This window comes from Gobio gobio (assembly GCF_949357685.1).
Source record: "Gobio gobio genome assembly, chromosome: 23".
Classification (NCBI taxonomy): domain Eukaryota; kingdom Metazoa; phylum Chordata; class Actinopteri; order Cypriniformes; family Gobionidae; genus Gobio; species Gobio gobio.
In genome coordinates, this window is record NC_137119.1 from 15,281,661 (window position 1) to 15,570,018 (window position 288,358).

Here is a 288,358-nt window from a genome sequence, read left to right on the forward strand (position 1 = left end):
TGATTGCCAAGACGCATGAGTTCCGGTACTCATGTAGGTAGCGAATATTGGCTGATAGTTCATCCATTTTTTGCTCGCAAAGATTGCGCGTTGATGAGGAGGGTGGTAGGCAGGCAGAGTTTGTTGTTATCTTTCAACCGTCTCAATCGACGACGAAGACCTCCCCTACATCCACGTTTCCGCTTAGTTTGAGCTTTAATGCCTTTCATATTAGTTTTAAGATGCTTTGGGATTGTATCCATTACTGTAGAGTGTTCAAATGAGACAGAGTTGCGAAAAAGTAGTAAGAATTCTCTGTTGTATCGGATTTCATTGACGGCAACGCCGCCAGCAGCGTGGCCGAAGTTCAGTCCATAAGACAAATAGATGTTTAAGAACACCACCAACAGTCCAAGCGTGCCCCATATTGCAAAATCCATGATTAATATCCCCAAAACTCAATTAAAATGTAACTGTATACCAACATTAAATGCTGTGAGAGACGCCGCGGGGCAGCCACAGAGCAGCGCCATCGGAAACAGATGCGGTTTTGATGGGCGTGCCACACTGAAGACTTGGAAGTAAATGCCCACGGCTAGGATTGGATAAGATTAGCATATTTAATGAGCTTCAGCCACCTCAGTACATGTGGGGATTGTTTTAAAAGCGTCTGGGGAATCGCTCACAGGACTCAGAAAATATCTTTATCAAACAAACACAAAAATTAATCTCTCATCCACCCTCGATTGATTTTGTTGCCCGATCAGTGAATATAACCGCGACCCGTACACACATACACATGCGCAAGAAAGGAATGTTATTTCCAGTGTTGGGCACGTTACTTAAAAAAATTAATTAGTTATAGTTACTAGTTACTTCTTACAAATAGTAACGGAGTTAGTATCTGAGTGTAACGTACTGCTCCGAGACAGAGGTTGAGAATCCAAATGCAGCTTTATTTGTAAGGGGTAATCCACAGTCGTAGTCAAAAACAGGCAACAGGTCATACACAGGCAAGCAGTCCAAACAGGCAAACAAGGCAAGAGAGACAGGCAAAAGGGTAATCCGGGAGACAGGCAAGAAATCCAAAAACAAGAGACATGAAACCAGGGAAACGCTCAGAAATGCAGTAGTAACACTAAACAAGACTTCGCAGTTAAAGACAGTGTGAACATGGTTTATATAGGCTGGGGTAATGGGGTAATGAGGTGATGAGACACAGGTGCAAACAATGAGTGATGATGAGTCCGGGCAAAGGATTATGGGTAATGTAGTTTATGATGAAGTGACAAGTCCGGGGTGGAGTGACAGTCTGAAGTGGAGTGCCCTCAGGTGGTTCTCATGGGCATTCACACTGGTGAATTGTGACATAGCCCCCCTCCTAAGGAGTGGCTTCCAGACACTCCTATAATAATAATCCTGGAGGGAGGTGGAGCGGAGGCGGACCTGGGGACGAGATGGAGGGCCAGGCCCGTGGAGTGGAAGAGGGCCTGGAGACTGAGGCAGAGCAGGAGGCCAGGATGGAGCAGGCTGGGCAGATAACCACAGCAGCGCAGACGAGGTTGAAGACCCCCACGGCGGAGCAGAAGACCACCACAGTGCACAGATGAGGTTGAAGACCCCCACGGCGGAGCAGAAGACCACCACAGCAGCACAGATGGTCTTGGAGACCCCCACGGTGGAGCAGACGACCACCACAGCAGCACAGACGGTCTTGGAGACCCCCACGGTGGAGCAGACGACCACCACAGCAGCACAGATGAGGTTGAAGACCCCCACGGCGGAGCAGAAGACCACCACAGCAGCGCAGATGAGGTTGAAGACCCCCACGGCGGAGCAGAAGACCACCACAGCAGCGCAGATGAGGTTGAAGACCCCCACGGCGGAGCAGAAGACCACCACAGCAGCGCAGATGAGGTTGAAGACCCCCACGGCGGAGCAGACGACCACCACAGCAGTGCAGACGAGGTTGAAGACCCCCATGGTGGAGCAGCCGTCTCTGGACGCTGGATGGAGACAGGTAACGTCACTGGGCCCTGGACAGTGATTGGAGATGTTGCTGGATGAGACTCTGGACTGGTGGGTACTGCGGGAGTGCAGTGTTCCTCATCTGAAACTCCCACAGTGAATGCAGACCCGCTCACCTGAAGGGCATAATCAAGGAACCCACTCAGGGACCCTCGAGGACCATCACGGACAAGTTGGGTTTGTAATGGTTTATTGAGTCCATGGCAAAAAAAGTCAATCAACATAAAGTCCGGGAGGTTGGTGGTGTTTGCAATGTTCAGAAAGACACTGATGTGGTCCTCGAGTGAGTGAGTTCCTTGGCATAGACGGACGAGACATACTGCTGCTGGATCCATTGTTGGCGAAGTCTTCTGTAACGTACTGCTCCGAGACAGAGGTTGAGAATCCAAATGCAGCTTTATTTGTAAGGGGTAATCCACAGTCGTAGTCAAAAACAGGCAACAGGTCATACACAGGCAAGCAGTCCAAACAGGCAAACAAGGCAAGAGAGACAGGCAAAAGGGTAATCCGGGAGACAGGCAAGAAATCCAAAAACAAGAGACATGAAACCAGGGAAACGCTCAGAAATGCAGTAGTAACACTAAACAAGACTTCGCAGTTAAAGACAGTGTGAACATGGTTTATATAGGCTGGGGTAATGGGGTAATGAGGTGATGAGACACAGGTGCAAACAATGAGTGATGATGAGTCCGGGCAAAGGATTATGGGTAATGTAGTTTATGATGAAGTGACAAGTCCGGGGTGGAGTGACAGTCTGAAGTGGAGTGCCCTCAGGTGGTTCTCATGGGCACTCACACTGGTGAATTGTGACACTGAGTTGCATCATTATAAAAGTAACTGATTACCAGAGAAAGTAACTACTGTTACTTTTTTTTTTCTCAAATGTTCAAATATTTCAAAGAACTTGGATGCACCAATATTAAATATTTTAAATTAATTAATTGGACACTAAATAGAATAAATTATTATTATAAAACATTGTACATTAATGTACACTATTGTAATGTTGCTGTGGGACAATGTTAGAGACACCTATCAAATTCAATATATTATTGTAAATATTATCAGTAGACCTACTATAGTGTAAATATTGTGTAAATCTTATCAGTACTATACTAGTCCTTTGGTAGTGGAGCTCACGCTATCACCTGGGTTTTAGCCACTAATTTTGTGGCGGCATGTGATGATGTGAGGTGCTTCATTAGATTATAATTACTTGCCACCGACGTGGAGAGACTCTTTCTTCCTGGGCATAAGTTGCACCAGGGCCGGCCCGTGGCATAGGCGGAATAGGCAAATGCTAGGGGCGCCACTCATCCATTGGGCCGCCAAAATGTATTACTGATACTATTTTATTAATATTAATTTGAAATATTACCAAATAAAGCGCAAAAAAACCGTAACTAAGTCCCCGCATCTTTCCGGTCCGCCTCATCAATCTCCCCCCGCGGATCAACTTGAAGTGCGTCAGAAATACAACGCGCGATCAGTTTATCGTTAGGGGAATTTGTTGTGTCGCGTCGCCTCTCGCAGACAGGGTTGCTTTCATTTTTTAGGGTGCTTGGCCGTTCGCGCCAGGTGTTGACACGGTGTAAGTTGCCTGATTATTTATGACGGGTGGCCGAATTGAAGTGTCTAAAAAATAGACAGAAGCCCTCTGATGCAGGGAAGATAAGGGATACACTGCTCTTCTTACATAGTATTTGTGTCTTGTTTCTAGTCTAAATATCTAAAATTCCTAAGGTTGAAGGTGCATTTACTAGATAAGTTAAATGACAGAAGATAGTTTTCTTGAAAATAAAATCAAAATGAAGTGAGTTTTTGCTTAAAACAAGCAAAATTATCTGCCAATTGAGTGGAAAAATAATCTTGTTTCTGATTGAAATCTTGTTTCTGTCCCAAACAGAAATAAGATTATTTTTCTCACCCCATTGGCAGATAATTTTGCTTGTTTTAAGCAAAAACTCAAGACATTTTTCTTGTTTACTTGAAAATAAAATCAAAATGAAGTTTGTCATTTTACTCAATGCACCTTGATTTAAGAATTTTTAGATATTTGGACTGGAAACAAGAAAAAGATTCTAAATAAGAAGAGCATTTTTTGCTGTGTAAAGACAGAAGTAAAGGGATGTAGGCAAATTAGTTGAACAGTTAATGAACAGTTTATTTAATTGCATAGTAGTAAAATACTAATGTTTGCTCATTAATTCCAGTTATTTTTACCTTAAACTTTATGCAAGCAGCTGTTCTGGGTTCTCCAGAGGCCACAGCCAGTGTGATTTTGTAAAAAATAAATAATATAAAAATATTAAACGCATGTAATATCACTTTTTTAATAGCCTAATGTTTTTACTCTGCAGTTGTGCAGCTTTAAGGGGGTGTATAGCAATTTTAAAATGTATTTGCCGAAATTAGTAATGATATTTATATACAGGTTTATTTAAAACGGCAACATTTTATGTAAAATTCACATTAAATATCAAAATTTCCCAGTTGAATTCCTGGTGAAAGCATGAATGCTCATAGTTTAGTGGAAGATTGCTGCCATCTACTGGAAAACAAACACTTTTGCTAGTTCTCAATGAATAGTTTGTGCATGAATGTTAGATTCAATTACTCTTGCTATTTGTGTTTAGGCTGTAATGCGGCATAGGTGTAATATTTGTACAGTTTTACTATCATCAGCCTTTAACAAATAAAAAACAATAATAATATCATGAACATAATGATGGGGTAGAATGGACTGGACTTCATATAAAACAACAACAACAATAAAAATAAAACATCAATGCATTACAAAAATAAAACAGTATGAGTGTTTCCACAACTTAGACTGATAATGTGTAGTGCTAAACCATGATACAAGGGGCACCAAGTAAAATCTTGCCTAGGGCAGCAAATTGGTCAGGGCCGGCCCTGAGTTGCACGTTACATAAACATTCTTACCTTTCACCTCAACGAGGGAAAAGTAGTGCTTATACTTCCAGTTTGCGAAAGCTTGTTGGACTTGCCATCGTTCGGACTCTGACTGTGCATATGCGTGTGTGTGTGTGTGTCATAGGTGTGTGTGTGTGAACTCAACCTATCAACCTCAACCTTGACTCCCACCCACCAATCATCATCAGTTATGTCTACCACCCCCCAACACGCATGGCATGCACGCACGCCCGCACACACACACACACCAACCAACCAACCAGAGAGAAAAAAACGTTGCAGGTCCGACTGACAGCAGGGCTGTTTGGATGAAAACCGCTTCAGTGAGCTCAATTATAGTAACGCCGCATTTTAATCTCAGCAATGCTAACGGCGTTGTAACGTGAGAAACAGTAATTCGTGTGATTACTCATTACTGAAAAAAAATAATTCCATTAGTAACGCCGTTTATCTATAACGCCGTTATTCCCATCACTGGTTATTTCACTATTTAAGTTAGCCCATCGGCAGGCTGAAAAACACATAGCCCCGGCTTTTAAACCATGTGGTTGGGCTTTTAAAAAAGTCAAGTCCGAGCCCTGGCCCATAACGTTACAAGTCCGAGTATGATCACGAATGAAGCAATAACACTTCAAATAGAGGATTCTCCAGCCTGTGACCGCGTGCTAAGGTATGAAATCAATAGATATCAAACGATCTGTAACAATGTAATACTAACACATATAAAAAACATGTTTTACTCACATAAGTGTGTGTTGCACCGTTCCTGTCGGATCCAAGAAGGCACAGCATTGTGTTTTAATCTTAATATGTCTGCAAATCCAGTCTCGACCTGTATCTTGATTACAATCGATTCCGTGGTGAAATGAAGCGAACAAACGCGTAATGTCTTACGCACGTGTGCTGGGGTAGCGCGACCCGTTTAGCTCCACGAGTCGGTGGGCGGGCTTGAGGCAGTGCTTCTGCATCCTATTGACGGAAGATCTCTCGTTTGCTGGGCCTGGTGTCTATAAAAGCTTTTCTTTGACTAACAAGGACGTTTTCAACTCTGAAACTTACAGGATATTCTTATATCACCATGAACTTTTATATATCAAAGGCTCAAGGGAAAGTTGATTTCTCAATTCGTCACCCTTTTTTAAGGATTTCCAGGTTATTATTGGCAGCATGCTTGTTGCTTAAGCTTTTTCGGGTATTACAACATGCTTGTTGCCTTAAGCTTATAACTACATTTAAAAAGGCATGCTGCTCTGTTCTCAGCTGCTTGTAACAGAATAGCACCCCTTACCTGCTACTCTCCTCCATAATTACACCCAAGATGGCGGCGCGAGTACATCGCGAGGCTCAGGGTCTCTCCAGATTCTGCAATTTTGGGGTATTTTTCTTGCTCATCTCGGGTCTGTTCGTGCAGAACAGTTGTGCCTTTACATCGTACACCCGTGGTGAGATTTTGGATATTGGTTTGCGAATTTCCGACAGATTTATGGACAATCTTCGACTCCTTCCTGAGATCGCTAGGACACCCGAGGCTATGCACTCTACCCGGCCGGGCGGAAGTGCTCGCAGGCGGCGTCAAGATCGTAAACAAAGGCGGGGGAAGCGCGGAGGACTAAGAGCTAAGCTAAGGCTAACACCACACCAGCTCTCTTTACCCAGCATTTTCCTTGCCAATGTACTATTGAGCTAGCGGGACGCCACACGCTCCGGGTGTATAGAACATTAGATGGCTCCGATAAGACCATAGGTGGTGGATTGTGCATTTACATTAACAAAGCTTGGTGCACAAACTCTGCTATTGTTGGGAGTCATTGTTCAGCTAACCTTGAGTTTCTCATGGTTAAATGTAGACCGTTTTATCTACCGCGGGAGTTCACTTCCACCATTATAACTGCAGCCTATATTCCCCCGGATGCTGATGCCAAGCTTGCTATGAAAGAACTTCACGCAGCCATCAGTAAACAACAGACTGATCACCCGGAAGCTGCTTTTATTGTTGCAGGTGACTTTAATCACTCAAACTTAAAGTCAGTGCTACCCAAGTTTCACCAGCATGTTTCCTGTCACACCAGAGGAAACAAAACCTTAGACCATGTTTACACAAACATGGCTGGAGCTTACGTTGCGACACCCCTCCCCCACCTGGGACAGTCAGATCACCTTTCTTTGTTCCTCACCCCCAAATATGCACCCCTCATCAACCGTGTGAAGCCATCAGTGAAGACCATCAAGGTATAGCCTGCAGGGGCAGATTCCACACTCCAGGAAAGGTTTCTACACACAGACTGGAGTATGTTTGCTTCTCAAGCCACCACTGGCGCTCACACAGACATTTACTCCTACACCTCCTCTGTATTGGATCATATCAATACCACCATTGACAGTGTTACAACCCAGAAACAGATCACCACATACCCAAATCAGAAGCCTTGGATGAACAAGGAAGTGCGACTCCTGCTGAAGTCACCCAATACTGCCTTCAGATCAGGAGATGCACAAGCCTACAGCACATCCAGAGCAAACCTGAAGAGGGGCATCAAAAAGGCCAAGCACTGCTACAAGCTAAAGATAGAGGGACACTTTTCCAACTCTGACCCTCGACGCATGTGGAAGGGCATTCAGGCCATCAGTGATTACAAACCCACCCACTCCACCCCCGCAGCCGCTGATGTCAACTTACTGAACAAGCTAAATTACTTTTATGCTCGCTTTGAAAGAGACAACAGAGAAACTGCCACCAAGCTCAAACCCTCAGCTGACCACCCACCAATCACACTCTCCTCCACAGATGTCTGCAAGGCACTGAGCCGGATCAGCGAGCACAAGGCTGCTGGACCAGACAACATCCCTGGACGTGTTCTCAGGGCATGTGCGGAGCAACTCGCTGGGGTTTTTACAGACATTTTCAACCTGTCTCTTGCCCAAGCAGCTGTACCAACATGCTTTAAACGCACTTCCATTGTGCCAGTGCCAAAACACTCTAGCCCGAGGTGCCCTAATGACTACCGCCTGTAGCACTCACACCCATCGTTATGAAGTGCTTTGAGCGGCTGGTCCTGGAACACCTAAAAGACTCTCTACCATCCACATTGGACTCACACCAGTTTGCCTACCGCAGCAATAGGAGCACAGAGGATGCCGTTTCCATGGCACTGCACTCTGTGCTCACTCATCTGGACAATAAGAACACTTATGCACGCATGCTGTTTGTTGACTTCAGCTCAGCATTCAACACTGTCATCCCAACCAAGTTAATAGCCACACTTGGAGACCTGGGCATCAACACCTCAATGTGCAACTGGATTTTGGACTTCCTAACTGACAAACCCCAGAATATTCGATCAGGATTCACCTGCTCCACGTCCATCACACTTAACACTGGTGTACCACAGGGCTGTGTGCTAAGTCCGTTTCTCTACTCCCTCTTCACCTCCGACTGCAAGCCTGTGTATGGATCTAATTCCATCGTCAAGTTTGCGGACGACACTACGGTGATTGGTCTCATCCGTAACAACGATGAGACTGCCTATAGGGAGGAGATGTCACATGCCTGTCCTGTCTCGTGTGCACTTGTGGTGTTTTGTAATTTTGGGCATGTGCTCTGTCTTTGTCTTGATCCCACCCCCCTTGTTATCTAGTTATTGGTTTCATTTGTCCCACCTGTGTTCCCTCGTTCCCTGCTTGATTTGTTCCCTTTAAATAGTTCCTTTGTGTGTTCAGTCTTTGTCGTATCGTTGCCATGTTATGTCTACGTCTCCCGTTTCCCCTGTGATTTCTGTTTTAGTAGGTTTTCAGTTTGTTTTGTTATTTCTAGTTTATGTTGCCCCCTCGTGGGTTTTTGTGTTGTATTTATGTTTATTTTTTATAAATAAATCCTTATTTCTGCACTTGAGTCCTCGCACCAGTTTCTGCTTGTTTGGACGTGACAGGAGATCCAGCACCTGGCCACATGGTGCACTGAAAATATCCTGCTCCTCAACACCACCAAAACGAAGGAGCTCATCGTGGACTTCAGGAAGGAGTCAAGAGGCACACACAACACCATCCACATCAATGAAATGGCTGTTGAGCGTGTCTCCAGTTTCAAGTTCCTGGGGATTCACATCTTGGCGGACATGTCGTGGACAACCAACACCTCCAGCCTGGTCAAGAAGGCTCACCAGCGCATTTTCTTCCTGAGGACACTGAGGAAGAATCAGCTCTCCTCGGCTATCCTGGTGAACTTCTATCGCTGTGCAATAGAAAGCATCCTGACCAACTGTGTCGCAGTATGATATAGGAGCTGCTCTGTTGCAGAGAGCAAGGCACTGCAGCGGGTGGTGAAAACTGCCCAGCGCATCAGAGGGACTCCACAACCTGCCATCGAGCACATCCAGAGGAAACGCTGTCTGCATCAAGCTCGCAGCATCCTTAAGGACTCCTCTCACCCAGCCCACAGACTGTTTACTCTCCTGCCCTCCGGGCAGGCGTTTCAGGTGCCTCCGGACCAGGACCAGCAGACTAAAGAACAGTTTTTTCCCCAGAGCTGTCTCTTTACTGAACTCTAACCCCCGTTGATCCACTTCCCTCATATACTGCTAACTCTCCTCTCCCCCCTCACATCTGCCTTCACTTTGTTATTTGCACTACTGGACTATCAATTTGCACTACCGACTGTTTATTACAGTAACAACTGTTACTTATGCATCTTGCACTACCATACCTTAACTGGATTATGCTCATTTGCACTGCTGACTGTTTATTTACAGTACCAACTGTTTACATATGCATTTTGCACTGTACTTCTAACTGTAATATGCAATCACTTTCCACTGCACTTTTACACTTTTTTCGGATAGCTTCTGTCCCTACTTTATTGCACTACCTTAATCCACTGCTATATTCCTCATCTTAGCCTAACATATTGTATACCTCTATCTGTAAAATCCTGTTTATAGTAATAGCCATCTGTATATTAAATCATATTCATAGTACATATTCACCTGTAAATTCTGTTTATAGTAATAGCCATCTGTATATTTATTCACTGTACATATTCACCTGTAAATTCTGTTTATAGTAATAACCATCTCTCTCTATATATATATTTATATATATTCAGTACATATCCATGTCCTGCACTTATTCAAACATTGTATATCCTGCACTTATGCAACCATTGTATATCCTGCACTTGCTGCTATTGCACTTCTGGTTAAACCTAAACTGCATTTCGTTGCCTTGTACCTGTACTTGTGTAATGACAATAAAGTTGAATCTAATCTAATCTAATCTAAAGCTATTTTATACTTCTGCGTCGGACCTACGCCGTATCCTCTATGGCACAAGTTATGCGTCGGTTTTCATTTATACTTCTGCGTTGTTGTCTGCGTCAATGTGCAAATACACATGCAGACTGCTAGTAGGCAGTGTCCACGGGCATGTTGATGGTGTTACCCACATATCAAGGCAAAAGCCGAAGAAGAAGCTACTTGTTGTGTACATTGTCTGAGTAGCACTCTTGCGATCCGCATAGAATTGACGCGTTGTTACATTTTTGGAGTGGTGCATGTCAGGGTACGTCGTAGGCTACGCGTGCAACACACAGCCTATGACGTAGCTACATAAGTATAAATCAGCCTTAAGGGGCAAGCTGCATGTAAATACATCTGGCTGTGTAAATTTCACTCCTCCCAAAATGGTAAACAAATAAACGTGTGAGAGCGTGTTATAGGCAGAGGTGGGTAGTAACGAATTACATTTACTTCGTTACATTTACTTGAGTACATTTTTTGGGTAACTTGTACTTTTAGAGTAGATTTAAAGATGGGTACTTTTACTCTTACTCAAGTAAATTTCTTGTGAAAAAACTGTACTTTTACTTAGTTACATTCGGTGGCGTTCCTCCGTTACTGTCAAATGGTAATAATTATATTATATATATTAAAATAAGTGAATATGACTTTCGCAAGTCTCGCGAAACGTTGGAGAGGCTGCTTCGCGAGAGGTTGCTACGCATCACCCGCTTATAATTAGCGCGCGTTTAGTCGGAAGATGTGTGTGAGCTACGGGAGGCAGATTGCCCGTGGCCTCAAGTTCAGTCTATGTTTTCACTCCAAGATGTCAAAAATAATAGTTTCATAATGCGATGCATGTTGTGTGCACCAAAACGAACTGACATCTCTCAGCATACAAGAATTCCACCCTGAAAAGAACATGTAGCGGTAAGTGTCACAATGATGCCTATATTTGAACACTATTAACGGTCATTTGGTAACTATGGGAAATTTTCCCTTATTATAATACTATTTCACACACTGTCCGAGTGTTTTCCACATATGCGCTCTTGTGCAAGCAATGAATCGTTTGAATCCTCCAAACAACACACGTCCACGAACAAACGTTCTCATCTTCACATTTACATATCCTTTTCTTCACAAAACGAAACAAATTGAATAGCCTAATGTGACGTCTTGCATTTATACACAAATCCGGACAGACACCTGTCTGAAGTGTAGAAAATACATACAAATAAAAACGGTATTGTATTTTATTCCTACCTAAAGAATAGCCTATATACTTATACAAATATAAGAACAAAGTATGTTTTAAGAAGAGCTCTAGTTAGCCCAGCACACCATTAATTTACACTGTTTAACCATTAATCACACACACACACACACACACACACACACACACACACACACACACACACACACACACACACACACACACACATATATATATATACATATATATATATACATATATATATATATATATATATATATATATATATATATATATATATATATGTATATGTGTATATATATATATATATACATATATATATAAGGTTCATTAGCTTACATTAGTTAACATGAACTAATAATGAACTGCACTTATAAAGCACTTATTTATCTTTATGTAAATTTAAACATTTACTAATGCATTATTAAAATATTGTTAACATTAGTCAATGCACTGTGAACTAACATGAATAAACCATGAACAGCTGGATTTTTATGAACTAACGTTGACAAAGATTAACTAATGCTGAACAGAGGTGTTGTTCATGGTTAGTTCATGTTAACTAATACATTAACTAATGTTAACTAATACAACCTTATTGTAAAGTGTTACAGAGAGGTGTGTGAAAGCTCTCCAAGTAGCCTGAAATTCAGGGTTTTCGCTTATCAATCAGATCGAAAGTAACTAGTAACTAACTACTTGAGTAGTTTTCTCATCGATTACTTTTTTACTCTTACTCAAGTAAATATTACGACTGTTACTTTTACTTTTACTTGAGTAAATATTTCAGTAAGTACTTGTACTTTTACTTGAGTACAGATTTTGGCTACTCTACCCACCTCTGGTTATAGGTTACCAGCTCCAGTAGCCAGATATGACACCGCTACTGCAACACGCATCGTCACAGATAGGGCCCGAGATGAGTAGCTGAGTATCTTTTTAGAAAGCTAAACTGCCGCAAATGAAAGTTTTACACTGCATCCTGAAGCTCAACACAATTATCTTCATTAAAAGTATAGTGAGACTAAATGATCTTTTAATGCTCGTTTCTCTCCTATTGTGGTCTTTGATCTTAGCTGATGATAAATAAAATGCAGCTATCTGTTGGTTTCACTGACGTGAACTGTTAAATTTGCAAAAAGCATGGGAATTGAAGATTGGTTTTATATTAATTCTGCAGAGACACATTTATGTGGCTATGTGTAAATGGAACAGTTATAACAAATCGGATAGCTATCCGATCAGTAAAAATTATGTGACCACATTATGGAAAAGAAAGTGTTTTATATTAATCACAGTGCATCACATTGTAAACAAGAAGAAATGTACTCTTACAGAAAGGGTCCCTCCAGGTTGTACACAACTTTAATGTAAACATGGGTGACCATCCTTGGGTTCAGATTGTCCAGTTCCACACTGCCAAACATGCTGAGAAATAAACACTTGAAAATATGCTTATATGTTTATAATACATAATTATGTCTTAATAATTTTTTGCATATGCTGTTTAGGGTTAAATGCAAACACTGTTCTATATAGGCGATTAAATACATTTAATTTAATAACATATATATATATATATATATATATATATATATATATATATATATATATATATATATATATATATATATATATATATATATATATATATATATATATATATACTCACCTAAAGGATTATTAGGAACACCTGTTCAATTTCTCATTAGTGTAATTATCTAATCAACCAATCACATGGCAGTTGCTTCAATGCATTTAGGGGTGTGGTCCTGGTCAAGACAATCTCCTGAACTCCAAACTGAATGTCAGAATGGGAAAGAAAGGTGATTTAAGCAATTTTGAGCGCGGCATGGTTGTTGGTGCCAGACGGGCCGGTCTGAGTATTTCACAATCTGCTCAGTTACTGGGATTTTCACGCACAACCATTTCTAGAGTTTACAAAGAATGGTGTGAAAAGGGAAAAACATCCAGTATGCGGCAGTCCTGTGGGCGAAAATGCCTTGTTGATGCTAGAGGTCAGTGGAGAATGGGCCGACTGATTCAAGCTGATAGAAGAGCAACTTTGACTGAAATAAACACTCGTTACAACCGAGGTATGCAGCAAAGCATTTGTGAAGCCACAACACGCACAACCTTGAGGTGGATGGACTACAACAGTAGAAAGGTCCGTTTAAATGATTAAAACTAGAGGCTTATCTTAACTTTAAAGCAGCACTAGGTAGTTTTTGCTCTCGGGGTCCCCCTACAGTTGAGAAACAGTATTGTCCTCTACTACTGTCGTAAACTGTCATTCTACATCAGTGGATGCATCGCACGTGCATTTGTTGACATGACAACTATGATAGCCCTGAACACTGCAAGAGTTCACATGCAGGTGTTCTGCTTGCGTCGCGTGTGAAATGTCTTCATCCCAGGTACAGTGGCATATGTTTCAGCATGTCATATGAATATAATTTCATGGGTTTTATTTTTTTCAAACGCCAAATGATCGCGATGCTCACGTTTACAAGCCAGCGTCATTATAGTAGCCTAGTCTATTGGTTCCCGTTTTACAGAATCTATGATACTTCAATTCAATGTTTGAGTGTAGGTAATAACCATATATCGTCAATATTATAATATCAAGCTAACCTAGATGAATCTGCAAATTTGAAAAATCGATTTGCATTATAGCTTGAGGCAAGACAAATAAACAAATATCACAGACATGTTAGGTATCCTAAAATATGATTTTATTCGTCTTATGTATTTACTTGCAAGAATGTAGCCCCTCCTCCTCCAGCTCACACCAACGAGCAAACGCTGGCCCAATGTTGATCCTCGTCCTGCCTTTAATCCAATCACTTTCTCGTTTCCTCTTTTTGCTTTCCTCCGACAAAACCTTTGCTTTCTTATTTTTCTGTGCTGCTTCGGCCATGACTATAACATTCGGCAAACAAATGATAGTTTTTCTCGCACGTCCGAATTTAAGGAAGTGGGGGTGGTGGTGGAAGTGACGTATATGCCGTAAAGCAGTCGAATTTTATAGTTCTTTTTTTTCTCGGGTTACTACCTGAAACCCGAAGTTTAAAAGTACGATTAAAAACGATACAGACCCCATCAGGCTATGGCAGACGTGTCATTCAACCTATTGTAAGTCGATGTATCATCACAAGAGGTTTGAAAATATATTATAAAGGTTGAAAAGTTACCTAGTGCTGCTTTAAAGGTTACTTTTATCATGTAAACTATATATATATAAATCTATATATATATATATATATATATATATATATATATATATATATATATATATATATATATATATATATATATATATATATATATATATATATATATATATATATATATATATATTTATTTATTTTAGACGTAGAGGAAGCATGCTGCCCATCATAAATCAAAGCACAAGACAGACAGGGGTCGGGGGAGAACACCGGGAAAGGTGACAATGGACGATATTCGTGTGTATTTGCAATATACAAGCCGCAGTTCAGCTGCGCGCGACAAACGCTGCCAGTGTGAAAGCACAAAGGGTGCGCGCGGCTCCCGCACTCCATACGCTCCGCTCCTGCGCTGCTTACGCCCTGCTAACGCGTGCGGTGTGAAGCCGGCGTTAGTGCCAATTGGGTATCGTTTAAATGCCACGGCCTACCTGAGCATTGTTTCTGACCATGTCCATCCCTTTATGATCACCATATACCCATCCTCTGATGGCTACTTCCAGCAGGATAATGCGCCATGTCACAAAGCCCGAATCATTTCAAATTGGTTTCTTGAACATGACAATGAGTTCACTGTACTAAAATGGCCCCCACAGTCACCAGATCTCAACCCAATAAAGCATCTTTGGGATGTGGTGGAACGGGAGCTTCGTGCCCTGGATGTGCATCCCACAAATCTCCATCAACTGCAAGATGCTATCCTATCAATATGGGCCAACATTTCTAAAGAATGCTTTCAGCACCTTGTTGAATAAATGCCACGTAGAATTAAGGCAGTTCTGAAGGCGAAAGGGGGTCAAACACAGTATTAGTATGGTGTTCCTAATAATCATTTAGGTGAGTGTATATATATATATAAAACAGTATTAGTTCAGTGCTTCCCAATCCAGGTCCTGGGGCCGGTTGCACCAGCTGTGCATATGTTACAACTTTTGATGTAAATGGACACTAAGTTTAATATGGATTTGTCTGTGCAGGTTTTTTTTACTCTCATAGATGATGCTAGTAGTCATGTACCATTCACATGCATTTCTGCGGGGGCTGCGTTTCCCAAAACCATCGTAAGCTTAAGTTGATCGTAGAACAATTGCCACCAATGGTCTCTAAGATCATCTTACGATGGTTTTGGGAAACGCAGCCCAGGTCAAGGTGCTGCATTGTCGTAATTGATGTGACATGACGTCACTTCGAAAGGACCAATTAACATGTCTGACAAATTTCATGGAATGTGAAAATTAATCTCATTGGCAGAATAAATACATTTAAATTAAACATTTAAATTAAACTGGGGATCAGGGCAATTCAATTGGTTTGGTAATAGCAAGGGAAAATAGAATGAAGTGATCTCCAAAAAAGAAGTACTTTTTGACTGTAAATAAAATTGTAAGGAGTAAAAAGTACTTTTTTTTCTTAAAAAATGTAATTAAGTAAAAGTATTGATTTTTAATTGTACCCAAGTAAAGTAAAAATCCCCAAAAATAATACTTAAGTACAGTAATCAGGTAAAATGACTCAAGTACTTTACACCTCTGTTAAACTTATCTTTACTGTTTGATAGATAAAATTAAAATCACAGCATTTCAACAGAACTTCTGCTCATGTATTTGAAGGCTGCTAATGGAATATTGAGGGTAAACATCATATTATTTTACTAGCTCATATTATAATTTACTAGCTACAGAACGCCTCGAGAACAAATGGCACAGAATAAAGTACTGAGTTAGTAACAAACTAGCAAGTAGTTACCAAGCCTCTAGTGTGGACTATGTTCCAATTTAAGTAAGAAATTACGAATGGCTGGTGCAACCCTACACTGGATTGCCCCCAGCTCTGCACATTTTAGATGGCTCCCCAATCAAACATGATTCAACAGCTTGTTAGTAAAGACTTCAAGACCTTGACTGTGTTTGAAATTGCCCCCTATACCCTTATTCACTATTCCCTACATTAGTCCACTAATATTTAATATTACTTGAAGTTAGCGAATTCGGACACTGGGTGTGCAGGAAGGGCTGTAACTTCTGCATGGTTTGTGCTTGCTGTTTAATAATAATTTGAAACTTAGCAAACTGGCAGTGAAATGATTTATCTTGAACTGTCATGGAAAATATGTTTAAAACTTAATTAAACAATTTAATAATCAAAAGGAATTTATACCAGTATGATTACACTGTACCTACATTAAACCAGTGTTTTGGAAAATGGATGAATAGATGTTTCAGGAATTCTTTCTGCGTGACTGTTTCACACCACAAGCGTGAGCGGTGCGTGAACAGCGCTTATTATTTTCGGCGCCCATGTTGATCAATGAGTGCATTCACACCGGGAGCAGGAGCAGCGCGTGAGCGTCAAGCAGGAGCGTCACGTGAGCAGCAGTGAAGCGGGGGTTTCGGCGCCGAGCCTATTTTTGCTGCTCTGCTGACGCTCAATTAAAGTGAAAGCACACTTTTGATGACAAAATAAATACGATTTCACACAAAAAGTGCTCAAAATGCACACAAGAAGCACGTGTAGTGTGTTTTAACAAGAACTGGAGTATGTCAGAAAAAAAATGAAGAATAAAATATATTTGTAGAACATACCCCTTTTAAACGGTTTTAATTATTCAGTTTGTGTGAAAGTATAGTGTGTGCACTGTATATATTTATATATATATATATATATATATAGGCCTATATATATAAATAAATGTATATATATATATATATATATATATATATATATATATATATATATATATATATATATATATATATATATATATATATATATATATATATATATATATATAAACGTAAGATAGCCAGCAAAGATGATAGCCTATATAAACATTAGTTTGGTTTATTATGTAGGCTACACAGACAGGTCTAGGCTCTAGCACTACCAAATCAAGTCGGTGGAGTTTGCGGTCTTGTAAACGTATTGAAGTTAAGTATGAATGAAACCACATGATCGGAGCTGTTTTCTTGGTTGTGTTTATCGTTTATCATTTACATGCGAATGTTGTAGTAGGCTAGCCTACGCCTCCCCATGTTAACAAAGTTTCAAGACTATCAAGTTTATAAATTACCAACTTCTAAAAACAAATATAGGCTAATTGTCTTTATAAAGAAATACTAGCATATGATATAAGTGAGCGTTATATGTAGCGTTGGAGCCGCTGCTGTGACGCTGTACAAACGCTTCCAGTGTGAATACTCTCGCGTGTCTGCAGCTGCAGTCACGTGAAGTTACGCTGACGTGCAGCTCACGCACTGCTCACGCTTGCAGTGTGAAACGGGGGTTACAGTGCATTACGGGTATTCTATAGCTGTTGAGTGTACAACAGTTGTACAAAAAAATTGTTTTTGCAGTGCATTACAGGATTGAATGGGTGCACTCCATAATGACCACCATGGTTTCTGAAATTACAACAAATGGCTGTTTATGGGGTGATTTAAAACACAGCCCTCAAATATGTAGATAAGAGAGACATGAAAAATAAGCAGTGTTGCTGGACCAGTATTGGGAACCACTATACTAGTTCAATGGCTGAAGTGAGGCACTACTTCAGACATTCATGATTTAACAATGGAGTCTCTCTCTCTCTCTCTCTCTCTCTCTCTCTCTCTCTCTCTCTCTCTCTCTCTCTCTCTCTCTCTCTCTCTCTCTCTCTCTCTGTAATATAAGATGTCTCATATCATCATATTGCAAAATTACATTACAGACCTTCATGGGTATATATGGGTATATATACTTTTGAATGTTTTTTTTTGTTTGGTTTTTTTCAAAGCAAAAAAACAACAACAAAAAAACAAAGGTTATTGTGAGTTTTTGATTGATTCATTTCCGTTGTAAATAATCATTAGTTATTTACTTTGGGGCGACTTACACAACGGCATTTTCAACCAAAACAGAAAACTCTCATTGTGTTCCGGACACGATATAAGATCTTATATAAAGCTGTATAAAGCTTTGATCCTGGTCTCTGAAAGGTTGATCGAAAGCTTTGTTGTGATCTCAGAAAATATATCTACTATATAGAAACACATACTTATCACATTTCACATTATAGCTAGAAAAGTAAACATACACACCTTTTTTTGTTGAAAGCATGATGAACTGATCCATTTAGCAAGACTGTAATATTTCCGCATGCTGCCATGGCAAACTGTAAAGAGAGTTTCAAACCAATGAAATGCATTAGTGCATCTTAATTCCATTTTGATAAACTATTAGAAGACTGCCTAATCCTAAACCCACTCCCCAATCCTAACCCCATCTCCACAACTAAACCTAAAGGCCTGTTCACACCGGGACGATTTTCGCGCGCAACGTTTAACGCCTCGTGACTAAACAAAGGGCGCCAATGTGAGTGTGCACACCAGCGCGTAAAACGCCAGCCGTAAATGCGTAATTTAAAAAAAAAAAAACTCGGGTTCGTTTTTTTTATTTTGCCGCGGTGCGTTAAAAACTGGCCGACCAATGAGATCGGCACTTTTGTTCATGTGCCTGGAGCTGCTGAAGTGACATTAAAACACGACTTGGTGGCGCTCAAGCACAAAACGCTCTTGCCGAGCACACATTGATACGACGAAGAAGTAGTAGTAAGTAGACAAAGAAGAAGATGAGCTAATGCTGCTTGCCAGTTAGTAAAAAGTGTGTGAATGGTTTTGGCCATAGACATAATATGTCTATGATTTTGGCAAGCACGTAAATACTGTCTCTCCTCTTCTTCTGTGTGACAAGCGAGTGTCAGAGGCGTAAAGTGCCGCAGCACCACCTTGTGTACCGGGAGCGCATCTACTGAATGTGCACGTTCACTTGGCGCATCGCCAGTGAAAATCGCCGAAAAACGTCACTAAAAACGCTGGCGATAAGCGCGCGCGATATTCGTCCCGGTGTGTACAGGCCTTAAACCTAAAAGAACAATGTGTGCATGGGAAGAATGCTGTTTTTTACATGGATATTGGATATTGGGACACAAGTGAAGTGAACAAGTGAAGCCCTTAAATACATGCAACTATCGAAACATTTGGATTTGTGAGTGTAATGGTCTCATTCTGTTTTGTTTTGTTCTGTTTTGGTTTTGTTTTCATTCATTTCCATGTTAAATTTTGCCTGAGTTCTGTGCTATTGCTAGTTTTCATGGTTATTCAAGTAGGTCCTCACCTGTTTGTAGTTCCATTGATTACTCTGTATATATAAGCTCTTAGTTCCCTTTCGAGAGGTCTCTCGTATTGCGTATGGGAAAAGCTCCTTTTCTCGAGAATATAAAGCAAAAACTTTATTCTATAAAGTATCTATGTAAAGCGCAGTGCAGCTGCACAGCAGATAGAGCAGCACGAGCTGCGCGCTGATTGGCTCTGCTGCGGCAACTGCAGGAACCTATGGCGAGGCGGCTGAGAGAGCGAACCAATAAGGGTCGCTAGAAAATCCAGCTGAAAAAGGTCTCTAGAATTAGCATATTGAAGCTACATAAGACCGTGATCAGCCATAGGAATTCAGATTTAATCTCCTTCAGCGATACCTACGTTGACCTTCGGAATTGAAGCACCGCCGTCAAAAAGCACTCAGCGGAACTTCTCTGCAGCCCTGAGGACGCCGAATTCCTGCCCGGTCTCTGCCTTCAGCTGCCTGCTATTACAGCTGCGCCATCCGGCGTGATATTATATCCTTTATTCTTGTCTATGTTGTGTGTGTTGCCGCTGCAACCCCTCTTTTCAAAAAGAGCCGAGCGTTGTTACAAATAACTCGCCCTTCCTGCGCCTCGTGCAGAGGCCCTCTCCTCGGCAGGGACCGCCACATCATCTGTGTGACGTGTCTTGGACGGGACATGCCGACATTGCACTCTCCCGGGGCGGCTGCCCCGAGTGTGACGAGATGGCGCTTCAGACCCTGAGGGCTCGCCTCGCCAGCTTCTATGTTCCCGCCCGTCAGCTTCTATGTTCCCGCCCACGCCTCTCGGACCGCCCAAGAAAAAGCGGCCTCGACCAGAGGCCACCCGAGCGATCAAGCAACTGCACGCCGAGTGACTCTCCACGTGCCTCGCCCTCGTGGAAGTAACGAATTACAACTACTCACGTTACTGTAATTAAGTAGTTTTTTGGGGAATTTGTACTTTTTGGAGTATATTTTTAAATATATCATTTTACTTGTACTCAAGTACAAATTAAGCTAAATAATCTACTTCGTTACTTTTAAAATCACAATTCGTTACTGAGTACCTACAATTTGAATCACCTTTGACCACCGGCATTTCAGTAGCCAATAAGAGATCCGATCGTAAACGGACCAATAAAAGGCCTGATATTTGATCAGCAGCAGCTTCTGGGGGCGCTGATCATCATAACCGCACAGTGAAGGAGATCACAGTGATTTATGGACTGAAAGTTTGGAGAAACAAACTGCATGGTAGTGTTGTCAAAAATAATATCTATATTTTGATACATATCAATACTGAAAATCTGACACGGTTCCAATACTCCACTGCATGAAAAAAGGTGTATCCGGACCAGTATACTCCTGTATACACTGCTGAAATTCGGAAGAATCCAGGAGTATACTGGCCGGATAGGTCAAATTCCATGGATCCGTATATATCCGTATGCATCCGATATGATACCAAATCGGATGTATGTTGTGCCCGTAAACGTCCATGCTACAGCCATTTGTTGCCATGGCAAATAATCCCATCAAGTTTTTCCCAGGAGACATTTTCACACCTCTAAACAGCTTTGCCTTTACATCCCCTATTGGTCCTTCATCTCAAACTGGATTGGTTGTTCTTTTAAAACCACTCCCAAAACCCAGACTGCTATTGGAGGACAGGACAAATTGAAGACCCAGTAAAGTGATTTTATTGGTTACTTCTAAGGCTAAGGGTGGGCTAGGTTTGTAGCATAGTGACTTGATTGGTTTTAGGCCAGCTATGCAGATTTTGCTCATATATTATATATATAGATAAATCATAACCCCCCCTCCCCCCAAAAAAAGAAAAATACACACAAAACAATTTGAGAAAGTCTGAAATATTTATTAAAAAGGTATATAAAACATTCCTAAGAGCATTATAAACAACCATGAAAACAGAATGGGAGAAACAAAAAAAGGGACTAAAATGCATTTAAAGGACAGAGATGTAAAGGAATAAAATATACAGTGTATATTAAAAGGGACATCTAAAAAAGGAATAAATATACAAAGTAAACAATATAAAATGAGAACAATAAATTTACAAGACAAAAAAAGAGTGTATATAAAATACATGTAAATATTCCAAGTAACCAATATAACCAAGTAAAAAGAACAAAGAGCATTATAAACATACATTAAAATGAATGGGGAAAAAGATAAGTGACACAAAATGCATCTAAAGGAAGGTGACGTAAAAGGAACAATACAAAACGTGGAGATTAAAAGCAACATGGATATCTAAAAAGGAACAAATATACAAAGTATACAATATAAAACGAGACAAAGAAATCTATAAATTAAAAAGTGTATATAAAATATATGTCAATATTCTATATATGGGAACCAATAAAAGTATATAAACATAGGAATAAAGAAAATATAAAATGGAACAATTGAATATTAAAATTATAATTATAAAAAAATTGTGACCAACTCTAACACAATGTTGTTTGAGTTTTGAACATTTTTCAAACTGCCGTGATGGGCTGGTGAGCGTGACACGTAGTGTGGGTCAGCCGTGTCTGGTTTGTAGTACCTAGCCTAACCATCCACACTGGCCATCCATTAACAACAGCATCATCTTCAGACATCAGGTCTATAGTTGCGGTCTTCCACAGGTTCTGTGTTGGTTTGTGCAACCCTGGACCTGGTCTCCAGCAACTGCAAAACATGACAGTAAATTAACCACTAAAACTCAGAGAGGAGTATAGTAACATTCTGGGGGGAAATGCTTAACCACTTTCTTAACTTACCCGTCTCTTTCTCTGACGGTTCTGTGGGATGTTCTTCATAGTGTTTCTTTTCTGGGCCTTTTCAGACTGAGCCAAAGAATACTTCCTCAGCAAAGTCTCACAAAATAAAATACATCTTGCAACCTGCCAAATAAATCATGAACAATATATAGGCCTAGTTAATGCCAATAAAAATAAGTAAAACAATTCAATTAAAATTGATTTGTATAGCGCTTTTCACAATACATATTGTTTCAAAGCAACTTCACAGAAAATGCATGCGTCTACATTATACAGAAAAAAACAGAGAACATTCAAATAATTACAAAAAATGTAAGATTACCTTTTACACATTCAGGGTCAACATCTGTAAAAGTTCTTCAGGATCATGAATCCCAAAACTTCTGGATCATGAGGGGGGAAGAAACATGCACACACACACAAATTAATATTAATTCGTTTGATAAAACATTAATATTAATTATCAACTTACGGACATGGACTTGCAAAACATACTCACCAGGTCCATACAAAAACTTCACAGTAGATCCAAAATCCTGGTTTGCCTATAATCGTCCAAGGATGGTAGACGATGAGGTGGTCCACCTCATCGTCCAAGGATGGTGGTTTCCTGTCCTCTCTGCTGAATGAGTGTACATGATCTCAGATTACTCATTCCAAAGCTCCTTTACATTTATGACAAGCTTGATCTTAAAACTAGCTGACAGTAGGGATGGGCATTATGACAATATTATTCTACATACATGAGAAATTTTATTTTACAATAACGATATCACAATATATTTATTTTGATGGATATTTTATTAAAAATGCTACAGAATAATACTGCTTTAAAAGTCTTCACTGTATGATATTCAATTAATTAATATCACTTGATTCTTAAAGAAGCAGAAGGTCTTCTCTATTATTTTGTTGTTTTATTAAAATTACGACAAAGCTGCAGCCCCTTTAAGAACGGATGCACAGAATGACACGCATCAGAGATTCCCCACGTTAACTTGAACTGTTTGACTTTACTTTAGACATAACTGACTGTTTAAATCAAGTGAATACCTCACATGACAGGGTTTCTGAGATAATTGTGTGCATTTTACAGAAAGATAATTGATTTCGGGATCGCATGCTGTCTGAAAGAGGCTTATTTTAACACATGCATGTCCCGTTCATTATTCTACATTCATTCATGTTTCCTTGTCAAAATGTCAAAAACTTTTAGTACAGTCAGTGCTACGTTATATACGCTATATTCACATTCCGCGATATAAAAAGGTAATGTTAACGTTTACTGCAAAATTGCTAACAATAGTCAGTATCAGATCGTCATAACACCCAGCCCTATCTTAACAATATTACAACACAACAAAACACAAAACACAGAAACAGAATATGTAAGTTAATCACGATCAGCATATGACTTTAATGCACTAACGTTATATCTTGATGAGCAGTAGAAAAAATATAAAGTGATTTACGTTACCTTCTGCCGTCTGCTGTCCGCCATTGGTAACTTAGTCTGTTCGTATTCATGTTTTTTCGTTCTCAGTCGACATCCCACAATCAAAATTCGTCCAAAATAAGATTTTAACAGATGTAAAATGATCCATGCAATGCCATTAATGGACCCACGAAGCAGTCCTGTTGCAGATTAGAAGCCGCGACCGAGCCACTCCAACGACAACGGGTGTATAATTCAAACTGAAGGCGCGCACTGTCATTGGCCAGATTTCTGGATGACGTTCAGATTGACCAATCACGCTCAAAAGAACACTGAAAAACAGCAAATAGCCTTGCAAATATAGAAAAAAACTTGTTTTAAACAACAATTAGAAAATGTGTATATTTATTTTTATTCGCTGTTATATTTCATTAATTGGTCAAATGGTGTTTTGTGGTGTGGGCAGAGGCCTGGAAGTTTCAACCTGGAGAGCAGTGCAGATTTGTACTCTTTAAAAACAATTATTGTTTGATATTTAGTTTGCTATATAGGTTGTTATATTTGTATCCAGAATTGAATTTAAAACCAGTTTGAATGTAAGAATACACCTACACTGTAAAACAGAAAATTAAAGTAAAATATCTTAATTTAAATAAGGAAAAATCTGTAAACTAATAGTGTTTTCTCTAAAACGTTTAATGTAAATTTCTGTGAAGTTTTTTAACTTTATTTGACTTAAGATATTTGACTTTAATTTTACGGTTTTTATTTTGCAGCTGTAGCTGCTAGTCATTTGACCGTTTTTTTAGGTTTTTATTTTTACAGTGTAAATATAAAACTAATAAGATTTACTTTAAAATGACAAAGAATAATGTTAAATTGTTAGTATGGACATAAACCTTTAATATAATGAGCTAAATATTTTATTACAGTTGTTAATTTACAGATATTGTTTGTAATTTTGCATGAATTGGTTATTTATGAAAACAGAAAAATAATACAGTGATGTTCCTGTATAAAAAAAATGAGAATTACTGTAATTTGTCATCAATGATATAATCCTTAAAATAACAGTCAAGTTGTTTATTTAGATATTGTTTATAATTTTACATCATTTTAAACATAATTCAAAATTACAAGAAAATACTGTAAAAAACTGAAGTTTTTTTCGGTAAAATTAGGATTATTTTTATTGGTTGCCTTATTTTTATTGGTAACCTTATTGGTTGCACCTACATCTATTGTGAGTGGTGGATTTCAAACCTCAAAACGCCCCTTTTTTGCAGCGTGTTAAAGTTAAGAATCTTGGAGTGACACTTTTTGTGAACAGTTGCAGAGCTGAAAGATCTGCTTGTGTTTCTGTGTTTCTTGAGCAAGTGAATCCCAGCTCTTTTTTATTCCATATTTTTATTTTGAGCATATCAGTTTTTGGTGTGTTTTAAAACAAACTTTTTTATATTCCACATTTCATCTCCTTTTTATTTAATGCTATTATTGCCTGCAATTTGTAAAACTTTGCAAAAATTGTTTGGTGATAGTCTAAAATGTTTGGTTAATTATCCTTTGTTAATTCCATTCCATTTCTTTGTTTATTTCATTACATATTCAGATTTTTTTGTGAACGTATATGTTCAGACAGGGTTTTTATTTTGTACTGCTTTTATAAAAAATATTTGATTAAGAGACTCTTTTCATGCAGTGGTTTTAAGGCCCTGACACACCATTCTGATGGTTTGGCCCAGACCCAGGAAACGTGAACCATCCCCACAGTCGGCTTTAGTCATTGCTAGTTCGGTTTAGTGTTTCAGGGCCTTAAGAATTCTTTTTTCTGTACAAAAAGCTTGTTTGCTGTAGCCTACAGTAGACCAGAGATAATTCTCAATCCTGAAGTCCTCCCCTGCCCCCCCTCCCTCTGAGAACAGCCAGCACTAGTGTCAGTCATTAACATATGAAAGGTCTTCTTCACACCTAACAGTCTTCAGTCCTAGCACACCCAGCAGTGTTTCAGCTGTATATGTCCGTGAAATTTCACGGATTCCTGTATACGTCCGCATATGTGAGGTTTCCGGGTTTTTCTGGAAATATACTGTTCCGTGTTACTCTGATCCGCTTTTTCCCACATACATCCGGTAAACATCAAATTACACAGGAGTATACCATGCCCGGATATTGCCGGATTTCAGTGTTTTCATGCAGTGCTCGTTGTTTGCAGGATCTGGGCTACTACTTAACATCCCACTTGCCAACGCTGCAGGGGCGTTTCATACATTTCTGTTCCCTTCTGGCTGTACCACCAAGTTTTTGGGGTGTGGGTAGTTTCTTGAGCAAATCACCTCTCGGGATGACTCCTTCATAGTTTTCTTTAAATGTAAAGATGGGCTTTCCATCCACAGACTTCTTACAACTTTGGCAAAACTTAACCCAGGCCCTTTGGCACAAATCACACCAGACCCACAAGTTTGAAAAACTAGCATGATCCAGCAATTAAGAGCTAACATCATGTTAACTGTATAGACTCATTGTGTAGCCTGCTAAAGCACTAAAATATGTGTGAAATGTTTTCAAATTTGTCTATAATTGTTCAGACACTACAATCAAAAAACTTTGATCATAGAAATTTTACTTTGAAAGGAAAAAAACTGTTTTTTGAGCAAAAATGTGCTAATCTCTCATGCCATGTGTCTCTCTTCTTTGGAGGATGAGTAAAATGGATTGCTTTTCAAAATTATGTTGTCACATGACCGGTTTTCCAGAAACAATGGGTGGAACGATACTCGGTTACTTAACGTAACCTCGGTTCTCTCTAGAAGAGGGAACGAGTATTGCGTAAGTTCCTTACGCTACGGGAAAGTATTCTTTCTTCGAGATTTCTGAAAAACCCAAAATTATCCTTAATTTTGTAACATTGTCAACGCAGTGCGGCAGCCTGGCAGACCATAGCAGGCTATTCCAGCGTGCTATTGGCTGCTCTGCTGGCAACTGCAGCAGCCTATCGGTGAGCCCGCGTGACGTGGCGACCAATGAGGGCGCTTCGCGCCCACCTGGCTTCATTTGCCTACAGGTGGGGCGTGGCCACGTGTATATAAGCAGGGCTCACGGGCTGCATATTCGGTTTTCTTAGTTCTGAAGCGTAAAAGCCAGCGGGGCGCACGGCAAGGAACGCAATACTCGTTCCCTCTTCTAGAGAGAACCGAGGTTACGTTAAGTAACCGAGTATCGTTCTCTTACGAGAGGTTCTCTCGTATTGCGTAAGTTCCTTACGCTACGGGAACATATTGTCAACGCCGTGCGCGCCTCGCATACAGCATATGTATCCCAGGGAACCGGGGACCATAACACTGCTCGGGCAGGGTGGCCGGTAAAGAAAAAACGGGCCACCACATATACAGACACTTCATTCGAACTGACGGGTGGTTTACGACGGGTGGTTACAACACCCTGTCCCATGAATGAGGGAACGGCACCTGCCGGTCTCCTTCAAATTCACCACACCTTGTCTCATGAATGAGGGAGCGGCAACGCCGGTCGCCTTCAAATTCACAATATCTTGTTATATGAGTGAGGTAACGGCACCGCCGGTCACCTTCAAACTCACAACAGCTCGTCTCGTAAATGAGGGAACGGCACCGCCGGTCTCCTTCAAATTCACATGAGCCTAGTACCGAACTTACTACCAGTATGTGAGCTATGTCTGCGCAGAATCACTGGGCAGAACCAACGGCCCTATTGAACTGATAACACTTTCGCCTGTAAGGCAGGAACTTCCAGATTGTAAAATCTCACGAACGTAGACGGGGAGGCCCAGCCTGCCGCCATACAGATATCGTGGATGGAAATCCCTCTGGCCCAAGCCCACGAAGAGGCCATGCCTCTGGTGGAGTGTGCTCTGACACCTAGCGGGCACTGCAGGTGTTTGGAAGCGTATGCAGTTGCAATCGCGTCCACTATCCACCTGGACAGGGTCTGTTTCGAGGAGGCGAGACCTTTAGTGCGCCCACCAAACGAAACAAATAGCTGCTCAGAACGCCTGAAGGCGGCGGAGCGTGTGACATAAACCCTCAATGCCCTGACAGGGCAGAGGAAATTGCCACCGTCCCCCTCATCGGATGCTGGCAGAGCCGAGAGGCCGATCGCTTTGGGGACATAACCATGCCTCGGTCTGAGAATGACCTTAGAGTCATTAGGACCGAACTCCATACACGTTGGGCTCACTGAGAGCGCGTGTAGATCCCCCACGCGTTTCACTGAAGCCAGAGCTATCAGAAACGTGGTTTTCAGCGAAAGGAACCTTGGTTCCACAGTCTCGAGCGGTTCAAAGGGATGAGCCTTCAGGGCCTCTAGGACCAAGGCCAGATCCCATATAGGAACCGACGGGGGCCGCGGGGGATTCATCCGTCTGGCTCCTCTGAGGAAACGGACGATGAGCTCGTTCCTTCCTAGCGTGCTACCTAGCGTCGTCTGAGCGAACGCTGCTATAGCCGCCACATACACTTTGAGCGTGGAAGGGGACCTGCCCAATTCCAAAAGCTCTTGGAGGAAGGAGAGCACCCGCTGGACCCCACATTGCTGTGGGTCCAATCCCTTGGAAACACACCACTCAGTGAACACCGACCACTTAGAACTATATAACCGCCTCGTCGAGGGGGCTCTAGAGTGTGAAATCGTGTTCATAACCCCTTCGGGCAGGTCAACGGGTATCCGTTGGTCACCCATACATGCAGAGACCATCGCTCTGGATGGGGATGCCAAACTGAGCCTCCTGCTTGAGAGAGAAGGTCTGCTCTCAGCGGAACTGGCCAGGGGGGTGAGTGCGACAGCTTCACCAGCTCTGGGTACCAAATCTGGTTCTCCCAGCGCGGTGCTATAAGGAGCACCGGACGGCGCGTTTCCCTGATTTTCGCTATGACCTGGGGCAATAGGGAGATCGGCGGGAAAGCATACAGCGGGAGGCTGGGCCAAGTTTGGGACAGCGCATCCTCGCTTTTGGACAGAAACGTCGGGCAGCGGGCGTTCTCTTTTGTTGCAAAGAGGTCGAGCTCCGCTCTGCCGAACAGGCGCCATACCAGCTGGACTGTCTGGGGGTGCAGGGACCATTCTCCTGGGAGAATGAAGCCCCTGGACAGCTTGTCCGGGCCCACATTGAGGTGGCCCGGCACGTGCGCAGCTCTCAACGAGCGCAGCGAGCTGTGTGCCCACACGAGCAGGCGTTCTGTCAGATTGCCCAGACCTCTGGACCTGACACCGCCCTGCCGGTTCACGTAGGACACCACTGTGGTGTTGTCCGACCGGACTAACACATGGTGTCCTCGTATAAGCGGGAGAAACTGCTTGAGCGCGTTCTCTACCGCTATCATCTCCAAACAGTTTATGTGTAGGAGTTTTTCCTCGCTCGACCAAAGGCCCGAGGCTGATCTGCCCTCGAAAACGGCGCCCCAACCCGTGGTGGAGGCGTCCGTCGAGATGACCTTGCGGTGTGAGATGGCTCCCATCGTCACTCCCCTCTGGTACCAGTCGGCTACTAACCAGGGCTCTAGGGCTGACACGCAGCCCTGAGTCACTCTGATCCTGAAGCCACCGGACGCCCAGGCCCTGTGAGGCACTCGGGCGTTTAACCAGCATTGCAGCGGGCGCATGCGCATTAAGCCCAGCTGGAGCACAGCTGCAGCTGAGGCCATACGTCCCAGCATCCTCTGAAACAGCTTGAGAGGTGCGATTTTGCCTGGCCGAAAGTACGCAGCCATGCGCCGAACTTGGCGCGCGCGATGGGGTGACAGGCGGGCTGACATTGCCACAGTGTCCAGATTCAAACCCAGAAATGAGGTTGATTGCGTGGGCACTAATGAGCTCTTGGTCCAATTGACCGTGAGCCCTAGGCTGTCCAGATGGCTGAGCAGCATTGCCCTGTGGGCGAGGAGCTCGGCCTCCGACTGCGCCAGGATGAGCCAATCGTCCAGATAGTTCAATACTCGCATCCCTCGATTTCTCAGAGGAGCGAGGGCCGCGTCCATGCACTTCGTAAATGTACGGGGTGCTAGTGACAGGCCGAACGGAAGGACGGTGTATTGATAAGCCTGGCCGTCGAAGGCGAATCGTAAGAATGGCCTGTGACGCGGCGTTATCTTGATTTGAAAATATGCATCTTTCAAATCTAGGGAGATTATCCAGTCTCTCGGGCGAATATGCGCGAGGATCTGCTTGGTCGTGAGCATCTTGAACGATCTTTTCATAAGAGCTTTGTTCAGACGCCTCAGATCCAGAATCGGTCTGAGCGACCCATCCCTTTTTGGCACGAGAAAATACCGGCTGTAAAAGCCTGACTCGCTCATAGAGTGGGGAACCGGTTCTATAGCCCCTTTGCACAGCAGCGTGGCTATTTCTGCTCGAAGTAGATGTGCTACTTCCTCGCTCACTCTCGTCTCTGTACGCGCACAGAAGCGCGGAGGGCGGCGAGCGAACTGCAGAGTGTAGCCGTGCTTCACTGTTTTCAGCACCCATTCTGATACACCTGGAATGGCTTCCCACGCTCTCGCGTGCGCCACACGGGATAGAACGGCCTCCGGGCTCGAAACGCCGCGCTTCGCGGGTTTGACGGCCCGTATAGGAGGGGCGGGCGCAGTGCGCGCGCTCTCTGTGCTGTGGGCCAGCCGATCGCTCGCGATGGCTGGCCGCCCTACACACTGCATCTCTGCCGCTTCGAGCGGGGAGTGGCTTGTGTGCGGCCCTACACTCATCGCTCCGGCCACCCTGGGCGGAAAATAAATGGTGTGTGGCGTGGCGCGTGGCGCCTGAGGCATAATGTTCGCGAAAATGTGTGAGCGCGTTTGAGCGGGCACAACTCTTACGCGTGGAACATGACCGGTTAAGAGTGGCTGTGTGACAGCGCGTGTGGTGGTTAGTCGTGGACGCAAACAAGCGGACACGTGACCTAACTCTAGCACTCGAGCGGCCGGTGGCCGCTTTATGTGAGTGGGGGACACAGGGTTTATAGTGCTTGTGTGCAGGGGTGAACACAGAAAAGTGGGCACATTTACTGCATTTGAAACACATACGGCGCGAGCCGTGCGACCAGAAATAATGCAACTTTTGTGATTTCTCTGGTTCGCCGTAAAAACGGCGGTTGTTGACAGGCGAGAAGGCATTTTTGCCGGCTCGTTGGCTGCGTGAAATCCATCTGCAGCAGCCACAGTGGTGGGGGCTGACAGGAAAAAGAGTTTTGACGGTGGTCCGGCCGCGGCGGGACTTAACCGTCGTTTCTCGCCTCTTGCTAGGAGGACTTTGGAGGCTCGGGCTTCAGCGTGATCCTAGGCCGGGGGCCCCGAGGTGGAGGCGGCTTACCACGGCTGGAAGAGCGCGATCTGGGGCGGCCGCTCGGTCTTCTCTGAGACGAAGGGGGCCGCGCTGGGCGCTGCGCGGAGCTCGTTGCTGGCTGGTCATGAGGACGGCGAGCAGCGGAGCTATTGCTAGCGCCGGGGCGTCGAGGCAGGAAAAGGTTCATGGCCTGCGTCGTTTTCTGCACTTCGGAGAAACGGTCGACGATCCCCTTGACCGCTGGTCCGAAAAGCCCAGACGGAGAGAGCGGGGCGTTTAGGAAGGCCGCGCGCTCTGTTTCTCGCATGTCCGCGAGCGTGAGCCAGAGGTGGCGCTCAGCTACCGTGAGGGAGGCCATAGAGCGTCCGAGGGCCTGTGCTGCGGTCTTGGTGGCGCGAAGGGAGAGATCCGTCGCGCTTCGCAAATCCGTGATTAACTCAGCGTCACAGCATTTCTCGTCCATGTCGCGGAGGAGATTAGCTTGGAGGATTTGCAGCACGGCCATAGAGTGCAGAGCGGACGCAGCTTGACCGGAGGCAGCGAAAGCGCGGCCGATCAGCGATGACGTCACTCTGCAGGCCTTAGACGGGAGGGCAGCCTTTGAGCGCCAACCAGAAGGCGGGCAAAGGTGCGCTGCGACCGCCTCTTCCACCGGAGGGATAGCGTTGTAGCCTTTCTCGGCCGCGCCGTCAACTTGTGAGAGCGTCGAAGAAGCCTGAGACGAGACCCTCGCGGAGAATGGCGCATTCCAGGACTTTGCGAGCTCCTCGTGAAGCTCCGGCAAAAAGGGTGCAGTCCTGGAGGTGGGCGCACGGCGGCGACTGTTTAGGAAGCATCCGTCAAGTCGGTTCGGCGCTGCCACCTTGGGCGGGGCCCATTCGAGGCCTAGCTGCTCGACAGCCCGGGTGAGAAGGCGCAAGAGTTCGGCGTCCTCACCCGCTCGAGAGCGTCCGGAGCCCCGGACTGAAGAGGATGCGGAAGACCAGTCCTCGCTGTCGGAAGCCATGATGGAGCAGCTGTCGGCGCGTTCCGCGGCCGCATCCGCCTCATCCCCGGAGGCGGCAACAGAAATGGCGGCCTGGGGTGGGGGCGGGGAAGGCGAGAGTGAAGCGGGCGGGAAAGGTTCCGGCGAGCTTCTCTCTGCGAGCTCCGGAGTCCGCTGCGAGCGGCGCTTCTTCTTGCGCGGCGTGGCAGGGACTGGAGGGATATCATCTTCGAACAGGACGAGTCGAGCCCGCAGGGTCGACATCGTCAGTTCTTCGCACTCTTGGCATCCGCCAGCGTGGAGTGCGGCGGCGGCGTGATCACGGCCCAGGCAGAGAGCGCAGATCACATGGCGGTCCCCGGAGCTGAGCTGCGCGTGACACGAGCCGCAGGTGGAACGAGACATTTGTATCAACGCTCGGCTCTTTTTGTGAAAAGTGTGACGCAGCGGCGACAACACTTTGAGCGTAAAAGGATATGGGGCTGCCGGATAGCAGAGCAGGCACGGAAGGCTGAAGGTGGCGCGATGCTGCCGGCTTCCTCAGGCGCTGTCCTCTGCTTGCTTGTCTGCGCGGTCACGGCGGCGGGTTCCAGATCCAGCGATGCGAAGGGCTTCGCTGAAGAAAAGAAAATCGAATATGCAGCCCGTGAGCCCTGCTTATATACACGTGGCCACGCCCCACCTGTAGGCAAATGAAGCCAGGTGGGCGCGAAGCGCCCTCATTGGTCGCCACGTCACGCGGGCTCACCGATAGGCTGCTGCAGTTGCCAGCAGAGCAGCCAATAGCACGCTGGAATAGCCTGCTATGGTCTGCCAGGCTGCCGCACTGCGTTGACAATGTTACAAAATTAAGGATAATTTTGGGTTTTTCAGAAATCTCGAAGAAAGAATACTTTCCCGTAGCGTAAGGAACTTACGCAATACGAGAGAACCTCTCGTAAGAGAACTACTTCCCCCCTGGCACAAATCACCCCACTCTCCCTATACACACCGATACGAGATGCGCTTTCTCGCTCTCTCTCCCCTCTGACAGCAAGTTTGAAACGCGCCTCAGTTCAGAGCCTGAATGTCACCGCGCGGGATTGCAGGTATTGCGCAATTCTAATCATACCCGTTTCTATGCCGTGTTTTAATGGCAGATGTCCAGAGCGCGATGTTTAACGCGAGAGCAAATTCATGTAATTGCAGAAAACTGTACGCTAGCTCTCAAATATACACATGAACTGCCTCTCCTCTCACTCAGATATTGTGTGCGCGCTCTCACTGTGTCCCGTGCAATCGCGAATCTTTGTGCTCTTGAACTAGAAATTAAAGGGATAGTTCACCCAAAAATGAAAATTTGCTGTTGATTTACCCACCCTCAGGCCATCCGAGATGTAATTTTTTTCCCCTTCTTCTGTAGAACAGTAAAGATTATTTTTAGCTGAAACCGTGGCCCTTGCTGATTTATATAATGCAAGTCAATGGGTGCCATCAGTTTGAGAGGCAAAAAAACATTTACAGACAAAACAAAATGAATACCGTGGCTCCTGACCATACACTGAGGTTTTATAAAGCGAAATGATCGGTCTGTGTAAGAAACTGAACATTATTTACAATATTATTACATGTAACTCTCAGCAAACAGTCCTGAGCATGTTTACAGTAGTCTGGAGCTGGAGCTTCCTGTCACATTATGACGTATACACAGGAGCAAACTTGCACGTGAGCTGACTCTGTTTTTTTACAGTAGAGAGGAAGGAAGCATTTGTTTTGTTTCTTGTCAAAATGTTTATATTTCGTTATAATGTAAATGTATGTTAGAAATGTTTGGGAATGGGGCATTTGTATGATTTGTTCATATAAATAACCTAGTCTGTCTAACTGCATCACTACATTCTACAGACATTACAGGTCAAACCGCTCTGGGGTGCGTTTCCCAAAAGCATCGTTAGCCAACTATGGTCGCAAGTTCCGTCGTTATCAACATAGTTCAACCAGTCGGTGTTTCCCGAAACCATCGTTCCAACGAACGTTCGCAAACAGCATCACAAACTTGCGTGGTTGGAACGACAGCTCTTGACCTGTTGTTAGAAGCATAGTTTCTTGTTTGCATGACATGTGGACTTAATAAATCCTTACCTTGAGCAAAATAAGCAAGCTGACACTCAGTACAACCTATATCTTTTATTTAGAATACATACAAATGTCAATTATGTCTTTTAGTTTGTCAAGAGATTTAAAGCACAGTTTTTTAACAGTGCGCATGTGCGGACGTGCACTAGTATGTAAAATCGAGCTTGTGATTGAATCTGAAAATAAAGCAAAATAACTGAGAAAAATAAGAATTAATCCTCAGATGCCATGTCTGTAATTTATAGCAAAAAGTCTAGCATTAATTTGATCCCAAACTAATAAAATAAAATAAATTAATACTCCACCACCTGCGTGACATCATTAACCAACGTGGTTGAACGACAGATTTGCGACAATATGGTTTCGGGAAACAGTCGTGACTAGCTAGTTGATTTCTTCAACGATGCATCGTACTATGGTAGTTAAGCAGTGAGTTACATCGTTGTACGGGAACGCACCCCTGTTCGATTTATCTAAATAAACAACATATTATACGGCTCTTAAGACACACTGCATATAAAAATTAAGTGTTGTCATACCGAATACCTCAACAGAATTTAGGTAATTTGCTTTTTATGTTCTTATTTTATTACTGACTGTTTGCTTGTCTTTTTTGTCAATTCAATTCAGTTTGAAATCAAGCTTCTTTGTGCTGCGTGTAAGCTATTGCAACAAAGTTACCCTATTGTAAAGACACAATACACAGAGTGAACAAATGTTTATAAGATTTTATTATTTAATATAATTTTCTGTATTTTTCTTTACTAATTTTCATTATCATTTGTGTTGTATCATTCATAATTATTATTATTTGTATTGCATTAGTATTTAGTCAGAGTAAGTCTGAGCATATGAATTGTGAGAGACATGGAGAGGGGATAATTTTGAACACAGGATGCAGATGAGCAACAGATGAGCTGAATGAAATCTTTGTAGAATGGATCATGTCCTTATAGTAAGAAATTAGGTCTAAATGCACTCTCTGCTTAAGAGCAGGAAACTAAATTACCATAGATAACCCAATTTTATGGGAGGGGTGGAAACACATGAACCCTAATTGGCCAGAACCCATCCAGGGGATGGGCAAATATTTGAGTTTTAATCTCAGACCACGGACGAAGAGTGCCAGTTCAGAGTTGTTCAGTTGAGTTGAGTCCTAGCAGTTGACCAGAGTTGAGTTCTGAAAGGAGAGCTCCCAGGAGACGATCTGACGATCGTGGCAGACCAAGATCAGAGAAAATGGGTTAAACAACGATTTCATTTAGGCCATCTGCTCTTCTCTCACTTTCCTCTCTTTTACTTAAAGTTTATTTTCTTTCCTTTAAGTCTCGTGTTCTGTTAAGTTTTGGCGCTTCAACTTCAAACAACGCCCACAAGACTTCCATCCAGCCGCCAACATGCCATGTGATTGGCTTCCCAAGATGTCGATCAAAAGACACGACCAGACCTTCAGCGAATCAAAGACCCGGGAAAACCCCTTTCCAGCCAGGAAAAGGGAAACCCCCTTGTCAGATGACACACGGGACACAAACGCAAGTAATACCTCTAGATTCCGAGCTGAACTGGTGCATTAGATCAAATTTAATAATCCTGCCTAAGAAACGATAGGAGGTTAAATTACTGATCAATGGTTTCTTCAGGTCATGTGTCATAAATGCATATATTGCTTGGGATTTCATCATTACTCTCTCTTAAAACTCATTCTTTCCTCACTTTCTTCCTTTCTGCAACACGTGTGAATGTGCGAGTGCGTGTGTTTATGTTAGATTTAGTTTGATGTGTTAGAGTAATCAATAAAGTTCCATTTGTATTCAAAGATAACTGTTCTTGTGTTTTGTGCAGTTACCTGGCTGTTAAATAGTGTTTCACTATTGTTCGGATATTAATATCCGCTGCAGAGTTGATATTTACGGCCCGTTCAAATGAACGCTGGAAGAGTCATTTGCTCGGCTGTAAAATAGACTCTCTCAAAATTCCCTATGAATTCATTAATTAATTCATTTGAGCTAAATAGACCTGTTTCCCTTTAACAGTCCCCTTTTAGTTCTTACATATCGGTGGAGGAATAAGTTAAGGTGTAAACATTAATTCTGAATTATTTATAATGTAATTTGAGTCAATTTCATTTTAATTCAATTCCCCTTTGAGTTATTATTTGATCTGACTCATAGTCCCTACACAAAATACCTGCATAATAATGAGCAGCATAATGAATGAGCTTCAGGTAGGCCTACTAGATTTTAGGTTTACTAGATAAGTAAAGGGAAAAATCTAAATGTTTTTTACTTAATGTTTTTACTTAAAGCAAGCTAAATTATCTGCCAAAAAAAGAAACAAGATTTCAATCAGAAATGTTTTTGAAAGAAGAGCTAAAAAACAGTAATATTGTGACACTGAACCCAATTCAATATTCAATAAATAAAAATAATTGAATAATTGGTAATGATGAATGTTATAAGTAAAATATTTGGGATTTAAAACAACATAATGCAATGCAATTATGATTTCAAATAGTATCTGGTGACTTTAGGTTGATTGGGACACTTTTTCCCAGTCATTTCAATGGCAAATATTTTCTGATTCATTTGTAAATGATCAAATACACACAATACTCAAATATCATTTCGAGCTTCAGTCAGAAACACGTGAAATGCATGAGTCACCGCTAAGGCTATTGTCTGCTATATTGGTATCAAATATAATAATATATTTATTATACCAGTCTGTTATATTATATCAAATATATTAAACACATTGATTAAAATTAATATACAATTTATACAAAACGAAATTCAGTTTAAAGAAAGCAATTAACTTTCTAAAAAAACAAAAAAACAACATAGGGTATAATATTTAAACATCAATATGAAGCAAAATTCGTTTTAAAATCATTGATTAAAATTAAGATACAATTTATACAAAACGAAATTCACTGTAAAAAAGGCAATTAATACTCAAATATCATTTCCATCTTAAGTTCATTTATGAGACGCGTGCAATGCAGCGCTAAGGCTGTTGTCTGTTATATTGACTTCTTATAAAATAAGAAGCAACTATATTAAAAAACATTGATTAAAATTAAGATACAATTTATACAAAACGAAAACAGGCCAAATAAATCTTGTCTAAAAAGTCTTGCGTCATGTTGCATCAGGATTTATATTTAAATGTTTTTGCATTTAACATTCACATGTGCTAACTAAATAAACTTAGCCTACCACAATCAGCCCTGAATCAGCTTTCCGTGAGGAGAATTATTCCAGGATTATTACTCAAAGCGATGTATCTGAACCATAGCTTCACTAGTTGTGTTTGTATGAGTTGATGTGTGTGGGCGTCGACATGGATTACCTGTATTTGAATCTGAATTGAATCCACATTAGCGGATAATGAGTCAGTAATGAATCTCCCACTTTTCACACAGATAACATAAACACAGAATATTTGTTTTCGTTTTGATTTACATTATTTAAAACCTGACATTTCAATGTTTCTTTAGACATATGTCTCATGTTTGTGTGTCAAGTTTTCACTAAGCTACAGGTCATTTTCTGAAGAGAATCAGATTAGACATCATTGAGAGAGACTGAAGATCGCGAATCATGTTTGTTTCCCTTATTTTGCAAAAAGCACAACCATTTGTTGTTATTGTGACTTTACACAAAAAAAAATATAAACTTAACAGAATATAATGATGTACAACACTTGCATGAATGATAAAAAACGACAGAGTTATTTGAGTCTCTTTGGCACTGATAAGAAAAAAAAGAGAGCCGTTTGCGCCGGCGTGACCGCCGACTCGAGGGGGTTAAGCAAACTATAAAATCCAACTGGGTGTCCAGGAAGACAGAGAAAGCTGGAATGAAGACCATCTCACCAGAAAATTGTCTTTCTCTCCTATGTCTGATATAAAATAATAAAAAAGAAAATCTCTTGGCAAAATAACTGGTGTCCGGTTCTGTGAATTAAACCATGGGGGAAAAGCTTAATTTTAAGTCTACAATTTGGCGTCACGAACAATTTGTCTGACAATCAGGTAAAACTTTTTTCTTTCTAAATAGTTCTAAGTCTGCCTGATGATTAGAGACTGTGGCGAGGGGGGCGTTATTTAGCGAAGTCTGTGACGGGAGAGAGAGTCAGTGAATCAAGGCCAAATGAGAAACACCTGTCTCTTGTTTCAGTGATTGGCGTGGAGAGACAGGATATAAGCCACTCTGGAAATGAGGCGGGAGAGAGAGAAGTATTGGGACTCGAACAGACGGACGTGCAGAGAGGAACTGCCAAATCTAAACCGATGATACAGAGACTGAGTTTATTTAAAGTTGCGCTTTTGTTTGTTTTGTGACCTGAGTTAAGAATAATAAATACCTGTTCTGAGTCCCAAGCCAGCCGACCCCCGTGTCTTCTTCCTTATCCATTTACGAACTTTGTTACACTGGTGCCGAAACCCGGGAGGAAGAAGACAGAGCCGCCGCCATGCAAACACCGCCAGCGATGTCATTTGCGGATGTCATCCAGGCACTCGCGGTCCTGCATCGGGAGCAACATCGACACCAGTCGATGCTGGAGATCCGGGAGGAGCACTCCTCCTGGCCCAGCAGCAGGACGGCGAGCTATTCCGCAGGGTTCCGGCCGGGGAAACATCTACCCTGGCCAAATCCACCCACATGCAGCTCACAACGATGGGGCCGCAGAATTATCCGGAAGCGTTGCTGGACTTGTTTGAGCTGTCCGCGGAGGCATGTGGGTGGCAGCGACTGGACTGACCGGTGCGCCTCATCCCGCTGCTGGCCCAACAACTACCAGTCCAGAACCTCCTGGTCTATGACGACCTGCGACGGGCCATTCTTCAGCGGGTCGGTTCCGGTCGCTGACACTAGGGGAGAACACCCGGCCCTTCGTGTTGGCCCAGCAGCTCCGGGACGCCTGCCACAGATGGCTGATAGCCGACCAGTCGACAGTCGACCAAATCATCGATCGAGTGGCACTGGAGCAGTTTATTGCGCGGTTGCCCAGGAAGACCGCGCAATGGGTCCAGTGCCACAGGCCGGCGTCGCTGGACAAAGCCATCGAGCTGGCGGAGGATCAAATGGTGGCGTGCCCAGGGGACGGCGAACCCCTGCCAGCGGCTTCTCTCTTTCTCCCCTCTCCTTCTGCTTCCCTATCTTCTAGGCCGGTTCCAGCTCCCCGGACGAGGGCAGGGTTCCAGTCCCGAGGTCCGCCCTGACTCAGGCGCCCTCGAGGGGCAGGGAGCCAACAGGGTTCCCTCCAGCCTCCGGTCCGGTCGACGAGCAGGTTCTCCTTCCTGAACAGCCGCTCTCTTATCCTTATTTTGCCATATTAAAAGACAGATTGTATCGAGTGACCCAGGACACTCAGTTAAAACAAGATACAACCCAGTTATTAGTACCAGAAAGCCGTCGGGAAATGCTTTTCCAGGCGGCTCATTCTAATCCTATGGCCGGTCATTTGGGTCAAGCGGCCCCACTGAATCGTTTAATGGTCTGTTTTTTTTGGCTGGGCATTCACTAGAACGTGCGCAGATGGTGTGCGTCGTGTCGTGAATGTCAGCTGGTAAATCCACCGGCCGTTTCAAAAGCGTCATTGCGCCCTCTACTGCTTATGCAGGTCCCCTTCGAGAGAATTGACATCCTCACTGAGATCCTCACTGATTAAGGCACAGCGTTTATGTAGTAGTAGTAGTAGTAGTAGCACTTTATTGATCCCAGTTGGGAAATTAAAGTGCGTTAGCAGCAATACATGAAGACAGTAAAGTACTCACAATACACAAAAAAACTTACTATACACATATAATAAATAATTATATGTATTTAACTACATTAAATACAGTTATGCAACAGATATAGTAACCTAATTTCTAAAATGAAGAGTTAATGGTAATTCGGCACAGGGATGAATTGTAAAGTCTCACAGCAGTAGGCATAAATTACCTCCTGTAGCGTTCTCTGTTGCACAGTGGCTGGATCAGTCGGTTGCAGAATGTACTTCTCATTCCAGCAAGCATGTCGTGGAGGGGGTGTGAGGTATTGTTTGTAATGGTCAACAGCTTGGCCATTATTCTCCTCTCTGTAACAACTCCAAACATTTCAAGATCCAATTCAATGACACAGCCTGCCTCCTTAATAAGCTTATTCAGCCTTTTGGCATCTCCAGCTTTAATCCCCGTGCCCCAGCACACTACAGCGTAAAACAGGGCACTAGCACTGACAGACTGATCGAGCATGTGAAGCACCTTGCTACACACATTGAAGGACCTGAGTCTTCTCAAGAAATAGTGTCTGCTCTGGCCCTTCTTGTAGATCGCTTCTGTGTTTTTTGTCCAGTCAAGTCTGTCATCTATGTGGATCCCTAAATACCAATAGGAGTCCACTATCTCTATGTCTCTGCCATGAATGGAAATAGGTGAGGGATGATCTTTCTTCCTTCTGAAATCGATTACCAGTTCTTTTGTTTTAGTTACATTTATTTGTAGATGGTTCACTCCACACCAGTTCACAAAGTTGTTGATCAGTGTTCTATATTCCGTCTCTTGCCCACCCTCAATGCAACCAACCACAGCGGAGTCATCTGAAAATTTCTGGAGGTGACATAACTTTGAGTTGTAATTGAAGTCTGAGGTATATAGAGTAAATAGAAATGGAGACAGGACCGTTCCCTGAGGAGCACCCATGTTGCTCACCACCCGCTCAGACACACAGTTCTGCAGTCTCACAAACTGTGGTCTGCCTGTGAGGTAGTCCATGACCCATGAGATTATGGAGGAGTCCACCTGCATAATATCCATTTTCCTTCCCAGTAATGCTGGTTGGATGGTGTTGAAGGCACTGGAGAAGTCAAAAAACATTATTCTCACAGTGCTACCAGCCCTGTCCAGATGTGAATAGACCCTCTGCAGCATGTAGATGATAGCATCGTCCACACCCACCCGTGGTTGGTAGGCAAATTGTAAGGGGTCTCGCACTGAATCAACTAGAGGTCTCATTTGAGCCAGGACCAACCTCTCCATGGTCTTCATAATATGGGAAGTCAGTGCTACTGGCCTATAGTCATTTATAATGGTGGGGCGCCCCTTCTTTGGTACTGGGACAAGGCAAGATGTTTTCCAAAGCATCGGAACTCTTACCAGGCTAAGGCTTAAGTTGAACAGGCGCTGGAGCACTCCACTCAGCTGGTCGGCACAGGCTCTTAGGACTCTTGGACAAATGCCATCAGGTCCTGCTGCCTTACCCTGGTGAAGTCTCCCAAGCTCCCTCCTAACCTGGTCCTCTGTGATGGTCAATGTGGCCTGACAGCTGTCAGCAGTGAAGAGTGTCTGAGAGGGAAGCTCCTGAGGGAGTTGAAGGTGAGAACGATTGTCGTCGGTGTTCTCTATCGGTACAGTGGAGTAACTATGGGGGGAAGGGCATTGGAGAGCAGCATGTGGCCCTATATCAAACCTGTTAATGTCACGTACATTACGCAAACTTTACGGATTATTGGGCATTAAATTGATCCGCACCAGCGTCTATCTCCCACAGATGGATGGATTAGTGGAACGATTTAATCGCACTTTGAAGACAATGATCCAAAAGTTCATACAGGAAGACACCAAAAATTGGGAAAAATGGTTGGAACCCCTATTGTTCGCTGAAAGTGAGGTCCCGCAAGCCTCTACCGGGTTTTCCCCATTCGAGCTTCTCTATGGATGTCAGCCCCGGGGGGTGTTGGACGTTCTCAGAGAAGCTTGGGAGGACGGACCATCGCAAGGCAAAAACGAAATTCAGTACGTCATGGACCTGAGAACAAAACTCCACACGTTGGGGCGGCTATCCATGGAGAATTTGTTACAGGCTCAAGACAAACAAAGCCAGCTATACAATAGGGGAACGAAACTGCGTGAATTTTAACAGGGAGATAAAGTGCTTGTATTACTCCCAACTTCTAGCTCAAAATTGCTCACCAAGTGGCAAGGGCCCTTTGTGGTCACACGGCGAATAGGAGATCTCGATTATGAGGTGGTTTGATCAGATAGGAGTGGGGCACATCTAATATACCACCTTAACCTCCTTAAAAAATGGAGCGAGGCGGAGTCAGTGATGCTGGCAGCGGCAGTGAGCGGAGAGGAGGATCTCGGGCCAGTGGTGAACACAAAAAATACATCCCTCACCCTGGCTCTAGGGGGAGATCATCTCTCGCCATTGCAGCTCACTGACATAGCCCAGTTGCAGGGACTTTTTGCGGATGTGTTCTCACCCGTACCTGGTCAAACGAACCTCATTCAGCACCATATCGAGACAGAGCCGGGGGTGGTGGTTCGCAGTCGACCGTATAGGTTTACCAGAACACAAAAAAAATGTTTCAGGAAGAATTAGAGGCGATGTTAGACATGGGAGTAATAGAAGAATCCTACAGTTGGCTCAGTCCGGTTCTGTGTGGATTATCGCAAGGTGAACGCTGTGTAGAAATTCGACACATATCAAATGCCAAGGGTTGACGTGTTGCTCGACCCCTTAACGCCTTTATCTAAAGAAAAAACAGCCTTTACAACGCCGTTTGGATTACACCAATTTGCGACGCTTCCGTTCGGGTTGTTCGGGGCTCCGGACACGTTTTAGCGTCTCATGGATAAAATTCTGCGGCCGCATGCTGCTTATGCCGCTGCATACTTGGATGATATCATCATCTATAGTAATGATTGGTAGCGGCATATGGAGCATGTGTGGGCCGTCCTGAGGTCGCTGAAAATGGCCGGGCTGACGGCCAACCCAAAGAAGTGTGCGATTGGGCGCGTGGAGGTCAGGTATCTGGGTTTCCACTTGGGTCATGGGCAGGTGCGTCCCCGAATTGACAAAACCGCAGCAGATGCAACCTGCCCGAGACCCAGGCTGCAGGCCGAATGGCTCCCCGGCCTGAGTCGGGCATTGGGAGTATGTGGCGAGGGGGGCGTGGTTTAGTGAAGTCTGTGACGGGAGAGAGAGTCAGAGGACGAGCGGCATGGAAGTGAATCAAGGCCAAATAAGAAACACCTGTCTCTTGTTTCAGTGATTGGCGTGGAGAGACAGGATATAAGCCACCCTGGAAATGAGGACTGGAGAGAGAGAAGCTGGAAACGCATTGGGACTCGAACAGACGGACGTGCAGAGAGGAACTGCCAAAGCTAAACCGATGATACAGAGACTGAGTTTATTTAAAGTGGTGCGATGTGCACATTTGTTTTGTGACCTGAGTTAAGAATAATAAATACCTGTTCTGAGTCCCAAGCCAGCCGACCCCTGTGTCTTCTTCCTTATCCATTTACGAACTTTGTTACAGAGACATTGACTGAAACTGCTGAAAAGAACTGTGTTATTTAAATACCAGTTGTGTTGCCAATGGATATGTGTCAGACATAGTAAAGTAAAATAATAATTTAATTTGATTTGGCTTATTTAAGTTGCTCGGATCAGTGAACCTTCAAAAAAATATTTGAATGAAGCTGGGGTAAAAGTCAAATTTTCGGGAGAATAAGCCATAAGGCGATTCAGTAATGAGCTTGTCTGCAGTAATCGGTGGCAGAATCAACCCTAAAACATTCCGCACACCGAAGATCCGTGCTGTTACGGACAGGTGGGGAAGGTGTCAAGCGGTGTTTGGATTAAAAGCGGTTTAAAGTGGTCGATCTGGACTCTAACGGGAGTCCTGAATACACTCACCTAAAGGATTATTAGGAACACCATACATACTACTGTGTTTGTCCCCCTTTCGCCTTCAGAACTGCCTTAATTCTACGTGGCATTGATTCAACAAGGTGCTGAAAGCATTCTTTAGAAATGTTGGCCCATATTGATAGGATAGCATCTTGCAGTTGATGGAGATTTGTGGGATGCACATCCAGGGCACGAAGCTCCCGTTCCACCACATCCCAAAGATGCTCTATTGGGTTGAGATCTGGTGACTGGACGGGGCATTTTAGTACAGTGAACTCATTGTCATGTTCAAGAAACCAATTTGAAATGATTCGAGCTTTGTGACATGGTGCATTATCCTGCTGGAAGTAACCATCAGAGGATGGGTACATGGTGGTCATAAAGGGATGGACATGGTCAGAAACAATGCTCAGGTAGGCCGTGGCATTTAAATGATGCCCAATTGGCACTAAGGGGCCTAAAGTGTGCCAAGAAAACATCCCCCACACCATTACACCACCACCACCAGCCTGCACAGTGGTAACAAGGCATGATGGATCCATGTTCTCATTCTGTTTACGCCAAATTCTGACTCTACCATCTGAATGTCTCAACAGAAATCGAGACTCATCAGACCAGGCAACATTTTTCCAGTCTTCAACTGTCCAATTTTGGTGAGCTTGTGCAAATGGTAGCCTCTTTTTCCTATTTGTAGTGGAGATGAGTGGTACCCGGTGGGGTCTTCTGCTGTTGTAGCCCATCCGCCTCAAGGTTGTGCGTGTTGTGGCTTCACAAATGCTTTGCTGCATACCTGGGTTGTAACGAGTGGTTATTTCAGTCAAAGTTGCTCTTCTATCAGCTTGATTCAGTCGGCCCATTCTCCTCTGACCTCTAGCATCAACAAGGCATTTTCGCCCATAGGACTGCCACATACTGGATGTTTTTCCCTTTTCACACCATTCTTTGTAAACCCTAGAAATTGTTGTGCGTGAAAATCCCAGTAACTGAGCAGATTGTGAAATACTCAGACCGGCCCGTCTGGCACCAACAACCATGCCACGGTCAAAATTGCTTAAATCACCTTTCTTTCCCATTCTGACATTCAGTTTGGAGTTCAGGAGATTGTCTTGACCAGGACAACACCCCTAAATGCATTGAAGCAACTGCCATGTGATTGGTTGATTAGATAATTGCATTAATGAGAAATTGAACAGGTGTTCCTAATAATCTTTTAGGTGAGTGTGAATCCTAAAACGTTTAAACATGCTGAAGTAGCTGAAATCGCGGGCATTCTGATTTTGACAGTGAAGCTGTTCAATATTTGAGGAGGAGAAATTGATCTGAGTTCAACTGAATAAAGAAACAACAAAACAACTAAATAAATAAATTGATCTGAGTTCAACTGAATAAAGAAACAACAATAAAAAAACTAAATAAATACATTTATCTGAGTTCAACTGAATAAAGAAACTAAAATTAAAAAAACTAAAGAAATACATTTATCTGAGTTCAACTGAATAAAGAAACTAAAATTAAAAAAACTAAAGAAATACATTTATCTGAGTTAAACTGAATGTTTTTTTTTTTAAAGAAAAGTTAATGAAAACGAAAAATATAAGAGTTAATGTTTAAAAATAAAAATAAAAATTCCCTTTTCTTTTGTGCCTCGGGCGAGCAGAGAAGGGAGAGGGAAGCAGCCCCTCCCTTCGGAATTCACCATATACTCTCCTCTACACACTCACACAGACACAGCAATAATAGCCTGTTGCTGTTCTGAGTGCACAGACACAAAGTGACAAATTATTTTCAAAATGGCTGCAAACAAAGAATAAATGAATAAATAGTACCATATTAAATGAATATCATGAGATAGGCTATATCCTTTTATATAAATATGTCTGAAAGGTGTACTCGTTATCCCTGGGAGACAGTTTAAAATTTGATCCATAGATCGAGATTTTGGTATGTTCTGATTAAAAATTACTTCTGCATTGTGATGAATGAGAACAAGATTGGGTGACGAATATAAATGAGCTCAACATAGAAAAGAAATCATTTTGATGTTGGATGTGCAACTTTTATTTACTATTACTAGATTGAGATTGAATATTTAATAACAAAATACATCATGTGGATGCATTTGTGAGAATTATTTAATTATAGTGTACTTAGATAATTCAGAGTAGTTACTGCTCTTTTCTGCATTCTGCAACAAAGTAATCGCTTGCTTTTTCTGCAAAGAAGACTTGCTTTATTAAAATATAAAAGAAGAACTGCTACTGTCAACCAGTTGAAAAATTAAGAGACAGTTGAAAGAGGTGACTGACAAGCACATCAGATTGCTCATTTACAATTTTGGTCAGAATTGACATTCGGCTCTCTCTCGAGTGTTCATTTTCTTAGATGAAACCAGACCATGGCTTTTGGAATGACTGCCAATATAAACAAGAGTGACTATGCTGTGCATTAAGCGAGGGAGAGAGAATATGGTGGATGGCTGCAAAGAGAAGAAGAGGATGGGCCGTCAGCTCCACCACCTGAAAGAGAAAACCGATGCTGTATCTCAGAAGGGCTGGACTTGCAGAAACGACAATGAAAACAACTTGCCATGAGAGGCAGAAAGAGAGAGACACAACTTCATCCTCCTAACCTCCAATGCTCTCATCAGACCCTCATCACAGACCCTACACAATGCACTGGATGAGGTGAGAGACATGTGAAACTGAAAGTAAAGACTTTCTCAGAAGTCCCAGTGATACATTGCAGCAGTCCTACTACAGAAATCTCAGAACTGCCAGAGGAATCTGAGAAAAGTAATATGTTCAATGATGATTAAGCCAGACTTTCTATCTCTTCTCTCGTGTGCACAGGGCCGGCCCGTGGCATAGGCGGAATAGGCAAATGCTAGGGGCGCCACTCATCCATTGGGCCGCCAAAATGTATTACTGATACTATTTTATTAATATTAATTTGAAATATTACCAAATAAAGCGCAAAAAAACCGTAACTAAGTCCCCGCATCTTTCCGGTCCGCCTCATCAATCTCCCCCCGCGGATCAACTTGAAGTGCGTCAGAAATACAACGCGCGATCAGTTTATCGTTAGGGGAATTTGTTGTGTCGCGTCGCCTCTCGCAGACAGGGTTGCTTTCATTTTTTAGGGTGCTTGGCCGTTCGCGCCAGGTGTTGACACGGTGTAAGTTGCCTGATTATTTATGACGGGTGGCCGAATTGAAGTGTCTAAAAAATAGACAGAAGCCCTCTGATGCAGGGAAGATAAGGGATACACTGCTCTTCTTACATAGTATTTGTGTCTTGTTTCTAGTCTAAATATCTAAAATTCCTAAGGTTGAAGGTGCATTTACTAGATAAGTTAAATGACAGAAGATAGTTTTCTTGAAAATAAAATCAAAATGAAGTGAGTTTTTGCTTAAAACAAGCAAAATTATCTGCCAATTGAGTGGAAAAATAATCTTGTTTCTGATTGAAATCTTGTTTCTGTCCCAAACAGAAATAAGATTATTTTTCTCACCCCATTGGCAGATAATTTTGCTTGTTTTAAGCAAAAACTCAAGACATTTTTCTTGTTTACTTGAAAATAAAATCAAAATGAAGTTTGTCATTTTACTCAATGCACCTTGATTTAAGAATTTTTAGATATTTGGACTGGAAACAAGAAAAAGATTCTAAATAAGAAGAGCATTTTTTGCTGTGTAAAGACAGAAGTAAAGGGATGTAGGCAAATTAGTTGAACAGTTAATGAACAGTTTATTTAATTGCATAGTAGTAAAATACTAATGTTTGCTCATTAATTCCAGTTATTTTTACCTTAAACTTTATGCAAGCAGCTGTTCTGGGTTCTCCAGAGGCCACAGCCAGTGTGATTTTGTAAAAAATAAATAATATAAAAATATTAAACGCATGTAATATCACTTTTTTAATAGCCTAATGTTTTTACTCTGCAGTTGTGCAGCTTTAAGGGGGTGTATAGCAATTTTAAAATGTATTTGCCGAAATTAGTAATGATATTTATATACAGGTTTATTTAAAACGGCAACATTTTATGTAAAATTCACATTAAATATCAAAATTTCCCAGTTGAATTCCTGGTGAAAGCATGAATGCTCATAGTTTAGTGGAAGATTGCTGCCATCTATTGGAAAACAAACACTTTTGCTAGTTCTCAATGAATAGTTTGTGCATGAATGTTAGATTCAATTACTCTTGCTATTTGTGTTTAGGCTGTAATGTGGCATAGGTGTAATATTTGTACAGTTTTACTATCATCAGCCTTTAACAAATAAAAAACAATAATAATATCATGAACATAATGATGGGGTAGAATGGACTGGACTTCATATAAAACAACAACAACAATAAAAATAAAACATCAATGCATTACAAAAATAAAACAGTATGAGTGTTTCCACAACTTAGACTGATAATGTGTAGTGCTAAACCTTGATACAAGGGGCACCAAATAAAATCTTGCCTAGGGCAGCAAATTGGTCAGGGCCGGCCCTGCGTGTGCAGGTAACTGCATATTCAATAAGCTCTACAGAGACTGCCTCAAAATTTGATTAGTAACATCAGTTTGGTTATTCACTGGTCTCATAGCAGTTGTTCATATTTTGATAAACTAACAACACTCTGCTCTCTTTTGATAGGCACCAGTCCGACTTTATAAAAAAGCTAAGTGTTTCATCTGATTTATCAATCAGCTAAAACTTGGACTGGATGTAGTATAGTGAGAATATATTCCATTCTAATTAGGGGTAAACCTTTTAATTAGATAATTGGTGATGCTGTGAAGAGAGAGTTTAGACTCTGCTCTCAAGACAGAGCTTTCTGAAAAACTGACAGGCATATGTTACAGAGTTATCTTTAAAGAGATAGAAAGAGAAAGGAAAGGGGGCGCAAAGTGTCCAAGAACAAAATGTAGATGGTAAATCTGGTGCGAGTAGAGGCTATCAGATCATGTGTGGTATCTTCACAGAACCGGATTGCTGTTCTGAGTGACACCTGGTTGTGACCACTGGGAAAGACCATCTGAGTTGTGGAGCGAGATCCATGAGCACACTAAGGACAGCGTTGAGAAGTGGAGCACCCTAAGTTCACACCAGGCGTGCCTCTAACCCTGGTAGAGGCAGAAGAGTTCCTAAGGGGGACCAACGAGCAGCTTCAACTAGTGGCTTAATAGCGTGCTGTTTGCTTCAGTTGATAATATCATCATAGGTGCTCGTTGATCCTTTCTATGTACTAAGTGCTTAGCAGCAAAAAGAGAAATGCAACAGAATCTGATTAAATCATTCTGATGCTGAAGTATAGAAAGAAGGGATTGAGATGTGGTCCAGATGTATCAAAATAGTTATTTTTGGATATTGTGGAGGATGACAAAATAGTAGACAACAGTGAATTCTGAACTACTGTATAAGAATGTAAGGGAATGTTTACTGAAGGTGGGATATACATACTACTACACTTACAGAACACAACCTCACAAACAATTAACACTTGCTTACTTATTCACCACCCCAAGGGATAGGAATTCTTTAACATCAACGTTTATGTTAGTTTGTTATTTTTGGCCAGGAACTGGAGGAGTTCAGGTACCGAACGAGTCCAGGCACTGGTGAAGATTCATTCGTTTTTACTTTCCTAGAAGATTGGGGTTCATATTAAATGCATACACATAGACATTAAATGACAAACAGTATGCGGGGACATAACATGGGTTGGGGTTATGTGTTCATTTGTTTTGTTCCCTTTTCTGTTTTCCTTATGTTTCATTGTCTGTTTATTTTGTAGGTCTATCTTCTTTCTTTGGTCTGTTTTTCCTTCTCACTATCGCTCCATTAGGTGGCCAACTGGTGGGGGTGACAAGTTTGGAACTGACTGCCGTAGTTCCAGTGGAGGGACTGAAGACTACGATTTTATTATTTAATATATTTCTGTATTATTCTTTACTAATTTTCTTTATCATTTGTGTTGTATCATTCATAATTATTATTAGTATTGCATTAGTATTTAGTCAGAGTAAGTCTGAGCACATGAAGTGTGAGAGACATGGAGAGGGGATAATTTTGAACACAGGAATATATAGCATACGTTTTCCAATTATGCACGTGTAACAGTTTCCACTGAAGAGGCAAGTTGCTGGACCCAAGTGCAGTTTATTCCAACATAAAACAAGGACTTGGCAAAACGAACTATAAAGAGATTTAATTATAACTAACCATCAGCGGTTACACATACAATAACAGACAAAGACACATGGCAAACATGAGGGCTTAAATACACACAGACTAATGACAAGAGACACCTGTGAACAGTGATTAAACAATGAATCAATGGGTGCGTTCCATTTGACCGTAAGTGGACTGCGAAGTGGACTTCAGAGGGTATTCCGCCATCTTAAGTGAGATTCCAATCCAAAGGGAGCGAACATGTTCAGTCCGAAGGGTACTTCGAACGGCGCAGGGAAGAAGGGAACATCGATACATCACTTCACAGGAAGTAGAGAGTGAAAATCACCCAAATGTCTTTGCGCGTCGCGTGCATCACCTGTCTGAACTAATGATGGTGCAGAGCCGTTGGTTGGAAGAGTTTTTAAACAGCTCTGCGATTAAGGAGTTTACATATCCATTTGAATATTCATAGTTATTATACAAACTAGTATTTATGAATGGTTATGGCAATAACTGTTACATTTGTATATTATATTTTATGAAAATGTAAACAAATTAAAAGTGTTGAGAAGCACCTGAGGGCTGTCATGTTTTATATTTTACTTTATTTACCTCAGGAATGTTTACTGTGCAGCTGCACTTGGGAAAGAAAGCGAACGAGATGAGACCGCTACAAAGACCATTAACCAAATCAAAGTATTTTCATATTGAATGACAGGTGCAGCTTCAAATCTGTTCGTAGTCAATACAGGTTATAAGTAAACTAATAAAACTAATGGACAATGTTTTGATTATATGTTTTAGATAGCCTATACTGTGTGTTTTTGTAAAGGTGTATATGCTTATTATATGGTTTTCAATTTGAAAGTAAAGTAAATTACAATATTAATTTATGTTAGGCTATATCATAATCTGCACCCGTCGTTGACTTTCTTTGATGACGTTGCAGGGCGTTCCAAATGAGCGATTATTGTCAGCGAAGTCCACTTCAACGGATATACCGTGCTCAGGGAGTAGGGAGCAGTGAACAGTGCTTAGGGACCCTGTCGAATGGAATGCACCCCATGACAGAACACAACAAGATCACATGAGGGCATGGGAAAATCACATGACAAGACCAGGAAACCTGACAAACTTAGAAACGTGACAGTAAACATGACATTGAACATGATAAACTAAAAACATGAACATGAACCAACACCAAAACACCCTGTGATAGTTCCCCCCCTCTATGGGCGGCCCCTGACGCCCAAACATCACCAAAACACCAATAGTCTAAACAAAAAGTCTTGGGGGGGGGCGGTCTCGGGGGAGGGATGGTGGGCCAGGCCCGTGCAGGGGCACCGGACACAGACCCAGGCATGACATGGACGGGCCTGGGAGCTTGGGCGCACCTGGACCTTGTGGCGTGGGCGGACCTGGACCCTGTGGGACCTGGACCCTGTGTCGTGAGCGGACCTGGACCCTCAGGCGTGGGAGGACCTGGACCCTCAGACGTGGGAGGACCTGTACCTTCAGGCGTGGACGGCCATGGCGACAACGGCAGTTCAGGGGGCCACAGAGGCGTGGTCCTTCTCCCCCCCCCCCCCCCCCCCCAAAAAAAATTCTTGGGCAGGACTGCGGGCTCGTGGGCTGGAGCGGGCTCGTGGGCCGGTGCCTGGACGTGGGCGGGTGCCTGGACGTGGGCCGGTGCCTAGACGTGGCCTGGAGCATGAACGTGGCCTGGAGCATGACCACTTAAAAACAAAATAAAATCAACGTATTGCCAAAAGGTGCAGGGGTGTTCCTCTGAGGGCATGAGGGCTGAAAAGTCAGAGTCCAAACCAGAACAAAAGCACCTTTTCAGCATGGTCTCATCCCAGGGCAAAAAATCCATGAAACGTATGAAGTCTTTGACATAGTCCTCTATGGGACGCTGGCCTTGACGAGGGCAGGCAACTGCTGGGTCCATATTGGTGGTCTGTTATTCTGTAACAATTTCCACTGAAGAGGCAAGTTGCTGGACCCAAGTGCAGTTTATTCCAACATAAATCTTAACATAAATCAAAACATAAAACAAAGCAAATTACCTATAAAGAGATTTAACTATAACAAAACTCACCATAAGCGGTTACACATACAATAACAGACAAAGACACATCTTCTTCTTCTTCTAATTTTTTCTATTGGCGAGAGGCAACTAACAATTTAGGTGCATATCCGCCACCTGCTGTACTGGAGTGTGGGTCAGAGAAAATGGTAAAGCTTGGAGAAAAAAAAAATAAATAAATAAATAAATAAATAAAATTAAATTCTTTTCATTATTCCAGTTTCTTTAAGAAAAAAAATACTGCTTTATTTATCTGTTCTTCATTTAATATACTCTTTTAAGATTTAACACACTCACACCATGCTTCTCTAACTCATCTTTTAATCTTATTCTCTGTGTCTCATACTTAATGCAGTGACATAAGACATGCTCCACTGACTCTTCCTCCATTCCACAATCACACATACCTGAAGGATGTTTACTCAATAAATACATTGTTTTATTTAAACCAGTATGTCCTAACCTCATCCTTGATATTATGATTTGCTCTCTAGAAGTTCTTCCAGATGATTTCATTGTACCTACTACTGGTTTTATTTTGTATAAATGACATCCTTTACTTTCTTCATCCCATTGCTTTTGCCATGCACTCATTATATTAATACGAATAATTGCTTTAATTTCTGCTTTACTATATGCTACCTCCATTATCCTGTCTTGTTTTAAAGCTTGCTTTGCTAAAACATCTGCCATCTCATTCCCCTCAATTCCTCTATGGGCTGGAATCCACATAAATCTAACTATTATTTCTATATGCTTTAATCTATGCAGTATTTCATATATTTCATAAACAAAATCAGGTCTGTTATGAGATGATAAAGACTGCAAAGAAAACAACGCTGATAAACTATCTGAGCATATCACTGCCATTTTAATCTTATTATATTCTACCCATTCTAATGCATTTAAAATAGCTAACATCTCAACTGAAAACATTGTTAAATGGTCAGGTGTTCTTTCCCTAATTTGTATCTTCAAATCTGGAATAACAAATGCAAAGCCAGTCTTTCCACTCTTAGGTTCCTTTGATCCATCAGTAAATATCACAATAAAAGACTTATACCTTGTTCTCAATCTCTCTTCAACTATATCTGCCCAATTTCCTTTCCCTTTAAGTCTCTTTATTTCATCTTGTATATGCAAATCTAAAATCAGAGGGGGAAACAACCAAGGTGGTGTCATTGGATAAGGAACTGTAGGACTATATTTTTTCCCCTTGTATACCCATTTCTTTAGCCAAATCATTTGCTGACCAAACAAAACATTCACCCTTTGACTTCATACTTTCCCAACATGGTCAAAGAACCTTTACAGTAGAGTGTTTTTCTTTTCATTATGACCTTTTAAATTTGCCCAATAATTCATCATCAACTGCTTGTATCTTAAATTCAGAGGTAACTCACTCATCTCCACTTGAACCGCACAAGCTGGAGAGGACTTTATAGCCCCACAGCAGATTCTCAGCGCTTGGTTTTGTACTACTTCCAGTTTCTTTATCAGTGTCTTTGCAGCTGATCTATACACTACACTTCCATACTCAATCACTGGTCTTATTAAAGAAACATATATATCTATCAAGGCTCTTTTACTAGCCCCCAAATCCGAACCTGTTAAACATCTCATTAGGGGCCAAGCACCGAAGGTGCGAAGGCACCTATTGAAACCGTTCCCGTTCCTATTATTATTAGGGGCCAAGCACCGAAGGTGCGAAGGCACCTATTGAAACCGTTCCCGTTCTTATTATTATTATTAGGGGCCGAGCACCGAAGGTGCGAAGGCACCTATTGAAACCGTTCCCGTTCCTATTATTATTATTATTAGGGGCCAAGCACCGAAGGTGCGAAGGCACCTATTGAAACCGTTCCCGTTCCTATTATTATTAGGGGCCAAACACCGAAGGTGCGAAGGCACCTATTGAAACCGTTCCCGTTCCCGTTCCTATTATTATTAGGGGCCAAGCACCGAAGGTGCGAAGGCACCTATTGAAACCGTTCCCGTTCTTATTATTAGGGGCCAAGCACCGAAGGTGCGAAGGCACCTATTGAAACCGTTCCCGTTCTTATTATTATTATTAGGGGCCAAGCACCGAAGGTGCGAAGGCACCTATTGAAACCGTTCCCGTTCCTATTATTATTATTATTAGGGGCCAAGCACCGAAGGTGCGAAGGCACCTATTGAAACCGTTCCCGTTCCTATTATTATTATTATTCATCTTCTTCTTCTTCTTCTTCTTCTTCTTCCGCCACGAAGTCTATGGCAGCCCATAGAACCGTATGGTAAAAAGTTATGAAATTCGGCACACTTATAGAGGACGGTCTCAAGTGTCTCCATAGCAAGTTTGGAGTCTCTAACTCAATCCCTCTAGCGCCACCATCAGTCCAAAATTTGACTCATGTTTATGCTAATAACTTTTGAACCATAAGGGCTAGAAACAAAATTCTTTTTTCCTCTGATTCCTTGGCTCAAGACGATTCAATTGCAACCTATGATGTCATTTTCGGTCATGATAATTTCCCCGCCATTTTTAATTTTCCAAAAAACCTACTTTTACGAACTCGTCCTAGACGGTTTGTCCGATTTGCACGAAAATTGAACCAGATCATCTTCAGACCATGCTGACAAAAAATCTTGCAAATCAAGTTGATTTGTCAAATCGTTTTCGATAAACGCGCACACAAATTTTGCGTAGCGGTTGCAAAAACACTCATAAGCCTATATCTCCACAACGCTTTATCGTATTCAAACCAATCTTGGTATATGTCATCACAAGCATGACCTGAAGCAACATGCAGCGTTTCGGCGCAGCGCCACCTACTGGTCCGGAGATACAAAAAATGGCTATTTTTGCTTATAACTTTTGAACTGTTTGTCCAAAAATCATGTCTTCCGCACCATGCTTTGAAGGTACTCAAAACGTTTTGGGGCAGTGCCACCTTGTGGTCAGAGGTTATAACAAAATTTACAAACATGCTAATAACTTTTGATTAAATTAGCCTAGTTTAATGAAACTGGTCATAATACAGTCATTGGCTCATGCCGAGAACAGAGATACTAATTTTTCCATATTTGGTCAAACATCCTGTCCTCAATGTTCTTATTTGATCAAAACCTACTTTTTCAAACTCATCCTAGACCGTTTGTCCAATTTCCACCAAAATCGAATCGTATCATCTTCAGACTGTGTCAACAAAAAGTTAGGGATTTTGCATCAATAGATGAAACCGTTTTTGTAAACCGCAGCGACGAAGTTGAGCCATTATGCCAAAATGACTCTTGAGGCTGTATCTCTGCAATGCTTTGACATATTGGCATCAAACTTTGCATGTGTCATTGTTCCCTTATTCTGACCACACCACATCAATTTCGTATCTGTGCCACCTATTGGTCAAATGTGATAAACCATTAACTTACATTATCAGTGACTCAATATATGATATTTCAGCCATTTTGCCTAATCTTCTTAAACTGTATAATTGTTAATTGTTGCAGTTGGTCTGACACTCTCAGACAATGCATTTTCAGCCTTTTGCTTAAAATCATCTTAAAACGTGATTAATTGCTCATTGCTCCAGTTGATCTGACACTGCCAGCCATTTTGGCATGTCTTGTCTTCTTCTTTGCGCTTGGCCCCGGTATTGCTGCTTGCAGCTATATTTAGGGGCCAAGCACCGAAGGTGCGAAGGCACCTATTGAAACCGTTCCCGTTCCTATTATTATTAGGGGCCAAGCACCGAAGGTGCGAAGGCACCTATTGAAACCGTTCCCGTTCTTATTATTAGGGGCCAAGCACCGAAGGTGCGAAGGCACCTATTGAAACCGTTCCCGTTCCTATTATTATTAGGGGCCAAGCACCGAAGGTGCGAAGGCACCTATTGAAACCGTTCCCGTTCCTATTATTATTATTCCTCCGATTCTTCCGCCACGAAGTCTATGGCAGCCCATAGAACCGTATGGTAAAAACTTGTGAAATTTGGCACACTAATAGAGGACAGTCTGAAATGTCACCATAGCAAATTTTGAGTCTCTAACTCAATCCCTCTAGCGCCACCATCAGTCCAAAATTAGGCTCATGTTTATGCTAATAACTTTTGAACCATAAGGGCTAGAAACGAAATTCTTTTTTCCTCTGATTCCTTGGCTCAAGACAATTCGATTGCACCCTATGACGTCATTTTCCGTCATAATAATTTTCCCGCCATTTTTAATTAACCGAAAAACCTACTTTTGCGAACTCGTCCTAGACGGTTCATCCGATTTGCACGAAAATTGAACCAGATCATCTTCAGACCATGCTGACAAAAAATCTTGCAAATCAAGTTGATTCGTCAAATCATTTGCGATAAACGCGCAAACAAATTTTACGTAGCGGTTGCAAAAGCACTCTTAAGGCAATATCTCCGCAACGCTTTATCGTATTCAAACCAAACTTGGTACATGTCATCACAAGCATGACTTGAGGCAACATGCAGTGTTTCGGCGCAGCGCCATCTGCTGGTCCGGAGATACAAAAAATGGCTGTTTTTGCTTATAACTTTTGAACCGTTTGTCCAAAAATCATAAAAGTGGTCTCGTTAGATTCAGGACGGCATGCCGAGTCGTCTGATATTCAATTTTACCATATCGGCCATTTTGGCTGTCGGCCATTTTGAATTATGTGCTAAAATGCTATATTTTACAAATGCATTAGTGTATTGTTACTAAACTCGGCATGTGACTTCCACTCCATGCCCTGAAGGTACTCAAAAAGTTTTGGGGCAGTGCCACCTTGTGGTCAAAAGTTATAACAAACTTGACAAAAATGCTAATAACTTTTGATTTAATTAGCTCAGTATAATGAAACTGGTCGTAATACATTCATTGGCTCATGCCGATTCAATTGCACCCTATGACGTCATTTTCGGTCATGATAATTTCCCCGCCATATTTAATTTTCCAAAAAACCTACTTTTGCAAACTTGTCCTAGACGGTTTGTCCGATTTGCACGAAAATTTAACCAGATCATCTTCAGACCATGTTGACAAAAAATCTTGCAAATCAAGTTGATTCGTCAAATCGTTTTTGATAAACGTGCACACAAATTTTACGTAGCGGTTGCAAAAACACTCATAAGGCTGTATCTCCGCAACGCTTTATCGTGTTCAATCCAAACTTGGTACATGTCATCACAAGCATGACTCGAGGCAACTTGCAGCGTTTCGGCGCAGCGCCACCTACTGGTCCGGAGATACAAAAAAATGGCTAATTTTGCTTATAACTTTTGAACCGTTTGTCCAAATAAAAGTTGTCTCGTTAGATTCAGGACAGCATGCCGAGTTGTCTGATATTCAATTTTACCATATCGGCCATTTTGGCTGTCGGCCATTTTGAATTATGTGCTAAAATACTATTTTTTACAAACGCATTAGTCCATCGTTACGAAACTTGGTATGGGTCTTCCGCACCATGCTTTGAAGGTACTCAAAAAGTTTTGGGGTAGTGCCACCTTGTGGTCAAAGATTATAATAAAATTTACAAACATGCTAATAACTTTTGATTAAATTAGCCTAGTTTAATGAAACAGGTCAAAATACATTTATTGGCTCATGCCGAGAACATAGATACTAATTTTGCCATATTTGGTCAAACATACTGTCCTCAATGTTCTTATTTGATCAAAATCTACTTTTTCAAACTCATCCTAGACCGGTTGTCCAATTTCCACCAAAATCGAATCGTATCATCTTCAGACTGTATCAACAAAAAGTTAGGGATTTTGCATCAATAGATGAAACCGTTTTTGTAAACCGCAGCGACGAAGTTGAGGCATGATGCCAAAATGACTCTTGAGGCTGTATCTCTGCAATGATTTGACATATTGGCATCAAACTTTGCATGTGTCATTGTTCCCTTATTCTGACCACACCACATCAATTTTGTAACTGTGCCACCTATTGGTCAAAAGTGATAAACCATTAACTTATATTATCAGTGAATCTTTATAAAATATATCAGCCATTTTGCCTAAAATCATCTTAAAACGTGATTAATTGCTCATTGCTCCAGTTGATCTGACACTGCCAGCATTTTTGGCATGTCTTGTCTTCTTCTTTGCGCTTGGCCCCGGTATTGCTGCTTGCAGCTATATTTAGGGGCCAAGCACCGAAGGTGCGAAGGCACCTATTGAAACCGTTCCCGTTCCTATTATTATTATTATTCATCTTCTTCTTCTTCTTCTTCTTCTTCTTCTTCCGCCACGAAGTCTATGGCAGCCCATAGAACCGTATGGTAAAAAGTTATGAAATTCGGCACACTTATAGAGGACGATCTCAAGTGTCTCCATAGCAAGTTTGGAGTCTCTAACTCAATCCCTCTAGCGCCACCATCAGTCCAAAATGTGACTCATGTTTATGCTAATAACTTTTTAACCATAAGGGCTAGAAACAAAATTCTTTTTTCCTCTGATTCCTTGGCTCAAGACGATTCGATTGCACCCTATGACGTCATTTTCCGTCATAAAAATTTTCCCGCCATTTTTAATTTTCCGAAAAACCTACTTTTGCGAACTCGTCCTAGACGGTTCATCCGATTTGCACGAAAATTGAACCAGATCATCTTCAGACTATGTTGACAAAAAATCTTGCAAATCAAGTTGATTCGTCAAATCATTTTCGATAAACGTGCAAACAAATTTTATGTAGCGGTTGCAAAAACACACTTAAGGCAATATCTCCGCAACGCTTTATCGTATTCAAACCAAACTTGGTACATGTAATCACAAGCATGACTTGAGGCAACATACAGCGTTTCGGCGCAGCGCCACCTACTGGTCCGGAGATACGAAAAATTGCAATTTTTGCTTATAACTTCTGAACTGTTTGTCCAAAAATCATAAAAGTGGTCTCGTTACATTCAGGACGGCATGCCGAGTCGTCTGATATTCAATTTTACCATATCGGCCATTTTGGCTGTCGGCCATTTTGAATTTTGTCAAAAAATGCTATATTTTACAAATGCATTAGTGTATTGTTACTAAACTCGGTATGTGACTTCCTTGCTATGCCCTGAAGGTACTCAAAAAGTTTTAGGGCAGTGCCACCTAGTGGTCAAAAGATATAACAAACTTGACAAAAATGCTAATAACTTTTGATTAAATTAGCCTAGTATATTGAAACTGGTCATAATAGAGTCATTGGCTCATGCCGATTCAATTGCACCCTATGATGTCATTTTCGGTTATGATAATTTCCCCGCCATTTTTAATTTTCCAAAAAACCTACTTTTGCGAACTTGTCCTAGACGGTTTGTCCGATTTGCACAGAAATTGAACCAGATCATCTTCAGACCATGCTGACAAAAAATCTTGCAAATCAAGTTGATTTGTCAAATCGTTTTTGATAAACGCGCACACAAATTTTGCGTAGCGGTTGCAAAAACCCACTTAAGGCTATATCTCCACAACGCTTTATCATATTCAAACCAATCTTGGTATATGTCATCACAAGCATGACCTGAGGCAACATGCAGCGTTTCGGCCCAGCGCCACCTACTGGTCCGGAGATACAAAAAATGGCTATTTTTGCTTATAACTTTTGAACCGTTTGTCCAAAAATCATAAAAGTAGTCTCGTTAGATTCAGGACGGAATGCCGTGTCGTTTGATATTCAATTTTACCATATCGGCCATTTTGGCTCTCGGCCATTTTGAATTATGTGCTAAAATGCTATATTTTAGAAACGCATTAGTCTATCGTTACGAAACTTGGTTTGTGTCTTCCGCACCATGCTTTGAAGGTACTCAAAAAGTGTTGGGGCAGTGCCACCTTGTGGTCAAAGGTTATAACAAAATTTACAAAAATGCTAATAACTTTTGATTAAATTAGCTTAGTTTAATGAAACTGGTCATAATACATTCATTGGCTCATACCGATTCAATTGCACCCTATGACGTCATTTTCGGTCATGACAATTTCCCCGCCATTTTTAATTTTCCAAAAAACCTACTTTTGCGAACTCGTCCTAGACGGTTTGTCCGATTTGCACAGAAATTGAACCATATCATCTTCAGACCATGCTGACTAAAACTCTTGCAAATCAAGTTGATTTGTCTAATCGTTTTCGATAAAGGCGCACACAAATTTTGCGTAGCGGTTGCAAAAACACTCATAAGGCAATATCTCCGCAATCCTTTATCGTATTCAAACCAATCTTGGTACATGTCATCACAAGCATGACCTGAGGCAACATGCTGCGTTTCAGCGCAGTGCCACCTACTGGTCCGGAGATACAAAGAATGGATATTTTTGCTTTTATCATTTTTTTAACCGTTTGTCCAAAAATCATAAAAGTTGTCTCGTTAGATTCAGGACTGCATGCCGAGTCGTCTGATATTCAATTTTACCATATCGGCTATTTTGGCTGTCGGCCATTTTGAATTATGTGCTAAAATACAAACGCATTAGTCTATCGTTATGAAATGTGGTATGTCTTCCGCACCATGCTTTGAAGGTACTCAAAAAGTTTTGGGGAAGTGCCACCTTGTGGTCAAAGGTTATAACAAAATTTACAAAAATGCTAATAACTTTTGATTAAATTAGCCTAGTTTAATGAAACTGGTCATAATACATTTATTGGCTTATGCCGAGAATATAGATACTAATTTTACCATATTTGGTCAAACATACTGTCCTCAATATTCTTATTTGATCAAAACCTACTTTTTCAAACTCATCCTAGACCGTTTGTCCAATTTCTACCAAAATCAAATCGTATCATCTTCAGACTGTGTCAACAAAAAGTTATGGATTTTGCATCAATAGATGAAACCGTTTTTGTAAACCGCAGCGACGAAGTTGAGGCATGATGCCAAAATGACTCTTGAGGCTGTATCTCTGCAATGCTTTGACATATTGGCATCAAACTTTGCATGTGTCATTGTTCCCTTATTCTGACCACACCACATAAATTTCGTAACTGTGCCACCTATTGGTCAAAAGTGATAAACCATTAAATTACATCATCAGTGACTCAATATATGATATTTCAGCCATTTTGCCTAATCTTCTTAAACTGTATAATTGTTCATTGTTGCAGTTGGTCTGACACTCTCAGACTACAAAGCATTTTTCAGCCTTTTGCCTAAAATCATCTTAAAATGTGATTAATTGCTCATTGCTGCAGTTGATCTGACACTGCCAGCCATTTTGGCATGTCTTGTCTTCTTCTTTGCGCTTGGCCCCGGTATTGCTGCTTGCAGCTATATTTCATCTTCTTCTTCTTCTTCTTCTTCTTCTTCTTCCGCCACAAAGTCTATGGCAGCCCATAGAACCGTATGGTAAAAAGTTGTGAAATTTGGCACACTAATAGAGGACAGTCTGAAATGTCACCGTAGCAAATTTGGAGTCTCAAACTCAATCCCTCTAGCGCCACCATCAGTCCAAAATTTGACTCATGTTTATGCTAATAACTTTTGAACCATAAGGGCTAGAAACAAAATTATTTTTTCCTCTGATTCCTTGGCTCAAGACGATTCGATTGCACCCTATGACGTCATTTTCCGTCATAAAAATTTTCCCGCCATTTTGAATTTTCCGAAAAACCTACTTTTACGAACTCGTCCTAGACGGTTCATCCGATTTGCACGAAAATTGAACCAGATCATCTTCAGACCATGCTGACAAAAAATCTTGCAAATCAAGTTGATTCGTCAAATCATTTGCGATAAACGCGCAAACAAATTTTACGTAGCGGTTGCAAAAACACACTTAAGGCAATATCTCCACAACGCTTTATCGTATTCAAACCAAACTTGGTACATGTCATCACAAGCATGACTTGAGGCAACATACAGCGTTTCGGCGCAGCGCCACCTACTGGTCCGGAGATACGAAAAATTGCTATTTTTGCTTATAACTTCTGAACCGTTTGTCCAAAAATCATAAAAGTGGTCTCGTTACATTCAGGACGGCATGACGAGTCGTCTGATATTCAATTTTACCATATCGGCCATTTTGGCTGTCGGCCATTTTGAATTTTGTCAAAAAATGCTATATTTTACAAATGCATTAGTATATTGTTACTAAACTCGGTATGTGACTTCCATGCTATGCCCTGAAGGTACTAAAAAAGTTTTAGGGCAGTGCCACCTTGTGGTCAAAAGATATAACAGACTTGACAAAAATGCTAATAACTTTTGATTAAATTAGCCTAGTATATTGAAACTGGTCATAATAGAGTCATTGGCTCATGCCGATTCAATTGCAACCTATGATGTCATTTTCGGTCATGATAATTTCCCCGCCATTTTTAATTTTCCAAAAAACCTACTTTTGCGAACTCGTCCTAGACGGTTTGTCCGATTTGCACAGAAATTGAACCATATCATCTTCAGACCATGCTGACAAAAAATCTTGCAAATCAAGTTGATTTGTCAAATCGTTTTTGAAAAACGCGCACACAAATTTTGCGTAGCGGTTGCAAAAACACTCATAAGCCTATATCTCCACAACGCTTTATCGTATTCAAACCAATCTTTGTACATGTCATCACAAGCATGACCTGAGGCAACATGCAGCGTTTCGGCGCAGCGCCACCTACTGGTCCGGAGATACAAAAAATGGCTATTTTTGCTTATAACTTATGAACTGTTTGTCCAAAATTCATGTCTTCCGCACCATGCTTTGAAGGTACTCAAAAAGTTTTGGGGCAGTGCCACCTTGTGGTCAGAGGTTATAACAAAATTTACAAACATGCTAATAACTTTTGATTAAATTAGCCTAGTTTAATGAAACTGGTCATAATACAGTCATTGGCTCATGCCGAGAACAGAGATACTAAAGGCCCATTTATACTTCTGCGTCGAGTGTACGCCGTAGTGTACGCCGTAGGCTACGCGCGTAGCCGACGCCGTCGTGAGCATTTATACTTCTGCGCTGTTGTCTGCGTCAATGTGCAATTCCACATGCAGACGCTAGGAGGCAGTGTCCTCGGGTATGTTGGTGTAATCAAGACAACAGCCGAAGAAGAAGCAGCTTGATGTGTAGAATCTGTACATTCATGTCGGAATATCAGCAGCAGTGAGAGAGCGGCTTTTCTTGCAGCTTGAGTTGTTGTATCTAATACAAATTTAGCATCTCTAGTTGATTAGTAAAGTTAAATAAGGCGATCTGGCGCTGGAATGCATTTGTGAAACCATGCGGAGCTCGTGGCCGCTGTTTTCAGTATCGGTGGCTCGAGCAATCGATTGTTGTTGCGGAGACTTCATTCACGAAATATACCCTAATGTGTCCCTGTTCTTGATATACAATTACTGATTAACATCTTTGGTTTTAATGAGAAAATAAATAAACTATATTCAGCGGATCTATGTATTTATTTACTACCATAAAGAATCGCTGGACTGCAAAATAGTGTGTTATAGCAGACGTAAGGAACTATCATCCAATTTCTGGACACACACACACACACACACACACACACTCCTATCGCAGATTTTGTATTTATTTATTGACCTGAGGGAAGGGTTCTGGCAGACCAATCACAGCGCTTGCGGTCCGCGTAGAATTGACGCGTTGTTACATTTTTGGAGAGGTGCGCGTCAGGCTACGGCGTAGGGTACGGCGTATCCAACGCGTCTATGCGTAGGGTACGCCGTACCCTCTGCGTGCACTCGACGCAGAAGTATAAATTGGCCTTACTTTTTCCATATTTGGTCAAACATCCTGTCCTCAATGTTCTTATTTGATCAAAACCTACTTTTTCAAACTCATCCTAGACCGTTTGTCCAATTTCCACCAAAATCGAATCGTATCATCTTCAGACTGTCAACAAAAAGTTAGGGATTTTGCATCAATAGATGAAACCGTTTTTGTAAACCGCAGCGACGAAGTTGAGCCATTATGCCAAAATTACTCTTGAGGCTGTATCTCTGCAATGCTTTGACATATTGGCATCAAACTTTGCATGTGTCATTGTTCCCTTATTCTGACCACACCACATCAATTTCGTATCTGTGCCACCTATTGGTCAAAAGTGATAAACCATTAACTTACATTATCAGTGACTCAATATATGATATTTCAGCCATTTTGCCTAATCTTCTTAAACTGTATAATTGTTAATTGTTGCAGTTGGTCTGACACTCTCAGACTACAATGCATTTTCAGCCTTTTGCTTAAAATCATCTTAAAACGTGATTAATTGCTCATTGCTCCAGTTGATCTGACACTGCCAGCCATTTTGGCATGTCTTGTCTTCTTCTTTGCGCTTGGCCCCGGTATTGCTGCTTGCAGCTATATTTATTATTCATCTTCTTCTTCTTCTTCTTCTTCTTCTTCTTCTTCCGCCACGAAGTCTATGGCAGCCCATAGAACCGTATGGTAAAAAGTTATGAAATTTGGCACACTTATAGAGGACGGTCTGAAGTGTCTCCATAGCAAATTTGGAGTCTCTAATTCAATCCCTCTAGCGCCACCATCAGTCCAAAATTTGACTCATGTTTATGTTAATAACTTTTGAACCATAAGGGCTAGAAACAAAATTCTTTTTTCTTCTGATTCCTTGGCTCAAGACAATTCGATTGCACCCTATGACGTCATTTTCCGCCATGATAATTTTCTCGCCATTTTTAATTAACCGAAAAACCTACTTTTGCGAACTCGTCCTAGACGGTTCATCCGATTTGTAGAAAAATTGAACCAGATTATCTTCAGACCATGTTGACAAAAAATCTTGCAAATCAAGTTGATTCGTCAAATCGTTTTTGATAAACGCGCACACAAATTTTACGTAGCGGTTGCAAAAACCCACTTAAGGCTATATCTCCGAAACGCTTTATCGTATGCAAACCAAACTTGGTACATGTCATCACAAGCATGACTTGAGGCAACTTACAGCGTTTCGGCGCAGCGCCACCTACTGGTCCGGAGATACAAAAAATGGCTGTTTTTGCTTATAACTTCTGAACCGTTTGTCCAAAAATCATAAAAGTGGTCTCGTTAGATTCAGGACGACATGCCGAGTTGTCTGATATTCAATTTTACCATATCGACCATTTTGGCTGTCGGCCATTTTGAATTATGTGCTAAAATGCTATATTTTACAAATGCATTAGTGTATTGTTACTAAACTTGGTATGTGACTTCCACTCCGTGCCCTGAAGGTACTCAACAAGTTTTGGGGCAGTGCCACCTTGTGGTCAAAAGTTATAACAAACTTGACAAAAATGCTAATAACTTTTGATTTAATTAGCTTAGTATAATGACACTGGTCATAATACATTCATTGGCTCATGCCGATTCAATTGCACCCTATGACGTCATTTTCGGTCATACAAATTTTCCCGCCATTTTGAATTTTCCGAAAAACCTACTTTTACGAACTTGTCCTAGACGGTTCATCCGATTTGCACGAAAATTGAACCAGATCATCTTCAGACCATGCTGACAAAAAATCTTGGAAATCAAGTTGATTCGTCAAATCATTTGCGATAAACGCGCAAACAAATTTTACGTAGCGGTTGCAAAAACACTCTTAAGGCAATATCTCCGCAACGCTTTATCGTATTCAAACCAAACTTGGTACATGTCATCACAAGCATGACTTGAGGCAACATACAGCGTTTCGGCGCAGCGCCACCTACTGGTCCGGAGATACGAAAAATTGCAATTTTTGCTTATAACTTCTGAACTGTTTGTCCAAAAATCATAAAAGTGGTCTCGTTACATTCAGGACGGTATTCAGAGTTGTCTGATTTTCAATTTTACCATATCGGCCATTTTGGCTCTCGGCTATTTTGAATTATGTGTTAAAATACTATATTTTACAAACGCATTAGTCTATCATTACGAAACTTGGTATGGGTCTTCCGCACCATGCTTTGAAGGAACTCAAAAAGTTTTGGGGTAGTGCCACCTTGTGGTCAAAGGTTATAACAAATTTACAAAAATGCTAATAACTTTTGATTAAATTAGCCTAGTTTAATGAAACAGGTCAAAATACATTTATTGGCTCATGCCAAGAACATAGATACTAATTTTGCCATATTTGGTCAAACATACTGTCCTCAATGTTCTTATTTGATCAAAATCTACTTTTTCAAACTCATCCTAGACTGTTTGTCCAATTTCCACCAAAATCGAACCGTATCATCTTCAGACTGTGTCAACAAAAAGTTAGGGATTTTGCATAAATAGATGAAAATGTTTTTGTAAACCGCAGCGACAAATTTGAGGCATGATGCCAAAATGACTCTTGAGGCTGTATCTCTGCAATGCTTTGACATATTGGCATCAAACTTTGCATGTGTCATTGTTCCCTTATTCTGACCACACCAAATAAATTTCGTAACTGTGCCACCTATTGGTCAAAAGTGATAAACCATTAACTTACATTATCAGTGACTCAATATATGATATTTCAGCCATTTTGCCTAATCTTCTTAAACTGTATAATTGTTAATTGTTGCAGTTGGTCTGACACTCTCAGACTACAATGCATGTTCAGCCTTTTGCTTAAAATCATCTTAAAACGTGATTAATTGCTCATTGCTCCAGTTGATCTGACACTGCCAGCCATTTTGGCATGTCTTGTCTTCTTCTTTGCGCTTGGCCCCGGTATTGCTGCTTGCAGCTATATTTAGGGGCCAAGCACCGAAGGTGCGAAGGCACCTATTGAAACCGTTCCCGTTCCTATTATTATTATTATTCATCTTCTTCTTCTTCTTCTTCCGCCACGAAGTCTATGGCAGCCCATAGAACCGTATGGTAAAAAGTTGTGAAATTTGGCACACTAATAGAGGACAGTCTGTAATGTCACCGTAGCAAATTTGGAGTCTCAAACTCAATCCCTCTAGCGCCACCATCAGTCCAAAATTTGACTCATGTTTATGCTAATAACTTTTGAACCATAAGGGCTAGAAACAAAATTCTTTTTTCCTCTGATTCCTTGGCTCAAGACGATTCGATTGCACCCTATGACGTCATTTTCCGTCATAAAAATTTTCCCGCCATTTTTAATTTTCCGAAAAACCTACTTTTACGAACTCGTCCTAGACGGTTCATCCGATTTGCACGAAAATTGAACCAGATCATCTTCAGACCATGCTGACAAAAAATCTTGCAAATCAAGTTGATTCGTCAAATCATTTGCGATAAACGCGCAAACAAATTTTACGTAGCGGTTGCAAAAACACTCTTAAGGCAATATCTTCGCAACGCTTTATCGTATTCAAACCAAACTTGGTACATGTCATCACAAGCATGACTTGAGGCAACATACAGCGTTTCGGCGCAGCGCCACCTACTGGTCCGGAGATACGAAAAATTGCTATTTTTGCTTATAACTTCTGAACTGTTTGTCCAAAAATCATAAAAGTGGTCTCGTTACATTCAGGACGGCATGCCGAGTCGTCTGATATTCAATTTTACCATATCGGCCATTTTGGCTGTCGGCCATTTTGAATTTTGTCAAAAAATGCTATATTTTACAAATGCATTAGTGTATTGTTACTAAACTCGGTATGTGACTTCCTTGCTATGCCCTGAAGGTACTCAAAAAGTTTTAGGGCAGTGCCACCTTGTGGTCAAAAGATATAACAAACTTGACAAAAATGCTAATAACTTTTGAATAAATTAGCCTAGTATATTGAAACTGGTCATAATAGAGTCATTGGCTCATGCCGATTCAATTTTAACCTATGATGTCATTTTCGGTCATGATAATTTCCCCGCCATTTTTAATTTTCCAAAAAACCTACTTTTACGAACTCGTCCTAGACGGTTTGTCCGATTTGCACGAAAATTGAACCAGATCATCTTCAGACCATGCTGACAAAAAATCTTGCAAATCAAGTTGATTTGTCAAATCGTTTTCGATAAACGCGCACACAAATTTTGCGTAGCGGTTGCAAAAACACTCATAAGCCTATATCTCCACAACGCTTTATCGTATTCAAACCAATCTTGGTATATGTCATCACAAGCATGACCTGAAGCAACATGCAGCGTTTCGGCGCAGCGCCACCTACTGGTCCGGAGATACAAAAAATGGCTATTTTTGCTTATAACTTTTGAACTGTTTGTCCAAAAATCATGTCTTCCGCACCATGCTTTGAAGGTACTCAAAATGTTTTGGGGCAGTGCCACCTTGTGGTCAGAGGTTATAACAAAATTTACAAACTTGCTAATAACTTTTGATTAAATTAGCCTAGTTTAATGAAACTGGTCATAATACAGTCATTGGCTCATGCCGAGAACAGAGATACTAATTTTTCCATATTTGGTCAAACATCCTGTCCTCAATGTTCTTATTTGATCAAAACCTACTTTTTCAAACTCATCCTAGACCGTTTGTCCAATTTCCACCAAAATCGAATCGTATCATCTTCAGACTGTGTCAACAAAAAGTTAGGGATTTTGCATCAATAGATGAAACCGTTTTTGTAAACCGCAGCGACGAAGTTGAGCCATTATGCCAAAATGACTCTTGAGGCTGTATCTCTGCAATGCTTTGACATATTGGCATCAAACTTTGCATGTGTCATTGTTCGCTTATTCTGACCACACCACATCAATTTCGTATCTGTGCCACCTATTGGTCAAAAGTGATAAACCATTAACTTACATTATCAGTGACTCAATATATGATATTTCAGCCATTTTGCCTAATCTTCTTAAACTGTATAATTGTTACAGTTGGTCTGACACTCTCAGACTACAATGCATTTTTCAGCCTTTTGCCTAAAATCATATTAAAATGTGATTAATTGCTCATTGCTGCAGTTGATCTGACACTGCCAGCCATTTTGGCATGTCTTGTCTTCTTCTTTGCGCTTGGCCCCGGTATTGCTGCTTGCAGCTATATTTAGGGGCCAAGCACCGAAGGTGCGAAGGCACCTATTGAAACCGTTCCCGTTCCTATTATTATTATTATTCATCTTCTTCTTCTTCCGCCACGAAGTCTATGGCAGCCCATAGAACCGTATGGTAAAAAGTTGTGAAATTTGGCACACTAATAGAGGACAGTCTGAATTGTCACCATAGCAAATTTTGAGTCTCTAACTCAATCCCTCTAGCGCCACCATCAGTCCAAAATTAGACTCATGTTTATGCTAATAACTTTTGAACCATAAGGGCTAGAAACGAAATTCTTTTTTCCTCTGATTCCTTTGCTCAAGACAATTCGATTGCACCCTATGACGTCATTTTCCGTCATAATAATTTTCCCGCCATTTTTAATTAACCAAAAAACCTACTTTTGCGAACTCGTCCTAGACGTTTCATCCGATTTGCACGAAAATTGAACCAGATCATCTTCAGACCATGCTGACAAAAAATCTTGCAAATCAAGTTCATACGTCAAATCATTTGCGATAAACGCGCAAACAAATTTTACGTAGCAGTTGCAAAAGCACTCTTAAGGCAATATCTCCGCAACGCTTTATCGTATTCAAACCAAACTTGGTACATGTCATCACAAGCATGACTTGAGGCAACATGCAGTGTTTCGGCGCAGCGCCACCTACTGGTCCGGAGATACAAAAAATGGCTGTTTTTGCTTATAACTTTTGAACCGTTTGTCCAAAAATCATTAAAGTGGTCTCGTTAGATTCAGGACGGCATGCCGAGTCGTCTGATATTCAATTTTACCATATCGGCCATTTTGGCTGTCGGCCATTTTGAATTATGTGCTAAAATACTATATTTTACAAATGCATTAGTCTATCATTACGAAACTTGGTATGTGACATCCACTCCATGCCCTGAAGGTACTCAAAAAGTTTTGGGGCAGTGCCACCTTGTAGTCAAAAGTTATAACAAACTTGACAAAAATGCTAATAACTTTTGATTTAATTAGCTTAGTATAATGAAACTGGTCATAATACATTCATTGGCTCATGCCGATTCAATTGCATCCTATGACGTCATTTTCGGTCATGATAATTTCCCCGCCATATTTAATTTTCCAAAAAACCTACTTTTGCGAACTCGTCCTAGACGGTTTGTCCGATTTGCACGAAAATTGAACCAGATCATCTTCAGACCATGCTGACAAAAAATCTTGCAAATCAAGTTGATTCGTCAAATTGTTTTTGATAAACGTGCACACAAATTTTACGTAGCGGTTGCAAAAACACTCATAAGGCTATATCTCCACAATGCTTTATCGTGTTCAATCCAAACTTGGTACATGTCATCACAAGCATGACTTGAGGCAACTTGCAGCGTTTCGGCGCAGCGCCACCTACTGGTCCGGAGATACAAAAAATGGCTATTTTTGCTTATAACTTTTGAACTGTTTGTCCAAAAATCATAAAAGTTGTCTCGTTAGATTCAGGACGGTATTCAGAGTTGTCTGATATTCAATTTTACCATATCGGCCATTTTGGCTCTCGGCCATTTTGAATTATGTGCTAAAATACTATATTTTACAAACGCATTAGTCTATCGTTACGAAACTTGGTATGGGTCTTCCGCACCATGCTTTGAAGGTACTCAAAAAGTTTTGGGGCAGTGCCACCTTGTGGTCAGAGGTTATAACAAAATGTACAAACATGCTAATAACTTTTGATTAAATTAGCCTAGTTTAATGAAACTGGTCATAATACATTTATTGGCTCATGCCGAGAACATAGATACTAATTTTGCCATATTTGGTCAAACATCCTGTCCTCAATGTTCTTATTTGATCAAAACCTACTTTTTCAAACTCATCCTAGACCGTTTATCCAATTTCCACCAAAATCGAATCGTATCATCTTCAGACTATGTCAACAAAAAGTTAGGGATTTTGCATCAATAGATGAAACCGTTTTTGTAAACCGCAGTGACGAAGTTGAGCCATGATGCCAAAATGACTCTTGAGGCTGTATCTCTGCAATGCTTTGACATATTGGCATCAAACTTTGCATGTGTCATTGTTCCCTTATTCTGTTCCTTATTCTGACTACACCACATCAATTTCGTAACTGTGCCACCTATTGGTCAAAAGTGATAAACCATTAACTTATATTATCAGTGACTCTATATATGATATTTCAGCCATTTTGCCTAATCTTCTTAAACTGTATAATTGTTAATTGTTGCAGTTGGTCTGACACTCTCAGACTACAATGCATTTTTCAGCCTTTTGCCTAAAATCATCTTAAAACGTGATTAATTGCTCATTGCTCCAGTTGATCTGACACTGCCAGCCATTTTGGCATGTCTTGTCTTCTTCTTTGCGCTTGGCCCCGGTATTGCTGCTTGCAGCTATATTTATTATTCATCTTCTTCTTCTTCTTCTTCCGCCACGAAGTCTATGGCAGCCCATAGAACCGTATGGTAAAAAGTTGTGAAATTTGGCACACTAATAGAGGACAGTCTGAAATGTCACCATAGCAAATTTTGAGTCTCTAACTCAATCCCTCTAGCGCCACCATCAGTCCAAAATTAGACTCATGTTTATGCTAATAACTTTTGAACCATAAGGGCTAGAAACGAAATTCTTTTTTCCTCTGATTCCTTGGCTCAAGACAATTCGATTGCACCCTATGACGTCATTTTCCGTCATAATAATTTTCCCGCCATTTTTAATTAACCGAAAAACCTACTTTTGCGAACTCGTCCTAGACGATTCATCCGATTTGCACAAAAATTGAACCAGATCATCTTCAGACCATGCTGACAAAAAATCTTGCAAATCAAGTTGATTCGTCAAATCATTTGCGATAAACGCGCAAACAAATTTTTCGTTGCGGTTGCAAAAGCACTCTTAAGGCAATATCTCCGCAACGCTTTATCGTATTCAAACCAAACTTGGTATTTGTCATCACAAGCATGACTTGAGGCAACATGCAGTGTTTCGGCGCAGCGCCACCTACTGGTCCGGAGATACAAAAAATGGCTGTTTTTGCTTATAACTTTTGAACCGTTTGTCCAAAAATCATAAAAGTGGTCTCGTTAGATTCAGGACGGCATGCCGAGTCGTCTGATATTCAATTTTACCATATCGGCCATTTTGGCTGTCGGCCATTTTGAATTATGTGCTAAAATGCTATATTTTACAAATGCATTAGTGTATTGTTACTAAACTCGGTATGTGACTTCCACTCCATGCCCTGAAGGTACTCAAAAAGTTTTGGGGCAGTGCCACCTTGTGGTCAAAAGTTATAACAAACTTGACAAAAATGCTAATAACTTTTGATTTAATTAGCTTAGTATAATGAAACTGGTCATAATACATTAATTGGCTCATGCCGATTCAATTGCATCCTATGACGTCATTTTCGGTTATGATAATTTCCCCGCCATATTTAATTTTCCAAAAAACCTACTTTTGCGAACTCGTCCTAGACGGTTTGTCCAATTTGCATGAAAATTGAACCAGATCATCTTCAGACCATGCTGACAAAAAATCTTGCAAATCAAGTTGATTTGTCAAATCGTTTTTGATAAACGTGCACACAAATTTTACGTAGCGGTTGCAAAAACACTCATAAGGCTATATCTCCACAATGCTTTATCGTGTTCAATCCAAACTTGGTACATGTCATCACAAGCATGACTTGAGGCAACTTGCAGCGTTTCGGCGCAGCGCCACCTACTGGTCCGGAGATACAAAAAATGGCTATTTTTGCTTATAACTTTTGAACTGTTTGTCCAAAAATCATAAAAGTTGTCTCGTTAGATTCAGGACGGTATTCAGAGTTGTCTGATATTCAATTTTACCATATCGGCCATTTTGGCTCTCGGCCATTTTGAATTATGTGCTAAAATACTATATTTTACAAACGCATTAGTCTATCGTTACGAAACTTGGTATGGGTCTTCCGCACCATGCTTTGAAGGTACTCAAAAAGTTTTGGGGCAGTGCCACCTTGTGGTCAGAGGTTATAACAAAATGTACAAACATGCTAATAACTTTTGATTAAATTAGCCTAGTTTAATAAAACTGGTCATAATACATTTATTGGCTCATGCCGAGAACATAGATACTAATTTTGCCATATTTGGTCAAACATCCTGTCCTCAATGTTCTTATTTGATCAAAACCTACTTTTTCAAACTCATCCTAGACCGTTTATCCAATTTCCACCAAAATCGAATCGTATCATCTTCAGACTATGTCAACAAAAAGTTAGGGATTTTGCATCAATAGATGAAACCGTTTTTGTAAACCGCAGTGACGAAGTTGAGCCATGATGCCAAAATGACTCTTGAGGCTGTATCTCTGCAATGCTTTGACATATTGGCATCAAACTTTGCATGTGTCATTGTTCCCTTATTCTGACTACACCACATCAATTTCGTAACTGTGCCACCTATTGGTCAAAAGTGATAAACCATTAACTTATATTATCAGTGACTCTATATATGATATTTCAGCCATTTTGCCTAATCTTCTTAAACTGTATAATTGTTAATTGTTGCAGTTGGTCTGACACTCTCAGACTACAATGCATTTTTCAGCCTTTTGCCTAAAATCATCTTAAAACGTGATTAATTGCTCATTGTTCCAGTTTATCTGACACTGCCAGCCATTTTGGCATGTCTTGTCTTCTTCTTTGCGCTTGGCCCCGGTATTGCTGCTTGCAGCTATATTTATTCATCTTCTTCTTCTTCTTCTTCTTCCGCCGCGAAGTCTATGGCAGCCCATAGAACCGTATGGTAAAAAGTTGTGAAATTTGGCACACTAATAGAGGACAGTCTGAAATGTCACCGTAGCAAATTTGGAGTCTCAAACTCAATCCCTCTAGCGCCACCATCAGTCCAAAATTTGACTCATGTTTATGCTAATAACTTTTGAACCATAAGGGCTAGAAACAAAATTCTTTTTTCCTCTGATTCCTTGGCTCAAGACGATTCGATTGCACCCTATGACGTCATTTTCCGTCATAAAAATTTTCCCGCCATTTTGAATTTTCCGAAAAACCTACTTTTACGAACTCGTCCTAGACGGTTCATCCGATTTGCACGAAAATTGAACCAGATCATCTTCAGACCATGCTGACAAAAAATCTTGCAAATCAAGTTGATTCGTCAAATCATTTGCGATAAACGCGCAAACAAATTTTACGTAGCGGTTGCAAAAACACACTTAAGGCAATATCTCCACAACGCTTTATCGTATTCAAACCAAACTTGGTACATGTCATCACAAGCATGACTTGAGGCAACATACAGCGTTTCGGCGCAGCGCCACCTACTGGTCCGGAGATACGAAAAATTGCTATTTTTGCTTATAACTTCTGAACCGTTTGTCCAAAAATCATAAAAGTGGTCTCGTTACATTCAGGACGGCATGACGAGTCGTCTGATATTCAATTTTACCATATCGGCCATTTTGGCTGTCGGCCATTTTGAATTTTGTCAAAAAATGCTATATTTTACAAATGCATTAGTATATTGTTACTAAACTCGGTATGTGACTTCCATGCTATGCCCTGAAGGTACTAAAAAAGTTTTAGGGCAGTGCCACCTTGTGGTCAAAAGATATAACAGACTTGACAAAAATGCTAATAACTTTTGATTAAATTAGCCTAGTATATTGAAACTGGTCATAATAGAGTCATTGGCTCATGCCGATTCAATTGCAACCTATGATGTCATTTTCGGTCATGATAATTTCCCCGCCATTTTTAATTTTCCAAAAAACCTACTTTTGCGAACTCGTCCTAGACGGTTTGTCCGATTTGCACAGAAATTGAACCATATCATCTTCAGACCATGCTGACAAAAAATCTTGCAAATCAAGTTGATTTGTCAAATCGTTTTTGAAAAACGCGCACACAAATTTTGCGTAGCGGTTGCAAAAACACTCATAAGCCTATATCTCCACAACGCTTTATCGTATTCAAACCAATCTTTGTACATGTCATCACAAGCATGACCTGAGGCAACATGCAGCGTTTCGGCGCAGCGCCACCTACTGGTCCGGAGATACAAAAAATGGCTATTTTTGCTTATAACTTATGAACTGTTTGTCCAAAATTCATGTCTTCCGCACCATGCTTTGAAGGTACTCAAAAAGTTTTGGGGCAGTGCCACCTTGTGGTCAGAGGTTATAACAAAATTTACAAACATGCTAATAACTTTTGATTAAATTAGCCTAGTTTAATGAAACTGGTCATAATACAGTCATTGGCTCATGCCGAGAACATAGATACTAATTTTGCCATATTTGGTCAAACATCATGTCCTCAATGTTCTTATTTGATCAAAACCTACTTTTTCAAACTCATCCTAGACCGTTTGTCCAATTTCCACCAAAATCGAATCGTATCATCTTCAGACTGTGTCAACAAAAAGTTAGGAATTTTGCATCAATAGATGAAACCGTTTTTGTAAACCGCAGTGACGAAGTTGAGCCATGATGCCAAAATGACTCTTGAGGCTGTATCTCTGCAATGCTTTGACATATTGGCATCAAACTTTGCATGTGTCATTGTTCTCTTATTCTGACCACACCACATACATTTCGTAACTGTGCCACCTATTGGTCAAAAGTGATAAACCATTAACTTATATTATCAGTGACTCAATATATGATATTTCAGCCATTTTGCCTAATCTTCTTAAACTGTATAATTGTTCATTGCTGCAGTTGGTCTGACACTCTCAGACTACAATGCATTTTTCAGCCTTTTGCCTAAAATCATATTAAAATGTGATTAATTGCTCATTGCTGCAGTTGATCTGACACTGCCAGCCATTTTGGCATGTCTTGTCTTCTTCTTTGCGCTTGGCCCCGGTATTGCTGCTTGCAGCTATATTTATTATTCATCTTCTTCTTCTTCCGCCACGAAGTCTATGGCAGCCCATAGAACCGTATGGTAAAAAGTTGTGAAATTTGGCACACTAATAGAGGACAGTCTGAAATGTCACAGTAGCAAATTTGGAGTCTCAAACTCAATCCCTCTAGCGCCACCATCAGTCCAAAATTTGACTCATGTTTATGCTAATAACTTTTGAACCATAAGGGCTAGAAACAAAATTCTTTTTTCCTCTGATTCCTTGGCTCAAGACGATTCGATTGCACCCTATGACGTCATTTTCCGTCATAAAAATTTTCCCGCCATTTTTAATTTTCCAAAAAACCTACTTTTGCGAACTCGTCCTAGACGTTTCATCCGATTTGCACGAAAATTGAACCAGATCATCTTCAGACCATGCTGACAAAAAATCTTGCAAATCAAGTTCATACGTCAAATCATTTGCGATAAACGCGCAAACAAATTTTACGTAGCAGTTGCAAAAGCACTCTTAAGGCAATATCTCCGCAACGCTTTATCGTATTCAAACCAAACTTGGTACATGTCATCACAAGCATGACTTGAGGCAACATGCAGTGTTTCGGCGCAGCGCCACCTACTGGTCCGGAGATACAAAAAATGGCTGTTTTTGCTTATAACTTTTGAACCGTTTGTCCAAAAATCATTAAAGTGGTCTCGTTAGATTCAGGACGGCATGCCGAGTCGTCTGATATTCAATTTTACCATATCGGCCATTTTGGCTGTCGGCCATTTTGAATTATGTGCTAAAATACTATATTTTACAAATGCATTAGTCTATCATTACGAAACTTGGTATGTGACATCCACTCCATGCCCTGAAGGTACTCAAAAAGTTTTGGGGCAGTGCCACCTTGTAGTCAAAAGTTATAACAAACTTGACAAAAATGCTAATAACTTTTGATTTAATTAGCTTAGTATAATGAAACTGGTCATAATACATTCATTGGCTCATGCCGATTCAATTGCATCCTATGACGTCATTTTCGGTCATGATAATTTCCCCGCCATATTTAATTTTCCAAAAAACCTACTTTTGCGAACTCGTCCTAGACGGTTTGTCCGATTTGCACGAAAATTGAACCAGATCATCTTCAGACCATGCTGACAAAAAATCTTGCAAATCAAGTTGATTCGTCAAATTGTTTTTGATAAACGTGCACACAAATTTTACGTAGCGGTTGCAAAAACACTCATAAGGCTATATCTCCACAATGCTTTATCGTGTTCAATCCAAACTTGGTACATGTCATCACAAGCATGACTTGAGGCAACTTGCAGCGTTTCGGCGCAGCGCCACCTACTGGTCCGGAGATACAAAAAATGGCTATTTTTGCTTATAACTTTTGAACTGTTTGTCCAAAAATCATAAAAGTTGTCTCGTTAGATTCAGGACGGTATTCAGAGTTGTCTGATATTCAATTTTACCATATCGGCCATTTTGGCTCTCGGCCATTTTGAATTATGTGCTAAAATACTATATTTTACAAACGCATTAGTCTATCGTTACGAAACTTGGTATGGGTCTTCCGCACCATGCTTTGAAGGTACTCAAAAAGTTTTGGGGCAGTGCCACCTTGTGGTCAGAGGTTATAACAAAATGTACAAACATGCTAATAACTTTTGATTAAATTAGCCTAGTTTAATGAAACTGGTCATAATACATTTATTGGCTCATGCCGAGAACATAGATACTAATTTTGCCATATTTGGTCAAACATCCTGTCCTCAATGTTCTTATTTGATCAAAACCTACTTTTTCAAACTCATCCTAGACCGTTTATCCAATTTCCACCAAAATCGAATCGTATCATCTTCAGACTATGTCAACAAAAAGTTAGGGATTTTGCATCAATAGATGAAACCGTTTTTGTAAACCGCAGTGACGAAGTTGAGCCATGATGCCAAAATGACTCTTGAGGCTGTATCTCTGCAATGCTTTGACATATTGGCATCAAACTTTGCATGTGTCATTGTTCCCTTATTCTGTTCCTTATTCTGACTACACCACATCAATTTCGTAACTGTGCCACCTATTGGTCAAAAGTGATAAACCATTAACTTATATTATCAGTGACTCTATATATGATATTTCAGCCATTTTGCCTAATCTTCTTAAACTGTATAATTGTTAATTGTTGCAGTTGGTCTGACACTCTCAGACTACAATGCATTTTTCAGCCTTTTGCCTAAAATCATCTTAAAACGTGATTAATTGCTCATTGCTCCAGTTGATCTGACACTGCCAGCCATTTTGGCATGTCTTGTCTTCTTCTTTGCGCTTGGCCCCGGTATTGCTGCTTGCAGCTATATTTATTATTCATCTTCTTCTTCTTCTTCTTCCGCCACGAAGTCTATGGCAGCCCATAGAACCGTATGGTAAAAAGTTGTGAAATTTGGCACACTAATAGAGGACAGTCTGAAATGTCACCATAGCAAATTTTGAGTCTCTAACTCAATCCCTCTAGCGCCACCATCAGTCCAAAATTAGACTCATGTTTATGCTAATAACTTTTGAACCATAAGGGCTAGAAACGAAATTCTTTTTTCCTCTGATTCCTTGGCTCAAGACAATTCGATTGCACCCTATGACGTCATTTTCCGTCATAATAATTTTCCCGCCATTTTTAATTAACCGAAAAACCTACTTTTGCGAACTCGTCCTAGACGATTCATCCGATTTGCACAAAAATTGAACCAGATCATCTTCAGACCATGCTGACAAAAAATCTTGCAAATCAAGTTGATTCGTCAAATCATTTGCGATAAACGCGCAAACAAATTTTTCGTTGCGGTTGCAAAAGCACTCTTAAGGCAATATCTCCGCAACGCTTTATCGTATTCAAACCAAACTTGGTATTTGTCATCACAAGCATGACTTGAGGCAACATGCAGTGTTTCGGCGCAGCGCCACCTACTGGTCCGGAGATACAAAAAATGGCTGTTTTTGCTTATAACTTTTGAACCGTTTGTCCAAAAATCATAAAAGTGGTCTCGTTAGATTCAGGACGGCATGCCGAGTCGTCTGATATTCAATTTTACCATATCGGCCATTTTGGCTGTCGGCCATTTTGAATTATGTGCTAAAATGCTATATTTTACAAATGCATTAGTGTATTGTTACTAAACTCGGTATGTGACTTCCACTCCATGCCCTGAAGGTACTCAAAAAGTTTTGGGGCAGTGCCACCTTGTGGTCAAAAGTTATAACAAACTTGACAAAAATGCTAATAACTTTTGATTTAATTAGCTTAGTATAATGAAACTGGTCATAATACATTAATTGGCTCATGCCGATTCAATTGCATCCTATGACGTCATTTTCGGTTATGATAATTTCCCCGCCATATTTAATTTTCCAAAAAACCTACTTTTGCGAACTCGTCCTAGACGGTTTGTCCAATTTGCATGAAAATTGAACCAGATCATCTTCAGACCATGCTGACAAAAAATCTTGCAAATCAAGTTGATTTGTCAAATCGTTTTTGATAAACGTGCACACAAATTTTACGTAGCGGTTGCAAAAACACTCATAAGGCTATATCTCCACAATGCTTTATCGTGTTCAATCCAAACTTGGTACATGTCATCACAAGCATGACTTGAGGCAACTTGCAGCGTTTCGGCGCAGCGCCACCTACTGGTCCGGAGATACAAAAAATGGCTATTTTTGCTTATAACTTTTGAACTGTTTGTCCAAAAATCATAAAAGTTGTCTCGTTAGATTCAGGACGGTATTCAGAGTTGTCTGATATTCAATTTTACCATATCGGCCATTTTGGCTCTCGGCCATTTTGAATTATGTGCTAAAATACTATATTTTACAAACGCATTAGTCTATCGTTACGAAACTTGGTATGGGTCTTCCGCACCATGCTTTGAAGGTACTCAAAAAGTTTTGGGGCAGTGCCACCTTGTGGTCAGAGGTTATAACAAAATGTACAAACATGCTAATAACTTTTGATTAAATTAGCCTAGTTTAATAAAACTGGTCATAATACATTTATTGGCTCATGCCGAGAACATAGATACTAATTTTGCCATATTTGGTCAAACATCCTGTCCTCAATGTTCTTATTTGATCAAAACCTACTTTTTCAAACTCATCCTAGACCGTTTATCCAATTTCCACCAAAATCGAATCGTATCATCTTCAGACTATGTCAACAAAAAGTTAGGGATTTTGCATCAATAGATGAAACCGTTTTTGTAAACCGCAGTGACGAAGTTGAGCCATGATGCCAAAATGACTCTTGAGGCTGTATCTCTGCAATGCTTTGACATATTGGCATCAAACTTTGCATGTGTCATTGTTCCCTTATTCTGACTACACCACATCAATTTCGTAACTGTGCCACCTATTGGTCAAAAGTGATAAACCATTAACTTATATTATCAGTGACTCTATATATGATATTTCAGCCATTTTGCCTAATCTTCTTAAACTGTATAATTGTTAATTGTTGCAGTTGGTCTGACACTCTCAGACTACAATGCATGTTCAGCCTTTTGCTTAAAATCATCTTAAAACGTGATTAATTGCTCATTGCTCCAGTTGATCTGACACTGCCAGCCATTTTGGCATGTCTTGTCTTCTTCTTTGCGCTTGGCCCCGGTATTGCTGCTTGCAGCTATATTTCATCTTCTTCTTCTTCTTCTTCTTCTTCTTCTTCCGCCACAAAGTCTATGGCAGCCCATAGAACCGTATGGTAAAAAGTTGTGAAATTTGGCACACTAATAGAGGACAGTCTGAAATGTCACCGTAGCAAATTTGGAGTCTCAAACTCAATCCCTCTAGCGCCACCATCAGTCCAAAATTTGACTCATGTTTATGCTAATAACTTTTGAACCATAAGGGCTAGAAACAAAATTATTTTTTCCTCTGATTCCTTGGCTCAAGACGATTCGATTGCACCCTATGACGTCATTTTCCGTCATAAAAATTTTCCCGCCATTTTGAATTTTCCGAAAAACCTACTTTTACGAACTCGTCCTAGACGGTTCATCCGATTTGCACGAAAATTGAACCAGATCATCTTCAGACCATGCTGACAAAAAATCTTGCAAATCAAGTTGATTCGTCAAATCATTTGCGATAAACGCGCAAACAAATTTTACGTAGCGGTTGCAAAAACACACTTAAGGCAATATCTCCACAACGCTTTATCGTATTCAAACCAAACTTGGTACATGTCATCACAAGCATGACTTGAGGCAACATACAGCGTTTCGGCGCAGCGCCACCTACTGGTCCGGAGATACGAAAAATTGCTATTTTTGCTTATAACTTCTGAACCGTTTGTCCAAAAATCATAAAAGTGGTCTCGTTACATTCAGGACGGCATGACGAGTCGTCTGATATTCAATTTTACCATATCGGCCATTTTGGCTGTCGGCCATTTTGAATTTTGTCAAAAAATGCTATATTTTACAAATGCATTAGTATATTGTTACTAAACTCGGTATGTGACTTCCATGCTATGCCCTGAAGGTACTAAAAAAGTTTTAGGGCAGTGCCACCTTGTGGTCAAAAGATATAACAGACTTGACAAAAATGCTAATAACTTTTGATTAAATTAGCCTAGTATATTGAAACTGGTCATAATAGAGTCATTGGCTCATGCCGATTCAATTGCAACCTATGATGTCATTTTCGGTCATGATAATTTCCCCGCCATTTTTAATTTTCCAAAAAACCTACTTTTGCGAACTCGTCCTAGACGGTTTGTCCGATTTGCACAGAAATTGAACCATATCATCTTCAGACCATGCTGACAAAAAATCTTGCAAATCAAGTTGATTTGTCAAATCGTTTTTGAAAAACGCGCACACAAATTTTGCGTAGCGGTTGCAAAAACACTCATAAGGCAATATCTCCACAATGCTTTATCGTGTTCAATCCAAACTTGGTACATGTCATCACAAGCATGACTTGAGGCAACTTGCAGCGTTTCGGCGCAGCGCCACCTACTGGTCCGGAGATACAAAAAATGGCTATTTTTGCTTATAACTTTTGAACTGTTTGTCCAAAAATCATAAAAGTTGTCTCGTTAGATTCAGGACGGTATTCAGAGTTGTCTGATATTCAATTTTACCATATCGGCCATTTTGGCTCTCGGCCATTTTGAATTATGTGCTAAAATACTATATTTTACAAACGCATTAGTCTATCGTTACGAAACTTGGTATGGGTCTTCCGCACCATGCTTTGAAGGTACTCAAAAAGTTTTGGGGCAGTGCCACCTTGTGGTCAGAGGTTATAACAAAATGTACAAACATGCTAATAACTTTTGATTAAATTAGCCTAGTTTAATAAAACTGGTCATAATACATTTATTGGCTCATGCCGAGAACATAGATACTAATTTTGCCATATTTGGTCAAACATCCTGTCCTCAATGTTCTTATTTGATCAAAACCTACTTTTTCAAACTCATCCTAGACCGTTTATCCAATTTCCACCAAAATCGAATCGTATCATCTTCAGACTATGTCAACAAAAAGTTAGGGATTTTGCATCAATAGATGAAACCGTTTTTGTAAACCGCAGTGACGAAGTTGAGCCATGATGCCAAAATGACTCTTGAGGCTGTATCTCTGCAATGCTTTGACATATTGGCATCAAACTTTGCATGTGTCATTGTTCCCTTATTCTGACTACACCACATCAATTTCGTAACTGTGCCACCTATTGGTCAAAAGTGATAAACCATTAACTTATATTATCAGTGACTCTATATATGATATTTCAGCCATTTTGCCTAATCTTCTTAAACTGTATAATTGTTAATTGTTGCAGTTGGTCTGACACTCTCAGACTACAATGCATTTTTCAGCCTTTTGCCTAAAATCATCTTAAAACGTGATTAATTGCTCATTGTTCCAGTTTATCTGACACTGCCAGCCATTTTGGCATGTCTTGTCTTCTTCTTTGCGCTTGGCCCCGGTATTGCTGCTTGCAGCTATATTTATTCATCTTCTTCTTCTTCTTCTTCTTCCGCCGCGAAGTCTATGGCAGCCCATAGAACCGTATGGTAAAAAGTTGTGAAATTTGGCACACTAATAGAGGACAGTCTGAAATGTCACCGTAGCAAATTTGGAGTCTCAAACTCAATCCCTCTAGCGCCACCATCAGTCCAAAATTTGACTCATGTTTATGCTAATAACTTTTGAACCATAAGGGCTAGAAACAAAATTCTTTTTTCCTCTGATTCCTTGGCTCAAGACGATTCGATTGCACCCTATGACGTCATTTTCCGTCATAAAAATTTTCCCGCCATTTTGAATTTTCCGAAAAACCTACTTTTACGAACTCGTCCTAGACGGTTCATCCGATTTGCACGAAAATTGAACCAGATCATCTTCAGACCATGCTGACAAAAAATCTTGCAAATCAAGTTGATTCGTCAAATCATTTGCGATAAACGCGCAAACAAATTTTACGTAGCGGTTGCAAAAACACACTTAAGGCAATATCTCCGCAGCGCTTTATCGTATTCAAACCAAACTTGGTACATGTCATCACAAGCATGACTTGAGGCAACATGCAGCGTTTCGGCGCAGCGCCACCTACTGGTCCGGAGATACGAAAAATGCCTATTTTTGCTTATAACTTTTGAACCGTTTGTCCAAAAATCATAAAAGTGGTCTCGTTATATTCAGGAAGGCATGCCAAGTCGTCTGATATTCAATTTTACCAAATCGGCCATTTTGGCTGTCGGCCATTTTGAATTATGTGCTAAAATACTATATTTTACAAACTCATTAGTCTATCGTTACGAAACTTGGTATGTGTCTTCCGCACCATGCTTTGAAGGTACTCAAAAAGTTTTAGGGCAGTGCCACCTTGTGGTCAAAAGATATAACAAACTTGACAAAAATGCTAATAACTTTTGATTAAATTAGCCTAGTATATTGAAACTGGTCATAATAGAGTCATTGGCTCATGCCGATTCAATTGCAACCTATGATGTCATTTTCGGTCATGATAATTTCCCCGCCATTTTTAATTTTCCAAAAAACCTACTTTTGCGAACTCGTCCTAGACGGTTTGTCCGATTTGCACAGAAATTGAACCATATCATCTTCAGACCATGCTGACAAAAAATCTTGCAAATCAAGTTGATTTGTCAAATCGTTTTCGATAAACGCACACACAAATTTTGCGTAGCGGTTGCAAAAACACTCATAAGCCTATATCTCCACAACGCTTTATCGTATTCAAACCAATCTTGGTATATGTCATCACAAGCATGACCTGAAGCAACATGCAGCGTTTCGGCGCAGCGCCACCTACTGGTCCGGAGATACAAAAAATGGCTATTTTTGCTTATAACTTTTGAACTGTTTGTCCAAAAATCATGTCTTCCGCACCATGCTTTGAAGGTACTCAAAACGTTTTGGGGCAGTGCCACCTTGTGGTCAGAGGTTATAACAAAATTTACAAACATGCTAATAACTTTTGATTAAATTAGCCTAGTTTAATGAAACTGGTCATAATACAGTCATTGGCTCATGCCGAGAACAGAGATACTAATTTTTCCATATTTGGTCAAACATCCTGTCCTCAATGTTCTTATTTGATCAAAACCTACTTTTTCAAACTCATCCTAGACCGTTTGTCCAATTTCCACCAAAATCGAATCGTATCATCTTCAGACTGTGTCAACAAAAAGTAAGGGATTTTGCATCAATAGATGAAACCGTTTTTGTAAACCGCAGCGACGAAGTTGAGCCATTATGCCAAAATTACTCTTGAGGCTGTATCTCTGCAATGCTTTGACATATTGGCATCAAACTTTGCATGTGTCATTGTTCCCTTATTCTGACCACACCACATCAATTTCGTATCTGTGCCACCTATTGGTCAAAAGTGATAAACCATTAACTTATATTATCAGTGACTCAATATATGATATTTCAGCCATTTTGCCTAATCTTCTTAAACTGTATAATTGTTAATTGCTGCAGTTGGTCTGACACTCTCAGACTACAATGCATTTTCAGCCTTTTGCTTAAAATCATCTTAAAACGTGATTAATTTCTCATTGCTGCAGTTGATCTGACACTGCCAGCCATTTTGGCATGTCTTGTCTTCTTCTTTGCGCTTGGCCCCGGTATTGCTGCTTGCAGCTATATTTCATCTTCTTCTTCTTCTTCTTCCGCCACGAAGTCTATGGCAGCCCATAGAACCGTATGGTAAAAAGTTGTGAAATTTGGCACACTAATAGAGGACAGTCTGAAATGTCACCGTAGCAAATTTGGAGTCTCAAACTCAATCCCTCTAGCGCCACCATCAGTCCAAAATTTGACTCATGTTTATGCTAATAACTTTTGAACCATAAGGGCTAGAAACAAAATTATTTTTTCCTCTGATTCCTTGGCTCAAGATGATTCCATTGCACCCTATGACGTCATTTTCCGTCATAAAAATTTTCCCGCCATTTTGAATTTTCCGAAAAACCTACTTTTACGAACTCGTCCTAGACGGTTCATCCGATTTGCACGAAAATGGAACCAGATCATCTTCAGACCATGCTGACAAAAAATCTTGCAAATCAAGTTGATTCGTCAAATCATTTGCGATAAACGCGCAAACAAATTTTACGTAGCGGTTGCAAAAACACTCTTAAGGCAATATCTCCGCAACGCTTTATCGTATTCAAACCAAACTTGGTACATGTCATCACAAGCATGACTTGAGGCAACATACAGCGTTTCGGCGCAGCGCCACCCACTGGTCCGGAGATACGAAAAATTGCAATTTTTGCTTATAACTTCTGAACTGTTTGTCCAAAAATCATAAAAGTGGTCTCGTTACATTCAGGACGGCATGCCGAGTCGTCTGATATTCAATTTTACCATATCGGCCATTTTGGCTGTCGGCCATTTTGAATTTTGTCAAAAAATGCTATATTTTACAAATGCATTAGTGTATTGTTACTAAACTCGGTATGTGACTTCCATGCCATGCCCTGAAGGTACTCAAAAAGTTTTAGGGCAGTGCCACCTAGTGGTCAAAAGATATAACAAACTTGACAAAAATGCTAATAACTTTTGATTAAATTAGCCTAGTATAATGAAACTGGTCATAATAGAGTCATTGGCTCATGCCGATTCAATTGCACCCTATGATGTCATTTTCGGTTATGATAATTTCCCCGCCATTTTTAATTTTCCAAAAAACCTACTTTTGCGAACTCGTCCTAGACGGTTCATCCGATTTGCACGAAAATTGAACCAGATCATCTTCAGACCATGCTGACAAAAAATCTTGCAAATCAAGTTGATTCGTCAAATCATTTGCGATAAACGCGCAAACAAATTTTACGTAGCGGTTGCAAAAACACTCTTAAGGCAATATCTCCGCAACGCTTTATCGTATTCAAACCAAACTTGGTACATGTCATTACAAGCATGACTTGAGGCAACATACAGCGTTTCGGCGCAGCGCCACCTACTGGTCCGGAGATACGAAAAATGGCAATTTTTGCTTATAACTTCTGAACTGTTTGTCCAAAAATCATAAAAGTGGTCTCGTTACATTCAGGACGGCATGCCGAGTCGTCTGATATTCAATTTTACCATATCGGCCATTTTGGCTGTCGGCCATTTTGAATTTTGTCAAAAAATGCTATATTTTACAAATGCATTAGTATATTGTTACTAAACTCGGTATGTGACTTCCTTGCTATGCCCTGAAGGTACTCAAAAAGTTTTAGGGCAGTGCCACCTTGTGGTCAAAAGATATAACAAACTTGACAAAAATGCTAATAACTTTTGATTAAATTAGCCTAGTATATTGAAACTGGTCATAATAGAGTCATTAGCTCATGCCGATTCAATTGCAACCTATGATGTCATTTTCGGTCATGATAATTTCCCCGCCATTTTTAATTTTCCAAAAAACCTACTTTTACGAACTCGTCCTAGACGGTTTGTCCGATTTGCACGAAAATTGAACCAGATCATCTTCAGACCATGCTGACAAAAAATCTTGCAAATCAAGTTGATTTGTCAAATCATTTTCGATAAACGCGCACACAAATTTTGCGTAGCGGTTGCAAAAACACTCATAAGCCTATATCTCCACAACGCTTTATCGTATTCAAACCAATCTTGGTATATGTCATCACAAGCATGACCTGAAGCAACATGCAACGTTTCGGCGCAGCGCCGCCTACTGGTCCGGAGATACAAAAAATTGCTATTTTTGCTTATAACTTTTGAACTGTTTGTCCAAAAATCATGTCTTCTGACCATGCTTTGAAGGTACTCAAAACGTTTTGGGGCAGTGCCACCTTGTGGTCAGAGGTTATAACAAAATGTACAAACATGCTAATAACTTTTGATTAAATTAGCCTAGTTTAATGAAACTGGTCATAATACAGTCATTGGCTCATGCCGAGAACAGAGATACTAATTTTTCCATATTTGGTCAAACATCCTGTCCTCAATGTTCTTATTTGATCAAAACCTACTTTTTCAAACTCATCCTAGACCGTTTGTCCAATTTCCACCAAAATCGAATCGTATCATCTTCAGACTGTGTCAACAAAAAGTTATGGATTTTGCATCAATAGATGAAACCGTTTTTGTAAACCGCAGCGACGAAGTTGAGCCATTATGCCAAAATTACTCTTGAGGCTGTATCTCTGCAATGCTTTGACATATTGGCATCAAACTTTGCATGTGTCATTGTTCCCTTATTCTGACCACACCACATCAATTTCGTATCTGTGCCACCTATTGGTCAAAAGTGATAAACCATTAACTTACATTATCAGTGACTCAATATATGATATTTCAGCCATTTTGCCTAATCTTCTTAAACTGTATAATTGTTAATTGTTGCAGTTGGTCTGACACTCTCAGACTACAATGCATTTTCAGCCTTTTGCTTAAAATCATCTTAAAACGTGATTAATTGCTCATTGCTCCAGTTGATCTGACACTGCCAGCCATTTTGGCATGTCTTGTCTTCTTCTTTGCGCTTGGCCCCGGTATTGCTGCTTGCAGCTATATTTATTCATCTTCTTCTTCTTCTTCTTCTTCCGCCACGAAGTCTATGGCAGCCCATAGAACCGTATGGTAAAAAGTTGTGAAATTTGGCACACTAATAGAGGACAGTCTGAAATGTCAACATAGCAAATTTGGAGTCTCTTACTCATTTCCTCTAGCGCCACCATCAGTCCAAAGTTTGACTCATGTTTATGCTAATAACTTTTGAACCATAAGGGCTAGAAACAAAATTCTTTTTTCCTCTGATTCCTTGGCTCAAGCCGATTCGATTGCACCCTATGACGTCATTTTCCGTCATAATAATTTTCCCGCCATTTTGAATTTCCCGAAAAACCTACTTTTGCGAACTCGTCCTAGACGGTTCATCCGTTTTACACAAAAATTGAACCAGATCATCTTCAGACCATGCTGACAAAAAATCTTGCAAATCAAGTTGATTCGTTAAATCGTTTCTGATAAACGCGCAAACAAATTTTATGTAGCGGTTGCAAAAACACACTTAAGGCAATATCTCCACAACGCTTTATCGTATTCAAACCAATCTTGGTACATGTCATTACAAGCATGATTTGAGGCAACGTGCAGCGTTTCGGCGCAGCGCCACCTACTGGTCCGGAGATACAAAAAATTGTTATTTTTGCTTATAACTTCTGAACTGTTTGTCCAAAAATGATAAAATTGGTGCCGTTAGATTCAGGACGGCATGCCAAGTCGTCTGATATTCAATTTTACCATATCGCCCATTTTGGCTGTCGGCCATTTTGTATTATGTGCTAAAATGCTATATTTTACAAACTCATTAGTCTATCGTTACGAAACTTGGTATGTGTCTTCCTCACCATGCTTTGAAGGTACTCAAAAAGTTTTGGGGCAGTGCCACCTTGTGGTCAAAGGGTATAACAAAATTTACAAAAATGCTAATAACTTTTGATTAAATTAGCTTAGTTTAATGAAACTGGTCATAATACATTCATTGGCTCATGCCGATTCAATTGCACCCTATGATGTCATTTTCGGTCATGATAATTTCCCCACCATTTTTAATTTTCCAAAAAACCTACTTTTGCGAACTTGTCCTAGACGGTTTGTCCGATTTGCACGAAAATTGAACCAGATCCTCTTCAGACCATGCTGACAAAAAATCTTGCAAATCAAGTTGATATGTCAAATCTTTTTCGATAAACGCGCAAACAAATTTTGCATAGCGGTTGAAAAAACATTCATAAGGCTATATCTCCGCAAGGCTTTATCGTATTCAAACCAATCTTGGTACATGTCATCACAAGCATGACCTGAGGCAACATGCAGCGTTTCGGCACAGCGCCACCTACTGGTCCGGAGATACAAAAAATGGCTATTTTTGCTTATAACTTTTGAACCGTTTGTCCAAAAATCATAAGTTGTCTCGTTAGATTCAGGACGGCATTCAGAGTTGTCTGATATTCAATTTTACCATATCGGCCATTTTGACACTTTCAGACTACAATGCATTTTTCAGCCTTTTGCCTAAAATCATCTTAAAACGTGATTAATTGCTCATTGCTCCAGTTGATCTGACACTGCCAGCCATTTTGGCATGTCTTGTCTTCTTCTTTGCGCTTGGCCCCGGTATTGCTGCTTGCAGCTATATTTATTATTCATCTTCTTCTTCTTCCGCCACGAAGTCTATGGCAGCCCATAGAACCGTATGGTAAAAAGTTATGAAATTTGGCACACTAATAGAGGACAGTCTGAAATGTCACCATAGCAAATTTTGAGTCTCTAACTCAATCCCTCTAGCGCCACCATCAGTCCAAAATTAGACTCATGTTTATGCTAATAACTTTTGAACCATAAGGGCTAGAAACGAAATTCTTTTTTCCTCTGATTCCTTGGCTCAAGACATTTCGATTGCACCCTATGACGTAATTTTCCGTCATAATAATTTTCCCGCCATTTTTAATTAACCGAAAAACCTACTTTTGCGAACTCGTCCTAGACGGTTCATCCGATTTGCACGAAAATTGAACCAGATCATCTTCAGACCATGCTGACAAAAAATCTTGCAAATCAAGTTGATTCGTCAAATCATTTGCGATAAACGCGCAAACAAATTTTATGTAGCGGTTGCAAAAGCACTCTTAAGGCAATATCTCCGCAACGCTTTATCGTATTCAAACCAAACTTGGTACATGTCATCACAAGCATGACTTGAGGCAACATGCAGTGTTTCGGCGCAGCGCCACCTACTGGTCCGGAGATACAAAAAATGGCTGTTTTTGCTTATAACTTTTGAACCGTTTGTCCAAAAATCATAAAAGTGGTCTCGTTAGATTCAGGACGGCATGCCGAGTCGTCTGATATTCAATTTTACCATATCGCCCATTTTGGCTGTCGGCCATTTTGAATTATGTGCTAAAATGCTATATTTTACAAATGCATTAGTGTATTGTTACTAAACTCGGTATGTGACTTCCACTCCATGCCCTGAAGGTACTCAAAAAGTTTTGGGGCAGTGCCACCTTGTGGTCAAAAGTTATAACAAACTTGACAAAAATGCTAATAACTTTTGATTTAATTAGCTTAGTATAATGAAACTGGTCATAATACATTCATTGGCTCATGCCGATTCAATTGCATCCTATGACGTCATTTTCGGTTATGATAATTTCCCCGCCATATTTAATTTTCCAAAAAACCTACTTTTGCGAACTCGTCCTAGACGGTTTGTCCGATTTGCACGAAAATTGAACCAGATCATCTTCAGACCATGCTGACAAAAAATCTTGCAAATCAAGTTGATTCGTCAAATCGTTTTTGATAAACGTGCACACAAATTTTACGTAGCGGTTGCAAAAACACTCATAAGGCTATATCTCTACAATGCTTTATCGTATTCAATCCAAACTTGGTACATGTCATCACAAGCATGACTTGAGGCAACATGCAGTGTTTCGGCGCAGCGCCACCTACTGGTCCGGAGATACAAAAAATGGCTGTTTTTGCTTATAACTTTTGAACTGTTTGTCCAAAAATCATATCTTCCGCACCATGCTTTGAAGGTACTCAAAACGTTTTGGGGCAGTGCCACCTTGTGGTCAGAGGTTATAACAAAATTTACAAACATGCTAATAACTTTTGATTAAATTAGCCTAGTTTAATGAAACTGGTCATAATACAGTCATTGGCTCATGCCGAGAACAGAGATACTATTTTTTCCATATTTGGTCAAACATCCTGTCCTCAATGTTCTTATTTGATCAAAACCTACTTTTTCAAACTCATCCTAGACCGTTTGTCCAATTTCCACCAAAATCGAATCGTATCATCTTCAGACTGTGTCAACAAAAAGTTAGGGATTTTGCATCAATAGATGAAACCGTTTTTGTAAACCGCAACGACGAAGTTGAGCCATTATGCCAAAATGACTCTTGAGGCTGTATCTCTGCAATGCTTTGACATATTGGCATCAAACTTTGCATGTGTCATTGTTCCCTTATTCTGACCACACCACATCAATTTCGTATCTGTGCCACCTATTGGTCAAAAGTGATAAACCATTAACTTACATTATCAGTGACTCAATATATGATATTTCAGCCATTTTGCCTAATCTTCTTAAACTGTATAATTGTTAATTGTTGCAGTTGGTCTGACACTCTCAGACTACAATGCATTTTCAGCCTTTTGCTTCAAATCATCTTAAAACGTGATTAATTGCTCATTGCTCCTGTTGATCTGACACTGCCAGCCATTTTGGCATGTCTTGTCTTCTTCTTTGCGCTTGGCCCCGGTATTGCTGCTTGCAGCTATATTTATTCATCTTCTTCTTCTTCTTCTTCCGCCACGAAGTCTATGGCAGCCCATAGAACCGTATGGTAAAAAGTTGTGAAATTTGGCACACTAATAGAGGACAGTCTGAAATGTCACCGTAGCAAATTTGGAGTCTCAAACTCAATCCCTCTAGCGCCACCATCAGTCCAAAATTTGACTCATGTTTATGCTAATAACTTTTGAACCATAAGGGCTAGAAACAAAAATCTTGTTTCCTCTGATTCCTTGGCTCAAGACGATTCCATTGCACCCTATGACGTCATTTTCCGTCATAAAAATTTTCCCGCCATTTTGAATTTTCCGAAAAACCTACTTTTACGAACTCGTCCTAGACGGTTCATCCGATTTGCACGAAAATTGAACCAGATCATCTTCAGACCATGCTGACAAAAAATCTTGCAAATCAAGTTGATTCGTCAAATCATTTGCGATAAACGCGCAAACAAATTTTACGTAGCGGTTGCAAAAACACTCTTAAGGCAATATCTCCGCAACGCTTTATCGTATTCAAACCAAACTTGGTACATGTCATCACAAGCATGACTTGAGGCAACATACAGCGTTTCGGCGCAGCGCCACCTACTGGTCCGGAGATACGAAAAATTGCAATTTTTGCTTATAACTTCTGAACTGTTTGTCCAAAAATTATAAAAGTGGTCTCGTTACATTCAGGACGGCATGCCGAGTCGTCTGATATTCAATTTTACCATATCGGCCATTTTGGCTGTCGGCCATTTTGAATTTTGTCAAAAAATGCTATATTTTACAAATGCATTAGTGTATTGTTACTAAACTCGGTATGTGACTTCCATGCCATGCCCTGAAGGTACTCAAAAAGTTTTAGGGCAGTGCCACCTAGTGGTCAAAAGATATAACAAACTTGACAAAAATGCTAATAACTTTTGATTAAATTAGCCTAGTATAATGAAACTGGTCATAATAGAGTCATTGGCTCATGCCGATTCAATTGCACCCTATGATGTCATTTTCGGTTATGATAATTTCCCCGCCATTTTTAATTTTCCAAAAAACCTACTTTTGCGAACTCGTCCTAGACGGTTCATCCGATTTGCACGAAAATTGAACCATATCATCTTCAGACCATGCTGACAAAAAATCTTGCAAATCAAGTTGATTTGTCAAATCGTTTTTGATAAACGCGCACACAAATTTTGCGTAGCGGTTGCAAAAACACTCATAAGCCTTTATCTCCACAACGCTTTATCATATTCAAACCAATCTTGGTATATGTCATCACAAGCATGACCTGAGGCAACATGCAGCGTTTCGGCGCAGCACCACCTACTGGTCCGGAGATACAAAAAATGGCTATTTTTGCTTATAACTTTTGAACTGTTTGTCCAAAAATCATGTCTTCCGCACCATGCTTTGAAGGTACTCAAAAAGTTTTGGGGCAGTGCCACCTTGTGGTCAGAGGTTATAACAAAATTTACAAACATGCTAATAACATTTGATTAAATTAGCCTAGTTTAATGAAACTGGTCATAATACATTTATTGGCTCATGGCGAGAACATAGATACTAATTTTGCCATATTTGGTCAAACATCCTGTCCTCAATGTTCTTATTTGATCAAAATCTACTTTTTCAAACTCATCCTAGACCGTTTGTCCAATTTCCACCAAAATTGAATCGTATCATCTTCAGACTGTGTCAACAAAAAGTTAGGGATTTTGCATCAATAGATGAAACTGTTTTTGTAAACCGCAGCGACAAATTTGAGGCATGATGCCAAAATGACTCTTGAGGCTGTATCTCTGCAATGCTTTGACATATTGGCATCAAACTTTGCATGTGTCATTGTTCCCTTATTCTGACCACACCACATCAATTTCGTATCTGTGCCACCTATTGGTCAAAAGTGATAAACCATTAACTTACATTATCAGTGACTCAATATATGATATTTCAGCCATTTTGCCTAATCTTCTTAAACTGTATAATTGTTAATTGTTGCAGTTGGTCTGACACTCTCAGACTACAATGCATTTTCAGCCTTTTGCTTAAAATCATCTTAAAACGTGATTAATTGCTCATTGCTCCAGTTGATCTGACACTGCCAGCCATTTTGGCATGTCTTGTCTTCTTCTTTGCGCTTGGCCCCGGTATTGCTGCTTGCAGCTATATTTCATCTTCTTCTTCTTCTTCCGCCACGAAGTCAATGGCAGCCCATAGAACCGTATGGTAAAAAGTTGTGAAATTTGGCACACTAATAGAGGACAGTCTGAAATGTCACCGTAGCAAATTTGGAGTCTCAAACTCAATCCCTCTAGCGCCACCATCAGTCCAAAATTTTACTCATGTTTATGCTAATAACTTTTGAACCATAAGGGCTAGAAACAAAATTCTTTTTTCCTCTGATTCCTTGGCTCAAGACGATTCCATTGCACCCTATGACGTCATTTTCCGTCATAAAAATTTTCCCGCCATTTTGAATTTTCCGAAAAACCTACTTTTACGAACTCGTCCTAGACGGTTCATCCGATTTGCACGAAAATTGAACCAGATCATCTTCAGACCATGCTGACAAAAAATCTTGCAAATCAAGTTGATTCGTCAAATCATTTGCGATAAACGCGCAAACAAATTTTACGTAGTGGTTGCAAAAACACTCTTAAGGCAATATCTCCGCAACGCTTTATCGTATTCAAACCAAACTTGGTACATGTCATCACAAGCATGACTTGAGGCAACATACAGCGTTTCGGCGCAGCGCCACCTACTGGTCCGGAGATACGAAAAATTGCTATTTTTGCTTATAACTTCTGAACTGTTTGTCCAAAAATCATAAAAGTGGTCTCGATACATTCAGGACGGCATGCCGAGTCGTCTGATATTCAATTTTACCATATCGGCCATTTTGGCTGTCGGCCATTTTGAATTTTGTCAAAAAATGCTATATTTTACAAATGCATTAGTATATTGTTACTAAACTCGGTATGTGACTTCCTTGCTATGCCCTGAAGGTACTCAAAAAGTTTTAGGGCAGTGCCACCTTGTGGTCAAAAGATATAACAAACTTGACAAAAATGCTAATAACTTTTGATTAAATTAGCCTAGTATATTGAAACTGGTCATAATAGAGTCATTGGCTCATGCCGATTTAATTGCAACCTATGATGTCATTTTTGGTCATGATAATTTCCCCGCCATTTTTAATTTTCCAAAAAACCTACTTTTACGAACTCGTCCTAGACGGTTTGTCCGATTTGCACGAAAATTGAACCAGATCATCTTCAGACCATGCTGACAAAAAATCTTGCAAATCAAGTTGATTTGTCAAATCGTTTTCGATAAATGCGCACACAAAATTTGCGTAGCGGTTGCAAAAACACTCATAAGCCTATATCTCCACAACGCTTTATCGTATTCAAACCAATCTTGGTATATGTCATCACAAGCATGACCTGAAGCAACATGCAGCGTTTCGGCGCAGCGCCACCTACTGGTCCGGAGATACAAAAAATGGCTATTTTTGCTTATAACTTTTGAACTGTTTGTCCAAAAATCATGTCTTCCGCACCATGCTTTGAAGGTACTCAAAACGTTTTGGGGCAGTGCCACCTTGTGGTCAGAGGTTATAACAAAATTTACAAACATGCTAATAACTTTTGATTAAATTAGCCTAGTTTAATGAAACTGGTCATAATACAGTCATTGGCTCATGCCGAGAACAGAGATACTAATTTTTCCATATTTGGTCAAACATCCTGTCCTCAATGTTCTTATTTGATCAAAACCTACTTTTTCAAACTCATCCTAGACCGTTTGTCCAATTTCCACCAAAATCGAATCGTATCATCTTCAGACTGTGTCAACAAAAAGTTATGGATTTTGCATCAATAGATGAAACCATTTTTGTAAACCGCAGTGACGAAGTTGAGCCATTATGCCAAAATGACTCTTGAGGCTGTATCTCTGCAATGCTTTGACATATTGGCATCAAACTTTGCATGTGTCATTGTTCCCTTATTCTGACCACACCACATACATTTCGTAACTGGTCAAAGTATTGGTCAAAAGTGATAAACCATTAACTTACATTATCAGTGACTCAATATATGATATTTCAGCCATTTTGCCTAATCTTGTTAAACTGTATAATTGTTAATTGTTGCAGTTGGTCTGACACTCTCAGACTACAATGCATTTTCAGCCTTTTGCTTAAAATCATCTTAAAACGTGATTAATTGCTCATTGCTCCAGTTGATCTGACACTGCCAGCCATTTTGGCATGTCTTGTCTTCTTCTTTGCGCTTGGCCCCGGTATTGCTGCTTGCAGCTATATTTCATCTTCTTCTTCTTCTTCTTCTTCTTCTTCTTCTTCTTCTTCTTCTTCTTCTTCTTCCGCCACGAAGTCTATGGCAGCCCATAGAACCGTATGGTAAAAAGTTATGAAATTCGGCACACTTATAGAGGACGGTCTCAAGTGTCTCCATAGCAAGTATGGAGTCTCTAACTCAATCCCTCTAGCGCCACCATCAGTCCAAAATTTGACTCATGTTTATGCTAATAACTTTTGAACCATAAGGGCTAGAAACAAAATTCTTTTTTCCTCTGATTCCTTGGCTCAAGACGATTCGATTGCACCCTATGACGTCATTTTCCGTCATAAAAATTTTCCAGCCATTTTTAATTTTCCAAAAAACCTACTTTTACGAACTCGTCCTAGACGGTTCATCCGATTTGCACGAAAATTGAACCAGATCATCTTCAGACCATGCTGACAAAAAATCTTGCAAATCAAGTTGATTCGTCAAATCATTTGCGATAAACGCGCAAACAAATTTTACGTAGCGGTTGCAAAAACACACTTAAGGCAATATCTCCGCAACGCTTTATCGTATTCAAACCAAACTTGGTACATGTCATCACAAGCATGACCTGAGGCAACATGCAGCGTTTCGGCGCAGCGCCACCTACTGGTCCGGAGATATGAAAAATGGCTATTTTTGCTTATAACTTTTGAACCGTTTGTCCAAAAATCATAAAAGTGGTCTCGTTAGATTCAGGAAGGCATGCCGAGTCGTCTGATATTAAATTCTACCAAATCGGCCATTTTGGCTGTCTGACATTTTGAATTATGTGCTAAAATACTATATTTTACAAACGCATTAGTCTATCGTTACGAAACTTGGTATGGGTCTTCCGCACCATGCTTTGAAGGTACTCAAAAAGTTTTGGGGCAGTGCCACCCTTATAACTTCTGAACTGTTTGTCCAAAAATCATAAAAGTGGTCTCGTTACATTCAGGACAGCATGCCGAGTCGTCTGATATTCAATTTTACCATATCGGCCATTTTGGCTGTCGGCCATTTTGAATTTTGTCAAAAAATGCTATATTTTACAAATGCATTAGTGTATTGTTACTAAACTCGGTATGTGACTTCCATGCCATGCCCTGAAGGTACTCAAAAAGTTTTAGGGCAGTGCCACCTTGTGGTCAAAAGATATAACAAACTTGACAAAAATGCTAATAACTTTTGATTAAATTAGCCTAGTATATTGAAACTGGTCATAATAGAGTCATTGGCTCATGCCGATTCAATTGCACCCTATGATGTCATTTTCGGTCATGATAATTTCCCCTCCATTTTTAATTTTCCAAAAAACCTACTTTTGCGAACTCGTCCTAGACGGTTTGTCCGATTTGCACAGAAATTGAACCATATCATCTTCAGACCATGCTGACAAAAAAATCTTGCAAATCAAGTTGATTCGTCAAATCATTTGCGATAAACGCGCAAACAAATTTTACGTAGCGGTTGCAAAAACACACTTAATGCAATATCTCCACAACGCTTTATCTTGTTCAAACCAAACTTGGTACATCTCATCACAAGCATGACTTGAGGCTACATGCAGCGTTTCGGCATAGCGCCACCTACTGGTCCGGAGATACAAAAAATGGCTGTTTTTGCTTATAACTTTTGAACTGTTTGTCCAAAAATCAAAAAAGTGGTCTCGTTACATTCAGGACAGCATGCCGAGTCGTCTGATATTCAATTTTACCATATCGGCCATTTTGCTTGTCGGCCATTTTGAATTTTGTCAAAAAATGCTATATTTTACAAATGCATTAGTGTATTGTTACTAAACTCGGTATGTGACTTCCATGCCATGCCCTGAAGGTACTCAAAAAGTTTTAGGGCAGTGCCTCCTTGTGGTCAAAAGATATAACAAACTTGACAAAAATGCTAATAACTTTTGATTAAATTAGCCTAGTATATTGAAACTGGTCATAATAGAGTCATTGGCTCATGCCGATTCAATTGCACCCTATGATGTCATTTTCGGTCATGATAATTTCCCCTCCATTTTTAATTTTCCAAAAAACCTACTTTTGCGAACTCGTCCTAGACGGTTTGTCCGATTTGCACAGAAATTGAACCAGATCATCTTCAGACCATGCTGACAAAAAATCTTGCAAATCAAGTTGATTTGTCAAATCGTTTTCGATAAACGCGCACACAAATTTTGCGTAGCGGTTGCAAAAACACTCATAAGCCTATATCTCCGCAACGCTTTATCGTATTCAAACCAATCTTGGTATATGTCATCACAAGCATGACCTGAGGCAACATGCAGCATTTCGGTGCAGCGCCACCTACTGGTCCGGAGATACAAAAAATGGCTATTTTTGCTTATAACTTTTGAACTGTTTGTCCAAAATTCATGTCTTCCGCACCATGCTTTGAAGGTACTCAAAAAGTTTTGGGGCAGTGCCACCTTGTGGTCAGAGGTTATAACAAAATTTACAAACATGCTAATAACTTTTGAGTAAATTAGCCTAGTTTAATGAAACTGGTCATAATACAGTCATTGGCTTATGCCGAGAACATGGATACTAATTTTGCCATATTAGGTCAAACATCCTGTCCTCAATGTTCTTATTTGATCAAAACCTACTTTTTCAAACTCATCCTAGACCGTTTGTCCAATTTCCACCAAAATCGAATCGTATCATCTTCAGACTGTGTCAACAAAAAGTTAGGAATTTTGCATCAATAGATGAAACCGTTTTTGTAAACCGCAGCGACGAAGTTGAGCCATGATGCCAAAATGACTCTTGAGGCTATCTCTGCAATGCTTTGACATATTGGCATCAAACTTTGCATGTGTCATTGTTCCCTTATTCTGACCACACCACATACATTTGTAACTGTGCCACCTATTGGTCAAAAGTGATAAACCATTGACTTATATTATCAGTGACTCTATATATGATATTTCAGCCATTTTGCCTAATCTTCTTAAACTGTATAATTGTTCATTGCTGCAGTTGGTCTAACACTCTCAGACTACAATGCATTTTCAGCCTTTTGCCTAAAATCATCTTAAAACGTGATTAATTTCTCATTGCTGCAGTTGATCTGACACTGCCAGCCATTTTGGCATGTCTTGTCTTCTTCTTTGCGCTTGGCCCCGGTATTGCTGCTTGCAGCTATATTTATTAGGGGCCAAGCACCAAAGGTGCGAAGGCACCTATTGAAACCGTTCCCGTCTTTTTTTCTTCCGCCATGGGAGTCTATGGCAGCCCATAGAACCGTATGGTAAAAAGTTGTGAAATTTGGCACACTAATAGAGGACGGTCTGGTATGTCACCATGGCAATTTTGGTGTCTCTATCTCATTCCCTCTAGCGCCACCACCTGTTCAAATGTGTACTCATGTTTATGCTAATAACTTTTGAACCGTAAGGGCTAGAAACGAAATTCATTTTTCCTCTAATTTCTGAGCTCGTGCCAATTCGATTGCACCCTATGACGTCATTTTCCATCTTGGATATTTCCCCGCCATTTTCAATTAACCGGAAGACCTACTTTTGCGAACTCGTCCTAGACGGTTCATCCGATTTGCACGAAAATTTAACCAGATCATCTTCAGACAATATTGACAAAAAATCTTGCAAATCAAGTTGATTCGTCTAATCGTTTTTGATAAACGCGCGAACAAATTTTACATAACGTATGCAAAAACACACTTAAGGCAATATCTCCGCAACGCTTTATCGTGTTCAAACCAAACTTGGTACATGTCATCATAAGCATGACTCGAGGCTACATGCAGCGTTTCGGCGCTGTGCCACCTACTGGTCTGGAGATACAAAAAATGGCTATTTTAGCTTTTCTTTGCTGAACCGTTTTTCCAAATATCATAAAAGGGGCCTCGTTAGATTCGGGACGTCATGCTGAGTCGACGGATATCCAATTTTACCATATCGGCCATTTTGGCTGTCGGCCATCTTGAATTATGTGCTAAAATGCTGTATTTTATCAACGCATGAACGGATTGTTACGAAACTCGGTATGGGTCATCACCACGATACCCCAAAGTAGCCTGACAAGTTTCGAAACAGCGCCACCTAGTGGAGATTTTTTTTTAAAAATGCTCAGAACTTTGGGTGTGGTTGACTTATTTTCACGAGACTCATCTCCTTAGACTCCTGAATCGTTGCCGAGTCCAACGATACCACACTTGCCAGGTTTCGCCGTATGGTTTGTGCACCGTTGTAATTTAGCGCTTAAAACATTTTTGCCGATATCTTCGAAACCGCTAGTCCGATCGAGACGAAACCAGCGTCAGAAGTTCGGAAACATAGGTCGTTAGGCACAATCGCGAGCCCAAATGTCAAAATATTGATAGTAAGGGGTAGTAAAATCCAATCAAAGTCAGGTGTCAGGCTGAAACCCTATTGTAACTGTTCATTTTCCCATGATGCATCATTCTCCAGCTAAAACTGATCGGGCAGACCAAACCGTAAGTCGTAGAGACTTGAAACTTGCAGGGCTGGTAGTACTCACAACGACTACTGACGTCACCGAAGCCCGCCCCGATCGGCCTGACGGGGGCGCTACAGCGATCAAAAGTACCAAACGGCGATCAAAAGTACGAAACGGCTCATAACTCCTCAACCGTAAGGCGTAGCCTCGAGTGCCTTAAATCGCTGGAATCCTTGGCTCAAGGCGGACAAAATGCATGCCTCGGATTTGCTCGCCCTTCAGGCGCCAATTTCGAGATATTTTAGGTTTTTTGTAAAACCTACTTTTGCAAATTACTCCCAGGTTCTTTGCCTGATCAGAACCAAACCACTGCAGAAATGTTCTCTGGAGAGTGCTTATCAATAATTATAAAAAAAATATCATATTTTGATTCATGATTGGTAAGAGGAGCCAAAATGTACGATGTGACCGGGACCTCTTTTACTAAAATGGCTATAACTCGTGAACAAAATGAGATATTTTCACCAAGTTCAGGTCACATATGTATGAGCTCAATCTGAGATCACATGAAAAAAATCGCAATTATTGACCACTTGGTGGCGCTATATTAGTGGAAAAACACATGAAAATGCAATATACACACCCAAACATTAGTCAGATGAAAATGGGCATTCATTGTCTTCGTCCAGGGTGCCATGATAGTCTATGAGGAAATTGGTGTATCTCAAAAAACTTTCTATATGTCATTGCCACAATGCCCTGAAGGAGCCTGAGAAATTTCAAGCCTACGTTTTTCACAGCATTCACCTCCTTAGACTTCTGAATCCTTGCCGAGTCCAATGATACCAAACATGCCAGGTTTCACCTTACGATTTGTAAAAAGGTGTACTTTAGCACCTAAAAAACCTTTGCGAATGTCTTCGAAACAGTTAGTCCGATCAAAACAAAACCACATCAGCAAATTCAGAAACATAGGTCAATAGCTAAACAATAATGACAAAAAGCCAACATTTTGGAAGGAAGTGGCAAAAAAATCCAATTAATGCAGCCCATGCTTTCATAAATATAAGTGGCTATAACTTCAAAACAAAATGAGATATTTACAACAAATTTGACACATATTTATGGGCACACATTGAGGACACCTAAAAAAAAAGCAGAGATGTGTTATAACTGTAAAAAACCCCATATTTTTCATTAGTTAAATTGCCTGTATTGCCGTGAATGCTCTTTCCCATCTTTGATCTAAGTTTATTTATTTCTTTGGATCCTCATTAGCCAACAACTAGGCAGTGACTACTCTTCCTGAGGTCCCAAAAAGTAAAAACTACAAACCTACATTAAAGCTGCAAGAGCAATGAAAGGGTCCTCGCTCCTGTGCCACCACCAGAGTATGTGAGCAGAGTGGAGCGGCATCAATTTCCCATTCACGCTCTAAGCGTTCAATAATCACTCCGCTCCAGCTCCACTCCGGGTTCACCATTTCCCACTCCCAGCTCCACTCCTCGCTCACTGATATCAGAAACACTGCTCCGTCTTCGCTCCGAGGAAATTTGCGTCTATTTAAGTAAGCTCAGAAATGTCACAAAAATTTGCTTTATAACATTCATTAAATGAAAAAAAAAAAATAATAATAGGCGATAGTTTCAACGTGCTTTATTGGAACATTGTGTGCAAAAAAAAATACGACATGCCAAGCTCATTAGGCTTTATCAGCATTAAAAGTTAAATATCATTTCTGCTTTTTGCAGTGCAAATTTAGTTGAGAATCATGAAAATAGTACTACGTTTTCATCCGTTATTTTATCTACGGCTCACTATACATTACAGATTTCTGCTCATTCAAAATAAGATCCAGATAAGCAGATAAGCACTGTAAGACTACATTTGTTTGAATGCATTAGAGAGAATGCTTGTGTGTGTGAATAAGTGCTACCTGTTTAAAATGTGCTTTCACCCGATCATATTCAGTATGTAGAAGGTACAAAAAATTCCTTGAACTATAACATCCCGCTCATGTCCGTCGTCGTCATCATAACCTTTACATTCTTTCTGATTTGAATGATCCATCTGTGTGGTGGAAGCGGCAGTACTGAAGCTAGTTAAACGTGTTTAACGTGTGTGTGTATTGTGGATAAAAAAGCAGTTTTATTATGGGCCATTGACAATAATTGCACTTGTGATGGAGCGGTAGTGGAGACTTTTTAAAAAATCACGCCGCTCGACTCCTCGCTCCGTTCCCACTCCACTCCGCTCACATACTCTGGCCACCACCACCTTGTGGGCTTTAGGAACACAGAGCATGGTGAGCAAAATGCATTTAAGTATATAAAAATAGGAGGACTAAATCAATCATTTGTATTTGCCACACTTCCTGCTACCAGCTGGTAGCACTATGACTAACTAAAATTTTGGCAAAACATCAGAATTTGTCAGGATGCCGCGGACACGCCGTTCAACAAAACTCAAGATCTTTGAAATTTAACATCACTAAGGCTTAAGATTAGACTGACGAAATATGATTCTGGTTCAATCTTAATGAGGAGTTACCCACAGGTGGCACTATAACCAACTGAATATTGGCATGTAGACCGCCATCGGTACTCGGGCCCTAATTCAATCAACAACAATAAAATTAAACATACAAATCCCATTAAATGTTCCTTCCATTTAAAACTAATTTTACTTCTTAAAATATGTAATATCTGATAGTAAATCATTCCATATTTTCATTCCTCTATATATTATAGTCCATTGTTCTGCAGTGATTTAAAAAAAAAAAAATACATGACAGTCCGTGCACACTTTAAAACAGGAGAAAGATCATTGGAAAAATAATGATGACAATAATAGTCCTAAACAACTTCCTTGAGGAACACCACATTGCTCTTTAAAATCTGAATAACTTCCATAATAACATAAACATTGTCACATATTAAACAGATAACTTTTAAACCAATGCAGACAGTAAGAAGTACATATGTGACATTTCAATTTATCCAGCAATAATTTATGATCCATTACATAAAATGCTGAGCTAAAATCTAACAAGAATTTTACCAAAATCGACACCCATATGTATGGACTCTGAGGACACATAAAAAAAGTGGTGGGATTGTGCGTCTTGGTGACGCTATAATAGAACACAACATGAAATTCCCATTGACTACAATGTAGTATTTTTTTAACTCGTCCTAGACCGTTTGTCCGATTTCCACCAAAATGAAATCGTATCATCTTCAGACTGTGCCGACAAAAAGTTATGGATTTTGCATCAATAGATGAAACAATGTTTTAGTTTACCACAGTGACGAAGTTGAGGCATGATGCCAAAATGACTCTTGAGGCTTTATCTCTGCAATGCTTTGACATATTGGCATCAAACTTTGCCTGTGTCATTGTTCCCTTATTTTGACCACACCACATTTATTTCGTAACTGTGCCACCTATTGCTCAAAAGTGATTAACCATTAACTTATATTATCAGTGACTCTATATATTATATTTCAGCCATTTTGCCTAATCTTCTTAAACTGTATAATTGTTCATTGTTGCAGTTGGTCTGACACTCTCAAACTACAATGCATTTTCAGCCTTTTGTCTAAAATCATCTTAAAATGCAGTTGATCTGACACTGCCAGCCATTTTGGCATGTCTTGTCTTCTTCTTTGCGCTTGGCCCCGGTATTGCTGCTTGCAGCTATATTTAGGGGCCAAGCACCGAAGGTGCGAAGGCACCTATTGAAACCGTTCCCGTTCCTATTATTATTATTATTAGGGGCCAAGCACCGAAGGTGCGAAGGCACCTATTGAAACCGTTCCCGTTCCTATTATTAGGGGCCAAGCACCGAAGGTGCGAAGGCACCTATTGAAACCGTTCCCGTTCTTATTATTATTATTAGGGGCCAAGCACCGAAGGTGCGAAGGCACCTATTGAAACCGTTCCCGTTCTTATTATTATTATTCATCTTCTTCTTCTTCTTCTTCTTCTTCTTCTTCTTCCGCCACGAAGTCTATGGCAGCCCATAGAACCGTATGGTAAAAAGTTGTGAAATTTGGCACACTCATAGAGGACAGTCTGAAAAGTCACCATAGCAAATTTGGAGTCTCTAACTCAATCCCTCTAGCGCCACCATCAGTCCAAAATTTGACTCATGTTTATGCTAATAACTTTTGAACCATAAGGGCTAGAAACAAAATTCTTTTTTCGTCTGATTCCTTGGCTCAAGACAATTCGATTGCACCCTATGACCTCATTTTCCGTCATAACAATTTTCCCGCCATTTTTAATTAACCGAAAAACCTACTTTTGCAAACTCGTCCTAGACGGTTCGTCCGATTTGCACGAAAATTGAACCAGATCATCTTCAGACGATGCTGACAAAAAATCTTGCAAATCAAGTTGATTCGTCAAATCATTTGCGATAAACGCGCAAACAAATTTTACGTAGCGGTTGCAAAAACACTCTTAAGGCAATATCTCCGCAACGCTTTATCGTATTCAAACCAAACTTGGTACATTTCATCACAAGCATGACTTGAGGCAACATACAGCGTTTCGGCGCAGCGCCACCTACTGGTCCGGAGATACGAAAAATTGTTATTTTTGCTTATAACTTCTGAACTGTTTGTCCAAAAATCATAAAAGTGGTCTCGTTACATTCAGGACGGCATGCCGAGTCGTCTGATATTCAATTTTACCATATCGGCCATTTTGGCTGTCGGCCATTTTGAATTTTGTCAAAAAATGCTATATTTTACAAATGCATTAGTATATTGTTACTAAACTCGGTATGTGACTTCCTTACTATGCCCTGAAGGTACTCAAAAAGTTTTAGGGCAGTGCCACCTTGTGGTCAAAAGATATAACAAACTTGACAAAAATGCTAATAACTTTTGATTAAATTAGCCTAGTATATTGAAACTGGTCATAATAGAGTCATTGGCTCATGCCGATTCAATTGCAACCTATGATGTCATTTTCGGTCATGATAATTTCCCCGCCATTTTTAATTTTCCAAAAACCTACTTTTACGAACTCGTCCTAGACGGTTTGTCCGATTTGCACGAAAATTGAACCAGATCATCTTCAGACCATGCTGACAAAAAATCTTGCAAATCAAGTTGATTTGTCAAATCGTTTTTGATAAACGCGCACACAAATTTTGCGTAGCGGTTGCAAAAACACTCATAAGCCTATATCTCCACAACGCTTTATCGTATTCAAACCAATCTTGGTATATGTCATCACAAGCATGACCTGAAGCAACATGCAGCGTTTCGGCGCAGCGCCACCTACTGGTCCGGAGATACAAAAAATGGCTATTTTTGCTTATAACTTTTGAACTGTTTGTCCAAAAATCATGTCTTCCGCACCATGCTTTGAAGGTACTCAAAACGTTTTGGGGCAGTGCCACCTTGTGGTCAGAGGTTATAACAAAATTTACAAACATGCTAATAACTTTTGATTAAATTAGCCTAGTTTAATGAAACTGGTCATAATACAGTCATTGGCTCATGCCGAGAACAGAGATACTAATTTTTCCATATTTGGTCAAACATCCTGTCCTCAATGTTTTTATTTGATCAAAACCTACTTTTTCAAACTCATCCTAGACCGTTTGTCCAATTTCCACCAAAATCGAATCGTATCATCTTCAGACTGTGTCAACAAAAAGTTAGGGATTTTGCATCAATAGATGAAACCGTTTTTGTAAACCGCAGCGACGAAGTTGAGCCATTATGCCAAAATTACTCTTGAGGCTGTATCTCTGCAATGCTTTGACATATTGGCATCAAACTTTGCATGTGTCATTGTTCGCTTATTCTGACCACACCACATCAATTTCGTATCTGTGCCACCTATTGGTCAAAAGTGATAAACCATTAACTTACATTATCAGTGACTCAATATATGATATTTCAGCCATTTTGCCTAATCTTCTTAAACTGTATAATTGTTAATTGTTGCAGTTGGTCTGACACTCTCAGACTACAATGCATTTTCAGCCTTTTGCTTAAAATCATCTTAAAACGTGATTAATTGCTCATTGCTCCAGTTGATCTGACACTGCCAGCCATTTTGGCATGTCTTGTCTTCTTCTTTGCGCTTGGCCCCGGTATTGCTGCTTGCAGCTATATTTCATCTTCTTCTTCTTCTTCCGCCACGAAGTCTATGGAAGCCCATAGAACCGTATGGTAAAAAGTTGTGAAACTTGGCACACTAATAGAGGACAGTCTGAAATGTCACCGTAGCAAATTTGGAGTCTCAAACTCAATCCCTCTAGCGCCACCATCAGTCCAAAATGTGACTCATGTTTATGCTAATAACTTTTGAACCATAAGGGCTAGAAACAAAATTCTTTTTTCCTCTGATTCCTTTGCTCAAGACGATTCGATTGCACCCTATGACGTCATTTTCCGTCATAAAAATTTTCCCGCCATTTTGAATTTTTCGAAAAACCTACTTTTACGAACTCGTCCTAGACGGTTCATCCGATTTGCACGAAAATTGAACCAGATCATCTTCAGACCACGCTGACAAAAAATCTTGCAAATCAAGTTGATTCGTCAAATCATTTGCGATAAACGCGCAAACAAATTTTACGTAGCGGTTGCAAAAACACACTTAAGGCAATATCTCCGCAACGCTTTATCGTATTCAAACCAAACTTGGTACATGTCATCACAAGTATGACTTGAGGCAACATGCAGTGTTTCGGCGCAGCGCCACCTACTGGTCCGGAGATACAAAAAATGGCTGTTTTTGCTTATAACTTTTGAACCGTTTGTCCAAAAATCATAAAAGTGGTCTCGTTAGATTCAGGACGGCATGCCGAGTCGTCTGATATTCAATTTTACCATATCGGCCATTTTGGCTGTCGGCCATTTTGAATTATGTGCTAAAATGCTATATTTTACAAATGCATTAGTGTATTGTTACTAAACTCGGTATGTGACTTCCAATCCATGCCCTGAAGGTACTCAAAAAGTTTTGGGGCAGTGCCATCTTGTGGTCAAAAGTTATAACAAACTTGACAAAAATGCTAATAACTTTTGATTTAATTAGCTTAGTATAATGAAACTTGTCATAATACATTCATTGGCTCATGCCGATTCAATTGCATCCTATGACGTCATTTTCGGTCATGATAATTTCCCCGCCATATTTAATTTTCCAAAAAACCTACTTTTGCGAACTCGTCCTAGACGGTTTGTCCGATTTGCACAGAAATTGAACCAGATCATCTTCAGACCTTGCTGACAAAAAATCTTGCAAATCAAGTTGATTCGTCAAATCGTTTTTGATAAACGTGCACACAAATTTTACGTAGCGGTTGCAAAAACACTCATAAGGCTATATCTCCACAATGCTTTATCGTATTCAAACCAAACTTGGTACATTTCATCACAAGCATGACTTGAGGCAACATACAGCGTTTCGGCGCAGCGCCACCTACTGGTCCGGAGATACGAAAAATTGTTATTTTTGCTTATAACTTCTGAACTGTTTGTCCAAAAATCATAAAAGTGGTCTCGTTACATTCAGGACGGCATGCCGAGTCGTCTGATATTCAATTTTACCATATCGGCCATTTTGGCTGTCGGCCATTTTGAATTTTGTCAAAAAATGCTATATTTTACAAATGCATTAGTATATTGTTACTAAACTCGGTATGTGACTTCCTTACTATGCCCTGAAGGTACTCAAAAAGTTTTAGGGCAGTGCCACCTTGTGGTCAAAAGATATAACAAACTTGACAAAAATGCTAATAACTTTTGATTAAATTAGCCTAGTATATTGAAACTGGTCATAATAGAGTCATTGGCTCATGCCGATTCAATTGCAACCTATGATGTCATTTTCGGTCATGATAATTTCCCCGCCATTTTTAATTTTCCAAAAACCTACTTTTACGAACTCGTCCTAGACGGTTTGTCCGATTTGCACGAAAATTGAACCAGATCATCTTCAGACCATGCTGACAAAAAATCTTGCAAATCAAGTTGATTTGTCAAATCGTTTTTGATAAACGCGCACACAAATTTTGCGTAGCGGTTGCAAAAACACTCATAAGCCTATATCTCCACAACGCTTTATCGTATTCAAACCAATCTTGGTATATGTCATCACAAGCATGACCTGAAGCAACATGCAGCGTTTCGGCGCAGCGCCACCTACTGGTCCGGAGATACAAAAAATGGCTATTTTTGCTTATAACTTTTGAACTGTTTGTCCAAAAATCATGTCTTCCGCACCATGCTTTGAAGGTACTCAAAACGTTTTGGGGCAGTGCCACCTTGTGGTCAGAGGTTATAACAAAATTTACAAACATGCTAATAACTTTTGATTAAATTAGCCTAGTTTAATGAAACTGGTCATAATACAGTCATTGGCTCATGCCGAGAACAGAGATACTAATTTTTCCATATTTGGTCAAACATCCTGTCCTCAATGTTTTTATTTGATCAAAACCTACTTTTTCAAACTCATCCTAGACCGTTTGTCCAATTTCCACCAAAATCGAATCGTATCATCTTCAGACTGTGTCAACAAAAAGTTAGGGATTTTGCATCAATAGATGAAACCGTTTTTGTAAACCGCAGCGACGAAGTTGAGCCATTATGCCAAAATTACTCTTGAGGCTGTATCTCTGCAATGCTTTGACATATTGGCATCAAACTTTGCATGTGTCATTGTTCGCTTATTCTGACCACACCACATCAATTTCGTATCTGTGCCACCTATTGGTCAAAAGTGATAAACCATTAACTTACATTATCAGTGACTCAATATATGATATTTCAGCCATTTTGCCTAATCTTCTTAAACTGTATAATTGTTAATTGTTGCAGTTGGTCTGACACTCTCAGACTACAATGCATTTTCAGCCTTTTGCTTAAAATCATCTTAAAACGTGATTAATTGCTCATTGCTCCAGTTGATCTGACACTGCCAGCCATTTTGGCATGTCTTGTCTTCTTCTTTGCGCTTGGCCCCGGTATTGCTGCTTGCAGCTATATTTCATCTTCTTCTTCTTCTTCCGCCACGAAGTCTATGGAAGCCCATAGAACCGTATGGTAAAAAGTTGTGAAACTTGGCACACTAATAGAGGACAGTCTGAAATGTCACCGTAGCAAATTTGGAGTCTCAAACTCAATCCCTCTAGCGCCACCATCAGTCCAAAATGTGACTCATGTTTATGCTAATAACTTTTGAACCATAAGGGCTAGAAACAAAATTCTTTTTTCCTCTGATTCCTTTGCTCAAGACGATTCGATTGCACCCTATGACGTCATTTTCCGTCATAAAAATTTTCCCGCCATTTTGAATTTTTCGAAAAACCTACTTTTACGAACTCGTCCTAGACGGTTCATCCGATTTGCACGAAAATTGAACCAGATCATCTTCAGACCACGCTGACAAAAAATCTTGCAAATCAAGTTGATTCGTCAAATCATTTGCGATAAACGCGCAAACAAATTTTACGTAGCGGTTGCAAAAACACACTTAAGGCAATATCTCCGCAACGCTTTATCGTATTCAAACCAAACTTGGTACATGTCATCACAAGTATGACTTGAGGCAACATGCAGTGTTTCGGCGCAGCGCCACCTACTGGTCCGGAGATACAAAAAATGGCTGTTTTTGCTTATAACTTTTGAACCGTTTGTCCAAAAATCATAAAAGTGGTCTCGTTAGATTCAGGACGGCATGCCGAGTCGTCTGATATTCAATTTTACCATATCGGCCATTTTGGCTGTCGGCCATTTTGAATTATGTGCTAAAATGCTATATTTTACAAATGCATTAGTGTATTGTTACTAAACTCGGTATGTGACTTCCAATCCATGCCCTGAAGGTACTCAAAAAGTTTTGGGGCAGTGCCATCTTGTGGTCAAAAGTTATAACAAACTTGACAAAAATGCTAATAACTTTTGATTTAATTAGCTTAGTATAATGAAACTTGTCATAATACATTCATTGGCTCATGCCGATTCAATTGCATCCTATGACGTCATTTTCGGTCATGATAATTTCCCCGCCATATTTAATTTTCCAAAAAACCTACTTTTGCGAACTCGTCCTAGACGGTTTGTCCGATTTGCACAGAAATTGAACCAGATCATCTTCAGACCTTGCTGACAAAAAATCTTGCAAATCAAGTTGATTCGTCAAATCGTTTTTGATAAACGTGCACACAAATTTTACGTAGCGGTTGCAAAAACACTCATAAGGCTATATCTCCACAATGCTTTATCGTATTCAAACCAAACTTGGTACATGTCATCACAAGCATGACTTGAGGCAACATGCAGTGTTTCGGCGCAGCGCCACCTACTGGTCCGGAGATACAAAAAATGGCTGTTTTTGCTTATAACTTTTGAACTGTTTGTCCAAAAATCATATCTTCCGCACCATGCTTTGAAGGTACTCAAAACGTTTTGGGGCAGTGCCACCTTGTGGTCAGAGGTTATAACAAAATTTACAAACATGCTAATAACTTTTGATTAAATTAGCCTAGTTTAATGAAACTGGTCATAATACAGTCATTGGCTCATGCCGAGAACAGAGATACTATTTTTTCCATATTTGGTCAAACATCCTGTCCTCAATGTTCTTATTTGATCAAAACCTACTTTTTCAAACTCATCCTAGACCGTTTGTCCAATTTCCACCAAAATCGAATCGTATCATCTTCAGACTGTGTCAACAAAAAGTTAGGGATTTTGCATCAATAGATGAAACCGTTTTTGTAAACCGCAACGACGAAGTTGAGCCATTATGCCAAAATGACTCTTGAGGCTGTATCTCTGCAATGCTTTGACATATTGGCATCAAACTTTGCATGTGTCATTGTTCCCTTATTCTGACCACACCACATCAATTTCGTATCTGTGCCACCTATTGGTCAAAAGTGATAAACCATTAACTTACATTATCAGTGACTCAATATATGATATTTCAGCCATTTTGCCTAATCTTCTTAAACTGTATAATTGTTAATTGTTGCAGTTGGTCTGACACTCTCAGACTACAATGCATTTTCAGCCTTTTGCTTCAAATCATCTTAAAACGTGATTAATTGCTCATTGCTCCTGTTGATCTGACACTGCCAGCCATTTTGGCATGTCTTGTCTTCTTCTTTGCGCTTGGCCCCGGTATTGCTGCTTGCAGCTATATTTCATCTTCTTCTTCTTCTTCCGCCACGAAGTCTATGGCAGCCCATAGAACCGTATGGTAAAAAGTTATGAAATTTGGCACACTCATAGAGGACAGTCTGAAATGTCACCATAGCAAATTTTGAGTCTCTAACTCAATCCCTCTAGCGCCACCATCAGTCCAAAATTAGACTCATGTTTATGCTAATAACTTTTGAACCATAAGGGCTAGAAACGAAATTCTTTTTTCCTCTGATTCCTTGGCTCAAGACAATTCGATTGCACCCTATGACGTCATTTTCCGTCATAATAATTTTCCCGCCATTTTTAATTAACTGAAAAACCTACTTTTGCGAACTCGTCCTAGACGGTTCATCCGATTTGCACGAAAATTGAACCAGATCATCTTCAGACCATGCTGACAAAAAATCTTGCAAATCAAGTTGATTCGTCAAATCCTTTGCGAAAAACGCGCAAACAAATTTTACGTAGCGGTTGCAAAAGCACTCTTAAGGCAATATCTCCGCAACGCTTTATCGTATTCAAACCAAACTTAGTACATGTCATCACAAGCATGACTTGAGGCTACATGCAGTGTTTCGGCGCAGCGCCACCTACTGGTCCGGAGATACAAAAAATGGCTGTTTTTGCTTATACCATTTGAACCGTTTGTCCAAAAATCATAAAAGTAGTCTCGTTAGATTCAGGACGGCATGCCGAGTCGTCTGATATTCAATTTTACCATATCGGCCATTTTGGCTGTCGGCCATTTTGAATTATGTGCTAAAATGCTATATTTTACAAATGCATTAGTGTATTGTTACTAAACTCGGTATGTGACTTCCACTCCATGCCCTGAAGGTACTCAAAAAGTTTTGGGGCAGTGCCACCTTGTGGTCAAAAGTTATAACAAACTTGACAAAAATGCTAATAACTTTTGATTTAATTAGTTTAGTATAATGAAACTGGTCATAATACATTCATTGGCTCATGCCGATTCAATTGCATCCTATGACGTCATTTTCGGTCATGATAATTTCCCCGCCATATTTAATTTTCCAAAAAACCTACTTTTGCGAACTCGTCCTAGACGGTTTGTCCGATTTGCACGAAAATTGAACCAGATCATCTTCAGACCATGCTGACAAAAAATCTTGCAAATCAAGTTGATTCGTCAAATCATTTGCGATAAACGCGCAAACAAATTTTACGTAGCGGTTGCAGAAACACACTTAAGGCAATATCTCCGCAACGCTTTATCGTATTCAAACCAAACTTGGTACATGTCATCACAAGCATGACATGAGGCAACATAAAGCGTTTCGGCGCAGCGCCACCTACTGGTCCGGAGATACGAAAAATGGCTATTTTTGCTTATAACTTCTGAACTGTTTGTCCAAAAATCATAAAAGTGGTCTCGTTACATTCAGGACGGCATGCCGAGTCGTCTGATATTCAATTTTACCATATCGGCCATTTTGGCTGTCGGCCATTTTGATTTTTGTCAAAAAATGCTATATTTTACAAATGCATTAGTATATTGTTACTAAACTCGGTATGTGACTTCCATGCTATGCCCTAAAGGTACTCAAAAAGTTTTAGGGCAGTGCCACCTTGTGGTCAAAAGATATAACAAACTTGACAAAAATGCTAATAACTTTTGATTAAATTAGCCTAGTATATTGAAACTGGTCATAATACATTTATTGGCTCATGCCGAGAACATAGATACTAATTTTGCCATATTTGGTCAAACATCCTGTCCTCAATGTTCTTATTTGATCAAAACCTACTTTTTCAAACTCATCCTAGACCGTTTATCCAATTTCCACCAAAATCGAATCTTATCATCTTCAGACTATGTCAACAAAAAGTTAGGGATTTTGCATCAATAGATGAAACCGTTTTTGTAAACCGCAGTGACGAAGTTGAGCCATGATGCCAAAATGACTCTTGAGGCTGTATCTCTGCAATGCTTTGACATATTGGCATCAAACTTTGCATGTGTCATTGTTCCCTTATTCTGACTACACCACATCAATTTCGTAACTGTGCCACCTATTGGTCAAAAGTGATAAACCATTAACTTATATTATCAGTGACTCTATATATGATATTTCAGCCATTTTGCCTAATCTTCTTAAACTGTATAATTGTTAATTGTTGCAGTTGGTCTGACACTCTCAGACTACAATGCATTTTTCAGCCTTTTGCCTAAAATCATCTTAAAACGTGATTAATTGCTCATTGCTCCAGTTGATCTGACACTGCCAGCCATTTTGGCATGTCTTGTCTTCTTCTTTGCGCTTGGCCCCGGTATTGCTGCTTGCAGCTATATTTAGGGGCCAAGCACCGAAGGTGCGAAGGCACCTATTGAAACCGTTCCCGTTCTTATTATTATTATTCATCTTCTTCTTCTTCTTCTTCTTCTTCTTCCGCCACGAAGTCTATGGCAGCCCATAGAACCGTATGGTAAAAAGTTGTAAAATTTGGCACACTTATAGAGGACAGTCTGAAAAGTCACCCTAGCAAATTTGGAGTCTCTAACTCAATCCCTCTAGCGCCACCATCAGTCCAAAATTTGACTCATGTTTATGCTAATAACTTTTGAACCATAAGGGCTAGAAACAAAATTCTTTTTTCCTCTGATTCCTTGGCTCAAGACGAATCGATTGCACCATATGACGTCATTTTCGGTCATAAAAATTTTCCCGCCATTTTGAATTTTCCGAAAAACCTACTTTTGCGAACTCGTCCTAGACGGTTCATCCGATTTGCACGAAAATTGAACCAGATCATCTTCAGACCATGTTGACAAAAAAACTTGCAAATCAAGTTGATTCGTCAAATCATTTTTGATAAACGTGCAAACAAATTTTACGTAGCGGTTGCAAAAACACACTTAAGGCAATATCTCCGCAGCGCTTTATCGTGTTCAAACCAAACTTGGTACATGTCATGACAAGCATGACATGAGGCAACATGCAGTGTTTCGGCGCAGCGCCACCTACTGGTCCGGAGATATGAAAAATGCCTATTTTTGCTTATAACTTTTGAACCGTTTGTCCAAAAATCATAAAAGTGGTCTCGTTAGATTCAGGAAGGCATGCCAAGTCGTCTGATATTCAATTTTACCAAATCGGCCATTTTGGCTGTCGGCCATTTTGAATTATGTGCTAAAATACTATATTTTACAAACTCATTAGTCTATCGTTACGAAACTTGGTATGTGTCTTCCGCACCATGCTTTGAAGGTACTCAAAAAGTTTTAGGGCAGTGCCACCTTGTGGTCAAAAGATATAACAAACTTGACAAAAATGCTAATAACTTTTGATTAAATTAGCCTAGTATATTGAAACTGGTCATAATAGAGTCATTGGCTCATGCCGATTCAATTGCAACCTATGATGTCATTTTCGGTCATGATAATTTTCCCGCCATTTTTAATTTTCCAAAAAACCTACTTTTGCGAACTCGTCCTAGACGGTTTGTCCGATTTGCACAGAAATTAAACCATATCATCTTCAGACCATGCTGACAAAAAATCTTGCAAATCAAGTTGATTTGTCAAATCGTTTTCGAAAAACTCGCACACAAATTATGCGTAGCGGTTGCAAAAACACTCATAAGCCTATATCTCCACAACGCTTTATCGTATTCAAACCAATCTTGGTAGATGTCATCACAAGCATGACCTGAGGCAAAATGCAGCGTTTCGGCGCAGCGCCACCTACTGGTCCGGAGATACAAAAAATGGCTATTTTTGCTTATAACTTTTGAACTGTTTGTCCAAAAATCATATCTTCCGCACCATGCTTTGAAGGTACTCAAAAAGTTTTGGGGTAGTGCCACCTTGTGGTCAAAGGTTATAACAAAATTTACAAAAAGGCTAATAACTTTTGATTAAATTAGCCTAGTTTAATGAAACTGGTCATAATACATTTATTGGCTCATGCCGAGAAAATAGATACTAATTTTGCCATATTTGGTCAAAAATCCTGTCCTCAATGTTCTTATTTGATCAAAATCTACTTTTTCAAACTCATCCTAGACCGTTTGTCCAATTTCCACCAAAATCGAATCGCATCATCTTCACACTATGGCAACAAAAAGTTAGGGATTTTGCATCAATAGATGAAACGTTTTTGTAAACCGCAGCGACGAAGTTGAGGCATGATGCCAAAATGACTCTTGAGGCTGTATCTCTGCAATGCTTTGACATATTGGCATCAAACTTTGCATGTGTCATTGTTCCCTTATTCTGACCACACCACATCAATTTCGTAACTGTGCCCCCTATTGGTCAAAAGTGATAAACCATTAGATTATATTATTAGTGACTCTATAAATTATATTTCAGCCATTTTGCCTAATCTTCTTAAACTGTATAATTGTTCATTGTTGCAGTTGGTCTGACACTCTCAGACTACAATGCATTTTTCAGCCTTTTGCCTAAAATCATCTTAAAACGTGATTAATTGCTCATTGCTCCAGTTGATCTGACACTGCCAGCCATTTTGGCATGTCTTTTCTTCTTCTTTGCGCTTGGCCCCGGTATTGCTGCTTGCAGCTATATTTATTATTCATCTTCTTCTTCTTCTTCTTCTTCCGCCACGAAGTCTATGGCAGCCCATAGAACCGTATGGTAAAAAGTTGTGAAATTTGGCACACTAATAGAGGACAGTCTGAAATGTCACCGTAGCAAATTTGGAGTCTCAAACTCAATCCCTCTAGCGCCACCATCAGTCCAAAATTTGACTCATGTTTATGCTAATAACTTTTGAACCATAAGGGCTAGAAACAAAATTCTTTTTTCCTCTGATTCCTTGGCTCAAGACGATTCGATTGCACCCTATGACGTCATTTTCCGTCATAAAAATGTTCCCGCCATTTTGAATTTTTCGAGAAACCTACTTTTACGAACTCGTCCTAGACGGTTCATCCGATTTGCACGAAAATTGAACCAGATCATCTTCAGACCATGCTGACAAAAAATCTTGCAAATCAACTTGATTCGTCAAATCGTTTGCGATAAACGCGCAAACTAATTTTACGTAGCGGTTGCAAAAACACTCTTAAGGCAATATCTCCGCAACGCTTTATCGTATTCAAACCAAACTTGGTACATGTCATCACAAGCATGACTTGAGGCAACATACAGCGTTTCGGCGCAGCGCCACCTACTGGTCCGGAGATACGAAAAATTGCTATTTTTGCTTATAACTTCTGAACTGTTTGTCCAAAAATCATAAAAGTGGTCTCGTTACATTCAGGACGGCATGCCGAGTCGTCTGATATTCAATTTTACCATATCGGCCATTTTGGCTGTCGGCCATTTTGAATTTTGTCAAAAAATGCTATATTTTACAAATGCATTAGTATATTGTTACTAAACTCGGTATGTGACTTCCTTGCTATGCCCTGAAAGTACACAAAAAGTTTTAGGGCAGTGCCACCTTGTGGTCAAAAGATATAACAAACTTGACAAAAATGCTAATAACTTTTGATTAAATTAGCCTAGTATATTGAAACTGGTCATAATAGAGTCATTGGCTCATGCCGATTCAATTGCAACCTATGATGTCATTTTCGGTCATGATAATTTCCCCGCCATTTTTAATTTTCCAAAAAACCTACTTTTACGAACTCGTCCTAGACGGTTTGTCCGATTTGCACGCAAATTGAACCAGATCATCTTCAGACCATGCTGACAAAAAATCTTGCAAATCAAGTTGATTTGTCAAATCTTTTTCGATAAACGCGCACACAAATTTTGTGTAGCGGTTGCAAAAACACTCATAAGCCTATATCTCCACAACGCTTTATCGTATTCAAACCAATCTTGGTATATGTCATCACAAGCATGACCTGAAGCAACATGCAGCGTTTCGGCGCAGCGCCACCTACTGGTCCGGAGATACAAAAAATGGCTATTTTTGCTTATAACTTTTGAACTGTTTGTCCAAAAATCATGTCTTCCGCACCATGCTTTGAAGGTACTCAAAACGTTTTGGGGCAGTGCCACCTTGTGGTCAGAGGTTATAACAACATTTACAAACATGCTAATAACTTTTGATTAAATTAGCCTAGTTTAATGAAACTGGTCATAATACAGTCATTGGCTCATGCCGAGAACAGAGATACTAATTTTTCCATATTTGGTCAAACATCCTGTCCTCAATGTTCTTATTTGATCAAAACCTACTTTTTCAAACTCATCCTAGACCGTTTGTCCAATTTCCACCAAAATCGAATCGTATCATCTTCAGACTGTGTCAACAAAAAGTTAGGGATTTTGCATCAATAGATGAAACCGTTTTTGTAAACCGCAGCGACGAAGTTGAGCCATTATGCCAAAATGACTCTTGAGGCTGTATCTCTGCAATGCTTTGACATATTGGCATCAAACTTTGCATGTGTCATTGTTCCCTTATTCTGACCACACCACATCAATTTCGTATCTGTGCCACCTATTGGTCAAAAGTGATAAACCATTAACTTACATTATCAGTGACTCAATATATGATATTTCAGCCATTTTGCCTAATCTTCTTAAACTGTATAATTGTTAATTGTTGCAGTTGGTGTGACACTCTCAGACTACAATGCATTTTCAGCCTTTTGCTTAAAATCATCTTAAAACGTGATTAATTGCTCATTGCTCCAGTTGATCTGACACTGCCAGCCATTTTGGCATGTCTTGTCTTCTTCTTTGCGCTTGGCCCCGGTATTGCTGCTTGCAGCTATATTTAGGGGCCAAGCACCAAAGGTGCGAAGGCACCTATTGAAACCGTTCCCGTCTTTTTTTCTTCCGCCATGGGAGTCTATGGCAGCCCATAGAACCGTATGGTAAAAAGTTGTGAAATTTGGCACACTAATAGAGGATGGTCTGGTATGTCACCATGGAAATTTTGGTGTCTCTATCTCAATCCCTCTAGCGCCACCACCTGTCCAAATGTGTACTCATGTTTATGCTAATAACTTTTGAACCGTAAGGGCTAGAAACGAAATTCTTTTTTCCTCTAATTTCTGAGCTCGTGCCAATTCGATTGCACCCTATGACGTCATTTTCCGTCTTGGATATTTCCCCGCCATTTTCAATTAACCGAAAAACCTACTTTTGCGAACTCGTCCTAGACGGTTCATCCGATTTGCACGAAAATTTAACCAGATCATCTTCAGACAATATTGACAAAAAATCTTGCAAATCAAGTTGATTCGTCTATTCGTTTTCGATAAACGCGCGAACAAATTTTACATAACGTTTGCAAAAACACACTTAAGGCAATATCTCCGCAACGCTTTATCGTGTTCAAACCAAACTTGGTACATGTCATCATAAGCATGACTTGAGGCTACATGCAGCGTTTCGTCGCTGTGCCACCTACTGGTCTGGAGATACGAAAAATGGCTATTTTAGCTTTTCTTTGCTGAACCGTTTGTCCAAATATCATAAAAGGGGCCTCGTTAGATTCGGGACGTCATGCCGAGTCGAAGGATATCCAATTTTACCATATCGGCCATTTTGGCTGTCGGCCATCTTGAATTATGTGCTAAAATGCTGTATTTTATCAACGCATGAACGGATTGTTGCAAAACTCGGTATGGGTCATCACCACGATACCCCAAAGTAGCCTGACAAGTTTCGAAACAGCGCCGCCTAGTGGAGATTTTTTTTAAAAAAGGCTCAGAACTTTGGGTGTGGTTGACTTATTTTCACGAGACTCATCTCATTAGACTCCTGAATCGTTGCCGAGTCCAACAATACCACACTTGCCAGGTTTCATCGTATGGTTTGTGCACCGTTGTAATTTAGCGCTTAAAACTTTTTTGCCGATATCTTCGAAACCGCTAGTCCGATCGAGACAAAACCAGCGTCAGAAGTTCGGAAACATAGGTCGTTAGGCACAATCGTGAGCCCAAATGTCAAAATATTGATAGTAAGGGGTAGTAAAATCCAATCAAAGTCAGGTGTCAGGCTGAAACCCTATTGTAACTGTTCATTTTCCCATGATGCATCATTCTCCAGCTAAAACTGATCGGGCAGACCAAACCGTAAGTCGTAGAGACTTGAAACTTGCAGGGATGGTAGTACTCACAACGACTACTGACGTCACCGAAGCACGCCCCGATCGGCCTGACGGGGGTGCTACAGCGATCAAAAGTACGAAACGGCAATCAAAAGTACGAAACGGCTCATAACTCATCAAACGTAAGGCGTAGCCTCGAGTGCCTTATATCGCTGGAATCCTTGGCTCAAGGCGGACAAAATGCATGCCTCGGATTTGCTCGCCCTTCAGGCGCCAATTTCGAGATATTTTAGGTTTTTTGTAAAACATACTTTTGCAAATTACTCCCAGGTTCTTTGCCTGATCAGAACCAAATCACTGCAGAAATGTTCTCTGGAGAATGATTATCAATAATTATAAAAAAAAAAACACATTTTGATTCATGGTCGCTAAGGGGAGCCAAAATGTTTGATGTAACCGGGACCTCTTTTACTAAAATGGCTATAACTTGTGAACGGAATGAGATATTTTCACCAAATTCAGGTCACATGTATTTGAGCTCAGTCTGGGATCACATGAAAAAAATCGCAACTATTAACCACTTGTTGGCGCTATAACAGGGGAAAAACACGTGAAAATGGCAATATAGGCACCCAAACATTAGTCAGATGACAATGGGCATTCATTGTCTTCATCCAGGTTGCCATGATAGTCTATGAGGACACTTGCATATCTCAAAAAACTCTGTATACATCATTGGCACAATGCCCTGAATGAGCATTCACCTCCTTAGACTCCTGAATCATTGCTTAATTCCAGTGATACCAAACATGCCAGGTTTCACCTTATGGTATGTGAAAAGGTGTATTTTAGCACCTAAAAAACCTTTGCGAATGTCTTCAAGACACATAACATAGGTCAATAGCTAAACAATAATGACCAAAAGCCAACATTTTGGAAGGAAGTGGCAAAAAAAAAAATCCAATCAATGCAGCCAATTCTCTCTAAATATAAGTGGCTATAACTTTAAAATAAAATGAGATATTTACAACAAATTTTACACATATATTTTTGGGCACTTTGAGGACACCTAAAAAAAAGCAGAGATGTGTTATAACTGTCAAAAAAACATATTGTTCCTTAGTTAAATTGCCTGTTTTGCTGTGAATGCTCTTTCCCATCTATGATCTAAGTTTATTTGTTTACTTGGATCCCCATTAGCCAGTACCTAGGCAGTGACGACTCTTCATGAGGTCCCAAAAAGTAAAAAATACAAAACTACATTAAAGCTGCAAGAGCAATGAAAGGGATCTCGCACCTGTGCCACCACCACCTTGGGGCTTTAGGAACACAGAGCACGGTGGTCAATATGCATTTAAGTATATAAAAATAGGAGGACTACATCAATCATTTGTATTTGCCACACTTCCTGCTACCGGGCTTTATTCAGATCAGATGCTGGACCTGCACCTGGACATGACCAATGCATCCCTGATATGTCTGAAGAGAGCGTGTCAACTAAACTCTGCCCTGTAAATGCTGCATCTAAACGACACCCTCATTAAACCCGTCTCCAGCACGACGACTCCAATCTATCGAATAATCTTACGAATATCTATTTATCTAATATGACTTCTGAACTGTAATGTTGCCAGAATTATAATCATACACTGTTTGTTCGTCGGCCAGAGGACAACTGGCACCCAAACTGGTTTCTCCCAAGGTTTCTTTTTCTCCATTCTGGCCTTGAAAGGAATTTTGGTTCCTTGCCACCGTTGCCTTTGGCTTGCTCAGTTGGGGACACCTAAATTTCAAATATATTACCGTTCTGCCCGCATTGACACTATATGAAAATTGAAATTAGCTGGATAGTTAGATAGTTAGATAGTTAACACTGTGAAGCTACTTTGAAACAATTGGACTTGTTGAAAGCGCTATTTAAATAAAGGTGACTTGACTTGACCAGCTGGTGGCACTATGACTAACTAAAATTTTGCAGAAACATCAGACTTTGTCAGGATGCCACAGACGAAACTCAAACTCAAAACTCAGTTCAACGAAACTCAAGATCTTTGAAATTTTACATCACTAAGGCTTAAGATTACACTGACCAAATATGATTCTGGTTCAATCTTAATGAGGAGTTAATCACAGTTTACTGTTGCCCACAGGTGGCACTATAACTGACTAAATATTGGCATGTAGACAACCATCGGTGCTCGGGCCCTAATTAAATCAACAACAATAAAATTAAACATACAAATCCCATTAACAAATTCCATTAAATGTTCCTTCCTTGTAAAACTCATTTTATAATATCTGATAGTAAATCATTCCATATTTTCATTCCTCCAGATATTATAGTCCATTGTTGTGCAGTGGTTTTCAAAACAAAATACATGACTGTCTGTGCACAGTTTAAAACAGGAGGAAGATCATTGATAAAATAATGATGATGATAATAATAGTCCTAAACAACTTCCTTGAGGAACACCACAATTCTCTTTAAAATCTGAATAACTTCCATAATAACATAAACAGTGACTATGTTTACATGGACAGCAGTAATCTAATTATTGCCCTTAATCTGAATAAGACAATAATCTGATTAAGGTGTTTACATGAGTTGATTTTAGAATATTCCGTTCATGTTCCCGTTTTACATATAGAACATAGCTCGATTAATGGCACGTCATTACGTCTCCATGCCACCCGACGGCCAATCATAGTGCGACTTTCATGGGTCTGTTAAAATCATTAGGCTCAGGCAAACCACTGTAACTTTAGGCTACCTGCGGGTGTCGCTGTCGGACAGTGTTCCTTTATAAAAATGAGTGATTTTTATACTTTTTAATGTAATATATATATATATATATATATATATAGGCTACGTTGTTTTATTTTTGTAATATTATATGTTGTGTCTTTCAGTTTTTTTTTAAGAGACACTGCCCATCTTGCCTCTTTCTTGACAGCCTACATTTCGATTAATAGCTTTGATTAATGATGAAAATTGAGGTTTCAAAATCGTGATTGTTTGGATTGTTTTTTTCTGCCGTCGAGCAACAGGCGTTCACTGAATGGCCATATGGCTCGCGAGCCTAGAGGTTCTCGACCGCTGTTGTAAGCAGACAATTATGAATCTGAGATTACAGATACAAACTTATTGTATTTTACTTTTACAATGTACTTTTACATATTACAACACAAAGAAAAAAATATAGAGGAGGCAGTGTCAGAATGAGCAGTCAAGCAAGACACGCACCAACCATAGCAACACGTCATGGCATCGACATTTCAAACTGACAGATACGTAAAAGATAAACGGGACATTTGAGTGCCTTGTTACTGTTTTGTACGCGCTGTTATATTAATTATAATTCAAATTCTGTTTTATTTGTCACAATATTATTGATGATTGTTGAGAGGGGCACTTTTGATACATTTTTAAAAAGGACAGGGGCTCGCGTTCCAAAGCCCTCCTCCGCTCTGCACTTGCCTGGTGTGTGTGTGTGTGTGTGTCCTGTCACAAAATGCGGCGAAAACTCCTACACGACGACGTTAATAGTTAGATTAAGGTGTATACATGTCTACAATGCACTTCGATAATGCGACTAAAATAGGCATACTCCACATGTCTTAATTCGATTTTTGTTTAAAGGTCCCATGGCATGAAATTTTCATTTTATGAGGTATTTCAACATTAATATGAGTTCCCCTAGCCTGAATATTGTCCCCAAGTGTATAGAAATGTTGATCGGTGTAAAACCGAGTTCTGGCTGTCTTTCTCTGCCTTTGAGAAAATGACAGGCCAGACAAGCCAATCCTGAAGTCTCCTGGTTTGATGTCCAAGCAGGAACGGTAACCTCCCTTTCCTCCGCCCAGAGAATCTGGCACGCCCTTGCAAGTGCTCGAGAGATCATTACTTGTGAACGAGTGAACGCTGGCAGTTTCTCAGTGTTTGGATGTACAAATGAAAACAGAAGTCTTTCTTCAGTTCCTTCTGATCTGTGATCATTAATTTTTTATGTGTAGCTAATTATTTATTATTCGTGCACACACTGCGGCTTCTCTCCCGACAGAAAGGTGTTTTCTATCTTGTGAGTCAGTGTTTTTGTTCGTCCTCGTCGCGTCTATCTGTTCTTAAATGTGCATACAGTCTTTTCTGCTCAACACCAGCAGAGTCACATCTGTAGAGATAAACCTCACACACGCCGAAGCTCGGCCTTCAACATCCCCGACCCCCAGTGCTGCATCTGGCCCACAGCGGAGGCACCAAATGCGGCGTGAGATTAAGCAGAAGGGGGGTAAGCGTGAGCATATCCGGGCTAGCCAGCTTTCCCCACAATAAACTGGATTACATTCGATTACTGCTGCTGTGTCTTTGTTTGCGCTCTGTAACGTTACTCAATGCGCGTCACTGACGCTTTTCATATGATTGGAACATATCTAGAAATAATGCTATACTCAACACTTACTAACTCGTTCATCTCGCTGTAATGGTACATTGCATGTGTTACAAAGTTGGTAGAATAATGATGAAGACGGACTCGGCGTGACTGGGACTGTTTATTCAGAACTCTCAGATACAAACACAATAAACTTGCGCTGACAGACAGCGCTCTCATAACTCAGTAGTTACTATAAATAACTTTGTTAGCAATCGCTCCGTCTCCGTGATGTCCGGTTCGCAAACAAATCATTCTTTTGAATCGGTTCTTTTTAGTGAACCGAACCAGTTCACCAAATCGGACTGAATCGTTCTAAACGGTTCGCGTCTCGAGTCAGCGCTGATCCACATGAGTGACAATCCCTCCGACTAGAAATAAACGAATAACCTGAAGTATATGCTAGTACCTACAACAGTTCACCCTGAACTGAGACATGCTGAGAGAACTGATGAGAAGTGAACACAGGTCCATCCGTCTCTGGCAGACTCGTGCCTGCTCGTGCCTCGTTAAACCACGCCCCCTCCCTCCGCAAAGATGTCAGCCAATCACAACAGTGGCCGTTTTTACTGAAGTCTCACAGCAGACACGCCTCTTGAAGCAGGGCATTCAGCCACAGGGCAAACAGCAGTATAGAAAAAATGCCTTTTATTTCTAAATTATGACATTTTATGATGTAAAAATCATACTAACAATATAAGTACACCTCAGGAAACGCTATAAAATAATAGAAAAATGCCATGCCATGGGACCTTTAATTCAAGTATGGCTTTAACCAGATTAAGGTAATTAGAAATCACTGTTTACATGGTAGATTCTTAATCAGAGTATGGTCTTAATCAGATTAATATCAGAGTATTGTTGTCCATGTAAACGTAGTCATTGTCACATATTAAACAATCAATTTATCCAGCAATAATTTATGATCCATTACATAAAATGCTGAGCTAAAATCTAACGATACAGCTTCTACTAAGTTATTGTCATCAATTTGTGCTCATACTACTCCCTAATATTGATCTGTAATTAATATTTAGACATTATAAAATCACTATTATAACATTTACAATCACATTTTGTAAAATGCATCACTTCCTTTCTATTGAAGTATTGGTATTGACAATTGTGCCACATGATGAGTAATGTGAAACCTGAAAAAAACTTGCAGTAAACATTTTGTTCCCACCATATATTTCACATATCTGTATCTACAACAAAATGTGTGTTTGTGTGTGTGAGCATGTTTAGTCTGTATAAAATATTATTGTTTAAGCCTATTGTTTAAGTATTATTGTTTAAGTATTCATTTTCCGCCATATTTTGTGGTCTCAGTAATACATTTTAGGTTGACATAGGGTTGACAAAACTCAGTATGGGTCATCACCACGATGCCCTGAGGTAGCCTGAGAGGTTTAGAAACAGCACCACCTAGTGGAGATTGCCCCTCCCAAATGCTTATAACTTTGGGTGTGGTTGACTTGTTTTCATAGGAGTAACTTTTTTTTGTCTCCTGAATCCTTGCCAAGTCCAACGATACCAGACTTGCCAGATTTCGCAGCATGGTAACTTAGCGCTAAAAAAACATTAGCGGATATCTTCGAATGCTAGTCTGACCAAGACGAAACCAGCATCAGAAGTTCTGAAACATAGGTCGATAGCCAAGTGTTAATACCCAAATGTCAAAATATTGACATTAAGGGGAAGTAAAATCCAATCAAAGTCAGGTGTCAGTAATTTTTTATGTGTTTTTTCATATAAATGTCTATAACTCAAAAACAAAATGAGATATTTTCACCAAAATCGACACACATATGTATGGGCTCACTCCGAGGACACATAAAAAATGGTGGTATCATATCTCTTGGTGGCACAATAATAGAAAAAACATGAAATACAGGATTATGAAAAAAATTAATTCTAGGCCTTTGTTTAAATAACGCTTTGGAGTATAATTATGAAACTCGTTATGTGTTCGAGTTCTGCACCATGCCCTGAAGGTACTCAAAAGGTTTCAGGGCAGCGCCACCTTGTGGTCAAAATGTATAACAAGATATACAAAAAGGCTAATAACTTTTGAATAAATTTGTCTATAATAATGAAACTGGTCATAATACATTCCTTGGCTACTGCTGAGAACATAAATATAAATTTTGCCATACTTGGTCAAACTTCCTGTCCTCCATCTTGCTATTTGTTAAAAAACTACTTCTTCAAACTCTCCTAGGCCGTTTGTCCGATTTTCACCAAAATGTAATCGTATCATCTTCAGGCTGTGCCAAGAAAATATTATGGATTTTGCGTTTATAGGCAAAACCGTTTTTGTATATCGCTGCGACGAATTTGAGGCATGATGCCAAAATGACTCTTGACGTTGTATCTCTGCAATGCTTTGACATATTGGCATCAAACTTTGCATGTGTCATTGTTCCCTTATTCTGACCACACCACATCAATTTCGTAACTGTGCCACCTATTGGTCAAAAGTGATAAACCATTAAATTATATTATTAGTGACTCTATATATGATATTTCAGCCATTTTGCCTAATCTTCTTAAACTGTATAATTGTTCATTGTTGCAGTTGATCTGACACACTCAAACTACAATGCATTTTTCAGCCTATTGCCTAAAATCATCTTAAAACGTGATTAATTGCTCATTGCTGCAGTTGATCTGACACTGCCAGCCATTTTGGCATGTCTTGTCTTCTTCTTTGCGCTTGGCCCCGGTATTGCTGCTTGCAGCTATATTTAGGGGCCAAGCACCGAAGGTGCGAAGGCACCTATTGAAACCGTTCCCGTTCCTATTATTATTATTATTCATCTTCTTCTTCTTCTTCTTCTTCTTCTTCCGCCACGAAGTCTATGGCAGCCCATAGAACCATATGGTAAAAAGTTATGAAATTCGGCACACTTATAGAGGACGGTCTCAAGTGTCTCCATAGCAAATTTGGAGTCTCTAACTCAATCCCTCTAGCGCCACCATCAGTCGAAAATTGCACTCATGTTTATGTTAATAACTTTTGAACCATAAGGGCTAGAAACAAAATTATTTTTTCCTCTGATTCCTTGGCTTAATACGATTCAATTGCACCATATGACGTTTTCATTTTCCGTCATAATAATTTTCCCGCCATTTTGAATTTTCCGAAAAACCTACTTTTGCGAACTCGTCCTAGACGGTTCATCCGATTTGTACGAAAATTGAACCAGATCATCTTCAGACCATGCTGACAAAAAATCTTGCAAATCAAGTTGATTCGTCAAATCGTTTTTGATAAACGCGCACACAAATTTTACGTAGCGGTTGCAAAAACCCACTTAAGGCTATATCTCCGAAACGCTTTATCGTATTCAAACCAATCTTGGTACGTGTCATCACAAGCATGACCTGAAGCAACATGCAGCGTTTCGGCCCAGCGCCACCTACTGGTCCGGAGATACAAAAAATTGCTATTTTTGCTTATAACTTTTGAACCGTTGGTCCAAAAATCATAAAAGTAGTCTCGTTAGATTCAGGACGGAATGCCGTGTCGTTTGATATTCAATTTTACCATATCGGCCATTTTGGCTCTCGGCCATTTTGAATTATGTGCTAAAATGCTATATTTTAGAAACGCATTAGTCTATCGTTACGAAACTTGGTTTGTGTCTTCCGCACCATGCTTTGAAGGTACTCAAAAAGTGTTGGGGCAGTGCCACCTTGTGGTCAAAGGTTATAACAAAATTTACAAAAATGCTAATAACTTTTGATTAAATTAGCTTAGTTTAATGAAACTGGTCATAATACATTCATTGGCTCATACCGATTCAATTGCACCCTATGACGTCATTTTCGGTCATGACAATTTCCCCGCCATTTTTAATTTTCCAAAAAACCTACTTTTGCGAACTCATCCTAGACGGTTTGTCCGATTTGCACAGAAATTGAACCATATCATCTTCAGACCATGCTGACAAAAACTCTTGCAAATCAAGTTGATTAGTCTAATCGTTTTTGATAAAGGCGCACACAAATTTTGCGCAGCGGTTGCAAAAACACTCATAAGGCAATATCTCTGCAATCCTTTATCGTATTCAAACCAATCTTGGTACATGTCATCACAAGCATGACCTGAGGCAACATGCTGCGTTTCAGCGCAGTGCCACCTACTGGTCCGGAGATACAAAGAATGGATATTTTTGCTTTTATCATTTTTTTAACCGTTTGTCCAAAAATCATAAAAGTTGTCTCGTTAGATTCAGGACTGCATGCCGAGTCGTCTGATATTCAATTTTACCATATCGGCCATTTTGGCTGTCGGCCATTTTGAATTATGTGCTAAAATACAAACGCATTAGTCTATCGTTATGAAATGTGGTATGTCTTCCGCACCATGCTTTGAAGGTACTCAAAAAGTTTTGGGGAAGTGCCACCTTGTGGTCAAAGGTTATAACAAAATTTACAAAAATGCTAATAACTTTTGATTAAATTAGCCTAGTTTAATGAAACTGGTCATAATACATTTATTGGCTTATGCCGAGAATATAGATACTAATTTTACCATATTTGGTCAAACATACTGTCCTCAATATTCTTATTCGATCAAAACCTACTTTTTCAAACTCATCCTAGACCGTTTGTCCAATTTTCACCAAAATCAAATCGTATCATCTTCAGACTGTGTCAATAAAAAGTTAGGGATTTTGAATCAATAGATGAAACCGTTTTTGTGCACCGCAGCGACGAAGTTGAGGCATGATGCCAAAATGACTCTTGAGGCTGTATCTCTGCAATGCTTTGACATATTGGCATCAAACTTTGCATGTGTCATTGTTCCCTTATTCTGACCACACCACATAAATTTCGTAACTGTGCCACCTATTGGTCAAAAGTGATAAACCATTAACTTATATTATCAGTGACTCTATATATGATATTTCAGCCATTTTGCCTAATCTTCTTAAACTGTATAATTGTTCATTGTTGCAGTTGATCTGACACTCTCAGACTACAAAGCATCTTTCAGCCTTTTGCCTAAAATCATCTTAAAATGTGATTAATTGCTCATTGATGCAGTTCATCTGACACTGCCAGCCATTTTGGCATGTCATGTCTTCTTCTTTGCGCATGGCCCCGGTATTGCTGCTTGCAGCTATATTTCATCTTCTTCTTCTTCTTCTTCTTCCGCCACGAAGTCTATGGCAGCCCATAGAACCGTATGGTAAAAAGTTGTGAAATTTGGCACACTAATAGAGGACAGTCTGAAATGTCTCCATAGCAAGTTTGGAGTCTCTAACTCAATCCCTCTAGCGCCACCATCAGTCCAAAATTTGACTCATGTTTATGCTAATAACTTTTGAACCATAAGGGCTAGAAACAAAATTCTTTTTTCCTCTGATCCCTTGGCTTAAGACGATTCGATTGGACACTATGACGTCATTTTGCGTCATAAAAATTTTCCCGCCATTTTTAATTTTCCGAAAAACATACTTTTACGAACTCGTCCTAGACAGTTCATCCGATTTGCACGAAAATTGAACCAGATCATCTTCAGACCATGCTGACAAAAAATCTTGCAAATCAAGTTGATTCGTCAAATCATTTGCGATAAACGTGCAAACAAATTTTACGTAGCGGTTGAAAAAACACACTTAAGGCAATATCTCCGCAACGCTTTATCGTATTCAAACCAAACTTGGTACATGTCATCACAAGCATGACTTGAGGCAACATGCAGCGTTTCGGCACAACGCCACCTACTGGTCCAGAGATATGAAAAATGGCTATTTTTGCTTATAACTTCTGAACTGTTTGTCCAAAAATCATAAAAGTGGTCTCGTTACATTCAGGACGGCATGCCGAGTCGTCTGATATTCAATTTTACCATATCGGCCATTTTGGCTGTCGGCCATTTTGAATTATGTGCTAAAATGCTGTATTTTATGAACACATGAACGGATTGTTACGAAACTCGGTTTGGGTCATCAACACGGTGCCCTGAATGAGCCCAAGAAGTTTCGAAACAGCGCCACCTAGTGGAGAATTTTTTTTTTCAAATGCTTATAACTTTAGGTGAGATTGACTTATTTTCATGAGAGTAACTTTTTTTGTCTCCTGAATCCTCGCCGAGTCCAACGATACCAGACTTGCCAGGTTTCGGCGTATTATTTGTGCAGCGTTGTAATTTAGCACTTTAAAAACATTAGCTGATATCTTCGAAACCGCTAGTCCGATCGAGACGAAACCAGCATCAGAAGTTCGGAAACATAGGTCGATAGCTCTACGCTAATAACCAAATGTCAAAATATTGATAGTAAGGGGGTGTAAAATCCAATCAAAGTCAGGTGTCAGTCATTTTTTATGTTTTTTATGTTTTGTGTTTTTTCATATAAATGTAAATAACTCCAAAACTAAACAAGATATTTTCACCAAAATTGACACAGACATGTATGGGCTCACTCCAAGGACACATAAAAAAAATGATAGGATTGTGCCACTTGGTGGCGCTATAATAGAACAAAACATGAAATTCCCATTGACTACAATGCAGTTTTATGATATAAAATGCTATGCTTCACAAATGAATTGGTGTATCATTACGAAACTTGAAATTGGCCATCAGCACCATGCCTTTAAGCTGCTTAAACGGTTTCAAAACAGCACCGCCATGTGGTCCATACTTATAATGAAAAGGCCTCTTGAGGCTATATCTCTGCAATGACATATTGACACTATATTGACACTCTGCTTTGATATATTGACACCAATCTTTGCATGTGTCATTGTTCCCTTATTCTGACCACACCACATCAATTTCGTAACTGTGCCACCTATTGGTTGAAAGTGATAAATCATTAAATCATTATTATTGACTGTATTTATCATTTTAAAGCAATTTTGCCTAAAATCACCTTAATAGGTCTTTAATTGCTCATTGCTGCCGTTGATCTGACATTGCCAGCATTTTTGGCATGTCTTGTCTTCTTCTTTGCGCTTGGCCCCGGTATTGCTGCTTGCAGCTATATTTATATTTAAAATCATCTTACCTTTTTTCTCTATCATCTTTATATGATCACTCCAAGTCAGTTTAGAATCAAATATAACTCCTAAAAACCGAAAGTAGTTTACATGTTCTATTTGCCTCCCATACATTGTTATATTTACTTCTTTAACCTTTTTTCTAGTAAAAACCATCATCTTTGTCTTTTCTACTGAAAACTTAAAACCCCGTGAATAAGACCATTTCTCAATCATTCTTATTTCTTCTTGAATCTTCTCTTGCATCAATGATAAGTTCTTCCCTTTTTTCCAAAGAGCAACATCATCAGCAAACAACGATTTACCAATATCATATTTTATATCACAGAACACATCTTTAATCATAATGGAAAAAAGTAATGGGCTGATCACACTACCCTGTGGAGTCCCATTTTCTACTCTGTATCTACTGGACAGTGTTGTTCCCATTTTTACCTGAATATGTCTTTCATTAAAACAATTATTAATCCAATTAACAGTTCTTCCCTTTATTCCAATTTTGACTAGTTTAATCAACAGTCCCTCCTTCCATACCATGTCATAAGCTTTTTCTACATCTAAAAATATTGCCATGATTAATTCCTTGTTAATTTGAGCTTTTTTGATTTCTGCTTCCAAACACACTACTGGATCCATTGTTCATCTACCTTTCCTAAAGCCACTCTGATGAGGAGATAACATTCTTCTGCTTTCTATATAAAATGTCATTCTCTCAACAATCATCCTTTCCATTATTTTCCCCACATGTGATGTGAGGGCTATTGGCCTATAATTTGCTGGATTTGTTGGATCCTTTCCTGGTTTAATAATGGGAATATTTACGGCATCTTTCCAACTTATAGGTAGTCTACCTTCATCCCAAACCTTGTTATATAGACCTAAAAGTTTACCTTTAGTTAAAATCCCTAGATGTTTTAACATAGTGTAACTAATCTGATCTTTCCCTGGTGAAGTTACTCTAGATCTGTCTATAGCTCGTCCCAATTCCTGAAATGTAAAAGGAGCATCCATAGCATCCTTTGAACTTTCCTGTCTCTGAAAAGTTCCTAAATTTGCATTCCTAGTTTCATTTCTCCCTTGTATACCTTCCTCTGATACATTATTTGAACTATGAATTTCAACAAGTGTCTTAGCTATTATTTCCACTTTTACTTCATTAGATACTGCTATGATTTCCCCAGATTTTGATATTGCCAATCTCTCATAATTCCCCTCATCTTTCTTATCATTCCCCATACCTCACCTAAAGGAGTTGTTCTTCCTATTTTACTGCATTGTTCTCTCCAGCTGTTTCGTTTTGCCTTTCTCACTACTTTCTTTACCTGAGCTTGAGTCTTTTTTTACACCATTAAAGGGTTAGGTAGGATTTGGTTAAAAACTTTTTTTCCAAATTTGTTTAAACTTTCTTTATATATCAATACATAATTAAAATTTAAGTACTCAGAAAAAGAAAGTATAAAAATTGAGTGTCTGTAGACCTCTCACGACTGTTTTAAAGACAGCTCATTATTTCCATTCACTCCACCTTCTCCCTTCTGGGCTCTTTCCAAAGCCACGCCCCCAAAACACATGAACGCGCAACGCCGACCGCGATCAGCTCAGCTGAAAGACGCATTATTTACCTGAGGCGAGCGGAGAAGAAGTGCATGTAGTGACATCATGTCAGAATCACATGTAATAAAAAATCTAACTTTATCATTATGATTATAAACAAATAAGATGTCTTTTAGTAGGCTACTCACTATCAAGCTGGAATAACGATATTGGTAAAGTTTAAAATACACACACAACACAGTGTCTACGACACACACAGATACAAGATTAAAACATCAACATAAACATTGGTATATAAAATAATAAACAGAGTATATAAAAACAAACCAAGGGCCGAAATAAACATGCAGGTAAAGTTCCCGGTGAACATGGTAAAAGAGTTTAGACAGAGGGAGTAGCTAAAGCCAACTTAGTTCTAAAAAAAGTTCCTGGATGCGGTGTACTAGCTTTTACACATGCATTTTGTTATCTAAAGTTACATTTTGCGAAATTCAACACGACAGCGATCAACTTGAGCTAAGCATATTGAGTATTTATCATCTCTACTAATGGTTCGCTAAGTGTATAACATTGTAACTTTATGCTAAGTAATGTTATGTTAGCTATATTAGGCAGCTACGTGTGCTAGTGAGACATGCGTCATGAAAACATAAACCAAAAAAATGTATAATCAAAATGAAAGATTACTTGTCCATCAGAAATACAGCCTCTTGAACTCCTCAAACGGGTGCGCCAGGGTTGCCAGGTTTTCACAACAAAATCCGCCCAATTGCTACTCAAAACTAGCCCAAAACAAGCCCAATCGTGCTTCTCCGGTAAAAATCGCGTTTGGGGGGTAAAATATGTGTATTTTTGGTAGGGCTGCCTGCTAAAATTCGCAAATCCCAGGGCAAAATATCACATAATTGGGGTCGCTTCAACCCGCGGACATGAAAAACAGCCCGCGGCAACAGTGTTTGAAGTAGCCCGACTTGGCAACACTGGGGTGCGCGCATGTGGGCAGATCCTGTAGCAAAAGCGGTGGTAGCCATGGTAGCGAGAGAGAGTGACAGTCGCCCAAGCCAATCACTTGTTTCGGCCCGAACGAAAATAATGAGCGGTGTTTATTGCAGATTAAAAAGTCTAGAGTCACTCGATTTTTATACTCTCTTTTTCAGATTACTTAAATTTTAATTATGTATTGACATATAAAAAAAGTTTAAACAAATTTGGACAAAAGTGTTTTAGATCATTCTTACCTACCCTACCTTTAATGTTTGGAAGTTATGAGTTCTTCTCAAACTATTAAAAGCCTTATTTCTTTCTTTAATGATTTTACTGCACTCATCTGTCCACCATGGAACTGGTTTCCTATTCAATTTCCCCTTACTTTTAGTTATCGATAAATTTGCTGCTTTCAACAGAACTTCTCTAAATTTTTAATCGATTTCTTCTATATCTTGTTTTAAGTCTATTTTACTACTTTCCACCTCAGATAAATATTCAAACTTACCCCAGTTTGCCTTACTAAATATCCATTTAGCCTCTCTTTCCTCTATCCTTTTATCCCTCTCTACATATATATTACAAAATATAGGATAATGGTCACTACCCATTGTTGATTTTTCCCATATCTCCCACTCACAAATCCCTGCCACCTCTTTTGATGCTAATGTTAAATCAAGTGCAGAACTTTTACCCGTGTGTACATCTATTCTTGTTCCTCTTCCATCCTTTAAACACACCAGATTCTTATCCTCCAATAACTGTTCTATTACTTGCCCATTTATATCAGTTTTCTCCCCTTCCCATAATGAACTATGTGCATTAAAATCACCACACCAAAAAATTTGATTTCTCGCCTGTCCTTGAATCCGACTTAATACATTAACATCTAATATTTTACAATGGTTATAAAAGTTTATAATGACAAACTGATCTTTCTTATTCCATATTTCTATTATAATATATTCTTCTTCCTTTCCTTTTTCAATAACTTGAAATGGTAGATTTCTCTTAAAGGGGTGGTAAAACACATTCTTTTGAAGGCTTGACTGTGTTTGTGGGGTGCACTGTAACATGTGTTCATGCTTCGTTTAAAAAAAAATTGCCTTATTTTTCATATATTTGACCTTTATTCTACACTGCTCTGTCCCTCCTTGTAAAACGGTCTGATGCTTTCCGGGTTGTATGAAGCCAGTCCCTCAAAAATACGCAGTGGGCTCTGATTGGTTAGCTGGCCCAGTGTGTTGTGATTCGCTAAACGCCTGTGCTTTGGTCAGTGTTAGAAACAACGGCGTCAATAAAACCATACCAATCTGAGCCCGAATCAGACCCAGAACATTTGAGTGAAGATGATCGAGCAGAACCTGTTCAGTCCTCAAGAGTAAAGACTGCGGATCTATAATGATCGCTACTGAATGGCACTTTAACTTTTGTATTTTTAGAACGATTATAGCCAAATATCTGTCACAAGAACTAACCCAAAACAAACACTAAGCACTGGCTTTAACTAGTAAGTTAGCCAAATCACACACAGAACCATGTTTAGCATGCCTGTAGATAAACAATACATAAAAGCTCTAATCAAAGAATCATTTACACTAATGCCAAGTTCGCTGTTGAGATTTTAACGTTAGTGTTTGTAACGTTAGGTGTTCGTCGGATAACGTTAAGTATGAATGAGCATTTAACAGACTGGTTTGCAGAACAGCGTTGTCATCTGTTTACTTCCTTGCTACAACCTATTACAGGAAAACACATAGATGAAAAATAAATCAGACTTACAGGTTGTGGCCCGTAAACAGCTTCTGTTTGTAAATCCAGCTTTCAGGACAAGCCGTTGTGCATATCCTGTATTGAACTCGCGAAGTTTGTGGAAGTTTGTGTTGTCATCCGTGAAATGTGCAGCGCGCGCGTCGTGCATCCACGCACCGGCAGTGTTTTTTTCACGCAGCTGACGTTGTGCAAATCTGGCATTGAAATCGCGAAGACGGTGGATGTTCTCCTCCGTGGATGTGCTGCAGGGAGCCCTGCGCGCGCCTGATTCCCCGCTGACTCAAACACACATGCATATAACATGTTTTATGTTAAACGCTCTGCAACGCACCCCCGTCCCTATGAAGGCTGAACAGAGCAAGTACCCCAGACCTGCAATCCGGATGAAAATAACAGCGTTTCCTTGGCATCGCGGCAACAACACTCCAGCCTACTATACCACAACAGCGCCGCGATACAAAATGGCCTCACCCCCCCTTATTTAATATTCTCGGAGGAGGGGTTTATGTAAATATTGAGCCTGGTGATGTCACCAACCCTGGAGGAATGTGTGTAGTCGCCTACTGGCCGTTTGCTGTAGTTCTTAGAAACTGATTTCTTTAAAAGCAAATATCTCCCTTTGCTTTAAACTTTGAACGTTGTAACTTTGCAGATGTTGTTTATGCTCAAGCAGCAACATTACACGTTAGCTAAAGTTAGAATAGTGAAATCGTGGTTTACCACCCCTTTAATAAAGGTAGCACACCCACCACCAACACCTTTCACCCTGTCACTTCTTACACCATTATAATTTAAAATCCTAAAATCTAATTTAGGTGTTAACCAAGATTCTTGTATACAAACTACATCAGGTGCTACTGGTAACATTTCAATAAAATTCTTGAGCTCTTGCCCATTTGCCACTAAACTTCTGGCATTCCATTGTAATATTAGAACCATTTTATTAGCCAACAAACGAGGCTTCTTGACTTGCTTGTGCACTTAATTCACTTCTCACTTCTTCCCATGATAATTCAGTAAAGTTAAAATGGTTTCCTGCTGCCTTTACTATTATTTGGATCCTTTCTGTTTTTGATTTTGACTCTGTAGTAGCATTAATGACTCCTGCTATGAATATGATTAATTTTTTTAAATCAATCAATACTTTTCCTTCCTTTGTCTGATCCTGTTCTTTGTCACACAGTGTTTCATTTACCTTTTCTTCATCTCTCCCTCCCCTGATGTTCACCATCTTGACAGCATCTGCATATGACATCTTATTTTGCACTCTTTTCTGCTGAATTTCAACCTGCCTTTTCATTACTTCACATCCTCCATACGCCACACTATGGTTTCCTCCACAATTACAGCATTTTGGTTGACTCTCTTTCCTGCATTCAGGGCCGGCCCAGACATATTTGCTGCCCTAGGCAAGATTTTGGCACTACACATTATCAGTCTAAGTTGTGGAAACACTCGTACTGTTTTATTTTTGTAATGCATTGATGTTTTATTTTTATTGTTGTTGTTGTTGTTGTTGTTGTTGTTTTATATGATGTCCAGTCCATTCTACCCCATCATTATGTTCATGATATTATTATTGTTTTTATTTGTTAAAGGCTGATGATAGTAAAACTGTACAAATATTACACCTATGCCACATTACAGCCTAAACACAAATAGCAAGAGTAATTGCATCTAACATTCATGCACAAACTATTCATTGAGAACTAGCAAAAGTGTTTGTTTTCCAGTAGATGGCAGCAATCTTCCACTAAACTATGAGCATTCATGCTTTCACCAGGAATTCAACTGAGAAATTTTAATATTTAATGTGAATTTTACATAAAATGTTGCCATTTTAAATAAACCTGTATATAAATATCATTACTAATTTCGGCAAATACATTTTAAAATTGCTATACACCCCCTTAAAACTGCACAACTGCAGAGTAAAAACATTAGGCTATTAAAAAAGTGATATTACATGCGTTTAATATTTTTATATTATTTATTTTTTACAAAATCACACTGGCTTGCACAACGGCCAAGCACCCTAAAAAATGAAAGCAATCCTGTCTGCGTTGGATGCGGCAAGATGCGACGCGACACAACAAATTCCCCTAACGATAAACTGATCGCGCGTTTTATTTCTGACGCACTTCAAGTAGATCGGCGGGGGGAGATTGATGAGGCAGACCGGAAAGATGCCGGGACTTAGTTACGTTTTTTTTGCACTTTATTTGGTAATATTTCAAATTAATATTAATAAAATAGTATCAGTAATACATTTTGGCGCCCCTATGGATGAGTGGCGCCCCTAGCATTTGCCTATTCCGCCTATGCCACGGGCCGGCCCTGCCTGCATTGCTCATAATCATGGTCCTCTCCACATCTTGCACACCTTTTCCCTTTACAAGTCAAAGCAGTGAGTCCAAATCTCTGGCAATTAAAGCATCTCATAGGTTTTGGTACATATTCCCTTACATTATAAGTCATGTAGCCCAGAGTTACTCTATTTGGGAGCATTTCCTCCTCAAACTCCAACAGTATACTTTCACTGTCTTGCTTTATCCCATCTCTAAAGGACTGTAATCTCCGTGCATCTTACAACTTTCCTCCTCTCAAATTTGCTTTTATTTCATTCATAGAAATCTCAACAGGTATTCCCCAAATCACACCCCTGTTCCACATGTATCTCTTCTCCACACGTCTAGCACTTGTCACTTTATGTTTTCCTACTTCTTTCATCCTACAAGCTCTTTCTCTTTGTTCTTCGTTATTGCACATAATTAGTAAATTTCCATCCCTCAAAACTTTGGCCATCCTAACCTCACCAACTTGATTCTTCAATATCGTAGTCAATTTCACTGGACTCATATCATGCACTCCTTTTTCTTCACTAAATCTAAGTATAACCTTGAATTCATCATCTTCAACCCCCGATTTCCCACTCCTTGCTTCAGATTTATTCATCTTTTTAAACTTCTTTGTTCCCACTTTTTCAAAGGAATTTCCTCGTTTCTCCCTAAGTTTACCACTTCCCTGACTAACATCCATATGATCACTATAAATTCCATCTGAATCTAGCCACTCTGACCCAGTCTCAGCACAGTTTTGCCTACCCGCCGTTGTTATCTCTTTGCAGTGTTTCCCCATCTCCTCCAAAGAGGTTCCTTGTCTCCTCTTCATCAAAGATCAAATGACAAATGATGCTTTGTCATTATTTTCCATCTTGAGATAAAAGTTTAAGTTAAATCCCACTGAAAAGTTTAAAGCTCCGCTATGTCAGCCGACACGTCCTCTGCGCAGAGGTCTCCACTGACACACTCCACTCCGAACCGAGGAACTGCCGTGATCAGTGTATGTGTCCAAACAAAGATGCAACAGAAAACGCCTCAACTCCAAGTCCCGACCCACTCGTTCGACCCACTCGTTCGACCCACTCGTTCGACCCACTCGTTCGACCCACTCGTTCGACCCACTCGTTCGACCCACTCGTTCGACCCACTCCACTCCACTCCACTCACACTCGACAAAGACACATGGCAAACATGAGGGCTTATATACACACAGACTAATGACAAGACAAGTGACACCTGTGAACAGTGATTAAACAATTAATCAATGACAGAACACAACAAGATCACATGAGGGCATGAAATCACATGACAAGACCAGGAAACCTGACAGAACATGACAAACTTAGAAATGTGACAGTAAACATGACATTGAACATGATAAACTAAAAACTTGAAACATGAACAAGAACCAACACCAAAACACCCTGTGACAACATGTGACTGAAGTTCTCTGTAAGGAAGTATTGTTGTTGTTTTCCTACCAAATGCATATGACACAAGTCACAAGTTCTCTATAAGACATATTTTACATTTTTTACATTTACATTTACATTTTTTTTAACATATTTTGAACAATGAACAACAAGTTTCTCTATGCATATGTTCAAGGGTATATTGTGCCGCGTGAAAGCATAAGGTATAGCGTGAACAACCTGTTTTTCTGGTAAACAATTCAATTCACTATTTAAGCAACCTATAAAATCCAACTGGGTGTCCAGGAAGACAGAGAAAGCTGGAATGAAGACCATCTCTCCAGAAAATTGTCTTTCTCGCCTATGTCTGATATAAAATAATAAAAAAGAAAATCTCTTGGCAAAATAACTGGTGTCTGGTCCTGTGAATTAAACCATGGGGGAAAAGCTTAATTTTTAAGTCTACACTTCCCTTACACCTAACCCTACCCTTAAAGGGTCATGAAACCCCCTGTTTTAGCAGCCGTCAGTTCTCACCACAGTTTTGAAAAATCCTATAAAAGTGGGCGTGGTTAATCTGCGGAGTGGAGGGGGGTGAGGGGAGACTGACTGACAACAACACAGCAACGGCTTCTGATTCAGAGTATTATTTCACTCTCAGTAAAAGCATAAACGCTTCCCAAAAAAATTGCACGCAGCAAAATATCATTACATAACACAATATACACATGGTTTTGTAAGCTCACCTTAAATAACACAAATACATAAAAACATATCCTATGACAACTATGTATTGCACAAATAAATGCACAGCCATTCGCATGTTCTCTGTATAGAAAATATATACGAACACGCTGTTGCATCATTGATAACTTTTGAGGCTTATTTTGCAGTGTTTTATGAGCCGTTTGATCGGTTAATGGGCCGTAAAGAAACACGTTTGTGTGAAGACTAAGGATCTACTGAAGAGAACTTATGCGACGCAGAAACTAATACAAAGCAAAAATAATCACTCCCTTCTTCTGCGCCACCATGGCGCCTGGTGCCAACGCCCCCAGGGTTCAGTCCGTCCCCAGAGCCACGCCCTCCACCTAAGCCTCCGCCTCTTTGCAAACTCCAGAACTCTATCGTCAGCCCAGCGCGAGGTGGCGCCTTTTCAAGCGGGGCGTAATTCAACAATTATGCTCTGTCTGCACCTGTGTTTGTTCAGCCCTGATTAGTTCATTGTCTTCCACCTGTGCCTGTTTAGTTCTCTCCTTCACTCTGTGTATTTATACTCCCTTTTGATCCATTAATCCATCTCTCACTTACGATCTCACCTACGAATGCGATCTCACTCTTTGAAGCACCTGTCAATCTACGCGTGCTGCTGTGTTAAGCGAGGCATCTTCTCATAGGATAAGGACACGCAGACTCGTGAATAATTAAGCAAGACGTCTTCTCATAGGATAAGGACACGCAGTCTCATGAATAAAGTGCGGCCTCTTCTCATAGGATAAGGACACGCAGACTCATGAATAATTAATGAGACATCGATGAGTCATCGCTGTACTATAGTACGACAAAGCGTCACATTCTGTGACGTCAATACAAAGATGAATTTAAACCCGGAAGTTGAATATAGCGCAAAATGTTTAAAATTAACTAGTTCCCTTTCGAGGGAACTCGCACTGCATCGGAACGACGCTTTGGGGATGCTCCCTTAGCATCAGCGAATCTGAAACCAGAATGCCAACTAGGCCAATCCGATTGGCGTGCGTGATGACGTCATCGTGACGGCATACCCGGAAGTATAAAAGGGGAGCTGGAACGTAATGGCGGTAGTTATTGCTCTTCAGCAAGCGCTATCTGTCAAACTGTCTGTCTATTTACTGTTGTATTGTCAGTGAAAGTGTGTGTGACTGAAAAATGGAAAATGTGAGAGTGTGAGAGAGTTTAAGCAGTGTGTGCATCCTTGCCCTCGCTACATGTCGGGCTCGGATACACACCTGCTTTGTGTGCATTACCTGGGCGTTCAGCATGCTCAAGCGGCTCTCGAGGGAGCCGCTTATAAGCATTACAAGAAGCTGACGCTCAGGGTGCTCCGCTCTCGGCTGGCCATGCTCGATGAGGCCGGCCAGCCTCGTGAGCCCCGTGGATCGGTCCCGCATCCGCCGAGGCGGTGCGGCGAGGCTGGTCATGGGGCTCACGGATTGACTGTCAGCGGGACTGGGACTGCTGAGGCATCTTCCCAGTCTTTATCTGACAGTTCAGATGTTCTCCTTCCCCGTGTGGAAGCCCGCGCTGCGGCTTCTTCCCCCGGGGCGGAGGACCCGATGTGTGAGCGGTCTGATTCTGAGGAATTAGACGTGCTCAGCATCGTGGCAGTCAAAGTTATAAGCACTTCTTAAATATGCAAGATTCCATCTCGCGATTGCAGAAAAAAAAGGCAGCGCGCAGGTTAGGGGTCTGCATTTAAAGTGAACACACGCGATCGGTGTGCATGAGATACTGGTTGGCTTAACGGCAAGTCCGTACGTACGTTAAATCAGTATTGTCTGATATGGCGGCATTTAAGTCTGAGGATTTAAATGAGATATGATCTGACTCTGAGGAGTTAGATATTCAGTCATTCAGACCATGTTTCACCGTATTGTGTGACACTGTTTGGCTTTTTTCTCGAGGGATGAAAACCAATTGTATTATGACGGCTTGAACCACGTTGCTGAGGCAACGCGGGGTCAATGAGTCCGTATAATACAAATAAAACAGTGTTGTCTGATTAATTACGGCTACATTTAATTCTAAGGAATTAAATAAAATATAATCTGACTTTGAGGAGTTTGATATTTAGCCTATCATTCAGACTATGTTTCACCTTAATTTTGGCTGCATTTAATTCTGAGGAATTAAATTAAAATATTATCTGACTTTGAGGAGTTAGATATATTTTTTATTTCAGCCTATTATTCAGATCAGGTTGCACGGGTTTGGTGATTATGATGGCATTTAATTCCGAGGAATTGAGTGTCATGTTATCCGACTTTGATAAGTTGGATACTTTAATTCTGTCACCCAAGCGTGTTTAACTTGTGAACTGGATATTCATCTAAGATGGAGCCCTCCTGAAGTTGATGTCGTTCTCGCCGCCTTGTGGCCTGCGGGACACATCAGTTTCAGGCAATTGCTAATCGCAGTGTCCACTCTAGTGTTGTGGCCCTGTTGAGCTGCTCCCTTAGATGAGGCCCCTGCTGGCCAGCCCCCTCTCCCGGGTAGGAGCGATCGAGGTCGTCTCCCCTGTGGAGTTTTTCGGGAGTCGATGCTGTGTTCCCGCCGTCTAGTACGCTTCGGGCCACATCGTTTCCCCGTGCACGCGTGCTGCATCAGCCGCCTCTAGCAAGACTTGCGGTGGTCCAGCAAACGCGTACGCACACCGAAAATCTTCCTCGATTTCGCCCTGCCGGTTAGCCGCTTCAGGGGGTCGGGGAGGAGGCTCGGTTGACACCCGAGACCGGCCTCGAGAGGCTGGTTCCCTTAGCAGATTATCTCGGCGCATGGTTATGCCTCCGAATATATCAGCTTGGGGCCTGCGACTGTAGGAAGGGGCATACAGACTGCAGTCCGGTTACCTTCCCCTGAAGTTCAGTGGGGTGGTCTGGACGGCAGTGGTCCCTGGGCAGGTTCGGGTAATGGAACAGGAAGTTCACTCCCTGTTGGTAAGGATGCCACAGAATGTGCTCCTCCGCCAGACAGGGAGTCCGGGTTCTACAGCCAGTACTTCATAGTTCCTAAGAGGGATGACGAGTTGCATCCAACTTTAGACTGGAGGTACTTGAATCGTTCTCTGAGGAGATTCAGATTCAAGATGCTTAGCATTTCCTCCATTGTGATTCAGATCCAGTCTGAGGACTGGTCTGTCACGATGGGTCTGAAGAGGACGCATACTTCCCTGTATCCATCCTTCTGTGTCACAGGAAGTTCCTGAGGTTCGCTTTTTGGGGCAAAGCGTACCAATATCGGGTTCTTCCAGGCGGCCTAGCCCTTTGAGACTCTGCACGCAGTAGCGTGTTGACGCCTTCTCAGAGAACTGTGTTCCTGGGAGTCGTATGGGATTCTCTACGTTGTGGGCACAATTGTCTCCCGAACGTATCGAGTCCATACGGGCGGTGGTCTCTAAAATGAAGCTAGGCCACAGCATCACTGTGAAGCAGTTTAAGGTCTGCTGGGGCTCATTGCGGCTGCGTCCAACAGAATATCTCTTGGCCTGCTGCATGAGACCCTTACAGTGGTAGCTGGGAATCAAGGGGTTTTCCTCGGGGGGAAAACCATTCTGTATGATCAGGGTAACGCGCAGATGCCTTCGTTCCCTAGTCATATGGAAGAAACCTTGGTTTCTGTCCCAGGGGCCAGTGTTGGGAGCGTTCTGTTGCCGGTAATCCGTTTCAACAGGCGCCTCCCTCACTGGCTGGGACGTGGTTATGGGAAGTAAACCAGGTGGCTTTCCTTAAGGGGAAATCCATTCTGTATGATCAGGGTAACGCGCAGTGGCCTTCGTTCCCTAGTCATATGGAAGAAACCTTGGTTTCTGTCCCAAGGGCCAGTGTTGGGAGCGTTCTGTTGCCGGGAATCCGTTTCAACAGACGCCTCCCTCACTGGCTGGGACGTGGTCATGGCGGCCGCTTTGCGAGAGGTCTGTGGGAGACCAGGCATTTCTCCTGGCACATCTACTGCCTGGAAATGCTGGCGGTCTACAAAGCTCTGAGGAGCTTTTTCCCGGACCTCCGCGGCCACCATGTCCTGATATGGAAGTAAACCAGGTGGCTTTCCTTGAGGGGAAATCCATTCTGTATGATCAGGGTAACGCGCAGTGGCCTTCGTTCCCTAGTCATATGGAAGAAACCTTGGTTTCTGTCCCAAGGGCCAGTGTTGGGAGCGTCCTGTTGCCGGAAATCCGTTTCAACAGACGCCTCCCTCACTGGCTGGGGCACGGCAGGGGGGTTTGAGGTTGCGCCCTCTTTGCAGACTGGCGCATCACATCCTCCTGTGGTCCCAAGGGAAACTGTTGTCCATCAGGGCAATGTATGTCCCGGGGGTCCAAAATCAGGGAGCAGACATCCTGCTGAGGCAGGGGCTGAGGCCCGGGGAGTGGCGACTCCACCCAGAGGTGGTGGAGGCCATATGCAAGAGGTTCGGCCCAGTGGAGGTGGATCTGTTTGCGTCTCGAGAGACGTCCCACTGTCCACTGTGGTTTTCCCTCACGCATCCAGCTCCGCTGGGGCTGGATGCCATGGTTCAGACGTGGCCGAGGCTGCGTCTGTACGCATTTCCCCCGATTGCTCTGCTCCCGGGAGTCATGGAAAGGGTCCGTCGACAGGGGGTCAGTCTACTTCTGGTAGCACCCCGTTGGCCGACTCGAGTTTGGTTCTCGGATATCATAGCTCTGCTAGCAGGTCAGCCGTGGGAGATTCCTCTGAGGAGGGATCTCCTGTCTCAGGCGGCGGGTACGATATTTTACCCCCGCCCGGAGATTTGGAACCTATGGGTCTGGCCCCTGAGGGGACCAGGTACATAGAGGCTGGCCTATCGGCGGAGGTGATAGAGACCTTACTCAGTTCCAGGGCTCCGTCTACGAGGAGACTGTACAGCCTCAAGTGGAATGTATTTTCCACTTGGTGCAGAGAGCGTGAGGTGGACCCAGTTAACTGCCCAGTGGCTTCAGTGCTGGAGTTCCTCCAAGATCGCTTCTCTGCAGGGCTTACCCCGTCCACACTCAAGGTGTACGTGGCTGCCATTGCGGCTTTCCACACTCCTATGGGTGATGGGCTTCTGGGTAGGCACCAGCTGGTTGTACAATTCCTCCGTGGGGCTCGGAGGATGAGGCCTGCGGCTCGGTCCAGAGTTCCAACCTGGGACCTGGCAGTGGTTCTCGAAGGATTGGCTGAGGCCCCCTTCGAACCATTGGAGTCGGCTGGACCAAAAAATCTGACCCTTAGGGTGGCTTTTCTCCTTGCCATTACCTCTCTTAGGAGAGTGGGAGATCTCCAGGCCTTGGCGGTAACGCCGACCTGCCTGGAGTTTGCCCCGGGAGGAGTAAAGGCCATCTTACACCCTAGGCCGGGCTAAGTGCCTAAGGTGCCTTCCAGGGTGGTCAGGTCATCGGTCCTGCAGGCATTTCATCCTCCGCCTCATGTGACGGCGGAAGAGGGGAGGCTTCACCTACTCTGCCCGGTTAGGGCTCTGAGAGTTTATCTGGCGAAGTCTGCACAGTGGAGGAGATCACAACAACTGTTGGTGTGTTTTGGTTCACCTAAGAAGGGATTGCCTGCGTCTACCCAGACAATCAGTAACTGGATTGTCCAGGCGATTACCATGGCCAACCAGGTGCGCAGTTTGCCTTCACCTGTGGCCGTGAGGGCTCATTCCACCAGAGGCATGGCCTCTTCGGTGGCCCTTCTTTCTGGGGTCCCCTTGCAGGATATCTGCGAGGCGGCCGGGTGGGCTACCCCACACACTTTTATCAGGTTCTATAGCCTGGATCTCCCTACGACGCCTGGTGCTAGGGTGCTCCAGTCCTAGCTGTGCCCGGTCTCCGGCTTCACACTAGGGCAGGTGCTACCCTTCGGTGTGGCCTAGTGGGTACTCGTTGCCCAAAGCGTCGTTCCGATGCAGTGCGAGTTCCCTCGAAAGGGAACTGCTCGGGTTATGTATATAACCCTTGTTCCCTGAGAAGGGGAACGAGCACTGCATCCCGACGCCACACTTCGGCGCGCCTGGAGCGCATGCTTCAGAGCAATTACTACCGCCATTACGTTCCAGCTCCCCTTTTATACTTCCGGGTATGCCGTCACGATGACGTCATCACGCACGCCAATCGGATTGGCCTAGTTGGCATTCTGGTTTCAGATTCGCTGATGCTAAGGGAGCATCCCCAAAGCGTCGTTCCGATGCAGTGCTCGTTCCCCTTCTCAGGGAACAAGGGTTATATACATAACCCGAGCAGTTTTCTCCTACAATCAAAATTAATGAATGGTAACATTGACTTCTATGATGCTCAACACTCATAACTCTCCTAAAATCTCAGAAAATTTGGTTTAGAGTTTCATGACCCTTTAAACTCACACATACCACACCTGTCCCTAACTTTACCCGTATCCCACCTCAATATCAGCAAAAGTGTGTTGCAATACAATATGAGCACAATAAGTACATTGTACTAATTTTTTATGTAAGTACATGGTAGTTAAGGCCACCTAATATAAAGTCGGACCAGTTTCTTTCCTTAACTTTTTTAAATGCAAAATGTATAAATGTATCTCCAAAGTATGTGTGTGTGTGTGTGTGTGTGTGTGTGTGTGTGTGTGTGTGTGTGTGTGTGTGTGTGTGTGTGTGTGTGTGTGTGTGTGTGTGTGTGTGTGTGTGTGTGTGTGTGTGTGTGCGTGTGCGTGCGTGTGTGTGAGTGTGTGTGTCAACAACTGAAGTTTCACCCTTTGCAACATATGTGACTTATTTTCCGGAAAATAAGGTACATTTTAAAATTGTGCTGTATTGATAAAAAGTTTGAGAACCCCTGTTTTAAAGGAACACTCCACTTTTTTGGGACTTTAGCTTATTCGCTGTATCCCCCAGAGTTAGATAAGTCCATACATACCATTCTCATCTCCGTACATCCCATAACTCTGTCTGACGCACCCACCGTTAGCCTAGCTAGTTTTGCCAAACACATACAGATTTGGTAGGTTATCGTTTTTTTGTAATCCCTTTTTATTTTTATTTCAGTTAACGACAACCCCCCCTAGTTTTTTCGTTCATTTTCGTTAACGATTATAACCTTGGTAACGACGAGACGAGATGAATCCTCCAGTTACATGCCGTAGCGCTCCGGTCTGCAACTCTGAAAGCTGCCACAGTTCACACCAATGAGGTGCATCATCTTGATAGCACAACGACTCTTTGTACTTCTGTCCAACTTCCGACTTTTCGGCTATTTTTTTGTAGCTGGATATATATATATAATTTGTTGCATCTAAATAAGAATGAGGATACGGTTATTGATAAATCAAATTGTTATTGTTGTTCTTATTATCATTTAGGGGGGCTTAGGAACATTTTGGGGTAGCTTCAGCCCCCCTAAAATAGGCCTAACGACGTCCCTGCTAACATTACAGGGGATACATGGAGCACGGGAACAACTGCAATACAGTAGTGACCACCCTATTCATGTAATAGTGTCACTAACGGTATATTATGTATAGCTAATGACACTGTTACAGTAGGCTAGTCATCTAAAAACATAAAGGAAGTACTTACCGCAGCTGCTTGCTCTGGATATGGATTCAAAGACTCCTGTAGCCATCATCAAGTAGCCTGCCATCGGGTTTGCTCAGAACATTTAACCGAGGACGACTATTTTGAAAAAATGGAATTTGCCACACGGATCATGAAACGTGGGCTGAAGGATACGGCCATCCCATCGGTAGTGACTAACGTTACAGACAAGACAAAGCGGACCACCTGTGGCTGCGGTAAGTGTTCCGTTATGTTTTTAGATGACTAGCCAACTGTAACAGTGTCATTAGCTATACATAATGTACCGTTAGTGACACTATTACATGAATAGGGTGGTCACTACACTGTATTGCAGTTGTTCCCGTGCTCCATGTATCCCCTGTAATGTTAGTATTGTGTTTTCACGAACCCGCTCTGACTGTCACAGTAACAAATGAACGGTGCCAGAGGTAATTCGGCATCTTGTCTATCAGCTTCCAAAGTTTGTAACTCATTGTCTGTGTATTCTGGCTCAAAACGATATGGTTCTGGATTTTGGTTTTGAATTCCTCAGAGTCAGCCATGCAACAGTCACGTTCGCTACTACTATCTTCCTAGTCACGTTGGTTTTGTTGACAGTAACATAACGTAACAGCGGGGCTTCTCCGGTCCTGCGAGCAAATCACTCCGCAGAAGTAGAGCAGTGCTGCGCCTTCTGAGAATATAGTCCCCAGTGTGTATACGTTTATAATATGGCTGTGTCTCATGTAACCTTGTTATTTGTACACGCTGTGACTATACACATCACAACATGTAAATAGGAAAATGTTGGTGTTATTTTGTCACCAGTAGGCTAGCTGGAGCCATATACCTCCAGTCTTTGTGCTAAGCTAGGCTAACGGTGGGTGCGTCAGACAGAGTTATGGGATGTACGGAGATGAGAATGGAATGTATGGACTTATCTAACTCTGGGGGATACAGTGAATAAGCTAAAGTCCCAAAAAAGTGGAGTGTTCCTTTAAATAACATGGAATGACTTACATTCTGAGAAGCTTGCTTCCATAGTGAGTACACAGGATGGTTCAAACAGGTTGACCATTCTGGACAGGACTGGTAGTCAAAATCTGAGGGCAGACAGAGAGAAAAGGGACATTATTAATAGCTTATTTACAACTAGGAACAGAAATAAAAATTTGTTTAGCATTATCTGTTTTCTGTCCATCCAACATCATAAAAGCAGTAATTGTACCATCTTTTGATTGTACCTCTGCCTCTCTCCTGCTGTCCACACCAGATCAGATCATTGAACATGAATCCCACCAGTGTGTCTTCTAATGTCCAGAAGGGTCCTGTTATGGCTACATAGCTGTGCATGAGGTCTCTCGTCTTACTCCAGAAGAGCAACTTTAAAATGATCAAAGTTTATTAAAATCAAAGCAATCAAATAAATATTTTGATAGGGGCAATACTTTAATTCAATATACTACTTTAGACAGTCTAATAAATAACTATAAGTAACTTTGCAGCTACATTTCAACTACCTGTCATTAGAGTATTGGTAGACTGTCTGCTTAATACTGTCACGGTTGGTAGATCCGCTGTCTCATTCTAGTCTCATGTGTGATGTTTGTGTGGGTGTGTCTTGTTACATTCATTGTTAGGGTGGGCGTGGCCACTCATCATGCTGATCAGCGGCAGCTGTTTGTAATCATCACAGCCTATATAATGCCTTCTCTCCCATTTCGTGTTGTCAGATCGTTGTTTGAGTTCCCGTCCTCGTGCCTGTCCTGTTCTCTCGTGTTTCCTGTGTACTGGAACTTTGGATACTTCACTACCGATCTCACCACGGATTCACCTTCACCTTCACTCTGCACCCTGGGATTCCCATCTCAGTCCCTGCATCACACAGTTCTTTGCATCGATCTATTTTTTCCCTTGAGTATTGGTTCAAATAAAGACTTATTTGACTTGCATTTGCTTCCGTCCTGTTTATCATTACAAATATCTGTTAAGTTTATTTTTATGGTCCCCCAACAGATATTCAACGGACCATAAGTCGCTTTGCAAGTACATGTCAACTTGTTCTACTAATTCTAACAGTCTACTAATACACTAATGAGAGTTAGTTGACCTATATTTGCAAATTTTTGAGAGTTAGTTGACATAAACAGTAGTTTCAAAGTTACTTATAGTTAGTAGAATATCGAAGTGTAACGTTGATTGGTTGCAAATGTATATGAATTTGTACTACCTCTAAAGCATAACACAATAGTAAAGCATTATTATTATTGTCGTTTATTTTTTGTACACAAATGTCAAATGTTTTGCTTTTACAGTGTGCGAGGGTTAAAGTCTGTAATTTCTTGACTTTCGTTTGCAAATATTCTATATACTGTAATAATTTCAACCTGTTTGTTTCGAAATGTTTTGTCATATTTGCACATTTTCTTTTTTCTGTATTTGCTATAGACCGATCAGGCATAAAATTATAACCACTGACAGGTGAAGTGAATAACACTGATTATCTCTTCATCACGACACCTGTTAGTGGGTGGGATATTTTAGGCAAAAAGTTAACATTTTGTCCTCAAAGTTGATGTGCTAGAAGCAGGAAAAATGGGTAAGTGTAAGGATTTGAGCGAGTTTGACAAGGGCCAAATTGTAATGGTTAGCATCTCCAAAACTGCAGCTCTTTAGGGTGTTCCTGGTCTGCAGTGGTCACTATCAAAAAGGAAAAGTGGTGAACTGGCGACAGGATCATGGGCGATCAAGGCTCATTGATGCACATGGGGAGTGAGGGCGGGCCCATGTGGTCCGATAACACAGACCAGCTACTGTAGCTCAAATTGCTCAAGAAGTTAATGGTGTTTCTGACAGAAATGTCAGAATACACAGTGCATCGCAGTTTGTTGCGTATGGGGCTGCATAGACACAGACCAGTCAGGGTGCCCATGCCCATGTGAATCGGCCATGTCTGTAATTTGTAAAGTAATAATTCCCCAGCAAAGGACGTACCATATTTCGGCAAACACAGAGGTCCTGTGATAATATTAGACCTGTGCGAATCGGCATCTCTGTGATTTGGCCAGGATTTGACAAGGTCGTAAATAATTTTTCAAGGTTTTTGTTTCCTGTGTGCTTTTTTATCCATCTTTTGTCAAGAATAGAGGCTGCGTTGGAAACTATTTGAAGTTCAGTTTTTTCCAGAAAGCTGAAAACCATCAGAAGAGTGAAAACAAAAAAAATAGATTAGATGGAGATGGATGGTGTGATCTAAGCCTCCGCCTCTTTGCAACCTCCATGTAAATTATTTGTATTACCAGAGCCCGTCTACGGAGAGCCTGCCCACTCCCTATTAAGCCCTGTTGTACAGAATTTTGGTTGTAGTACCACCAGAGTTCCACTGGGGGCGATCGCCATGAGTGCAAAATGAATGGAAGTCAATGGGGCTTGACGGCTAAATTTGTCTCTTTCACCCGATTGCCGTTGAGAAATCTCAGAAATGATTGTAGATTTTGCAAGTTCAACATGGGTTTTAGGTCGAAAGTTGAATGAACGAGTACTTATGTCCTTTTGATTTCTTACAGGTTGAGTTGTTGTTGTCCATAACACGCTAGCATTCTGCTAATGAACGCTGATTGGTCAGTGAAGGACTGATTACGACCAGAGATCCTGCTTGATGGCATCGTGTCATCTGAAGCGGGACCAGAAACAAACAAAACAAAAACTCTTCTAGCACGTGTATTTACCTGTGTCAGCTGTGTTGTCGATGCCTCGAGAGAAAAGAAAGTGCAGAGCGCGAAAGCACCAGAGCGACTGAAGGATTGCCGTTAAGCAGTATCTCTGGTCGTACATGTGTATGACGTCATTGACACTTTAAAAGACTTTTTAAAGCAAATAAGTGACTCTAAAAAATCTAACACCCAGCAATGTGTAATTTATTTGCATTTCCTTTCGAATACAACATTCAAATTACTAGATAAAAAATTATATCCTGAGAAAAGTGGATTTTTATTGGTATAGCGCCATAGACCTCCATTCATTCTGCACTCGTCCTGTGAGCGCCCTCATATGGAATCAGAGAGGAACTGCAACCAGTTCAGAAGCCGGAAGTTCAGTGAGAGTGAAACTTCTCGCCATATTAGACATTCTCTGGTATTACTATAAAAATCAAAACAACGGTGGGGGCGGTGCTGCGGAGGGCACGTGATGTAATCAGTGTTGTGGCTGAACACTGGTAACACCGGCAACACAGACTATCGCAGCAAGCCTAGATGACATATAGCAACATGCGGTAAGAATCATTCTTCTGTTTATGATATATCATACAGCTGTAACAATTAGGCTCTGTCTGCACCTGTGTTCATTCAGCCCTGATTAGTTCATTGTCTTCCACCCGTGCCTGTTTAGTTCCCTCCTATTTATACTCCTTGTTCTGTTCAGTTCATTGTCAGTTATTGTTTGTATGTGCTAGTCACAACCACTGTTACTATCTTCATCTCCCTATGATTAAACGTTTTCGTTTCCGGAGAGCAGATCTTACCTGGAGTACCTCGCCTGGATGCTCCGAGATGGCGGCCTCTCCTTCCCAGCTGGTAAGCCTGAGGCGCCAGCTGAGGTAATCGCTGAACCAGAGTGGGAGTCAATGCAGGCGGTGCAGTCCACTGCAGAGCCAGGAGCAGACATCGACCTGATAGATCTATGGTCCACAGATCCTTTCCCCACCCTTTCATCATCATCATCATCATCGTCGTCTTCTTCGACGGTTCCATCCGGAAATCTTCCTCTAGTATCCCCGTCTCTCTTTTTCCCATCTCCAGCGCTGGTTGCGGCCAGCCCCTTGGATCCGTTGACACCACTGGCTTCATTAAGCTCCTCGGCTCTGCCACCGCCGCTCACTCCGCGCGGCTCTACATTCGCACCGCGGGCTTCTCTGCCACCAGCTTGGCTAGAGGCAGAGTCCCAGGCTTCATCTCAGGCCTCCAGACCCACAGCTCCACCTCGACCTGCCGGCCCGTCACTTGCTCCTCGACCCACCACTCCTTCACCGCTTCCGCAGTCCGTCTGCCCGGAGGCTCTGCCGGGCTCGATCGATACTCCAGGTTGGCCTTTGGTGGTCGACGCCCAGTTACAGCCACGGACTTCCGGGATTCGGGCTGCACCTGCACCCGCACCCTCACCCTGCACCCCTTCGGCAGCTCTGGACTTCCTTCCTCCGACCTCCCTGTCGGTCTCCCTCACCACAGCGTCACCCCGGTCATCCAACCTAGCGTCACAGTCTCAGTCGCACGGGTCAGTCGACTCCCGTCCTCCAGTTCCGCGATTGTCGCCACGGTCCATCGACCACTCAGCTCGGAAGGTTCCTCGGCCATTCATGGTTCTGCCACCGTCGGTCATCACCAGGGTGTCACTCTACCTGTCAGTTCGGGCTCCGCCCGGACTCCTCCCTTCTTCTGCGCCACCATGGCGCCTGGTGCCAACGCCCCCAGGGTTCAGTCCGTCCCCAGAGCCACGCCCTCCACCTAAGCCTCCGCCTCTTTGCAAACTCCAGAACTCTATCGTCAGCCCAGCGCGAGGTGGCGCCTTTTCAAGGGGGGCGTAATGTAACAATTATGCTCTGTCTGCACCTGTGTTTGTTCAGCCCTGATCAGTTCATTGTCTTCCACCTGTGCCTGTTTAGTTCTCTCCTTCACTCTGTGTATTTATACTCCCTGTTCTCTTCAGTTCATCGTCAGTTATTGTTTGTATGTGCTAGTCACAATGACTGTTACTCTCTTCCTCTCCCTATGATTAAACGTTTTCGTTTAAACCTGAATTCTGTCTTCACCATCCTCCTTCGCCCTGTGACAACAGCTATACCTATAACAACAAAATATTTCCAAGTCAATAATTTCGAGTCAAATCACAGGCTTTGCTTATCCCGTGTGAATGCGCCACACAAAATTCAGATGTGGTGGGATAATTTCTAAATCACAAGAGGTCCACAGATAATACTTAACCCGTGCGAATAAGGCTTTTGTCATGCACTGCGCGTATATATTTGACTGTTCTGCTTCCATTGTTTAGTGACTCATGTCCTGACACACATCTGTCCAAATACTGCTATTATTAGTGTGCTGCCCTTCTTAAAGTACCGGTGCTAATAAAATTTCATATTGTATTGCGATACTTTTCTAGTATTGGTATATTGTGCAACACTACTGCAGAGGACTTATTTGAGAATGTTTTTTGCAATTTTATTTATTATAAAGCTTTTATTTATATGTATATATTTAAGTTAAAGTTTTTTATTTTAAATTAAGTTAATATGCTAAATGCATTACACCCAACCATCGCAACGAACACTGCTTAAACCAATCCAACTTCTTGAGCCCAAAAAACTAAGGTTGCTCAAGCTAAACTCACCCAGCCACTGAAACCGGCTTTGTGCAACATGTACCATGTCTATTTCTATACATGGTTGGTTTTTGTTTTTGTTTTGTTTTATTTTTACTTTAAAATACATTAACACTCTGTGCTTGAGCCAACTTTTGAATTTTATTTTTAAAGCTCAATCTAAAGATTGAATAAATCTTTAAAATAACTTTCTATACTGTAGTTTAGTTTCTTATATGAAAACACTTGAATGAAATCACCTTGCCACATGGTAAAATCGGAGTGATGGCCCGGAACATTTTTTGGTAATCTTTAACTCTCACATCACAGGGTGATCTCCTAACCACAGCCTTTTCAAACTCCTGCCATATCTCCTCACAATTAAACCTGTTAGAGAGAAAATTACAAAATGTCTTCAATTTATAGTTATATTTTCAAGGACTTAATGCAATATTAGCTAATGAACATGAAAGTGATGAGCCAGATGCCGTAGCTGAATTTACTGAAATTACTGCAAATATCTATGAAATCATATGAGATAGACTACATAAATGTAGTAGTCTAAATGTAATAATAACATTTTCTTATTTAGATATTTTAAATAACTAATATATATATATATATATATATATATATATATATATATATATATATATATATATATATATATATATATATATATATATATATATATATATATATATATATATATATATATATATATATATATCTTACCTGGGGTTGGGATTAACCAGGGTTACATATTCATAACACCGTCCGATGACAATCTGTTTAAGATTTGGGGTGGTCCCAAACTTTGCTGTTACATCCGTGAGAAAAAACAGCATGGCAAATTCTAAAGATATTATAAACATATGAAGCAAGGGATAAGATAAATGTTGTCATGCGTCTAACAGTAGCACATTACTCTGGTTTTAATTTCTTTGCACTGGCTTCCAATTCGCTACAGGATTTATTTCAAAATATTGCTTCTGGTCTTTAAACCCTTGTGAAAAAGAAGTGTGCTAAATTGTATTGAAAGTGTACTGTTTGTGTACTTCAAATCTTAAAAGTATACTTTTTAAAAAGTGCACTTGCAGATAATATGATATAATTAAAATAAAAAGGCCACTTAAGTGTACTTAAAGAGAATACATTTTCATGACCATATTTCTAAACACACTGAAGTCTTTGTAATAATGTCTAATTAATTTTTACTTAAAGAAAGTACACATTCATACAATATTTATAAACACACTTCAGTGCACTTTTTAAAAATGCATATTGTAATAATCTACTTACATTGTATTGACATATACTAAAACACATGGAAAATAATAGATTTTAGCCTAATTAAAAAAAAAAATTGTCCAAAGTTACATTTGTTCATGTATTTTAAATGTGTTTAGTCTATAATGTATACTGTGTGCATTAATGTATTTTTCTTCTAAACTTCAATACACTTGCTTATTAGGGGTGTAACGATACATGTTGTGAATTCTCTTCCTTTAAGTTTAAAGTTGGCTATTTGTGTGTGACGTTTTAAGTTATTACTTGCGTAAGTAACGTAGTCCAGCGTTTCCAGCATGTACGGTCTTAGCGTATCTGCCTATTCACTGTTACTCCAGAGGGGCAGTCAGATTGCGCGCTCTCACTCAGCTGTAGCGTTTATGTGCAAGAGAAAGTTCGTGATGAAGTAAGTTTATTTACATGTATATTGTTAATAACCCAGATGGTTACACTGTATAGCAACGGCACTAGGTTAGACCAGGTTTATGGTGATGTTCATGTTTAGCGATCGTTCTTGCGATCTTTAGTGTAATTTGATCCTGTTTAAGGAACGGATTCGAACCGCTAGCATCACGGCTCGTATTGTTCATGTTTACAAAGTTATTATCTCAAAGTGCAATCCTTCACTGGCTGTTCAACTTCTATATATAATCTATAATTTGTTGGTTCTGTCAATTTCATTACACTATACAGTTTGTGATTATTGCAGATTCATGCTAATATATTTCTTGATTATATTTATGTATCAGGGCATTATGTGGAGTTTATTATTGAGGCTGCAGTTTATTGTAATGTTATTGTATTGTACAGTATGCAGATAGTCTGTATTTATTTGTTTTATTTTATTTATTTCAGAAACTACCTCAACTACACAAATGTGCCAGTGGAGCAGAGAGGAGCAGCAGCCGCAGTGGGCATAACTAGTCAGTCACGACCAGTCTCCAGCCAGGGTGAGCATCCGGACACAAGTTCATTGGACATGTTGAGCATGAGATCATTGAGGAAAATCTTGAAGTCTATTTCTGAAAAGGAAAGGGATGAGGCTGCCGAAATGACTGTGCTTCACAGTAAACTTAAACAATATGAAAACTGACAGCGTCGGCGCAAAGAGCTGATGGAACATACCACATCGTTCCTGAGGGAGGAAGAAGATGAGGAGGAGGATCAAGTTTAAAAGCCTGCCACATCACCACTAAGATCCAATTTAGTAACTTCTTCACATCCACCTCCCTCAAGTCATTTTACCTCTGCATCACAGTCACCTGATGTTGAGTTACTTACCCAGGGACATATACAGTGAGTGCCACACAGATAAGTTCAAGTACATCTGCAGCAGAAGCTGAGCACTTCAACCCTGGTTTTGTGCCAATACAGCCAGTCACTTCACTCCCTTTGTACTCACCAATTTCGTCTGGGACGTTACCTGGCGCCGTAGCCCATGCTACAAGAGCAGAGACTGTGCCACTACGGCTTAATAAGCAGTTTTACCCTTATGACGATGCTGGAAATGCCTTTCAGCCTCAGGTGCAGCCACAGTTAGTAGCTCCCATGCCAACCTACCAGCATCCCAGTGTGCCTTATCTCTACACCACAGTGGCACCTTCTCCACGACACCCTGTCGTTGCACTGCCCTCAAGTTTTTCAATTCCTCATTATACTCCAATGCCTCCAATAGCATCAGTGCCTCAAACCCTGCACAGCGCTTCAGTTCCTGTAGTAAACATTCCTGCCCGTGCAGACAATTATCTACTGTCATTGAACCAGTCACTGAAGCAACCAGAATACTTTGTGCCTCACCGCCCTTTACATGCTGCTCCTCAGCCCAAAGATTCTTAATTTTGTGAATGACAACAAGAGGGAATTTGCTAACCTGAAGTTGGCACTGGACAACCTTCTGGAAGCTCATGCAGAGCTAAATGAAAAATACAAGTACCACATCTTGCTGGAACATCTAAAATTGCCTGAGGCACAGATGATTGGACAGTCTTGTCGCCACCATCCATACCCATATTCAGCAGCTATGCAAGCTCTTCAGTTGCAATATGGTCAACTACACCAGCTGGCTCAGAGCGAAATAGCAGCAATCCTCACAGCACCAGAGGTAAAATCAAATGACGCTCGCAGTTTCCAGAGTTTCGCTCTCCGCGTCCATCTCCTAGTAAGCATGCTGTTGTCTTTGGAGGGGCCCAGAGGGATGGAGTTGAACTGCTGCTCGCATGTAGATCACTTGCTCAGTAAGCTGCCCAAGTACTTAAGAGATGGCTTCATAGAGTTTCTCCAGCTGCAAGGGAAGCTCAACTCCCCAAATATTAACCTGTACAACCTACAAGACTTTGCTGGATGGCTCCAAGCCAAGGCTCAGCAACAGAGACTGTCCAGTAGGTTAGTGCAGTGCTACCAATACGAGAAATCTGTGGTTAAACCTAGAAGCCAAAGTATAGCCTTGTATCATGGTGCAGCACCTACAAAGGCTAAAGCTTGCCTCAGTCCTAAGGTGTCTCAGAAGAGAACGCCACCCAAAGTCATTTGTCTCTTCTGTAGCAGCAAAGACCACTACATCACTCAATGCAGCAGGAACGGTCAGTTGATGAACTTTGCAAGTGGATCTCAGAGGGAAAGCGCTGCTTGAAATGTGCTCGTTCCCATGCACCTTAAGTATGCAGCTTAAAGAAACCCTGCAGTGACTGTGGTGGTATCCACCTTCAACTGCTTCATGGTGTGGCCTGAAGACATGCAACTGACACATTATCAGATACCTCTGAGAGTCGTATCTACCTCCTACCCTCCACATCTGTCAGAGTCCTCCTGAAAGTGGTACCAGTTCTGCTACACCACAAATCAAAGACATTGGAGACATATGCTATATTAGATGACGTAGCACAGCGCACCATGATCCTACCCAATGCCATCCAACAGCTCCAGCTGAAAGGTGAACCTGAGACTCTAGCCCTTTGTATTGTCCGACCTGACACTACACATCTCATTGGCTCCAGAGTCACCTTTGAAATCTCCCCAAGAGGTGACCCAGAGAAACGCTATCAAGTGTTTGGAGCATTCACAGCTTCTGGTCTAGATCTGGTGGAACAGTCATACCCTGTTCAGACTCTTCAGAGACGGTATGCACATCTAAGGGGAATTCCACTACAGCCATTTCACAAGGTACGTCCGCTGGTGCTCATAAGTTCAGACCAAGTTCACCTCATTACCGCAAAAGAGCCTATTCACCAAGGCACCAAAGAGGGTCCAGTGGCAGTCCATAAAGCTCTCGGGTGGGCTCTCCAAGGCGCAGTAATGTGCAGCACAGACCATGCACCATTGCAGCAATGTTTCTTTCTCTCCACTGTTAACCCAGACGATCTTCTGTACAGAAATGTAGAAAGGCTATGGCAACTGGACGTGCTACCCTTTCACAACGAGAAACTGGTTGTCCGATCTAGACAAGACATAGAGGCTATACATCTGCTAAAGTCCTAAACGCAACAAGTCAGTGTAAAGGGTATACAACGTTACGCCACCCCTCTTTTGTGGAAACCAGGTGCTCTTAAACTCAAAGGCTCCATGCAATATGTTCTTGCAAATCTGAGGAGTACTGAAAGGAGACTCCAGAAAGACTCTGAAAGGGCCTCAATCTTCTCAGGAGAGATTGCCAAGCTTATCGAGGCAGGATATGTAGCCAAGCTCAACCAAAGAGAAGCAGCCCAGCCAGAGGAGTCATGGTACCTGCCCCACCATCTGGTGACCCATAACAACAAAACAAGATTGGTTTTCAACTGTTCGTTCACACACCATGGTCTATCTCTTAATGATCAACTCATGCCAGGTCCTGCGCTTGGACCGTCACTTTTGGGCGTCCTGTTAAGATTCAGGCAGCATCAGGTGGCTGTAAGCGCAGATAATAAGGGCATGTTTCATCAGGTCTGTCTCCTGCCAAAAGACAAACCCTTTCTCCGTTTCATTTGGAGAGACCTACAGAGTGAGAACCCTCCGGATGTATACGAAAGGCAGGTTCTACCCTTCGGTACAACAAGCAGTCCATGCTGTGCCATCTTTGCTCTGTAGCATCATGCTCACAATTTCGAAGCCAAATTTCCAGGGTTGCAAGAAATGGTACATCAGAGCTTCTACGTGTACAACTGCCTAACAAGTTTTCCTACTGTGGTGGCAGCCAAACAAACAGTGGACCAAGTACGCAATATGTTAGCAGAAGGAGGGTTTGATCTCAGACAGTGGGCTAGTAGTCATCCAGCCGTGGTCGCTCATCTTCCTGCTGAAGCCCGCTCCTCTGCCACAGAGCAGTGGTTAGTTCAAAACCATGTCGACCCTGTGGAGCCCACATTGGGCCTCAGGTGGAACTGTGCAACTGATACTCTTGGCTATCATTACCGGCCCATCGGGCATGCAGCACTGACTATGAGAACAGCCTACCAGGTGCTGGCATCTCAATATGATCCATTGGGGTTCATACTACCGTTTACCACCAGGGCTAAGGTGATCATCCAACAGTTGTGGACTAAAAAGAGAGACTGGGATGACTCAGATCTACCCACAAACCTTCAGGCTGCCTGGATCAACTGGGAAAGCGAGCTTGAACATCTCCGTGCAGTATCCATTCCTCGCTGTTACACACCAGCTTCCACAACTGCAACAGAACAGTACAGTTCCCTCCATGTGTTCTGCGATGCTTCTGTAAGAGCATATGGGGCAGTGGCATATTTGGCAGTTCAAACTGGAAGTGAGGTGCATGTTTCCTTAGTAATGGCCAGATCGAGGGTCGCTCCTAAGAGGCAGCAGTCTAAACCACGCCTGGAGCTTTGCGCTGCCTTAGCTGGAGCTCAGCTGGCCAAACTGGTGAGGGAGGAGATGACTCTCTCCTTGTGTCTGCAGTCCTGTGTTTGATCGTTGTTGGCTGTCGTCCGCTCCCTGTCATATTTCCTGTTTACCTCTCCTGATGTTTAAGTTTATTTCAAGTTTGGTTTTCCCCCTCGCGGGTGTTTTGTTTATGTTGGTTTTATTTTATTATTTACAATAAATCTACTCTTCTTGCATTTGAGTCTTCGCTCCCATTTCTACCCAGTGATACCTGACATTGAGCCTTTGACCAGTAGAGAAGCTGAAGCTGTTCTGCTTAGAGCATGCCAACTTCAGAGTTTTCCCGAAGAAGTTGCTGCCCTCAAGGCACAGAAACCAGTTCCTGTACACAGCCGGTTAGTCAGTCTTGCTCAGGAATGGGATCCACTGACTAACATGATAAGAGTTGGGGGCCGTTTAAGGAGGTTGGAAAACTTAGACCCAGAGCAAATCCACCCCATTGTGCTAGACCCAAGACACGCAGTAACAAAGCTCCTTATCAAAGAGTTTGATGAGCCACTGTTACACCCAGGAGCAGAGAAAGTCTATGCTGAGATATGAAGACTGGATTCTCAGAGGACACCAGGCTATAAAGCACCGTCAACTTCTTTGTCTGTCCTGTCAGTGCTGGAGAGCACAGCCAAAGGTCCCTCAAATGGCAGATTTGCCACCAGAATGCCTCCGACTTCTCTGTCCACCTTTCTACTCCACCGGCGTTGACTGCTTTGGCCCATACCTGGTCAAAATAGGAAGGCAGAATGAGAAATGTTCAATGATGGATCCAGAGCTCAAGACTCAGCTTTCAAAATACCAAATTAGCTTCAAGTTTAATCCCCCCGTTGCGCCACACTTGTAGTGACGGATGTGTGCGGACTGCTGAAATTGTCATTGATGGTAAAACTTACCTCAGACCAGTTGCCCGGCTGATAAAGTTGCCAACATTAGAAGGGAACACTAAAGACTTTTAGAGAATTACCCATTTGCTGTTCAAATGTGTGTGTGTGTGTGTGGGGGGGGGGGATTATATTCCTTTAAGTTTAAAGTTGGCTGTGTGTGTGACGTTTTAGGTTATGACTTGCGTAAGTAACGTAGTGCAGCGTTTCCAGCACGTGCGGTCTTAGCGCATCTGCCTATTAGGGATGAAACAGTAAGGAAATTTCACATCACAGATTATAGTGACCCAAATTATCACGGTTATCAATATTATCACGGTTTTGTTCAAATGAGATGAAAGTTTTCTTTCAGATGCACACACTTAAAACATTTCAAAAAGTTTTATATTTGAAAATCAACAAACAACAAATAAATTAAGCAGCTCTATGCACTTTTTTAAGCTAGATTCTATTCTCTGGGATTTCCTTCCTTATAATGGCTGTCGTCAATAGCAAGGCATAAATCATAAATAATAATAATTTGGTGTAAATATATTCTCAAGCAATATTCTCATCAGTGTTCTATTAGCTATGACGCATTTAAATCTAGCATATTTTGTGTAAGAGCCCAAACAGTATCCAAGTGAAATAATGCATATCCATATTTTCATATGATTTGACAGTTTATTTTATTAAATATCAAAAGGTGTGCATCATACCTGACACCTAGATGAACACTTTACAGTCAGTTTTATGACTGTAAGTCATTCTCTTTAAATGCTATTGAAGTTAGAAAAGTGTATAACGTTACCAATGTTGTATGTAACTTTAGAGACGGTCCCTAAATTCGCCAACTTTATGCCAGTCATATCAGATGCGCTGTGGTTCTGCTGTGTTTGTTTGAAACTATTTTCGCTTCTAAAATAGAACAAACACAGTGAACCACTGTATGATGAGTGAATCTCCTGTGTACATCCCACGTTTATCTCTGCTTTGAGTGCAGATTTCAGTGAGTGAGAGCGCGCTCTGAACAAAAATAATTATAATCTATAATTTGTTGGTTTTGTCAATTTCATTGCACTATACAGTTTGTTATTATTGCAGATTCATGCTAATATATTTATTGATTATATTTATATATCAGTGCATTGTGTGGAGTTTATTATTGAGGCTGCAATTTATTGTACTGTTATTGTATTGTACAGTATGCAGATAGTCTGTTTATTTACACAAATTTTTCAACTAAATATCCAAATAAATGTAATTACTAAACTAAATTAAATACATCAACTAAATAAACACATCAACACAAAAATGTATGACTACACACAAGTAATGTCCCACTTTAGCCTACTTAAACACATACATTATATGAATATGACTAATACTGATGATGAATAAATAGGCCTATAAGTTAAAGCTATTAAATAGCAGTTTTTGTAACACAATAAAGTAGCCACCACACTAATTTAAATTTACAAAATAATTTATAATTTATTTACAAAATAACATAAAGTGGTATTTTGGGGTTATGGAAACAACAGTTACCATGGCAAATACACAATACCAACATGAACTGTTAATGAATCATATGACTGCTCCTGATTAGCACAGAATGCATGCAAATCCTTCCCAGCTAACACACGGCGTACCTGTTACGTGATTTATTGGTACTTTACTTTTATTTCATGACTTACGTTGCATGATCGTAATTTTTTTCTTGTGCTTAATATATGAAGTGATATACAGGGCACGCTGCCGCGTTTGCGCATCCAGTTGAAGTGTGAGCGCTACGAGCACAGTATAACGGCTGACAGGACATGAAAGTTCGGTCTTCTAAGGTGAAAGAGACATATAGCCTTTCATCTGACCGCAGATACTGAATCGGGACAACGCATTTTTCTCAGGCACTCCGCGACCCACTCAGAACAATGGGTCTTCTTGCGGTGCCCCCTTAGCACTTGGTGCCCTACGCGCAGCGTGTGGTGGGAGCACTGAGCTTGAACGATCACCCAAGTCACGTGACATGAACTTAGTAAGTGTATATTTAGTAAATAATATAATAATAATATTTTGTAAAAAAAAAAAATACAGCTCTTGTTAGTTGTTAAAAGTGTACTAATTACTATTTAATCAAATATCAAGGAAGAAATAAATAATGTGGCAGAAGGTAAAGTTAGAGCTGGGCTGGGGCAGCAGGGGGCGGGGCACGTTCGGTTCGACATGAGAGGATCGCAGTTCGAACCATGGGTGGTGTATCGTGTTTTTTCAGTTCGGTTTGAATATCGTTACACCCCTATTGCTTATACAGCATACTCCAGTACAAATTTGTATCACTAGCTCCTGCTCTATGAACTCAACTACTAGTGTTAGTTTTCTACATAATATTTGACGTAAAGTGTAATTTATGAGAGCAGTAGCCTACTGTAGCAATTTGTACTTAATGTAATAGTAATGTAGGCTACTGTACTTTACATCTGTGTACAAAATACTTTCAATATCATTATGTTGTTCTACGTCGATTAAACACACATTTAATTGCATTAATTGGAAGCAAAAGTTTAACTAATCGAAACAAAATTAATTTGCATTCAAACATTTATAATCAACATTTAACCATGCACAAAATATATTTTTTTAATAGTGCATGCGCCAAAAAATACTACGTCATGATTTTGAAAAATGTGCTGTCCACTATGTTTCTGTAATCGCGATGCGTGAGGAAACTACGGTGGCCGAGAGCGGTATGGCGATGCCGGTCATGGGGCTCACAGATGGACATGTCAGCGAGACTTGGGACTTGGGTCTTCGTCTGACAGTTCAGATGTTCTCCCTCCCCGCGTGGAAGCCCGCGCTGCGGCTTCTTCCCCCGGGGTGGAGGACCCGATACTTGAGCGGTCTGATTCTGAGGAATTAGACGTGCTCAGCATCGAGTCAGTTGAAATTATAACGAGAGCTTGCCACTTCTTAATGCAAGATTCAATCTTGCGTTGCCGAGGCAGCGTGCAGGTTACAGGTCTGCAATTAAAGTGACACACGCGATCGGTGTGCATGTGATACTGGTTGGGTGCGAGGCATGCAGTCAGCTCCTGAGGGTGCTGGCTGTTTTCATTGAGAAATATCTCGACGCGTACAGCCGTGCGCCTTTCGGATGTTTCAGCCTCGCACCTGTTGACTTTCTTCTCGAGGGATGAAAATCAATTGTATTATAACTTGCTGAGGCAACGTGTAGATTACGAGACCGTATAAATACTTATTAAATTTGTATCGTCTGGTGGTTATGGCTGCATTTAATTCTGAGGAATTCAAATGGAAAATTATCTGACTTTGTGTTAGATATTTTTATTCAGCCTGTTCAGACCAGGTTTCGCTGGTTGAGTGTTTATGGCTGCATTTAATTCTGAGGAATTAAAATGAAATATTATCTGACTTTGAGGTATTAGATATTTTTATTCAGCCTATCATTCAGACCAGGTCGCACGGGTTGGATGATTATGGTGGCATTTAATTCTGAGGAATTAAACGGCATATTATCTGACTTTGATAAGTTCGATATTTTTAATCAGCCTGTCATCCAAAGCGTGTTTCACTTGTCTGAATATTCATCTAAGATGGGAGCATAACATGTATGGGCAGTTCCTGAGGGGGCTGCTTTCATGCATTGTGAGGTTGCTCCTCCTAGGAGCCTTCAGGAAGTTGAGGCCGCTTTGTGGCCTGCGGGACACATCAGTTTCCAGTAATTGCTAATCGCAATGTCCGCCCTAGTTGTTGCGGCCCTGTCGAGCTGCTCCCTTAGATGAAGCCCCTGCTGGCCAGCCCCCCCTCCCGGGAAGGAGCGATCGAGGTCGCCTCCCGTGTGGAGCATTTGGGAATCAATGCTGTGCTCCCGCCGTTATAGTACGCTTCGGGCCACATCGATTTCCTGCGAACGCACGCTGCTCCATCCGCCTCTAGAAAGACCTGCGGCTGGCAGCGAACGCATCCGCGCACTGAGAATAATTCTCGACTGCTCCCTGCCGGTCAGCCGCTTCAGGGGGTCGTGAGTGAGACTCAGTGGACACCCGAAGCCAGCCTCGAGAGGGCAGGTTAGGGTAATGGAACAGGAAGTTCACTCCCTGTTGGTAAGGAGGCCACAAAACGTGCTCCTCCGCCAGACAGGGAGCCCGGGTTCTACAGCCGGTTCTTCATAGTTCCTAAGAAGGATGGCGAGTTGTGTCCAACTTTAGATCTGAGGTTCTTGGATCATTCTCTGAGGAGATTCAGATTCAAGATGCTTACATTTCCTCCATCATGATTCAGATCCAGTCTGAGGACTGGTCTGTCATGATGGATCTAAAGAGGACGCATACTTCCATGTATCCATCCATCTGTGTCACAGGGAGTTCCTGAGGTTCGCTTTCGGGGGGCGAAGCGTACCAATATCGGGTTCTTCCATATGGCCTGGCTTTCCCCTCGCACGTTCTCGGGTGCATGGATGCAGCTCTGGCTCCAACTGAGTCTCTGGGGCATCCGTGTGCTGAACTACATCGACTGGGCTCATATTGGCCTAGTCACGAGTAGCAGCAGTTCGGCATTGAGGTGTCGTCCTTGGCTGCTCTCAGTGCTTGGGGTTGAGACTCTACACGCAGTAGCGTGTTGACGCCTTCTCAGAGAACCGTGTTCCTGGGAGTCGTATGGGTTTCTCTACGTTGGGGGCACAATTGTCTCCCGCTCGTATTGAGTCCATACGGGCGGTGGTCTCTAAAATTAAGCTGGGCCAGAGCATCACTATGAAGCAGTTTTAAGGACTGTTGAGGCTCATTGCGGCTGCGTCCAACAGAATATCTCTTGGCCTGCTGCACGAGACCCCTACAGTGGTGGCTAGGAATCAGGGGGTTTTCCTCGAGGGGAAACTGCTCGGGTTATGTATATAACCCTTGTTCCCTGAGAAGGGGAACGAGCACTGCATCGGGACGACGCTTTGGGGATGCTCCCTTAGCATCAGCGAATCTGAAACCAGAATGCCAACTAGGCCAATCCGATTGGCGTGCGTGATGACGTCATTGTGACGGCATACCCGGAAGTATAAAAGGGGAGCTGGAACGTAATGGCGGTAGTAATCGCTCCAGGCGCGCCGAGGTGTGGCGTCGGGATGCAGTGCTCGTTCCCCTTCTCAGGGAACAAGGGTTATATACATAACCCGAGCAGTTCCCTTTCGAGGGAACTCGCACTGCATCGGGACGACGCTTTGGGGAACGAGTACCCACTAGGCCACACCGAAGGGTAGCACCTGCCCTAGTGTGAAGCCGGAGACCGGGCACAGCTAGGACTGGAGCACCCTCGCACCAGGCGTCGTAGGGAGATCCAGGCTATAGAACCTGATGAAAGTGTGTGGGGTAGCCCACCCGGCCGCCTCGCAGATATCCTGCAAGGGGACCCCAGAAAGAAGGGCCACCGAAGAGGCCATGCCTCTGGTGGAATGAGCCCTCACGGCCACAGGTGAAGGCAAACTGCGCACCTGGTAGGCCATGGTAATCGCCTGGACAATCCAGTTACTGATTGTCTGAGTAGACGCAGGCAATCCCTTCTTAGGTGAACCAAAACACACCAACAGTTGTTGTGATCTCCTCCACTGTGCAGACTTCGCCAGATAAACTCTTAGAGCCCTATCCGGGCAGAGTAGGTGAAGCCTCCCCTCTTCCGCCGTCACATGAGGCGGAGGATGAAATGCCTGCAGGACCAATGACCTGACCACCCTTGATGGCACCTTAGGCACGTAGCCCGGCCTAGGGTGTAAGATGGCTTTTACTCCTCCCGGGGCAAACTCCAGGCAGGTCGGCGTTACCGCCAAGGCCTGGAGATCTCCCACTCTCCTGAGAGAGGTAATGGCAAGGAGAAAAGCCACCTTAAGTGTCAGATCCTTTGGTCCAGCCGACTCCAATGGTTCGAAGGGGGCCTCAGCCAATCCTTCGAGAACCACTGCCAGGTCCCAGGTTGGAACTCTGGACCGAGCCGCAGGCCTCATCCTCCGAGCCCCACGGAGGAATTGTACAACCAGCTGGTGCCTACCCAGAGGCCCATCACCCAAAGGAGTGTGGAAAGCCGCAATGGCAGCCACGTACACCTTGAGTGTGGACGGGGTAAGCCCTGCAGAGAAACGATCTTGGAGGACCTCCAGCACTGAAGCCACTGGGCAGTTAACTGGGTCCACCTCACGTTCTCTGCACCAAGTGGAAAATACATTCCACTTGAAGCTGTACAGTCTCCTCGTAGACGGAGCCCTGGAGCTGAGTAAGGTCTCTATCACGTCTGCCGATAGGCCAGCCTCTATGAACCTGGTCCCCTCAGGGGCCAGACCCACAGGTTCCAAATCTCCGGGCGGGGGTAAAATATTGTACCCGCCGCCTGAGATAGGAGATCCCTCCTCAGAGGAATCTCCCACGGCTGACCTGCTAGCAGAGCTATGATATCCGAGAACCAAACTCGAGTCGGCCAACGGGGTGCTACCAGAAGTAGACTGACCCCCTGTCGACGGACCCTTTCCAGGACTCCCGGGAGCAGAGCAATCGGGGGAAATGCGTACAGACGCAGCCTCGGCCACGTCTGCACCATGGCATCCAGCCCCAGCGGAGCTGGATGCGTGAGGGAAAACCACAGTGGACAGTGGGACGTCTCTCGAGACGCAAACAGATCCACTTCCACTGGGCCGAACCTCTTGCATATGGCCTCCACTACCTCTGGGTGGAGTCGCCACTCCCCGGGCCTCAGCCCCTGCCTCGACAGGATGTCTGCTCCCTGATTTTGGACCCCCGGGACATACATTGCCCTGATGGACAACAGTTTCCCTTGGGACCACAGGAGGATGTGATGCGCCAGTCTGCAAAGAGGGCGCAACCTCAAACCCCCCTGCCGTGCCCCAACCAGTGAGGGAGGCGTCTGTTGAAACGGATTTCCGGCAACAGGACGCTCCCAACACTGGCCCTTGGGACAGAAACCAAGGTTTCTTCCATATGACTAGGGAACGAAGGCCACTGCGCGTTACCCTGATCATACAGAATGGATTTCCCCTCAAGGAAAGCCACCTGGTTTACCTCCGTATCAGTACATGGTGGCCGCGAAGGTCCGGGAGAAAGCTCCTCAGAGCTTTGTAGACCGCCAGCATTTCCAGGCAGTAGATGTGCCAGGAGAAATGCCTGGTCTCCCACAGACCTCTCGCAAAGCGGCCGCCATGACCACGTCACAGCCAGTGAGGGAGGCGTCTGTTGAAACGGATTCCCGGCAACAGAACGCTCCCAACACTGGCCCTTGGGACAGAAACCAAGGTTTCTTCCATATGACTAGGGAACGAAGGCATCTGCGCGTTACCCTGATCATACAGAATGGATTTCCCCTCAAGGAAAGCCACCTGGTTTACTTCCCATAACCACGTCCCAGCCAGTGAGGGAGGCGCCTGTTGAAACGGATTACCGGCAACAGAACGCTCCCAACACTGGCCCCTGGGACAGAAACCAAGGTTTCTTCCATATGACTAGGGAACGAAGGCATCTGCGCGTTACCCTGATCATACAGAATGGTTTTCCCCCCCGAGGAAAACCCCTTGATTCCCAGGTACCACTGTAAGGGTCTCATGCAGCAGGCCAAGAGATATTCTGTTGGACGCAGCCGCAATGAGCCCCAGCAGCCTTAAACTGCTTCACAGTGATGCTGTGGCCTAGCTTCTTTTTAGAGACCACCGCCCGTATGGACTCGATACGTTCGGGAGACAATTGTGCCCACAACGTAGAGAATCCCATACGACTCCCAGGAACACAGTTCTCTGAGAAGGCGACAACACGCTACTGTGTGTAGAGTCTCAAAGGGCTAGGCCGCCTGGAAGAACCCGATATTGGTACGCTTTGCCCCAAAAAGCGAACCTCAGGAACTTCCTGTGACACAGAAGGATGGATACAGGGAAGTATGCGTCCTCTTCAGACCCATCGTGAAAGACCAGTCCTCAGACTGGATCTGAATCACAATGGAGGAATTGCTAAGCATCTTGAATCTGAATCTCCTCAGAGAACGATTCAAGTACCTCAGGTCCAAAGTTGGATGCAACTGGCCATCCCTCTTAGGAACTGTGAAGTACCGGCTGTAGAACCCGGACTCCCTGTCTGGCGGAGGAGCACATTCTGTGGCCTCCCTACCAGCAGGGAGTGAACTTCCTGTTCCATTACCCGAACCTGCCCAGGGACCACTGCCATCCAGACCACCCCACTGAACTTCAGGGGAAGGTAATCGGACTGCAGTCTGTATGCCCCTTTCTACAGTCGCAGGCCCCAAGCTGATATATTCGGAGGCATAACCATGCGCCGAGATAATCTGCTAAGGGAACCAGCCTCTCGAGGCCGGTCTCGGGTGTCAACCGAGCCTCCTCCCCGACCCCCTGAAGCGGCTAACCGGAAGGGCGAAATCGAGGAAGATTTTCGGTGTGCGTACGCGTTTGCTGAACCACCGCAAGTCTTGCTAGAGGCGGCTGGTGCAGCACGCGTGCGCGGGGAAACGATGTGGCCCGAAGCGTACTAGACGGCGGGAACACAGCGTCGATTCCCGAAAACTCCACAGGGGAGGCGACCTCGATCGCTCCTACCCGGGAGAGGGGGCTGGCCAGCAGGGGCCTCATCTAAGGGAGCAGCTCAACAGGGCCACAACCCTAGAGCGGACACTGCGATTAGCAATTGCCTGAAACTGATGTGTCCCGCAGGCCACAAGGCGGCGAGAACGACATCAACTTCAGGAGGGCTCCATCTTAGATGAATATCCAGTTCACAAGTTAAACACGCCTGGGTGACAGAATTAAAGTATCCAACTTATCAAAGTCGGATAACATGACACTCAATTCCTCGGAATTAAATGCCATCATAATCACCAAACCCGTGCAACCTGATCTGAATAATAGGCTGAATAAAAAATATATCTAACTCCTCAAAGTCAGATAATATTTTAATTTAATTCCTTAGAATTAAATGCAGCCACAATAAGGTGAAACATAGTCTGAATGATAGGCTGAATATCTAACTCCTCAAAGTTAGATTATATTTAATTTAATTCCTTAGAATTAAATGTAGCCGTAATTAATCAGACGACACTGTTTTATTTGTATTTATACGGACTCATAGACCCCGCGTTGCCTCAGCAACGTGGTTCAAGCCGTCATAATACAATTGGCTTTCATCCCTCGAGAAAAAAGCCAAACAGTGTCACACAATACAGTGAAACATGGTCTGAATGACTGAATGTCTAACTCCACAGAGTCAGATCATATCTCATTTAAATCCTCAGACTTAAATGCAGCCATATCAGACAAATACTGATTTTTTATTGTACTATACGGACTCGTCCGTTAAGCCAACCAGTATCTCATGCACACCGATCGCGTGTGTTCACATTAATTGCAGACCCATAACCTGCGCGCTGCCTTTTTTTCCAGCAATCGCGAGGATGGAATCTTGCATATTTAAGAAGTGCTTATGACTTTGACTGCCTCGATGCTGAGTACGTCTAATTCCTCAGAATCAGACCGCTCACACATCGGGTCCTCCGCCCCGGGGGAAGAAGCCGCAGCGCGGGCTTCCACACGGGGAAGGAGAACATCTGAACTGTCAAACAAAGACTGGGAAGATGCCTCAGCAGTCCCAGTCCCGCTGACAGTCCATCCGTGAGCCCCATGACCAGCCTCGCCGCACCGCCTCGGCGGATGCGGGACCGATCCACGGGGCTCACGAGGCTGGCCGGCCTCATCGAACACGGCCAGCCGAGAGCGGAGCACTCTGAGCGTCAGCTTTCATAATGCTCACAAGCGGCTCCCTCGAGAGCCGCTCGAGCATGCTGAACGCCCAGGCAGTGCACACACAGCAGGTGTGTATCCGAGCCCGACATGTAGCGAGGGCAAGGATGCACACACTGCTTGAACTCTCTCACTTTTTCACACTTCATTTCAATCACACACTTTCACTGACATACAACAGTAAATAGACAGACAGTTTGACAGATAGCGCTTGCTGAAGAGCAATAACTACCGCCATTACGTTCCAGCTCCCCTTTTATACTTCCGGGTATGCCGTCACAATGACGTCATCACGCACGCCAATCGGATTGGCCTAGTTGGCATTCTGGTTTCAGATTCGCTGATGCTAAGGGAGCATCCCCAAAGCGTCGTCCCGATGCAGTGCGAGTTCCCTCGAAAGGGAACCATTCTGTATGATCAGGGTAACGCGCAGATGGCTTTATTCCCTCGTCATATGGAAGAGACCTTGGTTCCTGTCCCGGGGGCCAGTGCTGGGAGCATCATGTTGCCGGAAAAACGTTTCAACTGATGCCTCCCTCACTGGTTGAGACGTGGTCATGGACGGCCGCTTTGCGAGAGGTCCGTGGGAGACCCGGCATTCCTCTTGGCACGTAAATTGCCTGGAAATGCTGGCAGTCTACAGAGCCCTGAGGATCTTTTTCCCAGACCTCCACCATGTCCTGATACGAACAGACAATACGTCTGTAGTTTCATGTCTGAATCATCAGGGGGGTTTGAGGTCGCGCCCTCTATGCAGATTGGCTCACCAGACCCTCCTGTGGTCCCTGGGGAAACTGTCGTCTCTCAGAGCGATGTATGTCCCCAGGGATCAGAACCAGGGAGCAGACATCCTGTCACGGCAGAAGCTGAGGCCCGGGGAGTGGCAACTCCACCCAGAGACATGGCCGAGGCACTTTTATTAGATTCTACAGCTTGCACCTCCCTACGCCGCCCGGCGCCAGGGTGCTCCAGTCCTAGTTGTGCCTGGGTTTCTAGCTTCACACTAGGGCAGGCGCGACCCTCGGTGTGGCCTAGTTTCATTCATACTTCAGACATGTTGTTGCTAAGGGAACATCCCCAAATTCATCATTCCGACGCAGTGCTCATTCCCTTTCTCAGGGAACAAGGGTTATAGTCATAACCCGAGCCGTTATTCAAGCATTAATTAAAATGAAAAGAGCGAAATGTTTGAATTTGCATGGTGGTAATTCAAAGTTGTTTTTTTTACCATTTCGTTATTTTGGCTTGGAATTTCGTTTGTTGGAAATAGGAACTGAATTTAGAAATGCTTTTAAAATTAAAAACTTTAATAAACAAAATAAATTTTTTAAATGAAGACAGCGTTTAGAGTGGAGTGCATACAAAATAATCCCTGACGATCTACGGCCTTTGTTGGCATTGTGAGTGTACACAAATAAAAGTAGACAGTTTATAGTTTATAATTGCACTTATCTGTATGGCTAAAAATGACAGAGTAGCTATTGTGAGTTGTTTCCGCTGTCATAAAGGAAAAAATACATCAGAACGCGCCGGCACCTTCGTAGGACAGAGGGTTAAAGAAACCATAGCCTATATAGTTTCATAGTTAGGCTACGTTTAAATATTAGCCTATGATATTTTTTTTTTTATTTCATATGTTGATTATGAAAGTGAGCAGCATGAGTAAGATGCTGACTCCTCGGTGGGCCTCTTAACACCGGGGATGTTGCCACATTTTTTTAACCGATAATTTTCCTTTCGTCTGTATCAGCTCAGCGCTGAAAACCAATGAAATGAGTTACTCCACAAAAGTGCATTGTTACTAGCAACAGCATTCTTTAACAAAAGCTGTCCAATCCATTAAGTTACAAGGAATGTTTTAAGTAGTAGCCAATAAAAATATGTTTTTCAATCCAAACGCCACTGTGGCTGGTATACAAGGCAAAGTCACTTTGAAAAAGTACCTGCCATTGGCTGGTGGAGGGTGCTAATTTCCCACCCTGGACATAGCCTATTACAATACATTCAGTGGCTCATGGCAATCAAATACAGACGTGACACAAATAACATGTTTGAAAAAATATTACTGACTTTAATGCATTTAATTGTATTTAAAATATCACAAAATTATACTATTTATTTAGGATTCTGTGTCACAATTACGTCAGCATTGGTGCTTGATTAATCTGTCAGTCACTGAGGTGTCACAACACACGGCGACATGTTCCGCGACTCGGTGTCAGTCAGGTGTCAGCATGTCAGTGTCAGTGTGTCGCGATAATGTCAGTGGCACATCAACTGGCACATGCCAATGAAGACCGGATGTGCCACCGGATGTGCCAATACGCATAGTGACATGTGCCATTGGCTTCTGTGCGTCAGATGCCATGTCACTTAATGTTAATACTGCTACTGCATATTAGAATGATTTCTGAAGGAATATGTGACACTGAAGACTGGAGTAGTGATGCTGAAAAGGCAGCTTTGCATCACAGAAATTTAAATTTTAAAGAATATATTCAAATAGAAAACAGTTAATAATATTTCGCAATATAATGCTGCGTTCACACCAAACGCGAATAGAGCGCCTGGAGCGAGTAATTTCCATGTTAAGTCAATGGAAAGGCACGTTGACGTGCGTCTGGAGGTCCTACGGCGCGATGGACGTGATTCTATGGCAAGCCAAAGTGTTCATATACACTTGGTCGGGCGTCTGATTGTGCACTGACACATCAAAAGCGTGCGGTTTAACAGCAAAATGCACGTCCTCGATGCGTGATTTACCATAAAAACGTGTGTTTTTAATGTGCGCTTTGGGGCACGGAAAATACGTGTTTCCGGCGTACATTTTAATATCAAAGCACGCGTCCTTGACGCATGATTTACCATAAAACGCGCTAGAGTGCTATTTTCCAGAGTAGTCTATCAGCACGATTGCAAAATGCATTATTAATTTTATACAACAGTTCAATAAACAATGAGTTGTAATTTTTTATTTTTGCTCTATTTTTCCAACAAAAATAGATTCAAATAAAGTAAAGTTTTCGTTCTCGAATAATTCACTGTTTTTGAACTTTCGATTTGAACGAATTAGTTGAATGATTGTATAATCCATTACACCGCCAACTATTCTGGCAGTTTTAGTTTCATAGGCCTGGAATAATAAAAATTTTCCCAACATTTCATAATTCTATATTTAAAATATTATATTTAGAACATAAACCTAAAAATCTCATTACATTATTTAGGCAATAGTAATTACAGTGTAAGAGAATTTTAATAAATGGTAAGATGGATTTTGTTGATACACATTTCATTTAATTCTTATAACAGCCATAAATGGCTTATAAAGCCGTAAATAGTGTAATTACTTAAAAATATGGTCAACAGTATGTAACTTTACTTTATAAGAGGTGTGCCCTAAAACCGCACGCTTTTGACGTGTCAGTGCACAATCAGAAGCCCGACCAAGCGTATATGAAAACTGAGTTGGCAAATCTGAAGTTTGGCATCTATTCGTGCCACGTTAACCAATAAGAAGCCTGCTTGCTGCTGTCACGTGGTCAAGTGACGTGATGAGAAACCCTGCATAATTTAAAAATACTACTGTTATTGTGTCACAAAATGTCGTTTTTATACTTTTTACGGTGAGAATGTAGTTGTTTAAAGCTCAAATCTGTGGTTTATTTATAAAGAGAGCGCCTATTTGAAAATATTATCTGCCGTTTTCGGAGTTGTGAGATCCAGTCGATCAGCGGGCGCTCAGCGCTCGTTAACCCCGGTGAGAGCAGACTTTACTCGGCTAGTCCTTCTGACGTCTGCCGAGTGAGTGAGTGAGTGAGTGAGTGAGTGTGTGAGTGTGTGAGTGAGTGTCCGCGCGAGTGTGTGTCCGTGTGTGTCCGCCCGCGTGAGTGAGTGAGTGAGTGAGTGTGTGTGTGTGTGTGTGTGTGTGTGTGTCCGTGCGTCCGTGCGAGTGAGTGAGTGAGTGAGTGTGTCCGCGTGAGTGAGTGAGTGAGTGTGTGTGTGTGTGTGTGTGTGTTTGTGTGTGTGTCCGTCCGTGCGAGTGAGTGTGTGTGTGTCCGCGTGAGTGAGTGAGTGAGTGAGTGTGTGTGTGTCCGCGAGAGTGTGTGTGTGTGTGTGTGTGATTTAATCATTGTGTTTGTTTGATATTTTGCGAGTCCTCTGAGCATTTCCCCATACCCATATGGACTGACGGTAGCTGAAGCTCAATAAATATGCAAATCTTATCCAATCCTAGCCGTGGGCGTTTACTTCCAAGTGTTCAGTGCGGCACGACCATCAAATCTGAGTGTTTTTCAGAGAGCCTCAAAACCAAGGCAGAAAATAGCCTATTACTTATTCATTATGATGTTTTGGAATGTAAAAACCACACAAACATCATTAGTTGACCTCAGACAACAGTATAAAAAAATTAAAAAAGCCAGTATATGACACCTTTAACTTTACCGTTGTAGCCTATAGCGCTGACTTTGTTTGACTGAATTGTTTGCTTTATTTATTGTATAGCTTCTTATACCTTGTTTTACTTATACTTTTATAATGGCTATTGATCACACATAAACTGACATTTAACAAAAAGAGACTGGGTTGTGTGTTATGTCATATTTAATTTTATTACAGTGATAATCATATATATATATATGCACACTTATTGTCTGAACCACATATTAATGTGTTTAATATTTATTTTTAAGTGTAAACGAAAAGAGGCGTTTGTATATTTCGTTTGTTATAAATATACATGCAGTGAAGATAATCCAGGTATGGGTTGCCTGAACCACATTTGAGTGGCTATTAATGTTTAAATATATTTTTGAATGAAAATGAAAACAGGCAGAGTGGTGTTTTATGACATGACGCGTGTCTATTTCGCTTCAGACACTCGATTTTTAAGCGAATGGATTCAAAATGTTCAAGCGTCCAACTAGACGCGGTAGACGCGATTTTGACACTCTATTCGCATTTGGTGTGAACGCAGCATTTATTTTAATTTTTTTTTTATAAAACAAATTCTGCCTTGGTGAGCATAAGAGACTTCTTCCGATTAACTTTTGAACAGGTCAAGTATACTTTCTTATTTTTAGTTTAAAAGAAGTATAATAATAGCACACTTGAATAAACTTTTTCATAAGGGTACCATTCTGACATAGGCCTATTATCTATTTACAATCCAGTAAGGTCTCTAAGATCATTAAACCAGAGACTGCTAGCCTAAATGTTCCTCAGGCTAGGCTGAAAGGGAGATCTTGCCTTTGCCGTTGCTGCACCGAAACTTTGGAACAGCCTATTTTATTAGAATTGTCCCTAAACAGATATATTTTCTCTGGCTTTTAATCATGGCTGATTTGTGTAGTCTCTGGTCTTTTTTGTTTGTAATCTGTTATGTTGTATATGCTTTTATTTTGGGCATATTGTACAGCACCTTGGTCAACAATTGTTGTTTTATATAATTTGTTGTGTTATTTATACAAAAGTTGACACTAACATCTACACTTACCTAAAATCATCCTGAAAACAATGTCTCCTTCTGAAGCAGTTAGCATGCTTCACTAAATCTGTAAGGTAAAGAAAGTAAAGAAAGAAATGGTCTCGTGTGAGAACGCTATAGTGCAGCATCAGGGAGGGACAGATAAACTGCCTGATAATAAAGACAAACAAAACAGTATCTACAGTTAGATTAGTGTCTGACCGCATACTAAAACAAATTAATTCTGTGTTCTTAAACAGAAAAATTACTATAATAATTTAAAAAACGGTTCACCCTTATATTCTAAAGCCTATACTGTATGTACTGTACTTAAGAATAATGAATGAATCAAAAGATAGGACTGACATTTTGTAATATTAAATATCATAATATTATATAAAAATGTGCAAATGTTTTTGAAATATGTGAAATAAAACATATCAGCACCCAAAGTCTTGATTTTTCCTGATTCAACTCATCAGCTAATTAGTATAGAAACTGCAAGAACACAGTAAAATAAATTGAATTAGTAAAGCACATACCTTCTTGTTCAGGCTTCAAAAATCCATCATATCATTGAAAAACTAAACTAGACTAGAAGATAAACCTTCCACAGTTTTGGTTTTGTCTCTCTGAATGAGGAAACCACAAATTCCTGACACTTTCACAGTCTACTGTTGCAAAAACTATGTTCTCATGATTCCAATTATGATGGAAGTTGGGGATGTTCACATAGAGCGAGGAGGGAGTGACCATGTGCAGACTTTAGTAGAACATTTGTAGTAAATCTAGTAGTAGAAGAAAGCGTCTTTAATCACTATATCTATTCTAAAATATTGTTTTTCACGTACTTTCACAATATAAATAAATACAAAAACATTGATCTTAATGTGAACAATTCATCCATACGTTTATTTATTTATTTATGTATTTATTTATTTTTTACCTCATTATTCTTAAAATTGCATAACTTAATCTTCCTGTGAAAAGACAGACTTCTCTCTGGTGACATATGCCGGACCTCTGATTTTGTAAGCATTCAGCTGATCTGCATCCATTCAATCAAAAATCAGTGGATAGAATCAATCGGTGTCATGATTTCCCTGTGTTTCTTTGCCTTATGTTGGACTCTTATTTTGAAGTATAATTATGTTCATTTTGTTCCTATGTTCAGTTTCTGGGTTAGGTTTTGTAATCCTTTGTAGTCCTTTTGTTAATTGGTTTCTCATCCATTAGTCTCGATTGTTTCCAGGTGTGGCTTGTTAAAAGACCATGTGTATTTAAACCCCTGTGTTTCCTGTATTGTTTGTCAGGTCTGGGCCTTCATGGCTGTTTGTTTGGTGTGGTTTAGTCTTGTTTTCCTGTGTTCGTAGATGTTCTGTTCCTCATTTGGAGACTTGTTACAGCACTTGCATACTGTTGCCCTTGACTGTTCTAGTTGTTTCTTTTGCTCTCATTTGTAAGTCGCTTTGGATAAAAGCTTCTGCTAAATGACTAAATGTAAATGTCATGGTTTGGTTATTTTGTTAATTAATTTGAATATTGCTATTTGATCCTTCTCTCCTGCATCTTTCAACCATCATTATGTTTTTGTTTTTGTTTAAATTTAAATTACGTCACACAATGCAGAAGAAAAGATCTGTCACTATTTCTATCTCATCACAACTTTAATTATGGGTCTTGGCAAAACTGTCAAATTGAAAAATGACTGCTTAGTGTCTCTAGCATTCAATTTTTATTCCAAACTCAGAAGAAGAAAAAAGAGATATTAAACTAACAATGAGTATGAGAAAATAGACTAAGACAGAGATAAGAGGGATGATCAGAAACTAGGGAAGGGGAAATGAAGCCTCATGAAGCAGTGAGGCTTTCCCCTGACTGTTCCGGGAAAAGATTAAAAGCTTCAAGAGTGTCGAGAACAGCGCCATCTGGTGCTTATTTAAAATACAGCAGCCAGAAGCCTGTGGAAGAAGCTCTGTCAGATGAAGCAACCACAACACATCTTTTCAATGTTATGTGTACAAATAAAAGCCTTACACGTTTGTGTTTAATTTGTCCATTAAATAAATTCATTTACTCATTAAAGTGTGACAATAAAATATAATATGAGCTTATATGATTCAATAAGATCTAATATAGGCCTTCTCTCTCTCTCTCTCTCTCTCTCTCTCTCTCTCTCTCTCTCTCTCTCTCTCTCTCAACACACACATAGTGAATAAGGACATTGTGTGATGGGATCTTTAAATCTGCTAATGACACTTGGCAGTGATAGTGCTTGTGTAACTGTAGGAATAACAGAAAAGTGATAAAGTTTTTAATCATTTTTATTAAGGAAAAAAAACCTGTTTCACAGTGTTGGGGCTGAGTCTATTTCTTCTCTTAGACAGTAGAAAAGCATACATACATTGGAAGCTATAAACTCAAAATAATTCCCAAATAAGGGAAGTCTTTCTTTTTTTTTTGCCTGTTGCCATTGCTCAAAATACAAACCCTTCACCAAACACCAGCACCCTCCCTAATCCCACCCTAACCCCAAATTACCTAGAAAACAACAAAAGTGCAAAGATTTTACCAAAATAAAAAGACTCAACAATAAAAACCAATACACACCCCGAAACGGAGCTTCACTAGAAATTGTCTCGCATGCACGATACACACATCGAAGCTTCAGTGTCATATGTAACATCACTATCAGAAATGAATAATGCATTAAACAATTTGAAGCCTTCTCACTACAGAGAAAAGGCTTCAAATTATATTGATTGGCCATATTAATTGCATCTTAATTATTCACTGGTCCAACAGCAGTTCCCTTTCAGTCGGTCACGTTCGACGTACGTCGGAACTGACCGACGAATTGGGATCTATTTTCAGAGACCAATCTACTTTGAGTGTATAGAAACGAGCCAATAAACATTGGCATGCGGTTCACGCACCGCCCCGCAGCGCGGGTATAAAACACGGACGTGAACAACGCATACCGCTTTCAACTTCGGAGCCGATGGTTTTGCTGCTTACCTGCACAAGACTGTTTCTGCCGAGAGTGTTCAAGAGAACGAGTCTGGAGAGTGCTCTTCCTGGTGTTGGCGTGACGGCGCGAGTCAGCGAGTGGCCGCAAAAGACTTCCGGTGTTGGTTCGTTGGGCGTTTCCTTTGAGTGCTCACCCGCGGGCTTGCACTATCGGACCGCGGGGAGCCGCGGCCATCTCCCTGAGTGCTTCAGCACTATAAAAGAGCATTTTTCCATTCACAAAAGAGAAAAATACACGGTTTGACCCTGCGTCTTTTTCAAGATGTCATTCAAACCGTGTGTTTCTGGATGCCGTCGTTTTCTGTCCCCAGTTGACGGTCATGATCGTTGTCTCACGTGTTTGGGCGTTCAACACGCTGAGGCAGCGTTCGTGAATGACTCATGTTCCCATTGCGGGAACATGACCATCGCAGTGCTTAGATCTAGGCTCGAATACCTCAAACGGGGTGGAGTCCCAATGCGCATCTCCCGATCTAGCGGTCCTCCCGCTGCAAAGCAGAGGGCTGCTACTTTGGCGGATGCCTTTGGTGGAGATCTGAGGGTGACGGTCAGGGCTTCCCCGACGGGCCAAAAACCCCTTGGGCCCCTCCCACCCTCCGCTGCGCCGGTGGAGCTTTCGGAGGAGCACGCTGGTTCTTCCCACGGGGGGCCGGCCGTTTCCTTTGGGGCTCCGGCTGAGGATATGATTTCGCTGGCTGCATCGGAGGATGAGCTAATGGGTTCTGGAAATGACGACCCGGCTGCGTTGCCCCCTTCGGGTGTGGCAGCGTTGTCCGAGCCGGATCCAGAGCTTACGGCTATGCTCTCCCGGGCCGCCGCGAGTGTCGGGCTCGAGTGGAACCCTCCACCGTGTCCCGAACCCTCGCGGTTGGATGATTGGTATCTCGGGGCGGCCCGTGCTGGTTCTCAGCGCCCCGCCCCAGTGCCATTCTTCCCGGAGGTGCATCAGGAGCTCACGAAGTCGTGGTCGGCGCCCTACAGCGCCCGCCATCGATCGACTGACTCCTCCATCCTCACTACCCTCGACGGTGGTGCGGCTAAGGGCTACGTGGGGATACCTCCGGTCGAGCGCGCCGTGGTGATGCAACTGTGTCCCAGGGCCGCGGTCGACTGGCGGAATGCCCCGCGTCTCCCCTCCCGGGCGTGTAAGTTCTCGTCCGGGTTACTGGGCAAGTCTTACGCTGCCTGCGGAGAAGCCGCATCATCGCTGCATGCCATGGCGCTCCTGCAGGTCTACCAGGCCAAAGCGCTCAAGGAGATGCACGAGGGTAGTGCCGACCCAGGGATCATGCAGGAACTGCGGACAGCGACGGACCTCGCCCTCCGGGCGACGAAAGTCGCTGCCCGCTCCCTGGGTCGGGCGATGTCCACTATGGTGGTCCAGGAACGCCACCTGTGGCTGAACCTGGCTGATATGCGCGAAACCGACAAAGTGCGGTTCTTCGACGCCCCTGTCAGTCAGGCCGGCCTCTTCGGCGACGCCATCGAGAGCTTCGCCCAACAGTTCTCGGTGGCCCAGAAGCAGACGGAGGCGATCAAGAACATCCTGCCCCGGCGGACCGCTGCTGCCTTCACCCCTCCGCCGGGTCCAGCGCCTCCTCCTGCTTGTCGCCGAGGGCGTCCTCCTTCGTCCGCTTCCGCCCCTGCTAAACCCAAGCAGCAGCCTCCACCCGGGAAGCAGGGCGCCGGACGCAAGGGGGCCGCCCAACCCGCTCAGGGCCCCGCTAAGTCTGCCGGTAAACGTAAGGGTAAGCGGCCCTGAGACGGGCAGCCCAGGGACGGATGGATCTGCTCGGAGGGAGATGGTGTCCGCACTCCTCCCCCCCCCGGAGGAGGACCGGGGGGCCAACTACATAACATCTCTGCCACTAGCTCCTCAGAGCTCAGTGGTACCCACATTGTCAATAAAAGAGCAGTTTCCTATGTCCCTGGGCCCCAAGAGGGCCAAGATAGTTGTGCGCGACGCCCCCGGGCCTTGCCACTCCAGTCTTCCCCTCTTCTCGCAAGGGGGCAGTGTGAGGCTAGAGGACGCCCCCGGGCCTTCTCTCCCACACACTGCCCCACCTCGGAATGTTCAGACCCTTCTCCGGGTCGCCTCCGGGCCGTCCGAGTCAGGTCTGAACATTCCACCTCGCTGCCTCACCCCGGGTACGTCTGTGGTGCCGTTGGTCCCGCTTGCTCAGTTTCTGGGAGCCTGGCTAGAGCTCCCGGGGCTGTCTCGCTGGCTCATCCGTACCATCAGACTCGGTTACGCGATTCAGTTCGCGCACCGGCCCCCCAAATACAAGGGCATCCTGTTCACCTCAGTGCGGAGCAGCGATGCCCATGTATTGCGGGCGGAGATCGATGTCCTACTGGCGAAGGGCGCGGTCGAGCCGGTTCCTCCAGCCGATATGAGGTCGGGGTTCTACAGCCCCTACTTCATTGTACCCAAGAAAGGGGGTGGGTTACGGCCAATCTTGGATCTGCGCATTTTGAATCGGGCCCTGCACAGACTTCCGTTCAAAATGTTAACGCAGAAACGTATCTTCGAATGCATCCGTCCCCAAGATTGGTTTGCAGCGAACGACCTGAAGGACGCGTACTTTAATGTCTCTATCCTTCCTCGACACAGACCGTTCCTACGCTTTGCGTTCGAGGGGAAGGCATATCAGTGCAAAGTCTTGCCCTTCGGGCTGTCCCTGTCGCCCCGCGTCTTTACGAAAGTCGTGGAGGCAGCCATTGTTCCACTCCGAGAACGCGGCGTTCGCATTCTCAACTATCTCGACGACTGGCTTATACTCGCCCAGTCTCGGGAGCAGTTGTGCGAACACAGGGACCTGGTGCTCCGTCACCTCAGCCTGTTGGGCCTTCGGGTCAACCGAGAGAAGAGCAAACTCTGTCCCACGCAGAGGATCTCTTATCTCGGCATGGAGCTGGATTCGGTCAATCGGACTGCGCGCCTCACAGAGGAACGAGTCCAGTCAGTGTTGAACTGCTTGAATACATTCAAGAGCAGGACGGCGGTCCCACTGAAATTCTTTCAGAGGCTCCTGGGGCATATGGCATCTGCAGCCGCGGTAACGCCGCTCGGATTGCTTCATATGAGACCGCTTCAGCGCTGGCTACACGACCGAGTCCCGAGGTGGGCGTGGCAGAGCGGCCAGTATCGGGTCCCAGTTACCCCGTACTGTCGCCAAACCTTCAACCCTTGGTCCGACCCCTCGTTCTTACGGGCCGGAGTGCCCTTAAGACAGGTGTCCAGGCATGTTGTGGTATTCACAGATGCCTCAGCCTCAGGTTGGGGGGCCACGTACAACGGGCATGCAGTCTCGGGTCTGTGGACGGGGCCCCAGCTGCATTGGCATATCAATTGCCTGGAGTTAATGGCGGTACGTCTTGCGCTAAGTCGCTTCAAGAAGCTGCTTCAGCACAAACACGTACTGGTCCGCACGGACAGCACTGCGGCCGTTGCGTACATCAACCGTCAGGGTGGTCTGCGCTCCCGTCGCATGCTCCAACTCGCCCGCCACCTCCTCCTGTGGAGTCAGAAGCATCTGAGGTCGCTTCGTGCCATTCACATCCCTGGTGCGCTGAACCAGACAGCCGACAAGCTCTCTCGTCAGTGTCCACTTCCGGGAGAGTGGCGACTCCACCCCCGGAGCGTCCAGCTGATATGGGACCTTTTCGGAGCCGCACAGGTAGACCTGTTTGCCACTCCGGACTCGTCCCATTGCCAGTGGTACTATTTCCTGAACGGGGGTACCCTCGGCACAGATGCACTGGCGCACAGCTGGCCCCGGGACCTACGCAAATATGCGTTTCCCCCAGTGAGCCTTCTAGCACAGACTCTGTGCAAGGTCAGGGAGGACGAGGAGCAGGTCTTGCTAGTTGCGCCCTACTGGCCCAACCGGACCTGGTTCGGCGAACTTACACTCCTCGCGACAGCCCCACCTTGGCCGATTCCCCTGAGGAAGGACCTTCTTTCTCAGGGAGGGGGCACTCTATGGCACCCGCGTCCAGACCTCTGGAAACTCCATGTCTGGTCCCTGGACGGGACGCGGAGGTTCTAGGTGGCCTGCCACAGGCAGTGGTAGACACCATCACTTCAGCTAGAGCCCCCTCTACAAGGCGCCTCTATGCCCTGAAGTGGAACCTGTTCGTTGACTGGTGTTCTTCTCGCCGCGAAGACCCCCGGAAGTGTTCGATTAATGTTGTGCTTTCTTTCCTACAAGATGGGTTGGAGCGAAGGCTGTCTCCCTCCACCCTGAAAGTGTACGTCGCAGCAATAGCGGCGTATCACGATGTAGTGGAAGGTAAATCCTTAGGGAAGCATGACTTAATCGTCAGGTTCCTCAGGGGTGCGAGGAGACTAAATCCTCCTCGTTCTATCTCGCTACCCTCTTGGGACTTAGCCCTGGTGCTCAGAGCACTTCAGGGCCCTCCTTTTGAGCCTTTGCAGTCCGTTGAGTTAAAAATCCTGTCTATGAAGACGGTACTCCTGACTGCATTGGCCTCAATCAAGAGGGTGGGGGACCTGCATGCGCTTTCGGTCAACGAATCGTGCCTAGAATTCGGGCCCGGTAACTCTCACGTCATCCTGAGACCCCGGCCCGGATACGTGCCCAAGGTTCCTACCACTCCCTTTCGGGACCAGGTGGTGAACCTGCAAGCGCTGCCCTCGGAGGAAGCAGACCCAGCCCTGGCTTTGTTATGTCCCGTCCGCGCTCTTCGCGCTTACGTTGACCGGACACAAAGCTTTAGGACCTCAGAGCAGCTCTTCGTCTGTTATGGAGGCCAGCAGAAGGGAAAGGCTGTCTCCAAGCAGAGGTTAGCCCACTGGATAGTGGATGCTATAGTCTTAGCGAACCAATCGCAAGACGTGCCTTGCCCGTTCGGGTTGCGAGCGCACTCCACAAGGAGTGTTGCCTCCTCCTGGGCGCTGGCTCAAGGCGCCTCGCTGACAGACATCTGTAGAGCTGCGGGCTGGGCGACACCTAACACGTTCGCTAGATTCTATAGCCTCCGTGTGGAGCCGGTTTCTTCCCGTGTACTCGCCTCCAACGGCCGGTAAACGCGAAGTGCCCGTTCCTGTGTCGGCTTGCTACGCCACTCCCGCCTATGGCCGGATACGTGCGTTATTTTTTCTCCAGTTGTGTTCCCCAGAAATGGTGAACCCTGTCGAGCTCCTCCGTCACCCCTTCGGTGTCAAGACGTGGCGGCCGTCTGACACCAGGCCTGCACCCGTATGCTTGTGGAACGTGTGTGTTAGGCTGGGTCCATATGTAGCGGTTCCCTCACGGTGACCCCATATGTGTATTTCCACGGTACCTGCTACCCTACTCGGCTAGCCCCGTGTCTTTCCCTTGACAGAGCCCGCTCTGTCGTCTCTGGGTGTGTTCTTTCCCCCCTGGGACCAGGTTGGATCCACCCCAGAGACTGCCATATGTAGTTGCTACCCAGTCAGGCTAGTCCATATGAGTATTTCCACCTCTCCTCCTCCGGAGGACGTGGCTCCGCAGCGTACCATCTCCCGAGACGGGCACGCTTTCCCAGCGTTATCCAATAGTCACGCTGAGTGGGTCTTGCAGAAACAGCAGTGTCGGACCTCCCTGCTTAAGCCCTGTCTGCTGCTCCAACTAGGAGCACCCAGTGAGCTTGAGCAGGGCGCTGGAAGGGCTAGCACCCTGGCGTTTTTGTAGGGATCCCAATTCGTCGGTCAGTTCCGACGTACGTCGAACGTGACCGACTGAAAGGGAACGTCTCGGTTACGTATGTAACCCTCGTTCCCTGAAGGAGGGAACGGAGACGTACGTCCCGTCGCCAGGTGCTGTGCTTCAGCTGCAGGCCCGAGTCACATCTCGGCTCCTCAGTTGTAAAAGCGGTATGCGTTGTTCACGTCCGTGTTTTATACCCGCGCTGCGGGGCGGTGCGTGAACCGCATGCCAATGTTTATTGGCTCGTTTCTATACACTCGAAGTAGATTGGTCTCTGAAAATAGATCCCAATTCGTCGGTCAGTTCCGACGTACGTCTCCGTTCCCTCCTTCAGGGAACGAGGGTTACATACGTAACCGAGACGTTCTTGGTATTCTTTAAGCTAACATTTTGATTATAAAGAAATTAAAACCTTTTTGTGGAACTTTTGGCTAGCAATTGGATTCAGAAGGGAAGTCAAAGAGTGTGTATGTATAGTAAGTTAGTGTTCAAGGACTCTTGGGCAAAAATATGTTCAGTAAGTTAAATATGGACTTCTTGTACAGCCATAATATGTAAAAAAAAAAAAAAATTAATTAAACCTTTTGTGGACCTTTTAGCTACAAATTGGAATCAGAAGGGAAGTCAATGAGTGACTTTTTTTACCTTTGAGCCAAAAATATTTTCAGTAGGTCAAATATGGACTTCTGTACAGCCATAATATGTAAAAAATAATAATAGTAAAAAAACATTAAAACCTTTTTGTGGAACTTTTTGCTAGCAATTGGATTCAGAAGGGAAGTCAACGAGTGTGTATGTATAGTAAGTTAGTGTTCAAGGACTCTTGGGCCAAAAATATGTTCAGTAAGTTAAATGGACTTTGTACAGCCATAATATGTTAAAAAAAAATTGGATTCAGATTTTAAATTTTTTTTAAATTAAAACCTTTTGTAGACGTTTTAGCTACTAATTGGAACCAGAAGGGAAGTCAATGAGTGACTTTTTGACCTTTGGGACAAAAATTTGTTCAGTAGGTCAAATATAGACTTTGTACAGCAAAAAAAAAAAAAAAATAAACCTTTTTTAGACCTGTAAGCTACTTATTGGAAACAGAAGGGAAGTCAATGAGTGACTTTTTGACCTTTGTGACAAAAATATGTTCAGTTGGTCAAATATGGACTTCTGAACAGCCATAATATGTAAAAAAAAAAAAAAAAATTAAAACCTTTTGTAGACCTTTTAGCTACTTATTGGAACCAGAAGGAAACTCAATGAGTGACTTTTTGACCTTTGGGACAAAAATGTGTTCAGTAGGTCAAATATAGACTTTGTACAGCAAAAAAAAACAAAAAAATTTAAACCTTTTTTAGACCTGTAAGCTACTTATTGGAAACAGAAGGGAAGTCAATGAGTGACTTTTTGACCTTTGTGACAAAAATATGTTCAGTTGGTCAAATATGGACTTCTGTACAGCCATAATATGTAAAAAAAAAAGAAAAAAATTAAAACCTTTTGTAGACCTTTTAGCTACTTATACACGGGTTCCCTTTCAGTCGGTCACGTTCGACGTACGTCGGAACTGACCGACGAATTGGGATCTGATCTCAGAGACCAATCTACTTCGAGTGTATTAAAAACGAGCCAATGGAGATTGGCATGCGATCCACGCATTCCACGCACCGCCCCGCAGCGCGGGTATAAATAAGGAAGTGGAATGCTTGATCATTGCCTTTTTTTCGGAGCCGAACAGCGTCATTGCTGTGTCTACGAAGAGTGTTATTCGAGTCTCGTGAGAAGGATTGCTGTTCCAGTGCGGGTGTGACGGCGCTTTTCAGCGGATGGCCGCTTCAGAGGAGATAAAGAGCTGGTTTTGTTGGTTGGCTGGGCGTTTCCATTTCTGAGTGCTCACGCAGGCTTGCACTATCTGAACTGCGTGAGCCGCGGTCATCTCCCTGAGTGCTTCAGCACTGAAAGAGCGGTTTTCCTTTTCTAAAAGAGCAACACGGTTTGACCCTGCGTCTTTTTCAAGATGTCATTCAAACCGTGTGTTTCTGGATGCGGTTGTTTCCTGTCCTCATTTGACGGCCACGATCTCTCTCACATATAAACATGTGTGATTGCGTTCGTGGGTGATCCATGCTCTCTCAGGAGAGCATGGTCACGTCGGCGCGTTGTTCGTCTCACCTTTCTCGTAAGGGCTCGAGCGTTCAGCGCGCCGTGTGCCGTCGAGCGCCGGCTGACAGCGGGGGTTGCCACGGCAACCCAGCGCGTCACTCGGCACTCTCTAGATGCGCGGTCCAGACTATGAAACCTCAAATGGGGTTGAGTCCCTTTCCTTATTCCCTGATCTAGTTTCTTTTCTGGTGCATCAGAAAAGGACTACTTTAGCTAATAAGCTTTGGTGGACCTGAGGATTACAGTGGGGCATCCCCGCCGGGTACATCTCTTCGGGCCCCCACTCCTCTATCGCATCATGAGCATGCCGAGACTTTGTTCGTGGGTGGTTCATGTTCTCTCATGAGAACATGACCACGTCGGTGCGGTGTTCGTCTTGCCTTTTCATAGGGCTTGAGCGTTCAGCGCACCGTGTGCCGTCGAGTTTGACGGCCACGTTCACTGTTTCACATGCCTGCTGGTAGCTTACAGATGGGATTGCTGGTCCTTTTAAAACAAGGAGACCTAATGTTTCATTTGTGGCTCTGGCAGAGGACAGATGTCAATTGCAGCATCGGAGAGAGGGCTGTTATGCACTGGAAATGATGAGGCTGAGTTTCCCACTATAATGGTGTGTGCTTTTGCTGAATCAGATTCAGAGTTGGCAGCCATGCTTTCCCGGGTGGCTGAGGCGTAGTGCAACGCTTAAATCGCCTTGCCTACCCCCGTGCCTTTTTTCCCGGATGGGCATTGGAGAAATTAGCAGTATGGAACTATTTGGTGTCAAAATATGGAACACCAAAAGGGCCGAAATCTGTATAAATTTTTCCCTCTCTCACTACCCTCTGTCCTGCATGTACGAGGGTAGTCCCGACCCAGGGGTTATGCAGGAACTGCGTGCGGTGGTGGACCTCGCTCTCTGGGCGACGGAAGTCACTGCACGCTCCCTGGGTCAGGCGATGTCCACACTAGTGGTCCAGGAACCTGGGGCTAAACCTGGCAGATATGCGTGAGTCCGACTAAGTTCGGTTCCTTAACGCCCCTGTCTGTCAGGCTGGCCTCTTCGGCGACGCCGTCGAGTACTTTGCCCAGCAGTTCTCGATGGCCTAGAAGCAGACAGAGGTGGTTTAAAAAAAAAAAAAATCCTAATTCGCAGCACCTCTGCCTGCTTGTCGCCGAGGACGCCCCCCATGCGTCCGCCTCTGCCCCTGCGAAACCCAGGCAGCAGCCTCCATCTGGGAGGCAGGGTGCCGGACGTAAGGGAGGCGCCCAACCCACTCAGGGCTTGCTAGTCTACAAGCAAGCGTAAGGGCAAGCGGCCCTGAGATGGGCAGCCCAGGGAGAACAGGAGCTGCTCCGAGGGAGTTGGTGTCCGCACCCCTCCCTCACCCCCCCGGAGGAGGACCGGGGGCCCTGACTGGTGTCAATACTCTGCCGCTGGCTCTCCGGAGTCCAGCGGTACCCACATTTTCAGAGCAGTTTCCTCTCTCCCTGGGCCCCAAGAGGGCCAGGTTGGCAGTGTGCGACGACCCCGGGCCTTGTCACTTCTTTCCTCCCCTCCCTTCGCCAGGGGGCAGCAGTGTGGGCACCGAGAACGCCCCGGGCCTTCTCACCCACACTCTGCCCCACCCTGGAATACTCAGACAACACTCTGGGCCGCCTCCGGGCCTCCCGAGTCGGGTCTGTCTATTCCGCCTCGCTGCCCCACCCCGGGTACGTCTGTGGTGCCGTTGGTCCCGCTTGTGCGGTCTCTGGGCTTCGGCCCCCAGGCCGTCTCGCTGGCTCATCCGTACCAACAGACTCGGCCACGCGATTCAGTTCGCTCACCGGCCTCCCAAGTACAAGGGCATCCTCTTCACCTCCGTGCGAAGCAGCGATGCTCAGGTCTTGCGGTCAGAGATCGATGTCCTACTGGCGAAGGACGCGGTCGAGCCGGTTCCTCCAGCCGATATGAAGGCGGGGTTCTACAGCCCCTACTTCATTGTACCCAAGAAAGGGGGTGGGTTACGGCCAATCTTGGACCTGCGTATCCTGAATCGGGCCCTGCACAAGCTCCCGTTCCGGATGCTAACGCAGAAACGCATCTTCGAATGCATCCGTCCCCAAGATTGGTTCGCAGCGATCGACCTGAAGGATGCGTACTTTCATGTCTCTATCCTTCCTCGACACAGACGTTCCTACGTTTTGCGTTCGAGGGGAAGGCATATCAGTACAAAGTCCTGCCCTTCGGGCTGTCCCTGTCGCCTCGCGTCTTCACGAAAGTCGCAGAGGCAGCCATTGTTCCGCTCAGAGAACGCGGCGTTCGTATCCTCAACTATCTCGACGACTGGCTCATACTCGCCCAGTCTCGGGAGCAGTTGTGCGAACACAGGGACATGGTGCTCAGTCACCTCAGCCTGTTGGGCCTTCGGGTCAACCGAGAGAAGAGCAAACTCTGTCCCACGCAGAGGATCTCTTATCTCGGTATGGAGCTGGATTCGGTCAGCCAGACTGCGCGCCTCACGGAAGAGCGGGTCCGGTCGGTGTTGAACTGCTTGAATTCGTTCAAGAACAGGACAGCGGTCCCACTGAAATTTTTTCAGAGGCTCCTGGGGCATATGGCATCTGCAGCCGCGGTAACGCCGCTCGGATTGCTTCATATGAGACCGCTTCAACACTGGCTCCATGGCCGAGTCCCGAGGTGGGCGTGGCAGAGCGGCCAGTACCGGGTCCCCGTGACTCCTTACTGCCGCCAAACTTTCAGCCCATGGTCCGACGCTTCGTTTCTCCGGGCCGGGGTGCCCTTAGAACAAGTGTCCAGGCATGCTGTGCTCTTCACGGATGCCTCCTCCATGGGCTAGGGGGCCACGTACAACGGGCATGCAGTTTCAGGTCTGTGGACGGGACCTCAATTGCATTGGCGTATCAATTGCCTCGAGTTGTTAGCGGTACACTTGGCACTGCGCCGCCTCAAGGGGCCGCTACGTGGCAAGCATGTACTGGTCCGTACGGACAGCACTGCGGCCGTTGTGTACATCAACCGTCAGGGTGGTCTACGCTCCCGTTGCATGTTCCAACTCGCCCGCCACCTCCTCCTTTGGAGTCAGAAGCATCTGAGGTCGCTTCGTGCCATTCACATCCCAGGTGCGCTGAACCAGACAGCCGACGAGCTCTCTCGCCAGTCGACACCTCCAGGGGAGTGGCGACTCCATCCCCAGGCGGTCCAGCTGATATGGGACCTCTTCGGAGCCGCACAGGTATACCTGTTTGCCTCTCCGGACTCGACCCATTGCCAGTGGTACTATTCCCTGACCGGGGGCACCCTCGGCACGGATGCACTGGCGCACAGCTGGCCCCGGGACCTGCGCAAATATGCGTTTCCCCCCCAGTGAGCCTTCTTGCACAGACCCTGTGCAAGGTCAGGGAGGACGAGGAGCAGGTCTTGTTAGTTGCGCCCTACTGGCCCAACCGGACCTGGTTGCCAGAACTAACTCTCCTCGCGACAGCCCCTCCTTGGCCTATCCCCCTGAGGAGGGACCTTCTTTCTCAGGGACGGGGCACTCTATGGCACCCGCGTCCAGACCTCTGGAAACTCCATGTCTGGTCCCTGGACGGGACGCGGAGGTTCTAGGTGGTCTACCACAGGCAGTGGTGGACACCATCTCTTCTGCTAGAGCCCCCTCTACGAGGCGCTTTGAAGTGGAACCTGTTCGTTGAATGGTGCTCTTCCCACCGGGAAGACCCCCGAAGGTGTTCGGTTAGTGTCGTGCTTTCTTTCCTGCAAGATGGGCTGGAGCGAAGGCTGTCTCCCTCCACCCTCAAAGTGTACGTCGCAGCAATAGCGGCGTATCACGACGCAGTCGAAGGTAAGTACATAGGAAAGCACGACTTAATCGTCAGGTTCCTCAGAGGTGCGAGGAGGCTAAATCCTCCTCGTCCAAACTCGTTACCCTCTTGGGACTTAGCTCTAGTGCTCAGAGCACTTCAGAGCCCTCCCTTTGAGCCTTTGCAGTCTGTGGAGCTTAAAATCCTGTCAATGAAGACAGTGCTTCTGACGGCATTGGCCTCCATCAAGAGGGTAGGGGACCTGCATGCACTTTCGGTCAACGAATCGTGCCTAGAATTCAGGCCGGCCAACTCTCACGTTGTCCTGAGACCCCGGCCTGGATACGTGCCCAAGGTTCCTACCACTCCCTTCCGGGACCAGGTAGTGAACCTGCAAGCGCTGCCCTCGGAGGAGGCAGACCCAGCCCAGGCTTTGTTATGTCCCGTCCGCGCTCTTCGCGCTTACGTCGACCGGACTCAAAGCTTTCGGATCTCAGAGCAACTCTTTGTCTGTTACGGAGGCCAGCAGAAGGGAAAGGCTGTCTCCAAGCAGAGGTTAGCCCACTGGATAGTGGATGCTATCGTCTTGGCTTACCAGTCCCAAGACGTGCCTTGCCCGTTCGGGTTGCGAGCACACTCAACAAGGAGTGTTGCTTCTTCCTGGGCGCTGGCTCAAGGCGCCTCGCTGACAGATATATGTAGAGCTGCGGGCTGGGCGACACCTAACACGTTCGCTAGATTCTATAGCCTCCGTGTAGAGCCGGTATCTTCCCGCATCCTCGCCCCCAGTGGCCAGTAGCGCTAAGTGCCCGTTCTAAGTGTCGGCTTGCCACGCCACTCCCGCCCTCTGGGCCGGATACGTGCGTCTATTTTCTCCAGTTGTGTTCCCCGGAAACGGCTAACCCTGTCGAGCTCCTCCGTCACCCCTGCGGTGCCAGACGTTGCGGCCGTCTGACGCCAGGCCTGCACCCGTATGCTTGTGAAACGTGTGTGTAGGCTGGGTTCCATATGTAGCGGTCCCCTCACGGCTACCCCATATGTGTATTCTTCCACGGTACCAGCTACCCTACTCGGCTAGCCCCGTGTCTTTCCCTTGACAGAGCCCGCTCTGTCGTCTCTGGGCGTGTTCTTTCCCCCCTGGGACCAGGCTGGAACCACCCCAGAGACTGCCATATGTTGCACTACCCTGCCAGGTTAGTCCTTATGTGTATTCTGCCACCTAGCCTTCTACTGAAGGACGTGGCTCCGCAGCGTACCATCTCCCGAGACGGGCACGCTTTCCCAGCGTTATCCAATAGTCACACTGAGTGGGTCTTGCAGAAACAGCAGTGACTGACCTCCCTGCTTGGAGCCCTGACTTCCGTACCATCTAAGACGGTCCAGTGCGCTCAAGCAGGACGCTGGAAGGGCCAGCGCCCTGGCGTTTTGGTAGGGATCCCAATTCGTCGGTCAGTTCCGACGTACGTCGAACGTGACCGACTGAAAGGGAACGTCTCGGTTACGTATGTAACCCTCGTTCCCTGAAGGAGGGAACGGAGACGTACGTCCCGTCGCCAGGTGCTGTGCTTCCGCTAGGGGGCCGAGTCACTAGTTCGGCTCCTCAGCAGAAAAAGGCAATGATCAAGCATTCCACTTCCTTATTTATACCCGCGCTGCGGGGCGGTGCGTGGAATGCGTGGATCGCATGCCAATCTCCATTGGCTCGTTTTTAATACACTCGAAGTAGATTGGTCTCTGAGATCAGATCCCAATTCGTCGGTCAGTTCCGACGTACGTCTCCGTTCCCTCCTTCAGGGAACGAGGGTTACATACGTAACCGAGACGTTTCCTGTTTACAAACATTACAGGGTGCGTGCGCATCCTGGAGGCAGAAAGACAGATCGCTGAGCTGGTCCGCTACTGCAACAACCTTAAGTATTTAAGCTTTCCTTATTGTTTGTATATAACTGCTGACTCAATAAAACGTGATTTTAGTTGGATCTGTTTGTCTGTCTTTAATTTTGCAGTGTTGCTGTGATACATGTATGAATGATCATGTTGGGCTAGTAATGTACTAGCCGCATCTACTGGACAGCGCGAATTTGTTTTTATTTACGTTAAGCTTGTTTACGTTACTTTACGACCTGCCACATTTCATGACTGCACATATATACACAAAATACTAAACTGTAAATAAAATATTTGACAATGGATTACGTGGGAAGCCTTATTACCTCCGTCCGTGCCGATTATATATATAAAAAAACTTACTCTCAGCAATGGTGAGATCTTGCCAGATCCTTACGCTATACATGACGATCTGTGGATTGTGGATGACAAAAAATGGCCAGCAATTGAATGGCCTGATATATACAATTATCTAATTCAGACACCAAGTGTGTATACTAGAGAAACAGAGCGTACAAATCCCTCAATGCATGCATACAACTACGTGCGGTCATGTGCAGCTTGTTAAATACTTTGATACTGCACCGGATTTTTGCGTGTTGAGGTCAGGTGTGCTCCCTAGTCAAAGGCAAGGGATTAAAGCCAAGCCTTATGATGCCTGGGTGTATGTCCACAAGGCCCTTGGGTACATCCTCACAGCTAACTGCAAATGCATGGCAGGGTACGTCTACCTATCAAAATGTACCTGCAATAACAAAAATAATTTTTTGGCAAACGCATGCTTCCCCCTAGGTATGTTAAACATCAGGCACCCAGCACTGGCTCTGTTGGTACAATTAACCACGCAGCAACTCCTTGGCATTTTGACTTACAGAACCTACTAGCTAGCTACTAACCTACAACACAAGAGGTTTCTTCTTTCTGCCTCTCGGGTGCGTGCGCAAGCAGTGATGACGTCGCCGAGAAATCCATGTATTGGAACCAGAAGGAAACTCAATGAGTGACTTTTTGACCTTTGGGACAAAAATGTGTTCAGTAGGTCAAATATGGACTTCTGTACAGCCATAATATGTATAAAAAAAAAAATTAAACAAAAATTAAAAAAACACACAATAAAACCTTTTGTAGACCTTTTAGCTACTAATTGGAACCAGAAGGAAAGTCAATGAGTGACTTTTTGACCTTTGGGACAAAAATTTGTTCAGTAGGTCAAATATGGGCTTCTGTACAGCCATAATATGTAAAGAATATTGTTTTTTAAACCTTTTGTAGACCTTTTAGCTACTAATTGGAACCAGAAGGGAAATCAATGAGTGACTTTTTGACATTTGGGACAAAAATGTGTTCAGTAGGTCTAATATGGACTTTGTACAGCCATAATATGTAAAAAAAAAATTAAACCTTTTGTAGACCTTTTAGCTACTTATTGGATTCAGAAGGAAAGGGAATGAGTGACTTTTTGACCTTTGGGACAAAAATTTGTTCAGTAGGTCAAATATGGACTTCTGTACAGCCATAACATGTATAAAAAAAATAATAATAATATAAAGAAATTAAAACCTTTTTGTGGAACTTTTGGCTAGCAATTGGATTCAGAAGGGAAGTCAAAGAGTGTGTATGTATAGTAAGTTAGTGTTCAAGGACTCTTGGGCCAAAGTATGTTCAGTAAGTTAAATATGGACTTCTTGTACAGCCATAATATGTAAAAAAAAAAAAAAAAAAAAAAATGAAACCTTTTGTGGACCTTTTAGCTACATATTGGAATCAGATGGGAAGTCAATGAGTGACTTTTTTGACCTTTGGGCCAAAAATATGTTCAGTAAGTTAAATGGACTTTGTACAGCGATAATATGTAAAAAAAAAAAAATTGGATTCAGATTTAAAACATTTTTTTTAAATTAAAACCTTTTGTAGACGTTTTAGCTACTAATTGGAACCAGAAGGGAAGTCAATGAGTGACTTTTTGACCTTTGGGACAAAAATTTGTTCAGTCGGTCAAATATGGACTTCTGTACAGCCATAATATGTAAAAAAAAAAAATATTAAAAAAAAAATTAAAACCTTTTGTAGACCTTTTAGCTACTTATTGGAACCAGAAGGAAAGTGAATGAGTGACTTTTTGACCTTTGGGATAAAAATTTGTTCAGTAGGTCAAATTTGGACTTCTGTAAAGCCATAATATGTAAAAAAAAAAAAAAAAAAAAAAAAAAAAAAAAAAGTAAACCTTCTGTATACCTTTTAGCTACTAATTGGAACCAGAAGGAAAGTAAATAAGTTACTTTTTGACCTTTGGGAAAAAAAATTGTTCAGTAGGTCAAATATGGACTTCTTGTACAGCCATAATATGTAAAAAAAAAAAAAAAATCAAACCTTTTGTAGACCTTTTAGCTACTAATTGGAACCAGAAGGGAAATCAATGAGTGACTTTTTGACATTTGGGACAAAAATATGTTCAGTAGGTCTAATATGGACTTTGTACAGCCATAATATGTACAAAAAAAAAAAAATCAAACCTTTTGTAGACCTTTCAGCTACTAATTGGAACCAGAAGGGAAATCAATGAGTGACTTTTTGACATTTGGGACAAAAATATGTTCAGTAGGTCAAATATGGACTTCTGTACAACCATAACATGTCAAACATTTTTGTGGAAATGTTGGCTAGTAAAGGGAATAAGAAGGGAAGTGAATGAGTATGTATAGTAAATTAGTGTTCAAGGACTATTAGGCCTAAAACATGTTCTTTAGGTCAAATATGGACTTCTGTAAAGCCAAAACATGTATAAAAAATGTGGACCTTTTAACTACTAATTGGAATCAGAATGGAAGTCAATGAGTATGTATAGTGAATTAGTGTGTATGGACTCTTAGTCCAAAAACATGTTCAGTAGGTCAAATATGGACTTCTGTACAGCCATAACATGTCAAACATTTTTGTGGAAATTTTGGCTAGTAAAGGGAATAAGAAGGGAAGTCAATGAGTATGTATAGTGAATTAGTGTGTATGGACTCTTAATCCAAAAACATGTTCAGTAGGTCAAATATGGACTTCTTGTACAGCCATAATATGTAAAAAAATAAATAAAAAAAATACATTACCTTTTGTAGACCTTTTAGCTACTTATTGGAATCAGAAGGAAAGGGAATGAGTGACTTTTTGACCTTTGGGACAAAAATTTGTTCAGTAGGTCAAATATGGACTTCTGTACAGCCATAATATATTAAAAATATATATATATATATATATTTAAACCTTTTGTAGACCTTTTAGCTACTAATTGGAACAAGAAGGAAAGTCAATGAGTGACTTTTTGACCTTTGGGAAAAAAAATTGTTCAGTAGGTCAAATATGGACTTATTGTACAGCCATAATATGTAAAAAAAAAAAAAAAAAATTAAAACCTTTTGTAGACGTTTTAGCTACTAATTGGAACCAGAAGGGAAGTCAATGAGTGACTTTTTGACCTTTGGGACAAAAATTTGTTCAGTAGGTCAAATATGGACTTCTTGTACAGACATAATATTTAAAAAAAAAAAAAAAAATCAAACCTTTTGTAGACCTTTAAGCTACTTATTGGAACCAGAAGGGAAATCAATGAGTGACTTTTTGACATTTGGGACAAAAATGTGTTCAGTAGGTCTAATATGGACTTTGTACAGCCATAATATGTAAAAAAAAATAAAAAATAAAAAATTATACCTTTTGTAGACCTTTTAGCTACTTATTGGAATCAGAAGGAAAGGGAATGAGTGACTTTTTGACCTTTGGGACAAAAATTTGTTCAGTAGGTCAAATATGTACTTCTGTACAGCCATAATATATATAAAAAAAATATTTAAACCTTTTGTAGACCTTTTTGCTAATAATTGGAACAAGAAGGAAAGTCAATGAGTGACTTTTTGACCTTTGGGAAAAAAAATTGTTCAGTAGGTCAAATATGGACTTATTGTACAGCCATAATATGTAAAAAAATAAATTAAATAATTTTTTTTTAAACATTTTGTAGACGTTTTAGCTACTAATTGGAACCAGAAGGGAAGTCAATGAGTGACTTTTTGACCTTTGGGACAAAAATTTGTTCAGTAGGTCAAATATGGACTTCTGTACAGCCATAACATGTAAAAAAAAATAATAATATAATGAAATTAAAACCTTTTTGTGGAACTTTTGGCTAGCAATTGGATTCAGAAGGGAAGTCCAAGAGTGTGTAGGTATAGTAAGTTAGTGTTCAAGGACTCTTGGGCAAAAATATGTTCAGTAAGTTAAATACGGACTTCTTGTACAGCCATAATATGTAAAAAAAAAAAAATAAAAAAAAAAATTAAACCTTTTGTGGATCTTTTAGCTACAAATTGGAATCAGAAGGGAAGTCAATGAGTGACTTTTTTGACCTTTGGGCCAAAAATATTTTCAGTAGGTCAAATATGGACTTATGTACAGCCATAATATGTAAAAAATAATAATAGTAAAAAAACATTAAAACCTTTTTGTGGAACTTTTGGCTAGCAATTGGATTCAGAAGGGAAATCAACGAGTGTGTATGTATAGTAAGTTAGTGTTCAAGGACTCTAGGGCCAAAAATATGTTCAGTAAGTTAAATGGACTTTGTACAGCCATAATATGTAAAAAAAAAAATTGGATTCAGATTTAAAAAATTTTTTTTTAATTAAAACCTTTTGTAGACGTTTTAGCTACTAATTGGAACCAGAAGGGAAGTCAATGAGTGACTTTTTGACCTTTGGGACAAAAATTTGTTCAGTAGGTCAAATATAGACTTTGTACAGCAAAAAAAAAAAAAATGTAAACCTTTTTTAGACCTGTAAGCTACTTATTGGAAACAGAAGGGAAGTCAATGAGTGACTTTTTGACCTTTGAGACAAAAATATGTTCAGTCGGTCAAATATGGACTTCTGTACAGCCATAATATGTAAAATAAAAATTAAAAAAAACACATTAAAACCTTTTGTAGACCTTTTAGCTACTAATTGGAACCAGAAGGAAAGTCAATGAGTGACTTTTTGACCTTTGGGACAAAAATTTGTTCAGTAGGTCAAATATGGGCTTCTGTACAGCCATAATATGTAAAGAATTTTTTTTTAAACCTTTTGTAGACCTTTTAGCTACTAATTGGAACCAGAAGGGAAATCAATGAGTGACTTTTTGACATTTGGGACAATAATGTGTTCAGTAGGTCTAATATGGACTTTGTTCAGCCATAATACGTAAAAAAAAAAAAAAATTTTTTTTAAACCTTTTGTAGACCTTTTAGCTACTTATTGGAATCAGAAGGAAAGGGAATGAGTGACTTTTTGACCTTTTGGACAAAAAATTTGTTCAGTAGGTCAAATAAGGACTTCTGTACAGCCAAAATATATTTAAAAAAAAATATTTAAACCTTTTGTAGACCTTTTAGCTACTAATTGGAACAAGAAGGAAAGTCAATGAGTGACTTTTTGACCTTTGGGACAAAAATTTGTTCAGTAGGTCAAATATGGACTTCTGTACAACCATAACATGTCAAACATTTTTGTGGAAATGTTGGCTAGTAAAGGGAATAAGAAGGGAAGTGAATGAGTATGTATAGTAAATTAGTGTTTAAGGACTATTAGGCCTAAAACATGTTCCCTTTCGTTCAGTCACTACGACGTAACGTTAATGACTAACGAATGGGGGTTTCGCTTAGAAGCCTATCAACTTCGAGTTTTGAGAAAACGCCCAATGGCGTGCCAATGCCATGGGGCATGCGGAATTTGCATACGTAGCTCCGCCTCACTGCGTGAGTATATAAGGAAGTACGAGGCAATATTGCATTATGTTTCTGCTTTCGGAGCCAAGAGTACCTACCTCTTCACTCCTACAGCCTTCTGAGACTCTGTCAGCTTCTTCGAGACGAGCAGCTTTCCAGTCGGTGTTGGTGTGACGGCGCGTTCCAGTGATCGCATACTTCCTGCCTGCTGATCTGTGCAGTGGTCTGCATCCAGCTGGTGTGTGTTTCCCTGGGAGCTTCGGCATCGGCTGCAAAGTTTCCTCTCATAAAAGAGCTTGCACGTGACACGTCCTTTTCAGGATGTTTCGTCCGTGCACTTCTGGGTGCGGTAGATCGCTTTTTTCTTTTGACGGGCACGAGCGCTGTGTGACGTGTTTGGGCTTTCAGCACGCTCAGGCAGCGCTCGTGGATGATTCATGTTCCCTCTGCGGGAACCTGGCCATCTCAGTGCTTCGATCGAGACTCCGTGAGTTCCGTGCTGATGCCGGAACGAGAGTCCCCTCCACCACCCCCCAATCTGCGGTCTCCTCTGGAGGCGGCACTTTGGCTGGTGACCAGGGTGATCTGAGGGTGACGGTGTGGAACAAAGCTCCGACGCTAGTTCCTCGGCCCACACCCCCCTCTCAGGCACTTGACCCGGTCCGCGCTCAGGCGTCTACATCGGGGCCGGCTCCTGCTGTCTCGACTGTGGCGTTTGGCGCGGCGGAAGAGGAAGTGATGTCTATCGCCGCATCACAAGGTGGGCTGGAGTCATCTGAGGATGATGATTCGGCTGTGCTGCCACCTTCGGGTGCGCCAGCATTGCCCGAGTTGGACCCAGAGTTGACAGCCATGCTATCTCGGGCCGCCGCAGCGCTTGGACTGGAGTGGAACCCTCCGCCTCAGCCCGAGCGTTCGCGGTTGGATGATTGGTTTTTGGGGGCGGCGCGTTCGGACACCCGTCCGGCCGCTCCTCCAATACCTTTCTTCCCCGAGGTGCATGAAGAGGTCGCGCGTTCCTGGAAGGCCCCGTTGTCTTCCCGTGAACGTTTGGCGGCCTCTTCCGCCTTCACCTCTCTTGATGGAGCCGCGGCTCATGGGTACACTGGGGTCCCCCCAGTCGAACGTTCTGTTGCGATGCAACTGTGTCCTCAGAGCGCTTCGTCCTGGCGTGGTGACCCAAAGCACCCCTCCAAAGCCTGTAGGTTTTCGTCATCCCTGGTGGCGAAGTCCTATAGAGCTGCGGGGCAGGCCGCCGCTTCTTTGCATACCATGGCAACTCTTCAGGCTTACCAAGCCAAGTTGCTGTGTGATATGCACGAGAGAGGGGCTGATCCAGGACTCAGCAATGAGTTGCGTGCCGCCACCGACCTCGCTCTCCGGGCGACGAAGGTGACCGCACGCTCCCTGGGTCAGGTGATGTCCACAAATGTGGTCCAGGAGAGACACCTATGGCTCAACCTGTCTGATATGCGCGACGCTGAGCGAACACGTTTCCTCAACGCCCCCATATCGCAGGATGGGCTATTCGGCGGAGCGGTCGAGAGCTTCGCCCAACAGTTCTCGGCCGCTCAGAAGCAGACTGAGGCAATAAAATACATCCTGCCCCGGCGGTCAGCTGCTGCCTCCACCCCACCGCCCGCGCAGGTGCCTCAGCCTGCTCGCCGCCGAGGACGCCCTCCCGCGGCTTCCTGCGCCACCCAAGCAGCAGCCTCCACCCGGGCCGCGCAGAGGCAGCCGCAGGAAGGCGTCCCAGTCCGCTCCAGCCCCGCAGCCCGCGAAGAAACGCCAGGCTAAGCGGCGCTCCTGATGCGGACGGCTCAGGGATGGGCAGTTCTTTCCAGGAGACGGCGGCAGGGCCGCTCCTTCCCCCGGTGGAGGGCCGGGGGAGAATCTTTTGTTCAGTTGTCCTAATGTGGTTAAAGAAAGAACTGACAACCCCATCCCTGAGCCCCCAGAGATCGGTGACGGCAGTGCGCGCCACCCTCGGGTCTCGCCACTCTCGTCCCTCTCTGTCGCCAGCCCCCTGGCAGAGCAGACCCCAGTGGAACGCGAGTCCTTCCCTGGTCTCCTCTGTCAGGGCGCAGCCGTTAACCATGCTCCGACCCGGGGACGCCCAACAGCCTCCCCTGTCCGCGCCGGTAACGCTGCCTCGCTGCCCCACCCAGGGTACGTCTGTCGTCCGTATGACCCCGTTGGTGCAGTCTCTGGAAGCCTGGCTTCAGCTTCCGGGGCTGTCCCGCTGGGTTGCCCGGACCATCAGGCTCGGCTACGCGATTCAGTTCGCGCAGGCTCCTCCCCGTTACAGGGGAGTCCGCTATACCATGACCGGGGCCCATGCCCCCGTCATGCGTGCGGAGATTGCCACTCTACTGGCGAAGGGTGCGATCGAGCCTGTCCCTCCAGCCGAAATGAGGTCGGGGTTCTACAGCCCCTACTTCATTGTACCCAAGAAAACCGGTGGGTTACGGCCAATCCTGGACCTTCGCATCTTGAACCGATCCCTTCACCGGCTTCCGTTCAAGATGTTGACTGCGAAACGCCTTTTCGAATGCGTTCGTCCGTACGATTGGTTTGCAGCGATTGACCTGAAGGACGCCTACTTCCATGTCTCCATCCTTCCTCGACACAGACCGTTCCTACGGTTTGCTTTCGAGGGGCGGGCATACCAGTACGCAGTTCTCCCATTCGGGTTATCTCTGTCCCCTCGCGTCTTCACGAAGATCGCCGAGGCAGCCCTTGCGCCCCTTTGGCAGCACGGGGTCCGCATCCTGAACTACCTCGACGACTGGCTCATACTAGGCCACTCTCGAGAGCAGGTTTGCGGACACAGAGATCTGGTTCTCAACCACTTAACCCGTCTGGGCCTTCGGGTCAACTGGGAGAAGAGCAAACTTTGCCCCGTGCAGAGGATCTCTTTTCTCGGTATGGAGATCGACTCGGTCGCCATGTACGCGCAGCTTTCGAGCGAGCGCGCGCAGTCTCTGCTGACTTGCCTCCGACAAATCGAGAGCAAGAATGCGGTTCCACTGAAACTATTTCAGAGGCTCCTGGGGCATATGGCATCTGCAGCCGCGGTAACGCTGCTCGGATTGCTTCATATGAGACCGCTTCAGCACTGGCTTCGCGATCGAGTCCCGAGATGGGCATGGCAGTCTGGCACGCTCCGGGTCCAAGTGACTCGGGCCTGCTTACAGACACTCACCCCGTGGTCGAACCTCAGCTTTCTACGGGCCGGTGTGCCCTTAGAACGAGTTTCCAGGCATGTTGTCGTATCGACGGATGCCTCTGCCACGGGCTGGGGTGCCATGTGCAATGGACAAGCAGCCGCGGGCTCCTGGACAGGACCCCAGCGCCTCCTGCATGTCAATTGCCTCGAGTTGCTGGCAGTACGGTTCGCCCTGCACCGCTTCCGAGTGTTGCTGAAGGGCCAACATGTGCTTGTCCGGACAGACAACACGGCCGTAGTAGCGTACATCAACCACCAGGGCGGTCTATGCTCCCGCCGCATGTCTCAACTCGCCCGCCATCTCATCCTATGGAGTCAGAAGCGCCTGAGGTCCCTTCGTGCTGTCCATATTCCGGGAGTCCTGAACCACGCAGCCGACGAGCTCTCGCGGTTTCAGCCTCTCCCGGGAGAATGGACACTCCATCCCCGGACGGTTCAGCTGATTTGGGAACAGTTCGGCGACGCACAGGTAGACCTGTTTGCCTCCCACGACTCTTCCCACTGCAGCCTGTATTATTCCCTGACCGAGGGCACGCTCGGCATGGATGCACTGGCGCACAGCTGGCCGCGGGGCCTACGCAAATATGCGTTCCCCCCAGTGAGCCTACTCGCACAGCTTCTGTGCAAGATCAGGGAGGACAAGGAGCAGGTCCTTTTGGTCGCCCCGTACTGGCACGGCCGGACCTGGTTCCCCGAACTCATTCTCCTTGCGACAGCCCCTCCCTGGCCTATTCCTCTGAGACCGGACCTCCTTACTCAGAGACGGGGCACCCATTGGCACCCGCGTCCTGACCTTTGGAGCCTCCACGTGTGGCTCCTAGACGGGACCCAGCAGGTTTGAGTGGCCTACCACCTACGGTGGTCGCCACCATCACTTCCGCTAGGGCAGAGTCCACTCGGCATGCCTATGCGTTGAAGTGGAACCTCTTCGTCACCTGGTGCTCTTCCCGCCAAGAAGACCCCTGGAAATGCCCGATCGGGTCCGTGCTTGAGTTTCTCCAAGAGGGGCTGGAGCGAAGGCTGTCTCCCTCCACCCTCAAGGTATATGTGGCCGCAATATCTGCCCACCACGATCTCTTGGAGAACAAAAAGGTAAGTCAGCACGACCTGGTCATCAGGTTCCTGAGGGGAGCTAGGAGACTGAATCCTCCTCGCTCTCCTCTCGTACCCTCTTGGGACCTCGCAGTAGTGTTAACTGCTCTGCAGAGACCTCCCTTTGAGCCTTTGCGGTCGGTTGATATTAAGTTTCTGTCTCTGAAGACGGCTCTGCTGACCGCATTGGCCTCAGTCAAGAGGGTCGGGGACCTGCAGGCATTTTCGGTTGACGAAGCGTGCCTGGAATTCGGGCCGGCTAACTCTCACGTGATCCTGAGACCCCGGCTTGGATATGTGCCCAAGGTTCCCACCACTCCGTTTAAGGACCAGGTGGTGAACCTGCAAGCGCTGCCTTTGGAGGAGGCAGACCCAGCCTTGGCATTGCTCTGTCCAGTACGCGCCCTTCGCGCCTACATAGACATGACGCAGTGTTTCAGGACCTCAGACCAGCTCTTTGTCTGTTATGGTGGAGAGCGGAAGGGAAGTGCTCTCTCAAAGCAAAGGCTGTCTCACTGGATAGTGGACACCATTGCTTTGGCTTACCAGCAGCAAGGCCGACCATGTCCCCTTGGTGTGAGGGCACACTCCACCCGGAGTGTGGCCTCCTCTTGGGCTCTAGCGCATGGCGCCTCGCTAGCAGACATCTGCAGAGCTGCAGGCTGGGTGACACCCAACACATTCGCCAGATTCTACAATCTCCGAGTGGAGCCAGTGTCCGACTATGTACTCGCCCCCCCGAGGGGCCGGTGATGGGCCAGGCTCAGGTGTCTTCGCTTGCTCGCCACTCCACTCCACGGACTGGATACGTGCGATATTTCCTCAGGTGAGCTCCCCGAGAGCCCTGAGCTCCTCCAGCACTGTCGACGCCGACATCAGTTCTGTCTGCCCTTTCGAGCCCAGACCCTCATGTCCGGCCAGGTGCCCCATGTGCATGGTTCCCTCCGGCGACCCCCACATGTGTATTTCACCGTAAGTCTCCGCAGTGAGCGGGTTTCTTCCCTTGGCGTGTCCCCGCCACCCCTAGGGTTAAAAATCCATCTTCGGCTGGTACCCTAGAGATCTTCCATATGCAACCCTCTCCGGGTCATATGTGTCTCTTAAGTCCTCCCCACGGGTAGGCATCTTTGGCATTCCCTCACTGGGATATGCTTCCCAGTGTACCTTGGTATTCCTGTGTTAAGTGGGAGTCCTTCGTCCGTACTAGTCTTACGACAGGGTACTCACACTTACGCAGGGCACTGGAAGACAGCTGAGTGGCGGGATTATATTGGGACCCCCATTCGTTAGTCACTAACGTTACGTCGTAGTGACTGAACGAAAGGGAACGTCTCGGTTACGGATGTAACCCTCGTTCCCTGAGGAGGGAACGGAGACGTAACGTCCCCTTGCCACTTCGAGCTGTGCTACCTGGAACGCAGGAGTTCAGCCTTGGCTCCTCAAGCAGGTAACATAATGCGATATTGCCTCGTACTTCCTTATATACTCACGCAGTGAGGCGGAGCTACGTATGCAAATTCCGCATGCCCCATGTCATTGGCACGCCATTGGGCGTTTTCTCAAAACTCGAAGTTGATAGGCTTCTAAGCGAAACCCCCATTCGTTAGTCACTAACGTTACGTCTCCGTTCCCTCCTCAGGGAACGAGGGTTACATCCGTAACCGAGACGTTCTTTAGGTCAAATATGGACTTCTGTAAAGCCAAAACATGTATAAAAAAATGTGGACCTTTTAACTACTATTTGGAATCAGAATGGAAGTCAATGAGTATGTATAGTGAATTAGTGTGTATGGACTCTTAGTCCAAAAACATGTTCAGTAGGTCAAATATGGACTTCTGTACAGCCATAACATGTCAAACATTTTTGTGGAAATTTTGGCTAGTAAAGGGAATAAGAAGGGAAGTCAATGAGTATGTATAGTGAATTAGTGTGTATGGACTCTTAATCCAAAAACATGTTCAGTAGGTCAAATATGGACTTCTTGTACAGCCATAATATGTAAACAAAATTAATAAATAAATGAATTACCTTTTGTAGACCTTTTAGCTACTTATTGGAATCAGAAGGAAAGGGAATGAGTGACTTTTTGACCTTTGGGACAAAAATTTGTTCAGTAGGTCAAATATGGACTTCTGTACAGCCACAATATATATAAAAAAATATTTAAACCTTTTGTAGACCTTTTAGCTACTAATTGGAGCAAGAAGGAAAGTCAATGAGTGACTTTTTGACCTTTGGGGAAAAAAAATGTTCAGTAGGTCAGATATGGACTTATTGTACAGCCATAATATGTAAAAAAAAAAAAAAAATTAAAACCTTTTGTAGACGTTTTAGCTACTAATTGGAACCAGAAGGGAAGTCAATGAGTGACTTTTTGACCTTTGGGACAAAAATTTGTTCAGTCGGTCAAATATGGACTTCTGTACAGCCATAACATGTAAAAAAAAAAAAATAATATAAAGAAATTAAAACCTTTTTGTGGAACTTTTGGCTAGCAATTGGATTCAGAAGGGAAGTCCAAGAGTGTGTAGGTATAGTAAGTTAGTGTTCAAGGACTCTTGGGCAAAAATATGTTCAGTAAGTTAAATATGGACTTCTTGTACAGCCATAATTTGTAAAAAAAAAAAAAAAAAAAAAAAAAAAAAAAATTAAACCTTTTGTGGATCTTTTAGCTACAAATTGGAATCAGAAGGGAAGTCAATGAGTGACTTTTTTGACCTTTGGGCCAAAAATATTTTCAGTAGGTCAAATATGGACTTATGTACAGCCATAATATGTAAAAAATAATAATAGTAAAAAAACATTAAAACCTTTTTGTGGAACTTTTGGCTAGCAATTGGATTCAGAAGGGAAATCAACGAGTGTGTATGTATAGTAAGTTAGTGTTCAAGGACTCTAGGGCCAAAAATATGTTCAGTAAGTTAAATGGACTTTGTACAGCCATAATATGTAAAAAAAAAAAAAAAAAAAAAAAAAATGTAAACCTTCTGTATACCTTTTAGCTACTAATTGGAACCAGAAGGAAAGTAAATAAGTAACTTTTTGACCTTTGGGACAAAAATTTGTTCAGTAGGTCAAATATGTACTTCTGTACAGCCATAATATATATAAAAAAAATATTTAAACCTTTTGTAGACCTTTTTGCTACTAATTGGAACAAGAAGGAAAGTCAATGAGTGACTTTTTGACCTTTGGGAAAAAAAATTGTTCAGTAGGTCAAATATGGACTTATTGTACAGCCATAATATGTAAAAAAAAATTTTAAATAAAATTTTTTTAAACATTTTGTAGACGTTTTAGCTACTAATTGGAACCAGAAGGAAAGTGAATGAGTGACTTTTTGACCTTTGGGATTAAAATTTGTTCAGTAGGTCAAATTTGGACTTCTGTAAAGCCATAATATGTAAAAAAAATAAAATAAAATAAAAATGTAAACCTTCTGTATACCTTTTAGCTACTAATTGGAACCAGAAGGAAAGTAAATAAGTAACTTTTTGACCTTTGGGAAAAAAATGTGTTCAGTAGGTCAAATATGGACTTCTTGTACAGCCATAATATGTTTAAAAAAAAAATCAAACCTTTTGTAGACCTTTTAGCTACTAATTGGAACCAGAAGGGAAATCAATGAGTGACTTTTTGACATTTGGGACAAAAATGTGTTCAGTAGGTCTAATATGGACTTTGTACAGCCATAATATGTAAAAAAAAAAAAAAAAAAATTATACCTTTTGTAGACCTTTTAGCTACTTATTGTAATCAGAAGGAAAGGGAATGAGTGACTTTTTGACCTTTGGGACAAAAATTTGTTCAGTAGGTCAAATATGTACTTCTGTACAGCCATAATATATATAAAAAAAATATTTAAACCTTTTGTAGACCTTTTTGCTACTAATTGGAACAAGAAGGAAAGTCAATGAGTGACTTTTTGACCTTTGGGAAAAAAAATTTTTCAGTAGGTCAAATATGGACTTATTGTACAGCCATAATATGTAAAAAAAAAATTTTTAATAAAATTTTTTTAAACATTTTGTAGACGTTTTAGCTACTAATTGGAACCAGAAGGGAAGTCAATGAGTGACTTTTTGACCTTTGGGACAAAAATTTGTTCAGTAGGTCAAATATGGACTTCTGTACAGCCATAACATGTAAAAAAAAATAATAATATAAAGAAATTAAAACTTTTTTGTGGAACTTTTGGCTAGCAATTGGATTCAGAAGGGACGTCCAAGAGTGTGTAGGTATAGTAAGTTAGTGTTCAAGGACTCTTGGGCAAAAATATGTTCAGTAAGTTAAATATGGACTTCTTGTACAGCCATAATATGTATAAAAAAAAAAAAAAAAAAAAAAAAAAAAATTAAACCTTTTGTGGATCTTTTAGCTACAAATTGGAATCAGAAGGGAAGTCAATGAGTGACTTTTTTGACCTTTGGGCCAAAAATATTTTCAGTAGGTCAAATATGGACTTATGTACAGCCATAATATGTAAAAAATAATAATAGTAAAAAAACATTAAAACCTTTTTGTGGAACTTTTGGCTAGCAATTGGATTCAGAAGGGAAATCAACGAGTGTGTATGTATAGTAAGTTAGTGTTCAAGGACTCTAGGGCCAAAAATATGTTCAGTAAGTTAAATGGACTTTGTACAGCCATAATATGTAAAAAAAAAAAAAAAAAAAATGTAAACCTTCTGTATACCTTTTAGCTACTAATTGGAACCAGAAGGAAAGTAAATAAGTAACTTTTTGACCTTTGGGAAAAAAATGTGTTCAGTAGGTCAAATATGGACTTCTTGTACAGCCATAATATGTAAAAAAAAAAAAAAAAAAAATCAAACCTTTTGTAGACCTTTTAGCTACTTATTGGAACCAGAAGGGAAATCAATGAGTGACTTTTTGACATTTGGGACAAAAATGTGTTCAGTAGGTCTAATATGGACTTTGTACAGCCATAATATGTAAAAAAAAAAAAAAAAAAAAAAAATTATACCTTTTGTAGACCTTTTAGCTACTTATTGGAATCAGAAGGAAAGGGAATGAGTGACTTTTTGACCTTTGGGACAAAAATTTGTTCAGTAGGTCAAATATGTACTTCTGTACAGCCATAATATATATAAAAAAAATATTTAAACCTTTTGTAGACCTTTTTGCTACTAATTGGAACAAGAAGGAAAGTCAATGAGTGACTTTTTGACCTTTGGGAAAAAAAATTGTTCAGTAGGTCAAATATGGACTTATTGTACAGCCATAATATGTAAAAAAAAAAAAATTAAATAAATTTTTTTTAAACATTTTGTAGACGTTTTAGCTACTAATTGGAACCAGAAGGGAAGTCAATGAGTGACTTTTTGACCTTTGGGACAAAAATTTGTTCAGTAGGTCAAATATGGACTTCTGTACAGCCATAACATGTAAAAAAAAATAATAATATAAAGAAATTAAAACTTTTTTGTGGAACTTTTGGCTAGCAATTGGATTCAGAAGGGAAGTCCAAGAGTGTGTAGGTATAGTAAGTTAGTGTTCAAGGACTCTTGGGCAAAAATATGTTCAGTAAGTTAAATATGGACTTCTTGTACAGCCATAATATGTAAAAAAATAAAAAATAAAAAAATAAGTTAAACCTTTTGTGGATCTTTTAGCTACAAATTGGAATCAGAAGGGAAGTCAATGAGTGACTTTTTTGACCTTTGGGCCAAAAATATTTTCAGTAGGTCAAATATGGACTTATGTACAGCCATAATATGTAAAAAATAATAATAGTAAAAAAACATTAAAACCTTTTTGTGGAACTTTTGGCTAGCAATTGGATTCAGAAGGGAAATCAACGAGTGTGTATGTATAGTAAGTTAGTGTTCAAGGACTCTAGGGCCAAAAATATGTTCAGTAAGTTAAATGGACTTTGTACAGCCATAATATGTAAAAAAAAAAATTGGATTCAGATTTAAAAAAAATTTTTTAAATTAAAACCTTTTGTAGACCTTTTAGCTACTTATTGGAACCAGAAGGAAACTCAATGAGTGACTTTTTGACCTTTGGGACAAAAATGTGTTCAGTAGGTCAAATATGGACTTCTGTACAGCCATAATATGTAAAAAAAAAAATTTTAATAAATTTTTTTTAAACATTTTGTAGACGTTTTAGCTACTAATTGGAACCAGAAGGGAAGTCAATGAGTGACTTTTTGACCTTTGGGACAAAAATTTGTTCAGTAGGTCAAATATGGACTTCTGTACAGCCATAACATGTAAAAAAAAATAATAATATAAAGAAATTAAAACTTTTTTGTGGAACTTTTGGCTAGCAATTGGATTCAGAAGGGACGTCCAAGAGTGTGTAGGTATAGTAAGTTAGTGTTCAAGGACTCTTGGGCAAAAATATGTTCAGTAAGTTAAATATGGACTTCTTGTACAGCCATAATATGTAAAAAAAAAAAAAAAAAAAAAAAAAAAATTAAACCTTTTGTGGATCTTTTAGCTACAAATTGGAATCAGAAGGGAAGTCAATGAGTGACTTTTTTGACCTTTGGGCCAAAAATATTTTCAGTAGGTCAAATATGGACTTATGTACAGCCATAATATGTAAAAAATAATAATAGTAAAAAAACATTAAAACCTTTTTGTGGAACTTTTGGCTAGCAATTGGATTCAGAAGGGAAATCAACGAGTGTGTATGTATAGTAAGTTAGTGTTCAAGGACTCTAGGGCCAAAAATATGTTCAGTAAGTTAAATGGACTTTGTACAGCCATAATATGTAAAAAAAAAAAAAAAAAAAAAAAAAAAATGTAAACCTTCTGTATACCTTTTAGCTACTAATTGGAACCAGAAGGAAAGTAAATAAGTAACTTTTTGACCTTTGGGAAAAAAATGTGTTCAGTAGGTCAAATATGGACTTCTTGTACAGCCATAATATGTTAAAAAAAAAAATCAAACCTTTTGTAGACCTTTTAGCTACTTATTGGAACCAGAAGGGAAATCAATGAGTGACTTTTTGACATTTGGGACAAAAATGTGTTCAGTAGGTCTAATATGGACTTTGTACAGCCATAATATGAAAAAAAAAAAAAAAAAAAAAAATAATACCTTTTGTAGACCTTTTAGCTACTTATTGGAATCAGAAGGAAAGGGAATGAGTGACTTTTTGACCTTTGGGACAAAAATTTGTTCAGTAGGTCAAATATGTACTTCTGTACAGCCATAATATATATAAAAAAAATATTTAAACCTTTTGTAGACCTTTTTGCTACTAATTGGAACAAGAAGGAAAGTCAATGAGTGACTTTTTGACCTTTGGGAAAAAAAATTGTTCAGTAGGTCAAATATGGACTTATTGTACAGCCATAATATGTAAAAAAAAAATTTAAATAAATTTTTTTTAAACATTTTGTAGACGTTTTAGCTACTAATTGGAACCAGAAGGAAAGTGAATGAGTGACTTTTTGACCTTTGGGATTAAAATTTGTTCAGTAGGTCAAATTTGGACTTCTGTAAAGCCATAATATGTAAAAAAATAAAATAAAATAAAAATGTAAACCTTCTGTATACCTTTTAGCTACTAATTGGAACCAGAAGGAAAGTAAATAAGTAACTTTTTGACCTTTGGGAAAAAAATGTGTTCAGTAGGTCAAATATGGACTTCTTGTACAGCCATAATATGTTTAAAAAAAAAATCAAACCTTTTGTAGACCTTTTAGCTACTAATTGGAACCAGAAGGGAAATCAATGAGTGACTTTTTGACATTTGGGACAAAAATGTGTTCAGTAGGTCTAATATGGACTTTGTACAGCCATAATATGTAAAAAAAAAAAAAAAAAAATTATACCTTTTGTAGACCTTTTAGCTACTTATTGTAATCAGAAGGAAAGGGAATGAGTGACTTTTTGACCTTTGGGACAAAAATTTGTTCAGTAGGTCAAATATGTACTTCTGTACAGCCATAATATATATAAAAAAAATATTTAAACCTTTTGTAGACCTTTTTGCTACTAATTGGAACAAGAAGGAAAGTCAATGAGTGACTTTTTGACCTTTGGGAAAAAAAATTGTTCAGTAGGTCAAATATGGACTTATTGTACAGCCATAATATGTAAAAAAAAAAATTTTAATAAAATTTTTTTAAACATTTTGTAGACGTTTTAGCTACTAATTGGAACCAGAAGGGAAGTCAATGAGTGACTTTTTGACCTTTGGGACAAAAATTTGTTCAGTAGGTCAAATATGGACTTCTGTACAGCCATAACATGTAAAAAAAAATAATAATATAAAGAAATTAAAACTTTTTTGTGGAACTTTTGGCTAGCAATTGGATTCAGAAGGGACGTCCAAGAGTGTGTAGGTATAGTAAGTTAGTGTTCAAGGACTCTTGGGCAAAAATATGTTCAGTAAGTTAAATATGGACTTCTTGTACAGCCATAATATGTAAAAAAAAAAAAAAAAAAAAAAAAAAAAATTAAACCTTTTGTGGATCTTTTAGCTACAAATTGGAATCAGAAGGGAAGTCAATGAGTGACTTTTTTGACCTTTGGGCCAAAAATATTTTCAGTAGGTCAAATATGGACTTATGTACAGCCATAATATGTAAAAAATAATAATAGTAAAAAAACATTAAAACCTTTTTGTGGAACTTTTGGCTAGCAATTGGATTCAGAAGGGAAATCAACGAGTGTGTATGTATAGTAAGTTAGTGTTCAAGGACTCTAGGGCCAAAAATATGTTCAGTAAGTTAAATGGACTTTGTACAGCCATAATATGTAAAAAAAAAAAAAAAAAAAATTTAAACCTTCTGTATACCTTTTAGCTACTAATTGGAACCAGAAGGAAAGTAAATAAGTAACTTTTTGACCTTTGGGAAAAAAATGTGTTCAGTAGGTCAAATATGGACTTCTTGTACAGCCATAATATGTAAAAAAAAAAAAAAAAAAATCAAACCTTTTGTAGACCTTTTAGCTACTTATTGGAACCAGAAGGGAAATCAATGAGTGACTTTTTGACATTTGGGACAAAAATGTGTTCAGTAGGTCTAATATGGACTTTGTACAGCCATAATATGTAAAAAAAAAAAAAAAAAAAAAAATTATACCTTTTGTAGACCTTTTAGCTACTTATTGGAATCAGAAGGAAAGGGAATGAGTGACTTTTTGACCTTTGGGACAAAAATTTGTTCAGTAGGTCAAATATGTACTTCTGTACAGCCATAATATATATAAAAAAAATATTTAAACCTTTTGTAGACCTTTTTGCTACTAATTGGAACAAGAAGGAAAGTCAATGAGTGACTTTTTGACCTTTGGGAAAAAAAATTGTTCAGTAGGTCAAATATGGACTTATTGTACAGCCATAATATGTAAAAAAAAAAAAATTACATAAATTTTTTTTAAACATTTTGTAGACGTTTTAGCTACTAATTGGAACCAGAAGGGAAGTCAATGAGTGACTTTTTGACCTTTGGGACAAAAATTTGTTCAGTAGGTCAAATATGGACTTCTGTACAGCCATAACATGTAAAAAAAAATAATAATATAAAGAAATTAAAACTTTTTTGTGGAACTTTTGGCTAGCAATTGGATTCAGAAGGGAAGTCCAAGAGTGTGTAGGTATAGTAAGTTAGTGTTCAAGGACTCTTGGGCAAAAATATGTTCAGTAAGTTAAATATGGACTTCTTGTACAGCCATAATATGTAAAAAAATAAAAAATAAAAAAATAAGTTAAACCTTTTGTGGATCTTTTAGCTACAAATTGGAATCAGAAGGGAAGTCAATGAGTGACTTTTTTGACCTTTGGGCCAAAAATATTTTCAGTAGGTCAAATATGGACTTATGTACAGCCATAATATGTAAAAAATAATAATAGTAAAAAAACATTAAAACCTTTTTGTGGAACTTTTGGCTAGCAATTGGATTCAGAAGGGAAATCAACGAGTGTGTATGTATAGTAAGTTAGTGTTCAAGGACTCTAGGGCCAAAAATATGTTCAGTAAGTTAAATGGACTTTGTACAGCCATAATATGTAAAAAAAAAAAAATTGGATTCAGATTTAAAAATTTTTTTTTAAATTAAAACCTTTTGTAGACCTTTTAGCTACTTATTGGAACCAGAAGGAAACTCAATGAGTGACTTTTTGACCTTTGGGACAAAAATGTGTTCAGTAGGTCAAATATGGACTTCTGTACAGCCATAATATGTAAAATAAAAATAAAAAAAAACACATTAAAACCTTTTGTAGACCTTTTAGCTACTAATTGGAACCAGAAGGAAAGTCAATCAGTGACTTTTTGACCTTTGGGACAAACATTTGTTCAGTAGGTCAAATATGGGCTTCTGTACAGCCATAATATGTAAAGAAGTTTTTTTTAAACCTTTTGTAGACCTTTTAGCTACTAATTGGAACCAGAAGGGAAATCAATGAGTGACTTTTTGACATTTGGGACAATAATGTGTTCAGTAGGTCTAATATGGACTTTGTACAGCCATAATACGTAAAAAAAAAAAAAAAAAAAAAAAATATTTAAACCTTTTGTAGACCTTTTAGCTACTTATTGGAATCAGAAGGAAAGGGAATGAGTGACTTTTTGACCTTTGGGACAAAAAATTTGTTCAGTAGGTCAAATATGGACTTCTGTAGAGCCAAAATATATTTAAAAAAAAATATTTAAACCTTTTGTAGACCTTTTAGCTACTAATTGGAACAAGAAGGAAAGTCAATGAGTGACTTTTTGACCTTTGGGGAAAAAATGTGTTCAGTAGGTCAAATATGGACTTCTTGTACAGCCATAATATGTAAAAAAAAAAAAAATCAAACCTTTTGTAGACCTTTTAGCTACTTATTGGAATCAGAAGGAAAGGGAATGAGTGACTTTTTGACCTTTGGGACAAAAATTTGTTCAGTAGGTCAAATATGTACTTCTGTACAGCCATAATATATATAAAAAAAATATTTAAACCTTTTGTAGACCTTTTTGCTACTAATTGGAACAAGAAGGAAAGTCAATGAGTGACTTTTTGACCTTTGGGAAAAAAAATTGTTCAGTAGGTCAAATATGGACTTATTGTACAGCCATAATATGTAAAAAAAAAATTTAAATAATTTTTTTTTAAACATTTTGTAGACGTTTTAGCTACTAATTGGAACCAGAAGGAAAGTGAATGAGTGACTTTTTGACCTTTGGGATTAAAATTTGTTCAGTAGGTCAAATTTGGACTTCTGTAAAGCCATAATATGTAAAATAAAAAAATAAAATAAAAATGTAAACCTTCTGTATACCTTTTAGCTACTAATTGGAACCAGAAGGAAAGTAAATAAGTAACTTTTTGACCTTTGGGAAAAAAATGTGTTCAGTAGGTCAAATATGGACTTCTTGTACAGCCATAATATGTTAAAAAAAAAAAATCAAACCTTTTGTAGACCTTTTAGCTACTTATTGGAACCAGAAGGGAAATCAATGAGTGACTTTTTGACATTTGGGACAAAAATGTGTTCAGTAGGTCTAATATGGACTTTGTACAGCCATAATATGTAAAAAAAAAAAAAAAAAAAAAAAAAAAATTATACCTTTTGTAGACCTTTTAGCTACTTATTGTAATCAGAAGGAAAGGGAATGAGTGACTTTTTGACCTTTGGGACAAAAATTTGTTCAGTAGGTCAAATATGTACTTCTGTACAGCCATAATATATATAAAAAAAATATTTAAACCTTTTGTAGACCTTTTTGCTACTAATTGGAACAAGAAGGAAAGTCAATGAGTGACTTTTTGACCTTTGGGAAAAAAAATTGTTCAGTAGGTCAAATATGGACTTATTGTACAGCCATAATATGTAAAAAAAAAAAAATTTAATAAATTTTTTTTAAACATTTTGTAGACGTTTTAGCTACTAATTGGAACCAGAAGGGAAGTCAATGAGTGACTTTTTGACCTTTGGGACAAAAATTTGTTCAGTAGGTCAAATATGGACTTCTGTACAGCCATAACATGTAAAAAAAAATAATAATATAAAGAAATTAAAACTTTTTTGTGGAACTTTTGGCTAGCAATTGGATTCAGAAGGGAAGTCCAAGAGTGTGTAGGTATAGTAAGTTAGTGTTCGAGGACTCTTGGGCAAAAATATGTTCAGTAAGTTAAATATGGACTTCTTGTACAGCCATAATATGTATAAAAAAAAAAAAAAAAAAAAAAAAAAAAATTAAACCTTTTGTGGATCTTTTAGCTACAAATTGGAATCAGAAGGGAAGTCAATGAGTGACTTTTTTGACCTTTGGGCCAAAAATATTTTCAGTAGGTCAAATATGGACTTATGTACAGCCATAATATGTAAAAAATAATAATAGTAAAAAAACATTAAAACCTTTTTGTAGAACTTTTGGCTAGCAATTGGATTCAGAAGGGAAATCAACGAGTGTGTATGTATAGTAAGTTAGTGTTCAAGGACTCTAGGGCCAAAAATATGTTCAGTAAGTTAAATGGACTTTGTACAGCCATAATATGTAAAAAAAAAAAAAAAAAAAAATGTAAACCTTCTGTATACCTTTTAGCTACTAATTGGAACCAGAAGGAAAGTAAATAAGTAACTTTTTGACCTTTGGGAAAAAAATGTGTTCAGTAGGTCAAATATGGACTTCTTGTACAGCCATAATATGTAAAAAAAAAAAAAAAAAATTCAAACCTTTTGTAGACCTTTTAGCTACTTATTGGAACCAGAAGGGAAATCAATGAGTGACTTTTTGACATTTGGGACAAAAATGTGTTCAGTAGGTCTAATATGGACTTTGTACAGCCATAATATGTTTAAAAAAATAAATAAAAAATTATACCTTTTGTAGACCTTTTAGCTACTTATTGGAATCAGAAGGAAAGGGAATGAGTGACTTTTTGACCTTTGGGACAAAAATTTGTTCAGTAGGTCAAATATGTACTTCTGTACAGCCATAATATATATAAAAAAAATATTTAAACCTTTTGTAGACCTTTTTGCTACTAATTGGAACAAGAAGGAAAGTCAATGAGTGACTTTTTGACCTTTGGGAAAAAAAATTGTTCAGTAGGTCAAATATGGACTTATTGTACAGCCATAATATGTAAAAAAAAAAATTAAATAAAATTTTTTTAAACATTTTGTAGACGTTTTAGCTACTAATTGGAACCAGAAGGGAAGTCAATGAGTGACTTTTTGACCTTTGGGACAAAAATTTGTTCAGTAGGTCAAATATGGACTTCTGTACAGCCATAACATGTAAAAAAAAATAATAATATAAAGAAATTAAAACTTTTTTGTGGAACTTTTGGCTAGCAATTGGATTCAGAAGGGAAGTCCAAGAGTGTGTAGGTATAGTAAGTTAGTGTTCAAGGACTCTTGGGCAAAAATATGTTCAGTAAGTTAAATATGGACTTCTTGTACAGCCATAATATGTAAAAAAACAAAAAAAAAACAACAAAAAAAAATTAAACCTTTTGTGGATCTTTTAGCTACAAATTGGAATCATAAGGGAAGTCAATGAGTGACTTTTTTGACCTCTGGGCCAAAAATATTTTCAGTAGGTCAAATATGGACTTATGTACAGCCATTATATGTAAAAAATAATAATAGTAAAAAAACATTAAAACCTTTTTGTGGAACTTTTGGCTAGCAATTGGATTCAGAAGGGAAATCAACGAGTGTGTATGTATATTAAGTTAGTGTTCAAGGACTCTAGGGCCAAAAATATGTTCAGTAAGTTAAATGGACTTTGTACAGCCATAATATGTAAAAAAAAATAATTATACCTTTTGTAGACCTTTTAGCTACTTATTGGAATCAGAAGGAAAGGGAATAAGTGACTTTTTGACCTTTGGGACAAAAATTTGTTCAGTAGGTCAAATATGTACTTCTGTACAGCCATAATATATAAAAAAAATATTTAAACCTTTTGTAGACCTTTTTGCTACTAATTGGAACAAGAAGGAAAGTCAATGAGTGACTTTTTGACCTTTGGGAAAAAAAATTGTTCAGTAGGTCAAATATGGACTTATTGTACAGCCATAATATGTAAAAAAAAAAAATGTAAATATAAATTTTTTTAAACATTTTGAAGACGTTTTAGCTACTAATTGGAACCAGAAGGGAAGTCAATGAGTGACTTTTTGACCTTTGGGACAAAAATTTGTTCAGTAGGTCAAATATGGACTTCTGTACAGCCATAACATGTAAAAAAAAATAATAATATAAAGAAATTAAAACTTTTTTGTGGAACTTTTGGCTAGCAATTGGATTCAGAAGGGAAGTCCAAGAGTGTGTAGGTATAGTAAGTTAGTGTTCAAGGACTCTTGGGCAAAAATATGTTCAGTAAGTTAAATATGGACTTCTTGTACAGCCATAATATGTAAAAAAATAAAAATAAAAAAATAAGTTAAACCTTTTGTGGATCTTTTAGCTACAAATTGGAATCAGAAGGGAAGTCAATGAGTGACTTTTTTGACCTTTGGGCCAAAAATATTTTCAGTAGGTCAAATATGGACTTATGTACAGCCATAATATGTAAAAAATAATAATAGTAAAAAAACATTAAAACCTTTTTGTGGAACTTTTGGCTAGCAATTGGATTCAGAAGGGAAATCAACGAGTGTGTATGTATAGTAAGTTAGTGTTCAAGGACTCTAGGGCCAAAAATATGTTCAGTAAGTTAAATGGACTTTGTACAGCCATAATATGTAAAAAAAAAAAATTGGATTCAGATTTAAAAAAAAATTTTTAAATTAAAACCTTTTGTAGACCTTTTAGCTACTTATTGGAACCAGAAGGAAACTCAATGAGTGACTTTTTGACCTTTGGGACAAAAATGTGTTCAGTAGGTCAAATATGGACTTCTGTACAGCCATAATATGTAAAATAAAAATAAAAAAAAACACATTAAAACCTTTTGTAGACCTTTTAGCTACTAATTGGAACCAGAAGGAAAGTCAATCAGTGACTTTTTGACCTTTGGGACAAACATTTGTTCAGTAGGTCAAATATGGGCTTCTGTACAGCCATAATATGTAAAGAAGTTTTTTTTAAACCTTTTGTAGACCTTTTAGCTACTAATTGGAACCAGAAGGGAAATCAATGAGTGACTTTTTGACATTTGGGACAATAATGTGTTCAGTAGGTCTAATATGGACTTTGTACAGCCATAATACGTAAAAAAAAAAAAAAAAAAAAAAAATATTTAAACCTTTTGTAGACCTTTTAGCTACTTATTGGAATCAGAAGGAAAGGGAATGAGTGACTTTTTGACCTTTGGGACAAAAAATTTGTTCAGTAGGTCAAATATGGACTTCTGTAGAGCCAAAATATATTTAAAAAAAAATATTTAAACCTTTTGTAGACCTTTTAGCTACTAATTGGAACAAGAAGGAAAGTCAATGAGTGACTTTTTGACCTTTGGGGAAAAAATGTGTTCAGTAGGTCAAATATGGACTTCTTGTACAGCCATAATATGTAAAAAAAAAAAAAATCAAACCTTTTGTAGACCTTTTAGCTACTTATTGGAACAAGAAGGGAAATCAATGAGTGACTTTTTGACATTTGGGACAAAAATGTGTTCAGTAGGTCTAATATGGACTTTGTACAGCCATAATATGTAAAAAAAAAAAAAAAAAAAAAAAAAAAAAAAATTATACCTTTTGTAGACCTTTTAGCTACTTATTGGAATCAGAAGGAAAGGGAATGAGTGACTTTTTGACCTTTGGGACAAAAATTTGTTCAGTAGGTCAAATATGTACTTCTGTACAGCCATAATATATATAAAAAAAATATTTAAACCTTTTGTAGACCTTTTTGCTACTAATTGGAACAAGAAGGAAAGTCAATGAGTGACTTTTTGACCTTTGGGAAAAAAAATTGTTCAGTAGGTCAAATATGGACTTATTGTACAGCCATAATATGTAAAAAAAAAAATTTAAATAAATTTTTTTTAAACATTTTGTAGACGTTTTAGCTACTAATTGGAACCAGAAGGAAAGTGAATGAGTGACTTTTTGACCTTTGAGATTAAAATTTGTTCAGTAGGTCAAATTTGGACTTCTGTAAAGCCATAATATGTAAAATAAAAAAATAAAATAAAAATGTAAACCTTCTGTATACCTTTTAGCTACTAATTGGAACCAGAAGGAAAGTAAATAAGTAACTTTTTGACCTTTGGGATAAAAATGTGTTCAGTAGGTCAAATATGGACTTCTTGTACAGCCATAATATGTAAAAAAAAAAAAAAAAAATCAAACCTTTTGTAGACCTTTTAGCTACTTATTGGAACCAGAAGGGAAATCAATGAGTGACTTTTTGACATTTGGGACAAAAATGTGTTCAGTAGGTCTAATATGGACTTTGTACAGCCATAATATGTTTAAAAAAAAAAAAAAAAAAAAAAAAAAAAAAAAAAATTATACCTTTTGTAGACCTTTTAGCTACTTATTGGAATCAGAAGGAAAGGGAATGAGTGACTTTTTGACCTTTGGGACAAAAATTTGTTCAGTAGGTCAAATATGTACTTCTGTACAGCCATAATATATATAAAAAAAATATTTAAACCTTTTGTAGACCTTTTTGCTACTAATTGGAACAAGAAGGAAAGTCAATGAGTGACTTTTTGACCTTTGGGAAAAAAAATTGTTCAGTAGGTCAAATATGGACTTATTGTACAGCCATAATATGTAAAAAAAAAAATTTTAAATAAATTTTTTTTAAACATTTTGTAGACGTTTTAGCTACTAATTGGAACCAGAAGGGAAGTCAATGAGTGACTTTTTGACCTTTGGGACAAAAATTTGTTCAGTAGGTCAAATATGGACTTCTGTACAGCCATAACATGTAAAAAAAATAATAATATAAAGAAATTAAAACTTTTTTGTGGAACTTTTGGCTAGCAATTGGATTCAGAAGGGAAGTCCAAGAGTGTGTAGGTATAGTAAGTTAGTGTTCAAGGACTCTTGGGCAAAAATATGTTCAGTAAGTTAAATATGGACTTCTTGTACAGCCATAATATGTAAAAAAATAAAAAATAAAAAAATAAGTTAAACCTTTTGTGGATCTTTTAGCTACAAATTGGAATCAGAAGGGAAGTCAATGAGTGACTTTTTTGACCTTTGGGCCAAAAATATTTTCAGTAGGTCAAATATGGACTTATGTACAGCCATAATATGTAAAAAATAATAATAGTAAAAAAACATTAAAACCTTTTTGTGGAACTTTTGGCTAGCAATTGGATTCAGAAGGGAAATCAACGAGTGTGTATGTATAGTAAGTTAGTGTTCAAGGACTCTAGGGCCAAAAATATGTTCAGTAAGTTAAATGGACTTTGTACAGCCATAATATGTAAAAAAAAAAAATTGGATTCAGATTTAAAAAATTTTTTTTAAATTAAAACCTTTTGTAGACCTTTTAGCTACTTATTGGAACCAGAAGGAAACTCAATGAGTGACTTTTTGACCTTTGGGACAAAAATGTGTTCAGTAGGTCAAATATGGACTTCTGTACAGCCATAATATGTAAAATAAAAATAAAAAAAAACACATTAAAACCTTTTGTAGACCTTTTAGCTACTAATTGGAACCAGAAGGAAAGTCAATCAGTGACTTTTTGACCTTTGGGACAAACATTTGTTCAGTAGGTCAAATATGGGCTTCTGTACAGCCATAATATGTAAAGAAGTTTTTTTTAAACCTTTTGTAGACCTTTTAGCTACTAATTGGAACCAGAAGGGAAATCAATGAGTGACTTTTTGACATTTGGGACAATAATGTGTTCAGTAGGTCTAATATGGACTTTGTACAGCCATAATACGTAAAAAAAAAAAAAAAAAAAAAAATATTTAAACCTTTTGTAGACCTTTTAGCTACTTATTGGAATCAGAAGGAAAGGGAATGAGTGACTTTTTGACCTTTGGGACAAAAAATTTGTTCAGTAGGTCAAATATGGACTTCTGTAGAGCCAAAATATATTTAAAAAAAAATATTTAAACCTTTTGTAGACCTTTTAGCTACTAATTGGAACAAGAAGGAAAGTCAATGAGTGACTTTTTGACCTTTGGGGAAAAAATGTGTTCAGTAGGTCAAATATGGACTTCTTGTACAGCCATAATATGTTAAAAAAAAAAAAATCAAACCTTTTGTAGACCTTTTAGCTACTTATTGGAACCAGAAGGGAAATCAATGAGTGACTTTTTGACATTTGGGACAAAAATGTGTTCAGTAGGTCTAATATGGACTTTGTACAGCCATAATATGTAAAAAAAAAAAAAAAAAAAAAAAAAATTATACCTTTTGTAGACCTTTTAGCTACTTATTGGAATCAGAAGGAAAGGGAATGAGTGACTTTTTGACCTTTGGGACAAAAATTTGTTCAGTAGGTCAAATATGTACTTCTGTACAGCCATAATATATATAAAAAAAATATTTAAACCTTTTGTAGACCTTTTTGCTACTAATTGGAACAAGAAGGAAAGTCAATGAGTGACTTTTTGACCTTTGGGAAAAAAAATTGTTCAGTAGGTCAAATATGGACTTATTGTACAGCCATAATATGTAAAAAAAAAATTTAAATAAATTTTTTTTAAACATTTTGTAGACGTTTTAGCTACTAATTGGAACCAGAAGGAAAGTGAATGAGTGACTTTTTGACCTTTGGGATTAAAATTTGTTCAGTAGGTCAAATTTGGACTTCTGTAAAGCCATAATATGTAAAATAAAAAAATAAAATAAAAATGTAAACCTTCTGTATACCTTTTAGCTACTAATTGGAACCAGAAGGAAAGTAAATAAGTAACTTTTTGACCTTTGGGAAAAAAATGTGTTCAGTAGGTCAAATATGGACTTCTTGTACAGCCATAATATGTTAAAAAAAAAATCAAACCTTTTGTAGACCTTTTAGCTACTTATTGGAACCAGAAGGGAAATCAATGAGTGACTTTTTGACATTTGGGACAAAAATGTGTTCAGTAGGTCTAATATGGACTTTGTACAGCCATAATATGTAAAAAAAAAAAAAAAAAAAAAAAAAAAATTATACCTTTTGTAGACCTTTTAGCTACTTATTGTAATCAGAAGGAAAGGGAATGAGTGACTTTTTGACCTTTGGGACAAAAATTTGTTCAGTAGGTCAAATATGTACTTCTGTACAGCCATAATATATATAAAAAAAATATTTAAACCTTTTGTAGACCTTTTTGCTACTAATTGGAACAAGAAGGAAAGTCAATGAGTGACTTTTTGACCTTTGGGAAAAAAAATTGTTCAGTAGGTCAAATATGGACTTATTGTACAGCCATAATATGTAAAAAAAAAAAAATTAATAAATTTTTTTTAAACATTTTGTAGACGTTTTAGCTACTCATTGGAACCAGAAGGGAAGTCAATGAGTGACTTTTTGACCTTTGGGACAAAAATTTGTTCAGTAGGTCAAATATGGACTTCTGTACAGCCATAACATGTAAAAAAAAATAATAATATAAAGAAATTAAAACTTTTTTGTGGAACTTTTGGCTAGCAATTGGATTCAGAAGGGAAGTCCAAGAGTGTGTAGGTATAGTAAGTTAGTGTTCGAGGACTCTTGGGCAAAAATATGTTCAGTAAGTTAAATATGGACTTCTTGTACAGCCATAATATGTAAAAAAAAAAAAAAAAAAAAAAAAAAAATTAAACCTTTTGTGGATCTTTTAGCTACAAATTGGAATCAGAAGGGAAGTCAATGAGTGACTTTTTTGACCTTTGGGCCAAAAATATTTTCAGTAGGTCAAATATGGACTTATGTACAGCCATAATATGTAAAAAATAATAATAGTAAAAAAACATTAAAACCTTTTTGTGGAACTTTTGGCTAGCAATTGGATTCAGAAGGGAAATCAACGAGTGTGTATGTATAGTAAGTTAGTGTTCAAGGACTCTAGGGCCAAAAATATGTTCAGTAAGTTAAATGGACTTTGTACAGCCATAATATGTAAAAAAAAAAAAAAAAAAAATGTAAACCTTCTGTATACCTTTTAGCTACTAATTGGAACCAGAAGGAAAGTAAATAAGTAACTTTTTGACCTTTGGGAAAAAAATGTGTTCAGTAGGTCAAATATGGACTTCTTGTACAGCCATAATATGTAAAAAAAAAAAAAAAAAAATCAAACCTTTTGTAGACCTTTTAGCTACTTATTGGAACCAGAAGGGAAATCAATGAGTGATTTTTGACATTTGGGACAAAAATGTGTTCAGTAGGTCTAATATGGACTTTGTACAGCCATAATATGTTTAAAAAAATAAATAAAAAATTATACCTTTTGTAGACCTTTTAGCTACTTATTGGAATCAGAAGGAAAGGGAATGAGTGACTTTTTGACCTTTGGGACAAAAATTTGTTCAGTAGGTCAAATATGTACTTCTGTACAGCCATAATATATATAAAAAAAATATTTAAACCTTTTGTAGACCTTTTTGCTACTAATTGGAACAAGAAGGAAAGTCAATGAGTGACTTTTTGACCTTTGGGAAAAAAAATTGTTCAGTAGGTCAAATATGGACTTATTGTACAGCCATAATATGTAAAAAAAAAAAATTTAAATAAATTTTTTTTAAACATTTTGTAGACGTTTTAGCTACTAATTGGAACCAGAAGGGAAGTCAATGAGTGACTTTTTGAGCTTTGGGACAAAAATTTGTTCAGTAGGTCAAATATGGACTTCTGTACAGCCATAACATGTAAAAAAAAATAATAATATAAAGAAATTAAAACTTTTTTGTGGAACTTTTGGCTAGCAATTGGATTCAGAAGGGAAGTCCAAGAGTGTGTAGGTATAGTAAGTTAGTGTTCAAGGACTCTTGGGCAAAAATATGTTCAGTAAGTTAAATATGGACTTCTTGTACAGCCATAATATGTAAAAAAATAAAAATAAAAAAATAAGTTAAACCTTTTGTGGATCTTTTAGCTACAAATTGGAATCAGAAGGGAAGTCAATGAGTGACTTTTTTGACCTTTGGGCCAAAAATATTTTCAGTAGGTCAAATATGGACTTATGTACAGCCATAATATGTAAAAAATAATAATAGTAAAAAAACATTAAAACCTTTTTGTGGAACTTTTGGCTAGCAATTGGATTCAGAAGGGAAATCAACGAGTGTGTATGTATAGTAAGTTAGTGTTCAAGGACTCTAGGGCCAAAAATATGTTCAGTAAGTTAAATGGACTTTGTACAGCCATAATATGTAAAAAAAAAAAATTGGATTCAGATTTAAAAAATTTTTTTTAAATTAAAACCTTTTGTAGACCTTTTAGCTACTTATTGGAACCAGAAGGAAACTCAATGAGTGACTTTTTGACCTTTGGGACAAAAATGTGTTCAGTAGGTCAAATATGGACTTCTGTACAGCCATAATATGTAAAATAAAAAAAATAAAAAACACATTAAAACCTTTTGTAGACCTTTTAGCTACTAATTGGAACCAGAAGGAAAGTCAATCAGTGACTTTTTGACCTTTGGGACAAACATTTGTTCAGTAGGTCAAATATGGGCTTCTGTACAGCCATAATATGTAAAGAAGTTTTTTTTAAACCTTTTGTAGACCTTTTAGCTACTAATTGGAACCAGAAGGGAAATCAATGAGTGACTTTTTGACATTTGGGACAATAATGTGTTCAGTAGGTCTAATATGGACTTTGTACAGCCATAATACGTAAAAAAAAAAAAAAAAAAAAAAAAAAAAAAAAAAAAAAAAATATTTAAACCTTTTGTAGACCTTTTAGCTACTTATTGGAATCAGAAGGAAAGGGAATGAGTGACTTTTTGACCTTTGGGACAAAAAATTTGTTCAGTAGGTCAAATATGGACTTCTGTAGAGCCAAAATATATTAAAAAAAAAATATTTAAACCTTTTGTAGACCTTTTAGCTACTAATTGGAACAAGAAGGAAAGTCAATGAGTGACTTTTTGACCTTTGGGGAAAAAATGTGTTCAGTAGGTCAAATATGGACTTCTTGTACAGCCATAATATGTTAAAAAAAAAAAATCAAACCTTTTGTAGACCTTTTAGCTACTTATTGGAACCAGAAGGGAAATCAATGAGTGACTTTTTGACATTTGGGACAAAAATGTGTTCAGTAGGTCTAATATGGACTTTGTACAGCCATAATATGTAAAAAAAAAAAAAAAAAAAAAAAAAAAAAAAATTATACCTTTTGTAGACCTTTTAGCTACTTATTGGAATCAGAAGGAAAGGGAATGAGTGACTTTTTGACCTTTGGGACAAAAATTTGTTCAGTAGGTCAAATATGTACTTCTGTACAGCCATAATATATATAAAAAAAATATTTAAACCTTTTGTAGACCTTTTTGCTACTAATTGGAACAAGAAGGAAAGTCAATGAGTGACTTTTTGACCTTTGGGAAAAAAAATTGTTCAGTAGGTCAAATATGGACTTATTGTACAGCCATAATATGTAAAAAAAAAATTTAAATAAATTTTTTTTAAACATTTTGTAGACGTTTTAGCTACTAATTGGAACCAGAAGGAAAGTGAATGAGTGACTTTTTGACCTTTGGGATTAAAATTTGTTCAGTAGGTCAAATTTGGACTTCTGTAAAGCCATAATATGTAAAATAAAAAAATAAAATAAAAATGTAAACCTTCTGTATACCTTTTAGCTACTAATTGGAACCAGAAGGAAAGTAAATAAGTAACTTTTTGACCTTTGGGAAAAAAATGTGTTCAGTAGGTCAAATATGGACTTCTTGTACAGCCATAATATGTTAAAAAAAAAAAATCAAACCTTTTGTAGACCTTTTAGCTACTTATTGGAACCAGAAGGGAAATCAATGAGTGACTTTTTGACATTTGGGACAAAAATGTGTTCAGTAGGTCTAATATGGACTTTGTACAGCCATAATATGTAAAAAAAAAAAAAAAAAAAAAAAAAAAATTATACCTTTTGTAGACCTTTTAGCTACTTATTGTAATCAGAAGGAAAGGGAATGAGTGACTTTTTGACCTTTGGGACAAAAATTTGTTCAGTAGGTCAAATATGTACTTCTGTACAGCCATAATATATATAAAAAAAATATTTAAACCTTTTGTAGACCTTTTTGCTACTAATTGGAACAAGAAGGAAAGTCAATGAGTGACTTTTTGACCTTTGGGAAAAAAAATTGTTCAGTAGGTCAAATATGGACTTATTGTACAGCCATAATATGTAAAAAAAAAAAAATTAATAATTTTTTTTTAAACATTTTGTAGACGTTTTAGCTACTCATTGGAACCAGAAGGGAAGTCAATGAGTGACTTTTTGACCTTTGGGACAAAAATTTGTTCAGTAGGTCAAATATGGACTTCTGTACAGCCATAACATGTAAAAAAAAATAATAATATAAAGAAATTAAAACTTTTTTGTGGAACTTTTGGCTAGCAATTGGATTCAGAAGGGAAGTCCAAGAGTGTGTAGGTATAGTAAGTTAGTGTTCGAGGACTCTTGGGCAAAAATATGTTCAGTAAGTTAAATATGGACTTCTTGTACAGCCATAATATGTAAAAAAAAAAAAAAAAAAAAAAAAAAAAATTAAACCTTTTGTGGATCTTTTAGCTACAAATTGGAATCAGAAGGGAAGTCAATGAGTGACTTTTTTGACCTTTGGGCCAAAAATATTTTCAGTAGGTCAAATATGGACTTATGTACAGCCATAATATGTAAAAAATAATAATAGTAAAAAAACATTAAAACCTTTTTGTGGAACTTTTGGCTAGCAATTGGATTCAGAAGGGAAATCAACGAGTGTGTATGTATAGTAAGTTAGTGTTCAAGGACTCTAGGGCCAAAAATATGTTCAGTAAGTTAAATGGACTTTGTACAGCCATAATATGTAAAAAAAAAAAAAAAAAAAATGTAAACCTTCTGTATACCTTTTAGCTACTAATTGGAACCAGAAGGAAAGTAAATAAGTAACTTTTTGACCTTTGGGAAAAAAATGTGTTCAGTAGGTCAAATATGGACTTCTTGTACAGCCATAATATGTAAAAAAAAAAAAAAAAAAAATCAAACCTTTTGTAGACCTTTTAGCTACTTATTGGAACCAGAAGGGAAATCAATGAGTGACTTTTTGACATTTGGGACAAAAATGTGTTCAGTAGGTCTAATATGGACTTTGTACAGCCATAATATGTTTAAAAAAATAAATAAAAAATTATACCTTTTGTAGACCTTTTAGCTACTTATTGGAATCAGAAGGAAAGGGAATGAGTGACTTTTTGACCTTTGGGACAAAAATTTGTTCAGTAGGTCAAATATGTACTTCTGTACAGCCATAATATATATAAAAAAAATATTTAAACCTTTTGTAGACCTTTTTGCTACTAATTGGAACAAGAAGGAAAGTCAATGAGTGACTTTTTGACCTTTGGGAAAAAAAATTGTTCAGTAGGTCAAATATGGACTTATTGTACAGCCATAATATGTAAAAAAAAAAATTTAAATAAATTTTTTTTAAACATTTTGTAGACGTTTTAGCTACTAATTGGAACCAGAAGGGAAGTCAATGAGTGACTTTTTGACCTTTGGGACAAAAATTTGTTCAGTAGGTCAAATATGGACTTCTGTACAGCCATAACATGTAAAAAAAAATAATAATATAAAGAAATTAAAACTTTTTTGTGGAACTTTTGGCTAGCAATTGGATTCAGAAGGGAAGTCCAAGAGTGTGTAGGTATAGTAAGTTAGTGTTCAAGGACTCTTGGGCAAAAATATGTTCAGTAAGTTAAATATGGACTTCTTGTACAGCCATAATATGTAAAAAAATAAAAATAAAAAAATAAGTTAAACCTTTTGTGGATCTTTTAGCTACAAATTGGAATCAGAAGGGAAGTCAATGAGTGATTTTTTTGACCTTTGGGCCAAAAATATTTTCAGTAGGTCAAATATGGACTTATGTACAGCCATAATATGTAAAAAATAATAATAGTAAAAAAACATTAAAACCTTTTTGTGGAACTTTTGGCTAGCAATTGGATTCAGAAGGGAAATCAACGAGTGTGTATGTATAGTAAGTTAGTGTTCAAGGACTCTAGGGCCAAAAATATGTTCAGTAAGTTAAATGGACTTTGTACAGCCATAATATGTAAAAAAAAAAAATTGGATTCAGATTTAAAAAAATTTTTTTAAATTAAAACCTTTTGTAGACCTTTTAGCTACTTATTGGAACCAGAAGGAAACTCAATGAGTGACTTTTTGACCTTTGGGACAAAAATGTGTTCAGTAGGTCAAATATGGACTTCTGTACAGCCATAATATGTAAAATAAAAAAATAAAAAACACATTAAAACCTTTTGTAGACCTTTTAGCTACTAATTGGAACCAGAAGGAAAGTCAATCAGTGACTTTTTGACCTTTGGGACAAACATTTGTTCAGTAGGTCAAATATGGGCTTCTGTACAGCCATAATATGTAAAGAAGTTTTTTTTAAACCTTTTGTAGACCTTTTAGCTACTAATTGGAACCAGAAGGGAAATCAATGAGTGACTTTTTGACATTTGGGACAATAATGTGTTCAGTAGGTCTAATATGGACTTTGTACAGCCATAATACGTAAAAAAAAAAAAAAAAAAAAAAATAAAAAAAAAAAAATATTTAAACCTTTTGTAGACCTTTTAGCTACTTATTGGAATCAGAAGGAAAGGGAATGAGTGACTTTTTGACCTTTGGGACAAAAAATTTGTTCAGTAGGTCAAATATGGACTTCTGTAGAGCCAAAATATATTTAAAAAAAAATATTTAAACCTTTTGTAGACCTTTTAGCTACTAATTGGAACAAGAAGGAAAGTCAATGAGTGACTTTTTGACCTTTGGGGAAAAAATGTGTTCAGTAGGTCAAATATGGACTTCTTGTACAGCCATAATATGTTAAAAAAAAAAAAATCAAACCTTTTGTAGACCTTTTAGCTACTTATTGGAACCAGAAGGGAAATCAATGAGTGACTTTTTGACATTTGGGACAAAAATGTGTTCAGTAGGTCTAATATGGACTTTGTACAGCCATAATATGTAAAAAAAAAAAAAAAAAAAAAAAAAAAAAAAAATTATACCTTTTGTAGACCTTTTAGCTACTTATTGGAATCAGAAGGAAAGGGAATGAGTGACTTTTTGACCTTTGGGACAAAAATTTGTTCAGTAGGTCAAATATGTACTTCTGTACAGCCATAATATATATAAAAAAAATATTTAAACCTTTTGTAGACCTTTTTGCTACTAATTGGAACAAGAAGGAAAGTCAATGAGTGACTTTTTGACCTTTGGGAAAAAAAAATTGTTCAGTAGGTCAAATATGGACTTATTGTACAGCCATAATATGTAAAAAAAAAATTTAAATAAATTTTTTTTAAACATTTTGTAGACGTTTTAGCTACTAATTGGAACCAGAAGGAAAGTGAATGAGTGACTTTTTGACCTTTGGGATTAAAATTTGTTCAGTAGGTCAAATTTGGACTTCTGTAAAGCCATAATATGTAAAATAAAAAAATAAAATAAAAATGTAAACCTTCTGTATACCTTTTAGCTACTAATTGGAACCAGAAGGAAAGTAAATAAGTAACTTTTTGACCTTTGGGAAAAAAATGTGTTCAGTAGGTCAAATATGGACTTCTTGTACAGCCATAATATGTAAAAAAAAAAAAATCAAACCTTTTGTAGACCTTTTAGCTACTTATTGGAACCAGAAGGGAAATCAATGAGTGACTTTTTGACATTTGGGAAAAAAATGTGTTCAGTAGGTCTAATATGGACTTTGTACAGCCATAATATGTAAAAAAAAAAAAAAAATAAAAAAAAAAATTATACCTTTTGTAGACCTTTTAGCTACTTATTGTAATCAGAAGGAAAGGGAATGAGTGACTTTTTGACCTTTGGGACAAAAATTTGTTCAGTAGGTCAAATATGTACTTCTGTACAGCCATAATATATATAAAAAAAATATTTAAACCTTTTGTAGACCTTTTTGCTACTAATTGGAACAAGAAGGAAAGTCAATGAGTGACTTTTTGACCTTTGGGAAAAAAAATTGTTCAGTAGGTCAAATATGGACTTATTGTACAGCCATAATATGTAAAAAAAAAAAATTTAATAAATTTTTTTTAAACATTTTGTAGACGTTTTAGCTACTAATTGGAACCAGAAGGGAAGTCAATGAGTGACTTTTTGACCTTTGGGACAAAAATTTGTTCAGTAGGTCAAATATGGACTTCTGTACAGCCATAACATGTAAAAAAAAATAATAATATAAAGAAATTAAAACTTTTTTGTGGAACTTTTGGCTAGCAATTGGATTCAGAAGGGAAGTCCAAGAGTGTGTAGGTATAGTAAGTTAGTGTTCAAGGACTCTTGGGCAAAAATATGTTCAGTAAGTTAAATATGGACTTCTTGTACAGCCATAATATGTAAAAAAAAAATAAATAAATAAAAAAAAAAAAAATAAACCTTTTGTGGATCTTTTAGCTACAAATTGGAATCAGAAGGGAAGTCAATGAGTGACTTTTTTGACCTTTGGGCCAAAAATATTTTCAGTAGGTCAAATATAGACTTATGTACAGCCATAATATGTAAAAAATAATAATAGTAAAAAAACATTAAAACCTTTTTGTGGAACTTTTGGCTAGCAATTGGATTCAGAAGGGAAATCAACGAGTGTGTATGTATAGTAAGTTAGTGTTCAAGGACTCTAGGGCCAAAAATATGTTCAGTAAGTTAAATGGACTTTGTACAGCCATAATATGTAAAAAAAAAAAAAAAAAAAATGTAACCCTTCTGTATACCTTTTAGCTACTAATTGGAACCAGAAGGAAAGTAAATAAGTAACTTTTTGACCTTTGGGAAAAAAATGTGTTCAGTAGGTCAAATATGGACTTCTTGTACAGCCATAATATGTAAAAAAAACAACAAAAAAAAACAAACCTTTTGTAGACCTTTTAGCTACTTATTGGAACCAGAAGGGAAATCAATGAGTGACTTTTTGACATTTGGGACAAAAATGTGTTCAGTAGGTCTAATATGGACTTTGTACAGCCATAATATGTTTAAAAAAATACATAAAAAATTATACCTTTTGTAGACCTTTTAGCTACTTATTGGAATCAGAAGGAAAGGGAATGAGTGACTTTTTGACCTTTGGGACAAAAATTTGTTCAGTAGGTCAAATATGTACTTCTGTACAGCCATAATATATATAAAAAAAATATTTAAACCTTTTGTAGACCTTTTTGCTACTAATTGGAACAAGAAGGAAAGTCAATGAGTGACTTTTTGACCTTTGGGAAAAAAAATTGTTCAGTAGGTCAAATATGGACTTATTGTACAGCCATAATATGTAAAAAAAAAATTTAAATAAAATTTTTTTAAACATTTTGTAGACGTTTTAGCTACTAATTGGAACCAGAAGGGAAGTCAATGAGTGACTTTTTGACCTTTGGGACAAAAATTTGTTCAGTAGGTCAAATATGGACTTCTGTACAGCCATAACATGTAAAAAAAAATAATAATATAAAGAAATTAAAACTTTTTTGTGGAACTTTTGGCTAGCAATTGGATTCAGAAGGGAAGTCCAAGAGTGTGTAGGTATAGTAAGTTAGTGTTCAAGGACTCTTGGGCAAAAATATGTTCAGTAAGTTAAATATGGACTTCTTGTACAGCCATAATATGTAAAAAAAAAAAAAAAAACAAAAAAAAAAAAAAATTAAACCTTTTGTGGATCTTTTAGCTACAAATTGGAATCATAAGGGAAGTCAATGAGTGACTTTTTTGACCTCTGGGCCAAAAATATTTTCAGTAGGTCAAATATGGACTTATGTACAGCCATTATATGTAAAAAATAATAATAGTAAAAAAACATTAAAACCTTTTTGTGGAACTTTTGGCTAGCAATTGGATTCAGAAGGGAAATCAACGAGTGTGTATGTATATTAAGTTAGTGTTCAAGGACTCTAGGGCCAAAAATATGTTCAGTAAGTTAAATGGACTTTGTACAGCCATAATATGTAAAAAAAAAAAATTATACCTTTTGTAGACCTTTTAGCTACTTATTGGAATCAGAAGGAAAGGGAATGAGTGACTTTTTGACCTTTGGGACAAAATTTTGTTCAGTAGGTCAAATATGTACTTCTGTACAGCCATAATATATAAAAAAAATATTTAAACCTTTTGTAGACCTTTTTGCTACTAATTGGAACAAGAAGGAAAGTCAATGAGTGACTTTTTGACCTTTGGGAAAAAAAATTGTTCAGTAGGTCAAATATGGACTTATTGTACAGCCATAATATGTAAAATAAAAATGTAAATATAAATTTTTTTAAACATTTTGAAGACGTTTTAGCTACTAATTGGAAACAGAAGGGAAGTCAATGAGTGACTTTTTGACCTTTGGGACAAAAATTTGTTCAGTAGGTCAAATATGGACTTCTGTACAGCCATAACATGTAAAAAAAAATAATAATATAAAGAAATTAAAACTTTTTTGTGGAACTTTTGGCTAGCAATTGGATTCAGAAGGGAAGTCCAAGAGTGTGTAGGTATAGTAAGTTAGTGTTCAAGGACTCTTGGGCAAAAATATGTTCAGTAAGTTAAATATGGACTTCTTGTACAGCCATAATATGTAAAAAAAAAAAAAAAAAAAAAAAATTAAACCTTTTGTGGATCTTTTAGCTACAAATTGGAATCATAAGGGAAGTCAATGAGTGACTTTTTTGACCTCTGGGCCAAAAATATTTTCAGTAGGTCAAATATGGACTTATGTACAGCCATAATATGTAAAAAATAATAATAGTAAAAAAACATTAAAACCTTTTTGTGGAACTTTTGGCTAGCAATTGGATTCAGAAGGGAAATCAACGAGTGTGTATGTATAGTAAGTTAGTGTTCAAGGACTCTAGGGCCAAAAATATGTTCAGTAAGTTAAATGGACTTTGTACAGCCATAATATGTAAAAAAAAAAAATTATACCTTTTGTAGACCTTTTAGCTACTTATTGGAATCAGAAGGAAAGGGAATGAGTGACTTTTTGACCTTTGGGACAAAAATTTGTTCAGTAGGTCAAATATGTACTTCTGTACAGCCATAATATATAAAAAAAATATTTAAACCTTTTGTAGACCTTTTTGCTACTAATTGGAACAAGAAGGAAAGTCAATGAGTGACTTTTTGACCTTTGGGAAAAAAAATTGTTCAGTAGGTCAAATATGGACTTATTGTACAGCCATAATATGTAAAAAAAAAATGTAAATATAATTTTTTTTAAACATTTTGTAGACGTTTTAGCTACTAATTGGAACCAGAAGGGAAGTCAATGAGTGACTTTTTGACCTTTGGGACAAAAATTTGTTCAGTAGGTCAAATATGTACTTCTGTACAGCCATAATATATATAAAAAAAATATTTAAACCTTTTGTAGACCTTTTTGCTACTAATTGGAACAAGAAGGAAAGTCAATGAGTGACTTTTTGACCTTTGGGAAAAAAAATTGTTCAGTAGGTCAAATATGGACTTATTGTACAGCCATAATATGTAAAAAAAAAAAAAATTAAATAAATTTTTTTTAAACATTTTGTAGACGTTTTAGCTACTAATTGGAACCAGAAGGGAAATCAATGAGTGACTTTTTGACATTTGGGACAAAAATGTGTTCAGTAGGTCTAATATGGACTTTGTACAGCCATAATATGTAAAAAAAAAAAAAAAAAAAAAAAAAAAATTATACCTTTTGTAGACCTTTTAGCTACTTATTGGAATCAGAAGGAAAGGGAATGAGTGACTTTTTGACCTTTGGGACAAAAATTTGTTCAGTAGGTCAAATATGTACTTCTGTACAGCCATAATATATATAAAAAAAATATTTAAACCTTTTGTAGACCTTTTTGCTGATAATTGGAACAAGAAGGAAAGTCAATGAGTGACTTTTTGACCTTTGGGGAAAAAAATTGTTCAGTAGGTCAAATATGGACTTATTGTACAGCCATAATATGTAAAAAAAAAATTTAAATAAATTTTTTTTAAACATTTTGTAGACGTTTTAGCTACTAATTGGAACCAGAAGGGAAGTCAATGAGTGACTTTTTGACCTTTGGGATTAAAATTTGTTCAGTAGGTCAAATTTGGACTTCTGTAAAGCCATAATATGTAAAAAAAAAAAAAAAAATGTTAACCTTCTGTATACCTTTTAGCTACTAATTGGAACCAGAAGGAAAGTAAATAAGTAACTTTTTGACCTTTGGGGAAAAAATGTGTTCAGTAGGTCAAATATGGACTTCTTGTACAGCCATAATATGTAAAAAAAAAAAAATCAAACCTTTTGTAGACCTTTTAGCTACTTATTGGAACCAGAAGGAAAATCAATGAGTGACTTTTTGACCTTTGGGACAAAAATGTGTTCAGTAGGTCAAATATGGACTTCTGTACAGCCATAATATGTAAAATAAAAATAAAAAAAAACACATTAAAACCTTTTGTAGACCTTTTAGCTACTAATTGGAACCAGAAGGAAAGTCAATCAGTGACTTTTTGACCTTTGGGACAAACATTTGTTCAGTAGGTCAAATTTGGGCTTCTGTACAGCCATAATATGTAAAGAAGTTTTTTTAAACCTTTTGTAGACCTTTTAGCTACTAATTGGAACCAGAAGGGAAATCAATGAGTGACTTTTTGACATTTGGGACAATAATGTGTTCAGTAGGTCTAATATGGACTTTGTTCAGCCATAATACGTAAAAAAAAAAAAAAAAAAAAAAAAATATTTAAACCTTTTTTAGACCTTTTAGCTACTTATTGGAATCAGAAGGAAAGGGAATGAGTGACTTTTTGACCTTTGGGACAAAAAATTTGTTCATTAGGTCAAATATGGACTTCTGTAGAGCCAAAATATATTTTAAAAAAAATATTTAAACCTTTTGTAGACCTTTTAGCTACTAATTGGAATAAGAAGGAAAGTCAATGAGTGACTTTTTGACCTTTGGGACAAAAATTTGTTTAGTAGGTCAAATATGGACTTCTGTTCAACCATAACATGTCAAACATTTTTGTGGAAATGTTGGCTAGTAAAGGGAATAAGAAGGGAAGTGAATGAGTATGTATAGTAAATTAGTGTTTAAGGACTATTAGGCCTACAACATGTTCTTTAGGTCAAATATGGACTTCTGTAAAGCCAAAACATGTATAAAAAAATGTGGACCTTTTAACTACTAATTGGAATCAGAATGGAAGTCAATGAGTATGTATAGTGAATTAGTGTGTATGGACTCTTAGTCCAAAAACATGTTCAGTAGGTCAAATATGGACTTCTGTACAGCCATAACATGTCAAACATTTTTGTGGAAATTTTGGCTAGTAAAGGGAATAAGAAGGGAAGTCAATGAGTATGTATAGTGAATTAGTGTGTATGGACTCTTAATCCAAAAACATGTTCAGTAGGTCAAATATGGACTTCTTGTACAGCCATAATATGTAAACAAAATTAATAAATAAATTAATTACCTTTTGTAGACCTTTTAGCTACTTATTGGAATCAGAAGGAAAGGGAATGAGTGACTTTTTGACCTTTGGGACAAAAATGTGTTCAGTAGGTCAAATATGGACTTCTGTACAGCCATAATATATATAAAAAAAATATTTAAACCTTTTGTAGACCTTTTAGCTACTAATTGGAGCAAGAAGGAAAGTCAATGAGTGACTTTTTGACCTTTGGGAAAAAAAAATGTTCAGTAGGTCAAATATGGACTTATTGTACAGCCATAATATGTAAAAAAAAAAAAAAAATTTAAACCTTTTGTAGACGTTTTAGCTACTAATTGGAACCAGAAGGGAAGTCAATGAGTGACTTTTTGACCTTTGGGACAAAAATGTGTTCAGTAGGTCAAATATGGACTTCTGTACAGCCATAATATGTAAAAAAAAAAAAATAATATAAAGAAATTAAAACCTTTTTGTGGAACTTTTGGCTAGCAATTGGATTCAGAAGGGAAGTCAAAGAATGTGTATGTATAGTAAGTTAGTGTTCAAGGACTCTTGGGCAAAAATATGTTCAGTAAGTTAAATATGGACTTCTTGTACAGCCATAATATGTAAAAAAAAAATAATAATAATTAACCTATTGTGGACCTTTTAGCTACAAATTGGAATCAGAAGGGAAGTCAATGAGTGACTTTTTTGACCTTTGGGCCAAAAATATGTTCAGTAAGTTAAATGGACTTTGTACAGCCATCATATGTAAAAAAAAAAATTGGATTCAGATTTAAAACATTTTTTTAATTAAAACCTTTTATAGACGTTTTAGCTACTTATTGGAACCAGAAGGAAAGTGAATGAGTGACTTTTTGACCTTTGGGATAAAAATTTGTTCAGTAGGTCAAATTTGGACTTCTGTAAAGCCATAATATGTAAAAAAAAAAAAAAAAAAATGTAAACCTTCTGTATACCTTTTAGCTACTAATTGGAACCAGAAGGAAAGTAAATAAGTAACTTTTTGACCTTTGGGAAAAAAAATGTGTTCAGTAGGTCAAATATGGACTTCTTGTACAGCCATAATATGTTAAAAAAAAAAAAAATCAAACCTTTTGTAGACCTTTTAGCTACTTATTGGAACCAGAAGTGAAATCAATGAGTGACTTTTTGACATTTGGGACAAAAATGTGTTCAGTAGGTCTAATATGGACTTTGTACAGCCATAGTATGTAAAAAAAAAAAAAAAAAAAAAAAAAAATTATACCTTTTGTAGACCTTTTAGCTACTTATTGGAATCAGAAGGAAAGGGAATGAGTGACTTTTTGACCTTTGGGACAAAAATTTGTTCAGTAGGTCAAATATGTACTTCTGTACAGCCATAATATATATATAAAAAATATTTAAACCTTTTGTAGACCTTTTTGCTACTAATTGGAACAAGAAGGAAAGTCAATGAGTGACTTTTTGACCTTTGGGGAAAAAATTGTTCAGTAGGTCAAATATGGACTTATTGTACAGCCATAATATGTAAAAAAAAAATTTAAATAAAAATTTTTTAAACATTTTGTAGACGTTTTAGCTACTAATTGGAACCAGAAGGAAAGTGAATGAGTGACTTTTTGACCTTTGGGATAAAAATTTGTTCAGTAGGTCAAATTTGGACTTCTGTAAAGCCATAATATGTAAAAAAAAAAAAAAAAAAAAAAAAAATGTAAACCTTCTGTATACCTTTTAGCTACTAATTGGAACCAGAAGGAAAGTAAATAAGTAACTTGTTGACCTTTGGGAAAAAAATGTGTTCAGTAGGTCAAATATGGACTTCTTGTACAGCCATAATATGTTAAAAAAAAAAATCAAACCTTTTGTAGACCTTTTAGCTACTTATTGGAACCAGAAGGGAAATCAATGAGTGACTTTTTGACATTTGGGACAAAAATGTGTTCAGTAGGTCTAATATGGACTTTGTACAGCCATAATATGTAAAAAAAAAAAAAAAAAATCAAACCTTTTGTAGACCTTTTAGCTACTTATTGGAACCAGAAGGGAAATCAATGAGTGACTTTTTGATATTTGGGACAAAAATGTGTTCAGTAGGTCTAATATGGACTTTGTACAGCCATAATATGTAAAAACAAAAAAAAAAAAAAAAATTATACCTTTTGTAGACCTTTTAGCTACTTATTGGAATCAGAAGGAAAGGGAATGAGTGACTTTTTGACCTTTGGGACAAAAATTTGTTCAGTAGGTCAAATATGTACTTCTGTACAGCCATAATATATATAAAACAAATATTTAAACCTTTTGTAGACCTTTTTGCTACTAATTGGAACAAGAAGGAAAGTCAATGAGTGACTTTTTGACCTTTGGGAAAACAAATTGTTCAGTAGGTCAAATATGGACTTATTGTACAGCCATAATATGTAAAAAAAAAAATTTAAATAAATTTTTTTTAAACATTTTGTAGACGTTTTAGCTACTAATTGGAACCAGAAGGGAAATCAATGAGTGACTTTTTGACATTTGGGACAAAAATGTGTTCAGTAGGTCTAATATGGACTTTGTACAGCCATAATATGTAAAAAAAAAAAAAAAAAAAAAAAAATTTATACCTTTTGTAGACCTTTTAGCTACTTATTGGAATCAGAAGGAAAGGGAATGAGTGACTTTTTGACCTTTGGGACAAAAATTTGTTCAGTAGGTCAAATATAGACTTTGTACAGCAAAAAAAAAAAATGTAAACCTTTTGTAGACCTTTTAGCTACTTATTGGAACCAGAAGGAAACTCAATGAGTGACTTTTTGACCTTTGGGACAAAAATGTGTTCAGTAGGTCAAATATGGACTTCTGTACAGCCATAATATGTAAAATAAAAATAAAAAAAAACACATTAAAACCTTTTGTAGACCTTTTAGCTACTAATTGGAACCAGAAGGAAAGTCAATCAGTGACTTTTTGACCTTTGGGACAAAAATTTGTTCAGTAGTTTAAATATGGGCTTCTGTACAGCCATAATATGTAAAGAAGTTTTTTTTAAACCTTTTGTAGACCTTTTAGCTACTAATTGGAACCAGAAGGGAAATCAATGAGTGACTTTTTGACATTTGGGACAATAATGTGTTCAGTAGGTCTAATATGGACTTTGTACAGCCATAATACGTAAAAAAAAAAAAAAAAAAAATTAATTTAAACCTTTTGTAGACCTTTTAGCTACTTATTGGAATCAGAAGGAAAGGGAATGAGTGACTTTTTGACCTTTGGGACAAAAAATTTGTTCAGTAGGTCAAATATGGACTTCTGTAGAGCCAAAATATATTTAAAAAAAATATTTAAACCTTTTGTAGACCTTTTAGCTACTAATTGGAACAAGAAGGAAAGTCAATGAGTGACTTTTTGACCTTTGGGACAAAAATTTGTTCAGTAGGTCAAATATGGACTTCTGTACAACCATAACATGTCAAACATTTTTGTGGAAATGTTGGCTAGTAAAGGGAATAAGAAGGGAAGTGAATGAGTATGTATAGTAAATTAGTGTTTAAGGACTATTAGGCCTAAAACATGTTCTTTAGGTCAAATTTGGACTTCTGTAAAGCCAAAACATGTATAAAAAAATGTGGACCTTTTAACTACTAATTGGAATCAGAATGGAAGTCAATGAGTATGTATAGTGAATTAGTGTGTATGGACTCTTAGTCCAAAAACATGTTCAGTAGGTCAAATATGGACTTCTGTACAGCCATAACATGTCAAACATTTTTGTGGAAATTTTGGCTAGTAAAGGGAATAAGAAGGGAAGTCAATGAGTATGTATAGTTAATTAGTGTGTATGGACTCTTAATCCAAAAACATGTTCAGTAGGTCAAATATGGACTTCTTGTACAGCCATAATATGTAAACAAAATTAATAAATAAATTAATTACCTTTTGTAGACCTTTTAGCTACTTATTGGAATCAGAAGGAAAGGGAATGAGTGACTTTTTGACCTTTGGGACAAAAATGTGTTCAGTAGGTCAAATATGGACTTTTGTACAGCCATAACATGTAAAAAAAAAAAAATAATATAAAGAAATTAAAACTTTTTTGTGGAACTTTTGGCTAGCAATTGGATTCAGAAGGGAAGTCCAAGAGTGTGTAGGTATAGTAAGTTAGTGTTCAAGGACTCTTGGGCAAAAATATGTTCAGTAAGTTAAATATGGACTTCTTGTACAGCCATAATATGTAAAAAAAAAAAAAAAAAAAAATTAAACCTTTTGTGGATCTTTTAGCTACAAATTGGAATCAGAAGGGAAGTCAATGAGTGACTTTTTTGACCTTTGGGCCAAAAATATTTTCAGCAGGTCAAATATGGACTTATGTACAGCCATAACATGTAAAAAATAATAATAGTAAAAAAACATTAAAACCTTTTTGTGGAACTTTTGGCTAGCAATTGGATTCAGAACGGAAATCAACGAGTGTGTATGTATAGTAAGTTAGTGTTAAAGGACTCTAGGGCCAAAAATATGTTCAGTAAGTTAAATGGACTTTGTACAGCCATAATATGTAAAAAAAAAAAAAATTAAAAAAAAATGTAAACCTTCTGTATATCTTTTAGCTACTAATTGGAACCAGAAGGAAAGTAAATAAGTAACTTTTTGACCTTTGGGAAAAAAATTTGTTCAGTAGGTCAAATATGGACTTCTTGTACAGCCATAATATGTAAAAAAAAAAAAAAAAAAAATCAAACCTTTTGTAGACCTTTTAGCTACTTATTGGAACCAGAAGGGAAATCAATGAGTGACTTTTTGACATTTGGGACAAAAATGTGTTCAGTAGGTCTAATATGGACTTTGTACAGCCATAATATGTAAAAAAAAAAAAAAAAATCAAACCTTTTGTAGACCTTTTAGCTACTTATTGGAACCAGAAGGGAAATCAATGAGTGACTTTTTGACATTTGGGACAAAAATTTGTTCAGCAGGTCAAATATGGACTTCTGTACAGCCATAACATGTAAAAAAAAAAAATAATATAAAGAAATTAAAACTTTTTTGTGGAACTTTTGGCTAGCAATTGGATTCAGAAGGGAAGTCCAAGAGTGTGTAGGTATAGTAAGTTAGTGTTCAAGGACTCTTGGGCAAAAATATGTTCAGTAAGTTAAATATGGACTTCTTGTACAGCCATAATATGTAAAAAAAAAAAAAAAAAAAAAAAAATTTACCTATTGTGGACCTTTTAGCTACAAATTGGAATCAGAAGGGAAGTCAATGAGTGACTTGTTTGACCTTTGGGCCAAAAATATGTTCAGTAAGTTAAATGGACTTTGTACAGCCATCATATGTAAAAAAAAAAATTGGATTCAGATTTAAAACATTTTTTTTAATTAAAACCTTTTATAGACGTTTTAGCTACTTATTGGAACCAGAAGGAAAGTGAATGAGTGACTTTTTGACCTTTGGGATAAAAATTTGTTCAGTAGGTCAAATTTGGACTTCTGTAAAGCCATAATATGTAAAAAAAAAAAAAAAAAAAAAAAAAAAAAGGTAAACCTTCTGTATACCTTTTAGCTACTAATTGGAACCAGAAGGAAAGTAAATAAGTAACTTTTTGACCTTTGGGGAAAAAAATGTGTTCAGTAGGTCAAATATGGACTTCTTGTACAGCCATAATATGTAAAAAAAAAAAAAAAAAAAAAAAAATTATACCTTTTGTAGACCTTTTAGCTACTTATTGGAATCAGACGGAAAGGGAATGAGTGACTTTTTGACCTTTGGGACAAAAATTTGTTCAGTAGGTCAAATATGTACTTCTGTACAGCCATAATATATATAAAAAAAAATTTTAAACCTTTTTTAGACCTTTTTGCTACTAATTGGAACAAGAAGGAAAGTCAATGAGTGACTTTTTGACCTTTGGGAAAAAAAATTGTTCAGTAGGTCAAATATGGACTTATTGTACAGCCATAATATGTAAAAAAAAAATTTAAATACAATTTTTTTAAACATTTTGTAGACGTTTTAGCTACTAATTGGAACCAGAAGGAAAGTGAATGAGTGACTTTTTGACCTTTGGGATAAAAATTTGTTCAGTAGGTCAAATTTGGACTTCTGTAAAGCCATAATATGTAAAAAAAAAAATAAAAAAAAAAAAATAAAAATGTAAACCTTCTGTATACCTTTTAGCTACTAATTGGAACCAGAAGGAAAGTAAATAAGTAACTTTTTGACCTTTGGGAAAAAAATGTGTTCAGTAGGTCAAATATGGACTTCTTGTACAGCCATAATATGTAAAAAAAAAAAAAATCAAACCTTTTGTAGACCTTTTAGCTACTTATTGGAATCAGAAGGAAAGGGAATGAGTGACTTTTTGACCTTTGGGACAAAAAATTTGTTCAGTAGGTCAAATATGGACTTCTGTAGAGCCAAAATATATTTAAAAAAAATATTTAAACCTTTTGTAGACCTTTTAGCTACTAATTGGAACAAGAAGGAAAGTCAATGAGTGACTTTTTGACCTTTGGGACAAAAATTTGTTCAGTAGGTCAAATATGGACTTCTGTACAACCATAACATGTCAAACATTTTTGTGGAAATGTTGGCTAGTAAAGGGAATAAGAAGGGAAGTGAATGAGTATGTATAGTAAATTAGTGTTTAAGGACTATTAGGCCTAAAACATGTTCTTTAGGTCAAATTTGGACTTCTGTAAAGCCAAAACATGTATAAAAAAATGTGGACCTTTTAACTACTAATTGGAATCAGAATGGAAGTCAATGAGTATGTATAGTGAATTAGTGTGTATGGACTCTTAGTCCAAAAACATGTTCAGTAGGTCAAATATGGACTTCTGTACAGCCATAACATGTCAAACATTTTTGTGGAAATTTTGGCTAGTAAAGGGAATAAGAAGGGAAGTCAATGAGTATGTATAGTTAATTAGTGTGTATGGACTCTTAATCCAAAAACATGTTCAGTAGGTCAAATATGGACTTCTTGTACAGCCATAATATGTAAACAAAATTAATAAATAAATTAATTACCTTTTGTAGACCTTTTAGCTACTTATTGGAATCAGAAGGAAAGGGAATGAGTGACTTTTTGACCTTTGGGACAAAAATGTGTTCAGTAGGTCAAATATGGACTTTTGTACAGCCATAACATGTAAAAAAAAAAAAATAATATAAAGAAATTAAAACTTTTTTGTGGAACTTTTGGCTAGCAATTGGATTCAGAAGGGAAGTCCAAGAGTGTGTAGGTATAGTAAGTTAGTGTTCAAGGACTCTTGGGCAAAAATATGTTCAGTAAGTTAAATATGGACTTCTTGTACAGCCATAATATGTAAAAAAAAAAAAAAAAAAAAAAATTAAACCTTTTGTGGATCTTTTAGCTACAAATTGGAATCAGAAGGGAAGTCAATGAGTGACTTTTTTGACCTTTGGGCCAAAAATATTTTCAGCAGGTCAAATATGGACTTATGTACAGCCATAATATGTAAAAAATAATAATAGTAAAAAAACATTAAAACCTTTTTGTGGAACTTTTGGCTAGCAATTGGATTCAGAAGGGAAATCAACGAGTGTGTATGTATAGTAAGTTAGTGTTAAAGGACTCTAGGGCCAAAAATATGTTCAGTAAGTTAAATGGACTTTGTACAGCCATAATATGTAAAAAAAAAAAAAATTTAAAAAAAATGTAAACCTTCTGTATACCTTTTAGCTACTAATTGGAACCAGAAGGAAAGTAAATAAGTAACTTTTTGACCTTTGGGAAAAAAATTTGTTCAGTAGGTCAAATATGGACTTCTTGTACAGCCATAATATGTAAAAAAAAAAAAAAAAAATCAAACCTTTTGTAGACCTTTTAGCTACTTATTGGAACCAGAAGGGAAATCAATGAGTGACTTTTTGACATTTGGGACAAAAATGTGTTCAGTAGGTCTAATATGGACTTTGTACAGCCATAATATGTAAAAAAAAAAAAAAAAATCAAACCTTTTGTAGACCTTTTAGCTACTTATTGGAACCAGAAGGGAAATCAATGAGTGACTTTTTGACATTTGGGACAAAAATTTGTTCAGCAGGTCAAATATGGACTTCTGTACAGCCATAACATGTAAAAAAAAAAAAATAATATAAAGAAATTAAAACTTTTTTGTGGAACTTTTGGCTAGCAATTGGATTCAGAAGGGAAGTCCAAGAGTGTGTAGGTATAGTAAGTTAGTGTTCAAGGACTCTTGGGCAAAAATATGTTCAGTAAGTTAAATATGGACTTCTTGTACAGCCATAATATGTAAAAAAATAAAAAATAAAAAAAAATTAACCTATTGTGGACCTTTTAGCTACAAATTGGAATCAGAAGGGAAGTCAATGAGTGACTTGTTTGACCTTTGGGCCAAAAATATGTTCAGTAAGTTAAATGGACTTTGTACAGCCATCATATGTAAAAAAAAAAATTGGATTCAGATTTAAAACATTTTTTTTAATTAAAACCTTTTATAGACGTTTTAGCTACTTATTGGAACCAGAAGGAAAGTGAATGAGTGACTTTTTGACCTTTGGGATAAAAATTTGTTCAGTAGGTCAAATTTGGACTTCTGTAAAGCCATAATATGTAAAAAAAAAAAAAAAAAAAAAAAGGTAAACCTTCTGTATACCTTTTAGCTACTAATTGGAACCAGAAGGAAAGTAAATAAGTAACTTTTTGACCTTTGGGAAAAAAAATGTGTTCAGTAGGTCAAATATGGACTTCTTGTACAGCCATAATATGTTAAAAAAAAAAAAAAAATCAAACCTTTTGTAGACCTTTTAGCTACTTATTGGAACCAGAAGGGAAATCAATGAGTGACTTTTTGACATTTGGGACAAAAATGTGTTCAGTAGGTCTAATATGGACTTTGTACAGCCATAATATGTAAAAAAAAAAAAAAAAAAATCAAACCTTTTGTAGACCTTTTAGCTACTTATTGGAACCAGAAGGGAAATCAATGAGTGACTTTTTGACATTTGGGACAAAAATTTGTTCAGCAGGTCAAATATGGACTTCTGTACAGCCATAACATGTAAAAAAAAAAAAATAATATAAAGAAATTAAAACTTTTTTGTGGAACTTTTGGCTAGCAATTGGATTCAGAAGGGAAGTCCAAGAGTGTGTAGGTATAGTAAGTTAGTGTTCAAGGACTCTTGGGCAAAAATATGTTCAGTAAGTTAAATATGGACTTCTTGTACAGCCATAATATGTAAAAAAAAAAAAAAAAAAAAAATTAACCTATTGTGGACCTTTTAGCTACAAATTGGAATCAGAAGGGAAGTCAATGAGTGACTTGTTTGACCTTTGGGCCAAAAATATGTTCAGTAAGTTAAATGGACTTTGTACAGCCATCATATGTAAAAAAAAAAATTGGATTCAGATTTAAAACATTTTTTTTAATTAAAACCTTTTATAGACGTTTTAGCTACTTATTGGAACCAGAAGGAAAGTGAATGAGTGACTTTTTGACCTTTGGGATAAAAATTTGTTCAGTAGGTCAAATTTGGACTTCTGTAAAGCCATAATATGTAAAAAAAAAAAGAAAAAAAAAGAAAAGGTAAACCTTCTGTATACCTTTTAGCTACTAATTGGAACCAGAAGGAAAGTAAATAAGTAACTTTTTGACCTTTGGGAAAAAAAATGTGTTCAGTAGGTCAAATATGGACTTCTTGTACAGCCATAATATGTTAAAAAAAAAAAAAAAAATCAAACCTTTTGTAGACCTTTTAGCTACTTATTGGAACCAGAAGGGAAATCAATGAGTGACTTTTTGACATTTGGGACAAAAATGTGTTCAGTAGGTCTAATATGGACTTTGTACAGCCATAATATGTAAAAAAAAAAAAAAAAAAAAAAAAATTATACCTTTGGTAGACCTTTTAGCTACTTATTGGAATCAGAAGGAAAGGGAATGAGTGACTTTTTGACCTTTGGGACAAAAATTTGTTCAGTAGGTCAAATATGTACTTCTGTACAGCCATAATATATATAAAAAAAAATTTTAAACCTTTTTTAGACCTTTTTGCTACTAATTGGAACAAGAAGGAAAGTCAATGAGTGACTTTTTGACCTTTGGGAAAAAAAATGGTTCAGTAGGTCAAATATGATCTTATTGTACAGCCATAATATGTAAAAAAAAAATTTAAATACAATTTTTTTAAACATTTTGTAGACGTTTTAGCTACTAATTGGAACCAGAAGGAAAGTGAATGAGTGACTTTTTGACCTTTGGGATAAAAATTTGTTCAGTAGGTCAAATTTGGACTTCTGTAAAGCCATAATATGTAAAAAAAAAAAAAAAAAAAAAAAAAAAAAAAATGTAAACCTTCTGTATACCTTTTAGCTACTATTTGGAACCAGAAGGAAAGTAAATAAGTAACTTTTTGACCTTTGGGAAAAAAATGTGTTCAGTAGGTCAAATATGGACTTCTTGTACAGCCATAATATGTAAAAAAAAAAAAAAATCAAACCTTTTGTAGACCTTTTAGCTACTTATTGGAACCAGAAGGGAAATAAATGAGTGACTTTTTGACATTTGGGACAAAAATGTGTTCAGTAGGTCTAATATGGACTTTGTACAGCCATAATATGTAAAAAAAAAAAAAAAAATCAAACCTTTTGTAGACCTTTTAGCTACTTATTGGAACCAGAAGGGAAATCAATGAGTGACTTTTTGACATTTGGGACAAAAATGTGTTCAGTAGGTCTAATATGGACTTTGTACAGCCATAATATGTAAAAAAAAAAAAAAAAAAAAAATTATACCTTTTGTAGACCTTTTAGCTACTTATTGGAATCAGAAGGAAAGGGAATGAGTGACTTTTTGACCTTTGGGACAAAAATTTGTTCAGTAGGTCAAATATGTACTTCTGTACAGCCATAATATATATAAAAAAATATTTAAACCTTTTGTAGACCTTTTTGCTACTAATTGGAACAAGAAGGAAAGTCAATGAGTGACTTTTTGACCTTTGGGAAAAAAAATTGTTCAGTAGGTCAAATTTGGACTTATTGTACAGCCATAATATGTATAAAAAAAAAATTTAAATAATTTTTTTTAAACATTTTGTAGACGTTTTAGCTACTAATTGGAACCAGAAGGAAAGTGAATGAGTGACTTTTTGACCTTTGGGATTAAAATTTGTTCAGTAGGTCAAATTTGGACTTCTGTAAAGCCATAATATGTATAAAAAAATAAAATAAAAAAATGTAAACCTTCTGTATACCTTTTAGCTACTAATTGGAACCAGAAGGAAAGTAAATAAGTAACTTTTTGACCTTTGGGAAAAAAATGTGTTCAGTAGGTCAAATATGGACTTCTTGTACAGCCATAATATGTTAAAAAAAAAAAAATCAAACCTTTTGTAGACCTTTTAGCTACTTATTGGAACCAGAAGGGAAATCAATGAGTGACTTTTTGACATTTGGGACAAAAATGTGTTCAGTAGGTCTAATATGGACTTTGTACAGCCATAATATGTAAAAAAAAAAAAAAAAAAAAAAAAAAAAAAAATTATACCTTTTGTAGACCTTTTAGCTACTTATTGGAATCAGAAGGAAAGGGAATGAGTGACTTTTTGACCTTTGGGACAAAAATTTGTTCAGTAGGTCAAATATGTACTTCTGTACAGCCATAATATATATAAAAAAAATATTTAAACCTTTTGTAGACCTTTTTGCTACTAATTGGAACAAGAAGGAAAGTCAATGAGTGACTTTTTGACCTTTGGGAAAAAAAATTTTTCAGTAGGTCAAATATGGACTTATTGTACAGCCATAATATGTAAAAAAAAAAAATTAAATAAATTTTTTTTAAACATTTTGTAGACGTTTTAGCTACTAATTGGAACCAGAAGGGAAGTCAATGAGTGACTTTTTGACCTTTGGGACAAAAATTTGTTCAGTAGGTCAAATATGGACTTCTGTACAGCCATAATATATATAAAAAAAATATTTAAACCTTTTGTAGACCTTTTAGCTACTTATTGGAACCAGAAGGGAAATCAATGAGTGACTTTTTGACATTTGGGACAAAAATGTGTTCAGTAGGTCTAATATGGACTTTGTACAGCCATAATATGTAAAAAAAAAAAAAAAAATCAAACCTTTTGTAGACCTTTTAGCTACTTATTGGAACCAGAAGGGAAATCAATGAGTGACTTTTTGACATTTGGGACAAAAATTTGTTCAGCAGGTCAAATATGGACTTCTGTACAGCCATAACATTTAAAAAAAAATAATAATATAAAGAAATTAAAACTTTTTTGTGGAGCTTTTGGCTAGCAATTGGATTCAGAAGGGAAGTCCAAGAGTGTGTAGGTATAGTAAGTTAGTGTTCAAGGACTCTTGGGAAAAAATATGTTCAGTAAGTTAAATATGGACTTCTTGTACAGCCATAATATGTAAAAAAAAAAAAAAAAAAAAAAAAAAAATTAAACCTTTTGTGGATCTTTTAGCTACAAATTGGAATCAGAAGGGAAGTCAATGAGTGACTTTTTTGACCTTTGGGCCAAAAATATTTTCAGCAGGTCAAATATGGACTTATGTACAGCCATAATATGTAAAAAATAATAATAGTAAAAAAACATTAAAACCTTTTTGTGGAACTTTTGGCTAGCAATTGGATTCAGAAGGGAAATCAATGAGTGTGTATGTATAGTAAGTTAGTGTTAAAGGACTCTAGGGCCAAAAATATGTTCAGTAAGTTAAATGGACTTTGTACAGCCATAATATGTAAAAAAAAAAAAAAAAAAAAAAAAAGTAAACCTTCTGTATACCTTTTAGCTACTAATTGGAACCAGAAGGAAAGTAAATAAGTAACTTTTTGACCTTTGGGAAAAAAATGTGTTCAGTAGGTCAAATATGGACTTCTTGTACAGCCATAATATGTAAAAAAAAAAAAAAAAAAATCAAACCTTTTGTAGACCTTTTAGCTACTTATTGGAACCAGAAGGGAAATCAATGAGTGACTTTTTGACATTTGGGACAAAAATGTGTTCAGTAGGTCTAATATGGACTTTGTACAGCCATAATATGTAAAAAAAAAAAAAAAATCAAACCTTTTGTAGACCTTTTAGCTACTTATTGGAACCAGAAGGGAAATCAATGAGTGACTTTTTGACATTTGGGACAAAAATTTGTTCAGCAGGTCAAATATGGACTTCTGTACAGCCATAACATGTAAAAAAAAAATAATAATATAAAGAAATTAAAACTTTTTTGTGGAACTTTTGGCTAGCAATTGGATTCAGAAGGGAAGTCCAAGAGTGTGTAGGTATAGTAAGTTAGTGTTCAAGGACTCTTGGGCAAAAATATGTTCAGTAAGTTAAATATGGACTTCTTGTACAGCCATAATATGTAAAAAAAAAAAAAAAAAAAAAAAAAAAAAATTAAACCTTTTGTGGATCTTTTAGCTACAAATTGGAATCAGAAGGGAAGTCAATGAGTGACTTTTTTGACCTTTGGGCCAAAAATATTTTCAGTAGGTCAAATATGGACTTATGTACAGCCATAATATGTAAAAAATAATAATAGTAAAAAAACATTAAAACCTTTTTGTGGAACTTTTGGCTAGCAATTGGATTCAGAAGGGAAATCAACGAGTGTGTATGTATAGTAAGTTAGTGTTCAAGGACTCTAGGGCCAAAAATATGTTCAGTAAGTTAAATGGACTTTGTACAGCCATAATATGTATAAAAAAAAAAATAAATAAATAAAAATGTAAACCTTCTGTATACCTTTTAGCTACTAATTGGAACCAGAAGGAAAGTAAATAAGTAACTTTTTGACCTTTGGGAAAAAAATGTGTTCAGTAGGTCAAATATGGACTTCTTGTACAGCCATAATATGTAAAAAAAAAAAAAAAAAAATCAAACCTTTTGTAGACCTTTTAGCTACTTATTGGAACCAGAAGGGAAATCAATGAGTGACTTTTTGACATTTGGGACAAAAATGTGTTCAGTAGGTCTAATATGGACTTTGTACAGCCATAATATGTAAAAAAAAAAAAAAAAAATCAAACCTTTTGTAGACCTTTTAGCTACTTATTGGAACCAGAAGGGAAATCAATGAGTGACTTTTTGACATTTGGGACAAAAATGTGTTCAGTAGGTCTAATATGGATTTTGTACAGCCATAATATGTAAAAAAAAAAAAAAAAAAAAAAATTATACCTTTTGTAGACCTTTTAGCTACTTATTGGAATCAGAAGGAAAGGGAATGAGTGACTTTTTGACCTTTGGGACAAAAATTTGTTCAGTAGGTCAAATATGTACTTCTGTACAACCATAATATATATAAAAAAAATATTTAAACCTTTTGTAGACCTTTTTGCTACTAATTGGAACAAGAAGGAAAGTCAATGAGTGACTTTTTGACCTTTGGGGAAAAAAATTGTTCAGTAGGTCAAATATGGACTTATTGTACAGCCATAATATGTAAAAAAAAAAAATTTAAATAAAAATTTTTTAAACATTTTGTAGACGTTTTAGCTACTAATTGGAACCAGAAGGGAAGTCAATGAGTGACTTTTTGACCTTTGGGACAAAAATTTGTTCAGTAGGTCAAATATGGACTTCTGTACAGCCATAACATGTAAAAAAAAATAATAATATAAAGAAATTAAAACTTTTTTGTGGAACTTTTGGCTAGCAATTGGATTCAGAAGGGAAGTCCAAGAGTGTGTAGGTATAGTAAGTTAGTGTTCAAGGACTCTTGGGCAAAAATATGTTCAGTAAGTTAAATATGGACTTCTTGTACAGCCATAATATGTAAAAAAAAAAAAAAAAAAAAAAAAAAAAAAAAATTAAACCTTTTGTGGATCTTTCAGCTACAAATTGGAATCAGAAGGGAAGTCAATGAGTGACTTTTTTGACCTTTGGGCCAAAAATATTTTCAGTAGGTCAAATATGGACTTATGTACAGCCATAATATGTAAAAAATAATAATAGTAAAAAAACATTAAAACCTTTTTGTGGAACTTTTGGCTAGCAATTGGATTCAGAAGGGAAATCAACGAGTGTGTATGTATAGTAAGTTAGTGTTCAAGGACTCTAGGGCCAAAAATATGTTCAGTAAGTTAAATGGACTTTGTACAGCCATAATATGTAGTAAAAAAAAAAAAAAAAAAAAAAAAATGTAAACCTTCTGTATACCTTTTAGCTACTAATTGGAACCAGAAGGAAAGTAAATAAGTAACTTTTTGACCTTTGGGAAAAAAATGTGTTCAGTAGGTCAAATATGGACTTCTTGTACAGCCATAATATGTTAAAAAAAAAATCTAACCTTTTGTAGACCTTTTAGCTACTTATTGGAACCAGAAGGGAAATCAATGAGTGACTTTTTGACATTTGGGACAAAAATGTGTTCAAGTAGGTCTAATATGGACTTTGTACAGCCATAATATGTAAAAAAAAAAAAAAAAAAAAAAAATTATACCTTTTGTACACCTTTTAGCTACTTATTGGAATCAGAAGGAAAGGGAATGAGTGACTTTTTGACCTTTGGGACAAAAATTTGTTCAGTAGGTCAAATATGTACTTCTGTACAGCCATAATATATATAAAAAAAATATTTAAACCTTTTGTAGACCTTTTTGCTACTAATTGGAACAAGAAGGAAAGTCAATGAGTGACTTTTTGACCTTTGGGAAAAAAAATTGTTCAGTAGGTCAAATATGGACTTATTGTACAGCCATAATATGTAAAAAAAAAATTAAATAATTTTTTTTTAAACATTTTGTAGACGTTTTAGCTACTAATTGGAACCAGAAGGGAAGTCAATGAGTGACTTTTTGACCTTTGGGACAAAAATTTGTTCAGTAGGTCAAATATGGACTTCTGTACAGCCATAACATGTAAAAAAAATAATAATATAAAGAAATTAAAACCTTTTTGTGGAACTTTTGGCTAGCAATTGGATTCAGAAGGGAAGTCCAAGAGTGTGTAGGTATAGTAAGTTAGTGTTCAAGGACTCTTGGGCAAAAATATGTTCAGTAAGTTAAAAATGGACTTCTTGTACAGCCATAATATGTAAAAAAAAAAAAAAAAAAAAAAAAAAAAAAAATTTAAACCTTTTGTGGATCTTTTAGCTACAAATTGGAATCAGAAGGGAAGTCAATGAGTGACTTTTTTGACCTTTGGGCCAAAAATATTTTCAGTAGGTCAAATATGGACTTATGTACAGCCATAATATGTAAAAAATAATAATAGTAAAAAAACATTAAAACCTTTTTGTGGAACTTTTGGCTAGCAATTGGATTCAGAAGGGAAATCAACGAGTGTGTATGTATAGTAAGTTAGTGTTCAAGGACTCTAGGGCCAAAAATATGTTCAGTAAGTTAAATGGACTTTGTACAGCCATAATATGTAAAAAAAAAAATTGGATTCAGATTTAAAAATTTTTTTTTAAATTAAAACCTTTTGTAGACGTTTTAGCTACTAATTGGAACCAGAAGGGAAGTCAATGAGTGACTTTTTGACCTTTGGGACAAAAATTTGTTCAGTAGGTCAAATATAGACTTTGTACAGCAAAAAAAAAAAATGTTAACCTTTTGTAGACCTTTTAGCTACTTATTGGAACCAGAAGGAAACTCAATGAGTGACTTTTTGACCTTTGGGACAAAAATGTGTTCAGTAGGTCAAATATGGACTTCTGAACAGCCATAATATATATAAAAAAAATATTTAAACCTTTTGTAGACCTTTTTGCTACTAATTGGAACAAGAAGGAAAGTCAATGAGTGACTTTTTGACCTTTGGGAAAAAAAAATGTTCAGTAGGTCAAATATGGACTTATTGTACAGCCATAATATGTAAAAAAAAAAATTTAATAAATTTTTTTTAAACATTTTGTAGACGTTTTAGCTACTAATTGGAACCAGAAGGAAAGTGAATGAGTGACTTTTTGACCTTTGGGATAAAAATTTGTTCAGTAGGTCAAATTTGGACTTCTGTAAAGCCATAATATGTAAAAAAAAACAAAACAAAAAAAAACAAATGTAAACCTTCTGTATACCTTTTAGCTACTAATTGGAACCAGAAGGAAAGTAAATAAGTAACTTTTTGACCTTTGGGAAAAAAATGTGTTCAGTAGGTCAAATATGGACTTCTTGTACAGCCATAATATGTTAAAAAAAAAAAATCAAACCTTTTGTAGACCTTTTAGCTACTTATTGGAACCAGAAGGGAAATCAATGAGTGACTTTTTGACATTTGGGACAAAAATGTGTTCAGTAGGTCTAATATGGACTTTGTACAGCCATAATATGTAAAAAAAAAAAAAAAAAAAAAATTATACCTTTTGTAGACCTTTTAGCTACTTATTGGAATCAGAAGGAAAGGGAATGAGTGACTTTTTGACCTTTGGGACAAAAATTTGTTCAGTAGGTCAAATATGTACTTCTGTACAGCCATAATATATATATAAAAAATATTTAAACCTTTTGTAGACCTTTTTGCTACTAATTGGAACAAGAAGGAAAGTCAATGAGTGACTTTTTGACCTTTGGGGAAAAAAATTGTTCAGTAGGTCAAATGTGGACTTATTGTACAGCCATAATATGTAAAAAAAAAAAATTTAAATAAAATTTTTTTAAACATTTTGTAGACGTTTTAGCTACTAATTGGAACCAGAAGGAAAGTGAATGAGTGACTTTTTGACCTTTGGGATAAAAATTTGTTCAGTAGGTCAAATTTGGACTTCTGTAAAGCCATAATATGTAAAAAAAAAAAAAAAAAAAAAATTTTTTAAACCTTCTGTATACCTTTTAGCTACTAATTGGAACCAGAAGGAAAGTAAATAAGTAACTTTTTGACCTTTGGGAAAAAAATGTGTTCAGTAGGTCAAATATGGACTTCTTGTACAGCCATAATATGTTAAAAAAAAAAAAATCAAACCTTTTGTAGACCTTTTAGCTACTTATTGGAACCAGAAGGGAAATCAATGAGTGACTTTTTGACATTTGGGACAAAAATGTGTTCAGTAGGTCTAATATGGACTTTGTACAGCCATAATATGTAAAAAAAAAAAAAAAAAAAAAAATTATACCTTTTGTAGACCTTTTAGCTACTTATTGGAATCAGAAGGAAAGGGAATGAGTGACTTTTTGACCTTTGGGACAAAAATTTGTTCAGTAGGTCAAATATGTACTTCTGTACAGCCATAATATATATAAAAAAAATATTTAAACCTTTTGTAGACCTTTTTGCTACTAATTGGAACCAGAAGGGAAATCAATGAGTGACTTTTTGACATTTGGGACAAAAATGTGTTCAGTAGGTCTAATATGGACTTTGTACAGCCATAATATGTAAAAAAAAAAAAAAAATCAAACCTTTTGTAGACCTTTTAGCTACTTATTGGAACCAGAAGGGAAATCAATAAGTGACTTTTTGACATTTGGGACAAAAAATTTTTCAGCAGGTCAAATATGGACTTCTGTACAGCCATAACATGTAAAAAAAAATAATAATATAAAGAAATTAAAACTTTTTTGTGGAACTTTTGGCTAGCAATTGGATTCAGAAGGGAAGTCCAAGAGTGTGTAGGTATAGTAAGTTAGTGTTCAAGGACTCTTGGGCAAAAATATGTTCAGTAAGTTAAATATGGACTTCTTGTACAGCCATAATATGTAAAAAAAAAAAAAAAAAAAATTAAACCTTTTGTGGATCTTTTAGCTACAAATTGGAATCAGAAGGGAAGTCAATGAGTGACTTTTTTGACCTTTGGGCCAAAAATATTTTCAGTAGGTCAAATATGGACTTCTGTACAGCCATAATATGTAAAAAATAATAATAGTAAAAAAACATTAAAACCTTTTTGTGGAACTTTTGGCTAGCAATTGGATTCAGAAGGGAAATCAACGAGTGTGTATGTATAGTAAGTTAGTGTTCAAGGACTCTAGGGCCAAAAATATGTTCAGTAAGTTAAATGGACTTTGTACAGCCATAATATGTATAAAAAATAAATAAATAAATAAAAAATGTAAACCTTCTGTATACCTTTTAGCTACTAATTGGAACCAGAAGGAAAGTAAATAAGTAACTTTTTGACCTTTGGGAAAAAAATGTGTTCAGTAGGTCAAATATGGACTTCTTGTACAGCCATAATATGTAAAAAAAAAAAAAAAAAATCAAACCTTTTGTAGACCTTTTAGCTACTTATTGGAACCAGAAGGGAAATCAATGAGTGACTTTTTGACATTTGGGACAAAAATGTGTTCAGTAGGTCTAATATGGACTTTGTACAGCCATAATATGTAAAAAAAAAAAAAAAAAAAAATCAAACCTTTTGTAGACCTTTTAGCTACTTATTGGAATCAGAAGGAAAGGGAATGAGTGACTTTTTGACCTTTGGGACAAAAATTTGTTCAGTAGGTCAAATATGTACTTCTGTACAGCCATAATATATATAAAAAAAATATTTAAACCTTTTGTAGACCTTTTTGCTACTAATTGGAACAAGAAGGAAAGTCAATGAGTGACTTTTTGACCTTTGGGGAAAAAAATTGTTCAGTAGGTCAAATATGGACTTATTGTACAGCCATAATATGTAAAAAAAAAAAATTTAAATAAATTTTTTTTAAACATTTTGTAGACGTTTTAGCTACTAATTGGAACCAGAAGGGAAGTCAATGAGTGACTTTTTGACCTTTGGGACAAAAATTTGTTCAGTAGGTCAAATATGGACTTCTGTACAGCCATAACATGTAAAAAAAAAATAATAATATAAAGAAATTAAAACTTTTTTGTGGAACTTTTGGCTAGCAATTGGATTCAGAAGGGAAGTCCAAGAGTGTGTAGGTATAGTAAGTTAGTGTTCAAGGACTCTTGGGCAAAAATATGTTCAGTAAGTTAAATATGGACTTCTTGTACAGCCATAATATGTAAAAAAAAAAAAAAAAAAAAAAAAAAAAAATTAAACCTTTTGTGGATCTTTTAGCTACAAATTGGAATCAGAAGGGAAGTCAATGAGTGACTTTTTTGACCTTTGGGCCAAAAATATTTTCAGTAGGTCAAATATGGACTTATGTACAGCCATAATATGTAAAAAATAATAATAGTAAAAAAACATTAAAACCTTTTTGTGGAACTTTTGGCTAGCAATTGGATTCAGAAGGAAAATCAACGAGTGTGTATGTATAGTAAGTTAGTGTTCAAGGACTCTAGGGCCAAAAATATGTTCAGTAAGTTAAATGGACTTTGTACAGCCATAATATGTAAAAAAAAAATTGGATTCAGATTTAAAAAAATTTTTTTAAATTAAAACCTTTTGTAGACGTTTTAGCTACTAATTGGAACCAGAAGGGAAGTCAATGAGTGACTTTTTGACCTTTGGGACAAAAATTTGTTCAGTAGGTCAAATATAGACTTTGTACAGCAAAAAAAAAAAAAAGTAAACCTTTTGTAGACCTTTTAGCTACTTATTGGAACCAGAAGGAAACTCAATGAGTGACTTTTTGACCTTTGGGACAAAAATGTGTTCAGTAGGTCAAATATGGACTTCTGTACAGCCATAATATATATATAAAAAATATTTAAACCTTTTGTAGACCTTTTTGCTACTAATTGGAACAAGAAGGAAAGTCAATGAGTGACTTTTTGACCTTTGGGAAAAAAAATGTTCAGTAGGTCAAATATGGACTTATTGTACAGCCATAAGATGTAAAAAAAAAATTTAAATAATTTTTTTTTAAACATTTTGTAGACGTTTTAGCTACTAATTGGAACCAGAAGGAAAGTGAATGAGTGACTTTTTGACCTTTGGGATAAAAATTTGTTCAGTAGGTCAAATTTGGACTTCTGTAAAGCCATAAAATGTAAAAAAAAAAAAAAAAAAAATTAAACCTTCTGTATACCTTTTAGCTACTAATTGGAACCAGAACGAAAGTAAATAAGTAACTTTTTGACCTTTGGGAAAAAAATGTGTTCAGTAGGTCAAATATGGACTTCTTGTACAGCCATAATATGTTAAAAAAAAAAATCAAACCTTTTGTAGACCTTTTAGCTACTTATTGGAACCAGAAGGGAAATCAATGAGTGACTTTTTGACATTTGGGACAAAAATGTGTTCAGTAGGTCTAATATGGACTTTGTACAGCCATAATATGTAAAAAAAAAAAAAAAAAAAAAATTATACCTTTTGTAGACCTTTTAGCTACTTATTGGAATCAGAAGGAAAGGGAATGAGTGACTTTTTGACCTTTGGGACAAAAATTTGTTCAGTAGGTCAAATATGTACTTCTGTACAGCCATAATATATATAAAAAAATATTTAAACCTTTTGTAGACCTTTTTGCTACTAATTGGAACAAGAAGGAAAGTCAATGAGTGACTTTTCAACCTTTGGGAAAAAAAATTGTTCAGTAGGTCAAATATGGACTTATTGTACAGCCATAATATGTAAAAAAAAAAATTTAAATAAAACATTTTTAAACATTTTGTAGACGTTTTAGCTACTAATTGGAACCAGAAGGGAAGTCAATGAGTGATTTTTTGACCTTTGGGACAAAAATTTGTTCAGTAGGTCAAATATGGACTTCTGTACAGCCATAACATGTAAAAAAAAATAATAATATAAAGAAATTAAAACTTTTTTGTGGAACTTTTGGCTAGCAATTGGATTCAGAAGGGAAGTCCAAGAGTGTGTAGGTATAGTAAGTTAGTGTTCAAGGACTCTTGGGCGAAAATATGTTCAGTAAGTTAAATATGGACTTCTTGTACAGCCATAATATGTAAAAAAAATAAATAAAAAAAAATTAAACCTTTTGTGGATCTTTTAGCTACAAATTGGAATCAGAAGGGAAGTCAATGAGTGACTTTTTTGACCTTTGGGCCAAAAATATTTTCAGTAGGTCAAATATGGACTTATGTACAGCCATAATATGTAAAAAATAATAATAGTAAAAAAACATTAAAACCTTTTTGTGGAACTTTTGGCTAGCAATTGGATTCAGAAGGGAAATCAACGAGTGTGTATGTATAGTAAGTTAGTGTTCAAGGACTCTAGGGCCAAAAATATGTTCAGTAAGTTAAATGGACTTTGTACAGCCATAATATGTAAAAAAAAAAAAATTGGATTCAGATTTAAAAAAATTTTTTTTAAATAAAACCTTTTGTAGACGTTTTAGCTACTAATTGGAACCAGAAGGGAAGTCAATGAGTGACTTTTTGACCTTTGGGACAAAAATTTGTTCAGTAGGTCAAATATAGACTTTGTACAGCAAAAAAAAAAAAAAGTAAACCTTGTGTAGACCTTTTAGCTACTTATTGGAACCAGAAGGAAACTCAATGAGTGACTTTTTGACCTTTGGGACAAAAATGTGTTCAGTAGGTCAAATATGGACTTCTGTACAGCCATAATATGTAAAATAAAAATAAAAAAAAACACATTAAAACCTTTTGTAGACCTTTTAGCTACTAATTGGAACCAGAAGGAAAGTCAATGAGTGACTTTTTGACCTTTGGGACAAAAATTTGTTCAGTAGGTCAAATATGTGCTTCTGTACAGCCATAATATGTAAAGAATTTTTTTTAAACCTTTTGTAGACCTTTTAGCTACTAATTGGAACCAGAAGGGAAATCAATGAGTGACTTTTTGACAATAATGTGTTCAGTAGGTCTAATATGGACTTTGTACAGCCATAATACGTAAAAAAAAAAAAAAAAAAAAATGTAAACCTTTTGTAGACCTTTTAGCTACTTATTGGAATCAGAAGCAAAGGGATTGAGTGACTTTTTGACCTTTGGTACAAAAAATTTGTTCAGTAGGTCAAATATGGACTTCTGTACAGCCAAAATATATTTAAAAAAAATATTTAAACCTTTTGTAGACCTTTTAGCTACTAATTGGAACAAGAAGGAAAGTCAATGAGTGACTTTTTGACCTTTGGGACAAAAATTTGTTCAGTAGGTCAAATATGGACTTCTGTACAACCATAACATGTCAAACATTTTTGTGGAAATGTTGGCTAGTAAAGGGAATAAGAAGGGAAGTGAATGAGTATGTATAGTAAATTAGTGTTTAAGGACTATTAGGCCTAAAACATGTTCTTTAGGTCAAATATGGACTTCTGTAAAGCCAAAACATGTATAAAAAATGTGGACCTTTTAACTACTAATTGGAATCAGAATGGAAGTCAATGAGTATGTATAGTGAATTAGTGTGTATGGACTCTTAGTCCAAAAACATGTTCAGTGGGTCAAATATGGACTTCTGTACAGCCATAACATGTCAAACATTTTTGTGGAAATTTTGGCTAGTAAAGGGAATAAGAAGGGAAGTCAATGAGTATGTATAGTGAATTAGTGTGTATGGACTCTTAATCCAAAAACATGTTCAGTAGGTCAAATATGGACTTCTTTTACAGCCATAATATGTAAACAAAATTAATAAATAAATTAATTACCTTTTGTAGACCTTTTAGCTACTTATTGGAATCAGAAGGAAAGGGAATGAGTGACTTTTTGACCTTTGGGACAAAAATTTGTTCAGTAGGTCAAATATGGACTTCTGTACAGCCATAATATATATAAAAAAAAATATTTAAACCTTTTGTAGACCTTTTAGCTACTAATTGGAGCAAGAAGGAAAGTCAATGAGTGACTTTTTGACCTTTGGGAAAAAAAAATGTTCAGTAGGTCAAATATGGACTTATTGTACAGCCATAACATGTATAAAAATAAATAAATAAATAAAAAAAAATTAAAACCTTTTGTAGACGTTTTAGCTACTAATTGGAACCAGAAGGGAAGTCAATGAGTGACTTTTTGACCTTTGGGACAAAAATTTGTTCAGTAGGTCAAATATGGACTTCTGAACAGCCATAACATGTAAAATAAAAAAATAAAAAAACACATTAAAACCTTTTGTAGACCTTTTAGCTACTAATTGGAATCAGAAGGAAAGTCAATGAGTGACTTTTTTGACCTTTGGGCCAAAAATATTTTCAGTAGGTCAAATATGGACTTATGTACAGCCATAATATGTAAAAAATAATAATAGTAAAAAAACATTAAAACCTTTTTGTGGAACTTTTGGCTAGCAATTGGATTCAGAAGGGAAATCAACGAGTGTGTATGTATAGTAAGTTAGTGTTCAAGGACTCTAGGGCCAAAAATATGTTCAGTAAGTTAAATGGACTTTGTACAGCCATAATATGTAAAAAAAAAAAATTGGATTCAGATTTAAAAAAATTTTTTTTAAATAAAACCTTTTGTAGACGTTTTAGCTACTAATTGGAACCAGAAGGGAAGTCAATGAGTGACTTTTTGACCTTTGGGACAAAAATTTGTTCAGTAGGTCAAATATGGACTTCTTGTACAGCCATAATATGTAAAAAAAAAAAAAAAAAAAAAAATTAAACCTTTTGTGGATCTTTTAGCTACAAATTGGAATCAGAAGGGAAGTCAATGAGTGACTTTTTTGACCTTTGGGCCAAAAATATTTTCAGTAGGTCAAATATGGACTTATGTACAGCCATAATATGTAAAAAATAATAATAGTAAAAAAACATTAGAAATTTTGGCTAGTAAAGGGAATAAGAAGGGAAGTCAATGAGTATGTATAGTGAATTAGTGTGTATGGACTCTTAATCCAAAAACATGTTCAGTAGGTCAAATATGGACTTCTTTTACAGCCATAATATGTAAACAAAATTAATAAATAAATTAATTACCTTTTGTAGACCTTTTAGCTACTTATTGGAATCAGAAGGAAAGGGAATGAGTGACTTTTTGACCTTTGGGACAAAAATTTGTTCAGTAGGTCAAATATGGACTTCTGTACAGCCATAATATATATAAAAAAAAATATTTAAACCTTTTGTAGACCTTTTAGCTACTAATTGGAGCAAGAAGGAAAGTCAATGAGTGACTTTTTGACCTTTGGGGAAAAAAAATGTTCAGTAGGTCAAATATGGACTTATTGTACAGCCATAACATGTATAAAAATAAATAAATAAATAAAAAAAAAATTAAAACCTTTTGTAGACGTTTTAGCTACTAATTGGAACCAGAAGGGAAGTCAATGAGTGACTTTTTGACCTTTGGGACAAAAATTTGTTCAGTAGGTCAAATATGGACTTCTGAACAGCCATAACATGTAAAAAAAAAAAAAATAAAAATAAAGAAATTAAAACCTTTTTGTGGAACTTTTGGCTAGCAATTGGATTCAGAAGGGAAGTCAAAGAATGTGTATGTATAGTAAGTTAGTGTTCAAGGACTCTTGGGCAAAAATATGTTCAGTAAGTTAAATATGGACTTCTTGTACAGCCATAATATGTAAAAAAAAAAAAAAAAAAAAATTAACCTATTGTGGACCTTTTAGCTACTAATTGGAACCAGAAGGGAAGTCAATGAGTGACTTTTTGACCTTTGGGACAAAAATATGTTCAGTCGTTCAAATATGGACTTCTGTACAGCCATAATATGTAAAAAAAAAAAAAAAATTAAAATCTTTTGTAGACCTTTTAGCTACTTATTGGAACCAGAAGGAAAGTCAATGAGTGACTTTTTGACCTTTGGGACAAAAAATTGTTCAGTAGGTCAAATATGGACTTCTGTACAGCCATAATATGTAAAAAAAAGAAGAAAAAATATTTTTTTAAACCTTTTTTAGACCTTTTAGCTACTTATTGGAACCAGAAGGAAAGTCAATGAGTGACTTTTTGACCTTTGGGACAAAAAATTGTTCAGTAGGTCAAATATGGACTTCTGTTGAGCCATAAATTGAATAAAAAAAAATAAAAATAAAAAATGTAAACCTTTTGTAGACCTTTTAGCTACTTATTGGAACCAGAAGGAAATTCAATGAGTGACTTTTTGACCTTTGGGACAAAAAATTGTTCAGTAGGTCAAATTTGGACTTCTGTACAGCCATAATATGTAAAAAAAAAATAATTAATAATTAAAAAAAAAAAAAAATTTAAACCTTTTTTAGACCTGTAAGCTACTTATTGGAATCAGTAGGGAAATCAATGAGTGACTTTTTGACCTTTGGGACAAAAATTTGTTCAGTAGGTCAAATATGGACTTCTGTACAGCCATAACATGTAAAACATTTTTGTGGAAATTTTGGCTAGGAATGGGAATATGAAGGGAAGTCAATGAGTATGTATAGTAAAGTAGTGTTTATGGACTCTTTGGGCCAAAAATATGTTAAGTCAAAAATGGACTTCTAAAGAGCCATTACATGTATAAAAAAAAAAAAAAAACAGTTAAAAAATCTTTTGTGGAACTTTTGGCTGGTAATTGGATTCAGAAGGAAAGTCAATGAGAGTGTATAGTAAGTTAGTGTTTAAGGACTCTTAGGCCAAAAACATGTTCAGTAGGTCAAATATGGACTTTTGTACAGCCATAATATGTAAAAAAAAAAATTTCAATTAAAACCTTTTGTAGACGTTTTAGCTACTAATTGGAACCAGAAGGGAAATCAATGAGTGACTTTTTGACATTTGGGACAAAAATGTGTTCAGTAGGTCTAATGTGGACTTTGTACAGCCATAACATGTAAAAAAAGAAAAAAAAAAAAAAAAATTTAAACCTTTTGTGGACCTTTTAGCTACAAATTGGAATCAGAAGGGAAGTCAATGAGTGACTTTTTTGACCTTTGGGCCAAAAATATGGTCAGTAAGTTAAATGGACTTTGTACAGCCATAATATGTAAAAAAAAAAATTGGATTCAGATATAAAACATTTTTTTAAATTAAAACCTTTTGTAGACGTTTTAGCTACTAATTGGAACCAGAAGGGAAGTCAATGAGTGACTTTTTTACCTTTGGGACAAAAATTTGTTCAGTAGGTCAAATATAGACTTTGTACAGCAAAAAAAAAAAAAAAAATGTAAAGCTTTTTTAGACCTGTAAGCTACTTATTGGAAACAGAAGGAAAGTCAATGAGTGACTTTTTGACCTTTGGGACAAAAAATTGTTCTGTAGGTAAAATATGGACTTCTGTTGAGCCATAATATGTATATAAAAATAAAAAAAATTTAAACCTTTTGTAGACGTTTAACCTACTATTTGGAACCAGAAGGGAAGTCAATGAGTGACTTTTTGACCTTTGGGACAAAATTTTGTTCAGTAGGTCAAATATGGACTTCTGTACAGCCATAAGATGTAAAAAAAAAAAAAATAATATAAAGAAATTAAAACCTTTTTGTGGAACTTTTGGCTAGCAATTGGATTCAGAAGGGAAGTCAAAGAGTGTGTATGTATAGTAAGTTAGTGTTCAAGGACTCTTGGGCAAAAATATGTTCAGTAAGATAAATGGACTTTGTACAGCCATAATATGTAAAAAAAAAAAAAAAATTGGATTCAGATTTAAAACATTTTTTTAAATTAAAATCTTTAGTAGACCTTTTAGCTACTTATTGGAACCAGAAGGAAAGTGAATGAGTGACTTTTTGACCTTTGGGATAAAAATTTGTTCAGTAGGTCAATTTTGGACTTCTGCAAAGCCATAATATGTAAAAAAAAAAAAAAAAAAAAAAAATGTAAACCTTCTGTATACCTTTTAGCTACTAATTTGAACCAAGAGGAAAGTAAATAAGTGACTTTTTGACCTTTGGGAAAAAAATGTGTTCAGTAGGTCAAATATGGACTTCTTGTACAGCCATAATATGTAAAAAAAAATAAAAATAAACCTTTTGTAGACCTTTTAGCTACTAATTGGAACCAGAAGGGAAATCAATGAGTGACTTTTTGACATTTGGGACAAAAATGTGTTCAGTAGGTCTAATATGGACTTTGTACAGCCATTATATGTAAAAAAAAAAAAAAAAAAAAATTATACCTTTTGTAGACCTTTTAGCTACTTATTGGAATCAGAAGGACAGGGAATGAGTGACTTTTTGACCTTTGGGACAAAAATTTGTTCAGTAGGTCAAATATGTACTTTTGTACAGCCATAATATATATATAAAAAAAATATTTAAACCTTTTGTAGACCTTTTTGCTACTAATTGGAACCAGAAGGGAAGTCAATGAGTGACTTTTTGACCTTTGGGACAAAAATTTGTTCAGTAGGTCAAATATGGACTTCTTTATAGCCACAACATGTAAAAAAAAAATAATAATATAAAGAAATTAAAACCTTTTTGTGGAACTTTAGGCTAGCAATTGGATTCAGAAGGGAAGTCCAAGAGAGTGTAGGTATAGTAAGTTAGTGTTCAAGGACTCTTGGGCAAAAATATGTTCAGTAAGTTAAATATGGACTTCTTGTACAGCCATAATATGTAAAAAAAAAAAAAAAAAAAAAAAAAAAAAAAAAAAATTTAAACCTTTTGTGGACCTTTTAGCTACAAATTGGAATCAGAAGGGAAGTCAATGAGTGACTTTTTTGACCTTTGGGCCAAAAATATTTTCAGTAGGTCAAATATGGACTTCTGTACAGCCATAATATGTAAAAAATAATAATAGTAAAAAAACATTAAAACCTTTTTGTGGAACTTTTGGCTAGCAATTGGATTCAGAAGGGAAATCAACGAGTGTGTATGTATAGTAAGTTAGTGTTCAAGGACTCTAGGGCCAAAAATATGTTCAGTAAGTTAAATGGACTTTGTACAGCCATAATATGTAAAAAAAAAAATTGGATTCAGATTTAAAAAAAATTTTTTAAATTAAAACCTTTTGTAGACGTTTTAGCTACTAATTGGAAACAGAAGGGAAGTCAATGAGTGACTTTTTGACCTTTGGGACAAAAATTTGTTCAGTAGGTCAAATATAGACTTTGTACAGCAAAAAAAAAAAAAAGTAAACCATTTTTAGACCTGTAAGCTACTTATTGGAAACAGAAGGGAAGTCAATGATTGACTTTTTGACCTTTTAGACAAAAATATGTTCAGTCGGTCAAATATGGACTTCTGTACAGCCATGATATGTAAAAAAAAAAAAAAAAAATATATATATATATATATATATATATATATATATATATATATATATATATATATATATATATATATATATATATATATATATATATATATATATATATAATTAAAACCTTTTGTAGACCTTTTAGCTACTTATTGGAACCAGAAGGAAACTCAATGAGTGACTTTTTGACCTTTGGGACAAAAATGTGTTCAGTAGGTCAAATATGGACTTCTGTACAGCCATAATATGTAAAATAAAAAAAATAAAAAAACACATTAAAACCTTTTGTAGACCTTTTAGCTACTAATTGGAACCAGAAGGAAAGTCAATGAGTGACTTTTTTGACCTTTGGGCCAAAAATATTTTCAGTAGGTCAAACATGGACTTATGTACAGCCATAATATGTAAAAAATAATAATAGTAAAAAAACATTAATACCTTTTTGTGGAACTTTTGGCTAGCAATTGGATTCAGAAGGGAAGTCCAAGAGTGTGTAGGTATAGTAAGTTAGTGTTCAAGGACTCTTGGGCAAAAATATGTTCAGTAAGTTAAATATGGACTTCTTGTACAGCCATAATATGTATAAAAAAAAAAAAGTAAAAAAAAAATTAAACCTTTTGTGGATCTTTTAGCTACAAATTGGAATCAGAAGGGAAGTCAATGAGTGACTTTTTTGACCTTTGGGCCAAAAATATTTTCAGTAGGTCAAATATGGACTTATGTACAGCCATAATATGTAAAAAATAATAATAGTAAAAAAACATTAAAACCTTTTTGTGGAACTTTTGGCTAGCAATTGGATTCAGAAGGGAAATCAACAAGTGTGTATGTATAGTAAGTTAGTGTTCAAGGACTCTAGGGCCAAAAATATGTTCAGTAAGTTAAATGGACTTTGTACAGCCATAATATGTAAAAAAAAAATTTTTAAAAAAAAATGTAAACCTTCTGTATACCTTTTAGCTACTAATTGGAACCAGAAGGAAAGTAAATAAGTAACTTTTTGACCTTTGGGAAAAAAATGTGTTCAGTAGGTCAAATATGGACTTCTTGTACAGCCATAATATGTAAAAAAAAAAAAAAAAAATCAAACCTTTTGTAGACCTTTTAGCTACTTATTGGAACCAGTAGGGAAATCAATGAGTGACTTTTTGACATTTGGGACAAAAATGTGTTCAGTAGGTCTAATATGGACTTTGTACAGCCATAATATGTAAAAAAAAAAAAAAAAAAAAAAAAAATTATACCTTTTGTAGACCTTTTAGCTACTTATTGGAATCAGAAGGAAAGGGAATGAGTGACTTTTTGACCTTTGGGACAAAAATTTGTTCAGTAGGTCAAATATGTACTTCTGTACAGCCATAATATATATATAAAAAAAATATTTAAACCTTTTGTAGACCTTTTTGCTACTAATTGGAACAAGAAGGAAAGTCAATGAGTGACTTTTTGACCTTTGGGAAAAAAAATTGTTCAGTAGGTCAAATATGGACTTCTGTACAGCCATAATATGTAAAATAAAAATAAATAAAAAACACATTAAAACCTTTTGTAGACCTTTTAGCTACTAATTGGAACCAGAAGGAAAGTCAATGAGTGACTTTTTTGACCTTTGGGCCAAAAATATTTTCAGTAGGTCAAATATGGACTTATGTACAGCCATAATATGTAAAAAATAATAATAGTAAAAAAACATTAAAACCTTTTTGTGGAACTTTTGGCTAGCAATTGGATTCAGAAGGGAAATCAACGAGTGTGTATGTATAGTAAGTTAGTGTTCAAGGACTCCAGGGCCAAAAATATGTTCAGTAAGTTAAATGGACTTTGTACAGCCATAATATGTAAAAAAAAAAAAAAAAATCAAACCTTTTGTAGACCTTTTAGCTACTTATTGGAACCAGAAGGGAAATCAATGAGTGACTTTTTGACATTTGGGACAAAAATGTGTTCAGTAGGTCTAATATGGACTTTGTACAGCCATAATATGTAAAATAAAAAAATAAAAAAATGTAAACCTTTTGTAGACCTTTTAGCTACTTATTGGAACCAGAAGGAAACTCAATGAGTGACTTTTTGGCCTTTGGGACAAAAATGTGTTCAGTAGGTCTAATATGGACTTTGTACAGCCATAATATGTAAAAAAAAAAAAATAAAAAATAAAAAATTATACCTTTTGTAGACCTTTTAGCTACTTATTGGAATCAGAAGGAAAGGGAATGAGTGACTTTTTGACCTTTGGGACAAAAATTTGTTCAGTAGGTCAAATATGTACTTCTGTACAGCCATAATATATATATAAAAAAATATTTAAACCTTTTGTAGACCTTTTTGCTACTAATTGGACTTATGTACAGCCATAATATGTAAAAAATAATAATAGTAAAAAAACATTAAAACCTTTTTGTGGAACTTTTGGCTAGCAATTGGATTCAGAAGGGAAATCAACGAGTGTGTATGTATAGTAAGTTAGTGTTCAAGGACTCTAGGGCCAAAAATATGTTCAGTAAGTTAAATGGACTTTGTACAGCCATAATATGTAAAAAAAAAAATTGGATTCAGATTTTAAATTTTTTTTTTAAATTAAAACCTTTTGTAGACGTTTTAGCTACTAATTGGAACCAGAAGGGAAGTCAATGAGTGACTTTTTGACCTTTGGGACAAAAATTTGTTCAGTAGGTCAAATATAGACTTTGTACAGCAAAAAAAAAAAAATGTAAACCTTTTGTAGACCTTTTAGCTACTTATTGGAACCAGAAGGAAACTCAATGAGTGACTTTTTGGCCTTTGGGACAAAAATGTGTTCAGTAGGTCAAATATGGACTTCTGTACAGCCATAATATGTAAAATAAAAATAAAAAAAAACACATTAAAACTTTTTGTAGACCTTTTAGCTACTAATTGGAACCAGAAGGAAAGTCAATGAGTGACTTTTTGACCTTTGGGACAAAAATTTGTTCAGTGGGTCAAATATGTGCTTCTGTACAGCCATAATATGTAAAGAAATTTTTTTTAAACCTTTTGTAGACCTTTTAGCTACTAATTGGAACCAGAAGGGAAATCAATGAGTGACTTTTTGACATTTGGGACAATAATGTGTTCAGTAGGTCTAATATGGACTTTGTACAGCCATAATACGTAAAAAAAAAAAAAAAAAAAATGTAAACCTTTTGTAGACCTTTTAGCTACTTATTGGAACCAGAAGGAAACTCAATGAGTGCCTTTTTGGCCTTTGGGACAAAAATGTGTTCAGTAGGTCTAATATGGACTTTGTACAGCCATAATATGTAAAAAAAAAAAATTATACCTTTTGTAGACCTTTTAGCTACTTATTGGAATCAGAAGGAAAGGGAATGAGTGACTTTTTGACCTTTGGGACAAAAATTTGTTCAGTAGGTCAAATATGTACTTCTGTACAGCCATAATATATATATAAAAAAATATTTAAACCTTTTGTAGACCTTTTTGCTACTAATTGGACTTATGTACAGCCATAATATGTAAAAAATAATAATAGTAAAAAAACATTAAAACCTTTTTGTGGAACTTTTGGCTAGCAATTGGATTCAGAAGGGAAATCAACGAGTGTGTATGTATAGTAAGTTAGTGTTCAAGGACTCTAGGGCCAAAAATATGTTCAGTAAGTTAAATGGACTTTGTACAGCCATAATATGTAAAAAAAAAAATTGGATTCAGATTTTAAATTTTTTTTTTAAATTAAAACCTTTTGTAGACGTTTTAGCTACTAATTGGAACCAGAAGGGAAGTCAATGAGTGACTTTTTGACCTTTGGGACAAAAATTTGTTCAGTAGGTCAAATATAGACTTTGTACAGCAAAAAAAAAAAATGTAAACCTTTTGTAGACCTTTTAGCTACTTATTGGAACCAGAAGGAAACTCAATGAGTGACTTTTTGGTCTTTGGGACAAAAATGTGTTCAGTAGGTCAAATATGGACTTCTGTACAGCCATAATATGTAAAATAAAAATAAAAAAAAACACATTAAAACCTTTTGTAGACCTTTTAGCTACTAATTGGAACCAGAAGGAAAGTCAATGAGTGACTTTTTGACCTTTGGGACAAAAATTTGTTCAGTAGGTCAAATATGTGCTTCTGTACAGCCATAATATGTAAAGAAATTTTTTTTAAACCTTTTGTAGACCTTTTAGCTACTAATTGGAACCAGAAGGGAAATCAATGAGTGACTTTTTGACATTTGGGACAATAATGTGTTCAGTAGGTCTAATATGGACTTTGTACAGCCATAATACGTAAAAAAAAAAAAAAAAAAAAAAAGTAAACCTTTTGTAGACCTTTTAGCTACTTATTGGAATCAGAAGGAAAGGGATTGAGTGACTTTTTGACCTTTGGTACAAAAAATTTGTTCAGTAGGTTAAATATGGACTTCCGTACAGCCAAAATATATTTAAAAAAAATATTTAAACCTTTTGTAGACCTTTTAGCTACTAATTGGAACAAGAAGGAAAGCCAATGAGTGACTTTTTGACCTTTGGGACAAAAATTTGTTCAGTAGGTCAAATATGGACTTCTGTACAACCATAACATGTCAAACATTTTTGTGGAAATGTTGGCTAGTAAAGGGAATAAGAAGGGAAGTGAATGAGTATGTATAGTAAATTAGTGTTTAAGGACTATTAGGCCTAAAACATGTTCTTTAGGTCAAATATGGACTTCTGTAAAGCCAAAACATGTATAAAAAATGTGGACCTTTTAACTACTAATTGGAATCAGAATGGAAGTCAAGTCAAGTCAAGTCAAGTCAACTTTATTTATATAGCGCTTTTAACAATGTAGATTGTTTCAAAGCAGCTTTACAGTGTTAAACAGGAAAATAATGCAGCATAATTTTATTCAGCTGTATAGCCATTCTGGAAAATTTTCAAGTATCATACAGTGACAGTGTGGGCTTTAGATCAATAATTTGATCAGTAATTTAGTTTAAATGGTTAATTTAGTTTATTATTTAGATGTATTTCGATGTTTAGTTGAAAAATTTAGTGTCCCCAACTGAGCACGCCAAGCCAGAGGCAACAGTGGCAAGGAAACCAAAACCCCATTAGGTGACCTAATGGAGAAAAATAAACCTTGGGAGAAACCAGGCTCAGTCGGGGTGCCAGTTCTCCTCTGGCCAATTAACAAACAGCGTATTATTATTATTATTCTGGCAGTTTTACAGCTCGGAGGTCATAATAGATCAGAATATTCGAGGGACCGGGGGCAACATGCTGGAGACGGGTTTATTGAGGATGATGTTGATTAAATAATTATTAAAGTGCAATATTCGAATGATCGGAGGCAACACGCTGGAGACGGGTTTATTGAGATATTGAGATTGGAAGTCAATGAGTATGTATAGTGAATTAGTGTGTATGGACTCTTAGTCCAAAAACATGTTCAGTAGGTCAAATATGGACTTCTGTACAGCCATAACATGTCAAACATTTTTTTGGAAATTTTGGCTAGTAAAGGGAATAAGAAGGGAAGTCAATGAGTATGTATAGTGAATTAGTGTGTATGGACTCTTAATCCAAAAACATGTTCAGTAGGTCAAATATGGACTTCTTGTACAGCCATAATATGAAAAAAAAAATTACCTTTTGTAGACCTTTTAGCTACTTATTGGAATCAGAAGGAAAGGGAATGAGTGACTTTTTGACCTTTGGGACAAAAATTTGTTCAGTATGTCAAATATGGACTTCTGTACAGCCATAATATATATAAAAAAAAAACAAGAAACAAAAATTAAAACCTTTTGTAGACGTTTTAGCTACTAATTGGAACCAGAAGGGAAGTCAATGAGTGACTTTTTGACCTTTGGGACAAAAATTTGTTCAGTAGGTCAAATATAGACTTTGTACAGCAAAAAAAAAAAAATTTAAACCTTTTTTAGACCTGTAAGCTACTTATTGGAAACAGAAGGGAAGTCATTGAGTGACTTTTTGACCTTGGGGACAAAAATATGTTCAGTCGGTCAAATATGGACTTCTGTACAGCCATAATATGTAAAAAAAAAAATTTAAATTTTTTTTTAAAAACCTATTGTAGACCTTTTAGCTACTTATTGGAACCAGAAGGAAAGTGAATGAGTGACTTTTTGACCTTTGGGATAAAAATTTGTTCAGTAGGTCAAATATGGACTTCTGTAAAGCCATAATATGTAAAAAAAAAAAAAAAAAAAAAATGTAAACCTTCTGTAGACCTTTTAGCTACTAATTGGAACCAGAACGAAAGTAAATAAGTGACTTTTTGACCTTTGGGAAAAAAAATTGTTCAGTAGGTCAAATATGGACTTCTTGTACAGCCATAACATGTAAAAAATAATAATAATAATCAAACCTTTTGTAGATCTTTTAGCTACTTATTGGAACCAGAAGGAAAGTCAAGGAGTGACTTTTTGACCTTTGGGACAAAAAATTGTTCAGTAGGTCAAATATGGACTTCTTGTACAGCCATAACATGTAAAAAAAATAATAATAATCAAACCTTTTGTAGACCTTTTAGCTACTTATTGGAATCAGTAGGGAAATCAATGAGTGACTTTTTGACCTTTGGGACAAAAATTTGTTCAGTAGGTCAAATATGGACTTCTGTACAGCCATAACATGTAAAACATTTTTGTGGAAATTTTGTCTAGGAATGGGAATATGAAGGGAAGTCAATGAGTATGTATAGTAAATTAGTGTTTATGGACTCTTTGGGCAAAAATATGTTAAGTCAAAAATGAACTTCTAAAGAGCCATAACATTTAAAAAAAAAAAAAAAAGAAACAGTTAAAAAATCTTTTGTGGAACTTTTGGCTGGTAATTGGATTCAGAAGGGAAGTGAATGAGTATGTATAGTAAGTTAGTGTTTAAGGACTCTTAGGCCAAAAACATGTTCAGTAAGTTAAATATGGACTTCCTGTACAGCCATAATATGTAAAAAAATAAATAAAATAAAAAAAGTAAGCCTTTTGTGGACCTTTTAGCTACAAATTGGAATCAGAAGGGAAGTCAATGAGTGACTTTTTGACCTTTGGGCCAAAACTATTTTCAGTAGGTCAAATATGGACTTCTGTACAGCCATAATATGTAAAAAATAATAATAGTAAAAAAACATTAAAAGCTCTTTGTGGAACTTTTGGCTAGCAATTGGATTCAGAAGGGAAGTCAACGAGTGTGTATGTATAGTAAGTTCCCTTTCAGTCGGTCACTACGACGTACGTCGGTAATAACCGACGAATTGGGATCACTTCAGAGAGCCCCTATCAGCTTCGAGAACTTAAGAACAGGCCAATGAACAATTGGCGTGCGAGATTTGCATCTCGCGCTCCGCCCCGTGCCGCGGGTATAAACAGGAAGCGAGAGCATCGCACTGACGTCATTCACTTCGGAGCCTAACCGGCGTTTGAAGTCTACAGACTGCTTCCTGATTATTCAGCGAAGAACTCTACAAGAATACAGAGAGAGGAATCGTGTGTGTTGGTGTGACAGCGCTTTCCAGCGGGACCGCGAACTCAAAGCTGCAAGTGAAACAACTGCTGTTATCACAGCAAACCTGTTGGTTTCGGTGGGCGTTTCCCAAATTGAGTGCAAACACAGGCTGCACTATTCCCTGTGTGTTGCCGCGGTTTCCCTGGGTGCTTCAGCACTCTCTTAAAAGAGCGTTTCCTCACAAAAAGAGCAACACGGGTGTGACACTGCGTCTTTTTCAAGATGTCATTCCACCCGTGCGTTTCTGGATGCGGTCGTTCCCTCTCGCCCGCTGACGGCCACACTCACTGCATCACGTGCCTGGGCTTACAGCACGCTGAGGCAGCGTTTGTGAATAGCTCGTGTTCTCACTGCGGGAACATGACTATTGCGGTGCTTAGGTCAAGACTCACCTACCTTCGGGAAGGCGGAGTCCCCCTCCCCATACCTCGATCTAGAGCTATCCCTAAACAGGATAGACCTACTTCGACGGATGACCGGGGTGACTTGAGGATTACGTTCAGGACAAACCCGCCTAGTGTTCCTACGCAGGTCCCTGAACCCTCACAAGCACCGCTGCCGGTGGCGCCACCGGAAGAGATCGCTGGTCCCGCCCACGGGCGCCCAGTCATCTCTTTCGGAGCGCCCGCGGACGAGCAGATGTCGATCGCAGCATCGGAGGGGGAGTTCCAGTCCTCGGAGGATGAAGATTCGGCTGTACTGCCTCCCTCTGGGAGAGTGGCAACGGCCGAGTCGGACCCTGAGTTGACGGCTATGCTTTCCCGGGCCGCCGAAAAGGTCGGGCTTGTGTGGAACCCTCCACCACGTCCCGAGCCTTCTAGGTTGGATGATTGGTTTCTGGGGGGGGGTCGCGCTGGTTCTCAGCGCCCCGCCCCAGTGCCATTCTTCCCGGAGGTGCATGAGGAGCTTTCCAGGTCGTGGACGACACCCTTCAGTGCCAGAAACAGACCTGGAGGCTCCTCCCTCCTCACTACCCTTGACGGTGGACAGGCCAAGGGTTACGAGAGGATCCCGCCGGTCGAACGCGCCGTCGCGATGCAGCTGCGTCCGGCGACCGCCTCCGAGTGGCGTGGTGATCCTCGTCTCCCGTCCAAAGCCTGTAGGTTTTCGTCCAGTCTAACTGCGAAGGCCTACAGGTCCTGCGGACAGGCCGCGTCTGCCTTGCATGCCATGGCGTTGCTTCAGGTGCACCAAGCCCAGGCACTCATGGACATGCACGAGGGTAGGTCTGACCCAGAGCTCCTCCGGGAGCTCCGGGCGGCGACGGACCTCGCCCTCCGGGCGACGAAAGTTACCGCCCGTTCCGTGGGTCAGGCGATGTCCACCTTAGTGGTCCAGGAACGACATCTCTGGCTCAACCTGGCCGACATGAGGGAGACTGACAAGAACCGGTTCCTGGACTCCCCCATATCGTCGGCCGGGTTGTTCGGCGACGCGGTCGAGAATTTCGCCCAGCAATTCTCGGCCGCCCAGAAGCAGACGGAGGCCATCAAACACATCCTGCACCGGCGGCCCGCTGCTGCCTCCACCCAGCCGCCGGCTGCAGCACCTCCGCCTGCCCGTCGCCGAGGACGTCCTCCTGCGGCCGCCCCCGCTCCCGCCCCAGCCCAGCAGCAGCCTTCCACCGGCCGTGGGCGTGGAGCCGGTCGCGGGAAGAACGTCCAGCCCGCTCAGGCCGCTGCCAAGCCAGGTGGCAAGCGCCGTCGGAAGAGACCCTGAGACGGGCCGCCCAGAGATGGAGGAAACTGCTCTTCAGGAGATGGCTACAGCACCACTCCTTCCCCCGGTGGAGGGCCGGGGGAACCCCATTTTTCTTTCTGTTCCGCCACTGGCCCCAGTGCCAGTGGCACCCAAATTCTCAATAAAAGAGCAGTTTCTAACATCTCTGGGTGCCAAGAGAGCGCGTCTGGCGGTATGCGACGCTACCATGCCTCGTACCCCTCAGACACCTCTCTCCTCGCCAACAGGGGGCGTCGGTTGTGCGGACGCACACAAAGTGCCTCCCCACGCTCGCCCGTCCCCTCAGCGGATGCAGGTCGTGTGTCAGACCCAGACCCCTGCACGGACCACTCCCATGTCGTCCTGGGGCCCCTGCGTTCCGCTGCGCTGCCCCGCTCCGGGTACGTCCGTGGTGCCGATGATCCCGCTTGCTCGGTCTCTGGGGGCCTGGCTAGCGCTCCCCAGCCCGTCTCGCTGGATCATCCGCACCATCAGACTCGGCTATGCGATTCAGTTCGCCCGGCGTCCCCCGAAGTTCAGGGGTGTCCACTTCACTTCTATACCGAAGGAGGGCGCCCCCGTGCTTCAGGCGGAGATCGCTGTCCTATTGGCGAAGGACGCGATAGAGCCGGTCCCTCCAGCCGATATGAAGTCCGGGTTCTACAGCCCGTACTTCATTGTACCCAAGAAAGGTGGCGGGTTACGACCGATCCTGGACCTGCGTTACCTGAACCGCTCCCTCCACAGGATGCCGTTCCGAATGTTAACCCAGAAACGCATCTTCAGATGCATCCGTCCCCAGGATTGGTTTGCAGCGATCGACCTGAAGGACGCGTACTTTCATGTCTCGATTCTCCCTCGACACAGACCGTTTCTACGCTTTGCTTTCGACGGACGGGCATACCAGTACAAAGTCCTACCCTTCGGGTTGTCCCTGTCGCCCCGTGTCTTCACGAAAGTCGCGGAGGCGGCCATTGCTCCCATGAGAGAGCGTGGTGTTCGCATCCTCAACTATCTCGACGACTGGCTAATTCTTGCCCAGTCGCGGGAGCAGTTGTGCGAACACAGGGACATGGTGCTCCGGCACCTCAGCCAGTTGGGTCTTCGGGTCAACTGGGAGAAGAGCAAACTCTGTCCCGTACAGAGGATCTCTTTTCTCGGGATGGAGATCGACTCGGTCGCCATGACTGCGCGCCTCACAGAGGAGCGCGTCCAGTCGGTGCTGAGCTGCTTGAGTACGCTCAAACGCAGTACAGCGGTTCCACTGAAACATTTTCAGAGGCTCCTGGGGCATATGGCAGCAGCAGCCGCAGTAACGCCGCTAGGGCTGCTCCATATGAGACCGCTTCAGCACTGGCTACACGACCGAGTCCCGAGATGGGCGTGGCACAGCGGGTCCCTCCGTGTCCAAGTGACGCCGAGATGCCGCCAAACCCTCTCCCCGTGGTCGGACCCTTCGTTTCTACGGGCAGGAGTGCCTCTAGAACAAGTGTCCAGGCATCATGTTGTCTCCACGGATGCCTCACCCACGGGTTGGGGTGCCACGTACAACGGGCTTGCAGTATCGGGTCTGTGGACGGGGCCCCAACTGCAATGGCATATCAATTGCCTAGAGTTGCTGGCAGTTCGTCTTGCTCTCAGCCGCCTCAAAGGGTCGCTCAAAGACAAGCACGTTCTGGTCCGGACGGACAGCACGACGGCCGTTGCGTACATCAACAAACAAGGTGGTCTACGCTCCCGCCGTTTGTCCCAACTCGCCCGCCATCTCCTCCTGTGGAGTCAGAAGCATCTGAGGTCCCTTCGTGCTATCCACATTCCGGGCCTGCTCAACCGTGCGGCCGACGAGCTGTCACGGTTGCCAGTGCTTCCCGGAGAGTGGCGACTCCACCCCCAGGTGGTCCAGCTGATCTGGAGTCGCTTTGGGGCCGCACAGATCGATCTGTTTGCCGCCCACGACACGACCCACTGCCAGTTGTTCTATTCCCTGTCCGAGGGGACCCTCGGCACGGATGCACTGGCACACAGCTGGCCCCGGGCTCTGCGCAAATATGCGTTTCCCCCAGTGAGCCTTCTTGCACAGACTCTGTGCAAGGTCAGGGAGGACGAGGAGCAACTCCTCTTGGTAGCTCCGTACTGGCCCAACAGGACGTGGTTCCCGGAACTAGTGCTCCTCGCGACAGCACCTCCTTGGCCCATTCCTCTGAGGCAGGACCTTCTGTCTCAGAGACGGGGCACCCTATGGCACCCGCGTCCAGACCTCTGGAAACTCCATGTCTGGTCCCTGGACGGGACGCGGAGGTTCTAGGTGACCTACCGCAAGCGGTAGTCGACACCATCGCTTCCGCCAGAGCCCCCTCTACGAGACGGCTATATGCGTTGAAGTGGAACCTGTTCGTCGACTGGTGCTCTTCTCGCCGAGAAGACCCCCGGAAATGTTCGATCGGATCTGTGCTATCTTTTCTTCAAGACGGGTTGGAGAGAAGGCTGTCTCCCTCCACCCTCAAGGTATATGTTGCCGCCATCGCCGCAAGCCATGACCTCGTTAATGGTGAGTCCTTAGGCAAGCATGATCTGATCGTCAGGTTCCTAAGGGGAGCGAGGAGACTAAATCCTCCTCGCCCTTCTTCTATACCCTCTTGGGACTTGACTCTGGTGCTGACCGCACTTCAGAGGGCGCCCTTCGAGCCTTTACAGTCAGTAGAGCTTAAAATCTTGTCTCTAAAGACAATACTCCTGATTGCATTGGCCTCAGTTAAGAGGGTAGGGGACCTGCAGGCATTTTCGGTCGACGAATCGTGCCTGGAATTCGGACCGGGTGATTCTCAGGTAACCCTGAGACCCCGGCCTGGATATGTGCCCAAGGTTCCCACTACTCCCTTCCGGGACCAAGTGGTGAGCCTGCAAGCGCTGCCTTCGGAGGAGGCAGACCCAGCCCTAGCTTTGCTCTGTCCCGTCCGTGCTCTCCGGACTTACGTGGACAGAACGCAAAGCTTCAGGACCTCAGAGCAGCTCTTCGTCTGTTACGGAGGACAGCAGAAGGGAAAGGCTGTCTCCAAGCAGAGGATGGCCCACTGGATAGTGGATGCCATCGTCTTGGCGTATGAATCCCAAGTCGTGCCCTGCCCGCTCGGGGTTAGAGCTCACTCCACCAGGGGTGTAGCCTCTTCCTGGGCGCTGGCTCGTGGCGCCTCGCTGACAGACATTTGTAGAGCTGCGGGCTGGGCGACACCCAACACGTTCGCTAGGTTTTATAGCCTGCGTGTAGAGCCGGTGGCTTCTCGTGTGCTCGCTTCCCATAGTCAGCTTCACTGAAGTGCCCGTTCTAGTGTCGGCTTGCTGCGCCATTCCCTTCCCCTGGAACGGATACGTGCGCTTATTTTCTCCAGTCGAGTTCCCCAGGATTGGCGAACCCTGTTGAGTCCTCCGCACCCCTCGGCAGTCGGATGTTGCGGAGCGTCCGACGCCAGGTCTGGCACTCGTATGCATTGGTGGAACTTGTGTCAGGCTGGGTTCCGTATGTCGTGACCCCTACGGCGGTCCCATACGTGTATTCCACGGTACAGCCCCCTACGGCGAGCTCGTGTCTTTCCCTTGGCAGAGTTCTCTGCCGTCTCAGTACGGTGTCGTCCCCCGCCTGCATTAGGCCGGGGCCTCCCCTGGGACTTCCGTATGTTGTGCTGCCCACGGCCAGCCCATACGTGTTCTCCACATGGTAACTCCCTCCGGGCATGATGTGGCTCCCGCAGCGTCCTTCGGGCACGCTTTCCCAGCGTTATCCAATCAAGCCTGCTGAATGGGTCTTGCGGAACAGCAGTATGACTCTTCTGGCGTGAATCTTCCCGCCCGCTTCAGAACGGGGTCTGAGGGGCTCTCGCTGGGCGCTGGAAGTGGTAGTAACTGTGGCGTTTTCCATAGGGATCCCAATTCGTCGGTTATTATCTTCTCTTCAGTCTTCGAGACCAGCGGTTCTCCAGGGTGTTGGTGTTACGGCGCGTTCCAGCGATCTCATGCTGCCTGCCTGCTGATCTGTGCAGTGATCTGCAACAGCTGTGTGTGTGTTTCCCTGGGCGCTTCGGCACTCTGCAGAGCTTTCCTCTCACAAAAAGAGCTTGCGCGTGGCACGTCTTTTTCAAGACGGTTCGCCCGTGCACTTCCGGGTGCGATCGATCTCCGTTGCTGTCTTTGGGCACATTCACTGCTCGATGTGTTTGGGCTTCAGCACGTTCGGGCAGTGTTTGTGGATGCGTCATGTTCCCACTGCGGGAACGTGACCATCGCGATGTTGCGGTCGAGACTCAGTGATCTCCGTGAGGAGAGAGAGTCCCCTCTGCCACACCCCAATCTACCGTCTCCGAGTGAGGTGGTACTTTGGCTGGTGGCCAGGGTGACCTGAGTGCGGTGCCGTGGTATTAAGAACCCAGACGATCATTCCTCGGGCCACGCCCCCTCTCGCACATTGCTTAAACCCGTGAGTGTTGGACTGAAACAGCGGCCCGTCTCTGACGCCTCGTTCGTTTCGTCCACGCTCCAGATAGCAGTGAGATGTCGATCGCCGCATCCCAAGGTGGGCTGGAGTCCTTTGGGGATGACGATTAGGAGTTGTGCTCCGCCTCCGGGTGTGTCAGCGCTGACTGATCCGACCTAAGGTTGACAGCCATGTTATCTCGGGCAGCCGCGAGTCTCTCGCTGGTGTGGAACTCCGCCCAGTCGCGAGTGCTCGTGGTTGCGCGATTGGTTTTTGGGGACGGCACCCGACAGCTGTTGGGCCCCGCCCCCAATGCCTTTCGCTCCCGAGGTGCATGAGAAGATCACGCGGTCCTGGAAGTCCCCGTGCTTCCCGCGATCGTTTGGTGGCCTCCTCCGCCTTCTCTGCCCTTGATGGGGCCGCGGCCTAGGGTACACTGGGGCCCCCTCACCCCCACTGTTGAACTCTCTGTTGCGCACTACGGTGTCCACAGAGGGCTTGACGTGGCGTTGTGTGGCTGTCCTAAGCACCCTCCCAAAGCCTGTGGGCTCGTCTACTTCGGTGGCGTGGTCCTGCAGAGCTACGGGCAGGCCGCCGCCCCGTTGCACATGCACAAGGGTGGAGCCAACCCAGGGCTCTTCATTGAGCTGCGTGCCGCGACTGATCCCGCCCCCGGGCGGTGAAGGTGGCCACACAGGGCTTGACGTGGGTCGGGTCGAGAGATGGGTCGGGAGATCGGGTCGGGAGATGTCCACAGCTGTGGTCCGGGAGAACACCTGGCCTTACCTGGTGATTTGGAGGACGTTGAGTGGGCCCGCCCCCTCAACTCACCCATATCCCAGGCTGGCCTCTTCGGCGGCGCGGCTGGGAACTGCGCCCAACAGTTCTCGGCCGCCCCAGAGCAGACTGAGGCTGTAACACGTACTGCCCCGGCGGCCAGCTGCTGCACCAGCCGCCGGCTCAGTCGCCTCAGTCCGCTCGCCGCCGAGGGCGCCCTCCCTCTTCCCGCCCGGCCCCAGCAGCAGCCTTAACCTGGGCCGCGCCGTGGAGGTGGTTGAGGATGTCGCCCAGTCCGCTCCCCAGACTGGTTAAACGCCACGCTGGAGGTGGACAACTCAGAGATGGGTTCCAGTTCTTCCCAGGGGATGGTAGCAGGGCCTCTCCTTCCCCCGGTGGAGGGCCGGGGGAAAATCCTTCCGCTGCTGGCCCCCGGGCTAGCAGCGCTTGGGAAGAACTCATGTTCCTGTCTCTGAGGACCCAGAGACCGGTGATGACAGTGCGCGCCACCCACGGGTCCCGCCACTCGCATCCCTCTCTGTCGCCAGCCTCCTGGCAGAGCAGACCCCAGTGGAACGCGCGTCCTTCCCTGGTCTCCTCTGTCAGGACGCAGCCGTTAACCGCACCCCCACACCGGGACGCCCAACAGCCTCCCTTGTCCGGGTCGGTAACGCTGCATCGCTGCCCCACACCTGTAGTCCGATTGACCCCGCTGGTGCAGTTCCTGGGAGTCTGGCTTCAGATTCCAGGGCTGTCCCGCTGGGTCGCGTAAGACAGTCAGGTGCGGCTACGCGATTCAGTTCGCGCAGGTTCCTCCCTGCTTCCGGGGAGTCCGTTCCACTATGATCGGGGCTAATGACCCCGTCATGCGAGCGGAGGTTGCCACCCTACTGGCGAAGGGTGCGATCGAACCTGTCCCTCCAGCCGAGGTGAATTCCGGGTTTTACAGCCCGTACTTTGCAGTTAGCAGTTGTGCGAACACAGGGACATGGTGCTCCGGCACCTCAGCCAGTTGGGTCTTCGGGTCAACTGGGAGAAGAGCAAACTCTGTCCCGTACAGAGGATCTCTTTTCTCGGGATGGAGATCGACTCGGTCGCCATGACTGCGCGCCTCACAGAGGAGCGCGTCCAGTCGGTGCTGAGCTGCTTGAGTACGCTCAAACGCAGTACAGCGGTTCCACTGAAACATTTTCAGAGGCTCCTGGGGCATATGGCAGCAGCAGCCGCAGTAACGCCGCTAGGGCTGCTCCATATGAGACCGCTTCAGCACTGGCTACACGACCGAGTCCCGAGATGGGCGTGGCACAGCGGGTCCCTCCGTGTCCAAGTGACGCCGAGATGCCGCCAAACCCTCTCCCCGTGGTCGGACCCTTCGTTTCTACGGGCAGGAGTGCCTCTAGAACAAGTGTCCAGGCATCATGTTGTCTCCACGGATGCCTCACCCACGGGTTGGGGTGCCACGTACAACGGGCTTGCAGTATCGGGTCTGTGGACGGGGCCCCAACTGCAATGGCATATCAATTGCCTAGAGTTGCTGGCAGTTCGTCTTGCTCTCAGCCGCCTCAAAGGGTCGCTCAAAGACAAGCACGTTCTGGTCCGGACGGACAGCACGACGGCCGTTGCGTACATCAACAAACAAGGTGGTCTACGCTCCCGCCGTTTGTCCCAACTCGCCCGCCATCTCCTCCTGTGGAGTCAGAAGCATCTGAGGTCCCTTCGTGCTATCCACATTCCGGGCCTGCTCAACCGTGCGGCCGACGAGCTGTCACGGTTGCCAGTGCTTCCCGGAGAGTGGCGACTCCACCCCCAGGTGGTCCAGCTGATCTGGAGTCGCTTTGGGGCCGCACAGATCGATCTGTTTGCCGCCCACGACACGACCCACTGCCAGTTGTTCTATTCCCTGTCCGAGGGGACCCTCGGCACGGATGCACTGGCACACAGCTGGCCCCGGGCTCTGCGCAAATATGCGTTTCCCCCAGTGAGCCTTCTTGCACAGACTCTGTGCAAGGTCAGGGAGGACGAGGAGCAACTCCTCTTGGTAGCTCCGTACTGGCCCAACAGGACGTGGTTCCCGGAACTAGTGCTCCTCGCGACAGCACCTCCTTGGCCCATTCCTCTGAGGCAGGACCTTCTGTCTCAGAGACGGGGCACCCTATGGCACCCGCGTCCAGACCTCTGGAAACTCCATGTCTGGTCCCTGGACGGGACGCGGAGGTTCTAGGTGACCTACCGCAAGCGGTAGTCGACACCATCGCTTCCGCCAGAGCCCCCTCTACGAGACGGCTATATGCGTTGAAGTGGAACCTGTTCGTCGACTGGTGCTCTTCTCGCCGAGAAGACCCCCGGAAATGTTCGATCGGATCTGTGCTATCTTTTCTTCAAGACGGGTTGGAGAGAAGGCTGTCTCCCTCCACCCTCAAGGTATATGTTGCCGCCATCGCCGCAAGCCATGACCTCGTTAATGGTGAGTCCTTAGGCAAGCATGATCTGATCGTCAGGTTCCTAAGGGGAGCGAGGAGACTAAATCCTCCTCGCCCTTCTTCTATACCCTCTTGGGACTTGACTCTGGTGCTGACCGCACTTCAGAGGGCGCCCTTCGAGCCTTTACAGTCAGTAGAGCTTAAAATCTTGTCTCTAAAGACAATACTCCTGATTGCATTGGCCTCAGTTAAGAGGGTAGGGGACCTGCAGGCATTTTCGGTCGACGAATCGTGCCTGGAATTCGGACCGGGTGATTCTCAGGTAACCCTGAGACCCCGGCCTGGATATGTGCCCAAGGTTCCCACTACTCCCTTCCGGGACCAAGTGGTGAGCCTGCAAGCGCTGCCTTCGGAGGAGGCAGACCCAGCCCTAGCTTTGCTCTGTCCCGTCCGTGCTCTCCGGACTTACGTGGACAGAACGCAAAGCTTCAGGACCTCAGAGCAGCTCTTCGTCTGTTACGGAGGACAGCAGAAGGGAAAGGCTGTCTCCAAGCAGAGGATGGCCCACTGGATAGTGGATGCCATCGTCTTGGCGTATGAATCCCAAGTCGTGCCCTGCCCGCTCGGGGTTAGAGCTCACTCCACCAGGGGTGTAGCCTCTTCCTGGGCGCTGGCTCGTGGCGCCTCGCTGACAGACATTTGTAGAGCTGCGGGCTGGGCGACACCCAACACGTTCGCTAGGTTTTATAGCCTGCGTGTAGAGCCGGTGGCTTCTCGTGTGCTCGCTTCCCATAGTCAGCTTCACTGAAGTGCCCGTTCTAGTGTCGGCTTGCTGCGCCATTCCCTTCCCCTGGAACGGATACGTGCGCTTATTTTCTCCAGTCGAGTTCCCCAGGATTGGCGAACCCTGTTGAGTCCTCCGCACCCCTCGGCAGTCGGATGTTGCGGAGCGTCCGACGCCAGGTCTGGCACTCGTATGCATTGGTGGAACTTGTGTCAGGCTGGGTTCCGTATGTCGTGACCCCTACGGCGGTCCCATACGTGTATTCCACGGTACAGCCCCCTACGGCGAGCTCGTGTCTTTCCCTTGGCAGAGTTCTCTGCCGTCTCAGTACGGTGTCGTCCCCCGCCTGCATTAGGCCGGGGCCTCCCCTGGGACTTCCGTATGTTGTGCTGCCCACGGCCAGCCCATACGTGTTCTCCACATGGTAACTCCCTCCGGGCATGATGTGGCTCCCGCAGCGTCCTTCGGGCACGCTTTCCCAGCGTTATCCAATCAAGCCTGCTGAATGGGTCTTGCGGAACAGCAGTATGACTCTTCTGGCGTGAATCTTCCCGCCCGCTTCAGAACGGGGTCTGAGGGGCTCTCGCTGGGCGCTGGAAGTGGTAGTAACTGTGGCGTTTTCCATAGGGATCCCAATTCGTCGGTTATTACCGACGTACGTCGTAGTGACCGACTGAAAGGGAACGTCTCGGTTACGTATGGTAACCCTCGTTCCCTGAAGGAGGGAACGGAGACGTACGTCCCGTCGCCACAGTTCCTTCCATCACTGCCTGGCCGGTCTCTGGTTAGGCTCCTCAGTGAAAAACGTCAGTGCGATGCTCTCGCTTCCTGTTTATACCCGCGGCGCGGGGCGGAGCGCGAGATGCAAATCTCGCACGCCAATTGTTCATTGGCCTGTTCATAAGTTCTCGAAGCTGATAGGGGCTCTCTGAAGTGATCCCAATTCGTCGGTTATTACCGACGTACGTCTCCGTTCCCTCCTTCAGGGAACGAGGGTTACCATACGTAACCGAGACGTTAGTGTTCAAGGACTCTTGGGCCATAAATATGTTCAGGAAGTACGCTGGCAACATCGCATTATGTTTCTGCTTTGGAGCCAAGAGGATCTCTTCACTCCTACAAGCCTGAATTCTGAAGTCTTCTCTTCAGTCTTCGAGACCAGCGGTTCTCCAGGGTGTTGGTGTTACGGCGCGTTCCAGCGATCTCATGCTGCCTGCCTGCTGATCTGTGCAGTGATCTGCAACAGCTGTGTGTGTGTTTCCCTGGGCGCTTCGGCACTCTGCAGAGCTTTCCTCTCACAAAAAGAGCTTGCGCGTGGCACGTCTTTTTCAAGACGGTTCGCCCGTGCACTTCCGGGTGCGATCGATCTCCGTTGCTGTCTTTGGGCACATTCACTGCTCGATGTGTTTGGGCTTCAGCACGTTCGGGCAGTGTTTGTGGATGCGTCATGTTCCCACTGCGGGAACGTGACCATCGCGATGTTGCGGTCGAGACTCAGTGATCTCCGTGAGGAGAGAGAGTCCCCTCTGCCACACCCCAATCTACCGTCTCCGAGTGAGGTGGTACTTTGGCTGGTGGCCAGGGTGACCTGAGTGCGGTGCCGTGGTATTAAGAACCCAGACGATCATTCCTCGGGCCACGCCCCCTCTCGCACATTGCTTAAACCCGCGAATGTTGGACTGAAACAGCGGCCCGTCTCTGACGCCTCGTTCGTTTCGTCCACGCTCCAGATAGCAGTGAGATGTCGATCGCCGCATCCCAAGGTGGGCTGGAGTCCTTTGGGGATGACGATTAGGAGTTGTGCTCCGCCTCCGGGTGTGTCAGCGCTGACTGATCCGACCTAAGGTTGACAGCCATGTTATCTCGGGCAGCCGCGAGTCTCTCGCTGGTGTGGAACTCCGCCCAGTCGCGAGTGCTCGTGGTTGCGCGATTGGTTTTTGGGGACGGCACCCGACAGCTGTTGGGCCCCGCCCCCAATGCCTTTCGCTCCCGAGGTGCATGAGAAGATCACGCGGTCCTGGAAGTCCCCGTGCTTCCCGCGATCGTTTGGTGGCCTCCTCCGCCTTCTCTGCCCTTGATGGGGCCGCGGCCTAGGGTACACTGGGGCCCCCTCACCCCCACTGTTGAACTCTCTGTTGCGCACTACGGTGTCCACAGAGGGCTTGACGTGGCGTTGTGTGGCTGTCCTAAGCACCCTCCCAAAGCCTGTGGGCTCGTCTACTTCGGTGGCGTGGTCCTGCAGAGCTACGGGCAGGCCGCCGCCCCGTTGCACATGCACAAGGGTGGAGCCAACCCAGGGCTCTTCATTGAGCTGCGTGCCGTGACTGATCCCGCCCCCGGGCGGTGAAGGTGGCCACACAGGGCTTGACGTGGGTCGGGTCGAGAGATGGGTCGGGAGATCGGGTCGGGAGATGTCCACAGCTGTGGTCCGGGAGAACACCTGGCCTTACCTGGTGATTTGGAGGACGTTGAGTGGGCCCGCCCCCTCAACTCACCCATATCCCAGGCTGGCCTCTTCGGCGGCGCGGCTGGGAACTGCGCCCAACAGTTCTCGGCCGCCCCAGAGCAGACTGAGGCTGTAACACGTACTGCCCCGGCGGCCAGCTGCTGCACCAGCCGCCGGCTCAGTCGCCTCAGTCCGCTCGCCGCCGAGGGCGCCCTCCCTCTTCCCGCCCGGCCCCAGCAGCAGCCTTAACCTGGGCCGCGCCGTGGAGGTGGTTGAGGATGTCGCCCAGTCCGCTCCCCAGACTGGTTAAACGCCACGCTGGAGGTGGACAACTCAGAGATGGGTTCCAGTTCTTCCCAGGGGATGGTAGCAGGGCCTCTCCTTCCCCCGGTGGAGGGCCGGGGGAAAATCCTTCCGCTGCTGGCCCCCGGGCTAGCAGCGCTTGGGAAGAACTCATGTTCCTGTCTCTGAGGACCCAGAGACCGGTGATGACAGTGCGCGCCACCCACGGGTCCCGCCACTCGCATCCCTCTCTGTCGCCAGCCTCCTGGCAGAGCAGACCCCAGTGGAACGCGCGTCCTTCCCTGGTCTCCTCTGTCAGGACGCAGCCGTTAACCGCACCCCCACACCGGGACGCCCAACAGCCTCCCTTGTCCGGGTCGGTAACGCTGCATCGCTGCCCCACACCTGTAGTCCGATTGACCCCGCTGGTGCAGTTCCTGGGAGTCTGGCTTCAGATTCCAGGGCTGTCCCGCTGGGTCGCGTAAGACAGTCAGGTGCGGCTACGCGATTCAGTTCGCGCAGGTTCCTCCCTGCTTCCGGGGAGTCCGTTCCACTATGATCGGGGCTAATGACCCCGTCATGCGAGCGGAGGTTGCCACCCTACTGGCGAAGGGTGCGATCGAACCTGTCCCTCCAGCCGAGGTGAATTCCGGGTTTTACAGCCCGTACTTCATTGTACCCAAAAAGACCGGTGGGCTTGACCGATCCTGGACCTGCGCGTCTTGAACCGTTACCTCCACCGGTTTCCGTTCAAGATGTTGACAGCGAACCGCCTTTTCGAATGCGTTCGTCCAGACGATTGGTTGCAGCGATCGACCTGAAGGACGCCTACTTCCATGTCTCCATTCTACCTCGACACTGACCGTTCCTACGGTTTGCTTTCGAGGGGCGGGCATATCAGTACGCAGTTCTACCATTCGGGCTATCTCTGTCCCCTCGCGTCTTTACGAAGATTGCCGAGGCAGCCCTTGCGCCCCTTCGGCTGCACGGGGTTCGCATCCTGAATTACCTCGACGACTGGCTCATACTGGGTCACTCTCGAGAGCAGGTTTGCGGACACAGAGATTTGGTGCTCCATCACCTAGCCCGTCTGGGCCTTCGGGTCAACTGGGAGAAGAGCAAACTTTGCCCCGCGCAGAGGATCTCTTTTCTCGGTATGGATCGACTCGGTCGCCATGTGCGCGCAGCTTTCGAGCGAGCGCGCGCAGTCTCTGCTGACTTCCCTTCGACAAGTCGAGGGCAAGAGTGCGGTTCCACTGAAACTGTTTCAGAGGCTCCTGGGGCATATGGCATCTGCAGCTGCGGTAACGCCGCTCGGATTGCTTCATATGAGACCGCTTCAGCACGGGCTACGCGATCGAGTCCCGAGATGGGCATGGCGGTCTGGCACGCTCCGGGTACAAGTGACTCGGGCCTGCTTACAGACTCTCTCCCCGTGGTCGAACCTCAGTTTTCTACGGACCGGAGTGTCCTTAGAACGAGTTTCCAGGCATCTTGTTGTATCAACAGATGCATCATCCACGGGCTGGGGTGCCATGTGCAATGGACAAGCAGCCACGGGCTCCTGGATAGGACCCCAGCGCCTTCTGCATGTCAATTGCCTCGAGTTGCTGGCAGTACGGTTCGCCCTGCACCGCTTCCGAGCGTTGCTGAAGGGTCAACATGTACTAGTCAGGACAGACGACACGGCCGGGCGGTCTACGCTCCCGCCGTATGTCTCAACTCGCCCGCCATCTCGTTTTTTGGAGTCAGAAGAATCTGAGGTCCCTTCATGCTGTCCACATCCCGGGAGTCCTGAACCGTGCGGCCTACGAGCTCACGGCTTCAGCCACTTCCTGGAGAATGGAGACTCCATCCCCAGACGGTCCAGCTGATATGGGAACGGTTCGGCGACGCACAGGTAGTCCTGTTGCCTCCCAGGACTCTTCCCATTGCTCCCTGTATTATTCCCTGACCTATGGTCGGCACGGATGCACTGGCGCACAGCTGGTCGTCGGGGCTACGCAATTATGCGTTTCCCCCAGTGAGCCTTCTCGCACAGGTACTGTGCAAGATCAGGGAGGACAAGGAGCAGGTCATGTTGGTCGCCCCGTTGGCACGGCCGGACCTGGTTCTCAGAACTGCTACTCCTTGCGACAGCCCCTCCCTGGCCTATTCCTCTGAGACTCCTCACTCAGAGACGGGGCACCTTTTGGCACCCGCGTCCTGCGGTGGTCGCTACCATCACTTCCGCTAGGGCAGAGTCTACACGACACCTCTATGCGTTGAAGTGGGACCTCTTCGTCACATGGTGCTCTTCCCGCCAGGAAGACCCCTGGAAATGCCCGATCGGGTCTGTGCTTCGTTTCTCCAGGAGGGGGTGGGACGAAGGCTGTCTCCTTCCACCCTTAAGTGTACGTGGCCGCAATATCTGCCTACCACGATCTCCTGGGAGACAAAAAGGTAAGTAGCAGCACGACCTGATCATCAGGTTCCTGAGGGGGGCGAGGAGACTGAATCCTCCTCGCTCTCCTCTCGTTCCCTCTTGGGACCTCTCAGTAGTCTTAAGTGCTCTGCAGAGGCCTCCCTTTGAGCCTTTGCGGTCGGCTGAGATTAAGTTCTTGTCTATGAAGACGGCTCTGCTGACCGCATTGGCCTCGCTTGAGGGTCGGGGACCTGCAAGCATTTTCGGTTGACGAAGCGTGCCTTGAGTTCGGGCCGGCTAACTCTCACGTGATCCTGAGACCCCGGCCCGGATATGTGCCCAAGGTTCCCACCACTCCGTTCCGAGATCAGGTGGTGCACCTGCAAGCGCTGCCTTTGGAGGAGGCAGACCCAGCCTTGGCATTGCTCTGTCCAGTACGCGCTCTCCGCGCCTACGTAGACATGACGCAGTGTTTCAGGACCTCAGACCAGCTCTTTGTCTGTTATGGTGGAGAGCGGAAGGGAAGTGCTCTCTCAAAGCAGAGGTTGTCTCACTGGATAGTGGACACCATTGTTTTGGCTTACCAGCAGCAAGGCCGACCATGTCCCCTTGGTGTGAGGGCACACTCCACCCAGAGTGTGGCCTCCTCTTGGGCTCTAGCGCATGGCGCCTCGCTAACAGACATCTCAGAGCTGCAGGCTGGGCGACACCCAACACATTCGCCAGATTCTACAATCTCCGAGTGGAGCCAGTGTCCGACTATGTACTCGCCCCTAGGGGTGGCCGGTAATGGGCCAGGCTCAGGTGTCTTCGCTTGCTCGCCATTCCACTCCCAGGACTGGATACGTGCGATATTTTCCTCAGGTGAGCTCCCCGAGAGCCCTGAGCTCCTCCAGCACTGCTTACGCCGACATCAGTTCAGTCTGCCCTTTCGAGCCCAGACCCTCATGTCCGGCCAGGTGCTCCGTGTGCATGGTTCCCTCCGGCGACCCCCACACGAGTATTTCCACCGTAAGCCTCCTCAGCGAGCAGGTGTCTTTCCCTTGGCAAGTCCCTGCCGCCCCTAGGGTTAAAAATCCACCTTCGGCTGGTACCCTAGAGATCTTCCATATGCAGCCCTTAGCGGGTCATATGTGTATTCTCTAAGTCCTCCCCACGGGTAGGCATCTTGGCATTCCCTCACTGGGATATGCTTCCCAGTGTACCTTGGTAATCCTGTGATAAGTGGGAGTCCTTCGTCCGTACTAGTCTTACGACAGGGTACTCACACTTACGCAGGGCACTGGATGACAGCTGAGTGGCGTTGTTGTATAGGATCCCCCATTCGTTAGTCACTA

General features: G+C 40.6%; 1 protein-coding gene across 1 annotated transcript; it reads right to left on the reverse strand.

Moving 5' to 3' along the window:
• Positions 1 to 12,782: 12,782 nt before the first annotated feature.
• Positions 12,783 to 177,010, reverse strand: LOC307119579 (ADP-ribosyl cyclase/cyclic ADP-ribose hydrolase 1; the record flags this gene model as incomplete). Its single annotated transcript, XM_079805922.1, has 8 exons — positions 176,855 to 177,010; positions 176,343 to 176,400; positions 154,769 to 154,889; positions 154,294 to 154,420; positions 148,924 to 149,062; positions 148,700 to 148,782; positions 18,755 to 18,828; positions 12,783 to 12,879 (listed from the first exon to the last, which is right to left on the reverse strand). Exons 2-8 carry the CDS (start codon positions 176,386 to 176,388, stop codon positions 12,783 to 12,785), a joined length of 687 nt encoding a protein of 228 aa, XP_079662048.1. The 5' UTR covers positions 176,389 to 176,400; positions 176,855 to 177,010.
• Positions 177,011 to 288,358: the final 111,348 nt, after the last annotated feature.